Raw genomic sequence first — 256179 nt, 5'->3', positions numbered from 1 at the left:
ACAGGCGTGTTCTGACCAACTCTTGTCTTCTCTGACCCGCTGAGGTTAAACGGGTCCAGCTACATGGGTGCTCGTTAGCTTAGCGGGCCTCCTCGTTAAACTGGTTAGAGGGTTGAGGGTTCACATGCTGAAGTTAAGTGCGGTCAGTCAACATTATTAGCGTGCGTGTGTGTCACTCAGTACGTTTCCATGCAATTTTTCACACCTCAGCTTGACGTCCCTGTTTATATGCATCATCTCCATAGTGAGATGATAGTGCCCACCCCCAAAAGGATAGATGGCGCTAAAGCTCTTTTCAGCACATATAAACAAAGAATCTGAGCCAGCTTTCCCAGATTCTTCTTTTAGAAGTGACTTGTTTTTTGTAAAGATCCTTGCAGATCGGCTGCACGGTGGTTGAGTGGTTAGCACGCAGTCCTCACAGCTAGTATCGATTCCACCCTTGGCCTCTCTGCGTGGAGTTTGCAGGTTTTCTCCAGGTACTCCGGTTTCCTCCCACATTCCAAAAACATGCTAGGTTAATTCGCGATATATATACGTATATATATATATATATATATATATATATATATATATATATATATATATATATATATATATATATATATATACGTATATATATGCAGAGCTTTGTATATGTGTGTGTATATATACACACACATATACAAATTTTTCCAATTTTCATAGTCGGAGCATTAAAAAACATATATATACATATATATACGTATACATGGCACATATAGTATGGTGGATACAAGGATCTGACCATCTGTAATCTGTAACCCCCCTTTCATAATAACCCCCCCAGTTTGAGAACCACTGGTCTACACAATGATGCCACAACAGGACTCCAAGCCTTTTCACTTCCTGGTTGCCGCATAGTGCTCGTTTACAAGGAAAAGATGCAGGCTGTGCTTTTATAAAATGCACTTCTGCCACCTTGTGGCCGTTTTTTCAGCTTAAAAGTGCAACACACATGCTGTCTTCTAGTGTGGAGTTGCATCATCACCTCTTTGTACCTCGTAAAAGACATATAAATACGTCTTCGGTCGTGATTATGTAAGTTAAAAACTACCAACAGCAGACACCTTCCTGGATGTCACAGCTCTGTTAGGCTGTCTTATTTTGAAAGGTAATTGGCTTGCATCTATGAAATTGATATGGATTTTACCTAGAAACAAAATCTACTTTTTACTCACTCTGTCTTTAAGAATGTGGCCATCATGACTTTCTGCCTCCCATCACCGGTGTGTAGAGTCGTGCACGTCGCATGCTTTCATGACTTTGCGGTTTTCCTGCTGATGTGTTGTGCTGACTCAGCGTGTTTAGTCCGCTTTGACCACAGTCATCGCCGAGTGTCCGTCACCACCACGACCACAGGCTACACTACAAGCTGTGTGTTAATTGTGTGTGTGTGTGTGTGTGTGTAGGTTACACTTGTCACTTCCACATGATTAAGTCCCGCCTTCTCCTTTGCCCTGGCCATCCTTAATTGTGTCAGCGTGATTTATGCAGCTTGAATATGTAACAAGAGCAGCCCGCCGCACAAGCTAACATCGTTTTTCACCACCATTGTGCTGCCATATTTATTATGATGTTAATAATAATAATAATAATAGACTGATTATAAGACTGAGACGATAATGAAGACATCACACATCTGTTCTTCTCTTATTATTAGAATGCTTGTTCCAGGATTGGCTTGACTGAGGATGGCAGTCGCCGCTAATGAGATGGGGGGGGGGGGGGCAGCCTGTGTTTGTCTGTCAGTGTTGGTCTGTTATGTAACACGTGTAACACGTCAGCCAACATGTTAGCACACCGGCTGAACTATCATCGGTGAGAGAGCCGCACGTCATCCATGGTGTGTGTGTGTGTGTGTGTGTGTGTGGCCTGGCAGCTATAAATGAGATTCCCATCTGGGCCCATCAGGAAGTGGATCAGTGCCACTTCCTGTACACAACACAGTGCACTTCCTGCATGCTGCTATATCGCTCACACATTTTTTTTCGCTGTCTGACTTTTCACCTTCAAGTCGCTCATTTGTGTGTTGGGAGACTTGTGCAGACTGTGATTGTGTGCAACACACACACACACACACACACACACACACACACACACACACACACACGGTGTTGGGTTGTTGTTGTTCTTGCCTAATGAGACCAGGAAGTCTTTGACAATTGTCTTTCACTAAAGATAGCCTATCAATATATGTACATGTGACAATAGCAGGAAACACACCATGTGAGACATGCATGTCAGTATACCCACACAAACACACAAACTGCTGGGGTTTATTATTCTGATTATTATTATTATTATGTATGAGTCACTGGAGGTTATTATATTCTATTTTCATACGTGCTCAACTTGTAAAAAATGATTTCTAGCGTTATTTGGTTAACATTTAAAGGGGACATATTACGCTCATTTTTCAACCCTTTGTAATGAGTTGTGGACTCCTATAGAGCAGCTACACACAATAACCCACACAGAAAACTTTTTAGATTTTCCAGAATCTGCACCTATTCCAGCTGTATTTCCTTTGATTTGTGCTTCCTGTCGAAACTGTTTGAATTTATACAAAAAATGTTTCTCTGCCTGCAGGGATCACCATGTGCGCCTATGCCACCAATGCAACCAAGCAAAAATGTTTTATCCGATTATTTGGTTCATCATTTTGACATCTTTAGTGCTAGACCTGTCACAATAATCACCAAACAGGCCGGATGACAAAAGGGTTTACTCTGTGCATCTGTCTCAACATCAGGGCATGTTGGTTCTATAGCAGAATGAACGTAGTGAGTCAACCCTCCTGTCAGTTGTTCAGTCTCTTTTTTTTTCCCAGTGGGTGGAGGCGGAGCCGCTGGCAAGTGTACGCACAGAGTGGTGCAAGTGAGGAGTAAAGGGATTTAAACTTGCACCCATTTTGTCTCAGCATTGTCCAGCAATTTGCTGTGGCAATGAATGTCATTTATTCATGTATTTATGGCACGCCATGGAAAAACGTGAAAACTCTTTGCGTTCTGTTCACAAATAAATTACACACTTGGCGTGTCGTTCGGGTCCAAAAATGGCACAAAGTGACCACACTCCCACACCACTCATTTACAGTACATCTTGTCAAGTACTGTTTACGTCTAGTGCATGACAATAGTATGCCCGGTACGCATTGTTCCTACATGGGTACGCATTGTTGTGATGACTTCCCACACCCGGGAGCGGTCCTGGCATTATCTGGTGCTGCTGTGTCCGACGTGACACCATGCATCAGCAGGCTTTATCTTTGTAGCGTCATTAACTTACATTGCTGTTAAGGAGTGTAGCTTTTATTAGATTAGGGTTTTTTTTCTTGTTTTTGGATTATGATTTTTATTCAAGTAGAGTTCTGCTAAAAGAGACGGAGGTCCCATTTTCATTTTATTCATTCATTCATTTTCTACCGCTTGTCCTCACGACGGTCGCGGGGGGTGCTGGAGCCTATCCCAGCTGTCTTTGGGCGAGAGGCGGGGTACACCCTGGACTGGTGGCCAGCCAATCACAGGGCATTTTCATTTTAATTGTTTTTTTGTTTTTTTTCACTGCACATACAGTAAAGTGTTTTTAGGAAGCGTTTGGTAACATTGGACTGACCTTAAATCAGTTATGTTTTCAAGCCTTTACTGACTGTATTTTTACATGATAAAACTCTCAGGTGGTCGAGTGGTTAGCGCGCAGCTAGGAGACCAGAGTTCAATTCCACCCTCTGCCATCTCTGTGTGGAGTTTACATGTTCTCCCTGTGCATGCGTGGGTTTTCTCCGGGTACTCCGGTTTCCTCCCACATTCCAAAAACATGCTAGGTTAATTAGCCACTCCAAATTGTCCATAGGTATGAATGTGAGTGTGAATGGTTGTTTGTCTATATGTGCCCTGTGATTGGCTGGCCACCAGTCCAGGGTGTACCCCGCCTCTCGCACGAAGACAGCTGGGATAGGCTCCAGCACCCTCGGCGACCCTCGTGAGGATAAGCAGTAGAAAATGAATGAATGAAAACCCCCAGGCACATCACCCAGCATGCCAGCACTTATTCTGTTGTATGAATGGCAGGCGCATATCATGGTTAATTGTGTGCCTACTGCCATCTAGTGGAAGAGCATTCAATTGTTCTATCTGTCACTGTGGGTCACTGGCGTAGGCACATAGATGAACATCAGTTGTAGCACAAAACTCACCTCATTGGGACCAATGAAGTGAAATTGTCACAACTGATGAGCTCCCACTAATGTGCCACATTGGTTAGGAATCAATCAGTGGCGTGGAAGACTTATTTCCTGTTTATAAGCAAGAGGTGCATGTTTCCACAATGCATTGGCACTATTTCATGTTTCCTCCATGTTTATATAGCACACACCTGTCCTATCATGATATCATAGCTGGGTGATGTGCCAGTGAACCGTTCGTGAACACACGCACACGTGCACATTTATGTCTCTGTCATGGATGTGATGGAGGCTGTGAAGCTGCATTTTAATGGATGATTATCTTTGATGTTTTCTATCCAATCACCTGCACGTGCACACACAGGACGATGGCAGCGACCTAACATGAGGTCATGTTGCAGCTCTCGTTCAGTCGCTAAGCTAAGGTCATGTCGCTTCAATGGAAAGGTCACGTGCGCTCTTCATGTAAAGTGTGCACGTCCTGCGTCAGCGCTTTGGCCGCCTTTAATCCGGCCGCCGCCATACGTTAGATGGAAACTCTTCTCAGGGAAGGAGAGATAGGAGCGTGAGTGGCAGCGGCGTGCACAAAGAAGACGCCGAGGAGCATTACCATCACAATGGCTGCTTTAAACACGGGTATGGATACAGGTGAGCAGGGTCCATGGAGGGTCACATGACTCTACTTCCTGGCAGCTCCCCTTGACCTACACACAACTTGGACAGCTGACATGGGCTCCTACATTCACACACACGCATATTAACTTCAACTTTTGTCTTAATTCATTTTCTTTGGTGTCTTTACCACAGACACAATATGAATGAAATACAGTAGATGCCTGCTCTTCACGGGACATCCTTTCCTGGCCTGCCTATGAATGGGGAAAATCTGTGAGTAATTGAGACTGGTGCTGTCAAAAAGGGCAAGATTAATTAACCACAGGTCAATTAATTAATCTTTTTTAATCACACACAAAAAATTGCTGAAGTATTTTCATTTCAGGTATTTTCAGATATATACCATCAAAGTGGCTTTAAAAATCATTTGAAGGGCCGCACATTTGCTACTAATGTTAGCTGTGGCTGCTTTGTGGGGTGCTAAACCTGAGCTTTTTGCAGTAAACAAACTCTTTTACAAAAAATGCATATCACATTAATTGGACAGACAACTCTCACGTGTCTCCGTTTTCACATCCCCCCTACTCACCGCTCCTCACCCTGCCCTACAATGGGAGCCTAGCAGCTGGTGCTCAACAAGACCAGTCACAATGAGAGCCAATCAATGTCCACTTGAGGGGGTGTAAAGTACCAGAAGCCAAACACATAGATCTACGTACAGCCTCGCTGTTTGCCGTCCCATCATGTACCTTACAGTCACGTTTCAGGCGGGGTTGTATCCAAGTTGACGATAGAAGCTAGTGTTTTTGTTGCCAGATGGTGGCGCCCTGATGTCGCATCATTACCTTTTACATGAATGTTGTACTTTGTAGGCTTTACTATAACATTCATTCATTCATTTTCTTTTCCGCTTTTTCCTCACGAGGGTCGCGGGGGGTGCTGGAGCCTATGCCAGCTGTCTTCAGGCGAGAGGCGGGGTACACCCTGGACTGGTCGCACATATAGACAAACCATTCACACTCACATTCATACCAATTTGGAGTGGCCTAATGGCCTAATTCCTAATTTGGAATTAACCTAGCATGTTTTTGGAACTCCACACGGAGATGGCCGATGAACCCTGGTCTCCTAGCTGTGAGGTCTGCGCACTAACCACTAGACCGCCGTGCCGCCCCTTTACTATAACATATTTACTGTCATTTCAGATCGAGGGAAAAGCCAGAACTTTTTTCTCACTCTCACAAACCGGGTTTATAGTACCTTCTGGTCTCATGACATCTCGCGCGCTTAAGAGCTGTCAATTTGCGCTTCATCATGGGGAGCGCTTGGAGAGGTAGGTGTGGTGCAGCTTCAGGTTAAATGCGATTAGATCTAGAGATCTAGCAGCTTTGGCTGGGATCTTGAAGGCGTGGAACATTGTCTTGTTCACGGTCGCCGGCAGGGGGCTGATTTGGGTGGTGCTGGGAGTGACGACCAAAGAGGGACACAGACTGGCGGGGTTGTATGGCGAGGGAATTTGTGGAACTGTTTGGTTCCGACACTGAAGAAAACGACTTTAGTGTTTTTATCAAGGGACGAGGAAGATGAATTGATGTTTTCTGCAATTAAAAATGCATTCTATTTTCAGAGAGAAAAAATGTATTTGTTCATGCAAAAATCTTGAATTTGCAGAGACGGGATATGTCGGGATCCACTGTTCCTTCTACATTTGTCAACCAGTTCCCTTTCAGGCCCAAAATTCCCCTTTAAATGAATTCTCAAACAATTATCCATATCCCTCAAATGTCCACTTGATCCCTGTAATTCACTTCTTCAGCATACAGTACTATTTCTACGCAAATTTCCTTCTCTAGTTCAACATGGTCTGTGTGTGTGTGTGTGTGTGTGTGTGTGAGTGTGTGAGCGCTCTGTGTATTCCCAGTAGGCATGCACAAACATTGATGTTTGATGCCAGTGCGCTACCATGAGTGTAAACATGCTAACAACTTTGATTACCTAATGAGAGGAACAAATAGGAAGCAACACGCTCATGAAACGCCAGCGTGCATCCTCCTGACAAGTGCGCAGCCTAATTAGTGCTCTCCACCGGGAGGCGGAACAGGAAGTAGCGTTCTCTTCTATGTGCCTATTTGTCATCATGCTAACACACACACACACACACACACACACACACGTGTTAGTCCCGCTGAAGGGAAGATGACAAACACAACTCAAAGAGCTTATTAACAAGGCGTGTGTTTGACTACATTCTCGCTGACGCTTGGCACGCGACAGCCGTCAATCAGCACGTGATGCACGCATTTGAAGTTTTTCTTCAACTGCGTACACACACTTGTGATCGTGTTGTAGTACTCCTGTGTTCTTCCCCCGCAAATTGTATAGTCTCCTTAATTAAGTGCGCATGCGAGTTGTGTGCCAGCGTGCAGAGCCATTGATAGTTTGTTAGTTAAACACCATCCAAGGAAGCAGTGGGAAGAGTGGGTGTGGCCAACGAAAATGGTGGGCGGGGATCGAGTTCTTTAAAAGCTGCTGAGCGCAGTTAGCCGAAGAAATCATTAATAATGTCATTAAAGTGTGTGCGTGTGTACTTGACCCACATGAGATGCATCTTCCCTCTCCTCCTCTTAATTGGTGACGTCACGAGACGACAGCTGTCATTAAGCATAAAGCATTCTTTTGATGTATTCCTTGACAACAGTTAGCATATGAAATGCTAATGTATGCATACATCGTTATTTGGGATGTTTACAAGATGCTTGCATGCTTCACTGAGACTTTGTATCGCTGCCATCGTGTGTGTGTGTGTGTGTGTGTGTGTGTGTGTGTGTTTGTATCCTTTCGACTTCATGTACTCCCTCCCCCTCCTTTCACCTCCCCTTTCCCCCCCTCGTCACCCTCCCCAAATCAATGTCTCATCTATAATTCAACACTATGCCTTTAAGACCAACCCCCACCCCTCCACCCCCTCCTTCCCTCCTTGCAGCTGCCTCTGCTCCTCTACAAAATCTTCCTCTGACCCATCACCTCTGACTCCTCCTCTTTATTGATGGGTATCATTGGTGAGGTCACGCGATCACCTGACAGGAAGTGACAGGTTTACTTTCTGTGGCACCTGTTGATCAATGTGTGACATCATTGTGATGCGTTCACGTGCGTGTGCGCGATGGCTGCCGGTGAAGATCCCCCATCATCACCGTCATCGTCATCATCTTGCTCATTAGCATATCTCCAGGGAAACCAACAGTGATTGACAGCGATATGGCGCTCAGCTATCAATTACCTGCACGCGTATCAAGCGTGGTTATGCAAATGAAGTCAGCTCAGCTCGGCCTCTTAAGTCGTCTTCCTTTCTTCTTCCTCCTGCTGCACCGCTACATTTCCGCTAGCACTTTTCCACATCTCAGTCTTCCTCCCCTCCCCCTCCCTTCCCCCGCCTCCTTGCATCGCACAGTGAAGGCACCAGGTGTGTGCATGTGATGCTAGCAGGTCGATATAGCAGACAGGAAGTGCACGTTTCAACAAAGCGGCGTCAGTTAGCAAGAGAGCTAGAATGATGCTACATTTAAAGCGGGGAGGAATGGCGCATGGATGGCTTGTGGGGCGCCTGAAGCAGGAGGAAGGAGGAAGCAGGAGGAAGGAGGAAGCAGTGCCTGGTCCACACCGTTTACTGGGGGTTGACCTGCAGATCTCCACCCCAACTGAGCCTATAGTCTGGCGATGGAAGGACTACTTTAAGGTCCTTCTCAATCCCACTGACGTACCTTTTGATACAGGAAGCGGTCTGAGGTCCATCACCATGACGGAGGTACTGTGGGTTCATCCTGGTCACGGAACACTGGACCAGCTCTACACCCTTTGGAGAGTACATGGGAGCACATTGTGGACTTTCTTTTTTCCCTCGGAGTGTTCTGTGGGGATGCTCTGGGAGTATGGGATAGGTTCATTCTGTCCTCGTACAGCCAGTGCAGGAGCCTGGTATAGTTCATCATTTTCATGGACAGAATTTCTAGGCGCATTGAAGGCGTTGAGGAGGTCCAGCATGGTGGCCTTAGGATCTCGTCTGTGCTAGTTGCAAACGATTTGGTCCGGGTGTCTTCATCAGGATGTGTGACCTGAGATTCAGCACCTCCAAATCTGAGGACATGATCTCAGGTCAGAAAAGGGTGGATGGTACCATCTGGGTTGGGAGCAAGGTCTTTCCCCAGGTGGAAGAGTTGATATTGACGGGCAGGTCCATGCAGTAATGAGGTTGTTGTACCAGACCGTCATCGTGAAGACAGAACTGAGCAGGAAGCCAAAGCTCTCAATTTACCGGTCCATCTACGTATGTTCTCACCCTCACCTATGAGAGATACTAAGAGATGGAGTGAAGTTTTCTGATTTTATTAGTAGTACATGAACGTTCCATATTGGAGCAGTGCAGCATTAGCTCTAGCATGAGGAGACAGTGGAGGAGGGTTTTCAGGAGCTGACTTCTCCTTGTTAGCCGTGAGTCCTGCTAGCCAAAGGCTGGGCTGAACCGTATTCATGACATAACGCAAGACACACTCGCTGTCCTACACGCAATATGTACTGTGTAGGACAGTACATATTGCGTGTAGGTACACCCCTAAACACCAAGACGCTGTTCAAAGAAGTTTGGTCGAGACCCAGTGTAGAACTTGTGCAGCCTGGCAACAGGAACGCCATTTAAAGAAGGTGAAGATGTGCAAGAGAACGTTATTTAGTCACATGACGGCAAAGCCATGGAAGCGAGACATGAAGAAGGAGAAATGTCTTCTGTAAACGTCTCTCCGCACTGCTCCACCTGTCAACAACATTGTCTGTCTCTCTTGCCAGGCAGCAGCGCCGTTATTCTTAGCTCAGCAGCTTACTGAGTCTTTGGGGAATAAAACGGACACATACACACACACGCACACGCACACGCACACGCACACGCACACGCACACACACACACACGCACACTGCTGGAATTCCCCCGGATGTGTCCCTCGCCCTGTTGGCATTGTGACTGTTAACTTAAGAAACAAATTCCCACAATCCTCTCTTCTCATTCTGTCTGTCCTCACACACACACACACACACACACACACACTCACACACACACACACCTCCATGCTGCTTCATGGTCATGGCCAAACTGTCAGTCACTTCCTGCCTGCGTCCTCAGGCCGCTGTATTAAATATTCATGTCAGTTGTGCCGGCAGCTCTTAATTGCCGTCTCAGCGGCTGAATAATGCATGCGGCATGCACGTGACGCTATGGCGCACGGGTCACATGATCGCTGGCCGGCTACAAGCACATCTCGACACCAACATGACAACATAACACACTGGAGAACAACATCAGTGTGTGTGTGTGTGTGTGTGTGTGTGTACGATATGTCTATGTACTGTATACGTGTGTGTGTGTGTGTGTGTGTGTGTGTGTGTACGATATGTCTATGTACCGTATACATGTGTGTGTGTGTGTGTGTGTACGATATGTCTATGTACCGTATACATGCGTGTGTGTGTGTGTGTGTACGATATGTCTATGTACCGTATACATGCGTGTGTGTGTGTGTGTGTATGATATGTCTATGTACCGTATACATGCGTGTGTGTGTGTGTGTGTACGATATGTCTATGTACCGTATACATGCGTGTGTGTGTGTGTACGATATGTCTATGTACCGTATACATGCGTGTGTGTGTGTGTGTGTGTATGATATGTCTATGTACCGTATACATGCGTGTGTGTGTGTGTGTGTGTGTATGATATGTCTATGTACCGTATACATGCGTGTGTGTGTGTGTGTGTGTGTATGATATGTCTATGTACCGTATACATGCGTGTGTGCGTGTGTGTGTGTGTACGATATGTCTATGTACCGTATACATGCGTGTGTGTGTGTGTGTGTACGATATGTCTATGTACCGTATACATGCGTGTGTGCGTGTGTGTGTGTGTGTGTGTGTGTGTGTGTGTGTGTGTGTGTACGATATGTCTATGTACCGTATACATGCGTGTGTGTGTGTGTGTGTACGATATGTCTATGTACCGTATACATGCGTGTGTGTGTGTGTGTGTACGATATGTCTATGTACCGTATACATGCGTGTGTGTGTGTGTGTGTACGATATGTCTATGTACCGTATACATGCGTGTGTGTGTGTGTGTGTGTGTATGATATGTCTATGTACCGTATACATGCGTGTGTGTGTGTATGATATGTCTATGTACCGTATACATGCGTGTGTGTGTGTGTGTGTGTATGATATGTCTATGTACCGTATACATGCGTGTGTGTGTGTGTGTGTGTGTATGATATGTCTATGTACCGTATACATGCGTGTGTGTGTGTGTGTACGATACGTCTATGTACCGTATACATGCGTGTGTGCGTGTGTGTGTGTGTATGATATGTCTATGTAGCGTATACATGCGTGTGTGTGTGTGTGTGTACGATATGTCTATGTACCGTATACATGCGTGTGTGTGTGTGTGTGTATGATATGTCTATGTACCGTATACATGCGTGTGTGTGTGTGTGTGTATGATATGTCTATGTACCGTATACATGCGTGTGTGTGTGTGTGTGTATGATATGTCTATGTAGCGTATACATGCGTGTGTGTGAGAGCGAGAGCGAGAGCAAAGAGCAAAGGTCAACAACCATGTTATCAGTCGAACATGATCAAGCCTCTGGGGAGGGGGTTAAAGGGAGGGTGAAATGGTCATGGTGGCCCCCTCCCCCCAAGTCATTTTATAATTGCCCACTTTAATTGGAAGCCTTTAACGACCACACACACGTGCGTGTGGGGGGGGGCGGGAGTGGTGGCTTCAGGGCCTTTGTGTGGGGGACTTGATTAGGCCAGATGGGGTCAATTGGTGGGTGGGCGGGGCTGTGTAATGAAGAAGACTGTCAGCCAATGGGAGTTGATTACATTCATTGATTGGTATGCTAATAAAGTAGTTCCATATGCTATATATGAGTGTGACACATTATTAATATTCATTATACTCATGTTTGTTGATCATGGATCTGGATATTATTTTGTAATGACGGCTCTTTCATTTCACTAATTCTACTTTTTAAACACACCATTTGTGTGTGTGTGTGTGTGTGTGTGTGTGTGTGTGTGTGTGTGTGTGTGTGTGTGTGTGAGAGAGAGAGGTCAAACAAGTCGGCGGTGTTAACGCTAAGATACTGGAGGTTGTGAAGAGGACTAGACAGTGGAAGGTCGCAGGGGGTCACTGTGGCTGTCCTCCGCTGTGATAGGCTGTCACCCAGGGGTGAGAGGTCAACACAATTACTCATGCAGAATCTCAGCGCCTGTGTTCTAACGAAGCCTGAGCTCGTTAAGGCTGAGTTTTACACCCCGGACCTGCCACTGCTCTGTGCTGCACCGCCACACACACACACACACACACACACAACTATACGCACACACACCTCAGCTTTGTTCTCCTGCTGCACTACAAGTCCTGTCATGTGAGCTGAGCCTCCAGGGAATGGAGGTGATGCAAAGTGAAGATTAAAAAAAAGTTCTAATGATGTAAAGTGGTTCATTCCCCACAAACACAGAAGCTGGTAGAAGTTCCCAGCATGCAGCAGAGCCGTCCGTACGGTGATGTGCATGAGCACCATGGACGTGCTATTGATGATGCCCTTGTCGTGACCTTGATTCTTCTTTTCCGTCTTCTCAGGTTTTTCCTCAAGTTCTTCCTCAAGTGCAACCAGAACTGCCTGAAGAATGCTGGGAACCCACGAGACATGAGGAGGTTTCAGGTGAAGCCCGTTCTCTCTCTCGCTCTGTATTTGTGTGTGTGTGTGCGTGTGCATGTGTGTGTGTGTGTGGACCCTTTAGAAGCACAATAACCTCTTGAGAAGAAGTAAAGGGGAGGAGTCAACACTCTTTATTACTTCCTTTATATTTGGTGCTGTGACACCATCAGGAAGAAAGCGTGTGTTTAATTGTGCAGCTCTATTGTAGTGGAACCAAAGAAGACAGCTCTGTTTCTCTGGGAGGTAATTAACTGCCGGACCCTTCAACATTGGAGAAGATGTGGGCACACACACATACACACACACGCACACACCAAGCTAAACTGAGTGTGTGTGTGCGTGATGTAACAGTGATAAGAGGGCCCATTTAAAGAAGTTTTCACACTTGCATGCTTTCACTTCCCCCAAGTATCCACCCTTTCCCATATAGCACGGGAACACTGAAACAATATTGATTATTGTTGGTTGCATCTGTTTTGCATGATTTCAATGCAAAACAGATGTTGAATCAATGTTGCCAAACTGATGAAACCTGACAAGCAGTGACATTGAAACAGCATTGATGCATAGATGAGATGAAAGATAATTAGGCGGGGTACACCCTGGACTGGTGGCCAGCCAATCACAGGGCACATATAGACAAACAACCATTCACACTCACATTCATACCTATGGACAATTTGGAGTGGCTAATTAACCTAGCATGTTTTTGGAATGTGGGAGGAAACCGGAGTACCCGGAGAAAACCCACGCATGCACGGGGAGAACATGCAAACTCCACACAGAGATGGCCGAGGTCTAGCCTACATTATTAGAGCCCTGTAGGGGCCCTTAGTCATTGTTTACAACACATTACACAATTCCTATGCTGCAGGGATTCCTTGGTAGTGAGCTAGCAACCGAGCCAGCGACATATTGTTGCCTCCAACATATTGGAGACAAAGTCAAAAACTTACCACTTCCACACGGAATAGGAGGATACATTTTTTTTCATCACTCCATACAGTTTTACGGTTGTCCCGGCCTGGAAGCCTAATGGGTAAGCTAACAGGTATACACTCATATGTAAGAAAATTGCCAGTCAAGTAATTCGTCGTAGCTTGGATTAGCCTGGCGCATGTCATGTGACTGATCTGATGTGCGATGTAGGTTAGAAAATTTCTATGCCTTCACCACCTTCATTTGCTCGAGCTGACGTGTGCCAGACCGGCCTGGAAGGTTTATGGAAGGTTTATGCATGGCCGTCAATGAAACCAAATAAAACATTTGATTTCTCTTATAACAGTGTGTGCCTTTTATGTATACTAGATAAATATATAGATAGCCTATATCTTTTAAATGAGCCCTTCTGTTTTGATTCATTGAAAACACAGATTTTATGAGCAAAACAATTGAAATTGTGTCGATCTATGGTTACGTAATCAACGTTGTTTCAATGTTAGCTGTGGGTGCCAACTGATGCTAAACGATTTAATGAGCTAACGTTGAAATTTCAATATAGATTCCACGTTGTTTGAATGGCACTATGCTACTTGGGTTGTTTTGTCTCATCCCCTAACCCCCTCCTCTCCTCACCCCTCACTCCCCTCCCCCCCAGGTGGTGGTGTCCACTACCGTGAGCGTGGAGGGACATGTCCTGTCCGTGTCTGACAACATGTTTGTCCACAACAACTCCAAACATGGTCGACGGGCCCGAAGGCTCGATGCTGCTGAAGGAACGCCCTCGTACCTCGACCACGGTAATGTGTGTGTGTGTGTGTGTGTGTGTGTGTGTGTGTTTGTGAGCATCATGGCCAGCAGATGGTTGATGGTTTAATCCTATCAGATGATTCCTGCCATCCATCTGGCTAATCCCTCCGCTACAACACTCTAACACACACACAAAACATCCGTGTGTGTGCTCTGCTAAATTTAATATTTTATTTGATACACAACAACGTCATAAAATATGTGGGTTGAATTACTTAGAATAACAAAATGATGTTTCAGCATACATGAAATACACAAATACACAAATACACAGTCCTCTAACACTGTGTGTGTGTGTGTGTGTGTGTGTGTGTGTGTGTGTGTGTGTGTGCGTGCGTGCGGTCAGGAGCAGCGCCGTGCATCAAAGCCATCAGTCCCAGTGAAGGCTGGACCACAGGGGGCGCTACTGTCATCATCATAGGAGACAACTTCTTTGACGGCCTACAGGTCATCTTTGGAACCATGCTGGTGTGGAGCGAGGTAGGCTCCCTCTTCATCCTCATTCTCTTCTTCCACACCACCCCCACTGTGCTTTCTTCCAGTGTGTGTGTGTGTGTGTGTGTGTGTGTGTGTGTGTGTGTGTGTGAGACTGCTCTCCAATAACAACACGGAGCTGTGTGAGCATGTGTAAAGAATGTCGGTGCTGAGTGTTTTATGGAAGACTTCACGTATCCAACTAGAAAGCTGAATCTGGGACGTGTGTTCTGATTGGTTGGCTGCTCCTTCTTTTCTTACCTCTCTAGTTGATCACGCCGCACGCTATCCGTGTTCAGACGCCACCAAGACACATTCCTGGTGTGGTGGAAGTCACTTTGTCCTACAAGTCCAAACAGTTCTGTAAAGGCACACCAGGAAGGTTCATATACACAGGTGGGGGCCAAACACACACACACACACACACACACACACACATTATGTAGCTGATGACCACAGATTAGTCGTCACTAACGAGCCACACATTGTTACCATAACTACAGGCTCAATAATGCAACTGCAATTTAACAGTCTGCTTGTTAAGGAGATCCACATTGAAGCAATTAGTCAAATTATACACAAAACACACCCTGTTTACCACCACACACACACACACACACACACACACTCCAGGTTGAGACGGCGTGTGAGGGAACGCTTCAATTCCACACAGGAAGTGTTGTGAGACGGACAAAGGACTGTTTCTCAAATCCAATACTTCTGTCAGTACACTTTGTCTGCTGTGTACTTATTTTCTGAGTGCACCAGCTTAGTGCTGTCCCAAAGCACACTCCCTCCATGTTCTCGAGGCAAGATGGCGACTATCAAGGGTGGTACTCACCATTTTGACCGATATAAGTGCTACATCTGGTACTTCTCAGTGTGAACGCAATGCACTCAAAAAACTTTATTTGTAAGTACAGAAGTGTGACCATTGAGACATTGGAACTGCACTTTTGGGGAATTTTGACCATCATTCACAATATTGATGTGAAACATGAACGGTTAGTATGAGCTAGCTAACAATGCAAGGCATGGGAGGTACCTCATTCATTCAATAATTTACCGCTTATCCTCACGAGGGTCGTGGGCATGCTGGAGCCTATCCCAGCTGACTTCAGGGAGAGGCGGGGTACCTGTACTGGTCGCCAGCCAATCACAGGGCACATATAGACAAACAACCATTCACACTCACATTCATACCTATGGACAATTTGGAGTGGCCAATTAACCTAGCATGTTTTTGGGATGTGGGAGGAAACCGGAGTACCCGGACAAAATCCACGCATGCACGGGGAGAACATGCAAACTCCACACTGAGATGGCCGAGGGTGGAATTGAGCCCAGTCTCCTAGCTGTGAGGTCTGCGTGCTAACCACTAGACCGCCGTGCCGCCCTGGGAGGTACCTATTTAAAAAAAAAAAAAAAAAAGCCTTGGGGAAAAAAACAACAGTGATCCATTTACAAAAGTGAGTATATTAAAGACTAAAGAGTATATTAACCAAGCTAATTGCTATTGTTATTGTAGCAGCTAACACGAAAATCCTGGCTAGTCGCTACACTAACGGGACAGACACACTGCCGGCTTTCAGTTTTGCTACACATTCAACAACATGCTCATTTGCTGTTAGCATTTTTTTAGCTGAGGACTGGAGCACAGTCTTGTGCTGGAAGACACGGCAACCCCAATGAGAGTGGAACGGGGTAAAAGTGTCATCGTTGTTTCTGTGTTGCTGTTGTTGACATAAGTAGCATGAGCTATATCGGCTATGGGAAATCAATGCGCCTCGGCACGAAGTTTCGAAGTTAAACGAAGTTAAATCCTCAAAATACGGCAAGAAGTATGACTTGTTTTTACTGCATGATCACAGTAGCATGGAAATCAAACGATACAACACTATTAGACGTTCTTTTAGAGTGATTCATAATCAAAATAGGTGCCTATGACATGCCACGTTATCTGGCTCATACTAAGCCCTTTTCTCTCATTAGAACACAGTAAACAGTAAAAAAGGGAAAAAAATATGTGCTCCCATTTCATAGAACCGTTGTGGATGATGAGCAAGTTTTCCTTTATAAGGTCAGGAGGGGGTGATGTCATCATCACATCAGCCATGAAGCTTAAATATGCACATACAGTAATCCCATTTTTATCATGGTTAATTGTTTCCAGAACCCAAAGTGATGACTGTATTTCTGCAAAGTACAATTCCTTTATAAATGGGCTATTTTGTCCATTTATAGCATAGAAAACCTGCTTACAAACGTCTAAATTCATTTTTTAACATTAGAGCCCTCGAGAAATGAAATAACACCCCTATAGTCACCTTTACACTTGTATTACACAATTTTGTTAGACATCATAACAGAAAATAAGACATATTCGACATATTTAAGACATAAGAGACCTTTTTAAATTTAATTTTTACAGTATTTTTGTTGTCTTGACAGCGTACTTCCTGTGGTGGCTCTTGTCTCATCAATGCAACATTACTGACACCTAGCGACTAGTGTAGAACACTACATATCAGCTTTCAGCATATCATGGTAAAAGTCAGTTACCATGGCCGCAAGTGGAAAGTACCAAACATCACATCCGCCAGCCAAGACCCCATCTAGCTCCACCTCTTTCTTGGCCGCACCCCCACCTGGCCACACCTTCACATGTGGACACAGTGTGATGAGATGTTTGATTCCTGTTATGATGCCGCTGCGGATCATTTGTTGTCCTCCAATCAGGAATGAATATAAATGATCAAATGTTTAAAGGTTGGAAATGTTTGTTTCTCTTATCAAGCTCTCAATGAGCCAACCATCGACTACGGCTTCCAAAGACTCCAGAAGGTCATTCCTCGTCACCCTGGTGACCCTGACAGGCTGCCAAAGGTACACACACACACACACACACACACACACAAAGGGTGTTAGTGTTTGGCACAAACAGATGATTGCTGAATTGCTCAGTGAACATTTAGGGAGGTTGTACTCTGTGATATCACTCCAGCATCTGCGTGTGTGTGTGTGTGTGTGTGTGTGTGTGTGTGTGTGCGAGCACTGACACATACACACATCCGATGTCGCCCTGTGACTCATTGTGATGATGTCATGTTGAAATAATGAGGTCATCAACGTGTGTCACCATGGCGATGCCACAAAGTCTCATGTAGGCGTGTGCACGTCCGTATTGATCTATGCGCACGTGTCGAAAATGAGATCACGGTGAGGTGTGACCCGGCATGGATGACATTCCTAACGGATGTTATGAGGTTTTGGGTCCACACATGCACACACAGAGTCCTGGCTATCATGCTCACACCGTAAATGGCTGGACATGAGAAGATGAATAATAAAGGTGTTGGTCAGATGTCAGTTTTGATGAACAACAGAGACCTCCATGAAATTAGAATGTTGAAGGACACAAACATGAGCTGGCGATGAAGAAGACGTGGCGGACCATAGCGGTCCAAATGAGCGCCTGATCGATCTTTACACGATCGTAGGGATCATCTTTCCTTCCCGTTTATCAGCCAGCCTCTTCCCAGAAGCACTCCCTCATTCTGGATCATGTTTCCGTGTGATGGACACTTAAGACCAGACATGGAAAAAACAATGGAAACACCAACATGGACATGGATGAAGAAGCTCTTTCATTGTGAACATGCTGGAACGTTCTACCTCCATCGGGACCTGCAGAATGTCTGGAATCTCCTACTTTCTATTCGTACTTCCTGTTCCTGCGTTGACTTCCTTTTCCTGCCGCCTGTGATTTGCTGTTCCTGCTCCCTGCAGGAGGTGATCCTCAAGCGTGCAGCTGACCTGGTGGAGGCACTGTACGCCCTCCCCCACAGTAATCAGGTGAGGAGAGGACACAGGAAGTCAGGTGTGACACATGATGCGTTTGCTGATGTCATGTGACCGCTCTCCACCCCCCCCCTCCCCCCCAACATGTAGGAGATGATCCTGAAGCGAGCGGCCGACATTGCGGAAGCTCTCTACAGCGTTCCACGAGGCCACACCCAGCTGGCTGGCTCCGCCCACGCAGGAATGATGGGCATCAACTCATTCACGGGGCAGCTATCCGTAAACGTGTCTGAAGCCGCGCAGACCAATCAGAGTGAGTGTCTTATCAAAAAATAACGTGGTGTCAATCCGACATGTCTGACGGGACTTTTCCCCCAGCAGGCTTTGTGCGCAGCAGCAACAGCGTGTCTCCGCATAGCTACGCGTCTAGCTCCACGCTGCAGCAAAGCGGCTACACGCCAGCGTCGGGCGCCATCAACGGCTACGTCAACAACATGACCAACCTGGGGGGCTCGCCCACCTTCCTCAACGGCTCCGCCGCCAACTCGCCTTACGGTAGTGAGTGTGCACGCTCACATGGGACGCACCTTTGAATGACAAGGGAGCTAAACCCCGCCTTCCTGCATTTGTCCTCCTCCAGTCGTCCCGTCCAGTCCCGGCATGGCGTCATCCACCTCTCTGCCGTCCAACTGCTCATCCTCCTCCGGCGTCTTCTCCTTCTCTCCCGCCAACATGGTGTCTGTCGCCGCCAAGCAGAAGTCTGCCTTCGCCCCCGTGGTCAGACCCACGTCCTCGCCGCCGCCGCCACCTTGTACGGCCGCCAACGGGAGCACGCTCCAAGGTGACCTCTGCCTTCTTCAGTGCAGTGACGTCACTTCACCACTAGCTCACGCTTCCTAATGCTGTGATTATCTTGACCTTTGAACCTGCCGTGGCCTCCTGAGCAGATCCAAACTTTGTGGACTCCAACAAGTTCTCCACAGGCCTGGTCTTCACCTGATGTATGTCCCGCCCTCCCCTTCTCATGTGTCAATCATCAAGCTGCCATGTGTGGGTGTGTCAATCCCAAGGAACCAACCATCTCAGGTGTCTGCGAGCTCTGCCTCCATGGAAGTTGACAGTAGACAGGAAGTTGTATTTATTTAGGAGGGATCGTCTTCCTCTGTGATTTCTTGTCTTTGGCATTTTCACATCAATGCACATCCTCCGTCGTTTCAGTTCAAGAAGCCAAGGAAGCTAACCGACGGCTGCCAAATCCATCCCATAATGCCTTAGTACTCCCATCATGCATTTGGACTCTCGGCTGAGCTTTTTGGCATCCTCCATGGAGGCTGGCGGTCATGTGATGCCGAGAAAGAAGTTGGCCAATGACCACCTCGTGGCGTGTGACCCCCGTCATACCAGAGATTATTTGCTTTGAAATTCTTAACTCCCTAAATTGTTTGATCTAAGCAGCCAATAGGGGCTCACTTCCTGGTTGAAGCAGCCAGTGAGGTGCGAGCAGAGTCTTAATGAAAAGCGAAGCCTTAAAGGAGCGACGTTAACGTCTACCATTTATTTTGATTTCATCAACTTTTGGTGCCTCGGCGCTGCTCGTGCATGTTAGCGGCGGCGTGCACGTGGAATGTATCAGTGATGTCACCAGCGCGCACGTGGTGGGTGAACCCTGGTGACCTTTGCGTGGTGGTGGTTCCATCTCTTCCGAGTGTTCTTCCTCTGCGCTGGATGAATACGTCCCCATGTTTGTCTTCTTCAAGATGCCTATTTATTTTATGTCACATTTCTTTGGGTGTGTGCCGGTCATGTGACCAACTCCAGTCTGATGATGAAGAAACTTTTGTATTCTTTTTAACTTTTGGATATTTAAATAAACTTGGCTGTCATCATCTCTTGTTTCTTGACATACTTGAATACAAGAATGCTTCAACTATATCTTTATTTCTCTTATACTTCCATGCAGATCAATAATCAAAGAAATATTAGCTCACCTTTGCAAACAATCTCATCATATTTAGTATGCGGTTTTAAGAGGTCAAAGTGTCGCACAAAGCAGACGACAAAAGTGACGTTTTATACTAACCTGTGTGTGTGTGTGTGTGTGTGTGTGTGTGTGTGGTACTGAAGACATCCATTAGCTAATGGATCATTCTTTTATCCCTCCCATCCTCCATCACCGCGTCACGACATCATTGCTGCACTTAACCCCCCCACACACACATGTTCCTTGTTCACACAGTGGTAAAGATTCTTAGAGAACATCTTCACATGCAACAAAATGAACATGTCATCCTCCGGATGTTAGTTCAAACCAATGCTGAATCCCATCAAGCGGAATGACACATTCACTAGATTTATAGAACACTTCCAATAGCATTAATTGTCATTCTATTTTAAAGTTTGTACACTACACTACTTTATATTTATATCAGAGTGAGACCTCCTTCAGGTCAAACAAGTTTAGTGCTCTCCTTGACAAATATAAGGACGGAATAGTAATGATAATTTCATATAAATATTAGTCTGATGAATGCTGAATTATTCGACATGGGTATTGGATTTTTCCCTATCATGAAAAAAAATGAGCACATGTTCGTTCCACCACATTTGATATGTCATGTTACTCATATCGGTATCGATATAGGAAATTGAGAGTTGGACAATATTGGTTTTCAGCAAAAAAAAAAACAAAACAATATCAGACATTGATTAAAGTATTTGATGGTGATCAATCACATTTTGCTGCAGTTAACTCAGCATTAATAGCTGATATGTTTTTTATTCTTTATAAAGGGGGATATTCCTTTGTGTTAAACAATCGGATGTGCAACTACTCCAATTTTAGCTGGATGAGATTTTTTTTAGAGATGTAAAAATGCAAAAACCACAGCTTAGTCGTTCTTATGGTCCCAAGGTAGCACGGTATATGACAATAAAAACAATACCTGCACTGCTCCGGTCTCTGGCAGGCCATCTAATCCGTGATAAGTCACACGGGGACAGTAGATCCAAATAACTTTGGTCTTGCTACAAGAGCCATCTGCCTGGGCTTTGAAGCTAACTTTACTAATCTAAATACTCTTTTCGTTCTCCTTTTCCCATCAATATTTGTTCCAGCTTGTGGCTGCAGAGTTACCGTGCTTCAATCAAACTACGGTGTGAGCTGAGGGTCAAACAGGAGGAGCCTAAGTTAATCGCCATTAAAGGGAACTTCCGTTAAGGCGTCATTACCGCCCTAATATACGTATGTACCGTATATACAGTGTATAAACATTTTTTAAGGTATGTAGTACCGTGAAAGATAAGCCAGGGTGTGTGACACACACACACACACACCCTGACTTAAGTGTAGTAAATTGAGCTGTTTCTTGAGTGAACACTCCCAACAATTATGTTGGCTTCCACTGATCCATTTCCATGGAATACATTTCACACAATCTGTTTCCCAGCCTTCTTCCTCATCATCATCATCATCATCATCACACTCACAGGTGATCATCTAGTTCCCTCCGGGTTTGAACAACGAGCAGGAACATTCTCGCCTGTCATGTTTGACATGACGGGTTACATGATCATCCCTGTCTTTGTCATTTCAAGAGCTAACTATGTTAGCAAAGACATCACGGCCTACACCCCAGCGTGTGTGTGTGTGTGTGTGTGTGTGTGTGTGTGTGTGGGTACACATGTATGCTCTTTCCACCCAGTGACCCCTCCCAAATGACATCATGCATGATTGACACATACCAGGAGCGTTTGTGTGTGTGAGTGTGTGTGGTGGTGGTCAGTGAAGTCATCACTTCAAACATTCAGAAATGACACAATCATCTTGGCTTTGTAGCGGGGTAGGATTGGATGAGCTCTGCTTATTCCCAACCTTTTGGACATGTGGCATTCCTAATTGTAGTATGTGACGTATACCAAAAAACCATGTGAGTGTAGCTGGAGTTGTTCCTCGTGCTGTGTTCAAGGAACAATAACACTGCAGGAATACAAGCTGTTCTTTTGTGTAACAATGGTTGTGGGTGTCCCTAGAGTTCCACTGTGTGACTGTGGCCCCTTGTTGTCTTTGTCCTGATTTTTGTCCCAGTCTTGGCTGATGTGGTCCACCTAAGGAGCGGGCCATTGTTTTATTTTTGTAATTGTTTTTTAGGAATATGCAATTGTGGGAGGCATTGAGGGCGGGGCTTCTGTTCACCCTTTTATGTGATTGCTCTTCATCTGTCCTGCTTAATGAGTGATGAACCACGTGTTCATAATGTAGCTGGTGTACCTGAACGCACCATGTGTTCATCATGTATCCGGTGGACCTGAACACACCATGTGGTCATAATCTATCTGGTGTACCTGAACACGCCATGTGTTCATCATGTATCTAGTGTACCTGAACACACCCTGTGTTCATAATGTATCCGGTGTACCTGACCACACCGTGTGTGTTTATAATGTATCCGGTGTACCTGAACACACCGTGTGTGTTTATAATGTATCCGGTGTACCTGAACACACCGTGTGTTCATAATAAACGTGGTGTATGTGAATGCACTGTGTGTTCATAATGTACCTGGTGTACCTGAACGCACTATGTGTACAGGTACCCAGTGTACCTGAATGCATCATGTGTTCATAGTGTAGTGTACATGAACACCATGTGTTCATAATGTACCTAGTGTACACTATGTGTTCATAAAATACCTGGTGTTTGTGAATGCACCGTGTGTTCAGACTGTACCTAGTGTACAAGCATACACGATGTGTTCAAAACGTACCTCGTGTACCTGAACACACTAGGTATTCATTATGTGCCTAGTGTACCTGAACGCATCATGTGTTTAAAGCGTAGAGTACACCACAAGAGTACACTATGTGTTCATAATGAACCTGGTGTATGGGAATTTACCACATGTTCATAATGTACCTAGTGTACCTGAACGCACCATGTGTTCAGAGTACAGTGCACCATGCTTTTTATTCTGTATTCTGTATCTAGCATACACTATGTGTTCCTAATGTACCGAGTGTACCTGAATGCACCATTGGTTCATGATCGTATACAGTACATGAATGCACCGTGTGTAACATCTACCTGACCATAACATGTTGATAATGTGTGTAGTGTACCTGAACGTACCACGTTCATATGAGGCTTATGGGTTGAATGCATCATGTTCTTTGTTAGGATGTGTTGTCACACACCCCCACACACACACACACCCACACACACACACACAGTAAGCATGTGGAAAGCATTGTGATGTAATGATGTACTATTTAACAGAAAGCTGTTAACATGAACAGCTTTATTATTTAGGTCACGTTCAGGTGAATGAAGCATGTAGTTGTGATGGTTACATGTATGTTGCTAGGTGGACCTCATCTGTTGTTGTCTTCAGCCCAGCTCGACCCAGAAGTGTGTCTGTTCCGAGGTCAGCCTGCCAGGAGCCACAGTGAAGCATCAGTCACTGCACTGCTCTCAGATCAATGAAGCTCTAACACGCCATCATGCATCGTCAGGAAAAGAAGAAGAAGATGTTGTCAGCACCACGCAGATTTCTGATGAATGAAGGAGCTTTCATCTCCTCAGCAGAGCAGCATGGAGGCCTGATGGATGATATAGGAAAGATGGATCGAGGCTAAGCGTCCAGCAGAGACATTTGGACTGGACGAGCATGAGTGTGAATTTCTTTCTTTTAGAGGTCATCAGGGTGATCCTTGCTGAGCTTCATGATCCACTTCCTGATGACATTCCAAGATGGAGAACACAGTGAGAAGGAAATAATACAAACAGACTTCCTGTTTGTACACTTTTATGACCCATAGTATTCATTCACTCATTTTCTACTGCTTATCCTCACGAGGGTCAGGGCCGTGCTGGAGCCTATCCCAGCTGTACTGTGACTTAAATGTTCTACGCTGGCCACAATTTCACCCTGAAACAAATTATTTCTACTTCCATTATTTCCTATGAGAAACATTTCGGAGATGTCGAGGTTCCTCTATTTTATATATATATATATATATATATGTGGCTATTGTGTGGCTCTTTGTGGTGAAGTGCTCCTGTTTTATCCCATCCTAAAGGCACGCACACACACGCACACACACGCACACACACTACTTCCTGGTGTGTGAGTAAGAATGACAACAAATGAAAGAGGCTGCAAGGTGGAAACTTTCCTCATTGTCTCTTTTAATTTGACTCTTGTTTAACGAGTGCACCATCAAACGTCAGATAAGAGGGGCGGGGGAGGGCGGCGCAGGGTGGGGGAGAGGTTGTGAGGGGGTGTGTCGACACGACAACAGATGCTGCGAGCAGCAGAAGAAGGAGAGAACGACACCGACACATCACACTCCATCAGGCTGAAAATAGCCGTTTTTGTTTCATCCCAAAGGAAGTGCTCTCGATAATTAGGCTGTGTGTGTGTGTGTGCGTGTGTGTGTGTGCATGTGTGTGTGTGTGAGCACTGTAAGTGCCTGTCAGTGAAACAGCTAACAATGCACACATACACACGTACATACACATTGCAGATGTTGATGATGTGGTGTGACTTGACTCCATGTTGGAGGAAGCGGCAGCAAGCAGCTTGTTGACACGTGAGGTTGCTGTTGTTAGCAAGACAAGTCATCGAGTCATGTGACTCTCATCTTTATTGGAACACGGCGCTCCATCCTAAGCCGCTCAGTTTGGGCTCGTAGAAGCTGATGTTGTTTTCCAGCACGGTTTTTATGAACCTATCACTCTCTGTGCTAACGCTTGCTAACAATGCCACAATAAATGACACGGTTGCGGTGGCCCATTCCTTGAAATGTGTTGACAAGAACATGTTTGCTGGTTGCAAACTTTCCCCAGGGCGAGTGTGAGCAGCAGTTAGCGTGCAGCTGAGAGGTCATGTGATACATCCCGGGACTCATCCCGGACTGAGAAATGTCTAATTGCAGCCACATATAGCTTCTGTTTGGAAAACCGCTTTCCTCCATGGAGGAACTGACCTCCCTCAAACTATTATCACAACTCGTGTGTGTGTGTGTGTGTGTGTGCCTGTGTGTGTGTGTGTGTGTGTCAGGCAGTAATCAGCTCGTAAAGTTGAAGAAGTGATGGTGGTGAAAGTTTACACTGCCTCAGTCAACGCTAGACACGTGTTGATGGGGTGGGGAGTGGGGGGGTGGTCAGGCTGTTTTGGGGTCAATTTAGGAGCTCACAGTGTGTGTGTGTGTGTGTGTGCATGTAGACAAGTAGACAAGCGATGATGGATGCTATGCAGGGCTGTGAAACACTGACATACTCACATACAATACACACACATATATATATATATATATATATATATATATATACAGTATAATAACAGCAACAACAAAATTGATATTCCCCTATCTCTGTTGAACACACATACAAAACACACCTTAGTGGCATTTTTAGGCATCAGGAGACATTTTATCTTGTATCAACTAAGTGTGTGTCTGCGTATGTGTGTGTGTGTTGTACATAATGATAAGGTTAAAATATTGCATGATCAAAAAAGTCATTTCTAGTAATGTGTACAGTAGTATGTGTGTATTTGAGACATTACACATATATACTAGTATATTTCACACATTATACATCAGGGGTGGGCAAATATTTTGACTCGTGGGCCACATTGAACATATATTTAATACACACACACACTATTTCACACTTATAATTATTAATTAATTAGACAATTATTTGTCTAATTCTATCTGTAAAAGTATTATACTGTCAGCTGTATGTTCTCATGATCCCTTTTTCAGGAACACTTTAAACATCAGACCACATCAAACTACGAAATTGAATTTTACTGTTTTGTTTTTCTGAATAAGACATCCAACTTGCAAGTCATGTTGCCAGTTTGTATGTTAAAAGTTTAGATACTTAGACAGCAACTGGCGGGCTGGATTCAAATGCTTGGTGGCCTGCATGTATTTTGCCCACCCCTGTTACACATAAACACCCATTCAGTTGAAAAATTGCACAAATGTATGTTTTGCACTCACTGTTGGATCGTGAGGCGATTCTCAGGAGCGCTTCAAAAGGCAAAAATCTATGGGAGTGAGAAATTACAGTAAACAATTTTTCCAAACAGCTCTTAAAGGAGACCCTAATGAGGATATGCGGTTGAAAATGAATGAATGAATGAATGAATGAATATATGAATGAATGAATGAATGAATGAATGAATGAATGAATGAATACAGCGGTTTGATCATTGAAACATTTAAGTTGAGGACAGGGGCAAACATGTGTATTAGAGTTTTTGAGTTTTGAGTTAAGTTGTATTTCGACCCTTAGTGCTATACACTTACAGTATACACTGACCGTTTCACCTCATTAGAGTGCAAAGGTCAAACAGTTGTTTTGTATAAATAGTTGTTGTGTCAGCAGAGGACCATCATTGCTCAATTTTAGTCAGCTAGCAACATGCTAACAGCTTAGCTGCTCTGTGTGTGTATTTGCGTGTTAGTTGGACATCAGCCGATGTTAGTGTGTCACACACTTCATTTAAATAAAGTTTTAATTGACATGCTTGTTGTATTGTAACGCTAACATGTCTTAACTTCACTTCCATTGCGGAGGCCACGTTTACAAAAGCGGTGACGGGCACACGCATGCGCTGCCACGTGCACGCGGTGAAGACTATTTTTGTCGAGGCAAAGTAGAAAAAAAGCTGAGATGTATCCTCCAGTGCTGCTAACAAAAGAGGTTTCATTTTAAATATCACACAGTGTGTGTAGGCGTTATTCATCGTAATTGCTCTTGATCTTGGGGCTACTATCTAATTACGAGACTCGATTCAATTAATCAATGACTTTAGGTTACTTACTCTTCGTTGGTCCTTACCCTCACTTAGAGTGCGGAAGCATTGATCCATACTGCCCCCTCTTGACTCAGCTGTGTTATAACATCATAAATCCTTCACTCTCTTTTGGTGCACTTCAGGACTGAGTATTGATGTGTCTTCAGTGGTTTCCCTGGAAAACTCCTGAATCTTGCCCTTCTGTACCGTCGCCCTTCTGTTTCTCATAAATGCCCAGTATTTTTATTTTCATTTTTTTTATCTTGTGGATTACTGCAGGGTAGTTCCACCCCTGATGCCCTGCAGGAGGTAACACATCAACATTCTATTGTGTCATTAACTCGATGATATTAACAACAACTTTGAGCAAGGTGTCTAAGTCGTCATGGCAACATGTCAGAGGGTGGACCATGTTTTGGTTTTATCTTGTTGTCTCAAAGGAGGAAGAGGTGGTCCGTATGTCTCAGTAGGACAAAGACCACCATCTGCCTACCCACTAGGGGAGGGAGGATCCATCCAAATACCCATAGTATCCATACCAAGGGCCATATCAGTATTGAATTTATTGATATTTTTTAGGTCTCTTATAAATGTATTTTCACAACAGTTGTGTTGTTCAGATGTTTACAAAGTCAGGAAGTAAGAAGGCAATTGTAGTTTTTGCTTTTGCTTACTTATTTTACAGCATTTACTTTATTTTGCTCAAACATTGTCTCATATTGTTGTATTTATATATTACTAAAATGTTTGTTTGCCTAAAATTGTGCCTAAAATACCATTATCAAGTAAAGAGTATCAGTATCTGTCATACTGGTCTGTATTTACTTGATATCAGATCGATACCAAAATTTACAGCCGATCCACCTAGCTTTTCATCATCCTCAATTCACTGGTCAGCTTTCACCGGTATGCTATTGTTGTTACTAGAACAATTCTGGAACAATACAACAGCTTGTGGCCCAGCAGATGAGCGTGCATGTATGTGTGTGTGTGTGTGTGTGTGTGTTGTTGTTCCAGTGGCAGTGGTTGTGTTTCTAAAAGTAGAGAGACGTTGTCAGACGCACAAACACCAGCCGCAGTTTATAAAAAGACACAACAGTTGAACGCTATTTCCAACGCTTTCACTTCTCTCTTACACTCACATATGTGCACATACATCATACCCCCCCCCCAACACACACACTGCACTCCACCCCCTCACCTTAATGGCGCATACACACAATTACTAGTCATTAATCCAGCACTTAACACCAGACCCCACTCAGCCAATGTGCACGCCCCCCCTAAGGGATACTATCCAGTCCCAGGCAGACTTGACATTTAGGAGAGGCACTAGACAGGCCCCCTAAAGGCCCCCCGAGGTCCCCCGAGGGACGAGCAGAGAGAGACAAAAGACCCCAGGAGGCCACAAGGAGGCTATCAGTGATGTCCTCAAAGCCTGACTGAAGATGGAGAGCATAATGATGGCGGCCATGTTGGATGTTATCAATGAGCTCATCAATTCATGCTGATGTCCTCCTCATGATGGAGACCTATGTTGTTTGTGTTTACCTGTCAGTGTAGGGGTTTGCTGCTCTCTGGCACACACACACACACACACACACACACCGCTTGCTGTGTCAGCAGGAGCGCTTTGTGTCACCTTCTTATCATCTAGTTAAAAATTAAAGTGATTCTCTTTCTTTTTTTGTGTGTGTCTCATGCTAATGCGCTCCCTGTTGGAAAACTATGCAGATGACATCATGAATAGTGATGAACACACACACACACACACACATTGCTTTGATTGAGGCTACTCAGGTGTGTGTGTGAGAAATAATGTCATTTTTATTGAATATAATTAAGTGCGTCATTAGTGCATATATTCACACAAAGCATTGCTCTTCACTCTTCGCTTCAGATTAACAAACGTGCACACGCACGCACACACGCACACACACACACATTCACAGCTGCAGTGTAGCCTGTTTCCTGTGTACAGTTCTAAGTGTGTGCACATTAGTGTTCCATCCTCACAGGCATTTCCTGTGCGGCCTTGACATCAGGCCCACCGCCCCTCGCTGCACATTCTCATGCCTCGTGCACTTTCGTCGTGCACACGCCCAAGCCTTGACACGTTACGCAGACGTTCATTCACTGTGATAGCAAACACGTCACCTGTCACAATGTCGTCACGACTACAACATGATATGTCTTACAAATGGTGCAATCAAAACCATCAAAATGGCGCAGTGATGGACACTTACTATCTTTAGTCATCATCATTTTGGGGTGGGACTAACTTGAAATGAAAAAATTCAAATATTAAACTAAACTATTAAAAAGTGTTGCCCTCATCATACTTTCTGAAGTGTACTGACAGAAGTACAGTATACCATTTGAGACAGCCATAAACTACAAAGAGGTCAACAGATACATGCTTACAATCACATGATCCATACAGGAAGTGAGCTCAGTACATGACACCTGTACCACAAACCCTGTGATAAGGTCATGAAAGGTCATTTTGGACTTAAAGGGGACCTATGATGCTTTTTCCACTTTTCTGACTCATAAACGTAGTTAGTATGTTGTAGTCTCATATTAAACGATGCCAATGTTTCAGATAATGTGGTTTGCGTATTTGGACGTGAGCCATGAAAGACTTTTGGGATGGTTCAAAACACTTGGTTTCAGAGGGTGTTGCAAAACTGTTCCTTTGTGATGTCACAGAGGAGCGGGCTTTCTTGTATGGCTGTGGCTGTAGGTGCAATACACTCTCTGCCCTCCTCCAAGCTCTGCTTCTCTCGTTACGTTGCTAGCAATGGCTTGTAAGGGAAAGTTCACAATTCCTAAAGACGCCACCATCAGGCAGAAGTGGTTGGAGTTCCTGATTCCTTACCAGCATAAGAAATGGATTTCAATCTGTCACCGGCATTTCTCACTGGACTGTTGAGTGAACATGGGCCAGTATGCAACAAACGTTACTTAGTCATGAGGAAGAGTTAGAAGAGCAAGCAGTAAGTAACAGTTTATCAGTGTCCTAACTGTGTTTATTTTGTGTAAGTCATGGAACAAAAGCTTGTCTGTGTAGCATTATAGAGTGCGCATACAGGAAGCTGGGTTGCGAATAGCCATTTCCCACCACAATTACTGATTCTATCCGAGTTTTTTAATCACTGGTAGTCCCGCAAAATATGTGTAATGACCACATTAGACGTTACCCATGCTGTAGAAAAATTTACGCTAAAATGCTAAAGCTACCTCTTTACTTCCAGATCAGATTCGGGATCGGACACATATGGCTGCATGTTAAAAGCGGACAAAAAGATACATTGCCATGTATTATCAACTCCTATACCGATTATCAACTCCTATAAAGTTGGGTTCACAGCAAGCGGCACAAAACCAGAAGTCCTTCTAAGCACTCGGGAGTGTGACCAACCACAGTGGAGTGGGCGTGCCTGGAGGGCTGAAGACATTAAAACACAGGAAGCACGAAATCCAAAGAAATCCAGGTGAATAGGTGCAGATTCTTTAAGATCTAGAAAGCTTTCTGTGCTGGTTATCGTGTGCAACTGCTCTATAGGAGTCTACAAAGGGCCAAGATTGAGCATAATAGGTCCCCTTTAAGACTGACAGTTAACACATCTGTGCTTGGCTGAAGTCATAAAAGCAAATACACTGATGTTGAGCTTCATGAAGTGTAAAAAAAAAAGTCTTGTGATTTTCCCATCAGAATGGAGCATCTGCATCTCATCAGCCTCTCCTCTCCTTCACCTCCTTCCCCTCCGTCTCCCACTCACTTGCTTCCTCTCTTTGCTCTCCTGTTTTTGGCTTCACACACACATATACACATGCATACGCACACAGCAGGTGTGTGCTTCCGTCAGTCATGTGATGGAGTGATGTGTTGGTTGGTTAGAGGTCATGGATCGGGCCTTTCCCCGTACCCCAGCGGACGTGTCTACATGCTGGACCTTCTTTCCCAGAACTCATCTTGATAATTTTCTTCTTCTCGCCCACGTCCCATCTCAGAGATGACAAAACAAAATGAGACACTCCTCCATTGTTCCCTGTCAACATGTGCTTCCAATCATCGCCGTGTGAATGTTTTTATTTTCCCTCAGTCTTTGTCCGTGTCTTTGGCCCCTCCCCCTCGTATGTCCCATCTAGCACTATATTAGTCTTGCTGTTCTTGGCGAAAAGTCAGACCTCAGACGGGTTCAGAGGTCTGTTTCCCAAGACATGTGCACCGCGAACACACACACACACACACATGCACACTCAAAGCCCCGCCCCTCGAATGCTCCGCCCCATTCCTGAAGGCATCCAGTGGTGTCTTTGACGCCATAATTTGGCACACAAATAATAAATACAAAAATAATTTTAAATTTTATTGCGTTTAAATAGTCAACAGCAACCTGGTTAGAATATTACCATATTTAAAATAATGTACATTGTGTACAATAGGAGGCAATAGGAACGCTTCAATGGCTCCAGCAGAGCTATAGCGCCATCCAGTGGTGGCATAGCGATGCCATCAATGTAAATTACATTGTGTATATATTTACATCTGTGTGAGTCCAGTCAGTGTTTTCTATTGTATATTTACACTATAGTTTATCATACATGTAGTAGAAGTGAATATACAGTACATACTGTACAATATGAGAGGCTGTGTCAGGCAAGTGCCCCGTCGTGGTGACGTCACGTTGACGTTTCCGTAGCAACTGGGCCGTGAAAAGCTCCTCGTGCGAGTGTGTGCCCGGAGAGCTGCAGTGTGTGTGTCCTGTAGACGCACCGTGGAGCTTCCATGAGGAGAAGATGCTAAACATGTGGAAAGTTCGAGAGCTGGTGGACAAAGCGTGAGTAACCAGACGGCTCAGTGCTATGTTTTGTTATGCTAAAATAAGCTAAGCTAACCGGCTAGGCGTTGTGACGTCACGACCGTAACCCCTCAGCTGTTAGCTGGTTTAGCTACAGGCTTTTTAACCTTGCTGTGAACTTAGGGCTTCCAAGTGAAAAGTGTATTGTTAAATGCTCAGTGTGGCGGGATGCCGCATACCGGCGCTGTATAATGGCTTAGATTGCTTCAAATGCTTTTTTTTCATATTCTGAGTCAAAGCTAGCCAAGTGGCTAATTCCATTAGCATCGTTTAGCCCGTTATCTGCAGCATCACGCCCATGTCTCTGCCCGCTGGGCATTCAGCAAAATATGTATGTGAGGAAAATGTGAACATTCAGAAAATGAACATTATTGCGTCTCTTTCGTGCTGTCCTTGGCGAAGCTCCACCGCCCCAAACAAGGCCCTTTCTCCCCCTCATCACACAAAAGAGCTCTTAGTTAGCAAACAAATCTAACGGGACACGAAGTCCTAATTGATCATTAGCAGGAATTTAGCAGCACATTTCACACTAATAAATCACAACCCTGCAGCAATATGCAAATGTGAAATGAAGTGTGCTGCTGGTGTGTGCATGTTTTTTAAAAAAATAGTTTTTTATACAGCTAAGTGGAGGATATAACAAAGCAGCAAAACATGTTTGACTGATACCATCAGTTTAGCTTATTGTGCATGTGTGTGTGTCCACTAGCACCAATGTGGTGATGAACTACTCTGACATCGAGTCCAAGGTGAGAGAGGCCACCAACGATGACCCCTGGGGCCCTTCTGGTCAGCTGATGGGAGACATAGCCAAGTGTGTACATATCCGCACACACATGAAGCCAAACACACGCTTGTGTGAAGACACAACAAGTTCACATATGATGTGATGTTTTTTTTTTTAAAAAGCCAGACTTTCTCATCTGATTGTGTGCATGGACATGAACAGGTCCACCTTCATGTACGAGCAGTTCCCTGAGGTGATGAACATGCTGTGGACGAGGATGCTGAAAGACAACAAGAAGAACTGGAGGCGTGTCTACAAGGTGTGCCCGCCATTTTGTCGAGTCATAACAACTCAGTAGCCACTTGCTTAGCCACATAGTCTAATAAGATCTAATAGCTTGACGACAGGGATGTTTGGTGTCACGCTGTGGATGGTGAGGTTACATCTGATGACTAGTGCTGACAGGACTGTTGCGTTGTGTTGTGACGTGCCAGGCGTTGCTGCTGCTGGCCTACTTGATCAGGAATGGATCAGAGAGAGTGGTGACTAGCGCAAGAGAACACATCTATGACCTGAGATCTTTAGAGAACTACCATTTCCTTGGTGAGTCTCGAGTGAAGACCACGTAGCTTCTCATTGGATGGCTGATTTGTCTGGAACATGGAAACGTGCTCTAGCTATGTGACTTTAAAGGTGTTCGTGTGCACAGATGAGAATGGTAAAGACCAGGGCATCAACGTACGTCAAAAGGTGAAGGAGATGGTGGAATTCATCCAGGATGATGACAGACTCCGGGAGGAGCGGAAGAAGGCCAAGAAGAACAAGGACAAATACATTGGAGTGTCCTGCGACAGCATGGGAGGAGGAGGTGGAGGGAGCTTCAAGAATTGTATGCATGTCTCCTCCAGAGTGGAGTGCACCCATCGTAACCTCACAACATCTCCTTGTGTCTCTCTCCCAGCTACTGAGTTGGAGCGCAGCAAATGGGACGAAGACTGGGACAAAAGCCGGGCAGCGTTCCCCTTCAGCGAGAAGCTGGGAGAGATCAGTGAGAAGATTGGCAGCACCATCGACGACACACTCAGCAAGTTCCGCAAGAAGGAACGAGACGACTCCCCCGACAGGATCAGGTAAGCACATTCTTTCTTCTCCATGGCAACGTCCCCCGTGAGTACTGCGTGTCAATGTGCTTCCTGTGGCTGCTGTAGCGACAACGAGGAGGACAGGGCATCCAGAAACGGTCGCCAGGACGCCCTCGAGTTTAAAGATGAAGAGGAGACGGTGACGACCAAGAGCATCCAGATCACCCAGGCAACAGAAACCACCACAACCACCACACGCAAACGCAGCGGCGCCCCCAGTACAAAGACTTTGGATCTCGGTGCCGCCGCCCACTATACGGGAGGCAAGAGTCCTGAGGAGGAGGTACACGTTGTGCGTTAGCCCTTTTTCTTTTCCCCTCAGCCACATTTAACTCCGCCCCTTCTCTGTTTCTTCTTCAAGACATCTGTGAAAAAGTCACCCAGCGACTGTCTGGCTGACCTGCTTGTTATTGATCCGTCATCCAATCAGAATTCTTCAGCAGGTAACGCCTGCAAATAGGCTGATCTAAAGTTGAAGACCACAGCCTTTTTAAAAGCCAAAATTTGGATTCAGTATAATTTTCTGTCTGATCTGTCACACTGTCATGATCTCTTCATGTGTAACCGTGTGCACATTCTGCCAGGTGGAAGCGCCGACCTGATTGACGCCTTCGCTGACTTCTCGGCTCCAGCAGCTTCAGCCAGTAATGACTTTACTTGACACATCTGATTCTTTACTCCATGTTTTGACAAACCCCCAATGTCTCACGTCTGTCATGTGACCAGCTGCCGCATCAACCAATGGGAACACTGAATTTGGAGACTGGAGTGCCTTCTCCAACCCTCCAACTTCATCAAGCTCCGCCTCCTCCCAGCCAGTCACCGACCTGTTTAGCAGCATACAGCCACCATCGGCGCCCGCCTCCAACCCTGCCCCCGCCCCGCCATCAGCTGAGCTGTTTGACCTGATGGGCGGGGTTAACCAGCCACTAACCAATGCCACGCTGAGCGCCTCACAGAGTTTGACCTTCTCTGTAGGGGGGGCAGCACCAGGACCATCTGTCACTATGCCAACCGTGCCGCTTTCTCGTTCCCAGCAGGTGAGATGAGGAGTGATGCACATCCTCTTAATAAAGATGACTTGGAAGTGGAATCCCATGCTATCATCCTCAATGTGTTTTTCCTCTCAGACTTTGGGGGGTCTAATGTGTCAGCCACCTGCTGGACTCAAGCAGAAGGTCGGGATGGGGGTTCCAGGGTCTTTAGGGTCCACCTGGTCTGACCCGTCTGTCAACATCAGCCTGGACTTCTTGTCATCCAACCTCAACCCCACCAAGTCCCAGACCGCACTCAACAACATCCTCCAGCAACAAGGTAACCTGTCCCATGTGTCGCTAAGCAACCAGCTAACAGAGTGTTGACCCCTTCCTCGAATTGTGCATCTCTGCAGGAGTACCTCCCGTCCACCTGATGGCCCAGAACTTTGGTGGACTCAACTTAAGCACTCCGCCTGACGTGACGCCCATCAGACCGCTGGCAAATCACATGATGGCGAACACCACGATGCCGCCTTCAATGACCTCAGGGCCCGTGGGAATGGGCACGCTTCCAGTTAATTCTGGCATGATGGGAATGAACATGAGCATGAATATGGGCATGGCTGCTCCCATCATGATGGGCGGCATGACCAGCATGGGTGCGCCGGGAGTCGGAATGGGCCACACGCACTCCGTCGCCCCAGGTGTTGTTCCGGCCAAACAAGATGCCTTTTCCAGCTTTGGCAATTTTGGAAAATGAATAAGTGTGTGTGTGTGTGTGTGCGTGTGTGTGTGCGCGCGCGCGTGTGTGTATGTATGTGTGCGCATGTTGAAGGGTTGTTCTGCATCTGCAGTCAGGACCTGCATGCATCTCTCTGGTAGAGGTCTTTGAGGATTGAGCAGACATGTTCTGTTAATGATAGTTGCCACTCCACACCATCCAGGAGGACTAATGTGCTCGTCCTCACAAGAATGCATCAAAAAACGTTCATGTTATTTCTTCGTATACATGAAAATCAGACAATTGACTAGGCTCCATCATGAACATCTCTGATGAATATTTTCTGAACGGCTGCTTCACTCATCTGGACTTGTTCAGACTCTTCGACGAACACTTTTCCCTCCTCACTGTCACAGTGGCCTCAGCAGAACCACATGGACGATTGAGCGCCATCACAAATGATGACAAATGTGCACAGGAAACAACATGGACATCATGATGTGGATCCGCTACATTTATGGCAAGGACAGATGGACCTGAAGAAGAGTTTGTGTGTGTGTGTGTGTGTGTGTGTCAGAGAGTGAAAAAAATGAGTAAGCATGCATGGATGTATGTATCGTGTATGTGTGTGTGGTCTGACGTTGACATGCACACACAGCTAAGCAGAGCCTTTTGTCACTCTCTGAGACAATGTGCTCCAAATGACCAAATCTTTATTTTGTTACTCTCAGAAGGATGATTCCATAGATTTAATTTAATATTAGTTTATCTTCATACAGGAGAGCTACTAACTGTTCAGTTGACACAAAACATGTTGTGTTCCTTTTTTTCCCCAGTACACATCGTTTTTTTTATTGTATATTTTCTGTACTTCATCCTACATTGTATTAAATTATAACATGAAGTCATCATTGTTTCTTGGTGAATAATGAGTGGGGAGAAAAGAGCAATCAGAAGGAACAAAGACATCGTGACTGTTTGAGCCAATGTTCAGCCGAGCTTGGGTAGGACTCCATCAACCAATCAAAGAGCTCACTTCACTTGATTGACATCGTGGTTTACCGAATACAAAACCTAAACAACATTCAGGGGCGTTTCCAGGAAGAGACGCCTTACATTTTCCTGTAATGGCGGACCAGGCAGAGACGGAAGGAATCGGCTTCACCGATAACAGGTCAGAAAATGATGACTAAAGTGTTTATATCCAAGCTAGCTCCATGGGATACTGGGAAGATACTTACGTTTCACAACTATCTCACCGGACGGCTCTTTTGCCGTGAGAGTTTGATAAACAAAGGCGCTATTTATGGATATAGCCACCGAAGCTAGTGTGCTGTTCGCTAACTAGCTAGTGTGTGTTAGCTTTGCTCGTGGCACGCGGCAAACATCAATAGCCAGGCTGTTGTCCTCATTGCATTGACATATTTACGTTTACCATGGCCTCCTACTCACCATGACCCGATGTTGTGTTCAACCGGCCTGGACTACCACCACAAGTTCGCCTAATTTCTTCATTATGCTGCTCACGTTTGTTAGCAGGGGCAGTGGTTGCAAGTTGGTCATCCAGTATTTTGAATGCCCAATTCGGCTAAAGTGTTAGCCTGTTTGCTCGCAGACCTCAGCCGTCAAGTGCAAAATGGATGCAATTTGAAGTCAAATTGGTCCACTTGTGCGGATGAATGTCTGACTTATTTAAACAAAAAACACCCCCAATTTCCATATGCTTAAGAAGTACGGCTAAACCTTGAGTGCTGTCTGTTTTCGGTTCCAAATTATACTGTCACAAATTACACTGGCTAGCATAGGTTACCAATAGTGGTTGGTTAGAACAATTACATGTATATATTTGTCACAATTCCTAGTTCAACTTCGTAAACATGTTTGTTCGACCCGAATAAAATGAATGGTGTTCATGACTTTCACGCTATGTGGTTACGTTTACATATCCCTGGCGCGTGCATATGCAGAGAAGCCATCGACAGTTTGTAGTCTTATAATAGGCTATACATTCAACGATCGCTAACGTTAGCAACAAACTTTGCCAAATGGCTATTGTTAGCTGGCAACAAACATAACTAATGCAGGTTCTTGTGTGTTAGTGGGGAATGCAGTGGCAGAGCAGCATAACACGTTTAAACCATTGTCTTTCATTGTCATCTGTATTACTTGCAATATGTTGGTATGGTATGTCACTGTAAATGTCTTCCACTTACAGGAAAACTGCACCTTTTTTAATTTTGTGAGACACAAAAACACACATCTTTCTCTTTCCCGTGCATTCTAAAACTATAAAAACAGCTGTAAAGTAGCAGTTAGTTACTGCATGTAATGGGACATGCCTATTCCACCTACATAGCCCACCCTTAAAACACATCCAAAACCATGCAACATTATTTTATCATTTAATATACATGCTGTGTCCATGTAATAATAGGCAGATACATGACAACATGAAATATTTACAGTAGTTTGTCGTACTTTGGTCATTTTAAGCATTACTATATCGTCCCCTGCCAAAAGGTAAGGCTACATATTGGAGCTGCCGTCACTGCTGCTGTGTTTTTTGTTTTGAGTTTGGAAAAGTTAACACTAGATGTAGGCGTTTGTTTCTATGTCACATGTGACATCAATGCGCCGGGAAGGAAGTTCTGGTAAAGGACAAAAATATGTCAAAATACTGTAAGTAATACATGTTATCATGAATTTACCTGTTACTACACAGTTACAGCATGTATATCAAACATAACACCTTGTTGGGGATTTTGGAGTTTTTTTTTTAATAGCAGTGTTTGTGGGCTTCATAGGTGTACTTCCGTGCAGTAATGAGCTGTCTCATTACTGCTGCAACACGAGACAGTTGGCATCACAGAAGTCTTGTCATGTAAACACTGTGCCGGGATATAAGATTATGATGACATGTGTTGCTTTGTAAGATATTGAACCAGTGGAGTACACGGAGGATCATCACTAGAAACTGTTATTGACTTGAAGCGCCCACCCTGGACCAATGGCTGGACATTGTAAAGGAAATATGGAAATCTATACAATAGAGAGATATATAGGGAGAGTATATAACGCTAGAGGGAAGACCTGTTCAAGAAGATGGTTGAAGTACAATATATGGCGAGAGCATATAGACAATTTATTGTAGGGTTAAATATTGCGATAATTTGATATATTGATATTCTGTCACACTAATATTTATTTTTAATACGGTATTTGATTTTTGTATTGCAGAATGGCACAGCAGGCCGTGCGCTTTCGTGGCCCTGCGCCTGCCCCTGCGCCCGCTACAGTGCCTGCTCCTGCTCAGACCCCTGTATTGCGTGGCCCACCACCTCTACTTAGACCGCCGCCGCCTCCTTTTGGAATGATGAGGGGGCCGCCACCACCTCGCCCCCCATTTGCACGTCCACCTTTTGACCCCAACATGCCACCCATCCCACCCCCAGGAGGCATGCCTCCCCCCATCGCCCCTCCACACTTGCAGGTGAGTTCTTTAGCTCCTCTGCAAGTATTACAGGAGGCTTAAACTATTGTTGATTGATATCAGTATCTACTGTATTTGGTGTATTATAGAGCTGTTGACTGTGGTGTCTAGTAGTAGTCAAATTGGGGTATTTCACTCTTTTTGAATGAAGTAATGCAATTAAAGGCTCTGTTCTCTTTGTTGCAGAGACCTCCGTTTCTTCCCCCTCCCATCGGCAACCTCCCACCCCCTCCAGGAATGCTCTTTCCCCCTGGCATGCCCCCAGCACCTGCATCTGGAAGCCCTTCCCTCAACCCTGCCGAGGAGATCTGGGTAGAGAACAAGACACCTGAGGGAAAGGTAATATCTGGCCCTATCCTGGTCTTTTTATTCTTCCTCTTGTACTTATACGTGTACTGCACAGCTAAAATTTTACAATGTATGAGAAGTTGTTTCCGAAACCTACAATTATGACTTACTATATCACACAGGCATATTACTACAATGCTCGGACCAGAGAATCGGCGTGGACAAAACCAGAAGGCGTGAAAATCATCCAGCAGGCTGAACTTAACCCTCTACTTGTGGCGGGGGCTGCCACTGCAGCGGTGGGCACCACTGTGGGCGTGACGGGGGCTGCCAGCTCGAGCAGCGTAAACACGACAGTTAGCACGCCGGCTGAAGCCTCGCCCACTGCTGCCCCTTCCAGCACCCCCTCACGCACACTCAGCTCCAGTCCTGACACCACCACGACCACGCTGTCCCCATCTGTGTCCATTGCAGGTTAGAGAACGAACGCACGCACTCACTCACACACACACACACACACACACACACACACACACACACACACACACACACACACACACACACACCTGCATACTAAATACAAATCTCTCTTTCTGTCCCAAAAGCCAGCGTTGTAGCAGATCTCACCCCTGTTGTCACAGTGACCTCATCAGTTGCGGTGTCTCCAGTCACTGTGGTGACAGTCTCCACTGTGCCGTCACCGGTCACAGCGGTGCAGACCGTCCCCCTGTTGCCCACCGCCTTGCCTCACAGTGTGGCCCAGCCCACCGCAACCATCCCTGCCTTCCCCCCCGTCATGGTACCGCCTTTCAGGGTGCCCTTACCAGGCATGCACATCCCCCTGCCAGGTGAGATCTTTTGTGTCTTATACCCTGGTCACTTGTACTGCGTATGTTGCTTTTAGGGTGTACTTGCACTTGGCCAGTCATGCCCTGCTTGGGCACACTTCATACCTAAAATCTGCCATGTTTGGCTAGTGTGGGCGCACTAACCCAGGAAAGCACAGGAGAGGACGGGGGAATCCCACCCAAGTCTGTCTTGGTATGAATGGCCTAGTGTGAGTATGCCTGTAGTCACAGATAGACAAAAATAAGATGGAGACCATCATATGGCTTACATTGAAACTTGCATACAGTGGAACCTACCTAAGTAGTTCCATTTATGTTGACGACTTGTCTGTGTCAACCAACTCATTAAGTCCTGGTCCTGTGTCCAAAGGGATCATTGTATGAAAATTGCTAACTTAATTATCGCTAAGCAGCAAGCCACATTACTGTCAGGTTACAACATGCACACAGTGACTAAAAAATATTGTGTACAGTATTGTGTTAAGTTTTATAACAAAGGTCGTGTTGCATACCAAAATGTACGATAAATTATATTTTCCTTTGGGGGGGAAAAAAACAAACATGCCACAAAATCATCAGAACATAAAGTCAGGGAGTGTATGTGTCTTCCATGATCTCGGAGAACTCCATCCATACGTCTAAGCAATGACCCCTCCTCCTCCTAGCCCCAAACATGCTCATTTTTGTTCATGTCTGGGAGGGCCAATCCTTGGTCTTTGTCAGCCAGTCCAAGGGGCGTCAACATAAACTGGTTCCACTTCACAACAGTAAACACACCAACACAGCCCTAGTATTGTTGCTTCAAATTAAGTGTAAAAGTAGTTTCCAGGTTGGGTTAGGAAAGGTAAATGTTGATGACTAGCGTGTGACATGTAGTGCAGACACACAGTGTAAGGCCACAGCCAACTCAACAAAGGACAGCAATGGAGGAACTTCTTTTTCTTCTTGCTCCAATTTGCAAGTGACGGTTTTCTGTCCATCTATCTGAACACACTACACTGTGTGTAGCTCCACCCGTTTAGCAACTTATACACGGTGGTACAAATTATTCTTAATTTGGTATCACTGCTTTCGACAAACAGTTTAAGTGTGCTGCTTGGCTTGCTTGGCTGCTCCTCCTTGTTTCTTACTTCTGTCTCACTCAGTGGACAGTGCTGTCTTCTCTGAGGACGATTTGTCATGTCTATATCATGACTTCCATTCGCAAGTCTGTCTGAGTCACACACACACACACACACACACACACAGGTAGCAGATGTGTCCAGTGTCCCGCTATGTCCAACCACATGCTTGCTTGTCCGTTGTTCTTGCAGGTGTAGCAATGATGCAGATAGTAGGCGCACCCTGTGTAAAGGCGGGCCCCGGCGCCAACGGTAAACACACCCGGCCGATCGCCTCTCAGTCGCCCACTAGATGGCATGTTAGTGTATGATGTCCACAGCAGTCATTTGGTGCTGAATGATCCATCCGCTGTTTCCCCCCCAGCAGTAGACACGCATTGTCACACACGGCCTCCATTTGCACAGAAGTCACAACATTTGACTTTAGTGATGCTGAGTGTTTCCTACCTATTGACAGCCAGCAGAGCTGAGTGTCTGCGCGCACGTGTGTGTATTCTGTTGAAGGTTTGTGCTTGTGGAGAGCAGCAGAGGGCACGAGACGTCTAGGCTGCCTGTTAAAAGGCGTGTAGATTTAGATGTGCTCATTTGTTGTTGAAGCATGGATGTACAGTATATCTGTGTGTGTTCTCACTGCTTTGTGTGTTTGTTTCTGATTGCTTTTACGTTTGTGCCGGGCACCTTTTTACAATGTCCTCCTAATTCTCATGTGGGAGTCAGGATGGGTTCATTGCTAAATATACAATTCATTTCAGTTTGTTGCTCCCCATTGAATGTCAATACATACTAGTGTTTAAAAAAAAACAAAACTATATGCTCGTCCTCTCCACACAGGAATGCTGCCTGGCATGGGCCCACCTTTGGTCTCCATGATGCACCCTCAGCTGGCACTCTCGGCGCCACCCGCCTCCATGGCCGGAGCTCTGCAGCTCCCTGAGTGGACTGAGTACAAGACGGCAGACGGGAAGACATATTACTATAACACCCGTACGCTGGAATCTACCTGGGAGAAACCACTGGCCCTGCTGGAGAGAGGTGAGACAAGTGCACAACTCATGTTTTCACACGACCCACTTGGCACATATCAATTAAACGAGCAATTATAATAGACGGTGTGTGTTTGTGCGTGCCTTCAGAAAAAGAAGCGGAGAAGGCAAAGGAGCGTCTTGCACAAGAGGAAGCTGAGGCCATGGAGATGGAGGATGAAGACCACAAAATAGTAAAGATTAACATTGACAAGCAGGTAGGAGGCATCACACTTGTGATGTCTCAAAATTTCTAGCATGTTCTAGCACACTTGTGTGAAACCGCGTGTTCTCGATGAAGGAGCGCAAAGAAGAAGAGATGACCGAAGAAGAGAAGGCGGCACAGAAAGCCAGACCGGTTGCCACCAACCCCATCCCAGGAACACCATGGTGTGTGAGCTCAGTCACAGCCTAAGCCAAGCCCTTAACCCCACTGCCATTCCAAACTCATTCTTCTTCTCTGTGGGCACACGTGTTGCAGGTGTGTGGTGTGGACAGGTGATGACCGTGTCTTCTTCTACAACCCCACCACGCGACTCTCCATGTGGGACCGTCCCGAAGAGCTAGTGGGCCGCGCTGATGTGGACAAGCACATCCAAGAGCCGCCACACAAGAGAGGGCTAGACGATGGCAAGAAGACAGGTGATAACCACGCTCGGCAGTCACATGACCACCATGCTGCCACTCATTTTGAAGGCCTTGTGATTAAAAATTGGTGTGTACATGCAGGTTTCAGCAAAGAGGATCATGAGCTCGGCCTCGCCACTGACGACGCGCATGAGGAGGAGCCCACCAAAGCCAAGAAGAGAAAGTGAGTTGTGTGTGAGACATTTGTCTTTCTGACACTACACGCATGTTTCTCTTGCACACAGGAAGGAGGACGTGAAGGAAGCAGACTCTGAGAAGGAAGCTGTGATGGAGGCGGAGCTAAGAGCCGCCAGAGAAAGAGCTGTGGTACCACTTGAGGCCCGCATGACCCAGTTCAAGGACATGCTGCTGGAGAGAGGGGTATTCATATGCTTGATGTCAGCTGTTTCTTGGCTGTGTGACTGTGTTACGAGCTAGACGTTTAATTGGCGTGTAGGTGTCGGCCTTCTCCACGTGGGACAAGGAGCTTCATAAGATCGTCTTTGACCCCCGCTACCTTCTGCTCAACCCCAAGGAGCGCAAACAGGTAAGCGCTCGCTCTCCCGCTCTCTTTTTCTCTCTATGTGCACCATTACGTCTGTTTGTGCATCTGCAGAGTGGGCATTGTTCTACAGCGGTTCTGTCGGGTTGCAGGTGTTCGACCAGTATGTGAAGACGCGGGCGGAGGAGGAGAGGAAAGAGAAGAAGAGCAAGCTGTTACAGGCCAAAGAGGAGTTCAGGAGGATGATGGAGGAAGCCAAGCTGACAGCCAGGTGATGCTCTTGTCTGACACGCGCACACACTCACACACTCAAACTCACATCAGTCAGTCATGTACAGTATGTTGCTGAATTTGTCTTCACATGGACAGGACCACCTTCAGCGAGTTTGCTGTCAAACACGGTCGAGACCCCCGATTCAAGAGCATCGACAAGATGAAAGACAGGGAAGCCATTTTCATTGAATTCATGACCGCCTTGAGAAAGAGGGACAAGGAAGACTCCAAGTCTAGAGGAGAGAAGGTCAGGAGACCTCCCAACCCCCCACCCATGAAGCCTCCTGGAAGTGGTCCATGCTGACTGTTAAGATGGTGCTCTCTTCCTCTTACAGGTGAGGCTGGACTTCTTTGAGCTCCTCAGTGATCAGCATGTGGAAGGAGGCCAGCGCTGGAGCAAAGTCAAGGAGAGGATGGAGACGGACCCCCGATACAAGGCCGTTGAGAGCTCTGCCCTCCGAGAGGAACTCTTCAAGCAGTACCTGGAGAAGCAGGCTAAGGTGCCACCACACATTGCTATGTTTCCATGCCCCCTAAACGGGAGATCCAGCATTTAATTGAACCAACCAACCAAACTAAGCTGGCCTGACGACTCCACAGAGTCTGGACATGGACAAGGAGCGCGAGCTGGAACGTCAGGCCCGTATCGAAGCCAGTCTCAGAGAGAGGGAGCGTGAGGTTCAGAAGGCCCGATCGGAACAGACCAAAGAGATCGACAGAGAAAGAGAGCAGCACAAGCGTGAAGAAGCCATCCAGCACTTCAAAGCTCTCATGTCTGACATGGTAGGACCTTTCAAGGTGGCCCTCGTGTTTGTGTTGTCCTCCACCACCAAACTGCACTACTGAAGACAAAACAAGGTCCACAATGCTGACACATCCTCTATCATTCACTCAGGTGCGCTCCTCAGACGCTATGTGGTCAGACACAAGGAGGAACCTTCGCAAGGATCACCGTTGGGAGTCTGCATCTCTGCTGGAGCGAGAGGAGAAGGAGAAGCTGTTCAACGAGCATGTGGAGGCACTGGCCAAGAAGAAGAAAGAACATTTCAGGCAGTTGCTGGACGAGACCACCATGGTGAGCTTTGAATTACAACACCAGCAAGAGCGTATGGTGCTCATTGTCTGTCTATTGTCAAGATCACGCTGACCACCACGTGGAAAGAAGTCAAGAAGGTCATCAAGGAAGACCCTCGCTGTATCAAATTCTCCTCCAGCGACCGAGTAAGACCACCCTGACGCGTCTACCTTCACTGTCCCTCACCCTGACTTAATGACAGCATCATCATGTTCTCCACTTTGTAGAAGAGACAGCGAGAGTTTGAGGACTACATCAAAGACAAGTACATCACTGCCAAAGCTGACTTCAGAACGCTCCTGAAGGAGACAAAGTTCATCACATACAGGTTAGCTTCATTTTCATCTATGGTGGTCTTCTTCTATTTCCATGAAGACATTTAAATTGACCAAGTTTCAAGTGGTCACAATGTCCTTAACTAAAAGTACTCTGAAGCTGTCACATGTGTCCTTTGTCCATCAGGTCCAGGAAACTGATCCAGGAGTCAGATCAGCACCTCAAAGACGTGGAGAAGATCCTACAGAACGACAAGCGCTACCTGGTTCTGGAATGCGTCCCTGACGAGCGCAGAAAGCTCATCATGTTCTACATTGAAGACCTGGACCGCCGCGGACCGCCCCCGCCCCCCACAGCCTCGGAGCCCACACGACGCTCCACCAAGTGACCTCCTCATTGGGCCAAGAGAATTTCCTGCCCCTCGGCGCCTCCACACCCCTCCCAAGCAGTATTTCCGCTGGGAGTTGGCGCTTGGTTGCGTACCATAGAGACGGACTCCCCTCCCCACTCTGTGTTACGTCTCTTCTTAGACCCCCCCTAACGGTTTGTGGCAAATGTGGGGAAATGAGGTCACCTCATCCCAGAGTGACTTTTGACCCATCACCCTTGACTTGCATCGGGATGAGGATCATATGAGGCTGCACCCTGAGCAGCTGCACGTGTACCATAGATAATGTAAATCATGTTTAGTGTGTGTGCGTGTGTGTGTGCGCGCGTGTGTGAGTGCACGTGTGTGAGGCGTGCTGAAGCCTTACAGATCCACGGTGCCGCTCAAAGTCTGGAATGTTCCTCTCTGCTCAACTAGCAGCAGCAGTTTGTCTCGACATCGAAATAAACAAAACTTCCAATGTTTTTTCACTTTGTTGTCACCTTTTTGTCTTTCATTCTACATGCATGTCTATATGTATGTACAAGTATACTGTATGTGTGTACATTCAGATGACAAGAACCCGTACATCCTGTGAGATAATGTCATCAAAGGCGGAAATGAATTAAACATCTTAATTTACAGTCATGCCTGCAACACCATCCAATATTTAAATATCATCCGATGTTTTGGAGAAACTAACAGTTGAACTATAAAATTACAGGTTATTTATTTATAGGAAATTAGCAAAAATCAGCAGATGAAGCCTCACTTCTCTACCCCAAGTTTTAGAGCATTATTAGTATTAGAGTGTTACCCCAAGTTAGACAACTTAGAGCAGATTTCATACCAGAAAATAGTGCTTTTGGTCCCCATTGCTTTAGCATTTGAATCAATACAAAAGCTGATCGACCCACGGACAACCGTACTCAGTGGCGGAGTGAAGGATGCTATGGATGGCGACCCCTATAAATACCCCAATATTTTATCTTCTTCCATCGGTATGAAGTGCAATACAATGGCAATAAAGGCGATTCTGATTCTTATTTTACTTACCTTTAAGCACGAATTGACTTGATATGGTCCAACACTCAATATACATCCGATAGGAAATTTGAGATAAAGTAATCTACCTAACAAACATGTATACGAATGAAAATACACTCGATATCACATGAAAAAACGCATTTTTAAGGACGTCCACAAGGACTCACGCTCACTGTCAGATTTTTTCAAAATATGGGATTTGTGACTTTGCTACTCGAAAGACCTTTGACATTTGAAAATATGACGCCGTCGTATATTACGTCTGCTGCGATTGGTCAGTGCAAATCAGACCTCTGGATCACGTGATATTGCCGGACGTTTCTGCCGCGCTGTGTGCTAGCTAGTCAGTGAGGGACATGCTTCAACAACACAATGGACTGGACTGGTAGCTCCGTCTAATGCCCGTCCATCCAGCAGCTAGCGGCCAACTATCTCTGTTGGCTTTTTAGCTTCGCAAAGATTTAAAAGCATCGCGGATTCCGCTCTCTCGTCGTCCATCACCATGGGCGGTCGTCCGAGGTCTCTGCTCGCCGCCCTGATGACGCTGTGCTCGGCCGCAGCGTCGACCCATGCGGATGGAGCTCCGCCCTCTAAAATCGGCAAGAAAATTACTCCTCTTACCTTTTACGATCATTATTACTTATGATAGCAGGTAGTGTCCTGTAATACACATAAATCTGAATTTTTAATTAAGGAAGTCTCTACACTATGTCGTACATATTAAGAAAATTGATTAAAATTAACATTGGTGATTATATTTGGTTCCAGCTGTGGTGGGGGCCGGCATCGGGGGCAGCGCCACCGCTCATTTCCTGCGTCAGCACTTTGGTCCAGAGGTTCAAGTGGACGTGTATGAGAAGGGTGAGGTCGGAGGTCGTCTTGCTACAGTAATGGTCAACCAGCACGACTACGAGTCTGGAGGCTCCGTCATTCACTCGCTCAATCTCCACATGCAGGACTTTGTCAAACAGCTGGGTAAGCCCATACACACACACACACACCACACACACACACACACACACACACACACACAGGTCATGATGTGCATGTGTGCAGCTGTCCTATCTATGCCATCCCAGGACTGAAGTACCGCCGCAACGTGGCGGGAAAGACGGCGGTGTTTAACAGTGAGGAGGTAATCCTGGAGGAGACTGACTGGTACTTGCTGGACCTCTTCCGCCTGTGGTGGCGCTATGGCATCAGCTTCATCCGCCTGCAGATGTGGGTGGAGGAGATCATGGAGAAATTCATGAGGTGTGCCTCCGCACGTGCTGATTTTTATCAGAATGAGGATACTCATTATGTGCACCTTTGTAGGGTCTACAAGTACCAGGCCCACGGCTATGCCTTCAGTTCTGTGGAGGAGCTGCTGGGCTCTCTGGGGGGGAGTGGCTTCATCAACATGACGCGGAGGCCGCTCTCTGATTCTCTGCTGGAGCTGGGCGTGTCTCAGCGCTTCATCGACGAGGTCATCGCTCCCATCATGAGGCACAACTATGGCCAGAATGTCAGCATTCCTGCCTTCGTAGGTCAGGTAGACTTCTGATTGGTCCAACATACTCTGCTATGAGTCCATCTAACATGCGCTCATATTTTCATGCTTTCAGGTGCTGTGTCATTGGTGAGCGTTCAGAACAACCTGTGGGCAGTGGAGGGCGGGAACAAGCTGGTGTGTTCAGGCCTTTTGAAGATGGCCAACGCCAACCTCCTGCCAGCGCAGGTCACGTCTGTGGACCCGCTTCACTCTGGTGCGACCATTGACTCTTTCATTTGCCCCGTTCAATCTCCTATTATTGTAATGTCAACTTGACATCAATGTGAAGGCAATTCCCTGTCATTTAAATGTCACCTTCCCTTCGTTGCAAAGTCAACTTTCTTATCATTGTGGCATTTACTTCCTATTATTGTGGCGTCATTTTCATGTGACGTCACAGTCTTGTCATTGTGACATCAACTTTGTTATTGACTTCAAAGTCCTGACATTGAGACATCATTGGTAAACAAAATGCATATTTAACAAAATTTTATTGTTTTATTGTTTTGTTTTTTTTCTTAAGCATTTTCAGGCATAAAAAATTGCTAAATGAACTAAATTAGGAATACAATTGTGAATGTAGTATTCTGCATTGGTCACTAGATGTCAGTCGTTGTTTGGTGAGACAAGCACCAGACTTGATTACCGGAACAATAGGCTTTTATTTGCAGGGTTGAGTTATCTCACAACAAGCACAATAATAATAATAATAATAATAATAATAATAACATCATAATAATTTCACAGGATACGGTTACGGCCCTAAAACTCTGAACCCCAACATCACTTTCTGTCCTCCACATGTCCACAAGAATACCCACACAAGCATGAGCCTAAAATGGTTTATATTCTCTAATTGTATCTGCAATATAGGGTAATATAAAGGCGACTGTAGATTGTAAACAAGTCTTCGATGCCCTTACTTTGTGGAAATGACTTCAAACGCTTGGGTCTGGAGTCAATTGACCGTTATAAATCCAAGGATTACTGTAGTATTCCAGTAGCTAATCATGTGCATCTTTGCCCTGCAGGGGGCACACTTCAGTACCGACTGAGCTTCACTGAGGCCACAGAGACAAAATCGGAGTTGTACGACATTGTGGTGCTAGCGACACCGCTCCAGGCCGGCGTCCAATCAGGCATCTCTTTCAGAGACTTTACGCCACCAATTGTGCAACCAGCGGGCGACTATCACAGCACGGCCGTCACCGTCATTCACGGTTACCTCAACACCTCGCTTTTTGGCTTCCCAGACCCCCGCCTCTTCCCCTACGCTTGTGTCCTGACCACAGAGACACCTGGCCTGTTCTTCAACAGCGTGGCCAGCATTTGTCCCGTCAACATCTCGGCGGGCTTCAGGCGGAAACAAGCGCAAGAGGCTGGTGTCTATAAAGTGTTCTCGTCGCAGCCGCTGACCAAGGCTCAACTGAAGATGCTCTTCAGGTCAGCACTTGTCTACTTTGTGCTAATGCTAGCATGCTAACAGCCGTGTTCAACACTGCCTGTCCTCCTCAGGTCCTACTACTCGGTGCAGGTGACGGAGTGGCAGGCGTACCCTCGTTACGGCAGCAGTCCTGCGTTGCCCCCCGTGGAGCTCCAGCCAAACCTCTACCACCTCAATGGTATCGAGTGGGCCGGCAGTGCCATGGAGATGAGCTCGGTGGCAGCCAAGAACATCGCCCTGCTGGCTTACCACCGCTGGAACAGGCAGACTGACATGGTGGACCAGAAGGACCTCATGCACAGCGTCAAGACTGAACTTTGACCTCAAGCAGGCCAATTTATGACTGATTTAAGATTTCATGAAGGTGGTCGAGTAGTCTATCGTGCAGATGGCCCAGCCTTACTCCAGTGGACCGTGACTCTATTGTTCTGTAATCCACGCAAGGAGTATTTCCTGCTGAATATTTGAGCCACAAAGGGTGAATGTTCTGCCATTATTTTGGTTTGATTACTAATGTGACCGCCCGGTAGATTACTTGTATGACTGCAGCAAGCCGAGTAATAGAAAAACTGTAACTTGGCCAAGAAAGGAAGTGCTTTGTGTTATTAACAGCCTTTTTTCTTTTTGTTTTGTTTGTTTCTTTGTGTTCAGTCAACACGTATTTATGCAAACGAAGCTAAGTGGCGTAGCTTTGTATAAATCAGTTATCTTTTCTCGACATTGATGAATGATTCCTGACCTTTTCTGTGTCCAGGTCAGAGGATGGAGGCTTTGACTATTTTTCAAATTGTATGGGATACTGAATATGGGGTTTTCCTTAACTGTAAGCTATAATCATCAAAATTATGAAAAAATGCATGATTGAAATATTTCACTCTGTATGGTGACTCTATATAGCACAATAGTACCACTTTTAACAACTGAAATAAATGAAAATTTCAAAGATTTTCCAATTTATTGTGATGCACCTGTATATAGTCTATATTCATTGGGCTGTTGCAATGTTACAGTGGTCGTGAAAATGCCACGCTCTCATTGGCTCAGCCGCACATCACGTGGGTGGGCAGTCACGCGCTTTCCAGGAAGTATCGAGGAAGAAGAAAAACAAAACAAAGCCTTGCTAGCAGTGACAGCGTGAGGACTCCACTAGAGGCTCCGACCCACAAAACACTTGAGAGCTTTTTGCACGCAGCGAGACGTTGGCACGGCCCGCCTAGAGGTAAGTGGACCAGGCCAGTGTTCGCTTTGGGCCACTTTGGTCCACACCGTGTTGCTGCTTGTCCACTGGCGTTGGGTTAGCTGTCGAGTTAGCAGCGGCTCGCTTGTTGTTGGACTAGGAAGGGGCGGACGGAGGCCATTCTGAGCCGAGTCGAGCGCTTCCATTTCCGCATTCAAACGCAACATTACATACGACAACAACACAACGGCGTGTTGCTTGTCTGTTGCCGTTGTTGTTATTACGTGAAGACTTTTGCGTGCATGTTGTCAGCTCCCTTACCCATCACCGTGGCTAATGTTAAAAATAACCCGTGTGTTCATTGTAATAGTGTCTAATCATCATTGCTGTGACTAGCGCTTTGCAGCGTCTAATTCCTGCTGGTTCAAAATAGCACTTATGTAAGAAGTGACTTGTCACTTTAAACTATCAAAAACCGCCATCTGGATCGTCAATATTAGTCTCCACATAGCACACACGCTTGTGTTGCCATCACATGTGCGTTAAAGTGTGTTGATTTCGTGTAGTGAAGCTAAATGTTGACTTTTTCCAGCAGCATTGCCTTAGCGGGTACACGCCCCCCAACACACACACACACACACACACACAGACACACTTGCGATGCTAGAACATTCCCTTGGTTTCTTTCGCGGTGCTGTTGCTAAATTAAACACACACACATGCACACACACGCATGCACACACCATTAAAGGACAGTTTTTAAGTTACACTTTCGTTTTCCATCAAATGACTTGACGTTACTAGCAGGCTAACCATTAGCTATTACCATTAGTTGGAAGTCATATTTGATGCAAACAGCGAACAGCTAGCATGGCTGTAGTTGTAGTTGTTTATTACGTTGGTTTTTAGTGGACGGTCAACGTGTTTTAGTCAGTAAATGCTTTTCAGTGTTTGTATTTAGGCCACGGCCATGGAGGCCTCCAACTTGTTTATCTTCAGCCTCAACCGAGCTTGAGCATTGGCTCTTTATTATGTAGCAGCAAGTACCACTGACAACAGCGACGGCCAATCAGGTAAGCCTGGAGGCGGGCTGTCACTGTCTCTCAGCCAATAGGAAAACAGGATTACGTGGGTGTTGGCGCCCCATACTCGGTTGCGGTTCTGTTTTGCTTCGTTGAGGGTCGTCTGACCATAAGATTTCCCTGATATATTACATTACTTTAACTCAGTCACTGTTCTTTACTAAGGGGTTTCATCTTCATAACTGTTGATTGTTGTTATGATGTGGAAGTTTATTTTCTGACTCTACCACAACAAGGAAATAATCATATTTAATACAAACTTTTTGAGCTGCATTCAGGGTTTTTTTCGTTACACGCATTATTAATAACCACATATTTATTTACGTCCATAGTGAGTCTTGAACCTTCCAGGCTGAACTATTGCAACCTGTGTTTGTAGACACTATTCAGTATGTTAAACAATAAATTAAGTGCCTCATGTGGCTGTAAACACTTGTTTATTTTTGTAAGTGTCTTTGTCTGGGGGTGCTGCAGATGTCCAGATGTTGCTGTGCTTTCACATGCTTTTACAACATTTGAACTTTCATTTCTGCATCCGCCTTGCACTGATTCAGTGAACATGACAAAAAATAGACTTGCTGTGCGCCTTACAGTTGATGTATGAGCAAACGAAACAAGCACTCGGTGATGTTTATCTTTTACAGTATCAGTGGGCCAGTGGGGATGCTCAGAAGAAAGTTTACGGAAGAGAAAGCTACATTTTTCTTCATGTCGTTAAACACACTGTAATGTTTTACAATATTACAGAGCAATCGATTTACATGGGTAATATTAGCATTCCAATGGGACAAAGTGTTTAACAAAGAGATAAAACACAAATTCCACCTCTTTCGTCTGTCTTTAAAGACAGATATATCCCTCAGGTCTGGCGCCCCTGGTAGTCTGACCAATTTCCCTTTTGTTTAGTTAACTTGCAGCGTTTTTCTGAAGCAGTTGTTTTTTGGGGGGTGTTGGAGGATATTTTGTGGAATATTTCTTTTGCGCTGACCAAATCCCTGCAGTGATTATGTTTTATGGTGTTTGTATGTTTTTGGATTATTTTGTTTTGGTCTTTGCTGCACATTTGCCCCATCCGTCTCCGCTGTCTGCTGAGTCACACTGACGGTGCAACAAAAAGGAAATAAATGAAATGTCTTTTGAATTGAATGTTAATCAGTATATTCAATTGATGGGAGCAGTTGATCATATTAATACTGACTTTGAATTGTGCATCCTGCTGTCAGTTATGTCATGAATCATGAAAAGCCTGCGTCCTCTTCAGACGAGCAGTGAGCTAACGTCTGCACGCTTTAGCTCATATTTCACATTTCATAGATGAATAGCCCAGCGCGACTGAGGAAAGTCGGCATCTCCTGCTCGTTATCCGGGATGGGATCAGGATCAGTTGGCAGCACATTCCAAACGTGGCTCGCCTGATTGGCCTACTTGGACGCCATCCAGCGTTTGAAGGCAGGCCTGTTTGAGCTGCTTGCATGATACAATAGTTTGCTTTGGAAACATCCAAAATAGACAACATTTGTGTTGTCTTCTCTCTGTTATTTACTTAAATTAGCTGGATGATTTTTCTACACACATTTTGCCATGAAAGGCCAACTAAAATTGACCACTTTGAAGCTCATTTTCTAAGATTTAAGGAGAGACACAGATAGCAACAATATCTGTGCTTTTTATGTGTTTCAGTTGGAGTGGAGTTGCCCTAACTCATGGAGATGGTGGAAATGACAGTTTAAAGTGGCTCTATAGTGCTTGTTTCATTTTTTTTAAGAACATTTGATCCCGGGGGGACTGTAGTACCTGTACATTTTCTCAATCAAATACTCCATAAATGTCAAGTACAGGGCCAATCTACATTCCTCTCCTCTTGGACGACATGCTTGGATTCTGCAGCCTCCTCTCCAGCCACACCTGCTCTGATGTGACTGGTCAGGGGTTGAGGTTCGGCAAAAACCTCCCACCCGACCACCGCTCAGAACTGCATATACCCCCATCTTCAAGTGGTTACGTGCTAGTGGTTATCAGCAAACAATAATAAAGAATTAAATATTGGATAGAATTGGATGAATATTGGCGAATTTGGCGTCAAACTGTGCTTTCTTTGCAAACTGTTGAGGAGCAGTAGGTCTTTAGCGCCCCTGAAAACAAAAAAACCTTCTCATTGCTGTCTTACTCAGCTTTAGATACACAATTCACACATCTGAAAATACACTTTTTGGCTGACATTTCCAGTAGAAGTGACCGATGGTACCAATCAGTGGCCCCCATACAAGGACTTCCTAAAGTTATAATGAGAAATGAAATGAAAAACACAGCAAGCCCATCATATGGCACGTCCACATCCCGTCGAACAAGAGAACAATATTTTAACATAGAAATAAGCATGAGAAATTGTAAATGTAGGATAGCAGCCCTTTAAAAATGTCGAAAATGGGTCCTTTATGTTTCTGGTGTAGAGCAGCCTTGAGCCCTGCTGAGTAATCAGATTACTTTTGAGGTGTCAGCATGACACTGCAAGAATACTCCAGGAATCCACCTGTGTTTGTCTTTTAGAATGGAGGGATTGTTGGCCTCACTTCCTCAGCCCACTGCTGGATCATTTTGCACTCATATATGGTGTGATTTCACAGCAGCCAGGTGGTGGCGCTGTTCAGGCCTCAAGGTTTGTCATTGGAGGAAAGACGTATTTTTGGAGTGCAAATGTTACCGACCGATGTCGTTGTGTGTCAGACGAGCGTGTAGCCGTGGTGTTTCTGTGTGCTTCCGGTTGCTTCCCGTCACTTCCTGCCGCACATCAAGCGTGACAAGTTCACTCAAGTCACTGAGAGGATGTGTTGACGCTGAAACATTTACATGTATTTGCAATGCAAAAGCAGCCAAGGAGGAGGTGAGCGCGGTCATCATTCAGTGACACACGTATGCAATGGAGGTCACATGACCGTGGCCTAAAAATGCTGATTTTAGAGCATCAAGACATCCTGTATTCAGATCTTGTTCTGCGTACAGTACAGTTTGTTCTGGTGTAGAAACAATGTGCCCCACTGTGTTAACTGTCCTACAAGTGTCAAAAGAAGTCAAGTAAAGTTAATATTAAATTGTATAAACAATAAAAGCATCCGAGGACACAAGTCTGCTGCCACTGTAATACCTCCGTGACCTTGCACGTCATCGTCATCGTTCAGTGACCGTGTGCTTGTTGTTTCTGAACTTTCTACTTTTGTTTCTTCCAGACTTGATCCCGCACAAAAGTAACGCGTGCACGTGGTGACACGCCTGACCACATCGGATTGAGCCACCACACTCACGCCGCCCGTCCCCCGCCCCTCCCCCAGGCACCCCGCACACCACTGGGACTGGACAGGAGGCCCGGAGGTTCCCCCCACCCCCCACCCCCCACCCCCGCTGGAGCTCTAAGCTGTGCCTTGCGATGCCTCAGGTGAGCGGGTGTGAGTGCATGATGTTATGATGTCGCTATGGTGACCAGAGATACTGTGTGAGTCACATACAACGCCACCTCGGGGTGGTGTGTTGTCACTACAAGTTCTGTGTTTTTTTTTAAATATAAGATGTGTTTGTGTGTGTTTGTGTTGCAGCCCAGCGTCAGTGGGATGGAGCCTCCCTTTGGGGACGACTTTCAGAACTACTCCTTTGCTGACCAGGCGCTGACCAGCACTGAGCTGCTAGCCAGCACCTCCGACCCAGATTTCATGTATGAACTGGTAAGTGACACACACACATGCAGAGTGTTCATAAACTTTGTTTCTGGACTATTTTCTTCAAGCTAGCATTCTTGCTGTAAACACTTCCTGTTTGCAAAGGAGCTACAGGAAGTCATCCCCATGTTTACTACGTTTTCATCAGCTGACCTTTTTCTCACCAAGCAGTGCAGCTCAGTAAGCACTTTTTATGTCAGACTTATGCGTGTACTGAAGAAGACAACAAGAAGAAAGATTTCCACCTTGCCTATTGTTTTTTTGCACTGATTAGGGTCAGAGTTTGATGTCATTGTGCTTACATAGTTGACTCCGCCCACACATGACACGTGCTGATTGACTGTTCCACTTCCCAACCTTCACTGGACAACTTACAAGTGGTAAATCCAGTGCTGGTAGCAAGAATTGAACGTTTATTTGTGGCGTGTTGAGCTGGTAGCTAGCGTTTCAAACTGAAAACCTGTGCCATCTGCATGACCTTTGCCCTTCACTGTGACATCTTCCTCAGCTGTCAGCTGCAGGTGACATCCTGTCACAACGCAGTGATAAATCATCTTCTTCACCATAGCTAGCCTGAAGTCGAAATCATTTCATGTCTGAAGTCATGAAGATTGTTGAAAGATATAGCACACACTGAAAAACAAACAGAGTGAGACATCCTGTCTTCCACCCCCACAGGACAGAGATATGAGTCACCGACAGAGCCCCTACAGCGATGGCATGGTGGGCATTACCGAAGGAGTCAAGGAGTCTGACAGCGGCGGCACGGAGCAGCTGATGTTGTCGGGCGAGTGTGACACCATGCACAGCAACTCGGCGTTTGAACAGTGGGACTCGTACTGGGAAGACCTGACCAGGTAAGACTGACCTGGTGGAGCCACTCCCTCTGCAGCGTCTTACTTCATACGGAGAGACGGCTGAACACATTCCTTATTTGTGTGTGTGTCAGATACACTCGCTTGGCCAGCTGTGACATTTGGGGCACCAAGGAGGTGGACTTCCTGGGAATCGACGACTTCTCCAGTCCTTACCAGGATGAGGAGGTGATCGGCCGAACTCCCACCTTGGCTCAGCTCAACAGCGAAGACTCACAGCCCGTTTGCGAGGCGCTGGGCCCCCCTGTTGACCTCACCCCACCGGCACCACCGCTACCGCCCCCGCAACCCTCCTGCCCCTATAAGAGACCCCCTCTTCTTGGGTCAGGCCCCGGCCTTTCTCGGCCCTCCGCGAGCTCCTCCTCGTCTCGCCACTGCCGGAATCTTCTCCTGGACTTTCCAGAAGGCTTCCAGAAGGCCACCAGGCCGGTCCCTTCCAACACTGAGACTATGACAAAGACGCAGCCCCCCCTGAGTCCCACCCCGGACCACACCCACGTTCCAGTCAAAGTCCAGGGGCGAGCAAGCAAAATGGCCGCTCCTGCCTCTGGCAGCTGTGACTTTGTGCGCAAGGCTAAGGTGCGCGTGAGTGCCCCTTATAAAAGTCAGGCTGACGCCCCCTCCCAGACTTACTTTGAGAGGGCAGACGCTCCCCATGACAACATGGCTTCCACCTCCAGCAGTGGCAGCTTTGAAAGGAGAGCGGAGCCGAGCAGGAGGAGAGAGACGACCGCGGTGTGGTCCGCTGCCCCCCAGCTGGTGGAGGCCAGCCCTGACCTGGAAGGTGGAGCATCAGCAGCGAGCAGCGTTGAGGCTGTGGGCGGGGCCAGCGGCGAGGGCACGGATGTCGTCGATGGCACGGAGAAGAGCAAAGAAGAGCACAACTACTCGCTCTTCCTGACGCAAAGCCGCCTGGCAGGAAGAAGCCACTCCCAGCTGGTAGAAGAGGAAGAGGAGGAGGAAGAGGAGGAAGAAGAGGCGGAAGAGGAGGAGGAGGAGGAGGAAGAGGAAGGTGATGGGTTGGAGCTGGATGACGAAGACCACGACGAAGGCTTTGGCAGCGAGCATGAACTTTCTGACAACGAAGAGGAGGACGAGGACGAAGACTACGAAGCCGACAAGGATGACGACATGAGTGACGCCTTCTCCGAGCCAGGTACACGCTTACCTTCGTCATCATCGTCTTTACGTGTCTCACCGTCCTCTCCCGCCCCCATCAGGCTGCGACGTGGCACTGATGGATGACGTCAAGGATTTGACAGCGGGGGTGTCGAGCCGCAAGCGAGCGAAGCGCCGCTACTTCTGGGAATACAGTGAGCAGTTGACACCCTCCAAGCAGGAACGCATGCTCAAACCTTCTGAGTGGGACCGACACACACTGCCCAGCAACCTGTACCAGAAGAACGGACCCCTGCACGGTAAAACCCCCTCTTGTCTAAATATCGGTGCCCTTCCCAATGGTTGCCCTGAAAAAGTTCAAAATGTTGAATGTACTGGGACGGCCACTCGAGCGGGTAAATATTGCAATAGCCATTTCTGTTTCTCCAGGAAGACATTGTTATTGTTGCACGGCGGTATTTATGTACAGTACAATCGGAGGTGCAGCACGGCGGATGATTCATGCTAGAAAACACTTCCTGGCTTTCACTTTTGATGCTCACCCCTTCTCACTAAATGTAACCGACATCTAAATAGTCAACACGGATCTCTTCTATGTATGAAGTGTGCTATGAAGCCAAACCAGTGATCGCTGGAGCGTTTCAACTTGGTGCCCAGCCAAATATTAAGAGCGTTAATAGAAGACGTATTTATATATCTTTTCGTTTTTTTTTGTGCAAGGCACAAAGAGGTGATGATGCAACTCCACAATGGAAGGGAGTGCGTTTTATGCAGTATTAAGCTGGAAAAAAGTGCATTTTATAAAAGCACGGCCTGCATCGTTGCCTTGTAAAAGAGCACTATGCAGCAACCAGGAAGTGAAAAGGCTTGGATCCGTGTTGCACGAGGGAGCTTATGCATTGAAAGGAAATGTTAACACATGCACACACACACACAACACACACACAACACACACGGAGATCAGTTGCAAATATGAAAAATAGTTCATGGTGTGGGCTGCACGGCGGAGAGTGGTTAGCACGTAGGCCTCACAGCTAGGAGACCCGAGTTCAATCCCACCCTCGGCCATCTCTGTGTGGAGTTTGCATGTTCCCCCCGTGCATGCGTGGGTTTTCTCCGGGTACTCCGGTTTCCTCCCACATTCCAAAAACATGCTAGGTTAATTGGTGACTCCAAATTGTCCATAGGTATGAATGTGAGTGTGAATGGTTGTTTGTCTATATGTGCCCTGTGATTGGCTGGCCACCAGTCCAGGGTGTACCCCGCCTCTCGCTCAAAGACAGCTGGGATAGGCTCCAGCATAGCCATGACCCTTGTGAGGATAAGCAGTAGAAAATGAATGAATGAGTTCATTGTGTTATATTTATTATGTTATATAAAAAGTTATTTTCATGTAAAACAACCATTGTTGAGTTGTTTATGTTGTGGCATCATTGTGTAGACATTATGGCTAAATTTTAGGGATGTTCCGATCAGGGTTTTATGCTGCCAATCCTGATCCCCATAATCCATGAGTGGAATACCGATCACATACATAGAGTGTAAATGTTTAAATGTATGTATGGCTATATTAGGGGTCACCAAGGTTTTTCTTGAAAATGGAACAAAAATGGCCAAGAGGTACTCATTTTTGTAACATTTATTTTCATCAAAATGTGAAACGTGGTATCCACAACTCACCTTTTGTATTTCACAATGCATTTATTTCTAGTCTTCTCACATTATTCACTGAAAGCCGATTGGAAATTATATTTATGAATTGAATATTTTTCTGAAACTTACTATTCTACTGCTGATTACTAATCACTAGTGTTCATAGCCCAAGAACACAATATTCTGTGTGCCTTGAAAAATCAGTCAGAATCATTGAAAATGGCCGGTATAGAGACGGGTGGCTGGGATTGAATCAGTTTGATGAAATGTAGAATTACTACATCTTCTGCTTGGACAATATACGTACATGGCGACAGCGGTGCAACGTGTGCAAGTAGGGTGCAAGGTTGTGCACTTACAATAGTGCCACTTCCATATGATGTGTATTATCATCTTTCGTAGCCATGCAACAGTTGACAGTCTGCCATGTTGTCACGAGACAGCTTTTCTCCAAACCTAGACCTCGTCCTTTGACTTTATTTATCTGATAACCATGAAAGAATCGGTTTCATGGTCATGTGACGGTGTCCTCACGCAGGCAAGTACACATTGAAGAAGTCTCGGCGTACAGACGTGGAAGACCTGACTCCCAATCCCAGGAAACTTCTTCAGATCGGCACAGAGCTACGAAAACTCAACAAGGTGATCGGCGACCTGACGCCTGTCAGCGAGCTGCCCATCACTGCCCGCCCCTGGTCCCGCAAGGAGAAAAACAAGCTGGCATCCAGGTGAGTGCACATAAACATGCACGCATATGTGTCACATGACCACAAGGTTGTCGTCTGTGTGCAGGGCGTGTCGTCTGAAGAAGAAAGCTCAGTATGAAGCCAACAAGGTCAAGCTGTGGGGACTCAGCACAGAGTATGGTGAGTTGGCTTGTGTCGCCATGGTAACTGCGGCATTTTACACTTCCTGCCTCACTTCCTGTTGCCGCTCTTCAGATCGCCTGCTGTTCGTCATCAACACCATCAAGGAGGAGATCGTCGCTCGCGTGGAGGACTCGTCCCCTCGGTCCAGCAGCATGAGCGACACGCTGGAGCGACTCATCCAGGAGACACTCGGTGAGGCGGAGCCTCTTGCTGCTAATTTACATACAAGTCATAGTGGAAAGCACCAATAGGGGGCAGTAAAGCTCCACAATGTTCATAATTAATTGTAATAATAATGTGTATTTCATGTCATGATTATTAGTCTAGTACAGTGTCTCCCTTCCAGTGTTTACAGATGATTTTTGTAGACGCAACCGTGTACGCCATGTTACACCCCGCCCCCTTAACATCATGGTAAAGGTAAAGTCAAAATTCATTCAGATTTCACTTTCTATGTGTGTGCAGTGGCACCGCCTGTTGCCGGGCAGACTTCAGACTTCGTAAACAAGATCCTCGAGAACACGGGATGCGGCGACCCCACCGGTGGTCTGGTGGGCCTGCGAGTGCCCACCTCTAAAATCTAGACAGACGGCGGTCCACCGAGCGGCGTGGATTCAGCGTTCCCACCGTGCTGTCCCTTTGTAACCACGCCCCTCTGCATGCCCCTCCTGCCCAGAGTACATGCACATGTTTAGTCACACGAGCACACATCGTACGTGTGTGTGTGCGTGTGTGTGTGTGTGCTTCTTGTAGCACCTTGTCGCACCTGAATGACGCCCTCGCTTCCCCGCACCCCACGCCGCCGCTTCGCCCCCTGACTGGCTCGTCTTGTCTTTGGTCTACTGCGCCCCCACAGGCGAGCGTGTTGTTAGCATGCATGTCACGCAGCAGCACGTCAAGTCAACAGCTTTGGTTGCCACGGCGACCGCCAAGAACAGCGTGCCTGCCTGCACGTGTTCCCAAATCGAAGGGGGACGTTCCACGTGGATGGAGTGTAACGGCATCAGATGGAATGGATGAAGATGAAGCTCCTCTGGGAGGAAGGTGGCTCCCCACCCCCGTTGTGTAATACCTGTACAGTAGACGTGAGCGCTCAGAGTGTGTGTTCATACTCGTGTTTGATCCCACTTCTATTCATTGTGCCTTGTGTGCGTGTGTGTTTGTGTGTGTGTGTGTGTGTGTGTGTGTGACGGCGGGAGATGTACTTGGTGTGTGTGCGTGGGAGGAGACGCCTGCGAGGGTTGTGATGTGTTCAAAGATCTGAATGTATATTAATATGAGCGCTCTGCTTGCGTGATGCCACAGAGTCACTGTGTGTGTGTGTGTGTGTGCGTGTGTGTGTGCGAGTGTGGCCTCTGCAATAGATGACTTTTGCTTGTTGGTACTCTCTCTAGTGAGGAGGGGCAGTGTGTGGGTTTGGGGGAGGGGGCGGGGATTACTGAGAGCTATTTTTGAGTTACGAACGAATATTTGCACACTCTATTTTGATTGTTTTTGTACCAAAGACACATGCAACAAGATGGCGACCAGCCAGTCAACGTAAGGTTTTGCACAGCTTACCTGACGCCGTATTGAATGTAACACAGTGCGTGCGGGGGTCTGTAGGGGGGGGGGGGGGGGTTGGGGGGACCTCGTAGAACTGTGAAACTAGTTGGGTCCAACAAAAGGAGCATTCATTTCTTTCAGTCTTTGGCGAACCTGCGAGCGCTGCGAGATAAGCTAACGTCGACAACCAAAATGTTCCCGCGTTTGTCCTGAAGATGTACATAAGCTGGTTGTCGTGGCAACTGAGTCCTCCTCCAGCATGGCACCTTGTAACGTCCCCTCTGCATCGACACCTTGTCTGTTTTTCTACTTTAGCCGCCGGCTGGTGTCAAAAGTTTGGACACACAATCAGGATTGTTGTCATGGAGAAGTCATGTGACCTTTCCCCGATTAGCTTGTAGATGACACTCTAACCACACGCCTTGTGGGTGTTGCCGTGTGCGTGTGTGTGGTGTTCCTCCTAGCGGGACATGCTGACATTCCCAGGAATTTGAACTATTAATGAATCATTTGTAGATTTCATCGTGCTCCACACGTATATACAGTATATATAATATATAAATATTTCTATTTTTAATGATGTGGTTCCGTCTAAAGAAGGGAGAACTGGTGCTTTTTTGGGGAAGGATGATCCAAGATTCTTATTTGACTCGCTCTCCTATCCCGTCCATTTCCATTTTTTTAGTTTGCATTTTTTGTAAATATTTCTGAAGTTAAACTACGTGGTAGATGATCTACAGTCTATATATATCTAAATATATATGTGTTGAAAATACTATATGTTTAAAGCAAAAGCACTTTGTCCAAAAAAAGAAAAGAGAAAAAAGAAAAGAAAAAGATTTTTTTCTTCCATTTGCTGCTAAAAGGCCTGGTGTGTGAATGCTGCGAGACGACTACTTGCTAGGGCGACACCCCACCCCACCCCATCCCACCTCCCCTCACCCCGTGTTTCACATGGCTCGGCCCAGTCTGGACCCGGTCCATGAGTAACGTTTCCAAAATGTTCTTGTTGTGTGGCAAACGGGGTGTGTGTGTGTGTGTGTGTGTGTGTGAGTGAAACGGGCCGGGTCTATGTCCTGGACAGTGTGTTGCCTTGAGTAGAAGTTTCCTATGGAAAAACAGATTGTGCTTTGACTTCCTCTTCAGGGTGATGTACAGTGTAGACGGCTACATTGTCATTTGTAAACTGATTTCTACTTGTGACTTAACAAGGAGGCGGGGTTTAGAAGTTCTATATATATATCACTGTACTGTATGGCAAGCCAACCATGAAGACTCAATGTGGACTTATTCTGCCTTCCTAAACAACTTTCACCACTCAACAATAAAGCATGGACAGGAGGCGTGGCCACGGGGGCCGGCCCTGCCCTTATCTGGTCAACTTCAACCAACCCACTCAGCCTGATTGGCTCAGAACCACCTCGACTGAAGTAGCATCCTTGTCAGTTTTGCAGGGGAAGGGGGTCAACCTGTGGTTCGCGGTCCACTGGCTGACAAACAGTAGACTGGCTGTCAAATGTGTGTGTGTGTGTGTGTGTGTGTATGTGTGTAGAGGCATGGGAACGTAAAAAGACTCTGTGGCATTTTTACAGTCCAGGAAATGAAAGGAGAGAAAATGGCCGCCACCGAGCTAGCGATAACGTGTACCTTTGTGCTACTTTGTCGACAAACGTTGATGGCGACGCTCTTCAGAAAATCAGGGTAATTTTTCCTTCTTCTGTGTGACGTGTGGAGTGTGAAAGTGGGCGGGGCCACCTGTGACTAGTCAGTGTCAATCAACATGGTGCAACGCCCCCCCCCACCCGACCCCACCCCCAGCAGGCCAACAGACTTTTTCTCCAGCGTGCTCCGGTGCGGCTCGGTTACATGGTGCTGATTGCTTCCCGTCGGCCTCTCTGAGCGTGCCTGGAGTTGTCTTTGTAAAAGCAAAGACTCACGCCTCGCCAGCGCCACCCGATAAGAAAAGATCACGGCATATCATAGCAGCCCCACATACCGTGCAAGTATGACCCCTGGTGGCTGCGAGCGGTCGAGTAATGGCGTCAAGTACTGACGACGCTAGCGGCGCACCTAGCATCTTCGCTGTGTGGCTTTCTGTCAAGACTGCCGCTTAGCTAGCTAGCTAGCTCAGGCTAACATCGGGCGGCGTGGTCAGACGTGAGTCTTGCTTCCAGATGTTTCCGAAGCATTTCAAAAGTTTCCTGTCCTGTCGTACAACACTTTTGCTCCAAAACATTTGGAAAAGCAGTTTGAGCGAGTGTGGTCATGTGACCGCAGGGCTCGTTGGACTCACTTTCTCAGTGGAAAGACTTCTACTTGCTGCTATGGGACGAGCTCCAAGGGTTCTGGACTCTTTGTGTAATGGACCTGCACTCACTAGGACCAGAACATGCTAACTCCAGTATGAGGCCTGCTCAACCCGGTGCCTTAATCTGATACCAGAACACCAGTCTGCACCTCCGTCCGTCAGTCAGAACCTCCAGCCGGGCTTCCCACAACTTTTATTTCGTTTGGGGAACCCGGCTCTGTTCTGCCCGTCTCTGCTCACTACGCCACCTCAAAGCATTCGGAATCATGTCATGCTTTACACTTTTTTTAGAAGCAAAGTGCCAGGCCTCGCTTTAGATGGTGCTAGCATGTCCGCGGCTAAGTGCTAACATGGCCCAAATGTTTTTTTTTGTTTTAATTGAGTTCCATGTGCTGCTGCTGCTGATCTTACAAAGATAAGGAGGATGAAGAATGTCAAGCCCTCCTCCTCCCACTTCCTGTCAGGCCTTGATTGTCTTTGTATTGACGTTCCGTCCTGTTGTTCATATTATCTTCTTTGGATTCCTTTTCATTTATTAACACATCAACTGTGGAATATTTGGTCTGGTGCCGCTGGTGCCAGTTTTAGTCTTCTGACGCAGCCACCAGGTGGCAGCAGCAGCAGTGAACATTGGCCCGGAGAAGCTCTATTGCGGTGACTGGAGCGACGCATGCTCGCTAGCGCCCCTCCAGCATGGGAGGGGAATCAAAAATACGACTTTTTTTTAATGGCGCTGACGCAATCCGTATCGGTAACGTAATCGGTTCTGCGCATGCGCGATACCGACATCACTTCCTGCTTTCGCACATTTTTACAACAGTGCTTTGACGACGTCATGTGCAACGGTAGTTGACCGTACTTCATACATTGAATATATTGGCGGGTCATGTTATTAGTGACTCTTATTAAAAGAAATGTGTTAGCATGTGGATGTTTCTAGACTGAACCGCGTAAAAACTAAACACTATGCACGTAGCGCATACGCATGCGCCACATATCCGGTTACATATATATGAATACATCCCATTAAATGCAGTTATATTTGAATGCAATAATGGATTCATTTAGAGGCTTCAGCTAAGAAGGTTTTATTTTTTTAAACGTAGAAATACCAAGTAGGGATGCTCCGATCAGGGTTTTATGCAGCCAATCATCCAAGACAGAAATCGACTGATAACGATTAATGTATTATTTATACATTTTTCTATGTATTCATGATGAGTGATATACGAGTCTGGACAATTCCAAAAAAGTAGTCAAGGGGGGTGGCAAAGTCGATTTTTTTCATGGGATCCAGAATTCCTGTTACCGCCTATCTGATATAGACAATAAAATCACCTTCATTTAGACAAAAATATATTTTACTAACTTGTGAAATTTCCAGAGGATGAGACTGCGCTCGTCCGATGAATTGAATTATTTTTCGGGTTATTAGCTTAGCCGTCTGACTGTCCCATACAGTTGAGTGTTAGCCACATGGTTACGTGAGCTGCTCACCATACTATACTCGATCGAGTGTCGGCTAAAGCTTTTTAAGGTGCTACCCCTGTAAAGATTGCTTTCGTGGCATGTGTTAGCAGTTCGGTACCACACCGCAGACATGATGGTCGCCGTCGGCTGCAATAGTGCTATCCACAGCTGATCGGCTTTGAACGGCATTTTGGCATATGCCGATTTTTACGGAAATGGGCTGATCCTGATTGGTGGTGATCCCTAATCCAAACATAACTTGTTAGCAAACGCATTTGGCGAAAAAAACTTTATTTATGGAACCAAGAAAAGATAGCTCATAGCTACGTTGTATGTTTGTACGTTTTTTGGGAGTGGAGGGCTAACATATATTGCACATGTGTCGTACAAATGTTGGTGCTTGACGTTTACGCTATGTAACTGTCGTAAAATAGATCGACAAATGACGTACATTTCATGTGCGAAGAAGAGCAAATCGCTTGCCCAGCACGTGCCTGCCGAAAAATAGACGCATTCTGCACATGCGTAGAACGGATTGCATTTCTGGTTCAGATTACGTAGTGACGGCCACTTCTGTTCACGTATACCTGACAGCAGGGCGGAGAAAGGTGCCTCATTTTGTTTAAAAAAAAAAAAAAAAAGAATTAAGTCATAAATTTGTCTCAAGTCTTAGGAATTTTCTGGAAAAGCTTTCGGGTGCTTTTCTTTTATTCCAGATTTTTCCAAAAAGGGCTTTGAGGTGAGTGAAGTGAAGGCCGGTGGGCAGAGACACCCAACCCCGTCCCCCAACCCCCTACCCTAAATCCCACCCCGTCCATCATGGTTCCTCTGGTGCAGACTGAACTTCCCAACCTGATCCAAGTTCCCCGGCGACACAATTCCGCGATTGAGGAAGAAGCTTTTCCGTCGTTCAAGTTTTCCTCGGAAGTCCAGCGCTACACGCCGCCGTGGTTGTGATGCTCGTGGTCTTGTACGGTGACTTTAGCGGACAGCGTGGGATGTTTGCGTGCTTGTAGTTACCTCCCCACCAGCCCCACCCGCTGTCGCTAGGACGGCCCACTTCATGGCTCTACTTCTTGTCATCCAGAAAGACAACCTGCTGAAACCAACTTCCTCTCTTTAGCGACCACGTCTATCTTTGTAGTTCACATATATGCCTGTTATACAAGTACACTTGTTCTATTTATGTTGTGTAAGAAATGTCGTGCTACTCAACTTTGCTTTCTTTCTTTTGGAGCCACACGCATGGTCATCTAACGGATGTTTTTTTTTATTGTTATAATTTTTTATTTGTAATGGTTGTACTGTAACAACAAGTCATTGTGTATCAGAGCTTCTTGCAAAAGATTTGGTGTCTGGCTGCTCGACACTCGCCCACAATCTCTGTGGTGTTTGTGCCTCTTGTTGATTTGTCCAACAATCATTGTTTCGCTCTTGTATCAGCCAGGAGTTGGTACCGCACCTCTGCTTGTAATCACAATAGTCCCATTTTCTTCATTGAGTTTAATATCAAATATAATAAAACCATTAGCACCCCAACACTGCCTCTGCGTCACTGTGTTTGGTTGGTATCCCTTGCAGTCAATATCCAGGTCATTGTGTTCCATCCAGTTCATATTCAACAACTAGTCAAGCCAGATAGGACAGCTCTATTCTGAGAGCTTAGTGCAAAAGCCAATCTGTTTACCCTCTAAAGGAGGCGGCAATGGTGGGATCTTCAGTGCTGTTGTTAGGGTACATTGGAGTATGCCCGTCTACCATGGTCGCTTGGGTGGTATCACCTTTGTTCAGGTGGCTGTGGGCTGTCCCTATATGTGGTGTCATTTAAAATTGTTTTTATTTTGCAAATCCTACGACTGACTAGATGTTGGCAGCTCAAATGATAAATTCTAATGATGTGTTTGTGTTACATACATACATTTTTATATTGTAAATTGTAGTTCTATTTGTAAGTTCCACTTGAATGAATGTCACATTGCTTTCTGTACTTCAGATTTTCTTTCCAATCTGACGCTGAGTAAAATGATGCAGGTATTGGCAAAGACAGTACTTTGTGGAAACACACCGTATATGTCAGGTGAATTTTAGTAGTTTATTTCAAATCATAGCATAAAGAATACAAGACATCATTAGGCTATTGGAGTGATTTACATTTCTGTATAGCCAAGCTAATATAAAACAGAAAAAAGAGGACACGCTCATATGAAATGTGTGAGAATGGTGTTTTAAACAATAACGAATAAAACTCTTTTTAAAAATTAGAAAGACAACTAATTCAAACATTGTTGCATCGTTTTCAATCAAATACACAAAAAAGGCTTGCAACAACCATAATTATAAACCTACAACATCTGTGATTTGGGGGAATGTAAAAAAAACGACAAATCTGGTCTTTTGGGAATCTGGTCTATTAGAGAAATTAATAACTAAACAGTGTACCGAGGACAGGGCATGTTTACAAATCAGTAGTTCTGGATTCAGCTTACCATCATGGCGGACAAACCAAAACGGAAGTGAATGGTGTTTCAAGTATATTTGTCTCGTGTTCCTAGTTTCACGGACTGACTGAGAAGTTGCCGCTGTGCTTCCGCATTACACACAAAAATTATTGCCCACCCAACGCGCATCCTTTAAACAAGATCACAGTCAGTTACTTACATTGCACTGTGTGTTAATTATATACATGAATTGACTACAGTGTCTAAGTATCAATATGTTCGTTTCATAACTATTCTGTCCGTCGAGGCTTCCGTATGAAAACAAAGATGGCGACTTCGGCTGACGTTCATGTTCGAATTTGTGCTCAAGAAATGATCAAGTATGACCTAGAAATTAAAGCTGCCATTCAGGTAATACATACAATTTCTTTGTTCTTAAATCCACTTTTGGTTTTGAGGCCAAATAAAAAACTTTGCTTCGAGTGAAAATAGTCGCTATTAGGAAAATGATCGCTCAAGACATTTCGTGATGGGCTGCGTGATGGCCACACAGTCAGGAAATTTGAAAAATGTTTTGTTTGCTTCCTGTGTTCGAATCCCTGTCGGGCAACTCTGTGTGGAGTTTGCATGTTCTCCCCGTGCGTGGGTTGCCCCCACATTCCAAAAACATGCATGTTAGGCGACTCTAAATGGTCCATAGGTGTGATTGTGAGCTCAATGGTTGTTTGTCTATATGTGCCCTGTGATTGGCTGGCCACCAGTCCAGGGTGTACGCCACTTCTTGCCTGAAGTCAGCTGGCATAGGCTCCAGCATATATCCCAGTGAGGATAAGCGGCATAGAAGATGGATGGATGTAATGGTCCTCAGTCAAAGCCCATATATATCACAATAAACTAGTGCATGTTGATATTATATGAGATGACATTTTTTCTTTGTTGTCTTGATTACATGTCTGCAGCCAAAACAAAGTGTGTGTGTGTGTGTGTGTGTGTGTTTTGTGCAGGACATCAGAGAATGTTCTGGACCTCAGAGTGCTCTCATGCAGCTCAACTATCACGTCAAAGACAAATTCAACCAACTCAGACGCAGAATTCAGGTGAGTGCATGCCTGACGCCTGCTTTGTTGTTGTTACCGTCTGATTGTGTGCTTGCAGGATTTGGAGCAGATGGCCAGAGAGCAAGACAAAGAGTCAGACAGGATGTCCATCCAAGCAGAGGCAGAGAGCCAGCGAAGACAAATGCTCAGGTTAAACTTTGTGTCATCTTCCAACATGTTGTGTTCGTATGCTGACATTTTGTGTTGCAGTAACCAGACGGCGTGGAGGAAGGCCAACGTGGCGTATGTCATGTCCATGGACAAAATGGAGAAGGACGAGCTGCTGCGTGAAGGAGGTCAGAGCGTCAGAGCAAGGTTTGTCTTCACTACAGGGCGGGGCTTTTGTGACCTTTGACCTGCTGCTGTAAGTGTGGTGTCCTCAGGAAGGTGACTAAAGAAAGTCTGGTGGAGAATAGCAGCAACATCACAGAGAGCCTGATGTCCATCAGCAGGATGATGGCGGAGCAGGTCAAGCAGAGTGAGGACAGCATCAGCACGCTGGGTGAGGAGGCGCAGGACACCTTATGTTTCCTTCATGTCTACGTCACACGCACTCCTCTCTCACTTCTCAGCCACCTCCTCCCGCACGGTGCAGGAGACGAACGAGGAGTTTAAGAACATGACGGGAACCATCCATCTTGGCAGGAAGTTGATTCTCAAGTACAACAGACGAGAGCTGACAGACAAGCTGCTTATCTTCTTGGCGCTAGCGCTGTTCCTCGCCACCGTGCTATACATCCTCAAGAAGCGCCTCTTCCCCTTCATTTAGACCCCCGCCCCCGAAGGAACAATAATGACACAGTGAGTGGAATCCTGGACTTTCCTGCAAGTGTAAATATAGCACCCGATTGTCTGTCCTAAGCAGTAGCAAATATTTCAAAGGTGGATGTACGTTTTCAAATAGAATGTGCAGCACTACTCCTCCGCCAGAAGGTGGCAGTGTACGCTACACACTGACGTCATTGTCATTTAGTTCCACTTTTATTTAAATATAAACATGTCACATTTGACTTGAAAGTGTTGGAGTATACGATGAAAAATAGATTTGTGTAAAGTCAGATGCTCTTTGAAGGAAACGAGTACGGGCTTTATAAATACAAAATAAAGTAGCATAGAGTGTGTTGGCGCCCCCTGCTGGTCGTTGGCGGTGAGGTAGATATCTGGCTTGGTTCTCAGTCCAAAAGAAAGCGTGAAACAAAAAGAGGTTAGTGGTTCTCTGTGGAGTTAAGTCCAGACCACGTCACGTTGTCAGGCCGGTTGGGCTCAGCTCCGTCTGCCAAGTTGGTCTCTCTGGTTTGTGGTCTTGGTGTGCTGGAGGGGCCGCTGATGGGTGGGCCGTCAGGACAGGTGGTGCTGAGGCTGCCACACAGCGCCCCCCAGTGATGCTCACACTGTCCCTGCAGGCGTTGGCCCACCCAAAACCGGACCTCATCGCCGCACTTCAACAGGAAGTTCATCAGCTCGGCGTAGGGCCTGATAGCAAAAAGGATCACATGAACACCAGAACCAATAGAAATCACAACCTCACACGTCAACGCACCCTGGCGGGAAGAGCAGGTGGAAGTTGACCAGGCTCCCCACGGTGTCCATGTGGTCCCGCACAGCGAGACAAAGCTGATGTTTGGAGAAACATTCCCTCTGGAGAGAGAAGACCAGATCCTTCACGGCCGCACAGCGCCTACTGACACAGCTGAAACGCTGACGGAGGCCCAGCGCCAAACAACGCAGCGCCTCTTTCACAGACGACTTGCCCTGCGCAACACAGGTGAGCGGCGACACCAGTGAATGAAGGTCCAGGTGACACTTTACAGTAAGGTACACAAAATGACACTAGTTAACGAGGAATCAGCCTACAGTACCTGAGCGTAACCACTACTCATTAGTTCTTCAATAACTACTCTAAATGGATGTCCTTAGTCACAACTACTGCTAGTTGAGTGACGACACAGGTGGCAGATTGTGTTGTAGTCATGTGTAGTCAAGGACCTAGTCTAGGTTTAAAAGTCATGACCTTTGCCCCACCTGTGAGTCGTAGTGGCCTGCGTGGTGCAGCAGCGTGACACAGATGTGATGCAGGCCGTGGATCTCGCACGAGTTGTTGTTGAAACACTGAAACGTCCCACAGCCGACGTCCTCTGAACTCAGCAGGCAGCTCTGGATATCAGCTGGTGTGAGAGAGCGGGGAGTCATCGAACGGTCAGCTGCCACTACCGCAGTGACGTGACGTGACGTCACGTTTACCCTCGGTGAGAGGACTCGAGCAGCGACCGCGTAGACTACCCACCTGTGCTCTGCAGAGAGAGGCGACGCTTAGCTTGAGTCACGTGTTTATCGGTGAGGTTGCGCGGGTCCGAACAGCGCGAGTGCCCGCACGCTGAAAGCCAAAGAAGAAGGAGCACGAGCGGCGCATGCGTGTTCATGTTTGCCTGGCCAAGAGTGTGGCTTGTGAGGCGCAAGTCGCGCTCGGTTTTTATACAGCCTCCCGGAGGCCGTGCGCGTTCACGACAGCCAATCACAGAGCAGCCCCCTGTGCGCGTGGTGGCCGACGCGAGACTCCGGCTATGAAGAGTTTTGGAACACGAATTCCGATGCGTTTTCGCACTGAAATCTACAGGAAGCGGATCATATAAAGTCATCCCGAGTGAAGAACAACTTCAGCACATGACCTAGTACAGGCCACTGAGTGTTCTAGGTTGAAGTGTCGATACTAGGGAGGAGACCGTAACGTTGAGGTCACTGAGAGGACATTTAAAATGCTCGTGACACCAAAAGATGTTCGAAAAAACAATAACAAAATGAAAGTACTCAAGTAATAAAACATCTTTAGTCGTACGACTGTCATAAACAATCATGAAATGGGAGTGAAATGAAGTGGTGGCTCTCCAGCGAGTTGGTCGAACCGACGCCATCTTGGCTGTGACGTCACCGCCAGACTATTTTCCGGGGGCCAGATTCAAACATATGCAGCCAAGAAAGTGACATATTCACAACAATAACAAAGTAATTGTTGTTTTGTGATAGCTATGAAAGAACACACCCAGAATATTGGCCACAAGTATGTCAGAAAGTGACACTGCAAAATAAAAGATTAGTGAACAGCGATCGCTCCTCATTTAGCCCTGGAATGAAACCGCATACTGTTATTCCTAGAATAAATCTAGAGAAACAATGTAGATTGACTTACTGAAATCCACAGATTGACTGCAAAACAAGCTAGCAGGGTGAGCAATTCACGTCGAGAACACTTGCAGTGGCAACAAGGTGCAAATACAACAATGGACGCACGGACGGAAGGTGACATATTCACAACAGTAACATTCACTAATATTGTGGTGTGAGGAGTATATGTTTTACTTGCAGTGATAGCTACAACAGATACTACATTAGCAGTTGGGAATTAGCACTGCATTAGCCACCATGAACACTACTATGGAGCCTATACCTTTCACTTGTGTTTTACTGTCCTGGGTACTTTAAAGTCATGATTGAGGCGACAAAGAGTGTTTTTCAATGTGTTATCTGCGTTGTATTGTTATTGTTTGTCCTTGGGGGTCAACGTTCGTCGTCTTTGCTTCAAAGCATTGTTTTGACTTTGACCGCCATGACCCCTGACATCCAGTCACATCAATGTCGGCCTGTGAGCCAACCAAAACATTAACTATCTTACGATGCCGTGTGCATGCGATCACGCGTGTTCAGAAGCTTGTTTGGACATTTTTAGGACTCACTCCCTCAGCTCGCCAAAATCCACCCACACAGTGACCCTTCACCTCCTAAACACACACACAAGTTGTCATGTTTACAACATGGAGGCTGCAGCTGATTGGAAGAAGACACATTCATTCAACAGTAATGTTCTTCTAAGCCGCAGATGTTTTTTTTTACTGCTGGGAACATGACTCAAGTGACTTCTCCTCTAGAACATACAGTTGCTCAAGTTTAAAGAGGAAAAAAGTGTCATTAAATAGAAATGCAACCTTTACACTGTTTTTCTTGACTGTGATACACACACTCAGGGGATTAAGTTACACAAGCAGAGTGAACCAAACATCAGCGATGAATGTAAGCTCTCTGTTTGGTCACATTTTACCACATCGGGATAATGAGCATCATTAAAATTGAAGGGGAGCGTCATGTCAAAGTTGTTTTTAATAAAGTTAAACATTGTCACATACACACACACACACACACACACACACTCAGGCCATGTCAACATGAACATGGATCTATAAAAAAAATGCTATTTAAACACCAACGCTGAAGCCAGAGTTTCCCGAAAGCTTACTTTTTAAGGACAAAAGCCTACCGCAGCAGCCTGTTCCTGTTGACAAGGCCTAACATGACATGTAAACATGTTTGCAGATGGTCATGTGACCTCACGCTGGGCAGGAAGGGGTCAATAAGAAAAGTTCTGAGCAGCATCAAACATGTCTGCTGTAGCTCCTACACAAACACCATCATGATGCTCCTGTGTTCCGCCTCTTAAAAGGGCCAGTGCAGCTGTGAAGGCATCAGTCAATCATCAAATCAACATTTGACCTGACCTCCGCTTTGTGACAGTTCTTAAGGGGTCCTGGGGCCAGCAGCAGCAGACTGGGCTTCACATAGCTCTGTCTGCTCAGGAGGGCCAGAGTTGCTGTCCTCCTTCTTCTCTCCTGACAGAAAGTCGTGGATGGCCGTCTCGATGTGCGGTCGGAAGGTGTGGTTCATCTTTGGGTCCACGACCTGTGTGATGATCCTGTCCACTCCGGACTCCAACATGCCAGATCTGAAACAGCACATAGTCATGAAACAAACCACATATGCTCGCTACAATAACCCATGGAGATGAGAAAAGTAGGGAAGGGGATTCTTACTGAACAACGCTTTGTCTCAATCCATTCCTCATCTGGTTCTTGTTGATGGACGGGTTCCAGTCCTGAGTGCTCAGGTGGGATGTGACAAAGTTGTCCACTTTCTGGCGAAGGTTCTGGTAAGCAGGCTGGAAGCAATAACACATTTATCAGCACAATCAAGCAAATTATAATTTTTTTATGTATGCACTCCTGCTCAAAATTTTAAGACCAGTTGAAAAAAAGGGTTGCCCCCCTGCTAGATTTCCACAAACCAGTTGCCGTTTGACGCCCCTGCGCAACCCAAAGCTCCATTGTTCCATTGGTGGAAAAAGCACCCCAGGATATGACTGCGACCCCCTCCACTGTGCCTTGTGGAAAGCATCTCAGGTGGGATGTCAGCCACAAGTATAGTATATAGTAGAGTATACCCTCACAAATGTGATTGATTTAAATATAAGAAACGTGAGCTAAATATTAAAATATATCAGCTAAAAGGTGTAATTGCAATTTTACATTCGGCACAGCATACACATTAAGTACATTTACGAAAGTGATAAACTACATCCATTTTCTTCAAGTAACTTTGTTAGCTGCCATGTTAGCATTAGCCGGATACCTTCGTGTCAACGTCTGCCAAACAGTCCCTGCGGAACTCGTCGAAAAGGCCCCGGTTCTTTAGGTGTTCCACAATCATCGCGATGAGTTGAGGGTCCCCCGGAGGCAGGCTTGCGTGATTAATGCCTCCGCTGCCCTCCGCCATGACCAACTCAAATAAATGCTTTTCAAACCAAGGGGCAGCTAGTAGCTAGCTGCAGTAACAGTTAGCTGCCGATAGAGTTTGTTTTGCTTCTGTGGACACGGTCGATTTAGTTACCTGGGTAAGAAAAGCGGGCGAAATGGTAACTTTTTGCCATGTACTGAGCGAGAGGTAGCAAAACAGAATCGAGTGCTTCGCCAAATCAAACACGCATGCGTAGTTGGTATCTAACACCGGAAGTACTTCATTCAAGCGTCACCGCGAATTAAATCGTAGTGGCGAAACGTTAGCACACTGTAATTGCCTTCCTCGCTACAAATTATAACGCACTTTCTCTGAGAGCATGGTCGCTAGCTAGCTCTGTACGCCGACTCCTGCGCATTTTCTTTTGATTTGTGCTTTTAACTCCGCAGAAAGGTAACTTAAGATCGCTTATCCTGAATGCTAACATAGCACTCGCAGCACAACACTGTTTAAAAATAGCCACCATGCATCTGGTCAGAAATAGATAGCTGTTTATTCACACCACTTGTCCTGTCTAGTACTGCATTTAAACCTACTGCCTTTAAGATAGTCGAAGATATAATTTGCCATTGTAATGAAGGTCTTATATTCGCAAGACTCTGTGGTGTGCTCTTCTACAACTACACATCCATTGACTGTTGATAATTGTTATTGTTGATAACCATGATGATGATGCAGATGAGCAGTGAAGCCAATAAAGAATTTGAGGAGCAGCTGAGAATGCAGCAACTCTACAGCCGAAGAAACAATGATGGTTCCGACCCGTACACCTATACTGACCCAAACGATGGCACTGTGTATGACTGGGACCATGAGAAGAAGGCCTGGTTCCCCAAAGTATGACCGTTATGTTGATCTTGTGGTTCTCTTTTGGTGTAAACTGGACCACTGTGTGAAAGAGAACTGATGTTCAGATTACAGAGGACTTTATGGCAGCCTACCAGGCCAATTATGGCTTTACTCATGAGGGTGACCCAGATGCCAGCAGTGCTCAGCCTGTCGCCACGGCAACAGAGAGCCAGCCTCCAGCTCAGGAGAAACCAGGAGGAGGAGGAGACCTAATCCCAGGCCACCATGAGAGTCCAGCTAAAGATGGCAAACAGAAAGCAGAAAAGAGGAAAGCTGATCCAGGTAGGGATGTTGACATTAGTGGTTAAAGTTGTGTTGAAAGCAGCCATCCTTAATTGTGCCACTGTTGTGTTCCAGGATGGTTTGATATAGAGGACAACAAGAACACAAACGTATATGTGTCAGGTTAGTAGCTCACACATCTCCGCTTGTTGCCTTTCGGGGCTTCGTCTCATTGGTTACTGTCCTCGCTAGGCCTCCCCCCTGACACCAGCACTGAGGAGTTTGTGGAACTCATGTCCAAGTGTGGCATTGTGATGCGGGACCCCATTACGGAGGAGTTCAAGGTCAAACTGTACAAGGACAAAGAAGGCAACCTGAAGGGAGACGGACTCTGCTGCTACCTCAAGGTCAGTTCTGCAAGGAGAATATACGTTTAAATACGACTCAATTAGAGGTCAGTGTGTCTATGTACTGCCTGTTTAGTAATCTGGAATGTTAGAAGAGGCTTGGTCAAGTGATATTACTCAAACAGAGAATAATAGTCAGAAACAATAAGTATTTGACTTTATTTGATCGACAACAGGCATAATATAGCGATGCTCAACATGCTCAGTGAAGCTAACGTTTCTCACCACCAACAGGGACGGGTTCTTTTCTTGTTCAGGCAATAACTTTTTGCCATCCCGTGAAAGTTTCTCATGCTTTGCAAATGTGTCAAACAGTGGTGGATGTTTCAGGAAGCCGTGGTGTTGCGAAAATCCTTCTTATTCTTATTACATATTTGTCGTATTAAACTTTCCCAGTTCTGTGCCGCCATGGGAAGCTAGTGCAAGTCTTTTTCAGACTGCCACACATCTGACATCACTCCTACTCCTTTCTAAACGGGCTAGAAAACTGATATTAATAATCATTTTGGAGAATTTAGATGCAATATTGTTTGTTTTTTGCTGATATTAATCAATGGGAGACTGACGTATAATAATGTAATATTGTAATAATGCTTATTGACTTGATATATTTTCTTGTTGAGTGCGTGTACAACTTTAAAGACGAACAATGTACAGGGTCAGGCAAAATGATCTGACACATTTGTAGGTTAAATAAAGTAAAGAAACAAAAAAGTGTTTTTATTTTTGAAAAGTACATATAATGCCATTCTGTTTCATTATGTTTTAAAAATTAAATCAGTTCGAGGTCAGCCCGGTTTCAATGCAGGTCCAGTAGCTAACAAGATGGTGGTACGGCATCATGTCTACCAAGATTGAAGTGCCAACGAAGGCTCGTTGTGTTGCAGTTACAGACTTGTTTGTTTTGATTAACGTTTCCACAATGAAAGCGCGGTGCTCACTTGTCCAATTCATGGCAGTAACTGAAAAAGAAACGAAAAACAATGGCATTATAAAGAAACAAAGCAAAATGGCATATGTACTTTTCGAAAATAATAACTTTATTTGCCTTTTATTTAACCGACAAATGTGTCAGATCATTTTGCCTGAGCCTGTATTTACATAGAAAGCTACTAACATGAAGTATTTATTGTTTTAGAGGGAGTCTGTGGAATTGGCCATGCGTCTAATTGACGAATCAGAGGTCAGAGGTTACAGACTCCACGTGGAAGCGGCACGCTTTGAGCTGAAAGGACAATATGACGCCAGCAAGAAGAAGAAAAAGAACAAAGAGTATCGCAAGAAGCTGCAGCAGCAACAAAAGTACGCGCCGCGTGTGACTGGATGTGTGTGACCGCAAGTGCACCTGACGTTTGTGTGTACATATGCACAGACAGTTGGACTGGAGACCTGAGAAGCAAGGGGACGCCAGGAAGAGACATGAGAAGGTGGTCATCATCAGGAACATGTTTCATCCCAGTGACTTTGAGGTACATACACGCAGGCATGCGCACACACACACACACGCGCGCACACACACACTTGGGGGGTATACGGCGAAAATGGCTCAACCAACCCAGATGCAACTTGACAAAATCCACAACCAGACTTCAATTGGTCTTGCGACGATGGTGATCAACTTACTTTGTGAAGTCCGGTTGTCGGTGCATTCACATGGAAGCGGGAGTGTGACGTCATATTATTCTACTTCCCCATGAAAAGTGAAGCAATCCCAAAACAATTGTACGTAATTATTATGGGGCGCCATGAGGATTTCCCAAAAGGTTATGACTGATAAAAAGCAACACAACAGAGGAAGGACCTCTGACAGAATAATGGGTTTAGCCTAAGTTACCATGGTTACCAAGTGCTACCTTGGCTGAACATTCAATTGAACATGGCTCGCTAACCCACTAACCTGGCTTTGTCGCCTGACGTATGTATGTATGTTTGTGATCCATGCAGGAGGATCCGCTGGTTCTGAACGAGTACCGTGACGATCTGCGATCGGAATGTGAGAAGTTTGGCGAGGTCAAGAAGGTCATTCTCTTTGATGTGAGTGGTCCACGGTGACACCAGGCTGTTCTGTTCTGATTGGATGTAGCCGCTAAGGAAGCTGTGTGTGTGTTTGTGCGGCAGAGGCATCCTGACGGCGTGGCCTCGGTGGCTTTCAAGGAGCAGGAGCCAGCGGATGCCTGCATCCAGTCCTTCAACGGACGCTGGTTTGGAGGACGCCAACTGTCAGCGCAACTTTGGGACGGAGCCACTGACTATCAGGTGTGCACGTGACCTTTGAACTGGGTGAAACATCAGCGCCTGCGTGATCACACTGATGGATGATGTTGCGACACGCATGTCAGTGCTGATGTCATACTTGGTGTGCTTGTGTTTGCAGGTGGAGGAGACGACCCGCGAGCGTGAGGAGCGGCTGAAGGGGTGGTCGTCTTTCCTGGAGGGTCCACAGACTGCCTCTAAGCAGCCAGCAGAGGGCACCACAGCAGCGTCCAGCAGCAAGGAGCCCTCAAGGGAAGCAGAAACAGAAGCACAGGCATCACAGCATCCTGGCAAGAACGACGAGGCGGGCTCCACTGACAGCAGCCTGGAAGGAAGTGACAATGAGGACGCATAAGACGCTGACCAGATGCTCCGGGGTCGCCGCGGCAACTATGTCAAGACTGAAGTGAGGCAAAGCTTCAGAGGTTTGTAGAAGAGTAAAATAGTGACGGTCTACAGTTTGTTTTGACCTTTTATTATTTGACATTATCAGCTGACTTAAAGTCCGCTTTTAAGAACCAGAACCACGTGAGGGATTCTTTCTAACTGGGCTTTGCTGAGCTAATGAATATGTAATTCGCTATGGATTATTGATGTCTTGGCTCTCTAACGAGGTCTCAATATGTCTCGTGTCATCAAAGCGGAAGAGGGGATAAATAATAAATTTATCAAAAACAATCTGACTTTTTCTGTGACCACTCCTTTACCTACCCTTGAACATAAATCCACCAAATTAGATTGTGCTGGTGTACCTAGTCAAGCCAACAAAGTGTATGGTTGGCTGACTTTGTAGTGGGTGGAGCCTCATTAAATATGTCCCATTAGCCCCGCCCCTCTAAACTGTACCACATGAAAGTGTCATGTGTTAGTGGGTCTGTGTAGAACCTCAGATGGTCTTGAGATGGAATGATAGAGGCCTAGGTTGCCATGGAGACCGCCCTGCAGCACAGCAACAGCAGCACCGCGGTACTTCCTGCCAGTGGAGCACTGAGCCGAGCGGGTCATACAGCAGCAGCAGTGGCATTGGGCCTCCTTCTGTTCCTGGGCTTCCTGGCTAACTTCTTGGTGCTGGTGGTGTTTGCACGCTTCCCAGCGCTGCGCACGCCATCCAATCTGCTGCTGGTCAACATCAGCACCAGCGACATGCTCGTCTGCGTCTTTGGGACGCCGCTCAGTTTGGCGGCCAGTGTGAGGGGACGGTTGCTGAGCGGGTCGGCCGGGTGCCGCTGGTATGCTTTCTCCAACGCTCTCTTTGGTGAGGCTGATGTTTGCATCATGTGGAAATATGCTGGTTGTCATGGCAACAGGATGCTATTTCCCACAGGCATGGTGTCTCTTGTTTCTCTTTCTCTGCTGTCCTTGGAGCGGTACTGGGTGGCACGCTGCAGCACCCGCCCTGGCTCCTCTCCATACCGCAGGGCCCGGCTCGCTGTGGCAGCTTCGTGGTTCTACTCATTGGTGTGGACGGTGCCGCCTCTGCTGGGCTGGAGCAGGTTGGTGGTACCACACCTCCTCAGTCTTGTTATCTTCTTTCACATCGCATGTTTGCATGCAGCTATGGACCAGAGGGTGCCGGCGCCACGTGTTCGGTCCAGTGGGGCGAGCGCTCGGGCTGGGCTCGCTCCTACGTGCTGTGCTTGTTTGTGTTCTGCCTTCTTCTACCGTTGGGCCTGATGATTTTCTGCTATGGTTCCATCCTGGTGGCCGTACGGGCGCTGGACACACGGGTGAGTGTGACCTTTGATTTGACCTTTGATCATGTAACCACCATAAGCGGTGCATTTGCGTGAGCTGCAGGTCGCTGGGACTGGCCCATACTCGGCTGAAAGGAGGGAGGGACGTGTGCTACTGCTGGTGGTTGCCATGGTGACGGCCTACTTGCTGTGCTGGACACCTTACGCCATGGTGGCAATGCTCTCATCATTTGGACGTGCGGTGCCGCCCGCTGCCGTTTTGATCCCATCGCTGCTGGCGAAGAGCAGCACGGTGCTGAACCCGCTTGTTTACATCACGCTCAACCATCAGGTAATGCCTGCATGCCACACTTCTGGCCTACAGAAGGTCCACTTTTGTTTTGTCCAAGTTCTCCAGGTGCTTCTGGTACATGACGGGATGCAACACAGAGGCCCCACCCCCTGCAGGCCGCCACAACCTTCCAGTCAGTGAGAATGTGCCACCTCCAGCTGCCTGCTCGACCACACAATGATGACGTCATCTGCTGATGGAGATGAAAGGTCACTTCACGTCAGAGGAATGATCAACAGTAAGCAATGGATTGGAGATCTGCAGTCGTAACAGCAGTTTAATGAAGTTGACATTCTTTATGCTAGGATGACATACCAGTGTGCACCACTAGAGGGCGCCTGCTGAGGACCACCAAAATAATTTATTAAGAAAATAGTCAAACATCTTAAAAGTCAAGTTAACCCAACTTTCACATTCTTGGTGAGGTGACAATGGAGGAAGGGGGGGTCACATGATACCACCTGGTCCATAATGGCGTTCTGTCCAGACGCTGACGACCACAAAAAAATTAAAAACATGGCGGTGAGGCATTTATAGCTCTGGACAGGAAGTCTGCCTTTAAGGTGCATCAACAAAAACCCCAAAGCGTTTTTTTTTGTCCTCTAAGACGGTCGAGGAGGTTCTGTTACTTTCCAAGTCTGAGGAGAGAAGGTAAAGAGGGTGAGTCCCTCGCTAAGAACGACATACTTCCTGTGAGGCAGTGAAGGGAACCGTGTACTCACCCGTGAGCGACTGGACAGCGATGGCGACCTCGCGTAGTCAGGCGGGTTGGCATGCGGGTCGTAGCCCAGGCGGGCCAGCATGGGGGCAATCTCAGCCATGTGATCCACCACGTCATCTGGGATGTGACCAACCCACTTGACCAGGGCGTCTGTGTTGACCGGCTTCACCACCTGGTCTGTAGAGCGCTCCACCCTGCCCGGGGTCACAACAAGGTCAACAGAAGGACTGTTTCTGAGTGTGTGTTGCACAGCGTCCATACAGGAACACTCATTTTTATTACACAGTTTCAGATCAGTAAATTGTCTCATCTTCAGTTGAGCTCACTGGGTGAAAACGATGGAATACATGAGGCATAAAACAGAACCACGTGGCACCAAAACTATACTTATCAGTACCGGTTTGCTTGTCGACACGGCAACATCAAGCCGGCCTTATGACATCTTCTCACTATGGAGGTCATTTTTCCAAAAATACAGTTTCAAGGTGCTTGAAAGGCAGAAATGTATCAAATTTGTTGCTTTTGACTTGAAAAACGTTCCTGTGTGGACAGCCCTTTGACTTTTGAGTACATAAGTTCATTCACACTGACGAGTACATCAAAATGCAGTACACTGTAAGTACACTGGCACTCAAAACACTCCAAACTTGAGTGGGCGGTGCACACTCAATAGTCGCTATCTTCGCTAAGTAGTGGAAGGGGAGACCAACTGGAATGGTTGTGATTCACCATTAAAAAGGAGTGGGTAAATATAGTCATTGTCTGTGTGACAGTAATAGACTTGGGATGACATTAGTGTTCAAATGTTCGCTAAGTGCGCTAAGTGCGTCGTGTACACAGTATACTTATTCAAGTACAGGGACAGAAGTATTCAATTGGACCAAAACTCCAAAAAGTCAGAATGAAACATGAAAAATGAGAATGTTTGTTACTTCCTGAGTGCACACATTTTGACGGTGTAGTGCTGTGCTGTCCCAAATCTATGACTGTTGTTGCTAAAAAACGTGTAGGTAAACGTGTAGTATTGAATAAGTTCAGGGTGCTAAGTGTACAGCACTGCACACTCGGCATTATCACAGTTTTGAGTGTAATATTCAGCTACTGTCTGCCCTGCCCTGCACTTACGTACTTCTCTCAAAACACTAAGTGGTAGTCTGGAAGTGCGCCAATTGAGACACAGCTTTAGTTTAGCGGATCAGGTGGATCCCGGACACAAATTGGTCCATACTCACTTGGACAGAGACACGCCTCCAGCTTTGCCAATCAATTCCTCATGGTGCAAGACCGCTGGATCCCACTGGAGTTCCAGGAAGTGTAGCAGCTTCCTCATCTCCTGCTCGGGGTGGAGGACCAGGTGCTCGTAGCGCACGGGCAGACATCGGTCCTCGCCGGCCGCCACGCACTGATTGAACATGGTCTCCACCGCGCCGCTCCACTTGCTCAGACAATCTCGATGGTTGTTGAGGTCAAAGCCTGAGATGGTGACCTAAGGATGAGAGACACGTGTCGTCAGCGTGGACGCAGGATGACGCATCATGATGTCACCATAGCAACATGAGGCTGAGCCTCAGACAACACGACCTCACCTTACGAGAGATGACCGAGTGGATGGAGGCTCGTCCGTCTCGTACCATCAAGACAAACTTGCTCTTTGGGAAGATGTGGGCCAAGTAGGTCAGCGACTTCAAGGCAAAAGGATCCTTGTTGCAGAGACGAGGAGCGGGTTCTCCGTGACCCACGATCACCTGCAACAACATCACTGTGATGTCAGATGTGGATAGTCCGGGACATTCTACCTGTGATGATGTCACCTCTAACAGGAAGGAGCGCACTGCCGAGTCCAGAACCTGGTCGGTGACACCGGCCTCGTCCAGCCGGATGCGCTCCTTGACCGAGCGGCTCCAGGAGGCACGCATGGTGAGGAGGCGTGGGATGACGCGGGTCTCCTCGCCGCAGCGCACGGCATTGTGGGCGTCCAGCATGACCCGCATAAGGGTGGTGCCGCTGCGGGGGAAGCCGCCGATAAAGATGAGGGGCGTGTCCTCTGGGAGATGCTCCATCAGCGACGTGTTGTGGTTGGCCGAGGCTCGATGGAGCTCTGCCCAGCGCAAGCGGTGGCTTTTTTGGGGGCAGTCGAGGCCGCTGAGCCCCAGGTAGAGCAAGGAAGCAGAGCAAAGGAGGACACAGCCTAGGAGGACGTTAGACCTGCTCACTCTCATTTTTCAAGGTCAACAGGCACACTCAATAAGTCCTGTTGTCCAGAAGGCGCACTCAGGGGTGAGTCGGGGTGGGCCCCGCCGCACTCGTCGGCCAGGTCGAGTCCATCTTGTCCACCTGGAGCAACAGAAACACATCATGTGACCACCAGTGTGCACCGAGTTCTCTTTAAAAGCTCTTCAGAACCTTCGCTTCAGTGCTCGTCGGCATGCTCGGGGAATTGGACCGGATCAGAGTTCACAACACCCACGCACGGCGCCGCCACCAATTAAACGTCTCTGGTGTTTTCACTCTCATTGACAGTTTGAGCCCAGCTAGCAGCTCACGTTACTATCGACCCAACAGAACCACACACTTCCTCATTTCTTCCCCACTAAGTGCTGACTGGCGCTTTTGTCAGGTTGGATCCACTTCCCCTTTTTCCCAACTTTGTTGTTTGGACTGGGAAGGTCCATTAGCACTATCTCCTGAACTGCTTTGTGGTTCTGCTACTGACTCGGCATGGGGGGGGGGGGGTGACACACACACACACACACACACACACACACACTCACAAATGGGCTTGTATATTCTCCTCTGAGGAAAGGGTTCTGATGCATGGACACAACACACACACATCAACAAGTCCACCGTGATACACAAACATCTCGTGAAGGCCCAGCAACATCATCATCACCACGTCGGCACCGAGCCACCAGGTGAACGAGAGACGACATAATACTGGCTAGCTAGCGTCGTGAACACATCGGAACCGTTCCAATGGACTTGACTCACCCCCTCCTGAAAAATGTGGAGGAAAAAAAGCAGCACAGAAGCGTTCGGAACCTCTCAGCTCCTCTGCTGCAGCGAATCTATCCGTGGAAATGTCTGCGCCATTGAGTCACGAAGAAGAGACCCTGATTCGTGTGGAACTTTAGACTAGTAGGCTCGGGTCCAGTTCACTATGGAGGACGAAAAAACACAAGAAAAGACCAACGCAGCCCGGGGAGAGCTAGGCGCCTATTGGTCGAGCACATCTGTATAGACCCTTCCTATTGGTGGAGGCCTTTAAAGTGTATTCCGTCATAGTACATATTTTTTTCTACTTCCGCGCTGGAGATAAAAAAAAAATAATGTACCTCATCGATTATGTTCACTGAGAGCCCCCACGGGCGATAAGACCCCCTAAAGTCATGCACTTTCCTCGTTAATGTTACAACCTTAGCCTTTTAATGAGCTTTGCAGAGCAACAAGGTAGCATGCAGCTGATATGAATCATGCTAAATAATACATGCCAATAAATAATAAATGATTGATTTTACCAGCAGATGGCCACACAGGATGTGGTGCAAATAATGGAGATGGATAAGGGCTGCATCGTTTTTCTGTCATTGGCTGGCTTGATGGCTTCTTGTTTGATTTGTGTGTGTGAGGAGCAAACACATTAGCTGTTACTGTGAACCGAGTGCAGTTTATTTGTTGTGTGCAACAACAGGAAGCTAATGGCTGACATTTTCAAGATTGTCATTTCATTTTCTGGGAATAAATCCTGCAACCTTCACATTGCCTCACAGTGAGATGTGTGTGAAAACAGGAAAATGATGCAACAGGAAGTTCAAAACCGATTGTTCTGTGATGTGACATCATTAGTGCACGTGCGACTATCTTGTTCATCGAGTCGTTCATTAAAGCTACACTTTAATGTTTTGAATATAGACTCCTGACAAAATGTTAAATTGATTTTTTTTTTACCAAACTTTTTCTACAGAGGGCTACACATGGAAGAATCAAAGTGAGCACAGGTCATTTGGATATTTTTTTATTTTGTAAACCATCCCATCTTACAGAAAAAACACCCTCACCTTTGTGATGCATTCAAAGACCACCCTGACCCAAAATTGACTGCACATTGGGTGGCTCTAGTCAAATGTCGGCTCAGCCAATCCGTATTGTTGAAACAGACCATTTAGCCTGCTTAACAGCGCCGCCGTCATGCTTCTACGTGGCGGTCTCATTCAGCAGCAACACAAAATAGTCACAAATTCTGCTCCGGCGGTCCTCAAGCTACCTCCGCGTCAGCAGGAGCAGCATCTTCCTGCTCGGGATCACCAGGTAAAAGTTGTGAAATGGTCTGGATGAGCTCATCAATCTGCTCCTCTGACAGGCGCTCCTCGCTCTCCTCCACCATCTGAGCAGCAAACGACAACATGATGTACACTCACATTGTATATGGAATGTAGAGCTCACTACCGGAGAACACAATATGACACGATGAAGACATTCACTCACAAGCTGCATCTCCACTGCTGTCTGTGGTCTGTGGTTCATGAGCTGCAGTTTCTCAGCCCTGATAATAAACACACAACATCACATGACAACGTCTCATGTTTGATCTCTGGAAGACGCTTCAACTGACTTGGTCAGCTTCTGGTGCTTCATGGTGGACAGAAACTCCTTGACTATCTCTGGACTCTGTCGGCTACATGGACTCTTGGACAAATAATTCAGCGTCTGCCATGCGTAGACAAGAGAGAGACAAGTAAGTGTGTGTGTGTGTAAGATACAAGAGAAGAGCTTGATGAGAGTCCTGCTGGCAGCAGATGACGTCATGCACTCACCTCATACATGATGGTGTTGAGGTTCTGCTGCCCAATGCTGTGTTTGCTCTTTCCGCTTTCGCTCCTCTGTCCCTTCAGGTCTGTCAGGAGCTTGAACACCTGACACACATTTAAACAAATATCACTCCACTGAAAAAAACATCTCAAATAAAGATATATAATATATATATTAAATATTGCTTTACCTCATAGTTACTGAGCATGGCAGCATTTGCATTTTTCCTAATTATGAAAAAAAGTATTATACATGATTAAACCCTCATTTTGTCTACTATTAGTCATACTAATATAATTTGTTATTCTATTCTATGACACAATGTATTACGCTACAATGTAGTTCATTTCATGCGATAGGTTGGCGACACTCTCGCCCGAAGTCAGCTGGGGTAGGTTCCAGCTAACCCGTGACACCAATGAAGATGGTATAGAAAATGGGTGGGAGTTAATTTCGTGCTTCGATAGATCAACTATCAGAAACCGAAGAAATCTAATATCAACTACTATTTCTACAACATTCCAATCTATACATGAATTAAACGCATTTTCTTACAGGTAAAAAATGAAATCTACAGAATAAAACAATATATTCTTACACTTCCATGTTGCGAAGCTTTTTGTAAGTATGGTCCAACATAAAAATATCCGTGTGAAACAAAGGGTTAGACCTCTTTGGTTCCGCGGTTGGTGACTACTACCTGTTACTAACTCAAAAAATAAAACACATCACAATTTTGCACGTCATTGCTAAAATGGCATATATCAAATTGATTGATTTAATCTTTTTTCCTCATCTGGATAACGCAAAGGTATTTTTGATGACGATATACCAGAATGCATTTCGCTCCACGGAGCAAGACGTGAGCCTGTCTGTCTGAGTCTGTCGCTAGGTGAGTTATCTATTCTAATGTATTTATAAATTGTCGTATGTTATGTTTTCTGGTGCTAATTCACATTTATCAACACCATGTCTGTGGGGTGAAGACGTTTGGAACATTTGTTTCATACTGTTAGCTAGCTACGTACTGTAATGTATGTAATGTATGTAATGTATGTAATGAAAATGCTAATAGTATCGGTAATAGTAGTACCAGCTAGCAGTAAGGGTGGGTGGTTTGTTCCATATAACAAGGTCTTTAAATGTTGACACCTTCACGCTAAACGAGTTTGACTGGTGGTTTGACTGTGTGAAACGTTTTGCTATTGACTGTCATTGATTTACAAGATTCTGCATTCAACAACAAGCTCAAGAAACTATCTGAATTCAAGATGGAAACTGCAGAGGTAAAACATCAAACTAATCAAAAACTAAGTTTTTTTTTTTTACATCGAACAACAGAACGTTTGGTGTGCTTAATAATGTGACCACTGAGGGTCCATATTTGGCCAGAAGTTCAGCTGCTTTTGCAAACTTTCTGTCTGTTTTTGTAATCTGATTAAAATCCTTCACTTGCACTCAATAGTGTTATTATACTAACAGACTGTGCTTGTGTGTCAACCTGTCAGGGTTCCAAACTGTGGGGGGGTCGTTTTGTGGGCGCCATTGACCCTGTGATGGAGCGCTTCAACGCGTCCATCGCTTACGACCAGAGGATGTGGGACGCTGACATCAGAGGCAGCAAAGCCTACGTGAAAGCTCTGGAAGGGGCCAAGCTGGTCACCACAGAGGAGAAGACACAGATTCTACAAGGGTTGGACCAGGTGCGCACACTTGCACACAAACACACACACACACACACACACACACACACACACACAGTAGGTACAACTCACTCCCTGCAGTGTGTGTGGGTCTGTAGGGAGTTAATAGATGCAGTGGCACCGCATTCCTCCACATTCTGCTGATGCTAAGGGAGTTGGACAACAGCAACAAGGTCACGTGGCAGCGGCCAGATGCTTGACTCACACATTCATGTCTGAGTTGAAAGGTTAGGGGCCCTGCTGCTGTTTATCTAGGGACACATAATAAGCAAAAATCCACTTTTCTCACAAGATGTTGGGACCATCACTTTCATGTACATGTTATTAATGGTTTTATTGGTTCTGGTCTTACTGAGTGCGGTCCACATGTGCATGTGCAGATCTCTGAGGAGTGGACCAAAGGTGTGTTTGTGATCAAAGCTGATGACGAAGACATACACACTGCCAATGAGCGCAGACTCAAGGTAATTTCATTTAAGACCAGTTTAAAAATTGCAAGCGTTTACATTTTGCACTGTTGGATTTTGATGAGGTTCAAAGTCAAGGTTCAAAATGCAAGAAGAAGAGACGGAAGTGAGACAAAACATCTTTTATGTTTTTTCCATTTTCTGACCCATAAATGTAGTTAGAATGTTGTATTCTCGTGTTAAACAATGCCAAAGTTTCAGATAATGAGGTTTGCGCATGGAAGTTTTGGCAGGAAGCACAAATCAAAGGAAATCCAGCTGGAATAGGTGCAGATTCTGCAAACTCTAAAACATTTTCTGTTGTGGTTATTGTGTGTAGCTGCTCTATAGGAGACCACAACTCGATACAAAGGGTCGAAGAAATTTGCATAGTCGATCCCCTTTAAGTAAGCAATTTATTTCCAACATAAAAACATTAAAGTGAAATACGCAGTTATCAATGATTAGTACAACAGCCTTGAAAAGCCAAAATCTAAACAAAATGTTTGCCCCTTTCTGATTTTTTTGTTTTAGATCATCAAACAAATGTAAATGTAAGTCAGTGACAACAAAACGGAACACAAATTTCATTTTTTAATGAAACTTTTCATTATCATGAGAGGAAAAGAAAATCCAAATCAGGACTTTGACTAGGCCACTCCAAAGTCTTCATTTGTTTTTCTTCAGCCATCCAGAGGTGGACTTGCTGGTGTGTTTTGGATCATTGTCCTGCTGCAGAACCCAAGTTGGTTTCAGCTTCAGGTCACCAACTGATGGCCGGACATTCTCCTTCAGGAGTTTTTGGTAGACGGCAGAATTCATGGTTCCATTTAACACAGCAAGTCGTCCAGGTCCTGAAGCAGCAAAACAACCCCAGACCTTCACACTACCACCACAATATTTTACTGTTGGTATGATGTTCTTTTTCTCAAATGCAGCGTTACCTTACCTTACCTTACCTTACCTTACCTTACCTTACCTACCAAGCCTAATGTGCTTTTTGTTCAGCAATGGTTTTGTTCTTGGAACTCTGCCATGCAGGCCGTTTTTGTCCATTGTCTTTCTCATGGTGGAGTCATGAACACTGACCTTAACTGAGGCAAGTGAGGCCTGCGGTGCTTTGGATGTTGTTGTAGGGTCTTTTGTGACCTCTTCGCTGCGCTCTTGGAGTCATTGTGGTTGGCCAGCCACTCTTGGGATGTTTTACCACTGTTCCATGTTTTTGCCACGTGTGCATAACAGCTTAATGGCTCTCACTGTGGTTTGCTGGAGTCCAAAAGCTTTAAAAATGGTTTTAGATTTCTTAATTTCAGTGAAGGTATATTTATGTTTAAAAAGAAAACGTTTCATTTAAAAACAGCATTTTGTGTTCAGTTTTGTTGCCATTGACTAATATTTAAATTAGTTTGATGGTCTGAAGCATATAAGCGTGAGAAACGTGCATGAGGAAGACAGGAAAACACTTTTTCACACGACTGTACAGTGTATGTATATGTGTGTGTGGTTTTTAGTACATCTGTGTGTGTGTTTGCAGGAGCTGATTGGCACCGCTGCAGGGAAGCTACACACAGGAAGGAGCAGGAACGACCAGGTTGGGGCAAGGCTAGGGGAATGTATGTCATTTTCTGTTTGGCTCCTTCTCAAGTGTTTGTGCCTCAGGTGGTGACCGACATGCGCCTGTGGCTGCGTGACGCCATCTCCACCCTGACGGACAGCGCTCTGCTGCTCATCTCCACCACGGTGGAGCGGGCTGCTGCGTAAGGCCACAGCACATGGACGCTCTCAGATGTTGACATGACATCTCTTTAATGCTCGTCTGAACCCCAGGGAGATAGACGTACTGTTTCCTGGTTACACACACATGCAGAGAGCTCAGCCAATCAGATGGAGCCACTGGATGCTGAGGTCAGCTTCAAGTCTTCTCCTGTCTTCATGTGACAGTCAGCGGCTCACATCTTTCCCATCTTCCTCCTTGCGTCCTGTGGGACGTGAAGCTACGCTGTGGCTTTGAGGCGGGATGTGGAGCGTCTGCAGGAGATCAAGAAGAGAGTGAACGTCTTACCTCTGGGCAGGTATACGCGCACACCTTGGGTAACTTAACGACACATGCAATGTGTGGTCACTTCCTGCTGTTTTCAGCGGCGCCATCGCTGGAACGCCGTTTAACATCGACAGGGAGCTGCTACGAAGAGGTCAGAAACGCCCCAAAAAATTGTCAGTGTTGGTGTTTGATTTCACTCGTGGTTTTTGAATGAAGTGAGTGACAGGAGCGTTTGTTGCTGACAGAGTTGTCTTTTGATGAAATCAGCTTGAACAGCATGGACGCCACAGCACAACGAGATTTTGTTGGTACGTTTAACAGCAAGTCAGTGAGCTGTCTGTGAAATTTACGTTAATTATGTGTTTGTGTTTGTGCTAGTGGAGTTCTTGTTCTGGGCCTCGCTGTGTTTGACTCACCTGAGTAAGATGGCTGAGGACCTTCTGCTTTACAGCACCAAAGAGTTCTCATTCGTCACGCTGTCTGATGCCTACAGGTCAGTTTGTCATTATCTTTGTTGTGTGTACACAAGAGCAACTTCATGAACAGATAAAGGTTCTGATAGATTCAAAGCAACAATGTGTTCATTTTAGCTGGGTGTCCTTTCTCTAGCTTGTGTGCACAGAGCTTGTAAAAGGTACAATGACATGATGTCACACACGTTGTGGTAGTGCTTTATCTCCTCACCACGTCTTTGTCGCTGAAGTGTTTGTGTGTTTTTAGCAGTCACTTGACACCTGCAGTGGGGAGCCAACAAAGAACAAATGTTCCTTCTTCCTTATTGTTTGCATGTGCACACGTCCAGCACAGGCAGCAGTTTGATGCCCCAGAAGAAGAACGCTGACAGTCTGGAGCTGATCAGAAGCAAGGCAGGACGAGTCTTTGGCAGAGTAAGACCTCTTGCTTTTCACACGTCTCAAAGTCCTTTCTCCAAAAGCGATGCATTGAATGTTCAGTGGCGTTGCAGTGTGCAGGCTTCATGATGACCTTGAAGGGCCTGCCCAGTTCGTACAACAAGGACCTGCAGGTACCAACATGACCTTCACCTCTCCATGTGACCTCTGTGACGTGTTTGTGTGGTGGGCGTTTTCCTCAGGAAGACAAGGAGGCCATGTTTGACTGCTATGACTCTGTCCACGCCGTGCTGCAGGTCACCACTGGGGTCATCTCCACCCTTCAGGTTAGAGGTCAAAGCTTCTCTACTACCTACACATGATAAATAAGAGGTGGAGGTGGTGTGTGTGTGCTTCTGTTTCAGATCAATGCGAGCGTGATGGAGGCGGCGTTGAGTGCGGATATGTTGGCGACTGACCTTGCCTACTATCTTGTCAGGAAGGGGGTGAGGTGCTCCTTCCTCATGTCCATCATAAACACGTTCAGTTAATGCTTCGTATAGAGTTGACCTAATGAAGCGTGTTTAAATGTTTCCAGGTGCCGTTCAGGGATGCTCACGCTCTGTCGGGTAAAGTCGTTTTCACAGCTGAGTCACGAAATGTTACCTTGACCCAACTCACCTTGGATGACCTCACCGCTATCAGGTTATTGTCTCTAACCACACACACACACACACACGTACACTATCGAACACACACGCAGTCGGTCATGACATTGTCTGTGTCTTCAGCCCGCTGTTTGAAAGCGACGTGGCGTCTGTGTGGGACTACAGTAGCAGCGTGGAACAGTACAGCGCCACAGGCGGCACAGCCAGGAGCAGTGTTGGGGAACAGGTACAACACATGCGCACGTGGCTGGCGCAACAGAAAACGTTCACAACTTTGAACTCTGAATCAGGTTGACTGACTGGACCCAAATCATGATTGAAGCAGGAAAATGTACATTTATTATTAATATTGCAATCACAGTTTATTTACTTTACAATTACACATGAAGCTGCACTAAGGCAAATCAAAGTGCTAATCAGTCAACATTTCTATAATTTCATGTCATAAAATATGTATATTAAAAGGATCAGTGGAAAAAATAAGGATCAGTGTGCTGTGTGTATGAGGGCGTGTGCTTATTACTCGATCAGAACCAATGTTGTGAGCACCAGAGAGAAAAGATCAAACCACGAGCAGGTTCCTTTCAGAGTCGCAGCCAAGTTGGAGCGGTACACAACCCGTCCATCGAGGGGCTGAGTGGGCCTGAAGATGTCCATCATGGGCTGTCCTGTCCAGAAGCGACACTGCTGGACGATAGCATCCAGCTGAGCAGAATGGGATATTTCATGAAGGTTGAACTACCACAACCTATCCATATGTTCGTGTGTGTATGATGATGAAGGTGAGCGTCCACTGAGGGTCTCACCTGCCGACTGCTGACTGCCAGCCTCTTATGGAAGACGGTCCAGGCAACGGCTTGCTCGCATCCTGGCGTGGTCATGGAACCCACGTAACGGTAGTAGGCGTGCAGGTCCTTGGAGGAGGGAATGATGTCGCTGAGCTGAAAGTTTGCTATCACCGCTGTGGTGCCTTGGTGAAGAAGATGAGTACAAGTGAAGGAAATTCTCCTGCGTTGGCATCATGTGTACCATTGTGCTGCACTTGGCCCAAAGCTGCTATGACGGCGTCCAGGTGAGGATGATCCTCGCTCGTTTCCTGTGAACGGAACGCCCATCATCTGTCCACACATGCTAACATACCTGAGAAGGTAGCAGTACCTCAAAGAGGAAGGCCAACAGGGCAATTCCTGACATGTCGTGTTCCGCCTCTGTCAGAGATCCGTAGGGCTCCTTGATGTGTACGATGTGAAGCTGATGCACAAGCAACCTCATGATTGGCTCATATTTTACACAAGTCATTGTTTGTGTGTATAGCTATGTAGACATGTCTTAAATACAATACATCAGTTAGTACACTTTACTAACTTAAGTGTACTTGGTAGTTTGCACACAGTCTGTTTACCTCCATAGGGAACCTCTCTCCATCGATGGTGTGCTCTGATCCAGGTGTCCCGCTGGCCCCCCAGTGAAAGTGAAACTGAGCGGCCCTGTAGTGACCCGGCAGAGCGCCCCCAGTTAGCCTGACCGACTGAGGAAGGTGAAAGTGAGCTGAAGGAACAGAAGAAGAAGAAGAATGAGGAGCCATAATGGTGAGTGAAGATGGCGGACGGCGCATCACCAGAGTGTCCTTTGTTTTCAACCGTGATGTTGATCCGGTCTGTGTGACCTATGAACTCCAGGGGGGGCAGGGCCGTGTTCACGTGCACTTTGCTGCTCACGATGTTGATGGGAGATTGGCGAAGTCCTCCACAGCGAGGAAACTGGGCCGCCCAGTGGCCCGGGTCTGCATGACAGCATGCGTCAAAAACAGACCGATGCTACATAACATTAGCATTAACACGCTAACGTCATACAAGCAGATCATGTGTCAGTGTTCATGAGCTTACTGGACTGTCTACCTCAGGGGTGGGCAAACTACGGCCCGGGGGCCACATGCGGCCCACCAAGCGTTTGAATCCGGCCCGCCAGTTGCTTTCTAAGTATTTCAACTTTTAACATACAAACTGGCAACATGACTTGCAAGTCTTATTTAGTAAAAAAAAAACAACAAAACTGTCAAATTAAATGACGTAGTTAGATGTGGTGTGATGTTTAAAGTGCTCCTGAAAAAAAGGGACATGAAAACATACAGCTGATAGTATATAACACTTACAGATAAAATTAGACAAAAAAAAATTCAAGGAAAATTATAAGTATTAAATAGTGTGTGAGTTAAATATATATATATATACATATATATGTTCTGGCCCCCCCGGACAATTTTGTTTCCTCAATGCGGCCCACAAGTGAAAGTATTTGCCCACCACTGGTCTACCTAATGAAGTGGCTGCGGTTACTGTCAGGTAACTGAGATATATAGCGCCTCCCTCTGGTGTAAAAGTGTCACTACATATATGAACGTAAGTCGGGCAAATGCACATCCGGGTAATTGTAAGACACATCCATGCGGTCTTACCTCTGCAGGTGTCATCACAGGAGTACTGGTTCTGGTAGCACCGCTGAGCTGTACACACACACACACACACACACACACATACAATTATTTGTTCTTCTCTGGTTAATGACTGATGTTTGGCACCTTCTCACTGACCCCTGACCTCCCACGCACAACATGACATTGTGTGTTGGTGAGAACTTATGAGCTTTGTTCTTCTCTGGTTAATGACTGATGTTTGGCACCTTCTCACTGACCCCTGACCTCCCACGCACAACATGACATTGTGTGTTGGTGAGAACTTATGAGCTCTAAGGTGCAATCTACACCTGTCCCTCGGATGCTAACACGGCCCTCTTGTCTTTGGTCATGTGACACTTTAAAGACCTTTTGAAAGCATGCTAAATAGGAGTCTTTTGTGCCCTTTATTGTCCACCCTACAGACAAAAGTATTGGGACAAATCCCAATGCCATGTCTTGAGTAGAGCGATCCAATATAGGTCCATATATGGTAAAGATCCACGTCTTTATAATACAGGTGACAAAGCTAATTTGTTTATTAGCTAATATCTCATTGTGTTCATGTAATAAGTTGAGGGTCGTTTAAGAAGCTCATCCCAGGTCTGCATGTTGGACTCCTGTGATGTAGCCGCTTAAAGTTAATCTATAGACAGAAGGTGTTCCATTGTCCTACCTGTGCACACAGAGACAAGATGAAGACCAACCATCAGGCAGAGGAGATCCATGATAGGTTCCAGCTTCAGAACAAAACACTGATGGTTCTGCCGGCAACCTGCTTACTTTTAGAGGAGCTGCAAAAGGGCGGAGAGCGGCTCGTCATCCTGCATGGGAGGTGGGTGGAACAAAAACACACACACCTGCTGGGAAAGGCTTTGTCTAATTCATTATTTTAGGTATGAAGATGTCTACCTTAAAAAAAAAGACTGGAGATTGATGCATGGCAGTATTTATTCAAATATTAATCCTAAGCATTATTATCATTCTTTTTAAAAATCAAAATAGAAAGCCCATTTTTTCCTTTGTGGTAAAAAGTTAGTAACTACAGTTACTGACATAAAAGACAAACTAGTGCTGGGTCAGAGCCTTCTGGTGTCTCCAGACCAGATGCCAATGAAATGAAACGGACTCAGAACCAAGAACCAAGCTTACTTCATGATTTAAAACAAACAAACCTCTATGTTCCTTCACTTAGAAACGTCTTCCTCACGCAGGTTTTTATATTAGAAAGTCAGTTCAAAGTTGAAATCAAGTTTAAGATGAGCTACGTATTGAAATGTAAAATAAGGACAGCAGCTAAATATTTGTGCAAATATACGAATCAGCTGGTTTAGTCGGTTGAGAGTGCTGAGGGCCGGGCCGGCTGGAAAGCAGCAGGTCATCTTAACGCAGATACTTCTGAAAGACAGCACCATCGTGAGTCACCTCCTGCCTCCACCTGCGGGGGGGGGGGCTGAGCAGCAACATCCTCACCTGTATGACCACGGCCGCAACCACGGCCATGACGGAGAGCAGCAGCATGCGGCCAATCCAGCCCAGGTTGATGTTCTTCAGGATGAAGAAGCGCGCCCAGCCCAGCTTCTTGGCCGTGTGAGGAGGGTAGCGCATGTCGTTCATGCTCTCCATGTTGAGCTTCTTGATCAGGCATCCTCGAAGGTGGCTCAGCTGGTCAAAGGTGAACTTGCCGTGATAGCAGCCCATTCCGCTGTTACCTGCAGGACATCACACACCTTCACCACGTGGACCTCAATGACAAGACTGAAGAGCAGTCCACGCTGCATGGCGGCACCTCTCAACAACGTTGGGAGCAGTAAAGGTCTGGAGAAATCCTTTGTTCAACACGACATGGAGTACAAGGAGGCTTCAAAGGACAAGACTAAAAACATGAAGGCTTGAAGACCTTCTTCAGGCCGCTAGTCCTGGGGTGTCCAAAGTGCAGCCGGGAGCCATTAGTGGCCCATAGCAAATTAATTTTTTTATTGGCCCGCGGCACATTCTAAAAATAGAATTTAACAATAATCTCTAACAAAAAAATCAGCAGGAATTTTACAAGATTATAGTAAAAAAAATATTAAGAGAAAAAGTTGTACTTTTACAAGAATAAGGTAATAATGTAAGGGAAAATAGCCTTATTTTACTAGCATTAATGATAAAACTTAATAGAACTTGATAGAACTTGAAATACTTTAAATAAATAGCAGGGAGTTACGTTTTGTATGCTACACCTAGCAGCAAAACAGCTACAATATATAACATTAACGCTCGGTAGTGGCTTGATTCTGTGAGTTTGGTGAAGCAAATAGCTAGCTAGTGGTGTTGCCAGGTGTATGCCAGTAGTGTAGCGTTTCGGTGTAACAATGTTAATATCAATAATGACAAGCTGTAGCTTGGGGAAGAAGCAGGTCACATGATGTATTTGGCAGTTTGAATTTTTTTGTCAGAAGGCTTTATAGGTGGAATAGGTGCGTCTCGTTAAGTGCATTCTTGTCTCTTTTTATCTGTTTTTGTATCTTTAGAACGCACAGAAAAGAGACAGAGATGTGTTCAGGTGTCACATAATGATCGTGGATGGTGGGCAACATTCCAACAAAGTGCAGGACTACAGTCTCTTGAGTTTGAAGGTCTGACAACAGGACAAGTGGACTCAAGTTCCACGGCAGTCTGAAGGTTGAACTCTTATCACCAAGTTATGTGTGTGCGTGTGCACTCACCAACGCCCCCAAAAGGCAGTGAGCTGACAGAGTAGTGCACCAGACAGTCATTGGCCAGGAGACCCCCACTGGATGTTTCGTCATTCATTTTCTGGATAACCTTGGCCCAGATAACAGACACGTTAGAGCACATGTGTCAAACTCGTGCCATAGTGGACTCTCAGTCCACATTGCAGGTTTTCTCCAGAAGATGATTTAATTGATGAGCTCCATCCCTCAAATTCAATGAGGTGTTGATCGTTCACCTGCTTTAATGACCGACGAAAAAAGAAAACCTGCAGTGACTCCACCCTCCTTGGCTAGAGTTTGACACCCGTGCGTGAAAAAAACAAAGTCCATGTTTGTGTAACGCCCTCATTGGACCTGCTTGCACAATAACAAGTCAAAGAGTCAGCGTTACCTTTTGGTCGGAAGAGAAGATGTAGAGAGCAAGTGGCTTCTCTCTGTTGTTGATGAACTGGATGGCGTCTTCCGGACCGCTGACGGGAAGAATGGGGAGGACGGGTCCAAAGATTTCCTCCTGCATCACCTTGGAGTCAGGCTTCACATCCCGCAGCACGGTGGGAGCTAGAGCACATGTGCTGTTAGGAGCCAGTTGGACCGTGTGGGTTCACATGCTCGTGGTTCAGGACCATCACCTATGTAGCACTTGTCCTCGTCGTTGTCTCCGCCCACAGCGACCGTGCTGTCCTGCATGAACGCCATGATCCTCTTGAAGTGGCGCTGGTTGATGATGCGTCCATAATCCGAGCACGTCTTTGGGTCATCCGTGTAGAACTCCTGCCAGAAAACGTCAAAACTTTGGGTTTTGGAACTGACCGTAAAGATCATGCAGTACCTTGATGGCCCTCTTCAGCTCTTCGATGACGCTGTCCTGAATGGCGGGTTCACATAGGATGTAGTCTGGGGCGATGCAGGTCTGACCGCAGTTCGTGTACTTGCCCCAAGCCACACGTCTACAAAGTACACACTACCTTACTACATAGTCAACATGTTGGACCACACTTGGTGTACTCGCCCCGTGCCTACAAAGTAAACAACCTTACGAGTAGGCCGCCATGTTGGAACGTTCTAGAGTTTCTGTGTGCAAACCTGCAAGCGATACTGATGTCGCACGTCTTGTCGATGTAACACGGACTCTTGCCTCCCAGCTCCAGTATGACGGGCGTTAGGTGCTTAGCGGCAGCCGCCATGATCAACTTTCCCACCGCGCTGTTGCCCGTGTAGAAGATGTGGTCAAACCTCTGCCGCAGCAGCTCCTGGGTCTCTGGCACGCCGCCGGTCACCACCGGGTAGAGCTCCTAGGTGGGTGTCACACGTCAGCATAGCACAAACAACAACTACTACTATAACAATAACTACTAGAAGTACTACAAGACTATGTTACTACTATTACACCTACTCTAGCTACAATTCCAATTACAACTATTACTACTAGTACCACTACAACTACGATGTTATACTACAGTTAAAACTACTACTGCTACTACTAAAACTGGCCCTAATACAAATACAACTAATACAACAACTGCTACACAGATACTAAAAAGATGACTAATACTACCACTACTACTACAGCAGCAACATGAAGATGTTCTTACTTTGTCGATGTAGAGCGGCAGAAGATCCTCCATGACCTTGGCCGTGTGCGCGCTCACCTCAGAGGGCTTGATTACTGCAGCATTACCTGATGTACCACAAGAACAAGTACTGAGGTTCCCCGGGCAGCTCAGGTAGCCATGTTGCTTTCATGTGTCACATGTTGACATACAGCATTACAACAGTTATTCATTTACTATTTTCTTAGCTCCTAAGCCTCAGGCTGCCTTTCTAGCCTCCCATTTCCCACTCATGCATTTCCTTAAACACACAACACACACTCTTCCTGGTAGGTTTGTAAGGTTAGGGGTCTCGGAAACAAGTGATGATGATGGGGCTGGTTCTACCACACCAACTTCCATCCACATCCAGAGCTGTGTCCCAATACTTTAGTGCAGTGTGACTTTTTAGCATGAAGTCCACACATGGAGGCCCCACGCACCACAGCCTGCAGTGTCATGCTAACACACACTTAGTGTTTGCATGACAAAGCGTCGTTATGCATGCGCTCGTTCCTTGTCTTGCCCTCAACACCAACACAGCTATTTTGTGCTGACTCGGCTCATTTCATGCCCTATCACTCAAATCCACTGGCCAACCTTTGACCCAGTCACACGAACACTGGCCAGAATCAGGAAGTGACATGATCACATGACAAGCGGACACACTAGTGATAAAATATTAACACTATTTGATCCCTTGTGTGCGAAGTGTGTATGTGACTCAAAGGTCATCACACACGTTTGGAGGCAGTCCATTCTTACCGGCAGCGATGGCGCCAATGAGGGGCTGCAAGGTGACAGCCCACGGGTAGTTCCAGGCCCCAATGATGAGGACCACACCCAGAGGTTCTGGTTTAATGTAGACCGTGTCCGACAGCGTTAGCAGGTTCTTCTCCACAGGCCGAGGCGCCGCCCACTCCTTCAGCTTCCTGATGGCCAGGCTGATCTCCTCCTCCAGCCCGAGGATCTCATACAGCTGGACCACTACATCGCTCTGCAAGAAACCATCTTAATGAGACCCAACCAGAACCAGGTCTGTGCCGGCCTCTGTTTAATAGCCCGTTAACACAGCAGTAATAAGCCATGGAAGTCCAGTTATTGGAACCATGCCACCTGGAAGTCCACTCACCTTGTTGAGGTCTTTCTTGATGCCCTCTGAGATCTCCCTGTGTCTTTCTGTGAAGAAACACTGCAGGTTCTTCAGCTGCCGGATGCGGTGCTCCAAACATTTGGACCGACCCGTTTGGAAGGCCTTTCTGGCCCGGGCGACCGCCTGCTGCTCCCGAGACATCCTGGCACACAGTCAGAACCACAAGGTGAGGGCAGAGAAAACGCTTGCTCCTGAGGAGCAGCGGACTCAAGAACACACTTGAACATGACAGTGGTTCTGACTTTTCAAGACGTTTGTTCTGGACTGCTGATCTCTTGTGCGCACTCGCAGAGTTTACGGGCCGGCTTAACACCAACAATCGCGTCACAAAGAGCGAGCACACGCACACGCACACTAACGGTGCACAAAGGGGACGAAATGTGAGCAGCGGGTATTATTTTCTAGCCTTTTGTTTTGACGGCGTCACGATGCTTCCGGTTTCTGAGTCGACATCGAACACAAACACGTCGCGTGGCCGTCTTGGTCTTACCTCGGACACTTCCGGTTCTGTGGAGGGGACTTTAGCGGGTCGTGTTGGTGGGATCAGCGAGCTGGCCGACTGGACTTTGACTGACAGCAGCAGAAGACGGCACAGGCTGCCCCGTTAGTCCCGCCTCTTGGTGGGCGTGGTCTCCAATGTCTCGACAATTGTCTTTTTTGCCATTTGCCTAAACTTAAGTACCTACCTACTTCCTGGTATTACTGTCTTTCTTGTGTTTATGTGACATTAAAATTAATATTGTTGGATATTGACGTCCTCATCATGTGACAAGTAGTGAACTAGGAACCACTATGTGACGTCATCACACCTTTTAACTATAACAAATAGTTTCTTAACGCATTACAAGACTCGAGAAGGGACAGAGGGGTGGCAGCGACGTCCTTCACACCTGTCTGTGTACACTCCTGGTTCAAAACACGTCAGGATCACATTTAAAGAAAGAGAGAAAAGTGGAATGTAAAGAGAAAAATGTGAAATGTTGATACGAATAAGAATTGTCGAATAATATATCTTTTACCTAATAAATAATAATAATTATATACATAATTATGTAATAATAGTATAATAAATAATATATAATAAATAATGCTATCATAAATATAAACTATTTGTTACAGTACTTAAAGTGATAAATACTGCCATCTAGTGGTCACCTTACGTATTAAATATCTTTGGTTTAATGGCGGCACTATCATGTAAGAGCGCTATTCATTGACATTGTTGCTATATCGAACTTTGAAATTAAATGACGTCATTATCATGTTTACATAGGAGATATTCCTTTCAGTTGAATTACGTCATTATGCCGTAGAGGCACTATTTTTATTGCTGTGTTAATTATCGCTGAACTTAACTTACGTTAAGCACGATTTATGTTGAATACGTTTTTATCAGAACTTTTTATCTTACTTTTTATCTTATTATGATGACATTGGCATCCTTCATAAACACAATATTTCACCCACAACGTAACTGGCGCCGTGGCTTAGTTGGTTAAAGCGCCTGTCTAGTAAACAGGAGATCCTGGGTTCGAATCCCAGCGGTGCCTTTTATGACGTCATGACCCAGACAAACACGCAGATATCAAGCGGTTTCATGACAATTAAAATGGTTGATACTCTTGTCTCCCTACACACCCGCACACGATCGGGATTTTCTCTGAACTAATAAATTACTACTCTTTCTTGCTTGACGATGGACAAATAGTCAAAAATATTGAAAAAGAAGTTCTACACATGATGTATTCTGTCCACTGGGCGTCACACCCCTGGCTATGTAGTCAGCCATGGCATGTCCAACACAACAAAGTACTCCTCCCATTCTTTGTGGAAGTAGTAAAGTTTTAGCGTTGTCACTAAGTTCCCACTCCGTTTGAAACACTTTCTTAAGGTTAGAGTAAGTAAATTGGAGCTTGGTAGCTTGCTATGCTAGCGGTTTCTGCCTGTTGAACAATATGTTGTAAACATTCATTCATTCATTCATTCATTCATTCATTCATTCATTCATTTTCTACCGCTTTTCCTCACGAGGGTGGCGGGGGGTGCTGTAGCCTATCCCATGTCTTGGGGCGAGAGGCGGGGTACACCCTGGACTGGTGGCCAGCCAATCCCAGGGCACATATAGACAAACAACCATTCACACTCACATTCATACCTATGGACAATTTGGAGTCGCCAATTAACGCTGCAATGCCATAACTGGTTTAGCATAGATTGAACATATACATACATGTAACATACACACACATGTAAGGAAGGTAAATAGATGAACTGTGCTGATGTATTGACTTTATTCACGCTTAGAGAGAACATTTGTCTAGTTAAACATCTGTGGATAACTTTATGGCTCATCTACTTGAATAAACGTTCAAATGTGATTGTGTGTTTTCCACACAAGACTTTCTTCAGGCGTTTCATTGGCTAAAAGACGTCTCTCATCTCTTCTCAGCGCGTGACGTCTCAGCAGTGCCTTCCTGCTGGCAGCCCATCCAGAACTTAGCGATGGATCGGGGGTAAGGCGGCAGGGCGGCGACCACTCGTCTCGTCCGCAGGTCCACTCTGTAGTACTTATCTGTACGTGCCACACAGCAGAGACGTGAACAATGCTCATATTTATTTCCATGTGTCTTCTTACCTCTCTTGAACAGGTACACGTATTGGACAGGCGTGCTCCTGGGTGGTGGAGGAGGTGGAGGTGGAGGAGGCGGCGGGGGCGGCTGAGAAACCTCCTCAGATGTGTCGCCGTAGTCAAACAAGTCCAGGAAGAAATCATCAAAAATAGCTTGGCGGGTTTGTCTCGCTCGGTACCTCCTGCTGGGTCTCGTCCTCCTGTACATGCCCCGCCTCCTAGCGTGAGGGGGAGGAGCTAGCGAGGGTCTGGGGCTCAGGAAGACACGTCCCACCATGGCGGCGTCTATGGGGGGGCTGATGCCCATCCAGTTCTTACTGATGAGCTGTGGACCTGAGTGGTGGAATCCCCCTGAGTGAGGAAGATTGAGATGAGGTGGAAGTAGCGGTAGAGCTGTGGATGGAGGTAGAGGTGGAATTGGAAGTGGAGATGGAGATAAAGATTAAGATGGAGGTTAGAAGTGGAGATGGAGATTAATTTTGCAGATGCCGATAACAGCTGGTGATGAAGATGGAATTGAAGATTGGAGATGGAGATAAAGATGAAGATAAGGATAAAGATGGAGAAGAAAGTAGCCGTGCACACACTTTCATGAGCCTCACCTGAGATGCTGAAGAGCTTGGAGAAGAGCTCCTCACACGTGTGGTCGCAGAAGAGGTCCGTGTAGCGCGAGAACAAGAGTGAGGGTGAAGACCTGCTCATTTGGACGCACTCCTCGTGGGTTGGCTGATGAACAAACTCGTACATGTGATAGCGGTCCCCTGACAACACGCGTCAGATAAACAATCAATGTCTGTATGTCCTACTAGGCTACATTTGCAGAAGACATGATGTTTTGTGTGTCTGCAGATCTCGGGTGGGGGGCATCTTGACCGTTTACCACCATGATACTGTACCTTTAAAAAAGTAGGCCTTCTCCTTGCCCCTGTGACTCGGTGCAGGCACAGCGAATGCGGCGTCGATGTCATCGGGAATGCCGTTAAAGCCATCAGAAATGTCCAAAGGGAAGCCCTCATCCAGGACATCTCCTTCGAACCTCCAGTACTGTCTTCCCTGGGGAGGGCAGCATCCATGAGGTCAGACTCTTCTTCTCAAAGCAGCAGCAGGACGAGAATGAATAAGTACCTTAAAAATGTACGTCTTTCCCTGGCAGTTTATGCGCGTGAAGGCGGCGTCGATGGGCCCCGCCATTCCCCACACGTCCTGGATTAGTTTGGGATAACCAGGAAGCACGGCTTTGTCGTCCAACTCGAAGAAATATTCACCTGGAAGGACGGCAGAGATGTAAACATGCAGGAAAGATTGCGAACCTCAGCATCAACATCAGCCGACCTCTGAATGCGTACACAGATCCGTTCTTCAGCTGCAGGAAAGCGTCAAAGGGCCGAGCACTGCAGGCCACCACGTCTCTGTCAGCAGGTACCTCAGTGGGGGTGTTTGTGGGTGTCGCCGTCTGCGTCATCTCCACCCAGGTTATGGTAGTCGTGTTGAAGGTGGGCACCATAGTGGGGATGGGCACATGTAGTGGCGTCTCCTCTGTGGCTAGGTTGTTTTCAAGCTCGGCAAAGGTGTCACCGCGTGCTGTGGGACAAATGAAGACAATTGAAAGACATGTAAGGAAGGACACACACACGAAGGACACAATTGAATGACACACAATGAAGGGGACACACAAATGAAAGACAATTGAGGCACAAACGAATATGCACAAGGAGACACATGAAAGACGCACAATTGAGGGACCCACAAAGGACATTTGGCACAAATGAAATACTCACATGAAGAACATCATTCAAATAGACACAAATGAAGGACACACAGCTGAAGAACACAACTGGTAGAAAACAAATGACACACACCCAGAGGACATACAGTATTTGAATGAGACACACATGAATGACACAAAAATGAAAACCACAATAGAAGGGCATACTCCTGAAGACACAAATGAAATACACACCCTAAGGACATCATTGAAGGAGACACACATGAAGGACACACAAATAAAAAACACAAAGGACAAAAAGAGGACACACATGAAGGACACACAAATAAAAAACACAAAGGACAAAAAGGGGACACACATGAAGAACACAATTGAAGGACACACTGAGGGACACGCGCAATTGAAGGACACAATTGAAGCATACACACATAAAGGATACACAAACGAAGAACATACACAAATATGCACACAGAGGACACAATGAGACACATGAAACATGCACAAATGAAGGACAATATTGATGGGAATAAAGGACACAAATGAAGAACACACAGGAAGGACACACACAAATGAAGCACAAAGCACAAGAAAGGTATAATTGAATGACACATATGAAGGACACAATTGAAGGAAACACAAAGAACACAAATAGGAAGGACACATGTGAAGCACACACGATTGAAGGACAAGCAGGAAGGATACAAATGAAGCACAAACAGGAAAAGATATAATCGAATGGCACATATGAAGGACACAATTGAAGGAAACACAAAGGACACAAATGAACACAAATAGGAAGGACACATGTGAAGGACACACGATTGAAGGACAAGCAGGAACGACACAAATGAAGCACAAACAGGAAAAGATATACAGTGAAGAAAATAAGTATTTGAACACCCTGCTATTTTGCTATTTCTCCCACTTAGAAATCATGGAGGGGTCTGAAATTTTCATCGTAGGTGCATGTCCACTGTGAGAGAGATAAACTAAAAAGAAAAATCCAGAAATCACAATGCATGATTTTTTAACAATTTATTTGTGTGATACAGCTGCAAATAAGTATTTGAACACCTGTGTATCATCTAGAATTCTGACCCTGAAAGACCTGTTAGTCTGCCCATTAGAAGTCCACCTGCACTCCATGTATCATCCTGAATCAGATGAACCTGTTTGAGGTCGTTAGCTGCATAAAGACACCTGTCCACCCCATACAATCAGTAAGACTTTAACTTGTAACATGGCGAAGACCAAAGAGCTGTCCAAAGACACCAGAGACGAAATTGTACACCTCCACAAGGCTGGAAAGGGCTACGGAGCAATTACCAAGCAGCTTGGTGAAAAAAGGTCCACTGTTGGAGCTATCATTAGAAAATGGAAGAAGCTAAACATGACGGTCAATCTCAATCGGAGTGGAGCCCCATGCAAGATATCACCTCGTGGGGTCTCAATGATTCTAAGAAAGGTGAGGAATCAGCCCAGAACTACACGACAGGACTTGGTCAATGACCTGAAAAGAGCTGGGACCACCGTTTCCAAGGTTACTGTAGGTAATACACTAAGACGTCATGATGTGAAATCATGCATGGCACGAAAGGTTCCCCTGCTTAAACCAGCACATGTCAAGGCCCGTCTTAAGTTTGCATATGACCATTTGGATGATACAGAGGAGTCATGGGAGAAAGTTTTATGGTCAGATGAGACCAAAATAGAACTTTTTGGTCATAATTCCAATAAGCGTGTTTGGAGGAAGAAGAATGAAGAGTACAATCCGAAGAACACCATCCCTACTGTGAAGCATGGGGGTGGTAGCATCATGCTTTGGGGGTGTTTTTCTGCACATGGGACAGGACGAGTGCACTGCATTAAAGAGAGGATGACTGGGGCCGTGTATTGTGAGATTTTGGGGAACAACCTCCTTCCCTCTGTCAGAGCATTGAAGATGGGTCGTGGCTGGGTCTTCCAACACGACAACGACCCGAAGCACACAGCCAGGAAAACCAAGGAGTGGCTCCGTAAGAAGCATATCAAGGTTCTAGCATGGCCCAGCCAGTCTCCAGACCTGAACCCAATCGAAAATCTTTGGAGGGAGCTCAAACTCCGTGTTTCTCAGCGACAGCCCAGAAACCTGACTGATCTAGAGAAGATCTGTGTGGAGGAGTGGGCCAAGATCCCTCCTGCAGTGTGTGCAAACCTGGTGAAAAACTACAGGAAACGTTTGACCTCTGTAATAGCAAACAAAGGCTACTGTACCAAATATTAACATTCATTTTCTCAGGTGTTCAAATACTTATTTGCAGCTGTATCACACAAATAAATTGTTAAAAAATCATGCATTGTGATTTCTGGATTTTTCTTTTTAGTTTATCTCTCTCACAGTGGACATGCACCTACGATGAAAATTTCAGACCCCTCCATGATTTCTAAGTGGGAGAAATAGCAAAATAGCAGGGTGTTCAAATACTTATTTTCTTCACTGTAATCGAATGACACATATGAAGGACACAATTGAAGGAAACACAAAGGACACAAATGAACACAAATAGAAAGGACACACGTCAAGGACACACGCAGCTGAAGAACACACAGGAAGGACACACACAAATGAAGCACAAACAGGAAAGATATAATTGGATGACACATGAAGGACACAATTGAAGGAAACACAAAGGACACAAATGAACACAAATAGGAGGGACACATGTGAAGGACACACGATTGAAGGACAAGCAGGAAGGACACAAATGAAGCACAAACAGGAAAGATATAATTGAATGACACATATGATGGACACAATTGAAGGGAGTCACACAAGAACACATGAAGCACGCAATTGAAGGAAACACACAGAAATGAAGGCCACAACTGAAGGGCAGTGTTTTGTTTTGGAGCTGACCTTTTTTCGGACATGTGGTGTCAAAGTCTGGACAGCAGCTTCCGTAGTAAACACACATGGAATCACACTGACACTTCCTGACTGCGTCAAAGGAACCACAGCGTCCAACACACGTTTCTGCACAAACAACAGCACAGCTTTTTGACCACAACCATCCAGCACTACCACCGCTACTCCATGCTACAATGTAGCCACTATAGACCACAACGGACCTACCGTCCGCAGCCAAGATGGTGTCCATCATCACCGCCAGGCCCAGCAGGCCCAGCAGGCCCAGCAGCAGTGGCGGCGGCGTCTTCATAGCAACTTCAAACGTCCGAACTAAAAAAGTGGACTGAGTGAAGACGAGCTCACGAGCGGTCAAAGCTGCGAGCTGGAGGTCGATAAAAACATTATTGACATTGTGAGACCGCGTGTTCTGCGTGTTCTGATTGGTCGATGGTGATGAGCATTGATCGCTGCCACGCCAAAGGTCATATCAGCACAAGTAGGATATGTGTGAGATGACAATGTTCTCCAAATGTCTTATGCGCACGATGAGGACGAGGAAGATATATCGGTGTTGACAAAATAAAAATGTGCTGAATAGGTCCTAAATAGTGTTGAAAACGTTGACATTTGTTATGAAAGTGATGGTCGTTGCACAATCAGAACACTATTGATCTTTCGAGAGCAGCATAACAGAATGACCTTCATCACTTTGACGCGCCACTCTGCTACGCCCCCTCGATAAGATAAGATAAGACAAGATACTTTTATTTGTCAATGTAAGAAATAATAGAAATAGTACAATAACAACATACACGTATACGAGTACACACACAACACAAACAAGCACTACACTAACGACAATCACAAACATTTGCGTATATCTATATACATACATGTACAATATGGATACTGGATGTATAAGTGAAATGTTGTTGTCTTACATTAGGTCATGTGACCAAGTTTGGACGTCATCTGATGAAGGAGACTCAACACACACTTCCTGCTGAGTGTGTTGCACACTAGCCTGACGAGTAGTACTAGTAGGTATTAGGTACTAGCTTGGAAAAGTGTCTCAATAAACAAACAAACAAGTTCAAGTCTCGGCTTTGTGCTCAATACCCGTTTGATGTCATATTATTCTACTTCCGCCAAAGTACCCACTCCCCTTGTATTGCTGCTTGAATTATTCTTCCTCCCACTCCCACTCCCTTCTCCATAAGTGGCACCATCTCCGAATGAGTTAAACAGCGAAACAGCAGCACTTTCATATCCGATTTTAAGATGAAAATCTACACTAGGTTATGAGTTTAGCCTAAGTTACCATGGTGCTTTTGATTAGTATCAAAGTATTGCCAGAAAACATCTTGATGATCCCCAAGACCTTTGGAAAAAGGCTCTGTGGTCTGTGGTTCAGCTTGAGGTCAGGAACAGATTCTCCTTTAGCATTTTTTGGTAGAAAGCCGAATTGATGGTTCCATTCCAGGTCCTGAAGCAGCAAAACAACCTCAGACCATCACACTACCACCACCATATTTTACTCTTGGTATGATATTGTATTTCTGAAATGCGTTGGTACTTTTACACCGGATGTAATGAGACACACACCTTTGTTTTGTCAGACTACTGAGTATTTTGGGGATTGTTGGGGATCATCAAGATTTTTTCTGGCAAAGTTGAGACGAGCCTTAATGTTCCTTTTGTTCAGCAGTGGTTTTGGTCTTGGAACTCTTTTTTCCCCCGGTGTCTTTGTCATGGTGGAGTCATGAACACTGACCTTAACTGAGGTAAGTAGGGCGTGCAGCTCTGTGGATGTTGTTGTGGGGGTCTTTTGTGACCTCTTGGATGAGTCCTCGCTGCGCTCATGGGGTCATTTTGGTCGGCCAGCCACTCCTGGGAAGGTTCAAAACTGTTCCGTTAGGTTATTGCCATTTGTGGAAAATGGCTCTCACTGTGGTTTGCTGGAGTCCCAACGTTTCAGAAATGGCATTGACTAATATTTGTTTGATGATCTGAAACATTTACTGTAAGTGTGGCAAACATGCATAACATAAGGAATCATGAATTAGGCAAAAAAAAAATCACATTTTGTCCACTTTTTAAATGGTTCAACTGGTATTTTGTCAAATTCCATGTAGTTTTGTACATTTGTATCATATTGTATATAAATAGAATCTAATAACCATATAGACGACCTATTGGCCTGATGTCCCTCCTTCTCACTGTCACCCCCGCCCCGCAGTGATGAGTTAATGTTTGATGCCAGCTTTCGTATAAAAGTCTCCTCACTTTGTCTCCTTGACTTTGTTCACCTCCTTCACCCGTGGAGGTCGTCATCATGGGAGGCTGCGCCAGGTGGTTGTGGTATCACCGCAACTACATCATCACGGTGGGGGCGCCGCTCGCCCTCCTGCCCCTTCCCCTTGTCAGCGCCACATCGGTGAGCCTGCTCTCTTTTTTCTAATGTTTCTCTCATGTTCTTAGCTTTGACAAGACAATCATGTGACTTATGCCAGCCAATCAGGAGAGCACAATGACAATGAAGACTCAATCGTATATATACAGTATGTGCTATTTCGTTATATTTAGAATCGAATAAATCGAACAATTATGCTGAAAAATATATTAAGGTAAAAAAAACATGATTTCCTGTTTGTGTACCACTTGGTGCTAATCCAACCCGATGGGCTTTGGGGCAGCTCAGGGTAAGAATTGTGTTATAGCTCTTTTATCGCAACAAGGCAATGTTTTGAAGAAGTGATGTCATCGCGTAAGCTTTCACTGTCGACCGTTAGAGATTGTTTCATTCGTCACATTTATACTAGTTACTATTTACAACTTTATTGACATCTCGCACAAGCTGCACCCACCTAGACCCCGCCCCAACACACACACACACACACACACACACACACGCAGAGTACATATACCCATTAGTAAAGGGTGGGACAAGCGGCGGTGTTCTTGGTGTGTGAATGTAAAGTTTAGTGTTAAAAGAGCAGTAATAAAATGTAATGTGTGTTTATGGCCAAAGGTGACTGCTATCTACTTGTCGAAAGTGTTATGATGGCCATTTAAACTGTGTGTGTGTGCAGGAGGCACGTTGCGGCTACGCCGTCCTCCTGATGGCGCTGTATTGGTGCACCGAGTGTTTGCCCCTGGCAGTAACAGCCATGTTGCCGGTGGTTCTCTTCCCCATGATGGGCATCATGCCGGCTGGACAGGTAACGGCCATACAAGTGTAAAAAGAAGTTAAAGGGGAACTGCGCTTTAACTGATTTTTCCCCATCATTCCCAATCCTTATGTGAAACATGAAAACATATTTCTTTCTTTTTTCCGAGCATTGTAGCACGAGAAAACAAGTTAATATGAGCTGGCTCACAATGGACGTCATGGGAAATACCTATGTTGACTATAGCCCTCCCAAAAACGACCCCAACAGTGATCCATTTACATAACTGGCTAGTATATTTACCAAGCTACAACAATACTATTATGGTAGCAGCTAACATGAAGGACTATTTATATCTGGCTGACCAACACGACGCCTTGCAGATACCAGAGAGTGGATACCTAGCTCGCAATTTTGCTCCAAAGACACAACGAGATGCTTTTTTTACGTGAGGACTGGAGCACACGTCTTGTGCTGGAAGACACAGCCATCTCAATGTGAGTGGACATTGTAAGTGTGGTCGCTGAACTAGCCTAAGTATGTGTATCAATACTCTGAAAGAAGTTTGAGTAGTGTTTTACTTCAATCCAGTACATGTTATGATCAGGGTACGTGTTAATGCATGATCTCAGCATGGATATCACACCATGCAACGTTTTTTTTAAAGGGCTTCATAGTCGAAATAGGTGTATCCCAATGACGTGCATTGTTAGCTAGCTCATATTAACTCGTTTTCATGCTGCGATACTGTGTTGTTGCAGGTGAGCATCGAATACCTGAAGGACACCAACATGCTCTTCATTGGTGGAATGCTGGTAGCCATCGCGGTGGAGCAGTGGAACCTTCACAAGCGCATCGCTCTCCGCGTTCTGCTGCTGGTGGGCGTCCGTCCAGCGCTGTAAGAACCTCCCTTGGATGAAGCTCCTCCTCCTTCTCCTTCTCCTTCTCAAAGCATTAGTTCTCATGTGCTCCTCTTTCTCAGGCTGATGATGGGCTTCATGATGGTGACGTCCTTCCTTTCCATGTGGATCAGCAACACGGCCACTACCGCCATGATGCTGCCCATCTCCCACGCCGTGCTGCTGCAGCTGAGGGCCACCGAGCTTCGGGCTGAGCGCCATGACCTGCGGGCTGAAGACAACAATGCCTTTGAGCTGGAGACCTCAGCACCAAAGCAGGAAGTGACAGAGGAGAAGCGTCCGGACGCCACGCAGGACGATGCCATGGGTAAATAGACATGAAGTCTTATGAGAGGCTTTCTTGATGTTCTTTTTGTGAACAAAAGGTTCCTCTTATCAACAGGACAAGAACCACAGCAGGAGACCAGCAGGACGTTGGCGGAGGAGGATTATGAGCGGCTCTCCAAAGGAATGAGTCTCTGTGTTTGTTACTCGGCCAACATCGGAGGCACCGCCACGCTGACCGGAACCACACCCAACCTCATCCTCAAGGGTCAAATTGACAAGTAGGACACTCATACCCGACAAACAGAACCTTGTGTTCCTGAACTCAAAACCTGTGTCCTTGCTGGTCTGCAGGCTCTTTCCCGGTAACAACAATGCCATCAACTTCGCCAGCTGGTTCGGTTTCGCCTTCCCCAACATGGTTCTGATGTTGGTTCTGTCCTGGATCTGGCTGCAGTTCATGTTCCTGGGCTTCAAGTAAGAAAACACATCTTGACTCGGCCCAAAAGTTCTCCACATGTTCCACCTATCACGTGCATCTTACGCATTCAGCCTTCGGCATACGTTTGGTTGCGGCGCATCAAGCGAGCGAGACCGGGAGGCCTACGCTGTCATGAAGGAGGAGTACAGGAAGTTGGGCAGGATGAAGTTCGCAGAGGGGGCAGTGCTTACCGTCTTTGTCCTGCTGGTCCTCCTGTGGTTCACCAGAGACCCTGGCTTCATCGACGGCTGGGCCACCGTGCTCTTCAACATGAAGTGAGTAGAACCACCAGAACCGCCTTCTTGCTTGTTTGGGTCGTTTTAAGCACGTGAAGGAACAAACCGTAAGCTTTAGTCACCACAGCTCCCTCAGCTGGTTGATTCGGGTCATTGCATTCCTTGGCCTGTAATGTGACTAAATCACTACAAACTCTTGTATTGGATGTTCAACGTTCTTCATGAAGTCATTGCTCATGTTTATGTGTGCGTCAGCTTTGTGTCAGACGGGACTGTCGCCGTCTTCATGTCTCTGCTCTTCTTCATCATTCCCTCGCGGTTGCCGCGGTGGGGCAGCTACGGCTGGGACGACACAGGTGATGCGTGAGCTGCTGACCAATCACGGTGCCAGCTTCAAACATCATGTGCATTCTTGCAGGTAAGGCCATTAAGGCTCCCGCCACGCTCCTCAACTGGCAGATGGTCCACAAGCGGATGCCATGGAACATCGTGCTGCTGCTCGGAGGAGGCTACGCGCTGGCCACAGGAAGTGAGGTGATGCCTTGGTCATTAGTTACTCAATAACTACTGTATTTTTACATCAGCTACGTATGTGATGGAGGTCAACATCAGTAGTCTTCTCGACCATAAGACGTTTGTCTGACAGGTGTCAGGTCTCTCCACCTGGCTCGGCGAGAGTTTGGCGCCCCTGGAGAAGATCCCCGCCTACGCCATCGCTCTGCTGCTCTCCCTGTTGGTGGCAACGTTCACGGAATGTTCCAGCAACGTTGCCACCACCACGCTCTTCCTGCCCATCCTGGCCTCCATGGTGAGACTCCCGTGCCGAGCAGAGGTCCGACTTGTGGCTGACGTAAGTTTCTTGACAGGCCATCACCATCAAGATCCACCCGCTGTACGTGATGCTGCCCTGCACCATCGCCGCCTCGCTCGCCTTCATGCTGCCTGTGGCCAGCGCCCCCAACGCTATCGCTTTCTCCTTTGGAAACCTCAAAGTCATGGACATGGTGAGCCACGCATGAACAACAAACAGATTATGGCTTTTCAGTGACAAGTCAAACTCAAGCAGGATGTTGTGATGCAGCAACTTCCTGTCCTTGCAGGTCAAAGCTGGCTTCATGCTGAACATCATTGGAATTCTAACCATCAACATAGGCATCAACACATGGGGCTTTGCCATGTTTGACATGGGCACCTTTCCTCAGTGGGCCAACGTCTCTCTGCCTTAGCTGAAGACACACTGCAGGACGGACAGGACGACTGACAAATGGACAGTAAGACAGTGACTCTGTCTGTATGTTTTTTGGTTTTTTTTTACTAAACCTCAACAAAAATATAAATGACTGGCTCACTGAACCTCCAAAATCCCTGGATACAGTAAAACTGCACATTATGTAGCGACCTTTTATTGTAGCCAGCCTGAGCAATAATCACGCTCTCTAATCAGCATCTTGATAAGCCACACCTGTGAGGTGGACTATCTCAGCAAGGGAGAAGTGCTCACAGATGGAAACAGATTTGTCAACAATCTTTGACAAAATGGGCCTCGTGTACAGTACATATAGTTCATAGTTTTGTTGAGTGTATTTTCTATTTCATACAGAGCAATGATTGAAAGACATGGAGCCCTGTCAATTCTGCCTGACAAGTGGCCACACAAACAAACAAGAAAAAAATATGTTGGGTTAAAAAAAAAAACAGTTACACATTATTTCCAAAATTCAATCTTTATTTTTGCTGCTTTCATCATTCGCAAAATAACTTTATTCATAAAGTACGTTTAAGTTAGTAGTTAGTTTTCTATTGCACAGTGTCTCTGTCTTTAGACACATGTCATGTGACAAATAAACATTTTCATTGACATTTTTTCTTTTGACATAAAAGTTTTATTAGACGATTATAAATCTTTTATGACTTATTTTATTCCAGTACAAAGTGACATGAGGCGCACACGTACACACACACACACACACACACACGGTGGATGAAAATGAAAGACCAGGAAGTATCGTTCGTAATCATCATCATCATCATAGCTTTTTTGTACTTCCTGGTTGGTCCTCGTTGATCAGAACCATCTCAGCCACACATGAGAGGAGGGAGACAATGTCCTGCCTCCTCCCGGCCTACGTGCCTCCATTGTAGGAGTAGTCAGCCTTGTTGTGCATCACCAGCTTATTGTCCACAAAGTAGAAGCTGTCTGATTGGGTCTCATATGGATGCAGGATCATGTCCTGGACTGGGAACACACACACACACATTACAACAGCATAACACATGTATTGATGACATCCCTTTCTGTGTGTGTGTGTGTGTGTGTGTGTGTGCACTCACTGACGTCGTCAGAAAGAGGTGGGAAGTTGTAAATGTGCTCGCAGGTGTTCTTGCTGCCGGGCATGCAGAAGCCAAACTCAAAGTCAAAGCTCTTGAGCAGCTTCTCTCTAAAGTAGTGGCGCTCGATCATGCGGAAGTGTTGGATGGGCTCCTCGCCTACGGTGAACTCCACGCTGGAGGGCGAGACAGGAAGTGATGAGAGGGCCACGGACAGGAAGTTGAACCGTTGCGTCGTTAGTGCTGACACTTACGTTGCGCCGACCTGCCGCAGTCGCAGGAAGGCAGGGGTGAAGTGGTACCGCACAAAGCGGCCCGCGTTTGGATCCACGTCTTTCTTCTCGCCGCTTTTATCTGAGGGAGAACACTGTCTTTTAGTGGACATGTCACATGACCAAACGAAGGCCTGTCTTGCTCGTTTCAGTTGCTTTAACAATGTTATTGGATCTCGGTGGGGAACATTTTATCTTGGTTAGCATGTTGTGGTTACGATACAATATGGTGCATTTTGGAACGTTATTAATTCACTCCAAATGTGTTCTTCATGTATTTCTATCACAAAACGTCCTTGACAAAGGAAACTGGAATGGGCTCTGTCGCCCATCTATGACATCACGCGCAGGTGACTCTCATTTATTTGCTAACTAACTAACGTAGTTATGCCACAAGTCTCATCACAATTAACAATTAACTCAATTAACTCATCACAAAACACAAAAGTGGTGTCTGCACATTTCGTTAGGAGAATGTTTCGGTTTAAGTCAAACCTTCTGGAATGAATTCTGATGATGCTAACCAAAGTCCCACTGTATATGCATAAATCTGAAATGGTAGGTCCCCTTTAAAGATGGGAAAATGCAGTGCGTGGACTGGCCTGTAGAGGGCGGCTTGGTGATCTCAAACAGCACCGTGCCGGTCTCCATGTCTCGGATCTTGAACCTGGTGAAGTCGATGTTGTAGATGTTGTGCTCGGGGCCGCAGAGGTAGTCTGACAAGTCACAACACATTGTTATTGATGATTGTTTTATTGATTAGGAACATCCTATGAATATAGTCCTATGTTCCAAACAGTCATCAAGTGCTGTTTGCCTTCAGCCCATGTGGATAGAGCCTCTGGAACATCTTCCTCACGAAAAAACACAGGGGTTATTTTTACTCCGCTAATCCTTCCCGCCCTCACAGCCACTGTCACGGCTTATTAGTGGCTCTTTCCTGCTGGTCTCACTGAAGCTGCAGCCCAACATCCATGGTGGGCTTACTATTACCAAGTTCTGATCAGCCTGAACAGACCAGGCCCGATTCTCCTCTTCCTTGACAATCAGGAGAACTGCATCATCCAGGAGGTGCATCATGATGTCTTCAGTGAGCTCTGTGGGCTGATGAGAGGCCAGCGTGTCCATCTCAATCCAGTGATGCTCAGAACAATGATGAGTGTCTTCTTCATGCTGCGGACCAGGTCTTAATGAGGATCCCATGTCATCTCATGTTGCCACGGTGATCCAAGTGCGTACACAGGCTGTCGTGGTGATGCTGCCTCCAGCAGCGAGACAGAAAGAAGGAAGTCCACTGACAGAGACACATATTGACCTCACACACAACGACATGTATCTGCTTTATTTTTAGCCTCGTAATAGGGGTGTCCAAAGTGCAGCCCACGGGAGGGGGGGCATTTTTGGCCCCCGTTTATATTGGCCCTGAGCATATTCTGTAAATAAAATGAATGAATTATTAATTAGGCTAATTTCTAATATGCTTTGTCACCCAAAGCACAAAGCAGTTTTAGCTTAACATATATTGACCTACATTGGACACACACACACACACACACACACACACATAGCAGACTATGTCAACAATTGCAGTCATCACTAGTGATGTGGACTTCATGTTGTGTTCATGCTGTAACACACTTGTCACCCCCCATGAGTGTCCCGACCACACAGTCGCACACACGCACGCACACACGTTCAACGTTCGATGTTGAGTCTGCAGCTGTATGTCTTACATAACGGCGGGGACACTGTGATGACATCATTGGCGTTGATGTGACTCACACACACACACACATGCACACATGCAGTCGGACTCACTGTGGGTGATGTTGTCCAAGCCCAGCACGTCCTCCACCGTGATGACCGAGGAAGCCAGCAGCTCCTCTTCCGCCCTCCTCACCTTCATGCTGGGCTTGGGGCTTCTGTCTGCATCGCTCTCCTTGGAGCTCGGCGGCTCCTGGCTGCTGCCTCGCATCCTCCTCCTCCTCCTGTGTGAGACTGTCTCTCTCCTCCTCCCGCCCTCCTTACATTCAGATGTGTGTCCGCAGATGATGCGCAACGTGTGCATCTGCCTCACTGTGCGTGGCAGCGACGTGCATGAGTGCAGCGTGAGAAATGCATTTGAAAAAGAGGCGGCAGATTTGGGTTAACCCATCAGAAGCCAGAGCCTTTTGGAGGAAGAAGATGGGTGATAATGTATACCACACACCAGTTGGAACACTATGGACGGCTGTTCCCACCGTGCATTGAATGAAATACCCCCATGGTAAGTTCATTAAGGTCATTATGAGATGCCCATATGCCGCCTTTTCCCTGGCGCCTTGCTCACATGGCACTCAGCACATGTGCAGTTTGGATCTCATCACTTCGGTCCGACCTGTCACACAGAGCATGAAAGTACCCCCCTTTAGGGACAGTCTCAGATGTTCCCAAGTCTGAAGCCACACTGGGTGGGTGGAGGGCGGACAGGCGGCGGTTTTCAGGCCGGAACCCACAGGGTACGGCCAGGTGAGAGAGCCTGGCAGAGCAGCCACAGGACATTCACCACTGCCACCATGGAGCAGGTGAGGTTCTTCGGCTTGCTTAGGGATTTTAGCCAGGGAAGAAACTGATGACGATGGCAGGAACCGGATGGGAATTGGCCTGGTCTGGTGTGGAGCAGAAGCCGCAAGCAACCAGGCCAGGTGTGGAGCAGAAGCAGGAAGCGACTTGTCATCGGTCTGACAGGAAAGAAGGAAGGACAAGCAGAAGTGGTTCATCTGTCTGGCATGAAGGCGAAGCAGGAGGTGACTTGTCGCCGGCCTGGCCTGAAGCAGGAGAAGGAGGAGTGAGCTGTGCGTTCCCAGTCGCACAGCTGATGGTGTTAGCCCCCATGTCCAACGACAAATTCCAGATGTCCATCACTTCCAAAACCGGAACTAAGAACAGGTGGAGTAAGGCTTGGAAGAGGGTCATGAGTCCATCCCGCTCTGTGTCTGGTGTCCATGTGGTGTCCCACTGCCACATCTTGTCTTTGGGAACAGACATGTCTTCATTGTCAGTTGAACATAATTATCCCTTTCGTTCCTCAGTTATATGCATCAAGAATTGTTTTGTTTGAACTGCTGATGCCATCATAATGCCATGCCATTTTGTTAGTCAGCTATGCTAACAAGGATATTTGTGATAGAAATATAGTCAAACTAGGGGTGTCCTATATTGGCTTTTTTTGACAAATACCGATATATATTGTCCAACTCTCAATTTCTGATACAGATGCCGATATGTGTATAATGACATATCTTCTGTGGTGGAATTAACATTTTTGAAATATCGGTTTTCATGATCTGGAAAACTGTGATGGGCTGTCGACCAGTCCAGGGTGTACCCCACCTCTCGCTCGAAGACAGTTGGGATAGGCTCCAGCACCCCGGCAACCGTAGTGAGGATAAGCGGTAGAAAATGAATGAATGAATAAATGAATGATCTAGGAAAAAAATAAAAAAATCAGATACTGACTGATTTTTATCACATTTTTATGCTGATAATGAGCTGATGATTATCGGACATATCTCATTAAAATACATAATAACACATCTGGACTGATGCGGTATATTAATAATGCGACAAGACGCAGGCCATATTTTACACTTGACGTTGACCAAAAAAGACACTAACCGACGCACACAGTAACCAAGTATCCACTCTACCCATTCTTGACCATGTTCGAGCTGTTAGCATCTCGCCTCTAACTGTTCTTTGTATGTGTATGCGTGTGACACTGTGTGCCCTCGAGAGTTTTTTAGGTGAGCTTTGTTTTGAAGATGTGTGTGTGTGTGTGTGTGTGTGCATGTACGTGTGTATGTGTGAGAGAGAGAGAGGTTACACGTCAGCCTGCTGAGTTTGCATGTCTCTTTGTCACGTCTGAGAGGCGCTAGCATCAGCACATATGCACACACACACACACACACACACAAGTTTTGCTTGAGCAAGTGTAATGTGTGTTGTATCACAAATGACTGTAACACAAAATATAATTCAAGATTAGCCACGCCCCCTTGTGGTCATGGGTTTGTGTGTGTGCTACAGAAGTAACTTTGTTTTGTAATGTGTGTGTGTTAACCCCTCTGTGCCGCACAACAAAACGACCAGGTCCAAAGCAAAGTGCTGACATGAGTACCGGCCAGTCTGCCCCTGCTGGGTGCCCCCCCCCAAACCCCACCGACACAGGGTGCTTATAAAGCCTGGAGCACACCCTTGCAGCAGTCCCATCAGTGGAACCCTGCGACACGTGGAGCAGCACTTTGGTAGGTCGACCACGGACAAACAGCAGAAGGTCAAAGTTCATGCTGGACCAAACCTGAGAGGCAGAATCACACAGTACTTTGATTCATTGAGTAACATTTGTCACCATCCTCCACAGGTACAAGATGGCCATGACCAACCCCTCCCCCATGGGCCCGTGGAAGGTGAGTTTGTCCCACTGGACTCATCACCTGCCAATCGTTGGAAATGATCACAAACATAATGATGTGTGGTGAAGGTCATGACTTTTTTCATGTTAATTGGCCATTTGTTGGCCATTAAGAGAATAACACGAAATAGAAGAGAATATTTCATTTTGGTAAAAAAAAAAAAGAATGTTTCTACAAGGAAACAGCTCTGCTGTAAAAGTCTGATCACGTCCTGGTGAGCTTGGGTATGGAATCTTCCATATGTGCCCTGTGATTGGCTGGCCACCAGTCCAGGGTGTACCCCGCCTCTCGCCCTAAGACAGTTGGGATAGGCTCCAGCATACCCGCGACACTTGTGAGGATAAGCGGCATAGAAAATTGATGAATGGATGGATATATTATTGCCGACATGTTGACTAACACAAACTGGCAGGCGCCACGGCCCGCCTCAGTGCACTCATTGAGCGTTGAGTGCTTGGCTCGCTAAACTATTAGGTTTGTATTTGATCAGGAAATCTGTGATTTTTACTTTAAAAATGTAAAAAAAAATTAGTGTATTCACACAGAAATTAATTTAGAATACAGTTCATTGGAAAAATATTTTTTTATTTCGGGATGTCGGATAGTTTCGATAATTCAAAATTGGAATTGGGCTCCATACTGATAATTATCGGACATATCAGCATAAAAATGCAATTTCGGAATTCTGGATACAACACATTCTGTATGTGTTCATTCCACCACCGGAGATATGTCATGTTACACATATCGGTATCAGCTGATATTGGTATCGGAACTTGAGGTTTGGACAATATCAGCATATCGGTTTTCGGTTAAAAAGCCAATATCAGACATCCGTATTTTTTTTAATATGATTATTAGTTTTAATTAGTCACTGTATAAATCCACATGGCATAACGACACTAGAGAACTGCCATAAGACTTTTTGGTACTTTTAGTCGACGATAACATGCTAAGTTAGCATTTAGTGTTTCCAGTATCTATACGGCATGACGGCATGATGACATGGATATAGATAGCCTTAGCATTTTTGGTACTTTGCGCTGTCCAATTGCATTCGACCAATTCTACTCCTGTGTGTTCAGATCACGGTGTACGACCAGGAGCACTTCCAGGGCAAGCGCATGGAGTTCACTGCCAGCTGCCAGAACATCATGGAATGTGGCATGGACAACATCCGCTCCCTCAAGGTGGAGTGCGGCGCGTATGTATTCCTCTCAAATGCCATTGGACTCCTCATGAGCAGGCTCTCCCCAATGGTTTTTCACTAACGTGGGCTTTGTCTGCTCTGCAGCTGGGTCGGCTACGAGCATTCCAGCTTCTGCGGCCAGCAGTTCATCCTCGAGAAAGGAGACTATCCTCGCTTTGAGGCCTACAGCGGAAGCAACTCTTACCGCATCGAGAGGATGATCTCCTTCAGGCCCGTCTGCTGCGCTGTTAGTTCACTTCACTCTACCGACTCGTGCTCTAACTTTCTTTCAAGCTCCTTTTCTTCTTCCAGAACCACAAAGATGCTCGTATGACCATCTACGAGATGGAGAACATGATGGGCCGCCAGTTTGAGCTGTGTGACGACTACCCCTCCCTGCAGGCCATGGGCTGGTTGAACAACCAGGTTGGATCCATGCAAATCCAGAGCGGAGCGTAAGTCCACCACCCTCTTGTGGCTGTTAGTGTGAAAAAATACATATATAAGTCCCTCCTCATCAAACGTGTTGCTTTTGCAGCTTTGTGTGCTACCAGTATCCAGGCTACAGAGGCCAGCAGTACATCGTGGAGTCGGACTGTCGTGGAGGAGAATACAAGTCTTATCGTGAGTTTGGCTCTCAAGCTCAGACCCCCCAAATCCAGTCCATCAGGAGGATCCAACACTGAGGGGTCATCAGCTTCAGACTCCTTCACCGCCTTTTTTTCCTCCATCTCTCTGGCTCCATGGGTCCGACTGGTCTAAGCGGGACCCCGGGCTGCACTTCAGGTGCTTTGCTGTTGTCCACAGCACTTTTGTATTTTTAAAGAAACATCATGAAAGAAATGTAAGGACAGGAAGACAGAATCCAAGTTTTTACTGTGACCTCCAACTGACTTCTACTGTTCAATAAAGACAAGCAAACACTCTCAATGTCAGCAGGCTCGCTTTCATCTTGTCTTTTGCACATCACATGACACAAGGGCCAAAGGTTACGGTCAACCGTACCTTTGGGCAGGCTTCAACAATATTTCACTTTCACAGAGAAGTTAATTAACAACAAAGGATAAAGTCGTTTTTTTATGGCAATCCTTAGAAATGTGTAAAAAGAGCAACATTTGGCAAAGTATTAAGACAATAAATATTCACTAGTATAGAATATAGAAGTATAGAAAGTCCTTTATATAAAGTTTAAGTATAAAGTCTTCTACATGTTACACATATTGTAGATACATTCACTAAATGTGCTACGGCAAGTGACCACTGGAGGTCGCGATGTGCTGTTTTGGTGTAAAGACCGTAAAAAAGTAGAATCGCGACAGTTTGCGGCGCTTGGTGACTGTGACGTCAGCAAACATGGCTTCCCCCGGCAACTTTTGGCTAGGTAAGTGAGGCGAAAGTGACAATTTTAAACATTCATATATTTTACCGATGTACACCAGTTGGTTTGACTCTAAAAATACATTTTGCGTTGTGTAGAGTTATTTTAAAACGCTTGGAACTAACAGGTTAGATTTTTTTAGCCCAAGTTGTCACCCTGGCGCTCAAGTTGTCATCACTGTCTGGTGTTTGCTTCTGGCCCGGCATTGTTTAATAAAAATAATAAACAATAAAGAAAAGTTTTTCTCAAATGAACTGTTGTTTTAAACGCTGAATGTCTTAAAGCACTGGTTAGCAGTAATATAAATGCTTTTGTACTTTGAGTTGAGTCATTTTTTTAACCTCATTTAGTGACACTAGAGGTTTATTTGAGTGTCTTCGCAAGTTTTGGCATTTTCTAACCTAATGTAACTACCTTAGAGAGTCAAAATATTGGAAACAGTGATACAGTAGAGTTGTACAAGCAGAATAATAAAATATTGTTAAATGGACAGCTCTCTGACAGTATTGATCGTAAGTGAACATTATTACTAGATTGTGTGTCATGTCTCATCTTGGATCTGTTTCCTTCCAGGATCACATTGAAGAACTGCACAAAACTAAATGTTACTTGTTCAGAAGATCTGCTGTCATCTGTTCACAAAGTAGTAAGTCATTTAATTTGTTTTCCCAGTGATTGTTAAATGTCTTAGCTGTGTCACAAATTGAATATTTCTGTCAGTACACTTCAACAAGCACACTGTGTACTTTAGTTTATAAGTGCATTAATTTTAACAGTGTAGTGCTGTCCCAAATCCACTACTATCGTTACCGGAAATGACGATCACAATGTTTACCTGCATCTTGTTCTTCCCTATTTTCCATTTTTATGAGTTGCTCCTCAGCTGCCGTTATTTCAAGTTAAGCTGAGATAATGATCCTGGTGTAAGCATACACTACGCCCCCCGACTTCTCCAAACGCTCCTGTGTAGCTTGACATGCACCTCCAAAAAAAACTGCATCATGGCAATGTGGACTGTAAAGGCTGGGACAGGACGGCTTTATTAAATTTCCTCATTTCCTGTATACTACTTGTTCACAGGGCAAACACCGTCTTCAATTTCAATATCAACATTTACAATAACGGTTACTGTTACCTCTACAGCTCCAATGGCACTCACCCTGTCTCTTTGTAATTGCTCGCTATAATATGTTTCTTAGCTTTCAGTGGACATTTAAAGTGATTGACAGCAAAAACTCCAAATGAATAGGACTGTTGACTCAGCCGCAAATGCATGTAACAGAGTGTAGTACACCGTGGGGCAGCAAGTCCGCCATGACGGTAAATGGAGCACTTGGGCGGGGCCAAGTGCACAACAGTGTACATTTTGATGAAATATAATGAAATATTATTTACTGAACACAATGGATATATTGTTATGTAAACAAATAAATACCTAAAAAATCAAAGGTACTGCAGGTGTCACACATGTTCACATGTCTGGATTCTGCTTACCATCATGGCGGCCAAACCCGCACAAGGCATATTAAGGACGCTTACAGTCGTATCCATTTACTGTCCTTGATTGACAGTGCTTCACACAGCAGTGACTCAACACAGCCCCTTGAGGATTAAATTGGTATTACGTGTCTCAAGTCTTTCCCTCCTGAATATTTATTGTTCCCGTCTTCTCCTGATTTGTGCAGTTCTCTGCTTGACCAGTAGAGGGGGAACATTCTAGACCCACCACCTCTTAAATGTTTCAGCCTGTAATTGGAGGCTGCTCTCTCTGCCGCCGCCCCCTCCACCTCCTCCTTCTCTCCCCTCTCTGGGGGTCTGCTTGCCTCTAAGTGCCTCCTCCAGTAAATCAAACCACAGGACGCTGGCTTAGGCTGAGCACAGAAGAGTGTTTACATGTGGCCTGTCTCATCCACTGAGGCATTGATTAATGATTGATCACAAACACCACTGAGGCGACTCCGTGAACGCCAGCGAGTGACACCGCGGCGTGGTGAACAGATGATTGGTCCGAACGGGGAGGAGGAGGTGGTGTAAATAAGAGATGGAGGGCAGAATTGCGGGTTTAAGCAGCGCTAATCGCTTAAAAGCCTTAATGCAGGAAGTCCGGAATCGGTGAGGAGTCATCAGTTTGTTGGCGAAGACTCGAGGGATGCTTGTTTTTTGGTGGCAACTGCAGATGTGAAGACAAATCACATATTTGTATATATATTTTGAAGGAAATGGAAGTTGAAGTCATCAATGTGTCATTACAAAGGTATACTCAGACCAGGCCAATGGTGCCGGGTGGCCGCTGTCAGTAATTGCTTACGAGAGGAATGATCGCATGAATTAAGTGACTTTATTTTTCATACACAAATGTAGTCACAGGTGAGCAAGCGTGCTGATTGTTTTGAGTTAATTTTATTTATGTTATGAATTGTGGTGGTTATCATTAATAACCTGCGAGGAACAATGGCATTGTAGTCATTTTTTGACTCTGCTACAATGCACATGCATGTGCATAAAATCATGCCGGGCTCTGGCCCACCTCACCTCAAAAGAGGGGACGAATGCCGTGCATGGGCGCAAATCGGTTCGCTCACACTAGCCAAACGTAGCATGATTTAGATGAGTGCGATTGGCCTAGTGTGAATACAAGTCACTCCATCCACATGATCCTATGCTAATAGTGTGGAATAGCAAAATGTAGCAAAGTAGTTGGTGCCTCTCTAAAGTTTTGGGTCTCCCGTCTCCTACAGCACTGATCATGTGACACTGCAAAGCAGGAGGAAAGGACGGATGCTCCAAAGTCTCCACAAACGTCTCCACATAAGTCAGGTCAGTGGCTGCAACGCGTCATATTATTACTGTGTCATACATTTGTAGACATGTCATTAGCGATGTGCTCTTTAATAAAGACAACTTTATACACCCAAGCCAATATGATGAAATCATTTCACAAAGACAAGAACAATGATGAACAAAGACGAAGATGTTTCCTACATAAGAAAATGGATGGATGGAGAGAGGAAGGGTGGGTGTGTTGAGGTTGGGAAGGAGGGTGGGGAGTAAGCATAGATGGAAGGAGAAAGCGAGGGAGGGGGCAGGATGCAAGAATAAAACATTATTGATTTTTTTTTCTCTCCAGTGAAGTCAGTCAGGAAAGTGCTGCTCTTTTCTTCTGCTCGCAAACAAGTCTCTTCATTCTCTCAGCTTTAATGTCATTTATTGTGTTTGAATCATTTTATTGGGTTAATTTATTAGTTATTTTATCACTTCCTGACATTGTTTTGTTTCCTGACTTTTCTATACTTTAGTTTTACATGTATCTCTTTAAACACTTTTAGTGTTATCCTGAATCTCTTGTTGCTAGCAAGAAAGCTTTCCTCCCATCAACTCGTTCATCTGAAAATCTATTGGCGTAAGATGGCGGGACTTTCTGGTTGTGTGCGGAGTCATGGACATCTTCACCCACCCTCCTGTTTTCTCACCAATTCTACCTAGAAACAAAGTACCTACTCATGCCATGGCGATTTATTGGACAGATGTTAGATGTTGTTAAGATGATGGAAGTGGCTGATGGTCATCATGCTCATTCAAGTTTATTTCACATGCAAACAAACGTATGGCACGGTAAACCAGTCATACAGTACAAACATAGAAAGGTCAAAGGGAATTGTCTTGCAGTATAGGTCATCGCAAACAGCTTCAGATATCGGGCCGGCTCTGTGCAGTCCGGACCAGAACCCGGTTAGTCTTTTTGGCGGCCACAAAAACAAAACAAAAACAAAAAATAACAAGTTCACACTGCAGTCGGCCATTTTTGGAGGGAAAAAACTTGCAGGAAATCCTCAAAAGAAGTCACGCCTGTCAGATGGTACCAAGAGAACCATCTTGTTGTTCATCCCAGCTGTTTGTGTGCGTGCGTGCGTGTGTGTGTCTGTGTGTGTGTGTGTACATCTCTAATTGACATGTGTGAGTGCAGCCCCTCCCTCCTCTGATTCTGACCTTAAGGGCTATTTTGGGTCAAGCGGAGCCAGACAGAACCTCTCCAATGTGTTTTTGGATTTTCTTCATCAGTTTGTGCTTTTTCAATGTCTTCCTTGACTTGTGCAAAGTAGTCTTGATGAAGTCCACAGGCTGCTGTGACGTCACTGCTGGAGCTCTATACACACGCACACACACACACACACACACGCACACACACACACAATGGTTAGGTGATGCGCCCCCCTCACCCAAGCGGTCGTGTCAGTCCGTACCTATAGTGAAGACGATGAAGATAATGACGGCCACGCCCAACAGCATGGCCAAGCAGCTGAGCAGAAGTGACACCCGTCCGTACTTCCGGGCTGCCTCCACATCGCCATTGTTGAGCACCGACCTCGACTGGCGGGAAACACGAGAGCAGGTGTCAGTGCACGCGCCCAGTCAGACGCACACATCCCCGTGCGCACAGCAAAACTTGCGAACTCACCACGCTGGCGTACCACAGCGCGCACACGTTAAGGGGCACGCCGGGGCAGAGGCACGACAGCACTGCCAGCCACAGGTAGCTGGGCGGTACCGACCCGGGCGGGATGGGGGAGGCCAAGCTGAGGCGGGATAAGGACCTGGGTGCGGCCGCCAGCTGGCCCACCGAGCCGGACTTGAGCGGCGACCTGTGTCCGTTCTGCTCGGCGTCCAGGGAGCGAACGCTGCCCCGCAGGTCGAGCGATTCGGAGGTCTTGACGTTGCTCTGGCCGCCCGGTTCGACGGTACCGACGCTCAGCAGCTTCTCCGTGTCCTGGAAGTCGCCCGGGTTGGACGCGTCTCTCTGGACCAGGGCGCTGCTGGCGAAGGAAGCGTCGGTGTTGATAGCCATGGTTAAAACAAAAAAAAAAGTTGTGCGTTTGGGTCTGGACGGAAGGTTCTTTGGTTCTGAGGAGTCTCCCTCAGAGGTTCTCCATCAGTGTGATGTCTGTGGTGTCATCCAGGTCCAAATGTCCTCCTGCTCAGATGGAGTGAGCAATCAGCCCATCCCCGTGCGTGGTAGCGTGCACGCAGCAACGCGGTGCGTAAAAGCTTTCCATATATGCGCGTGGCTTCACACGCACGCGCGTTGCTGACTCAGTCTGCTGGAGTCCAAAAGTGCAGAGCTCAGTCGAACCAGAACCTCTCTTAATGGCCCATACCTCCGCCAAGGAAGACATTTGTTTGTTAGTCAGCACACTTGGAGGGGGCGGGAATATGACCAGGAGGAGCATACTTTTTTCATACTTTTCTCCATTCTTAAGACAAATGACAGAGGGTGACTTCACGGTTATACTTTAGGGCTCGTACGGAAGCATGGAATTTGGTTTTCTAAATTTGAAGGTCTGGAAAAGTATTCAGTTCATCACTTAAGTGTTGCAGTGAGTCTGGGAAAAAGTATATGGAGTTTTGAATTGTCAAATCCGTAGGAACCCACTTCAAGGTTCAGACCTGCCTGTCTTCTTTAGTGGCACGTGTAGACCGTGACGTCATGTCTCAGACAAAGATATATCAATGTCCACGTAAATCGATTGTGATCCTCCTAATTGTATAAACGAGGAAAGAAGCTCAGGATATTTTCAATGAATTGTTCGTTTGGGTCGTATAGCACAATATCCCCCGCCATGTTATGCACACACGTGACTAAGCTAGCCACATTTGTGGAGGTATAAAACAAATTTCAACAATCACCAGCAGGTTGGCAGCTGCGCTTTCTAGGAAATGTGGCGCCACCAAGTGGTCGTAGTGAGACACCGCGTCATGACCTTTGTGCTAGTGCTTCAACTCATCCACTAAACTGCGTTAATGGGACTTGATGGATTATTTTCAGTCTTTCTATTAACTTCTGTCAAGAAAGTCCTTGTCAACTGTCTTTCCAGGAAGAAGCATACGAAAGTTGCTTTAAAGCAAAATAAGACATTTTTTGTGTAATCGTGCAGCCCTACTTGACTACTTCTCATACATTTTACAAACTTGATGCTCCTCGCCCTTTAGGTGTCATATCAACAGGTGATGCCTTCTGGCTTTAAACAGACATGATGTGTTTTTATTTGATGCCTTAATTAGCTCTCAGAGGCGGGGTACACCCTGGACTGGTCACCAGCCAATCTCAGGGCACATATAGACAAACAACCATTCACACTCGCATTTATACTTTGGAGTCGCCAATTAATGTGTTTAATTCATGTTTTATGTTAATGTTTTTGGAATGTGGGAGGAAGCCAGAGTTGGTCTTAACATCTCACTGGACTATTCGACAATGTTCCTTCCATGTTAATAAGTGTACAGTAATTAACATGAATGCATGGTGAAAGAAAGGGATTTTAATATCAAAATAAGAGGCAAACAATCAAAATGCAGAAAGGTTTATTTAGGACAAACAGCAATACAGAAATACTGCACATATTAAAGCTGTTTTCTATATTGTATATCCATCTTCCTCCTCACCTGCGGGTCAGTTCTGACCAGAACAGTTCTTCAGCTGGCAGCTTTAGCATGTTTCAGGAACATAAAGCTTGCCAGTGAAGAACTGCTGTGTGTCAGCCATCTTTGACATTATGATAGAAGGGGTCAGGAGTGCAAACTTCATTTTTATTTGTTTATCTTCCGTGGTGAAGAGGCTCCTGTAGAAAGACAAGAAAGGATATTTGAAACTTAAAGAGTGTGGCTATGAGATGGTGTGTATTCATTAAAAACACTATGTATTTATGAAAGACTTTAACCCTGACACCAACATTGTTTACAGTACTCTAGCCTGCGTGTGTGTGTGTGTGTGTGTCACATCTGACGACTGACGTGATGTTGATGAAACATGAGATGATTTGCCAGATTAGCTTTGTGTATCATCTCTGCAGGCTCATTGTCCCATCTCGACTACTCGTTGGTTACCATGGTTACGCACCAAGACCTATTTGAGCGTGTGTGTGTTCTGATTATGTACTTTCATTTAAGTCAGCTACAGATGTACCCAGTGGCGGAGCTACGTGGCCACGGTTGGTCACTTTCCAGCCACACTACTGGCCATCTAGACATTTCGGGGATCAACTTATTCCCACCCCTATGTGAGTAATGGGCTCACCGTGACTACCCCAATGAAAAATTTCTGTCTCGGCCACTACTTGTACCCTCATGACAACTTGTGTTGATTAGCACATGCTAGCACTCCAGCCAGAAGAGGTAAACAGGAAGTCAAACAAGTCTTCAGGGAGGATGTTGGACCTGAAGACTGACCAGAACCATTCAACATTTAAGGATCCCTGGATCACATGGAACACATTCTATTTGTGCACTTGGCCACTTATGACAAAATGTGCCGTCATGATGTGCACTCAACAGAGCAGTAATGGAGCCTAACCACCCTCGGCACAGTATACTTAGCGCAGTGTAAGTACGGAAGTGCGCAAATTCAAACACAGACTTCTTGCTAATCCTGTTGGAGGATGTTGTTTCCAGCATGTGTTGGTCCAATGTGCTCACAACCTTCCCGACTTCTGACTGACACACCATCATCCGTTGTTTCATCTCTGTGTTAACAAGGAGCACCATTGTTGCTTTGTTGTCTTCTTTTTCTTCCTCCTTTGTCGACTTCCTTCCTCCCTCCTTCCCAACAGTGCAGTCCAGCATTCCGCACATTCCAGCTGTGGATGTCCAAAACACAGCCTCGCCTCCTCCACCCCTTGTCTTCCAGCCTTTAAAACATCCCATTTGTCGATGTCATGGCTCTGTATGCTCTGTGGCTGCCATGATTGCTTCCTCCTCGGTCAGGTGGAGGGATGGTGGACGATGGCGTCATCCGCCGGAGCAAAGTAACGTAGCACACCATGTACACATCTTCAACGTGCACACCACAGAGCACACTAATGAGCAGGGTACTCGGGAGAAAGATGGCTGAGCGTGTGCTCTATCCTTTGACCTGCTGAGTCATGGTGCATGAATGAATCGGTCAGGTTGGACTAGACAAGGGGTGTCCAGACGCTTTCCTCAGAGGGCCACATACAGAAAAATGTTAGCATATGGGGGCCACATTTTCCAATGTGGGTCAGTATATTGTGGTACACCATTAAAAAAAAAAAAAAAAAGCTGTGGACCACAAATGTCCCCTGGGGATGAACTTTGGACACCTCTGAGTAGACCGAATCTTCATTTTTCTTCCAAGACATCTCCGACAATTGTACATGTCCAACTTTACAGGAACACTTCTGGGGAAGGCCCCAACCTGTTCACAATGAACAAATCAAGGACCATAAAGGTGTACTTGAAGGAGTCTGGTGTGGAAGAACTGGAACACACATGGACCCATTACAAAATCCTGACGAAAGTCATCACAGAAGAGTGGAAGCTGATGTCAGCTGCAAATACTTCACATCTTCAGTTTGTCTTGCCCATTGCTGCTGCCCAGTTGCCGGTGCTCACCTACTTTAGACTCCATCTGATCCTCTGTCCTGACCTCGTGAGGAGCGTGCGCAAGGTGATCCTCTGTTCCCTCAAATGAACATGCACACGAGCAATGAGGGTGTGACAGAAAATTGTTATAGGAGTCAAGTTGAAGCGACGGCCTCCATGTGATGGTCATTATGTCACACGACGGTTGGGGGGGCTCGTGACACAGCATTACTGGTGTGCTGAATTATGTAAGCAGTATCTTCACTCAGTCAAACACTTTCATAAAAGACACTTGTTTTTAAGGACATCGCCTGCTGATAAAAAAATGTATATATATATATTTGTAGGAGTCAAGTCAGCACTTTTTACCATGATTACATGACTACTATTAGCAGTAGTTAGTAGTACAGTACGAGGAATGTCGGTGCATTCAAGATGCATTCAAGACGACATGAAGCCAACATGTTCCTTTGCAGCCTTCCAGCCTGCTGACGTTACATTAGGACTTCCAGGTCTGATTCTGGACCACATTAACCCCTCCCTCTCTCGCTCTCTCTCTTCCTATGTGACGCGCACTGCTGCGGTTCCGAGACCTGTAGAGGGGAACTGGATTTGGGAAGTCTCAGCACCGGTCCATTGTCAAATGTCGTCACTGAGGTCAGCCATGCAGTACAAATCAATCAGTCATGTCGCAATCTGCCCACGACTAAGCAAACACACTCTCCCCACCTTCGGTTCGGTCCAGCAAGACGCGGGAGCCTCGCCCTCGGCGGCCCGGTAGAATCCAGAACATTCATCCGGCTCGGTCGTCGTTTACGTAAGTGAGCCACTGCACAGGCTGCAGCTGTGAAGGAGACAGAGTGGGACTTCAGCTCCTTTTACACAACTCCTGACTGCCCCTGAACTCCTCCCTCCCCACGCTCACGCACACACACACGTCCTAATCAGCCGGCTTCCCACGCCGATCAGCTGGCTGCGTGATGACGTGGGCGGTCAGGAGTTGGCTGACGTCAGATGACTTTAATGAGGCAGCAGTTTAAGGGGGTGACCATATTATACAGTATAGTTATATATAGTGGAAGCTTCATAAATTATATATAGAACTTTTTTTGCTTTTCACTAACTCAAGCAAAACTTCCAATTCATTTTAGGACCACAATATAACGTAATTACGAAGTAACCCACGGGATTGGTACAAAATAGTGTTACTATAATGACGATTTGATATTTAGAAAAATCAGTCATGAGACAATTTTAACTCCGCACACACTGTCCAATTGTCCAATTGAAGTTGCCGAGTCCATGACGGTACGACACATGACCGAACACATGATACAGGTAACTGTAGCCAATAAAGGTCATTTAAGGGCATTCAAACTTTTCTGGCCTCTTACTACGAGGACAATCAACTCTTAGTTTTCAAACGTTTAATTTGTCCAGTGCGATCTAGGTCGGCTGCTTGGTGTGTCAACCGTAAGTGTCGTGTAGAAACATTATTAGAGAAGAATTGTTCCGCCCCATTCGCTGTCATTCTACTAACGTCTGCTGTTGCCATGGATACGCGTTCTGTAGCTTCAGATATCCACATAGATAAGGCGTCGTATAACATCAACTCTTTTTTATGTCGCTTAAAATAAAGTGGCGGAAGAAAAAACATAGTTAAAAAACTTAATTGTCTTCGCCGACTAACTCATTTGTTGTGTTCAGGAAACAATACGATTTAGCTGCTTTAGCTTGTTAGCCTGTTTGTGCCGCATGTCGGAGGAAGACATCAACAAGATGAAGACTTGTAGTAGCTTAGAAAAGAAGAGCAAGAAAAGGAAGAAGAGGAAGAACGGCATTGCTGCTCCACACACGTCTCCACAGGATCCAGGTAAATCACAATATAATCTAAAGATGAAGTGGTCATGTGTTGCCATAGTGACAACGGTTGGTTAACGTGGCTATACTTGAGGACTTACTACAGCTTCACTGTCGAGTTTCATGTGTAATAATGTAAGAGATGCCTTTAGTTTGTTTAGATGGTATCTTGTAAAGCAGAGGAAGTTGGCTCAGAACTATTCATGTGTTTCATGAAAGTTCCTTAAATGTCATCTGCAGTCAAGCCACCTGAAGCCGTGCACTTGTCCCTGCTGCCGGCATGTACGAGGCCTCGAGGTCAAACATGCAAGCTGCAAGTGGCCTGCAAGAAGACCAAAGACCGACCCCTGGTAGACAAACCCCCCAAAGAGCTGGATTGGAGCAGAAGCGATGACGCCATGACAGCGGCCTGTGTGGCCCAGCTCAGTGTCCAGGTAACGGAGAGTCTGAGGTGGGAGGGTGCACTGGAGGACCCCCAGGCGGAGGAGGAGAGGCTTAAGGTGTACCGGGCCAACAGGAGGCGGCGCTATGTTGCTCAGCAAGAGACGCAAAAGCTGTCCATGCTGGCTGAGACATCGCAGCTTTTGAGCCAAGACAGACTGTGACATGTTCTTATTTGTTCACATTGAAAACACATTTTAAGATGCTTGAAGAAGAAGACACAAGAAACACTACAGCCTCCTCTTCTAAAAAACTGGCGATTCTTGTGGAATGACCCAACCAGCATCATGAGGAGGAGTAACAAGACCGTCCTCCACAGGAAGCTTATGGTAATCAAGCTTATTTGAGCATTGGTGTACAACTTTCAAGCTTTATTCCAGGGGTGTTCAAGGTGTGTCCACCCATGTGGCCATCTCTGTGTGGAGTTTGCATGTTCTCCCCATGCATGCGTGGGTTTTCTCCGGGTACTCCGGTTTCCTCCCACATTCCAAAAACATGCTAGGTTAATTGGCCACTCCAAATTGTCCATAGGTATGAATGTGAGTGTGAATGGTTGTTTGTCTATATGTGCCCTGTGATTGGCTGACGACCAGTCCAGGGTGTACCCCGCCTCTTGCCCGAAGACAGCTGGGATAGGCTCCAGCATGCCCGCAACCCCAGTGAGGATAAGCAGTAGAAAATGAACAAATGAATGAATATTGATTATAAATGCTATTTAACTCCCAGCTTACAGTACCACTGCTGGACGGTAGGTGGTAGAAGAGCAAATAAAGACACTGAAACAGTGCTGTTGTTTTAATTCATAATTAAATACAACATTAGTTTGATTGGAAACAAAGCAGGGCTTTTCATAGTAAACATTTGAACTTTAACAAAGCTTCAATATATTTTATAAGTTAGGGGTTGGTAAAGTAGCAAATAATCACATTCATTTGAAGTGGCTACTTTATTTGGCATTCATAATTCTTGCTTCACCAATGTAATCATACAGTGTTAATCTGAGGTCTTTTCTTATTGGATGCAGTTAGGTGGTGTGCCTAATAAAGTGTCCACTGGGTATGTTTCAACAACGGGTTTGAATTCATGTTATCGTATGTTCAAAGTGAGCATAAAGAAATAAATAATTGGACATTAAAATGAAATGACTCGATGAAACAGCCTAAAAGAGACATTAATGACATTGTATATTCTCTTGACTGTCAATCATACAGAGATTTGCCTTCTGCACATTTTTGACCCTGCCCTCCTAAAAAGCACCCGGCAGGTTGAGTGTAGTGTTGGGGAGGGGCGTGCAGTGACGTCCTCCATGTCCCTGAAGTGTAACGCTCCACAAAGATGATGTTGTCTAAACAAAAAGTTCTAAAAAGGTGAGGTATGTGTTGTTTGCACTCTTTCAGTCCACAAGTCCACCTGGTGAAGGACGCCAAGCTAGAGGCATGTGATCATCAAGACAACTGCAGCCAGCTCAGGTCGTCAGATCTGACACAGACAGTAATGTTTCTTTACGTGTGTGTCCATGTTTTAATGTGTGTGTGTGTGTTGGCTCACAGAGCTTCGTCCTTGGTGATGGCCCGTCCTGATACGAGCCTCTCGGCCACCGCAGAAACCGCCGGGTCATAGTTCAAGCTGGCCGCCGCTATGACCTCATCGTTCCTGCTCAAGGATGCAGATTAGAGCATCACGGTAAAAATGTTTGTGTACCTGTGTGTGTTTGTTCAGCACTCACTTGATGTACAATGCCAGGAACTTCCTGTCCTCAAAGTTTCCTTTCATGACTATTTCAGTGTATCCTTCCCCGTAGCCTGCACATTGCAACGCAGCTACGTTAGCATGCTACAAGGCATTTATTGATAAACACATAACTACAGCAAAAGGAGTTGCATTACTCACACTACAAATGGTGGGCATATTTTCCATAATATGGTGTGATGTATAGTCCAATTAATTTTTAGTGTTTTTAGTCTCCACTCGTCATTAACACAAGAATATCAGAGCACACACCTTCATTCGTCTAAAATATATGTAGAAATAAATGGCCGATTCAAACCGCGAAGCAAGGTAACAGTCGCGACTTTGTTGTTTGCATCAAATTATTACACTCCCTTGGAAAAACTGCGCAGGGAAATGATTGACACGTAGAAGAATGTATTCATACACACTGACTTAGTGTAAGAACACAGATAGTCAGCCAGCTACTTAAAAGCATTATTTTCCTCTGCATCATTATTATCGGATGCGGAAGATAAGCTTTCACTGCTGATCACCCTGTCTTTATGCAACACACCATTCACACTCACACAATTGGATCAGGTCATCTTTGTAACATGCTTTAACATACTTGCTTTCATCTGCCAAACATTGACCATACATACTGCGTTTGGACGGCCACTGGGTCACATGGTCACAACCCATCAATAATAATAAGAATCAATCAATAATAAACAAATTGATGGTTATCTACAAGTTGTGTAAGACGCTATGATGGCCCACCTGTGTAGCGGATGCTCTTCCCCAGCAGCATGGTCCAGTAGAACGGAACAGACTTGAGTGGAAGATTTTTGTTCAGCATATTGAGAGCTGCTATCCGCCCTAAACAAGAATCAACATCATCACCAGCAGCATCAACATAATAATTATTATCATCCTCATCACAGTTGTCATTCCAATCATTATCACTGTCATCACCATCAACACCAACATCTCGACCGCCATCGTAACCATAAACGTCATTGTCGTCATCAGCTTTATCCCAATTCTCATCCCCATCATCACCAACATCATCATCACCACAAACATCACCATCACTCTCATCCCCATCATCACCACCACCATTATCTCATTGTCACCATCATTATTGTCATGATCATCCTCATCACAATTCTCATCCCCATCATCATCACCACCACCACCACCACTCTTTGTCACCATCATGATCATCCTCATCGCAATTCATCCTCACCTCCAGCATCATTATCACCCCTATTCTCATCTCATTGTCACCATCATTACCATCATGATTGTCCTCATCATCATATTTCTCATCCCCATCATCACCACCATGATCATCATCGTCTCCACCATCAGCCTCATCATCATAACCCTCATTGTCACCATCATCCGCTTCATCATTGTCATCCTCATTACCATCATCATGACTATCCTCCTCCTCTCCGCCATCATCATTGTGGTCATCATCGTTCTCTTTGTCAATCTCGCGGTCACCCTTATCATAGCCATCTTGATTAATCTCATCATCCTCAAGGTGTCAATGTATGCACACTGAGAGTCACCGTGCGCCTGCGCCATCTGCCAGTGTCCAATGTTGACGGGTCGGTCCCGTGCCATGGTCAGAGGGAAGGTAGCCACGTCACCGCCGCAGAACACGCCGTGCACGTTGGTGCGCATGTGCTGTGGGAGAGAACATTTGTAAGAGGGGGTGAAGGTCACCCATCATCATCATCAACCTGACGCTGACCTTGTCCACTTGTACGAAGTTCCTGGAGTCCAACTTGACTGGACTTCCTCGCAGGAACTCCGTGTTTGGGAGGATGCCTGCAGGCAGAAAGCAGAAAGGCTGAGTCTGTGATGGCGGTCACTGCGTGCTTGAGAATCTACGTACCGACTGCCACGATCAGAATGTCAGCCTGGATGACCTTCCCACTCCTCAGCACCACCTGGTTGACCTTGAAGAATCAGTCACACCGATGACCTCTGAACCCTGGGGGTGACCTCTCCCAAATGAGTGTGACTTACCTTTCCATCCACGCCCCTGACTTCACTGACGTTGTCATTCATGTAGAAGGTTACGTTCCTCTCGGCCAACATCTACTGGAGCCACACGCCCTCAGTCAGGCTTTGCTGTGATGTCACATGACACATTGTTCTGCGTCGTGCTTACCGTCATGGTGACTCGGCCGATCTCAGGTCCCAGCGTGTTCTGGTAGGGGAGCTCGCTGCTGCCGATCACCGTGATACTGGAAGCCTTGTCAATCAAATAGGAAGCCACCTCCATGCCTGAGGTCGACATGGGTGGTGTCAAGTGGAGTCTTGTACTTTGATAAGTCTGCTGTATACACTGTACACATTCTAACAATGTCACATGCTCCCAGACCCATTACTGCACGTACTGGCTATGCCTACTACGTAGCCAAGATGGTGTCCGCTCACCTTTCACTCATCACACTCAACATTCTGTAGGTACTGACTGCACTGCATTTTGCTGCACTTAAAAGCTAACTGAGTACAGAAGTGCCCAAATGGAGACCCAGCTGTGGTGGTCTTTCTTTCCACAGCGCTCCACTCGTGGTTCTATTGTGGCTCTGTTGTTGTTTCTTACCAACAAAGGAAGTTCCCACAAGGACAACATCACAGCCCAGACAGGAGGTGTGGATTTGACGTGCGTCCTCTGGTGACTCCAGCTTCTTGATGTTGTCCAGCTTCATTCCGGGAACGTCCAGACCTTTAGCTCTACATAAAACACTCTCACGGACTCAAATGCACGACATGTAATAACCGTTGTGTGTTTGTTGTGACGTTGTTACCTGCAGCCCGTCGCGATGAGGAGCTGATCGTAACGCTGCACAGAGCCGTCGTCAAATGTCACCGTCTTCTCGTTCGTGTCTACAGACAGTGCCTGTGCAGCCAGAGTGAGTGTGCATGTGATGTGCACTGCACACACACACACACACACAAAGTAGACTCACTTCCTTCTGTAGCTGAACTTCAATGTCGTATTTGTGGTAGAAGTCCATCCTCCTCAGCAGGATGCTCTCACTGTCCACGTTCATCACCTGGGGGAGGGGACACCCGTGTACCAATAGTTGTGTTGTAGTTTTTTAACGCTTGTGTCACACTCGCACCTTGCTGAGCCGTGTCTTGTCATAAGGCAGAAGATCGTCTCTGGTTACCATGACAATTCTTCCTCCAAAGTTCTCCTGGCGTAACGTCTCAGCGCAGATCAGTGACGCCACCCCTGTGTGTGTGTGTGTGTGTGTGTGTGTGTAACCAGAGGTCAAACAGCAGGGTCAAAGGTGACCACAGCAGCTCACAGAAAGTGTGTATTTCACCTCCCCCCAGCAGCAGCATGGTATGAGTGACCCCTGACACAGCAGCACCCATCTTCTTCATTCTTCTCTGCTGCTCTAACATCTGAACCAGCATCACACACACATCAGCACGTATGTACACTCACACACACACAAAGTTGGAGAAACAACTCACATTTTTGTTGACGGACACATAAACCTTGTTGTTGTGGATCATCACCTTCAAGAGACAAAAAGTTGTGATGATGGTGAGTGTGAGGGTGGGGGAGGGTGGGGGGGGGGGGTCTGAGAGGCATGTGCACCTTGTGGCAAGGCAAACAGTCCATGCCAGGAAACTCCTCCACGTCACCAGTGTGCACGTTGAAGCAGGCGCCGTGCCACGGACAGCGCACACGGTGCCCTGAAATCACGCCTGAGCACACGCACATAATCATATACGTATATTTCCACGTGAAGATGGTGTATGGATGTGCACTCACCTTTACTAAGAGGAGCACCATAGTGTGTGCATTGGTTCCCTGTGGCGCTGTACTGACCCTCACTGCGGGTCAGCAGAACACTGTGGTGACCGACTTCCACCTCTAACATCCTGACATGTACAGTACACACACGCACTTTTTTAGCAAGCCCCTTTAGTAAACACAGAACCTTGAGGTCCATCTCACACTCACTGTCCATCCTTCAGGTCCGATTCCAGACACACGGCTTGGACAAGCTCCTCTGATGAGTCGTTTGGGTCAGAGTTGACAAAGTCCTGATGGTCTGAACACATAACATACAGGAGTAGTGTCAAATGAAAGTCCATACAACTTCTGACCCGGGTGACTCACGTGCTTGGTTGGCAGCCATGTTTCTCACTGACACAGTCTGACCGTCCGTCACACGTCATTCATCTCATCAGCTCAGTGATGGGATCCCAGATGGTGTCTGTGACAACATTTTTATGGCTGAGCTTCATCCGCCTCCAGGCCTTCAAAGTGTGGACTATTGGACCCGTGTCTTTTAAAAAAAAAAAGTGTCTTCTGACGGAGCGAGTGAAGCGTTGATGTCCGTGCTCACGTTGCGACTGTGTTGTTGTTCCAGGCAGAGGCAACCGGCTTTGTGTGGAAAATGCTGACCAGGCAGCGATCGCTGTGAATGGAGCCAAACAAAGAACAACCTGCACGCTTTGGTACCAACTTTTATTTAAGATGCTCACCACCTGCATGGAGGTGACTCACATGTGGTTTCATTTCAAATGTAAACACTTCCCTGAAGGCATTATAATGCAACACACACACATCAAGTAGCAGCACTCATAGCAGTAGTAATACACAGTATTCAACACAGGGAACACAGTTGTGTTGTAGTAGTATTGCGATCCCAAGAGAGATATACATTATAGTGAGTGTATATACATACGTAGATATAGCACACTGCCGTATTTACACATAAGTGCGTTCACATTGAGTATGGCTAAATGCAATGTACTGCCAGTAACCGGATGTTGCACTCAAAACGGTCAAAGTGGTACAGTAATGGACACTTACCACCCTCAATAGTTGCCATGCTGGTGGCTAATTAGCAACCCATAGCAGTGGAAATGAGTGGAAGAGGCTTGTACTGTGTACACTGTGCACTTAGTTCTCAAAGGAGTGACATTTGGAAGTGTAGTGCTATGCTAAATCCAAGACATATCATACTCATTCTCTCCTTTTTAATGGTGTATTGCAACAACTCCATTTTGTCCAAGTGTCCAGGGTTGCACATTCACTTCTCAACCAGGTACCACCTGTATGAACCGTGAGAGCGGGGCAGCATGGCCCCAGCCTTGTCACTCACGAATGTTGATGGATGATTGTTGTAGATAAAAATTGAGGTTGTGTTGTGAGCATTGATATCTAGGGAAATGCTGATATATGATTTATTTTGACACATAATGACACGTCATGTCATATTGTGATTGAAGACATTCAAGTCCCTTGATTGTGACTAACTAGTCTATGAACTCAATCACTGGATTGCACCCCTTTTCACTTTTGTTCAAGGGGTGGCAGCTTCACCTGCTCTAGCCTGGAGTCTCGCTCGTAGTAAGAACACACCCTCAGATGCTCTGACATGGACGGAACGTCCCGGAAGCACCAATTGTCCACGGGAGAGAAGGCTGTGCTGAAGTGCCACACCTGCAGACAAGGACATGTTAGTACCACCTCGCCGCCTGTCCACAAAGCTTGAAGACATCATCTGACATGTTCCTCTCACCTTCTGCTCAGCCTTCCAACTGACCCTACCCTGAGGGCCGGACGTCCTCTGCCAGCGCAGCGTGACCATCCCTCGGACCGGCAGCAGAGAGGAGCACACCTGCCTCGTGAGGCGGGACACCAGAGCCAGCTGGGACAGGGACAGGCTGTCCAAGAAGCTGGCTATATGACACAGGACTTCGTATGGCAGCAAGCTCAGAGTGGGTCCGCCTGAGGAATTGTAGGGAGATCCAACGGGTGGGATGGTGGGACGCAGCTGGAAGCAGCCCAGATCCTCCCTGAAGAAGATGATCCACATCATCAAAAGCTTCGTCAGGTACGTTCATTTTTACAGGTCATTTTTGATGAGTTCTCACGTGAAGATGACGCTGGCCTCCTGACTAGATGGTCTGAACCTCTTCTGGCTGAAGGTGCAGCCCAAATACGCCAGCGGACATCTCTGCTGGAACCAGCCATTCACGCACATCTGGATGTCGCTGTGCACGTTTCTGCATCATACCATCAGAACAGCAATATGCAAATGACTCTCCTGGAATTCATCTGGCTACTCCGTAGACGGAGACTGACGTCACATCCACGCAGTGACCACAAGGTAACCAACTTGTAATGTGCAGCATATTCCCTCCTGTGGAAGGCGTGTCCACACAGCGAGGTGAAGGCGGAGCTGGCTTTGTGGTGGCGGCTGCTCACACTCTCCACCTGCAGTTGGAGGTGGAGCTCTGCCGTCTTCTTGGCCATCAGGTCTGCCAGCGACGTGTTCCTACCGAAAGGAGCTGAAAGGAAGTTGTACGTCTGCGTGCCCTCATCCTGCAGGAGACCATCCGTGCACACCTTCTCTGCGATCAGGTGACCTCGCTGCTCATTCTCCAGCGAGCACAGCAAGGAGGCCTGAGGAGCACACTTGATGTAAGTCTCATGATGACGATGATGATGGAGGATGATTTTAAGACCAGTTGAAAACTCTAAAGCATTTACCTTTTCATTTTAACAAAGTTCGAAGTAGAGCTTCAAAATGCAAAAAGAAATGGGAGTGTGATGTAGAAAAAATTGGACTAAGCAATTTATGGCAAGCAACCATGAAACTGAAATGGGATGTTAATCAGCTGATCGGTGTTGCCGTGGTGGTACTGCAGTTGGGCCATGAGAGGTCATTAAAAATATGATTATTTTTTGCAAATATTCATTCATTCATTCATTTTCTACCGCTTATCCTCACGAGGGTCGCGGGGGTGCTGGAGCCTATCCCAGCTGTGTTAGGGCGAGAGGCGGGGTACACCCTGGACTGGTGGCCAGCCAATCCCAGGGCACATATAGACAAACAACCATTCACACTCACATTCATACCTATGGACAATTTGGAGTGGCCAATTAACCTAGCATGTTTTTGGAATGTGGGAGGAAACCGGAGTACCCGGAGAAAACCCACGCATGCACGGGGAGAACATGCAAACTCCACACAGAGATGGCAGAGGGCGGAATTGAACCCTGGTCTCCTAGCTGTGAGGTCTACGCGCTAACCACTCGCCCGCCGTGCAGCCCCTTTTGCAAATATTATTTTAAAAATGATTTTTATTGTAAAATATTTATTGTACGATTAAAAAAATATTTACAGACCTAAGTAATAACCTATTGAGTGTTATTGACCTGTCACAATATTTTAGGAACCTTACAGTTTATGTTCAATTCCACCCTCGGCCATCTCTGTGCTGTGTGGAGTTTGCATGTTCTCCCCTTGCATGCATCAGTCCAAATTCCTCCCACATTCCAAAAACATGCTAGGTTAATTGGCGACTCCAAATTGAGTGTGAATGGTTGTTTGTCTATATGTGCCCTGTGATTGGCTGGCAACCAGGGTATCCAGGGTATACCCCGCCTCTTGCCCGAAGACAGCTGGGATAGGCTCCAGCACCCCCTTGACCCTCGTGCGGAAAAAGTGGTAGAAAATGAATGAATGAATGAATGAATCTTCAACATTTTTGTCTCACTCCCATTTTTTCTTTTACATTTTCAATCTAGAACCTAGAACCACCTAAGAACTAAAATTTTGATCTGGAGTGTATAGTGTCGATTAGCTCTGAAGGCTCACCTGAACCTCCTCCCAGATGGGCATGTCCTCTGGCAACCCCCCCAGGTCGCAGGTGTCCACGGCCTTGCTTTCCCGCTTGTAGAACCCTGGGTTGCGGATGCGACTCTGCTTTGCGGAAAAGCTGCTAGGAACCTTGAAGGTCCTCACGGCGATAATCTTCATGGGTTCCAGGTGTCCGTACTCAAAGTTATTCTTCCTGGGCGGGCGGTACAAGGAGCCCCCCCCCCAGTTAAAGCCCTTCTGTGTGCGGGTGCCGGCTGTCTCCGCCGCCATGGTGGCACCCAGCCTCCTGGCCCCACCTGCTGCCTGGTGGTGGCCCCTGTCTGTCGCTGCCGTCTCTCGGGCCTCTCTGCAGCCCCCCATGGCCATGCTAAACATGCTCTCCCATGCGTTGTAGTTCTCCAGCAGGGCGTCACTCACGCCCAGACCCCCCCTGGCCAGAGCCTCCCTCTCCTCCTGTGTGAGCTCCTCTTCTTCCTCATCATCCTCATCTTCCTTCTCAGGTGGAGTGTTGAGGTCGAAGGTGACGAAAGACTCCCAAGTCTTTCCTGATGCCTCCTTCTTGGCGGTCTTCCTCTTCTTCTCCTCCTCCTCCTTCTTCCTCTCCCTCTCCTTCCTCCTCTCCTCTTCCTCTTCCTCGCCAACGCTCCGTGTCAGTTCAGGAAAAAGCTTCCTCATCTTCAGTGAGTGGAACAAATTGTCCTGGTCTCTCAGGGCCAAGGCCAGGTCCAGGTCCAGCTCCGGGTCCTGGCCTACCCCCTGCTGGTGCTCCTTCAGCAGGTTCCAGTGCAGTTCTGGGTTGGGGTGTGAGTGTGCGTCGTTAGTGGGCCATCGGTTCCACTCCATGCTGCAGACCACCACGCTGGCGGGGCACACCTGCAGGTGGGCCGCCTGCTGGGAGCGTCTGACGTGGGCGGGGCAACCGTAGGCGGCGTTGAGGCAGGGGGCGTTGACGTTGGGGCACAGCAACAGGTGCTCCTCCTCTTTGCACAGGTGGAAGACCGCCCCACAATGCAGACAACATGGGACCAGCGGGCAGCACATGCCGCTCTCCACCGGTGCCCTGCAGCGTCTACTGCAACAGGAGGCGCAGTGGGCATGCTGGCACCCCCTGCTGGCTGCATGGGACCCACTCTGGGCGGAGGAGGAGAAAATACATAAATAATAAACAATACAAGACGTTTTGCTTTACACAAAGTGTGACTCACCATCTTCAGAGTAGCTCAAAGTTTTGCCGGAGCTGCTTCAGAGTAGATCCAGTCTAGATAGATCTGCATAGAAAGACAAACGTGCAAACAGGAAGTCATAGGACGTCTCCAGGGAAAAGGTTTAAAGACGTTTGCTGTTGAGGTTCTCCAGCAGGAATCTCGTTCATCTTAAAATTAGCTCGGCAGGTTCACTGACTCCTCCCTCCAGTTTGACAGCTGCCATAAACACGCCTGAGGCCTCACCCTTTCACCACATGTTAATAATACATATGTTCACTTTCTCATACATTCACATGTTCATACATTCACATGTTCATACATTCATATGTTCATACATTCATGTTTGAATTTACCACTTTAGTGAGGACACAGGCTTCGATTTGAACAAGGCTGGTAACATAAACCTCCTGCTGCCACTTTTTGACCTCCTGGGGAGCATTTCATGTTCCCTACACGCCTCCTCTATTTTTAACACACACACACACACACACACACACGGTGTTTACAGGTCAGAGAATAAGGAACTTCTCTCTTGTGTCTCCTTGTTGTCTTTGTGTTTACAGGACAGGCAGAAAGGACCGAGCGATGGTAAGGTTACATGTTCTTGTGTCTATGCTGTCATGTTACGTGTCATTATGTGTTGCTTCATGTCGCCATTGCATGTTTCCTGCTGTTGATGTTGTCCTGTTGTGTCACGTGTTGCTTTGTAGTTTTATTGTGGAAGTGTCAAACATGACCTTGACTCCGCCCATCGTTTTTGTGTCTCCTCTCATCTCAGAGTAGGTGCCGTGCAGCCAGCAGGGGGTGCCAACATGCTCACTGCACCTCCTGCTACAGCAGACGATGCAGGGCGCCAGTGGAGGCCGGTGTGTGCTGCCCGCTGGTCTCGTGCCGCCTGCTCTGTGGGGCGCATTTCCACCTGTGCAAAGAAGAGGAGCACCTGCTGCTGTGCCCCAAAGTCAATGTGCCCTGCCTCAATGCCGCCTATGGCTGCCCGGCCCACCTCAGACGCTCCCAGCAGGCAGCCCACCTGCAGGTGTGTCCTGCCAGCGTGGTGGTCTGCAGCGTGGAGTGGAACCGATGGCCCGCCGACCACACCGACCCGCACTGCCCGCAATGCCTACAGGAGAACGTCTTGAAAGAGAATGAGTGCCAGGAGGAGGCCCTGGATGTCGCCATGGCGCTGGTGGATCAGGAAGACCTATTTGCCCGATTGAAGATGAAACCCCTGTTCCCTGAACTGATGGACCCTCAAGAACAGCAGGAGGAGACACAGGTGGACGCCATAAGACAGATGATTGACTGCCCAAACATACATGAAGGTAAATCATTACCTCATGTGATCTTCCCTAGCATTGTTCTCAATAGCATTCATTCATTTCACGAGGGTCGCAAGCATGCTGGAGCCTATCCCAGTTGTCTTTGGGCGAGAGGCGGGGTACACCCGGGACTGGTGGCCAGCCAATCACAGGGCACATATAGACAAACAACCATTCACACTCACATTCATACCTATGGACAATTTGGAGTGGCTAATTAACCTAGCATGTTTTTGGAATGTGGGAGGAAACCGGAGTTCCGGAGAACACCCACGCATGCAGACATTTCAAACTCTGTCTGAAGAGCCGCATGCGTCTCTGGAGCCGAGAGCTGCTGCCGACCCCTGTTCTAACTTGATGGTGTCCCACAGGGTCACTCACTAAAGAAGACAGCGCTTGTGAGGACATGGTCACCATGGAGACAGATGCAGGTGAAGCGAGGGGGTCTTTGGTGGTCAGCAAGGAGAAACTGAAGCTGAGTGAGATGATGTTTGGGATGGACAAAGGCGGCTGTGCGCTGGCTGAGGCAAAGCAAATGCAATCAGAACCAAACTCTCGACCCCGCCAGAAAGACTTGCTTCATAAAGGAGACGAAGATCCAGAGAAAGGTGGGAAGAACATGAGTGTGGACATAAAAGGAGACGCTGCTGGTGCAGAGACATTCGCACCTCCAGACACAAGCAAGACAGGCCTGGCGCCGTGGCAGGAGGGGGTTCTGGAGCGTCTGGGCCAGGAGCTGAGCCCACATGAGTACAACATGTACGTGGTCCATCACGGCCGCATGCTACTTGCTTTTGGACAAATTGAGGCGTGTACGCCCCGAGAGAAGGACTTCGTCTACGGGAGCCTGGAGCCCATTCCCGTCCAGACTTTGCGCTCCTTCAAGGTGATCTCCATCGCCGTGCATCATGTTTTCTGGAAGAATGTCACGCTCACATTCTCTCTCCTGTAGGTTCCAGACAGCTACCACTACCGGCGTCGAGTTCATCTGTATGACACCGCCGCCCGAGCCCTCAGTGAGACTCGCAGCGTGGACACGTCTGAGCTCCAAGTCAGCGAGGAAGACTTCTTTAGCGACGAAGCAGCTGACACTCTGCTGGGATACGCAGAGAGGGAGGTCAGAGGGCACAAGGTTAGGTGACTACCTCGTCTTGACCCACAATGCAACACAGCTAAACCACATTTATGAACACCATGAACATCAATGATGATGTTTTCCCAGATCAGTGAGTCCAAAGCAGCAGACGGGCTCTATGTGGACGTGGGAACACAAACATACTCGTTCCGCTCTGCGCCATTTAAGCGTGACATCACCTTGGCGGAGGTAACATCTGGCAGGCCGCTGAAGCTCTACTTGAGACTGCAGGACGAGAGCGTGAGCGGCCGACACAACCGAACCAGTTGTGTCTTCAACTTCCTGTGCGGCCACAGCTTTCTGCGTAGGGAGTTCTCCTCACATGTCAAGTAAGAATGGCGAACGCGGCGGTCTTCCCGATGGATGATGATCTTATTTTTGCGTCCTGTGTCCCTCAGGAATGTCCACGCTGACATTCAGTCGTGTCTGAGCGGGTGGTTCGAGCAGAGGTGCCCCCTGGCCTACTTGGGCTGCACGTACACTTGGAGGAGGTTCCAACCTGCCAACCATGACGCCTTCGTCACCTACAAGTCAGAGTTTTTATGTTTAATACACATTGCTTCATGTCTGTACACACCACTAACGTGTCCCCTAATGTGATGTTCTCATGTGATGCTCGTGGTCTTTAACATAACTTCTGGAGTTCTGGAATACATTTCTCAACTTGACCTTCTCTATCACGATGTCAGCGTCAACGCTTTTACAAACCACTGGGTGGCGTTAGAGGTCATTTCCTCTTTCAACTTTTGAGCTTCTCTTTCTTCAGTCAGCACCTACGCAGTTTCAACTTGCGTCCCACACAAGAACCTTCAGCGGCAACTGCTGGTGGGGGTGAGGGGTCCGCTCTGAGCGCACTGCCCTACGAGGTCCTGTGTCACGTGGCCAGCTTCCTCGACAGCCTGTCCCTGTCCCAGCTGGCTCTGGTGTCCCGCCTCATGAGGCAGGTTTGCTCCTCTCTGCTGCCGGGCCGAGGGATGGTCACGCTGCGCTGGCAGAGGACATTAGGCCCCAAGGGGGCTGTCAGGTGGACAGCTGAACCTGTACGACCACCCTCTGCTTGACTGAATCCTTCAGGACTCTGAGGCTAACCTCTTACTCGTCTGTCCAGGTTTGGGAGTTCAGTCGTCTCTTCTCCTCGGTGGACTCATGGCAGATGAAGAACGAGCCCCCGATGTCTGCCCACCTTAAAGTCTGCCCTTTCTATGAGACCACCATGCCTAGTCAGCCTGTGCCTCTACTCCGTGTGACTGAGGAACATGTTGGTCCACATGTTGGTCCACATGTTGGTCCACATGTTGGTCCTCAGTCACCCAGCCTGGTCAAACACTTCACATCTGGACGGTCCTGAGAGACACATACTGTTCCTTTGAAAGTCTTCCAAGCAGTATTGTGTGTGTGGGGGGGGGGGGGGTACACTGCATGGTTCTATTTTCTGTTTAATATATCATATTAAACCCTTAAAGGAAGCTGCCCCTCTACAGTCGTTTCTCTCTTTATGGAGTTGATGTGATGTGATCTCCATACCAGACCTGATGGAACCTTGACGTGAAGTGCCTCCTCCTGCCGTTGGGTGGCACTAGTCTCCTCCTGGCACACATCACGGTTTCATCGTGCACGGGTCTGGCTGTGTCACCTAGGCGCGTGCACACAAGGTGAAAACGAGGTTATTCGTCCTCACGCTCATCTTCCTCATCACCCTCATGTGCCTCATCCTCAGCCGCTTCAACGCGAAGACAGCCTGCTGCTGCGCGTCCGCCGACGCTCGGGAGCGCGCACACGCGACGTCTAGCGTGGACCTTTTGTCTGCCACGGTAGGACAACGACACGTCAGGTAGGCCACGCGCATACGCACACACACATTATCAACGTGAACGGCTCTCGTGCACAAAACAAAGGAGCGTGAGCGCGTGTTGTTTTTGGCGGTGCGTACACGGACGCGCATCCTTTCTCCCACCAGCAGCTGCGCGTGCACGTCGTTTCGCGGCCGTCATGGACGCGGGCAAGCTGGAGCAGCACGTGGCCAGTGTGCACAGAGGAATAGTCTTCCTCAAACAGGAGCACGTGACACTGTTGGCTGGTCTGCACGTGGAGATCACACACCTGAAGAGGCGCTGCCACGGTACACGCACGCACAGTGCACGTACACACAGTGCACGTACACACACACACTGCAGTCATTCATGACTTTGTATCTGTGTGTGTCTGCCCGCCGTGGACAGAGCTAAGTCGAGAGCTGGACTCCAGGTTCCCTGACAGAATCACCACAGGTGAGAGACATCAACTCTGACTCCTTGTTGTCATGACAACAGAGCAAGCAACTTTCTCCGAAGTGATAACATGGTCAACATGGGGGTCAGAGGTCATATAATCACACAATGCTGCAACATTAAAAGCACTTACTATCCAGTCAGGGTGCTGTGACGTCATCACAATACTACACACAGGCACTAGGGGGCATCTCTGCATGGCACCTGGGCATTGCAATGATACTGTATGATGATGCATCGTCATCATTCCTATGATTGGCATTCCCAGGTTCATTGATGCAGAAATGTCTGATTCTGTTTTTTTACCGTGTCTGCATCTGTCTCAGAGGAGGAGGCCGAGCTAGCAGCGCGCTGCCAGGCGGCACAGCGTCTCCTGGAGGAGCAGCAATGCATAATGGTGGCCGCTCGCGGGGAGCTGCACCTTGGACGAGCGCGGGCACTTGAGCTGGGGCGAAGCCTGCGTGAGGAGGAGCGACACTTCTTGGAAGAGCTGAAGCGTCGCAGCCACAAGATCACGGTGCTGAGTCGAGAGCTGCAGCGGCAGAACGCTGCCACGTCCACCCTGTACCATCAGCTGCACGCCGCACGCGCCAAACTCGTACAGCAGCAAAGCAGCACAGGGGGTGCCCCTCAGGAGGAGGAAAGAGGAGAGGAAGGGGATGAGGTGGAGGCTGCCGACTGGCTTCTGACTCCGCCCCCTCCCGCCTCTCCCAGCCACCCTTCAGCCAGGCACAGTATAAGGGAGGAGCGGGTCCGAGCATGTGTCCCCCAGGAGAGAGTGACATCACCTCAGAGGCCACACTCCATGCCCGACCCTGCCCTCTTTCTAGTGCCCCTCAGATACCGCCTCCTCCGCTGGAACCGGCCAATCAGACTGCAGGAGGGGGAGGATGACTGGGAGGACATGGACGAGGATGGGTTGCACGGGAGGGTGGACATGGGTGCTGCAGAGGGAGAGACGGCGCTGTGACGCTGTTGATGATGGCGAATGGGCGGAGTCAACTTCCAGCCACGCCTAATTAGAACGTTCTAGAAGCATGATGTGACAAGAGGAACTCTCCTGTACTTATGTATGCTCAGGAAGTGTCTTGGGAGTGATTGACATGGAGAAGGAGGGTGCTGATTGGCTGATGATGTAGCAGAAGCCCCGCCTCCCAGGTGTTAGCAAAGTGAGCGCTTTTTAGCAGGAAGTTTATTAAATTGAAGAAAAGTCGTGACGATACTTCATTTGTTGTTTTTGCTGACTTTTAATGAAAAGCCTTGAAGTTTAAAATGAGGACTTTTCAGGTATTTTGCTGCTTTTATTTTGAAATCTCACCCGAGAAGTAACAGCTGATGTCGCCATGGAAGCGTCCACGTGCTCCCCTGTCTCTTAGCCAGCGTCCCCTTCTAGAACCTTCCCGCTGAGGCTTCGCACGCTGTGCTCAGACTGCTAATGCGGCGCTGCAGCGTTGCCATGGTAACCGAGCAGCGGCCTTCCAGTGGGAGTGACAGTAGGCGGGACGGCGACGTGCTACGGCCCTGGCGGTACGGGACGCTGACAGACGAGCTGTACGCGCTTCCGCTCAAGGTTGACGAGAGACGAACACAGGAAGTTACATCGTGTTTTGCTGAGAGTTCGCCCCCTGCTGGACGCGAACGAGCATGCGCCTGAAAGGTTGACACGCGCACACACATGCTTGATGGTGAGGAATGATTAATGAAGAATAGCAGACATGTTGAAGATGACTCGGTAGGTTTCATGCTGGATTTTCTTCACTTTTTGTCAACACAAAGTCTTTATGCGTCATTCAACTTGTGTGTGTGTGTGTGTGTGTGTGTGTGTGTTGCAGGGTTTCCACACGTTCAAAACGGCAGTGATTACCGTTAGCCTCTGAAGACTTGTAAGTTGATCTCTGCTACAATATCCCATAATAGTCACTAGCTAGCGCAGCTAAGTCATTGAGATTAATGGGCATGACCTTGCTCAGCAGGGTGTGCGCGTGTCCCTGTCTGTTGACCACGCCCACCGCGGATGTGACAACCCACTGACCACGCCCCCTCACTAGTTAAGTAAAAAAACACCTCAGCTGCTGTTAAAAGTCCCCTGTCTGCCCCCAAAGCATCATGGGTAACGTGGTCCAGTGCTGCCACACGCTCTCAGGGTTCTGTAGGTGTAAGGATGAGCCATCAGGGGGGGTGGCCGAGAGGTCTCCCCTGCTGTCCAGCCCAGACAGCGACCACAGCTCCACCTCCACAACCACGCCTGCCGACCCGGAGGACGACATCCTCACCGTTTCCACCGACGTCCCAGATGTGGCTCACCCTGAGCACTTCCTCTACCCGGACATTGTCCTGAGCAGTCACCTTGAGGGGGACGCCACCATGGTGGAACCCATGGTGTGTCTGCTGGTGTCTGAGGAGGAGGAGGGGAAACGGACGGAGGTGGAGACACAAACGCAGCACGAGCCACAGGTGGGGTTGGCAGTCCACACGGCGACTGTAGTCGAGAAGGTGACACAGGAGATCTTCATGGTGCAAGAAGATCATGAGGATGCTAACAGAAAGTTGGCTTGCAAGACAACAGCAGTGAGTTTGTGGTCTGAAGATGTGCCAGGAGCGGGTGCAAAGGACATCAGTCAAGAAGAAACGGTAGACACTCACGGAGACCACAAGACAGAAAAAGAGCAGAGATCTTTCCTTTTACAGTCCAAGACCCAAACGTCACATGAGGAGGTGGCCAGAGCTGAGCAGAGGTTGCCAGCAGAAGATGCGGACGACCACATCATCAACCTTCAAGACATGACCTTCACTGTCAGGATTCAACCTCCTAGATCGGACATCTTAGAGCTTCAGGTACTGATCATGTCTTCTCATGACTGAAAGGAGATCTTCCTTTCCACCTTTCCACCAGGAAGCTTGAAGCTATGTGTGCAGTTGTGGACTTTCAGGTGTTAGGCCAGATGTCTGTGGCAGAGCTTCAGCAGATGTTGATGGATCATGACCTGACCTGCCATCGCACGTGCTTCTCTCTCCGTCTGAACAACACCGTGCTGGACCCTGCCAGGCAGCTGAGCTCCTTTGAGGGTCTCCGTGGAGGCATGGTCAAGGTGGTAGAAGGTAGCTGCTTCTTCTCTACATTGTAACTTCTGAGTGGGAAGGACATCATCACTTCATCATCATCTATTCACCACCTGACTCAGAGAGTTACTCCGTACGGGATGCTCGCTTCCATCTGAGGCGCGTCCAGGAGCTTCTGAGGAGCCTGGACCCCACAGAGGCCTTCAATGGAGCTAATGGACGCTCTGTGTCTCACCTCACCTGCTTTACCCAAGATAGGAGCATGGGTAACAACGTTCTCCTGCAGCTCCCTCTCTTTATATGCATGTCCTGACCTCCATATTCACTTTCCAGATGGTAACAATAAGGGACCCAGATGGGCTCCTCCTGACTTCCTTCTTCCTGGAGGCCTCGAACGCCCTCTTCTTCCTCTGCATCCTGTCCACAAGGACTCCAAGGTGTGTTGTGGCTTACTAAAGAAGGGATGATCTTTTTATCGGGGCTGAATGAAGCTCAGGCTTTTCTGCTCTGAGCAGCATCTCCATTGTGTGAGGGTGTTGACATACAGCAGCTGGAACCCTCCTCCAGGGTTCAGGAAGATGCATGGAGACCTGATGTACCTCCATGCTGTGACCATGGAGGGACAAGAAGTCAACATCACGTCATCCACACGCGGCTTCCATCTCAACCAGTGAGTCTTCTATAAAATCTTTGCTCGAGGACAGAAATCACGGGATTCATCCTGCAGGTCAACGGCTTTCACCTTCAACCCCAAACCCGCACTTCCCACAATCCTTTGCCACTCATTAGTGGAGCTGTTGAGTCAGGTCAGTCCCGCCTTCAAGAAGAACTTCAGCAGTCTGCAGAAGTGCAGGTGAGGAAGCAGCATCACGTGACCCTCACACAAGAGTCAAAGTCTGTGAACCATTTCCTGTGTACCAGGATCCAGCAGCATCCTTTTGAGCGGATGGTTGCACCTTTCCCAGTGTTCACCTGGATGGCCCCTCATGAAGACCACAGTAGGGAATGCATCAGGGTAGAAGATGTCCACGGCAGTCGCGTCGGCCAAGATCAGCACATGGCCGGACAGGTTGGAAAAGCTCAGTGGTCTCATGCTGGAGGTGGTTCTGGTGCCGATGCTGACCATGGGGTGTATGCAGAGTCGTGACTGGAACGAGGAGTTGCAGAGAGCGAGAGAACTTCCTAGAAACTCCCCACAGGACTGTCTGCATCGGGAAAGGGTTCTATTCAAGGTGAGGTCCTGACTCTTAAACGTCTTCTCTGATGTATCATGCCCATATGGTCCATCTAGACGTCCTTGAAGTGCAGACCGAGGTGTTGTCCTTTCTTGTAGACCAACAGAGACTTTGTAGAAGCTTCCAGAAAAGGAGCAGTGGCAGTTGTTGACGGTCACGTCATGCCGCTGAACCCGGGCGAGCCTCCTCACATGCAGATGTTCATCTGGAACAACATCTTCTTCAGCCTGGCCCGTGACATAGCGCAGCACTACAGACCACTAGGGGGCGACGCCGCCGCACACGCTGCTGCCAGCTGTGACCTGAGAGGAGTTCAGGTAGTCATGACAAGACTTCATGTCCTTTGTGGTGATGGGATGACGACTAGGACATGTCCCCTGCAGGCGTACACCTCTGTAGACACAGATGGTCTACACACTCTTGGGGCAGCGGTGGTGGACTATCGTGGATTCCGTGTCATCGCCCAGACGATTGTTCCTGGGATTCTGGAGAAGAACCAGGAGCAAAGCGTCCTATATGGTTCTACTGACCATGGCAAAACTATTATGACGCACCCGAGGTGAAGAACTGGACACACTGACGTCAGGCAGCTTAGCTTCTTCATCCTGATGGACATGTCTCCTGCAGGTTTGTGCAGCTTCTGGAAAAAGCCAGCAAACCTCTAAGAGTCCAACCCCACCAGGTGCTGGACCAGGACGACACCCCAGTTGAACTCTATTCTGGCGTGGAAACTAAAGGCATTCTGGGTAATGATGGCAGACACTATATCTTGGACCTTCTGAGGACCTTCCCTGCGGACCTTAACTTCCAGTACTCAGAGGAAACACAAGTCAACATGGAGGAGGTTCCAAAGGAATGCCAGAGCTTTGGGTATCCCCAGCGACATCACCACAGCCTGGCCAACCTGAGACCAGAACTGATGGACGCCTTTGTCCAGCACAGGTGAGAGGAGACATCACGGTGCTGGGTGATCTTTTTATCTAGCACCTTCTGTTTCAGGTATGACAGGAATCGCAAAATGGCGGGAAAGCATCAGGAAGGAGGGGCCTCAGAGTGGGAAGAACCTCTTGACAACCGAAAAGACACAAGTGACTAGACCTGATCACAACTACAACGTCCACATCCTTGGGGAACATCTTACCTGATAGATGATAGATGTTTTTGTTCTGTAGATCATGACAGAGGATCAGCGAGCGACTTTGACATCCGCTTCAACCCTGACCTCTGCTCCCCAGGTACGGTCATGACGTCAAAAAGAGAACATCAGCATCTTCTTGTCTTTAAGGTGTCTCTACCACAGGTGTCCGCTTTGTGCCTGCTGAGGACCTCAACTGTCAGCGTCGCCTGCTTTGGGACGCTGCTGCTTTTCTTCTTTCCAGCCAGATTCCACTTGTGGTTTGTCTCGGTCACCTCCACCTGTGTCATGTTCATGTCCACGCACAAAGTGGACATTTGTGTGTGTGTGTGTGTGTGTGTGTGTGTGTGTGTGTGTGTGTGTGCAGCTGCAGGACTGTCTGGACCACCGCACGGCGCCAATGGATGGAGCGACTCTGACATCAGCGCTTCATCGGCGGGGCGTGAACGTTCGTTATTTGGGAACCTTGCTTAGGCAGCTGGACGAGATGGAGGACAGCCGGAAACACCATCATGTCCAGGTATGTCTGCCCCCGCACAAACCTGAGGGTGAAACCAGGGTCTGCTCAATGAGCGCTAGCCATCAAGCTAAGCTATTGTTGGACAATTTCATACATCCAAGTTTGTGAGAAGACACATTACTGTTCTCAGTGTACAAAGTGATGCCTGGAGGGGTTTGAACACATTTCTTCTTGTTCACAGAGGCTGTGTGTCAGCGACATGGTCACAAGAAGTGCCAAGCACGTCTTCAGGACGTATCTTCAGGTGAATGTCTTGTCGTAAGTTTGATTCGTCCACATTGTCTTAATGAGGTCACTGGTGTCTTCAAGCAGGAAGTGGAACATGCGACTCTCTCTGCTGCCGTCAGCCACTTCCTCAACTGTCTCCTCACGTCCTCCACGCTCGACTCCTCAGACCAGACACTCTCTCGCCGCAGGAGTCGCCACCGCCACCGCAGCCACTGCAGACGAGCCGCGAGCGCAACCTGGGCCAGACTGACCCCAAGCGAGCTGTGGGTCAGCATCAGGGCTGATGCCGAGGACTACTACCACTACACACTGGATAGGTGTGCGTCCGTGTCCGTGAGACACTGTGACAAAGTGTGACTTGTGTCCTCTCTATCCTCAGTGCCGTCATGGAGGACTATGGTCTGCAGAGGGTCTCTTTGCTGAGAGAATTCACCATCAAGACTGGCGTTCAGGTCTGATCCACAAAGTCAACCAAAACCCTAGAAGTTCTCGAATCTTCATAACGTCCCCTCAGGTGCGCATGAGGGACTACACATGGGATTCTCGAACGTGTGCCATCTTTGGAGAGGAGGATGTGGTCAACATGTTGCCTGGGGTCAAGCATGTCAAATACACGGCTAACAGCGCTACCTGGCTGCTGGAGCACGCCTATGCCGCCGTGCAGCGCGGTGAGAGGCGGGGCCGGTCACATGCATGTGTGCATTATATGACGTAGTAGGCTCCAGCAGTCATCACGGTGGTGTGGTGGGATTGTTTACAGGGCGTGTCAGTGCGGCCTTAGACTTGGTCAGCAAAGCTCTGACACTCTTCACTAGTGTGTGTGGGGCCTTGCACGAGGACACGTGCACATGCCTGCGTCTGCTGGGACGACTCAGCCACACGCTAGGACAGCATGCACATGTAAGTACATAATGCACTAACTAGGACCGCTTAGTGGTCTCAGCCTATCAGTGGCCTTTCTCCCGATACGGCACCCAAGTGGCTGCAATAGGAAGCCCCAAACACTAACATCATCAATTATTAACTAGCTATGGGCGTCTGGGACAAATCTTGCCGGGGAACCCCAGTTGTCCAGAGCGGCCATTGCAATCAATCATAGCAATTTCCATATATCATGAATGTACGCCCCCTTGTGGCTGTGAGCAGTATAAATGCTGTGTCTGTATCAGGCTGTTAGCCACCAGGAGAGGGCAGTGATAAGCAGTGAGCGAATACGAGGCGTCGATCATCCGGAGACCATACATGACTACGTGAGTGCCGCTGAACCTCCAGCTCGCTACGTGTCGCTGTTCAAGCCACTAGCTTCTCGTGTGCATGCTAGCTAATGCTAATGTTGCCCCTGTGTAAAGCAGACGCGGCTAGCGCTGTACTGCGTGGCTGCAGGCCAACACTGCACCTCTCTGCATCTGCTGTATCGTGCTCGCTACCTCAGCCTGCTGGTGACCGGAGATGATCATCCACACGTCGCACAGCTGGATGTATGTTTGCATTTCAAATGTCATCAAAATAATGTTTTATTGAAGACAGAGAGATGAAACGTTCTGTTGTCCTCAGAGCATGCTGGGTGTGGTCCTTCATGGCCTGATGGAGTTGGACCTCTCCTTGAAGTTCCTGCACAATGCCTCAGTTCTCACCTCCAAGTACCATGGTGCCACATCCATGAAGCACGCACACAGGTACAGGATGGTGGGTCGTGGTGGAGGTCTCTTTCAACATTCAGATGTTTGTGTCCTCATGCAGCCATCATCTTCTGGCCTTGCTGCACCACAGCAAAGGAGACTTTGAGTCAGCGCTACGACACGAGAGCCAGGCGTGTTCGATATACGAGACGCAGGTGAGTTTAATGACGTCTGTGTCTCATGGTCAGCAGTCTGTCACATGCCCTTGGTGAAGGTGGGGGAGATCCATGAGAGGAGCAAGGAGAGCTCCGAGTACCTGAAGGTTCTGACTCAGCAGGCTGGGAGAAGCTTCATGCAGGACAGCAAATTGACTCCGCCTCCACAGGTGTGTGCATGCAAATACGCGGCACTGCACAGACTCAAACTCACATACACACATACACTTGTGATGCACCTGTCTTTCCAGTGCTTCCATACGATGCTTCAGCATCTCAACGTGACCTGTGAAGACGACCTCCTTCCTCTCAGGTGGGAAACTTCCTATATGAAAGAAGGGTTGTTAAGAATAATTTTTCCCCTTTTAGACCCGAAGAAAGCACACGTCAGAGAGTGGGGGGAGTCAAAGACGAAGACCTGGAGAAACTCTTGTCATCAAACACAAATATACAGTATCGTGCTGCCTTCATGGACACAGACGTATTGGGACAGCTTGCAGTCAGTCAGTCAGTCTTTTTGCAGTCCCTTTAGTGTCCACCAGGCTTCATGATGGGTTCATGAAGTTCGCAGTGGATAACATGACTTGATTATGATCTAAAGTCACATTATGTAACTCAAATATAATGAATTTCATTTGTCAATAGCCATGGTAATTCTTTCTTTCTTGGCGGAAAATCAGAACATCATTCAACTAATGCTTTCCTTTTAATGATGGTGGTTGATTTAACACAAATAAAATGTTTATAAAGTACAGAATATATTGTAAATGCTTATGGATATAGCACTGTGTTTAGATATATAAAATATAACTGTTACACATCACTTTTTACGAGTGTGTCTGTTGTTCTCCGTCAAGCTGGTTGAGGAGAATGTCCACTGCTTATCAAATTACTTTTTTGTCATTTCATTGCTGAGTCTAAGTCAAGATTTTACCATAAAGTGAAGACATTTGTGTTAGACGTCATGAACTCATTCGCCATGAAACAATGACAAAAGGCACACATTTTAAACAACAAAATAACATTAGCTTCTTGGTGAATTTTTCTTTCTTTTTAATTGCGACGCGCTTGCCTCACCTCAGCGTGCGCGCGCCAGCCGCCGCGTGTCGCGACCGTTAGCCCGGTCTGTGCGCGCGCACGTGTAGCAGAAGAGGATCCCTAATGTGAGCTACCGGCTGATGAGAAAGTCTCATTAGAGCCTCAAAGCTGAGTTTTTGCTGCGGCCAGTGGAGAGCTTTCTGGAGGACATGACGGTCGCCATTTGTCCCGGGGTGAGTGTCCACCCCGCTCGTGTGTGTTTTTTCCACGGAGACTTTGTCAGACTTGTTTTTGACGACGTTTTGCCTGCAGTGTGTGCGCTCTCTCGCCCCTTTCTCAAAATGGCGGAGAGGCCGCCAGCTAAGCTAAGCTAAACTAAGCCAAGCCAGGCTAGGCGCTGAAGTAGTCATTCACTAAACGCCCTTTATATATTCAGTGGTTCTCATGGTGATATGGCTCATATCCATCAAACTTGACCACTTGTTTATCACATGTTATGAGTTTTCTTGGCTGAATGTGCGGCTTGTCACCACTTGTTTTGCGAGGCCAACAGACAGCTAACGCTAGCTTTAGTAAAGTTGTGTTGGGATATTAGCATCCTATGCTAACAGGTGCTGTCAACCGGCTGCTAATATTTTTGACATCGTTGTAATGTTTGACGTGGCTGCTACAAACCTATCGACTAATGTTAGAAAGGATGACGTTATCTGTTTATGCTTAGAGACACTGGTGATTTTTAAATGAGTGACGTCCTGCTTGGTGCACAGCGAACAACATGATTCAACTTGTCATGTATAATAAATTTAGCCTGACGCTGACAAACTCCATGATGGACTACTAATTGTAATCTCTGGCCACTACCCACTCCGTGTTTATCAGGTAAGTCAGAGTGTGATTATTTGGAGCAAATCAGTATGGTCTGACAGGTGTGGCTAGCGGCTAAGCTAACGTCAGACAAAAAGGGCGTTGCTGAGCCATGACTGCAACTTTGCAACTTTGCCCTTGTGGTCGTCCAAGCTGATTAAGACGTCAGCCGCCTGGCAGCAAATGAAGCACAGAGCCAATCTAAAAGCTTGCTGTCGCCTTTTGTTGACGACTTTTCGGTGATTTTGGCAAACTGGAAGAAGCAGGGTGGAGCCGCTAAATGCATCATGCAGCAGCCAGTAAACACTCTCACTGGGGAGCAAGAGCCTCCATGAATATAGAATAGAATACAACTTTGTCACTGCACACATTGTACCATGAGATTAAAGTGCAACCTTTGCAGCATGTAAAAATAGATAATAAGATACTGTAGGTAAAACAAGACACATTCAGCGCTTTGAAAGGTTTGAACTTTCCTGCCAGTTTCAATATGGTGATATGTAAACATAATATGGAGTGGTGCAAATATGTATAGGAACGTGATGTTGAGTAGTCCATCTATAGAGATGTGTGATACATCACATGTAAAGATGATGTGGAGTGGCCGCCAATGGATTCCATCATGAGAGGCCTGCATGTAGTAAACAGCAGAATAAATTGTTGCCGTTTGGAAGTGACATGACATTGCAGTGTCTTGCATTTAATGAAACACATGCTGGTTTTTTGTAATGTTTGCATATTTTTTGTTCCATACGAGGTATGTACCAAAACTAGTATCCCAATATATTTAGGTTAAATGTAGATATATGATATAAATACCCTGATATTTTTTCCATAAACTGAATTTAGACAAAAGTCAAAGCTAAATATGTGTGGAAAGCTTTATTAAAATTTAAACAATCTTATAGAAAAATAGCCGCTGAAATAAAACTGTATTTTATTTTTTGTCTTTTTTTTACATAAATATAGAAAAAGTTAAATCTAATGTTCAATCTTCAGTGCAATCATCTCTCTGCAGCCGGGTTAATGGTGTTAGCGCTTTTATCTCACGTTACCCATGACGACAGATGGTAAACATGGTTGATAGCGTCTATACAGCAACCTATATACCGTCTTTTTTGCTGTTCACTGCCGCTATGCCGCTTCTCCTCAATATCTCCACGGGGATCTCAGATCGCTCGGTGCAGCGAATGGATGTTCAAAGCCAACAGCTGCTCGCCAGTGTAAACAATGGACCAAGCGGCATGCTACAAACCTAAAAAGATAAACATCCATAGCTGTATGCTTGCTTAAGAGGGTCTGTATGGCACAAAAACGGCAAGTAATAAATAAGCACTATTAAGCACTAAAAATGCAGCAAAAGACACAGTGCTGCCATAACTAGCTTGCACTCCGGCGGCGCCATCTTGACACATGACACCTCCGCACCAAATCCAGTATATATATGTGAATGGTATTGGCTTGTTTCTTATATAGTGCTTAAAATAAATGTATATTTTTAAATATCCTTATATCACCCAGCACTAATATAAGACAATACTATTATGTCTCCATTGTTAGCCATTTATGTTTGCCAGACAACGCTCATTGAAAATTCATTATCTTCAACTTCATATAAGTTTGAGCTGCCCAGGTCATGAAGGAGCAGAGTTCAATAATGTTACATAATGATGAAATAATCGATTGAATAGTCTCTGATAAATGTTGCGGCTTATCACTCTTCGTGGTTCTATCACTGGTTTCACTTTGCAGTATTCAACTCTATAAAAGATTAGACATCATACTACCGAAGGAAATGTCCCAGTGCTGGGAACACTTTCTGCCGCCTTAATGTTGCTCAGTTCTAATGTTGGTTGATGAGAAGGAATATTATCACTAATTGACAATTATTCAGCAGCAGGCAGTCTACAAGCGTCATGTAGTGACTTGTTGTGATTAATCCTGTTTGCTGTAGTCCACTCTAGGCCTGTCATAACAAATTTTGCTGGATGATAATTGTCCTACACATTATTATAATTATATTGTCAACATTATTTTGAGGCCATTTTTTTCATAAATGTAATGTATGTCATATCAAAAGAAATCATACATATTTTACCATAGCAGATCAATACCCCATTACCTGTGTTCTGTAAAGTTCTATTAGTAAATGAGGTTTAAATACTGTCATAAATAATCTTGCACATTTCTTATGACTCAAGCCAAAAAGCTCAGAACCCGTCCATACACAAATGCTGAAGCTGGAGTTGCATGTGGATGTAAAGGTACAGAAAATGTCCTTTTTTGTGTGGCCATAGTCCACAGTCTACAGTGTTGGAGATTATTTTCCAACTAATGGACTTTCATCTTTCCCAGGTTATGGCCACTACTGAGTCGTGAGAGAAAGTCTGACGAGAACACCTCCTGTCCTACACTTGGCTGCCTCCTCCTGTGCCTTTGACAGACCATCTCCAAAGTCCACCTTCCAGCTGCCCTCTTGACCCCGCCCACTTTCCCCCACCTGACTTGCCTCGGCTCCCCGAGAGGGCGAGAGCTGCTGCTGCTGCCGCCGCCATCATGGTGCTGTCACAGAGACAAAGAGATGAACTGTGAGTAACATTAGCAGGCTCACTGAGATTGTGTATCTTCTCTCAGTCACAACTTTGACAAGCACACAATATTCCTGTATTTACCAGAATATAATCCATTATACATATAGTGTATATTGTACCAAGGAACACTTTTTTTCTGGATATTAAAAACCTGATTTGGACAGCTAGCCGCAGGCTACACCAATCGATGCCAGCATGTTTGATCACTCCCTTATCAAATCTGTTGCCATTTGACTTTTCTTGCATCTTTGTTTGCATAGCTGTCACTGCCGGCAGCTAGCATTACTCGCCTAGCTTCTGGTCATTGGGCTCAACATGTGGCTTACCACAGTGACATTTTGTTTTTAAAACAAACAAGCTATGCAGTTACTTCGGACTTTGTTTTAGCAAAGCAAAATGCTCAAAAGCTGTTTTTTTTCCCTCTTTTTTTGTTGTGAACTGATATTTTCCTCAATCGTACCTATGTTCCACTGATGATTACTAAAGAACGAAAGGCAAAAAAGTATTTTTTTCTGGTGAAAGACAACAGTCTAATCTTTAGGTAGGTTCCATCTTTACATCACCATAGAACACAATATTCTATGTCTTGAAAAATCAGTCAAAGTCGTCTAAAATGGCCAGTACTTTTGCAAAATGGCTGGGATTGAATTAGTTAATAAACTAATTTATTTGTATTTATTCTGTTAAGGTTGTTTTTGAAAACCACAAATGAAATTATTTCCATGTATTCATATTACTCAAAATTATGCATATCAAATTCAGTTTTGTGTCAAAAAGTACAGAAAACATTACAGATAACATTACAATTGCCCATTTTCCTGGGGGTCAAGTGGTGGCTCTGGCCAATAGCACTCACAAATCAACTGAAAAATGTACAATTAAAGGTGATCTGTACTGCTATCGGCCGTTCTCACTCATTGATTGGCACATCCCTAATATACAGTACAAGTATTCACATAAAGGCAAGCATTTCTCTTTGAGGGTCCTAGCTTTTTGTCAGGGGGGAAAAATAAATTTGTTTTGACGTCATGACATTATTACCAATAGTTTGGGCAATATGTAAACTGCAGTATTCTGATTGCTTGTGGATTCAGACATGCCTTAAAGACAATATGAACCCTAACCACAACATTGTCTAAACTTAGTGAGCATGATTGTTGGATGCTGTTATTGTCTCAACTTTCTTCTCATCAGCTTCGGGTTGCGTCCTAAATTTAGTGCTGTCTCATGAAATATTCAACCAGGATCTGTTGCACTGTGTTTGCATACAGCTGTGGTCTGTATACACGGTGTTCTCGCGTCTCTGGTCCCCACAGCGACAACAAAGTCATGTGGTGTTCATGTGTTGATTAGAAACCGTGCCATAGCTGACTATCTACGCTCTAATGGCTACGATGGAGCCTACTCCACCTTCAAGAAAGAAGCCGAGTTAGACATGGTAAGCAGCAAGCACCTTTTTAAAAATAAAATCAAATAAATGTAAAATGAATAAATCACCCTGATGATGCCGATGTGTGTCTGTGTCAATGGGCAGAATGAAGAAGTGGACAAAAAGTATGCAGGACTTCTGGAAAAGAAATGGACATCTGTCATCAGATTACAGAAGAAGGTAACAATGTCGTAGTTAGCATTTTAGCTGGGGTGCTGATGTTGTGAGCTTGCTTTCAGGTGATGGAGCTGGAGTCAAAGCTGAATGAAGCCAAGGAGGAGATGACACACGGAGGACCAGTAGGTCAGAAGAGAGACCCCAAGGAGTGGATCCCCCGACCCCCAGAGAGATACGCCCTCAGTGGGCACCGTGCGCCTGTCACGAGGGTCATCTTCCATCCCGTCTTTTCTGTCATGGTCACAGCCTCAGAGGATGCTACCATTAAGGTGCATGGTGCCGTGTAACCGTCTACACCACATGACCTCTATATCCCTCTCTCCCCTCGCATTACTGTTTCTACTTAGTGTTTCTACTTTGTCTACTCCTCCTCCCCCTTCTCCTTTTTTCGGCTTTGTCATCGCTCATTTTTGTGCAGACTTGCTGATGTTCTTGTTGTCATGGGCAACCATCTCCCAACAGCTACATGAGCTTTCAGTTGAATTGAAGTGACGTGTGTGTGTGTGTGTGTCAGGTGTGGGACTATGAAGCGGGGGACTTTGAGCGGACCTTGAAGGGCCACACGGATTCTGTGCAGGACATCTCCTTTGACCAGACCGGGAAGCTGCTGGCTTCTTGTTCTGCCGACATGAGCATCAAACTTTGGGACTTCCAGGGTTTTGAGTGCATCAGGACCATGCACGGTAGGACACCGGGGCGTCACAAACAGTGTTGTCGCAGTGCTGACTTGTGTGTGCTTTGTGGTAGGCCACGATCACAATGTGTCGTCTGTCGCCATCATGCCCAACGCCGACCACATAGTGTCTGCGTCCAGAGACAAGACCATCAAGATGTGGGAGGTGGCCACTGGGTACCAAGCACTCCCATCAAGATCTTCACTGTAGGCCCGCCACTGTGCTAACGTAACACGTGTGCACATGCAGGTACTGTGTCAAGACTTTCACGGGCCACAGGGAGTGGGTGAGGATGGTACGTCCCAACCAGGACGGCTCCTTGATTGCCAGCTGCTCTAATGATCAGACAGTCCGCGTCTGGGTGGTCTCCTCCAAAGAGTGCAAGGCTGAGCTGCGTGAGCACGAACACGTGGTGGAATGTATCTCCTGGGCCCCCGACAGTGCGCACCCCACCATCCTGGAGGCCACAGGCTCAGAGGTGAATGCACTCCATCGTTTCCTTTAACCCCATTTACTTTGCACCAAGTAGACCTACAGTCTAACAGGCATGGAAGCTCAGTGTTCCTCACGCTTGTCTGATTGTAGAACAAGAAGAGTGGAAAGCCTGGACCTTTCCTCCTCTCTGGATCCAGAGACAAAACAATAAAAATGTGGGACGTCAGCATCGGAATCTGTCTTATGACTCTGGTGAGCATAAAACATCTTCAGATACGGCTTAGAAACCTCTACAGCAATCGAGCATGGGTGGGGTTGGGCTCTTGGGTTCTACTTCTGCAGAGAGCAGAAGTAGAGGCAGTGGTCCGCCACTATACGTAAAATAATGTTTAATGTCACGATAAGGGAAACGCTGAACATGTAGACCACCAAGTACAGAATACCAGTTGAGTGATGTGGTTGCCGTGGTGTTTTGTTTCAGGTGGGCCATGACAACTGGGTACGTGGAGTGCTGGTGCATCCTGGGGGGAAGTTCATCGTGAGCTGTGCAGACGACAAGACCATCCGAATTTGGGACTACAAGAACAAACGCTGCATGAAAACTCTGTGTGCCCATGAACACTTTGTCACCTCTCTGGGTGAGGCTTCACTTTCTCATTTTCATCCTCCATGTTGACAAACGCTGAGGTTGGCAAACACTGAGTCTCCTTGTCTGCACTGACCTTTTTTAGATTTCCACAAAAGCGCCCCCTATGTGGTGACGGGCAGCGTGGACCAGACAGTCAAAGTCTGGGAGTGCCGCTGAGTTCACTTCTTGCTTAGGACCCCTCCAACCGCCCCATCCTCAACCTTCATCTCCACCCCTAGGTGACCACGGTGCTTCACCGCCTGACCCCCTCCTGCTCCTGCTTCCTCCACATTGGCCCTGCTTCCTGAAGATGACTATTATCCTTTTATGTAAATTATTCTGGATGTAGGGTACGCTTACTAAATGTCACACAAACACAAGATGAGACTCTCCTTGCATGGCCAATACAACAACACTTGATTGAATTCCTCAAAGGCTACAATGCGTGTGTGTGTGTGTGTCGCTTGTGAGCATTTCCTTTGCTCCTCGACGCCATCTTTTGTGTGTACGAGGGCGTGCATGTGGGGGACAGGAAGTGTAAGATGTAAGTTGACTGACAGGTTGTAGAGAGACTCGCACCAGCTGGTGTACGTGCGTGTGTGCAACGGGACGTTTGAGGGGTCACACCCCCATGATCCCCCTCATGCCCCAGTGTTGCATCATCTTTTAATTAACTTGCTCTCTAGTTAACACCCACAGGACCTTAATGACCTAAGCTGCCCACAGCACAAGCACATGCCCCCCACCAGAGGAAAAGACCTCCTCGTCAATTGTGAGTGAGACCGTCTGTGCGCGCCTGTCGTCCAGTGCTCTCTTTCGCCATCTGCCTTGTTAACCCTTTGAGGGCTGCCTCACACGGGACTTTCATTAATTATTTACTGTGGTCTCACTTTTACATACACATACACACACCGCACATACACGCACAGTAAAAGTTGTGTATCAGTATATCTGGATGTCATTGTTTGCAGCATAATGAAATAAAATAATGTAAATATCACCAGCCTTATTTTCTGCTACCAGCGGTGACTATGTTGCAAATATGATAAGACATTTTGGCCCTTGAGAAAATGTGACAGCGTAAAGTCATCCTGTTTCAAGAGGTGGAAAACAGTCACATGACAGATCCCTGGTTCTCAGGCAGAATGATCTGCACCATACAGTGGCATCGTGTTGGATGTGGAGAGGAGGCAGCTGAGGTGCTTCATCAATAATGGACAGTGCCCCCAGCCTACTTCCTGCTCAGCCACACTGCAGCTCCCTGGGTTCACCGTATCCTGGCAACCGTCGCCACGGCGACTAGTGCGCAAACGCCACACCTGCCCTGTCCTTCACGTACTCACGGACAGAAAGGGATGAGGAAGAATGAAGCAGATGAGGGAGATGTGGGGGGAATCATTTTATGAACGCTTTACTCTGATGCTGAGAGGGGACTTTGTGTTTCCACGCGCACTGGAGGAAAAACGTTGACCTACATCCTCTTCTTGACAACTCTCCTCGTGCAAATTAAAATCTTAATGCATCTTTTAGGGCCAACAGTCGATTCTACCTAAAAACTATCATCTGAAAGGCTATTTCACAGCAAACTCCTAGTATTCCTTTCATGACTTTCTTGACTTCACTTTATGCACTGGGAAGAGAAATGGACCCTCACTGAAGTGTTGCCACCAAGTTGGAAGCACAGAATTGTCTTTCTAGGATGAACAGCTTAGGTTCAGGGACAACTAAGACCTCTAGTCCAATGGTTCCTAACCTTTTTTCCAGTCACGTACTCTCCAATCAATGTCAAAGATTTAAAGCACAGTGCTCTAGCATCACTAACTGATTCATTACTGTCCAAAACAGTTATCAAAAAAAATACATACAAATGTATAAGCAAAGTAATAATTACAATCAAAGATGTGTGAATATACAGTATGTATCGACTTTAATTAACTTTAACTTTAATTTATTGTAAGTATGCACAATCTGTACAGTTCATATGTTGGGTATACACCCCCAGGGTAAATGACCCCCATTCGAGAACCACTGCTCTACTCCCAACCTTCGACCATGTAGTCTACACTGAGGGATATGGCGCCCTCTGGTGTCCATGTAGTAAACACTGGCTTCAGATGTGCAAGTATGTGAGGACAAACCGCAAGTCAGAGAAACGATGTCACAATACCTTGGCATTAATTTCTTCACCTAAACTATGAGTTGGTAAAAGACTTAAACCAGATGCTCTAAGTTAAAATATTGTTTAATTTCCTACTTGTCTTATGAATAATTTCTTTCTCTGCAGATCTACCAGTGATGCAGCACTTCTATCTGGGTCAGCCGCCTACAGCCCCGCCCCCACTTCCTTGGAGCCCCTGTCCACTCCTTCCCCTTCCTATTCAGATGTACACACCCCTTTTTTATGCAGCTCGTGCTTGTCATGTGCACCACTTCCCTCCTTTTTTCCTGCCTGTCCAGCACATGCATTTACGTGTATGTACTTCAACTACAAAATACGGTTAGATTATCATAATAGAGCACAATGCAATGATCCACGGTCGCGTGACAGACATTTTTCACAAATCAAATTTGACGCCATCATTGGCCTTCTCTAGCAGCGGTACGTAATTACGACGAGCTCCACCCCCTGATGCTTTGACTGACAACTCCGCTGCTTGAGGGCGGGGCGTCCGGTCACGCTCTCGCCATGCAAATGAGGCAGCTTCGTGCCCATGTGGCCCAGCACCATGCTTGTTGTTCTGCTCGCTGATTGGCTGTCCGCCGCCATGGTAGCCTTCACGCGCTGCGGCCGAGCGGCGTCATACAAAACCCGGAAGTCGGCTTGCCTGGACGGGAGCGTCTCGTCATCACCTTTATAGACCAGAACAACAAAACAAGACGCCATCTTGTCTACTCAGATTTCAGCAACGTTTATATGTGTGGGTAAGGCCAGAAGGTTCTCGATTAAGTGACTTTCAGTGGTTTACAGGGTTAATAAGCGATGAACCACAGATGACGTTTAGCTCCGTGTCTTCCAGAAGCCGTAGTAAGAAGGCGTGGTTGGAATGCGAGAGGGGCGTGGCTTAACGAGAACACCACTATCCTTGTTGTGTGTATTCCTGCTCGCATCGCCATCTTGTTGCTATCCCGTTTTTTAACCTATGTGAGGATCCTCGTTCTGACGGCCCGGATTTCCGAATTAGCCGCCCGATCCGAGGGATCCACGGGGACCTAGAGGCTCGAGCGTGTGGCAGTGAAAACCGTGCACGCGCACTTCCCACCGGGACACTAACGACCCCCCCCTCACTCGGCCCTTTTCCGCCCTCCGACCCGGGGGCTACCGGCTCGGCCGCACCATGAGCATCGACACGCTACTGGAGGCGGCCAGATATCTGGAATGGCAGGCCCAACAGCAGCTCACACACGGTAAGATCACTTCCGTTCCTCCAAAGGATCTTACAAGTTAGAGACCTCGGCGTGACGGACACGCTCCTCGGCAACATGTCTGCTTTATTTGACCATAAGAATGTTCCCTTCCTGCTCAAAGCCATCTTTTATTTGCTTCTTTAAACGAGGAAATACTTCTTCACGCGACTACTTTGCGCGCCCTCGCCGCGTGACCATTTCCACACTGACCGTACGCACGCGCACGTCACCTACGAGGAGTTTTTTGGGTTTTTTTTTACGTCTTCATTAGTTGGATTTAAAACACATGTGACGTCACAGGCGCCATGTGTGTTTTGAAGTGTGTCACGATCGACTTGTCCCACTTTTAGCGGGTCTTACACGGCAGGGCGGTGGCGAGCACGCACACACTTTACATAATAGCCTGACACGGCCGGTCTTATGACACACACACACACACACACACACACACGCAGGGGCGGAGCCTCCCCCTCCCTAGGCGTGCACGCCCCCATCTCCGCGCGCGCTCCTCTCTTGTGATTCTTGTTTGTTGTTCACAACGAGCACGCACCATAAACGTGAACGTGTGGGGGGGTTCTCCCCCTCTGATGACGTGTCACAGACCAGTCAGAACACCCCCCCCCCCACACACACACACACCCCGTGCTTGGGCCCGCCTACCGCTACGACCATGTGCGCTCGTAGCCACGCGCACGAACTACAAGAGGGAAGAGTGAGTGCAGACAAGCTTGCCCCCCCCCCCAGTCCACCCCCCACCCCGACAAGCCGATCGGGCTTCCACTACATGGTTACGTAATTGACGTTTGCATGCACTTTTCTATCTAGACATATATCAATCTATGTATACATATACCACTGTATAGATATGTCACGTGCTTTCAGCTGTATAAGCAGGTGGGCGGGGCCTGCCAGGTATAAAGGAATGGGAGGGGCTTAGGTCAGATGACGATTGAATGATGACAATGATGGTTTAAAATCTGTTAACCTTCACTAGCACCCTGGTTATTTATTCAGTAACTGAATGATTGAAAGGTGTCTTTCTAGTCTTCTTTTATTGTTAAACAACATCCTTTATGCTCAGTGGTCACATGACCTACAGATGACTCCCCATGAAGCCAAAGACTTTACTGCAGTCACTTCCCTTTCAAGTCAAAGCAAGACACTTTGATTTCAAGTATTTGTGTGTGAGAGTGCATGGTCGCCATGCACATGCTCAGTGTGGGAGTTGCGCCTGCATCAAATATGATTGACAGGTAGCCCGGGGCATGTGAACCTGTTTGTGTTTGTTGGCGTGCTGGCCACGACACACACGCTCGAGGAATCCCAGGGATCTTCCCTTCACCGTGCTGCCGTTTCCATGGCAACCTGGGGTTTTCCGCACTGATTTCTTTGCGTGTGCGTGCGTGTCTTCACATCTTTTCACTTCCTGATGACATCATCTTTGCCATTTTTTATTCTCAAATCCAAATCCTGTTTAATGTGTGAACAGTTCCGGTTGTCTTAGAAGACGTTTCACCTCTCATTGGAGCAGGCCTCATCTGCACTGTCCAGTGGGGAATACACAGACCTGGATGAGTGAGAATATTCACACGCAATGTCACGCTTTCTTTTCCCCTCCAGAGGAAGAGCAGCGCAAAGAGAAGGCGCTCATCAACAAGGAAGCAGAGTTAAGACACGTGGAGCTTGTGACGTCATTGTCGCAGCCAATCAGAGCCAACCATGTCAACTGGGTTGACGACCCTCACCGGCAACAGCCGCCCCACCCACCGGCACCCCCGCCGCCCCCTCTCCCACCGCCTCAAGTGCCCATCGCCGTCATCCCGATGGTCCCGGTCGTCACCACCCCCTCGGTCATGCCCCTCCCTCTCACCACACAGATAGCTGCTGCCGTCTCCACGCTCGCCAGTCCCCCGGCGGCCAAGACCGCTTCCTCCCCTCCCCAGCTGTCTCAGCCAACGCCCGCCTTGGCGTCCAGTCAGCTGCTGTGCGCCCCCCAGATGAAGGTTGACACGAGTAACCATCTGGTCAAATGCAGCCAATCGCAGCCTCAAGTTCACATTCAATACCCGCCCTCCATCAACACCAATGGGCCCACCCCTCAACCTGCTCTAGCGCCCCATCAAGCCCCACCTGCGTCCCAGCTGAGACCCAATGGAGTGACACTGGAAGACATGAGGGGCATGGAGGGAAAGAGGAGGCCTGGAGGGTCAGTCTGCGTGTGCGTGTGCGTGTGTGAGTGTGTGTGGGTTGACTTCATTACGTGATCTGTGTGTGTGTCCTTGTGTGTTCAGGGCAGGAACCAGGGAGGTGCACAACAAACTGGAGAAGAACCGGTGGGTTCCTTGTTAAAGTCTTATAGAACATGTTTGATTCTGGTCTCCTAGAACCTTCTGTCTTCCTCAGGCGGGCGCACCTCAAGGAGTGTTTCGAGACACTGAAGAAGAACGTCCCAAATGTGGACGAGAAGAAAACTTCCAACCTGAGCGTCCTGCGCAGTGCTTTGCGCTACATCCAGGTAGGACCACGGTCTACTTCGCTTGATTGGACACGTTTGTCGTCATCTGATGAGCTGAGCCTCCTCTTTAGTAGAAGTAGTACACATTCCCTTATCTCCGCATGGGGTTACCATGGCAACAGGCGCACTTTCTGTCTTTCAGTCTGCTCTTGGATCAGTTTGTGTTGGCGGGTGGAGGTGGTGATGTCACCGGCGAAGCTAGTCACGCCAGAGGGGACATGTTGATGGAGGGGCTTAGCAGAGGGGGAGGGATGCACAGGAAGTGAGTGTGTGATGGGAATGAACAGGGGGTGGTGCTTGAATACCGTCACATGACTACATATGACCAAGAAAGCAGCAGCTCCTGCCAGATGAGGTTGCTATGGTGACGCACATGGAGGCAGCTGTTGCTGTGGTGATTTGCTGCAGCAGCGTGTTTCTCAGGATGCTCACTGACACGTCGTCGTGCTCGGAGAGGAACGGCGGGCGCTTTCGAGCTGATGGTAACGAGCTGATGGTCAAACGGTTTGGAGATTGAGTTAGAGGAGGCGGAGTCACACAGTTGACAGAGTGTAAACAACCTATCCTTTTCATACGTTGGTGGCTTAAATGTTATATGTAAATTAGACGCCCTTATAGTCCCGCCTCCGTCAAGTCACAAACCACCACAGCTTCTCCTCCTGTGATCCTACTGAACCCTCCCCCGCCCCCCCCCACTGCTAATCTGTGCTAATGTTCTTAGTCCGTCGCAGTGTTCAGCCTCCCAAAAAGAAAGTGGGTCACACAAACGGAGCAGTGCCGGTTCTCCCAAAAGCTTCCTGCAGTCATGTTGCCGTCCTCGACAGGAAGTGACTTTGAAGCCTTGGCTGAGGTATCGTGCACTCATGAATACGATTTGTCTGTCGACGTAGACGCTGAAGCGTAAGGAGAAGGAGTTTGAGCATGAGATGGAGCGCCTGGCGAGGGAGAAGATCGCCACTCAGCAGCGTCTCGCCGAGCTGAAGAACGAGCTGAGTCAGTGCATGGACGTGATGGAGATCGATCGCGTCCTGAGACAGACCATCCAGCCCGAGGACGATCAGGTGTCCACGTCCACTGCCTCAGGTACTGCTGACTCGTGAAAACATGCCGATTCATGTTTCTGTCATCACGCTGACTTGAGCGCCCTCTTGTGGCCCACAGAAGGAGAGGACAACCTGGAGCAGGACTTGGACGAGGACGGTCCCGCCCCCCCTCCCCGGCTCCCTCGAGCAGCAGCCCCCATGTTGCAAACTCAGCCGCTGATGGCCCCTCACCTGTCCATACAACACACTCCGCTGCCCCTCGCTGGGGTTTTGGCCACGCCCCCTTCCGCCGTCCCGCCGCCCGCTCAGGCCATGGTGCCCAGCCTGACACCGGTCCCTCCTCCCTCTCAGCCGGGCATTCCGACGCCAGCTGTGCAGGTGCAGCCCACCGTCATTGCCCACGCCGCCGTGTCCCACCCATCCGTCATTCAGGCTGTCAGTCACGCCATGCCGACCAATCACAAGCACCTAACGCACATCGCACCCTCCCCCAGCCCCGCCTCCTCCACCCCACAGCCCATTGCGGCGGCCTCACCGGCCCACCAGCCGCTTTCCGCCCAGCCCATCGGACACATCACGGTCCACCCAGTGGCTCACTTGGGGGCGCCTCTCCCGTCTCGCCTTCCCACACTGTACCCACAGGGCGTCTCTGTGTCGCAGCCTGCCGTGATGGGCCACATCACTCACACCTTCGCCCACCACACACTGCCACCGCACGTGCAGGCTAATCCTCAAACCAGCGCCATCGGCGCGCAGGTCAACAACGCCAACATTGTCAGCCAGGGGGCGTCGTCACTCGGCAAGCCCACAGCGGTGTTGGCGCCCCACCCCCAGCTAGTTGGACAGGCGGCTGTCCTCAACCCCGTCACTATGGTCACAGTCCCAACCTTCCCCGTCAGCACAATCAAGCTCGCCTGAACGAGGACGGGGACTTCTAGCAGGCGGTCAAGATGTCAGCCCCACCCCTCCTATCCCTCCAAGCGGCACTAACAAGCCCCGCCCATCCCCTCAGCCCTCAGTGGACCATCAGGTGACATCACACCATGATGTCACTCGTCATGAACCAGGAAGCAGCAGGCTGGAAGGCCAGAACACAACCCCACCTACCTGCACAGGTAAGCAGCTGGAGTGATGAAAGAATACCCACAAAGCTTCTGGAGGATGAACAATGCTGCCAATGCCCAGCTCCCAAAAATCTTGATTTTTTTCTTTACAATTTCAAAATGCTTGAATGGAAGCCACGCCCACTTCTGTGTGTGTGTGTGCGTGTGTGTGTGCGTGTGTGTGTGGCTGCAGCCTGTTTCTGCTTGTTGGTTGCATGCGCCTCCATATTTCTTAAACACTGTGACAATAACGAGTGATTGAAAAAGACAAATGTTTTCAGTTTCCCATATTTTTCCTTGTTTGGACTGAAATCAAGTGGAAATAGAAGTTAAAAAAAAAGATGTTGCTCTTTTCTTGCTAACCTAATGTCTAATATTAAGTTTTGTAATGTATGTATGAACTTTTTTGTTAAATATGATCGTATGCACGCTGGGGCGTTTGAGTGTATGTACTTTTTATTATTAATGCTTGTTTCTTTTTAGTTGTTGTGCATGTAGATTGTTTCTGTGCGGGACCATGTAGAATACTGTAAAACGTGGGTGGGATCTTGGACCTCATGCTATATTGATATTATATATTAATATAAATAGTGTTTTCCCTATGGAGAAAGTATTAAGTTATATAAGGCCTGTGCACTGTGGGCTGCCTTTTAGGTCCAACTGTCCACTCTAAGACATAACAATGATAAAAAAATATAAATGATGATTTATGCTGGTGAAATAATAAAGATTCTTAATAAATCTTATTACATTTACAACATTCCTGTTTTCTAGTGTGGTGATTCAAAATGTGTCATTTGCATTTCAGTGCTTTGTTTATTTTGACCACATCCTCCTATTACCGCTAGGGGGCAGTACATTGTTAGTGGTCGTTCCATCCATACAATCATAATGCCAGGTCATGACAAAAACAGCAGAAGAAGAAAGGAAATGATGACTGATGCCTACAGCGCTTTGGCCAGTAGATCAAATTGTAAGTTGACTGACATCCTCCATGAAGTTTGATCCTCACGTTCTTTCATGTTCCTGATGTTTGACTGCCGTGCATCTGCTCCTGAATCCTCTCCAGCACCTCCTGCATCCTCCTCAGCTGCAGAGACGAGCCCAGTTAAGCCACAACACGGACAAAGCCACAAAGTTCAGTTCAGGATGTAAGTCCCCACCTGACACACCGAGCCATTGATGAGCTTGTGAGTCATTGATTTGTTGGTGAGTCACTGCTGAGTTTGTGAGTCATTCATGAGGGGTAAGTCACTCACTCATTCAATTACTTGGTCATTGATGAGCGAGTTAGTGAGTCTTTCATGATTGAGTCATTGATCGATGAGTAAGTCATCGATGAGTGAGTCACTGATGAGTAAGTGAGCCATTGATGAGTGAGTTAACGAGTCATTGATGAGGAAGAGAGCATGTCATTGTTGAGTCAGTGATAAGTTAGTGACCACTGATGAGTGAATCATTGATGAGTTTGTGAGTCTTTCACGAGTGAGAGAGTTGCAGTGAGTCATTTCTTTGTGACTGAGTCATTGAAAAAATAGTGAGCCATTGATGAGTGAGTTAACGAGTCATTGATGAGCAAGAGAGTATGTCATTGTTGAGTCAGTGAGTCATTGATAAGTTCGTGATAACTGATGAGTGAGTCATTGATGAGTTTGTTAGTCTTCCATCAGTGAGAGAGTTATAGTGAGTTATTTCTTTGTGAGTGAGTCATTGAAAAAATGGTGAATCGTTGATGAGTGACTGAGCCATTGATGAGTGAGTGAGTCGTTGACTTAATGATGAACGTACCTCCTCATCTTTCTCAAAAATGAGCCTCTCTCTCTCGGAGTCCAAGGCAGCGAGCGGTAGTGGGACATCGACATCACTTCCTTCTCGACACTTCTCCCGCAAACTAAAGCAAAATTAAACAGGAAGTGAGGTATTTGCCAAAACAATCCCACAATGCATTGCCTACATGCAGTTGAGCATGCACGGACTCGCCTGCGTTTCCTCTCCTGGACCACCATGCGTGTCATGTTCTGAATGCACTGGGCTCTGTAGTTCTCGTAGTGGCACTCGCGGGTCACGTCCTTCAGGTCCTGCATGTGTGTCCTCACCAGCATGTCCCTCAGTAGCAGGAAGTCCGAGTGAGCAGGACTTTCCACTGGATGAGCAACAAGATCCGTGAGCAGCGTGGCAGCGGCTGAGTGAGAGTTAAACACCAGAGTGGCGACGGGATACCTTCTACCACGCCCCAGGGGTACATGCGACCTTTGAACCTGCGACCTTTCATCTCCACGAGGACATTACTCCCGATCACCGCGAAGGGGATGCTGTCCTGTTCAAAGCAGACCACAAAGACGTCAGCCGCTGTGTGACTGAGAGCATGAAAGCCGGGAGCTGGCTGAGGAACCTTGAGAAGCTGGTCCTGCCTCTTGAAGTCCTCGTCCTCGTCTGAGTCGCACTCAGCAAACTGGTAGATGTTGATGCCGAAGCGACGCATCTCCTCACGGATCTGGACAGTGTTGGAACGTTAAAGACAACCGTAATGTCAACCCTGACAAGACATATTCTAACTTTGGACTGTTGCACGAAAGGTGTCCTACCTTCATCTTCTTCCTGCAGACCTCAGCTGGCGTCAGGCTGTCAGCTTTGGCCAACACAGGAATGATGTTGACTTTCTCATGCAAGGCCCTCATGCACTCCACATCCAAAGGACGCAGCCTGCCACAAGCAGAATGTTGACTAAGTCAATTAGTAGACTGTGTAGGTCTGTCTTCCACTCAGGACTTTCATCATGGAATCTGATTCGTTACCTTTTGCCCACAGACGACTAATCGTCAACATTTGTTGATGCAGATTATCACTGTCATCTACGTATAATCCACACCCTGGAAGTAGGGTTGGGCATTGAGTCTCAAGCATCAATGGCAACTTGGACTAACACTACCGATTCTCAACCGGTTCAACTTTTTACATTTTGATCACCCAGTCCACCGACTGGAAGAAATAGCCTTTGCGGCCACGCTCCAGGCTCCAGGCTCCAGGCACCATTTCCAGGCTGCACTTCGCCGTTCCTACCCATCTCGAATACGATTCGGAATGGTTGACTGTTGTAAGACATCCCTAATTACTGTGTACACTGTTCTACGTCTTGACAGTGTAGTAAGATAAGATAAGATATGCCTTTATTCGTCCCTCAGTGGGGAAATTTGAATTGCACAGCAGCAAGAGTGCAGAATCAGTTAAGCAGTACAAAATACACAATATAGAAAAATAAACAATATAAACAACCCAAATATGAACTAAATCAACAGTTTGTCCCAGAGTTATATACAATACAGTATGTAGATAATATGACACGAGATGAGATATATGACCAGTCTATACGCTGAGATCTTGCTAGTGAGTTAATATGAGGCATTATAGAACTTAGTATATTGCATTTAGAGCCCTTAATATTGCACATGGAGGTTGATCAGATATTGCACAGTGAATGGGGTACTGTCCTTAATCCATTGCTGTCGTTGTGCACTAACCGGAAATGAAGATGGCTACTTCTTCACTAAAAATACGAATGACTTTATTTCGCTTGAGTGAGACAACGCCTTATTTTGGAACTTCTCATGCACTCAAAGGACTATGTGTAAGTCTGCCAACTGAGACACGGTAGAAGTGTTGTTTGAGGGTAAATGGAGTGACGCTGGTGCACAAACCCGTGTCCGTAAGGAGAGATGAAGTAGAGACAGCAGTGGACTCGATTGTCTTGGATGTTCCTCCTGTTGAGGCCGCTCTCGTCTCTGAAGTATTGTTCAAACTGCTGCTCGATGTAGTCTTCTATGTGCTTCCAGCTGACGGGGACACGCAGGCAGGAACTACTTCAAAATGTGAACTTGATGCATTTTTCTGGAGAAACACGTGCCGCTGACCTTTGCATGTTGTTGACAGCATCTCCAAAGCCTGGGGTGTCGATGATGGTAAGCCTCAGCTTGATGCCCTTCTCCTCTATGCTAACAGTGTGCTTGACGATGCTAACAGTCTGACTGATCCGCTCTATATGCACACAGTAAACAGTGAATTTCAATAAACAGATGACATTATCATCTCATTTGCACATGTGGCCAATATAATGTAGAATAATGTATGCTAAGCTACCTGTACAAAACACAAGTTGTATGTTCTATAAATGAAACTGTATAAATGTTCTATAAATGGTTGTTTGTCTATATGTGCCCTGTGATTGGCTGGCCACCAGTCCAGGGTGTACCCCGCCTCTCGCCCGAAGACAGCTGGGATAGGCTCCAGCACCCTCGTGAGGATAAGCGGTAGAAAATGAATGAATGAATAATTCATGCTAAAGGCACCGAGCGAGACTCCCGTGCCAGATTTCGGACACTCCAGCATGAAATGGATCCGAGTCAGGCCTTTGACTAAAGTCCATTCTCCAGAAGCTGTGCTCACCTTCTGCATTGGGAAGTTTGCGGTCCTTGTAGAGGTCAGTCAGGAATAAGCTGTTGATGAGAGTGGACTTTCCGAGGCCGCTCTCTCCTGCAGAGAGACGGCGACAACACGCAGTTCTTAAATGTTATTAATATGTTTGATATTGTGTGAATACTCACCTGCTACCATGAGAGTGAAGGTGAAACCTTTCTTCACTGTCTTTCTGTGAACTTGATTGGGTAGCGAGGCAAAACCAACATATTCTTTATCCTGGTCCTTCACAAACACAACACAGATGTTATGTCTTTGTGCATGGGTGTGTATGTGTGTCTGTGAGATGCAAGTACGTGAACAAGCACACCTCTGGTGAGTCGTATGGGTCGAAGCGCCCCCAGGGGCTGCGTGGGCGGGAGGCGGGGCTAAGCGGCGAGTCCAGAGAGCCCTGAGACACGAGCGGTCTCCTTACGGGCTGGAAAGACGAGTCGGAGCCAATACGGCTCGGCCTGATGGGGACGCTGGGAGGCGCGGGGTTGCAAGGGCTGGTGCGGGAAGAAGGAGGCGGAGTCTCAGGAAGGCTGGGGCGTCGCCTGCTGGTGGCTGCCCCCGCCCCCTCATTGTTGATTAACATGGGGTGGCCCGGGGGGAGGTCCCTCATGGCGTATGGGAACTGGATGCTGTCCTGGTCCTTGACGGACAGACTGGCCAGCTGGGACAGGAAGAGGCGGGGTTACAAGCTTGACCCAAATATAATCAGATCTGTACTGCCTGCTGGTGGCCATGTTGTCTTTTTTGGCTGATTAGTGGAGCAGTGATCCCATGATTCCATTATGTCCTAATCCTTCTGTCAGATGGACAATCTCCACCAACAAAATCCTCTCCTAACACAAAAACACATTTGCTAGTCCTTGAAAGACCTGTGACACATCCTGGGACATCATGGATCAGAACCCCCCCTCCCCCCACACACCTCTGCAGGCTTGATGAGGACACGTCTGGCCTCTCTTTACCTGTTGTCTGTCAATACCCACAAAGCTTTGCAGCAGCAGCTTAATCCCGCCTCTAATGCGCTGGAAGGGATGGGGTTGTTGGGGGGGGGGGGGGGGTGTAGATTTAACACACAAAGCTACAAACAACACAAACGTCTCTTACCTCCTTTTCTGATAAAGTTGCAGCTGTTACGAGGGAACAAATACACATGCACACACACATTACTGTACTGATACAAATGCAAAACATGGAGCTTCTGTGTGACGCATGCGCACATGTGATGCACATACATGAACAAAAGTAACATTAACAAACATGAACGGCTACTTTCTCCACTGCATGTCATACATCAATCATCTAAATATGTCTGGCTTAAACACTACCTGCTTATATGCACACAGGTATATAGTACAACAGGTGAAAGTATAGAATAAGGTGGCTATAAGAAGGTATAAACATGCGGTGTACATATGCCAACATGAGGAATGTGTAAGTAAACCTGCTAGTAAACGTGTAAACATTGTAGTGTATGAACAGGTGTAAACATACCTTTGGCGTTGCTGCGGAAGCGAACGGGTGAAGACATGTGCTCCATGGTGCTTACAACAAACACACTGACACGCTCTCGTACACGCACACGCACACGCCAGCACACACGTGCACACACCTCCCTGTCCCGTGGAATGCGCGCGCGTCACTCTGACCTAGCTTGGTCGTGAGTATGAGCATGGCGAACGCTACAGATACTGTAGTAGATAGAGTACACTGCACTTTAACTGGCAGCGCAGTTATTATGTACAACTACAACTTAACAACTACTTCTTGGCCAACAGTATCATTCCACAAAATGAGATATAAATGAACCGTTTAGTTCATGATGCCTCATTTCCGAATTAGCGTCTAGTTAAGGTAGCAGCTAGCTACATGAAAAAAGGCAGCAGCTAGCGTGACGTTTGTTAGCTCGGTTAAACAAGACGTAAACGATACTGCCCATAACATACCGTTATGTTTGATTTATGTCAATATAATGTTGGTGATAGATAATCATACAATTAAGACGTTATTGAATTTAATTAATGTTTCCTGCACAGGCAAATGTAAGGTAGTCCTAAAAATACACGTGTGAGGTCCTTATGTCATGACTCAGCATTTTTGCCTTTAATTTATTATGTTTAAGAAATCATATTTTTTTTTCTTGGAAGGACGAACAGCAAAGACAAGCTTGGGGACACAAAGGTGAGTTTTACACCAAGCTAACTTAGCTTAGCATTGAAGACATTGAAGACTGACTGTTGGGAGTCCAAAATGTTTTAATTCGCTTACATCTGGCTTGTTGTATGACATTATTTATTGTTGTTTGGCGAATGTAATATATGCAGTTATTACGATGAGGATTCATACAAAGACTTTAGTTTGAAATACTTATTAATATAGATCATACATTTTTGTTTGTCCTGAGCCTCATGTTATGTTCAGTCCCTCAAAGATGAAGCAGTCATAGTGAAGAGTCGTCCTCTGTGGTTGTGCTCCACAAAGCTTTGCAGACCCTTCCGGTCTTGCTGGACAGTCCTGGAGATGTGCTGTCGGTCTTTGGGGGTTGTAGAGGTTTGAGTTGGTTTTGTCCTGAGGGGTCATGTCCATCGTTTTCAGAAGTGTCCGACACTGATAAACTGTTTGCAGATAAGCAGCACATCTGCCTAGTGTTTGCTCTTTCTTCCTGATACGCTTGGCTGAGGTGTGTGTGGCCACTGTCCGCCTGGTCAGGAGGTGTGCTTGTTTGTTTCTGGTTTTGAGGAAGGCAATGTGTCTCAGTGTGGTTGTTTGCATTGCTTGGGGAAGTATGTATGGGACCGGACCTCTCTGGAGGTGGAGATTGGTTTTGGCTGTGGCAGTCAACTACTGTGTTCTGGTTGTGGTTCTTCCAGAAGGTTCTGCAGAGCTGCCCTAACTCTGAGAGAAGAGGCAGGCCGATGTCTATGTGCATCAATAAGTTTTCCAGCCACTCCTCCAGCTTTGAAAAGGCAGGCCTGGAAGAGTTTAAAGGTGGGGCGTTACAAAGTTAAAATGTTTGGTGAATATGTGAGCTCATACCGCTTGTCAGCATCCAGGTCACAGCAGAGAGCAGCCAATGGCAGGAAGGTCAAAGGGCACTCTGCAGGCTGGTAATTCTCAATGAAAGCAGCAACATTCAGCCCAAAGTCTTTATTCCGTGGAAGGTAGTCCGGGTCGGCGCTCACTCTGCCTATGATCTAAAGATTCAGTTGATAAAATGACATTTGATATTCATTATGAACCTCCAGCCTCAGTGTCCATGGAAACATCTTCAGTCATCACACAGACGCGAAGAAAGTCTTTCCTACCTCACAGATCATGATTCCAAAGGAAAAGACGTCCACTCGTTCATCATAGCTTTTCCCTGAAAGAAGTCAACTTGTTTACCATAAAGGTTGATGGTAGAATTTCCAGTTGTGAAGTTACAACCCACACATATCCATCCATGATGTAAGCACGCTAAGATATTACATTGAGTGTGTGCGCTCTCACCACGGATCATCTCGGGGGCCATCCAGTAGGGGTTCCCCACCACTGTGTAGCGCTTCCTACGGTCGGGTTTACGGAGCTCCGACAACATCCCTTTTGGAGGTTGTTCCAGAGAAGATGTTCTTTTCCAGTTCTTCTCATCCCTCACCAAACGTGCGAGCCCAAAGTCTGCCACCACTACAGACTGATTCTAAAAAGGAAGTCATCGTTTTTTTTAGATGACTAGAAAGCTTTTTGCATCGTGTAGTTGGAAACTGATCTAAAACCTTCACACTTGCAATTTTCTTTGGCCCCGTGGTTGGTTATTTTGCAGCTATACTCAATAAAAAACATTTTGTGGTGTAAGTTTGTTAGTTAACAAAGAACAACAGAGTCGACTGGTGATGACATCATAGAGGGGTGAATGAGCTCTGGAGAGGATTCTTTGTTTGGTCACTCTGTTCCACGGAATGATTACATGTGGCAAACAGACGTCATCCTTGATAGACCTCTCTGTGGATGTGATGCAGGAGTGCTTTTCCCCTGTTGAATGTGTTTGTCTTGTTGACATTGGGATTGGGATTGTTGACAACAGGCCACACGGGTGCCTAGTGGTTTGCATGTTGGCCACACAGTCAGGAAATGTGGTAGATCTGAGTTTGAATCTCCTTTGGGCATCTCTGTATGGAGTTGGCATGTTCTCCCCGTGCATGCGTGGGTTTTCTCCGGGTACTCCGGTTTCCTCCCACATTCCAAAAACATGCTAGGTTAATTAGCGACTCCAAATTGTCCATAGGTATGAATGTGAGCGTGAATGGCTGTTTGTCTGTATGTGCCTTGTGATTGGCTGGTAACCCGTTCAGGGTGTACCCCGCCTCTGGCCCACAGTCAGCTGGGATAGGTTCCAGCATACCCCTGTGACCCTAGTGAGGATTAAGCGGCAAATAAAATGGATGAATGGATGTGCTGCAGAACATTTACATGTTACTGAACATGTTACTGAGTGAGGCCCCATTAATTATATGACATTGTTGTTGCGTCGAAATGAAATCAAATGAATGAGTAGTTTGTTAGGCACCATGTTTGACCGAAAACGGCAGGCCACTGTAAATGTAAATCTTACCTCTTTGACCAGGCAGTTGTGTGAGTTTAAATCTCGGTGGATGACATTCATGGAATGTAAATAAGCCTAAAAGATAAGATGTGTTCAATATATTATAAGTTGTTGTTTGTCTTATTTTTCATAGTGGCAAAAGACTCACCATTCCAGCTGCAATGTCCTTGGCAAAACTCACTCTTACACTCCATGAGAAATTCTTGTCCTAAAACAACAGCACGGACCTGACACATGAACATTGATTTCACCGACCATTCATTTTTCTTACTCTACCATCGTGGTGATGGTCTTTCTGAGCGTTCCTCCCTGGATGTACTCTGAGACCAAGTGTATCCGCTTGTCCTTGTAAAAGAGTCCAATGAACTTGAGAACGTTAGGGTGGTCCAGACAGCGCATCACCTTCACCTGAAGACAAGCATGATCAAACCTTCATCTCCAACTCTCCTCACACATTGACTAAGAACCTTCTCAGTACCTCCTTCAGGAAGGTCTTCTGTGTCTCTTCATCAAAACGTATCAACTCTTTCATCACCATCACCTCTCCTGTCTCCTGGTGTGTCACCTTGACAGCACCATGAAGGTTACAGTGCATTTTGATTAAAAGTACAATCAGCCATGTTATGACCATTAAACACTAGCACTACCTTGACAGCCTGTCCGAAGAAGCCCCTGCCAAGCACCTCTCCGTGGATAAGGTCTGATGGCCTGAAGATACGATGGGTTCGATCTCCGGCATCAGTGCGCAGGGACTCAGACCGAACCATGTCCCTCTTTTGGGATAGGAGTGTCAGCGCTCCAGGCAACAAGGAGCACTTTTCGATGCTACAGCTCCGCCTAAGTGAAGAAAGCAAACTGAGCCAGGAAGACGGTCAGGAATCAGAGCTATTCTAGAACCAACATTACAGGATGTGTCTGGATCGCATTCCCATGGTTCCTTGGTTCTGAGGCGAGGGGAGACTTGTTCTGATTGATTCATATGCCTCCCCCTCTGATCCAGGCTCCTCCTCCAGTTTTGGCAGTGCGTGTGTCGAAGCCAGTTTTTCTTCCTGAACTTTAGTTGACTTCATGGACTGTGGATTGTGTTCAACTGTAAGCTGTAGTGGTTTGCTAGTGTCCTGGATCACAAGGTTTACCTACAGGAAGAATAACCTTAGATTGGCTTTATTTGCCTGATTAATCATTAATGGATGGATAATCCTATTAACCTCATTAGGGCAAACGCTGTGGACGGAGATGCCATTGACCTCCAGGATGTGGTCCCCAATGTGGACAGAGGACAGGAGGTCAGGGCCGAGGGCTTCTGAGTCTAGCCTGAGGAAGGATAAAGAAGGATGGAAAATAAGACAGAAATTCAGCAAAATAAGAAATGAAGTAACCCAATGTTTTATTATTGGTTTGTGACTCACGCCGTCACAGTAACGAGAGGGCCAGTCTCCTGGCTGAGATCAGTGGTGACGGTCAGCCCTCGATGGCCACCTGTTTGTGGAGGAAGTGACACTAGCGCCACCATGTGGGGGCTCTTGATGGGTGATGACGGTAATGTTGCTGCACCCTGACTGAAACAGTGGCCACTGCAAGATGATGCAATATGGGCCAATAAGACACTAAATAACCTGTTGCTAGGACAACACTGACATCAGCTGACTTACCAAAAGAGTTGAGAACGCTCTACAAGTGTGTAGGTGTCTCCATCTCCAATGAACATTTGACACTTAATGCAGGTGAAGCATTCAGGGTGGTATTTTTGCTCTCCAGCGACCTGTCAACAAATGTCAACATGCCAAATCAATGTTTTTTACAAGTGGACTTAGTTGGCAGTAGTCTTTCTTTCATCAAGCATACCCTCTGATTTCACATGAAATTGAAATTGATCGCATTACCATCACGAGTCCTGTGGCAAGAGTCTCCTTGCATCCCTGGCAGTGTTCTCCATAACGTTCCCAGTAGTGCTTCTTGCAGTAGAGTTGTCCATCTTTTTCGTAGTACCAGTGAGACAGGATGCACCCACAGTCCCAGCACCTGCACACCAGAAGGAAGTATGCAGCGTGCCAGTCAGAAAGAAAACTGGAGTGGAGTTTACATGCTGCCTGACCTTGTTCCTCCCCTAGGAGGACTTTTAACAGTGCGAACGTTTGTCTGTATGTGCACGGTGATTGGTGGCAGGTGACCAGTCCAGGGCGTAAGACCTCCTTTTGCCTGTAGTGAGCTGGGATAGGCTCCAGCTGTGTTCGTTTGTCAACAAGGTGCCTATTGATTTGTTTGCTTCTTGGTGGTGTTCTCACTAAGTAACATAGTCACGATGAGTCACATGTCATATGAGTGTCTAAAAATAGTCACTCACCAATCACTGTAAATATGAAAAACAACATTATCATGAAGGCGACTTGACATCATTCCTCAGCATGTGATTCACTTGTAAAAGACTACTATGTGTGGAGAAATGTACTTGTATTTGATAATCAAAAATGTTGTACAGTCGTCCCTCACCACTTACTGGTTTCAGTGACACAGTTTGACTTCATCACGTTTTTTGAAATATATATTAATTCAAAAATCATGCTGTTTGATATGGTTCAATATAGCCTATTATTAGTTAAAAATATGCATATTGAACTCTCACAAAGTGCCTCACCGGGGTGGCGCTTTGAAAAGCTTAGATTGGTGAGGCATTTGGGGCGAGTACTTGGCAGGGTGTGATGAGTTTGAGGCTCGGGATGTGATCGGGATGTGGGATGATAGCTGACACAAATACTGCACACACCAATGTGTACAGTATCTGTGAGTAGACTGTAGAACAATGCTGATGTCCAGCATGAAAGAGTTGTTGCTTTTTTGTGCAGCAGCACAAGCAGAGTGGGCGGTGACTTCCTGGACAACTCCATGTTTCCTCTTCCGGTCTGAACCTTACAGGTCACACTAGCACAAAGAGCGCTAAAACAACATGAAGCGCTTTTTTAATTGATCTGTGACTAATGCTAGTTGTTATCGCAACGTGGTTTGGGTCGTGTTGACATGGCTTCACTTGTTCCCCGTCCTTTTGAAATGAAAGGAATGATAGGACACGTATGAATGTATAAGATCAATTCAATCTGCTGCCACAAAAATAAGCGATGTGGACTAAATAAAAATAACATCATTAGTTGTATCGTGCCACATCAAGGATCGAGGAGTATTTTACAATAACGCAAAGAATAATGACCAGTCCAGGGTGTACTCTGCCTCTCGCTTGACGTCAGCTGGGATAGGCTCCAGCACACCCCGCGGCCTTAGTGAGGATATGCGGTATAGAAGATGGATGGATGGCAAATAATATGTGTTTTTTAATTTGTTTGATTTTGGGCACAGTATCCCATGTAGAGGTTTATTCAGTAGAGTTTAGAATATAAAACAGTCACGAGTTGGGCTACATCTCACGTTCATCCAAAAGAAAAAGCAGATCGTTGACAATGTTGTTCATCTATCCAGGAAGTGTGAGGGTTTTGCCGCGTTGCTGCTTGCTTGTTTTATTTTTCTGGTTCTAACTTGCATGTGCGCGCCTCAGGAGAGAATGACTTTTCTTACCGTCCTTTCATCCCTCTTCGAAACCTCTGGTCCCGCCGCGACATGGTCTCCCCACAGTGTCAGTGTGCAGGCGGTGGTCCCCCAAAAGACACCAGCAGCTTGATGGTCGCATGCGGATGTGCACATGTGTGGTAAACGTGCATGCACATATGCTGCTGCCACTGTTTGCTAGCACAAGTTGTCTCTTGCCCTGTGACGTCACACTGTGTGTGAGACTTCCTGCAAATGTGCAGGAGTGGTCGTGTGAGGGGGGAAAAAAAACCCTGACCCACTGACACCAGATAGTCGCTCTTACTCTTTTGGCTGCCAAAAAGTGGAACTGTCCCAGTATAGAACTTAAGCTCCTCCTTCTTGGTCCTGTTACTCCGAGTATGTCGTCTTGCGAAGGATCAGCTTGCAGTCACATCTGTGTGCTTCTTCCAGGAAGTCACATTGAAGTGTGTGTGTTTTACACCAGTTAGGTTCCCACCAGCAGTACGAAAGTGTTATGAACGCCCCAATTAATGCTCCGCCTCCCTGCCCCCAGCCTTCTATCATGCGCGCTATTCATCACAGACAACAAACAATAGGAGAGATTCATAGCACAAGCAAGTCCTAACAATGACTAGAAAAACAGTCAAAAATCCAAACTTGCATGGCCCTGTGTGGAAAAGCGATTACCTCAGTGAAAAGCTTAGCAGCAACAACTGCAATCAAGCGTTTGTGTTAACTTCCAATGAGTCTCTTACAGCGCTGTTGAGGAATTTTGGCCCACTCATCTTTGCAGAATTGTTGTCATTCAGCCACATTAGAGGCTTTTCCAGCATGAAGCCTTTTTAATGTCATGCCACAGCATCTCAATAGGATTCAGGTCAAGTTCATTCAAATTCATTTTCTGGTGTGTTTTGGATCATTGTCCTGCTGCAGAACCCAAGTTGCTTTCAGCTTGAGGTCATGAACAGATGGCTGGACGTTATCCTTTAGAACCTTTTGGTAGACAGCAGAATTCATGGTTCCATTAATCACAGCAAGTCTTCCAGGTCCTGAAGCGGCAATACAGGCCCAGACCATCACACTACCACCACCATATTTTACTGTTTCACACACCTTCCAAAAACAGTGTTTTTTTTCTCTTAGTAATAAAAAGTGTATTTTGTGTTCAGTTGTGTTGTTAGTGACAATTATTTAAAATTGTGTGATGATCTGAAACATGTAAGTGTACAAATGATTTCAGAAACGCACCCTTGGTGACAACAACAGACTGACTTCTCTCTCCAATGTCTTAAGAGAGTCTTGCAAAATAAAGTCGCAGCGTCCAAATATTTGTTAGCCATTTCTTTTATTGAAAAGCACTATCAGGAAGTGTTTTGCCCATTGGCCACATATGTTAATTAAAAATAAGCTACATGATGAAGTCACGACTTGAGTGTAAGATGAGATTCATTTACTCCCCCCAAAAAGTGCACACACAGCGCTTTGATGAAACACGCATTCATCAACAATGTAGGAAACAAACGATGCACTTGTGTAGAGCGTAACACAAAATAATACACAATTGTAACACTTGACTAAATAGATAACAAGCTTAGTTGTCAGTATAATTTAAAGACTTGTACAGTGATGCACAGTAGACAGCAAACACACAGTCATGGATGGAGGCTCCTCTGGTGTTGTTATAGTACGTAATATGTTCACGTCACATTTAGTGTGTTTTGTATGTTACATTATCATCTCACACTGTGTGTTGTTCCTCATCAGCAGTGTCAAAGGTAGGCCAAGTCCTCAGCACATCATTGCCTCCAAGCCCAGTTAGCATCAGGCTAGCATCAGCAGTACTTCATACATGTTCCTAAAAGAAATATTTAGTCCTCTTTCCCATGGTTCTCAGCATGGATGTCAAGATTCCTCAAGTTTGAACGGAATCATGACGCCGACACGATGAGAACCATGGCCTCGAAGTTCACAACATCTTCATGATGTGCTGAAGCTCTGGCTCCAATGCAAGGTAGGACGTGTACAGCCTGGGATCATGGAATCAGTCTAGCACCGCTGTTGTTGCAATGAGGTCACATCCTGTCTGCCGCTCTCTCTCACTTCCTTCTTCGGCCGCAGTATTTACTCTGACAGCCAGCGCCTACAGTCACAACGCACACTATGAACACACACACAGGCTGACCTCTTCCTGGATATACTGCTATCACACTAACATGCTATTGAAGTGACTCTAAAACACTGTGACTAACATTTATCAGTGATGTAGCCATTTTGATGTTTACAGTATTGACTACTGTTACACCCCTAGTATCGGCATAACGTTTACAGTTATATAAAGTTTTATAGTCGGTGGGATTCTTACCTCTGTAGGCTCCAGCTCCCAAGAAGTTCTGCATGGCTGCATACTTGGCAGCCTTCTGTGCACTTGCTGGAGGACATAGGAAGCAAGGACGTTTACTCTGAAGCGTTCTGTCACCATACCAAGATGTGTTGTATGAATAGCAACTCTCACTATATGGGCAAAAGAACTGGGACAAGTCTTAAGGCAGTTCCCACTCTTATGTTGGTAAATTCTACTCTTTCAAACAGAAGAACATTTCAGATTGATGAAGTGTTTAGAAGTTGCGTCCCTATACTTTAGACCATACAATTTGTTCTTTTAGTGAATGAAAGGTACAGAGGACATAATTGGATATCTTACATTTCTGTCCAGCCCCCATGTATCCTACAGGAGAGAAACAGGAGACAAGACAAAGTCATGTCATAATTATTATTTTTTGCCCAGCAATGTCATCAGGGTGTGCCTCTATAGCCATCTCTTGTATTACTTTTTATACCAATGGAAGAGAATGTTGTGAGACAAGACTAAGCATGATGACGATAGTGTTTACCTGGATAGCCTCCTGCTGCTCCTCCACCAAAGCCATTGAGAGCCCCCCGAACTGTAGCCAAAGACACACATTTGACTTTTTAGAGCAAATTATTCATTACTCATCTCATGTTGTATGTTTGTGTCTATTTCAACTTTTATTTCTGTTTGGAGCAATCTAACTAACCTTGGGCCCCTCCTTGGAGTCCTCCAGTTCCTGCACCTTGAAGACCGCCAGCAGCACCGCCTGGTAAACAGGGAACTTTTAGTTGTATTGCATTTGATGCTCAAATGGACGTTAATACCAGCAGTACTACAAGTCATTATTTTTTCACCTGGTCCATATCCTGCTCCTCCTAGCAACGAGCCGTAACCTGATTTCGCCGGTTTCCCTGTTCCTTGTCCACCGGGTCCATATCCAGTGGCTCCACCCACCGCCGGTCCACTTCCAGTCCCTCCTGGGCCAAAGCCTCCAGGTCCGGCACCCCCAGGCCCATAGCCAAAAGCGCCTGTCCCAGTTCCTGATGGGCCATATGCCCCTGGGCCGTAACCACCAAGTCCAACACCAGCAGAACCGGCACCTCCTGTTGGAATAACATGTAGACTATCACTTACTTTCTAAAAAAACAAACAAAAAAAAGAAATAGAAAATGAATGCATGATTTTTAAATGTACGTTAATGGTCAGTCAGAGAAACACTCGGAGCACAGAGGAGAACTAGTTGAGGTTGAATTGTTGGGATAAATGGGACCAGGTGCTAGGGTTTGGTACGTCTTTATAAAACCTGTCACCTCTTCCATCCTCAGTTCTGATTTCTTTCATTTTATGTGTAAATTCAATGATATTGATATGTAACTTACCAGGCGAAAGTGGTTTTCTTTTTCCATATTGTTGGCCACCTGGACCAAAGCCACCTGGTCCAAAGCTACCTTGTCCTGTGCCAGCACCACCTGGACCAAAGCCACCAGCTCCAAAGCTGCCTTGTCCTGTGCCAACACCACCTGGACCAAAGCCACCGGGTCCTGTGCCGGCACCACCTGGACCAAAGCCACCGGGTCCTGTGCCGGCACCACCTGGACCAAAGCCACCTGGTCCAAAGCTGCCAGTTCCTGTGGGGGCACCACCTGGTCCAAAGGCACCTGTTCCAGCACCTCCTGGTCCAAATCCACCATTTACCATGCCTGTCGCGCCTGGCATGAAGCCTCCCGTTCCTTTGGTAGCACCACCTGGCTTGAATCCACCTGTTCCTGCACCAGTACCACCTGGTCTGAAACCACCAGGTGCAAGGCCACCAGTTCCTGTGCCAACACTACCAGGTCCATATCTACCGGGTCCTACCCCGGCAGCACCTGGTCCAAATCCACCTGTCCCTGTGCCAGCACCACGTGGTCCAAATCCAACTGTTCCTGTGCCAGCACTGCCTGGTCCAAAGCCATTAGTTCCTGTACCAGCAGCACCTGGTCCAAAGCCACCAGTTCCTGGGCCAAATCCACCATTGCCATACCCAGGTGCACCCAATGAGGATGAACCATAGCCTGGGGAGAGAGAAAAAAGTCTTAACATGTCTTCACTTGACATTTTTAAATGTCAGAGATGTGAAATTTGTCATCTTACCAGATTTGAGTGGCTTCCTTATGCCCAGTCCTTGACCTGCTCCACCATTCCCATAGAGGCCAGGTCTTGTGGCAACACCACCTGGTCCATAGCCACCCATTCCAGTTCCGCCACGACCTATTCCTGCTCCTGCGGTGCCAGGTCCAAAACTGCCAGGTCCAGTGCCACCTACTCCAAAACCTCCTGGACTGGAACCTGCTCCACCTGGTCCAGCTCCATAGCCACCTGGTCCAATTCCGTTACCACCGGCTCCTACCCCATAATCTACAAATAAACAATGGTTCTGTTTATGTTGTCTTGGAGAAGGCTTGGATATGTTTGTCTCTGCATACTTTTTGATGGTTTTCCAGCTCCATATCTTGAACCTGATTAAGAGAACACACACAACAACCATGGAATAAATGCTGAATGTTTTTAAGGATACAGCACCTTGTTATATCACCTACCGCCATATCCCCCCAGTCCACCAGCAGTATAACCTGGTCCTCCACCTAAACCAACTCCTCCACCTCCTAAACCTCCAGGACCAACTCCAGCGGCTCCAACTCCAAGGGTCCCAGCTCCATTAGGACCACCACCAGCACCCTTGCTTCCTGTTTTGGCCCCATAGCTTCCAGGTCCAGTACTATAACCTCCTTGTCCGGGTCCATAACCCCCCAGTCCTGTGCCATATCCTCCAGTGCCAGCACCAACCCCTCCAGGACCACCATAGCCACCAGCACCAACTCCACCTTGGCTTCCTGCTCCAAAAGCCCCATATGCTGATAAAGAGACAAAAATATAAAAATTATCAAATTCTTTCCTGTTTAAGCAAGTAAATCCTTCCAGAAAGTACTTTTGCCTGGTTTTCCTCCTTGTCCTACTCCAGCCCCTGTCGGAAAGCGTACACCTGAGCAGGAGGAAACGATTTTAGAAAACCTTTTAGGTCAGTCACTTCAGTTAGCAAGTAAAATATCATTAGCATACCTCCACCTGGTAATGCTCCAGCTCCACCAGCACCATAACCTGCCAAAGATAATGTGCAAAGCCGATATATAAAACTGGTTTTCACAATATTAGCTTCATTATGTACTTCTCATTCACAATCAGTTCTTAAGTAGCTCACTTTTTCCAGGTTTTGCAGGACCTGCTCCTCCGCCAGGCACCATAGCTCCAGGCCCAAGCCCAACTCCTCCTGGGCCTGCTCCAACTGTGCCAGGTCCTGTTCTACCTCCTCCAACTGCACCAGGACCGAACCCTACTCCTCCTGGACCTCCTCCAACTGCACCAGTTCCAGTTCCAACTCCTCCAGGGCCTCCTCCAGCTGCACCAGGCCCGAACCCAACTCCTCCTGGACCTCCTCCAGCTGCACCAGGGCCGAACCCAACTCCTCCTGGACCTCCTCCAGCTGCACCAGGCCCAAACCCAACTCCTCCTGGGCCTCCTCCAGCTGCACCAGGGCCAAACCCAACTCCTCCCGGGCCTCCTCCAGCTGCACCAGGGCCGAACCCGACTCCTCCTGGACCCTGTCCACCTACACCAGCTCCTGTGCCAACTCCTCCTGGACCTCCTCCAAATATCCCAGTGCCACCCCCTACTCCATCGGGTAAAGCTCCAACTTTGGTTCCATCAGGGTTGTATGCTGTGTTCGGAAAAAGACTAGTAGATCAGTATCCAATGTTTTGTGAGGAAGTAAATATTTGAAAGGCAAAGGAGGCACCTTTGGAGGGTTTTTGTGTTGTTCCTACTGCTGCAGCTGTGCCTCCTGGTCCAAGTCCAGTTCCAGTCGCAGGACCACCTCCTCTTCCAGTTCCTCTTATGCCGCCTGAAACTCCTCCTGCTGCTCCTGCACTAGAAGGAGTACCTTCTACCCCCGTCAATCTTCCTCCTGTGCCAAATCTGTCAAGACCTCCTTCCCCCTCTCCTTCACCAGGTGTATCACCTCTAGGCACTCCTTCAGGTAGAGCACAGTAGAACATCAGATCTACTGTATATAGACCTATGAGAATTGTCACATGGTAGAGAGAGTCGAGTGGAGATTTGTTTTTTCATTCACCTGGTGGTTTGAGTGGTTTGGCACCAGGCAGTACCCCACTTGCACCTGTAAACATTCGATCATGAAGTTTTTGATCTTTGAGATTTCTGATTATAAATACAGTGGGATCTCCAATCTCCAATCTGAATGCCACTAATGGTCTTAAAGTTCAGAAATAAACTGTTGGGTGTACATACCAGTGGGTTGGACACCTCCTCTGCCAACTGCAGTGATGGAAGACAAAGATCATCTAATGCAACTTTTATAGACTTGGTCTTTTACCAGTGTGATGTTGAAAGTTTAGATGCCATCTTACCAGGTGCGGCTCCTGTGGAACCTGTAGGGTAAAACAACGGCACAGCCACATATGTAAAGACCAGCAAGACGAAGACACATCCAAAGTCCCAGTCTACAAAATAAACACTGACCTGGAAGTGGAGTCCCACCGAGACCTGCGTAAGAACAGTTAGGACAACATAAGCAAGACAACACATTTCAAATGTGTGACAAAGTACCTGGTTTTACTCCAAGGATCGGAATTCCTGTTCCCCTCAAACCATCTCCATCAGCTCCTGCACCAAATGGTCGTCCACCAACCCCCCCGGTGAGTCCTGTTGCAATAGTGGTGAATTCATGTGCACACTTTCATCAAACAGTGTATATCTTATTTATAAATCTGTTCCAGATTTAAACATGATTTGTCTCCCTCTCCATTGGTGTGGATCAGACCTTCCATTAGAAGGTTGTTTCAATACAAAAAGAGGTTACCAAGAAGGACTTAGTCCATTTTAAACACACCTTCTCCTGCAGCAATGCCAGACCCCTCTATCACACTGCCGGGACCACCCTCACCTGGATGGAATAGGAAAAATGGTTAAAATTGACTGTTAGAGTAGCAATGTCATGATCATATTGGCAGCTAAAATAAGTTCCAGAACGCCTAGAAATTCATTGTTCATTCAAAGTTCACTGACTAGAATTTAACATTTACTATTTGGGCATGTCATTTTCTCCTTTTTGGTCCTCATTCTTGGAAACACACCTCCATCAATGTCTTTTCCATCCTTTCCCACTTCAGCACCACGTCCACCTGGATGAAATAACATGTCAGGCATATATTTTCAAAGTACAAAGAAGCTGTTTTCTTGTGTGACCCATGTGGATACCTTCTGGAAGTGGAGCTAGTGTGCCTCGTGTAGCATCACGTCCTGACCCGGCAGAAATTTGCATTACTGACTTCAGCCTCCTTATAGGATTTTCAAATGTTTTCGTTCAGCTTTCACTCAGACAGAACCTTACCACCAGGTCTGGTAGTTGTGCGAGCACCCCCACCCGTGCTGGTTCCGTTCATCAAAATGTGGGTACCATTCATTGGGCCGCTCATACCAGTTCCTGCTCCAGGTGACACTCCACCAGATAGACCTAGATGGCGGTGTCAAGGCGTTAATACAAAATGTGCTTTTGTTACTTGGACTGATTGTAATCAACATGATTGCTTACCATATTTGTCAGCTTTGGATCCAGCTGTCCCATAACCTGAACACAGGATACCTTAATATAGAATTATTGTAGTGATGGATGCAACATTGATAAAAGCTTGGCCATGTCTGGTAGACGCAAGGTCTGGTTTGCTGCCATTCTTGCAATTGCCACTAGAGGACAATAATGGACTATTCTGTCTCATTGCCACAAACCTTGAGCTGTTGTGTCAGTTCCAAAACCTCCAGCTCCATAGCCACCTATTAAATAGAGCAAAAGTTAATTGAATAACTAAAAGCAGACTCAAATTAGAAGAAGTCCCTGAAATGATATACAGTATGTTCTCATCTTGTCATATTCAGTATTACACTTCAAATGCTTTAAACAAAAGGGGTCCTCCACCTTGTGCCGCTCCACCTCCAAGTGCGCCACCACCGGCTCCACCTTGACCTTCAAAGGGATTAGACACAACATTTAGGAAGACTGGAGACTGTATCTGACATAATCAATCAAATGTAAAAATACATTAAGAAACATATGGATACCATATTTGGCAGCCTTTGACCCAGCTCCATAACCTACGAATGGCAAATTGATTGGTTCAGTTATATTTAGAATTATGTGTTGGAGCACTGTAAATGATATCTCCATAACAACCTGGTCCATATCCAGTCCCTGTCCCTGCACCGTATCCTCCTTGTGGTCCAAAACCTGCTCCAGGTGCAACCCCAGGTCCATATCCCGTTCCACCAGCCCCTGCTGGGCCACCTAATCTTCCATCTTGACCTGACCCAGTAGCTCCACTGCCACCAGGAAGACCTGCGGTCAAGAACGCCGGCAATTAGTGTCAATTGAAATATAACCTTTATATAGAAATCATTTTAATAACTATTTTATTGAAAAGATGGAAGTTAGCATATTTCAGAGACTGGTTCATGATGTTAGTAATACTTGAAATAATGACCATACGACGTTAAAAGCCATCATTGGGCAAAGGTAGCAGCACAAATGTTTGAAGATGACGTCCCACTTCTCATACCGCCTGTGCTGCCTTGTCCAAAACCACCAGTTCCTCCTCCAGTTCCAACACCAGAACCAGGCAGTCCACCTGCTCCGAGTCCTGCACTCGCGCCTCCTCCAGCTGTTTGTCCAGGACCTTGTCCTTGGAAACCTCCTGCCACTCCAAGGCCAGAACTTGGTCCAGTTCCAACACCTGCTCCCCCAGGAAGACCTAAGAGAGAGGACAGTTACTGTGGGGCTTCTAGGCTTGAAGGGGCATCAAACAGTACAAAGTAGTTTCTTTTCACCATATTTTCGAGACTTGGCACCAGCATAACCTGTAAAATTGGAACATGACAAAAACAAAGAATGACACATTTATATCCATGTCTTCTATGCTAATATTTTGTCTGACTTCCAGTACCTCCAGGCCTACCTCCTGCTCCTGGTCCAAATCCAGTGCCAGCACCTCCAGGCCCTACTCCTGCTCCTGGTCCAAATCCAGTGCCAGCACCTCCAGGCCCTACTCCTGCTCCTGGTCCAAATCCAGTGCCAGCACCTCCAGGCCCTACTCCTCCTCCTGGTCCAAATCCAGTGCCAGCACCTCCAGGCCTTACTCCTCCTCCTGGTCCAAATCCAGTGCCGGCACCTCCAGGTCCTACTCCTCCTGGACCAAATCCAGTGCCAGCACCTCCAGGCCCGACTCCACCTCCGGGCCCATAGCCAGTTCCTGCACTGCCTGGCACATATCCTCTACCGGGTCCAAAACCTGCACCAGCACCACCGGGTCCAATGGCTCCTCCTGGTCCATAACTTTTACCTGAACCACCAGGACCAACTCCTGGTCCAAACCCTGTACCAACACCACCAGGCCTAACTCCCCCTGGTCCATAACCTGCACCCGCACCAGGTCCCACAGCTCCTCCAGGTCCATATGTTGTGCCAGCACCACCGGGTCCACCAGCTCCTCCTGGTCCATAGCTTTTGCCTGCACCACCAGGCTTGACTCCACCTGTTCCAAAGCCTGCAGCAGAAGCACCAGGCCCAACTCCTCCTGGTCCAAAGCCTGTACCAGCACCACCAGGCCCAACTCCTCCTGGTCCAAAGCCTGTACCAGCACCACCTGGCCCAACTCCTCCTGGTCCAAAGCCTGTACCAGCACCACCTGGCCCAACTCCTCCTGGTCCAAAGCCTGTACCAGCACCACCAGTTCCAACTCCACCGGGTCCATAGCTTTTACCTGCAGAACCTGGTCCAACTCCTGGTCCAAATCCTGTTCCGACACCACCAGGTCTCACTACCCCTGGTCCATAACCTGTGCCAACACTGCCGGGTCCAACTCCACCTCCTGGTCGAAGGCCTGTGACAGCACCACCAGGCCCAAGTCCTCCGGTACTTATTCCTTGACTTCCTAGTGCTCCACTGAGCATGCCTGGAAGGATATGTTTTGCTCTTTTGTGAAACACACAGGTCAACCGTCCACATGTTTTGAATTACGGCTTTTCTTACCGTATTTCCGAGCTTTGGCACTGGCATCATACCCTGAAATATGAATGAGGAATGACATTTTATAGTATCTTGGTCTATTGATTACAAATCCAAAGCATCATAATTACCTCCAGATCCTATTGCCCCTGTTCCCCCTAACCCTACTCCGGCTCCACCTGGTCTGAATCCAGTACTACCTGGTCCACCACCTGGACCATATCCAGCACCACCTGGACTGGTGAGAACGCCACCTTGACCATATCCAGGAACTCCTGTGCCAACACCAGCACTTCCTCCCGGTCCTCCGAGGCCTCCAGTTGTACCGGTTCCGGCACCACCAGGCTGACCTGGACATGAATTGAAGTCAAACCTGCCCTCAGTGACTGATGAGGGGTTGTTTAATTGTATGAAATGTTTCCACTGTCTCTCACCATATTTGCGTGCTTTGGCCGATCCAGGACCATAACCTAGGGCACAAAACATGACTGCTTGAGGGACCTCAATGCCAAGGATGCTTTCCTTGATAACACGTTTTACTCTGGAAACACATATGCCTGCTTGATGACCAGTACCCGTTCCAGCTCCACCCCCATATCCAGGAACAGCTCCAGGTCCACCTCCTGTTCCAGCTCCACCCCCATATCCAGGAACAGCTCCCGGTCCACCTCCTGTTCCAGCTCCGCCTCCAAATCCAGGAACAGCTCCAGGTCCACCTCCTGTTCCAGCTCCGCCTCCAAATCCAGGAATAGCTCCAGCTCCACCAGCTGTTCCAACTCCACCTCCAAAGCCAGGGAGACCTAGTCCTCCTCCAGGTAGTCCACTTGTGCCAACTCCCAAAGTGCCACCTTGTCCAAGTGCACCGCCTCCAGCTCCACCTGGTGGACAACATTGCCATTTAATGGATAATGCAGTCAAACATGCCACAAAGCCGCATTAAAGTCCTTTACCATATTTAGCTGCAGCTTTGGCTGGACTTTTCGACTTCCCTGACCCTGTTAAAAATAAACATTTTAATTCTCTCTTTCATTAACTAACTAGCACTTTTACAGACATGATTTACCAGACTTTGGGGATATGAGTGGGTACCCACGAAAAACCCCTGGTAGCTGCTGTCCTCGACCATCTTAAAGAGAGAAATCCATTCTAGAAATACTGAAAGTAATACTTGGAGTAGCCCCCATTCATGGATGGCACCATCGTCACACTTACTGTCAGTTCCTTGGCCAACACCACCCTGGCCGAGCACTCCGGCACCTGCAAGGAATTAGACACCAATTTCATTATTAAGTACATGAAGACATGTCTAATTTCATGTCCAAGTACCGACCCCCCTGAGGGCCAAGTCCAGATCCAGTTGCCACTCCAGGGAGAACGCCACGTCCTCCAAAATCTATCCAGGACAAATACGAAAAAGTATTTTTGTGTTTTTCTGATTTGAATTACAACCTGTTTAGTTTAAGTGTCTCAATGGCTTACCTTGACTTGGTGCAAATCCACCTTGATAGAGTCCAGGGACCCCAACACCTTTATGACCATATAAGAGTTTGCGCCAAGGAACCATATGAGAACTGGTTTTAAAGTGAAAAAAAACCAATGGACTTTACCTGGAACTTGTTTTGATGTTTTGGCACTGCTCTTCCCACCTGGTCCCACCCCTGCAGCCCCACCTTGTGGCAGAAATGTGGTTACACCACCAGGCCCAACTCCTGCGCCACCTGGCCCAAATCCTGCACCTCCAGGCCCAAATCCTGCGGACCCAGGCCCTACTCCTGTAGCTCCAGGTCCAAATCCTGTTGCACCAGGACCAGTGGCTGCACCACCAGGTCCAAACCTAGTTACGCCTGGTCCAACTCCTACTCCCCCAGGCCCAACTCCTGCACCCCCAGGGCCTACTCCAGCACCCCCAGGCCCAAATCCTGCACCCCCAGGGCCTACTCCTGCACCCCCGGGCCCAAATCCTGCACCCCCGGGCCCAAATCCTGCAGCCCCAGGGCCTACTCCTGCACCCCCAGGCCCAAATCCTGTTGCGCCAGAACCAGTTGCTGCACCACCAGGACCAAATCCTGTTGCTCCCGGGCTATAACCTGATCCAGGTCCAGCAAAATCAGACATACCAAATTCAGAGTCTTATTCCTTTTTTGATCTAACATTGCAGATTATCCAATACCTGTTTTAGGAGGTTTGGGTGCTGTTCCACCACTTCCTGGGAACTGACTGCCACCGGCTGGACCAAAACCCCCTCCAAAGCCACCTAACTCGGGAATAGAGTTTATTAACTCTACATAAATTGTTTTGTTGGATTATGTTTAAAAACGAGATGTGGCTGAATGGACCACGGACCTCCTGGTATGACACCTATTCCAGCACCTTGACCTCTGCCGGCCCCTATTCCTTGTGATCCAGTTGCTCCAGCTATGCCCCCTGCCCCCAGGCCTCCCAATGCTGATGAAGAAAGAAAATGTTTATTTCGGTTTTAAGGTGACTCACTGATCTATGTGTGCTGAGCAGGGGGCTTCATATGAGACTTCTTACCTGACTTTCCAGGTATGGCACCAGCACCTGTACAGGAACCGCGCATCATCATCTCATTAGTTTTCAAAAGGTAAGTATGGTGCAATACAATATTCCTCCATTATTATTAACATACCAGTTCCTTGACCTCCTGGACCAAAACCAGCAGCAGTAGCTCCCCCAGGCCCAGTTCCATAGCCACCAAGACCACCTTGCAAAACTCCACCTGGACCCAGTCCTCCACCTCCAGTTCCCTGTCTTGCTCCGAACCCTCCATTCACTCCTCCTTGACCACCATAGGCACCACCTTCAACCGTGTTAGAAGTAAACATCATGATCAAGATGATATATAGTATATTGATATGTACGTGGTATAGTATTTTATGATGAAAAATAAGTTGGGCCAGCAAGTCTCACCTGTTTTAGGAGGCTTGACACCTGCAGGAAGAACAACAATGAAATAATCATGCAAATGATTCAAAGAGAAAATCATTTTGTATGAAAGAAGAATCATTTAAGTCCAGTTAGTTTTACCAGCCCCAAAACCTCCAGGTACACCCCCGACTCCACCACTCCCTGGACCATAGGTGCCAGGCCTGAACCCTCCTGGCCCCTGACCACCAAATCCACCTGAGGGGTACAGTTTTAGAGACAGAGTGGACGCTAATACTGCAACCAGCAAAATCATTTTTGTTGTCCTAAAGCCCAACACCACCGACCTCCTACAGCTCCTTGTCCAAAGCCTCCTGGTCCGGCACCAGCTCCTCCTGCTCCGGGACCAAATCCTGTACCAGCTCCACCTGGTCCAAATCCAATTCCTGCTCCACCTGGACCAAATCCAGTACCAGCGCCAGCTCCACCTGGTCCAAATCCAGTTCCTGCTCCACCTGGACCAAATCCAGTACCAGCGCCAGCTCCACCTGGTCCAAATCCAGTTCCTGCTCCACCTGGACCAAATCCAGTTCCAGCACCAGCGCCTGTTCCAGCTGCTCCTCCAGCACCACCCGCAGGTATGAACACACCTTTGCATGGAATCCGTTGGGTGGATAGTTAGACGAGTTCAAAGTTGAAGCATCCCTTAACTTCACCAATGGATCAAGTGAGGAGGACTTGACAGTTTAATCATTCATTCATTCATGGAGCCTATCCCAGCTGTCTTTGGGCAAGAGGCGGGGTATACCCTGGACTGGTGGCCAGCCAATCACCGGGCACATATAGACAAACAACCATTCACACTCACGACAATTTGGAGTGGCCAATTAACCTAGCATGTTTTTGGAATGTGGGAGGAAACCGGAGTACCCGGAGAAAACCCACGCATGCACGGGGAGAACATGCAAACTCCACACAGAGATGGCCGAGGGTGGCTTGACAGTTTAGCTCTTGAAAAATTTGACACAATCGGAACAAAACCCAACATTCTCGTCAAGCCCGAGTGGATTACTTCATGAATTGTTGTTTCTGTTCACATGCTCAGGTGGTTGTTTCCTTCAACACGTTTTTGTTTCCCAAACAAAAGAAAATATCACTGCAATGGTGGAATTTATTTCTTCACACTGGATGACTCATCACTCATTAATGGCTTTGCTAGCTCTTAACTGGTGTCATTTAATTCATCAAAATACCTAGAATTTAAATAAATATCAGATGTTACACATTCAGGAATGTGTGTGTGTGTGTGTGTGTTAAAAACTATCAGTCTTCAGTCTAATCATCCAAAACACATGCTCAGGTTGGTTGTAATGAGAGCTGTCTGCACCTATGTAGTTTTGGGATGAAGCACAAGGTCCAAAAATAGAAACCTGCGCAATGAAGGACTATAAAAGGAAATGCTTAAATATAAAAAATGAGGTCTGTAGGGATTCCTAAAGAATGGGAATGATTTTAATCCAACAATGCATTTTAATTAGGTTATGCAAGAAGGTTTGTCTAACTGTCCTAACTATAACCCAGGGATGTCCAAGCTTTTTCCAAAGAGGCCCGCGCACAGTACTTAACAATGTTAGTTTGCAAGAACCACTTGGGTATTCTTTACCCTCGGTCTTGGTAATGGCTTGGTCCATTCAGAACATTCATTCATTCATTTTCTACCGCTTTTTCCTCATGAGGGTCGCGGGGGTGCTGGAGCCTATCCCAGCTGTCTTCGGGCGAGAGGCGGGGTACACCCCGGACTGGTCGCCAGCCAATCACAGGGCACATATAGACAAACATTCATACCTATGGACAATTTGGAGTCACCAATTAACCTAGCATGTTTTTGGAATGTGGGAGGAAACCGGAGTACCCGGAGAAAACCCACGCATGCACGGGGAGAACATGCAAACTCCACACAGAGATGGCCGAGGGTGGAATTGAACTTGGGTCTCCTCGCTGTGAGGTCTCGTGGCGCTAACCACTCGACTGCCGTGCAGCCCACCTGCATATCAATGGTTTTATTTAAAAATATATATTAAGTTTATTGAAGCTATACTAAGCAATTGCAAGTAGTATATCTTAAATACTACATCTCAGCTCTTTGTACAAATTGGTTAGGATTTTTCAGGATTTTGAATATTAGTGCAGAAGCAACAACTCTTCTCCGCAATCACAACCAAAAGTGTCGGACTCATCATCTTCATCAACTGGCAGCATGTGTGCTGTCCTCTGATGATGAAGATGAGGCGTATGAGGAATCAAACAAAAGTTGTGATAGTATGCAGTATGCGGTACATGCTATTTATAATGTTTTTAATGAGCTGCAGCAAGTGGAAAAAGCCTGAGTAGAGCAAAAGCCCAGACACAAACTACACCTGGATTTCATGATGTCATCTAAAAACATAGAAAGTTCTTAAGCTTTCCATAAAGCGCAATTTTTAAATAACATCTTCCTCAAAGCAAAGTCATGCAGACATGGTCACTATTTGGCAGATGTCTGCTAAATGACTGCATCATGTCCATCTGTCAAATGTGAGCATGAAACATTAGACTAAGTGGTGTTGTGTCTGTGCTGCCCGCAGTGAGTGAGAGAGCTGATCCAAGCAAAGGTGACCCACCTCCTTGCAGCGCCGGCCTCCACAGGGTGAGGAGGACGACCCCTCGGAGGTACGTGCACACCGTCCCTCTGGCCATCGTGCTCCCAAATGTCCCAGGCCTCTCTGCAGCTGCACGTTTTATCCCCAGCAAGCCTCCCAGGGCTCCGCCAGGCCTTTAGAGGGAGGGTCGAGGGGGGGAACCAACGGAACCAAAGAGCGGGTGCTAGACGGGACGCTTTAATTGGCTGAGCGACGCTCAGACCAAGATAGACAGGCAGAGAAAACACATTGGATCACCTCATTAAAACAGGCCCCCTCCACCCCAGCCCCCACTGGCTACATTTATTTGCTTCTTTCTTGCCAAAAAATAGGAAGTTTGCAGGCAGGTGGGGGTCCGAGGGAGAGAGTCAAATTGGGGGTCCTGGCTTTCATAGTTCTCTTGGCAAAGACAAATGGACTGCAGCCAACACTTGTTTGAGTCCAGAGTTACATGCCTCTATGTCTAATGATGGATGCTTGGCCTCTTTGACCTTGAAATGAGAAGGTCACAACATCCTCTGCGTGAGGCCTCCAGGTTGAAACTGACATTATACAGCCTAATTGGAACTAATTGTTCTAGTGCACAAAGACTGTGAGTTGGCTCACTTCCATACTTACGTTTAGTATTTTGAGTGCCCGAGTACGTTCATGCTGTGAAGTATGGCAAAATGCAATGCACTGTCAGCACCTGAATGTTGCACTCAAAAATGGTCAAAAACTACTGGACATGTACACCACCTGCAATAGTCGCCATCTTGGCTTCGTTCCACAAGGAAAGACTAAATTGAAATATTGGCGACTGAGGAGCAACCTGTAGCGGTGAACAGAAGAGGAAGCAGCAAGTAAATATTGCAATCATCCGACAGTAATGGATGTGGGACCGTATTCATCTGTCACACATTGTACACAGTATACTTATTGAAGTGTACTGATGGAAGTATTCCATTTGAGACGCAGCCTTTGAGTCTGTGCAGTTCACTGATGTCTGACTTTGTGGCCACTCAAGTTCAGAGGTGTGCGTGTGTGTGCGTGTGTGTGCGTGTGTGTGCGTGTGTCTGCGTCTGTGCGTGTGCGCGACAAAGTATGTCGCTACCTGATTTGCTCAACCAAGTGTGGAGGTATTTTACGGCTATACTTTGTTTTGAGTGTTGATTTCACTGCATAGTTATGTGCTGAGAAGACGGAAGAACAAAGGAGAAAAAAAAGTATATGCTTGGAGCTATATGCATGTTTTAGTCTTGTGTTCATTATAATACACGTGTGAAGCTCACACTTACACATGATGCTGCTGGAGGTCACAGCACAAGCACTTCATTCACTTCATTCACTTCATTCACTTCATTCACTTCATTCACTTCATTCATTGTGAATGCTGAATAAATGAATATCTGCAGATACTATGCAGTGGGCTGAAAATGGGTTGACCCCCTTCATGAGTTTTTTTTTCCCATGTTTGTCACACTTAAATGTTTCAGATCAACAAACAAATTTAAATATTAGTTAATAATAACACTGCTGAACACAAATTACAGGTTCTAGAAAAAAAGTCCAAACCTTTATGGCCCTGTGTGAAAAAGCGATTACCCTCCCTGTTAAAACATAACTGAGACTGAGATCTATAAATCTGAAAAGAGTTATGATGCCATTTCCAAAGCTTTGGGACTGCAGCAAACCACAGTGAGAGCCATTATGCACAAATGGCCAAAACATGGAAGAGTGCTGAACTTTTCCAGGAGTGGCCGGCCAACCAAAAAGACTCACCCAATAGGTCACAAAAGACCCCAGAACAACATCCAAAGAACTGAACTTGCCTCAGTTAAGGTCAGTGTTCATGACTCCAACATAAGAAAGACACTGGAGAAAAACGGCCTGCATGGCAAAACCACTGTTGAACAAAAATAACATTACGGCTCATCTCAATTCAGCCAGAAAACATCTTGATGATCCCCAAGACCTTTGGGGAAATACTCTGTGGTCTAACGAGACAAAACTTGAATTACATCGTCCGTAAAAGTAACGCTGCATTTCAGAAAAAGAACTTCATGAGCATCAAGAAACTCCACACAGAGATGCCTAAGCAGGGAATCAAACCCAGGTCTAAAAGAGGCGAGTGTTAGGTAAATACATTTTTATTTCAATTAATTTGGATATTTAAATATATATATAATTGTGTCCGATCATTTATCTTTCTGTTTGTAAAATAGAGTAAAACGGCATAATGCAAATTGTGATTAATTATGATTAATTCATTTAAAAACAGATTAATTATGAGTCCTTTGACAGCTCTAGTTTTGAGTGCATCCTACTAAAGGATTAACAGTACTAACAGTACACTGCATTTTTGCAGAAGTTGTCAGTGTGAATGCACTTCTGTACTCAAAAGACTAAGTGTACGTATGGAAGTGCACTAATTGAGACGCAGCCACAGCCTTGTCCTTAACATGTCATTTACATATAGACGCATGTCATGGTCACAATTATTATTACTTTCACAACTTTCCTCCTTAGTTAAAATTCAGAAGAATAGAAACACTGAGGCTATTCACATGCAGCAATGTGTTGCCGACTTACATTGTGTGTGTGTGTGTGTGTGTGTGTGTGTGTGTGTGTGTGTGTAGGTGTGTGTTGACTGAGTGTGAGCGCGGCTTTCCACTATGCTCATATCCTTCACTGTGACATCATGGCACTCACACCTGCACCAGTCAACACTGACAAACATGTCGGCCTCGTGCACGTCGCCCCAGCATGCGTTTTCACGTCCCGCTGATCGCCACACAGCGACGGTCTCGGCGCCCTCGAGCCAATATACACTGGGATGCCCGCGCTGATTCCAAAATGGCGTGTGCGCAGTCGTGTGCGGATACAACAGAGACTCATTCACCTTGTTGAAGTGAAACATTGTCTCATAAAAGTAGTTTAAGGAGCAAAATAAAGTGGGAATAACAAACATTGGCTGTGATGGAGGAAGTGACTTGCTTCCACTTCTTCTCTTTCCACCCTGCTCCATGTTTGTCACCGTCTGCAAACATGGAGAAAACACACAACATTTGAACAAGAGTGTCGATTGTGTCGTTCGTCAACGTCCACCTTATTTGTCACACTAATGTCACGTGGCTTCATCTACTTATTTGTTTTCTATCTTCATTAGGGTCATTAAAGTCATGTTTACATCCAGGAGTATGGTACAGTACAATCGGGGATCAAAATAAGTGACCCACCATAGGGGTACCAAGTATAGTGGTGGGATACCTGCAGGGGCAGATCTCGAAGAAGCACAGTGTGTTCATTGATTTCGAGGAAGACAAAAAACAAGAAGAAAGATGTTGTTGTTGTTTTTTTGGTGCCTTTCACTTCACTGGGTTGCCACCAGGGGTGTAACGGTACATGTACAGTATTAGTGGTCAGATTTTTTCTTCCAGAACATACAGTACGGTACAGTGAGATACCAATTTCCCATAGGAAGTGCGCCTTGCATCACGAATATCCTCCGTAAACAAATACAATGACCCCAGCCTTTGGCTAGCAGGAGTCAAGGCTAGCAGGAGTCAAGGCTAGCGATCGTGCCAAGGAGCTGCCTGAGCTTGGAAACACGTCGTTAAAGTTTGCTGTTTGCGAAATCGGTGAAATCCAACCTGAGATAAAAGAAGCGTGCCGCCATTTTCCAATAGAGAACAAGACTACAAGCTGGAACTCTTAGTGCTGCACTTCAGCCAAAAAGGAACTTCATTCATTCATTTTCTATACCTCCTGTCCTCACTAGGGTCACAAGTATGCTGGAGCCTATCCCAGCTGTCTTAGGGCGAAAGGCGGGGTACACCCTGGACTGGTCACCAGCCAATCACAGGCCTCTTATAGACAAACGACCATTCACACTCACATTCATACCTATGGACAATTTGGAGTGGCTAATTAACCTAGCATGTTTTTGGAATGTGGGAGGAAACCGGAGTACCCGGAGAAAACCCACGCATGCACGGGGAGAACATGCAAACTCCACACAGAGATGCCCAAGCAGAGAATCAAACCCAGGTCTTCCCGATCTCCTGACTGTGTGGCCTACATGTTAACCATGGTGCAGCCCCATAGTATGTCATATTTCATTTCTTTTTTTCATTTGAAAAGTTTTACTAAAAAAGGCAATTTTACAAGAAAGAAGTCTTAATTTTATATGAAAATGGAATAATATTCGGAGAAAATGTTGCAGTGTTGACCAGTCCAGGGTGTACCCTGTGTCCTGCCCAAAGTCAGCTGGGATAGGCTCCAGTGAGGATAAGCATCATAGAAAATGGATGGATGGATGTTGCAGTGTTACAAGATCAAAGTAAAAATATGATCTGTTTACACCAACGCTTCTCAATTACTTTATGCTCCCTTAAGAGACAGAAATTATTTGAAATACTAGAGAAACTGATCATATTTATTCATTTATCTGTACTGTACAGACTGAACTTAAAAATGAAACCAGGAAAATGCGACAGATTGGAGCGCATGCAAGCATATTCATAGTTTGCATGTTGAGTACTATAACTTTGTACATGTTGGTAGGTCTGCATTGAAATGAAAGCCTCTTGCGCCCCACTGTTTTTAAGAAGCACTGGTTTACACCAAAGCTAATTTGTTTTCCTGTACCGTACGCAAAATGAACCTAACTGTGACCTTACAACCGAATGACCGTACATACCGAATTGTGATTATTGTATGTCGTACCGCTACACTCCTTCGGGCCACGCCATGATGTCAGACTGTTGATTGATTTATTTATTAGCGTGGCCCAATACTTTTGTCGTCATGTTGTCACATGTTGATGGATGTTCTCTCACATGTTAGTCATGCTGTGTTTGTGTAAGGCTCTGTTGTAGACTGGCTGTTGTTTCAACGTTCTGTGGGGAGGGGGTGGGGTCTGAGGGTCCCTATGAGTCATGGGAAGGGTCTGCTGGTAACGGCCAGCATCCCCCTGCAATAATCTTCACAATTTGCAATAAATTCCAGGCATCCACGGCTGATAAGTCCAGGCCAAGGTTTCTATGAAAGCTTCGTAGCAGCGTCATAACAGGATGGGGAGTTCCAGGAATAAAAGTGAAGCCGTAAAGAAAATTCAGTGCATTGTTTGCATGCCAGGTTTTTGTGTTTTAGGAATCAATTTGCTGTGATGTGTAATTGTGTGAAGCACAGACGCAGCGCACGTCCATGTTTCCCAGGCTGTAGTCTGACATCCATCAGCAACTTTGTTACACACAGTGGAACCTGATTACGTTGACGTCCCTTGGAAGGGCCAAAACCAGACCGAAAACCACAATCAGCCATTGCTTGCACTTGCTTGTCCACTTCAGCCTGAGCAGGAACTTTTTAGTCAAAAAAAATGCGGTGGACCGGGACTAGTTGAGTTGGTCAACATAGACTGATTGTCGACATAACAGGTTCCAATGTTTTGTGTTGAGACCAGGGGTTCTCAACTGGTGGGTCATGGAGCCATTTTACCGGGCCTTTGACAAAAGATATTGTGGAATGACCCGATGTTTGTGAATGCACCTCGCATCTGTGGTATTTGCCTGATATGCCACCATGAGGTGGGATTGAGTGTGGACTTAACAGCTACTATATAGCCTTTAGGGGGCGGCATGGCTCAGGCGGTTGAGTGGTCCTTGCCCTACCTGAAGGTTGTGGGTTCGATCTTCCGTCCTCCTGCCATCATGTTCAAATATCCTTGGGCAAGTTGCGCCTGAAGCTGCTTCACGAGTAGGTCAATGTGCTAACAGTGTCAAAGGGCTTGGAGTGCCTTGGAGCTGGAAAAGTTCTATACACGTGAAAGATCATCCAAAATGAGGAGGGGGCTAAAGAATCGAATGCAGGTTGTCGACCCCTGTGTTAGAAAGTTTTGGTTGAAAGATTCCTGCAATTTGGGTCGTTAGTCTTTGAGAGCTGAGAAAGATAAATCCTGACACATTTCACCGACAGGAAGTGAAGATGGTCACTAGGAGCTGTACTTCTTCCATGCCAAACTCATCCAAGCATGCTTCTGTGCATTGGGGGCAGAAAAGGACCTTTCTCAAAGTGTTACCTATTTTCACTTCCTGTATGTGATGACTTCTGTCCCAATACTTTTGTTCATGTGTTTTGTGAAACGTCTTTTTGGACAAGGTTTGTTGGAAAAGTCCTCTTCCTCCACATGCATGAGTTGATGCTCCACACTGGGGACAACCCTACCCTGAGTCTTCATGAGGTCATCCAGTATTTGGGAGGACGTCCTCAGTGATGGTCCACATCCACTTGGAATACCGGTCTGACCGCGGGCATCCTCCTACTTCTCATCTGGCCTTATTGGGCCCAGCCTAAGAGACCACGATGAGTTAGTTGATGCTTTTGGTGGTGGGGGGCTGCCCCCCCGAGCTTTGGTCCCGTCTGCAGTGACAGCAAGGAGTGAGTCAGCATCCAACAGTGTCTAAGGCTGCTTTCATACACTTTATTAGTCTGTCCATTCATTTGGGCAGGTGCTCAAAGTGTCAGTCAAGCTGCATCCAGCCCACATGAGCCCACACAGCTGCTGGTCCACATCCAAGTGAACCAGCGTCAGGTTCATGCCCAGTGAGAACACGACGGAGGCAGCGACAGGAAATGTAAGCTTTTACTAGCAGACCGACATTTGATAGTCAACTATTACTCACGTTGGAAAGTCTCATGCTGAAGTGATTCATGCTCGTCATAATAATCTTTATTTGCTGCATCCATCATGCTGCTGCACCTTAGCAACATGCTAAGAACAACAATAACAAGATTCATGCTTGCCGGTTCAACTTTGACTGGAAAAGTACCTTTACATCTGAATGCCACAGCAGTTCGGAGTCAAGTATCGCCACCTGTCAGTCAAGATTGACACCACGTGACGGCCCATTCGGGTGTAGATATTTGACTTGGGGCTTGGAAGCATTTGAGGTTCTATTTAGCCAGACTTTGATAAGGAAATATGTCATGTAATAGAGCTGAAACAATACAATAGCTGAGTGTGTGAGTGTGTGTGTGTGTGTGTGTGTGCGCGCCGTGTTTGCATAGATGAGTGGTGGCCAAAATGCGGCCAATAGCTCATGTTTTGTTTCTACTGATAAAAATGGAAAAAGGCTTGCATTCGGACATTCCACAGAAAATAATGAAAAAATGGCCCAAATGCGCCTGCCAACTCAAATGGCAGAAAACATCTAAATCTAAATGGTCAATTCCAGTTTGTGGAAACAATTCCAGTTTGTGGAGAAACTGAATTCAATTGGTGGAATTGTTTGAAAAAAGTGGAAAAAATGAATTTGTCGAATTCTGGGAAAACAGGGAATTTTGGAATGTGGAAAAAATCTTCCTCTCTCAGGAAGGGGATGTAATGCATTGTCAACATGAGATGTTGTGGATTTGTAGAAGGAATTCTCCAAATACCTCCTTAATTCTGCCCACATGTCCTCCCAATGAGGGAAGAGTGCCTGGGGACTCTACGGTGTCTCTCCTATCTCTGGGTGCTAAGTTAGCCCACCAAAAATAACATTGTTCATCACCATCAAGAAAGTGTCAAGTTGACAACTCTTGTTCTCCTCCCGTTTTCATGGCTTTTCGGTGCTCCTCACCTTGCCCTCCCAACTACAATGAGCTGATACAAAACAACCCAAAACAAAATGACAACCAATCAATGTCCACTACAAAGTATGACTGACCATTGTTTTCCACCCCAAATACTGTAACTCAACCACAAAGCCTAATTCATTGTCGTCATATTTTGACCTGCATTGGATAGATTTTAGGTTTAGATGGTGCCATGTAAAATGAATATCCACGTTTCATCCTCAGGGGGGAAATGAAATGTTTAACTGACAGTGTTATCATCCGTGTCATTAGCATATCTCTTAACTAAATACTCTCACGCTTATCTGGAGCCACAAAATGACTTATTTACTGTATTTCTACATGAGAGTCTCACTAGAAGCTTCTCATGCACACACTGTTCAGTTTGTGTGTTTGGACCAGGTGATGAAGACCCAAACCATCTTTGACTCAAATGTTTCCTTTTGACTCAAACGCCACTTTCAATGTTGCCATTGTAACATTTTAAACTCTTCACGTTTAGCTTTATGTGGACGACTGAGGAGGACGTGGGTCCCTTGTGTGTGTGTGTGTGTGTGTGTGTGTGTGTGTGTGAGAACAACACCGCTGGCCAGTCTGCACAATGACGACACCTCTGTAAACACTTTAACGTGATGATGTGCAAGCAGTACAAACCGGGGATGGGAGGCGGGGGGTTGTTTGGGAGTGGGGGTTGGCGGGGTGGTGTTTTGTGGTAGTGCTGTTGGGGTGGGGGTGGTCAGGTTTTCTCCACAATATTTAATTTTATGCACCAGCTGCCAATGAAATACCACTTTGTTTAGTACTTTCTGCCATCTAAAAAGTAAATGCTGCTCGTGTATTTGTGATTTGATATTTGGGGGATGGGAGTGACACCCCAGGAGACGGCAAGCATGGTTATTGCGGTAGTCTGGTGACCAGGCTAAAGTCGAGACCAGGGGTCGGCAACCTTTACCATCAAAAGAGCCATTTATCTCCTTTTTCCAGTCCAAAAAAGTGGTATGCCGCTGCAACATATGTGTGGCCATAGGCTTACATTTCCCGTTTGATGCCAGGGCTGAGATTTTAGTTTAGATCAACTAATCAGTTAGGCCCTTTACCATGAAAGGTGCCATTTTACCACCTCTTCCAGTAAAGAAAAATAGTCTAGAGCTGCAAAACATTACACTGTTTACTTTTAACTTTTACAAGTTTGAATATTTTTTATATATAACGTGTTACAACAACAGTGTTACTTTGATATCATTTCAAATATCATTTCACTTGAAAGTATGTTTGCTCTGCTCAACTTTCCGTAGTAGTTCCTAAATCGCTCTCTGACGCCCACCTGCAGTTGGGTACTTTTCAGAAAAAGCTGTGTACTTAAAAATGTATTTCAATCTTACGTTTTTTGTTGTATGCTAATTTCTTCAGCGTCGTATTCCTGGTTATGAATAGCTTAACACGGGGCAGACGCACTCAACAAGATGTCTTCTTCTTGTTTCACTGTACACACTGGCCCCCCTCACCCCTCCCTTGCTTATCCAATCAGCAGCCAGAAGGCAGTCTCCATGCAGTCAGACTTGCGGTGATTTGAATTTTTAAAACTAATTCATTCATTCATTCATATTCTACCGCTTATCCTCGCGAGGATCGCAGGGATGCTGGAGCCTATCCCAGCTGTCTTGGGGCGAGAGGCGGGGTACACCCTGGACTGGTGGCCAGCCAATCACAGGGCACATATAGACAAACAACCATTCACACTCACATTCATACCTATGGACAATTTGGAGTCGCCAATTAACCTAGCATGTTTTTGGAATGTGGGAGGAAACCGGAGTACCCGGAGAAAACCCACGCATGCACGGGGAGAACATGCAAACTCCACACAGAGATGGCCGAGGGTGGAATTGAACTCCGGTCTCCTAGCTGTGAAGCCTGGGCGCTAACCACTCGTCCGCCGTGCAGGCAAAACTAATTAAAAAAAAAACAACAGCCACAACAAGAACAACGGAACTGTGGGTTGCCGACCCCTCGGCTGGACCGTGACTCCGATGCTCTACTGATCATCTTTCATTATCATTCATTAGTGGTGTGTAGCCCTTATTTAATAATTAATTACTAAGTGTGTGAGACATAACATACAGAGCTTAGAATGGCAAAATAGGCAACAGGTTTTTGGCAGTTCTTCAACTTCTACTGTACAAAATGGTCAATTCATCAGGTACTGTCAATGTTGAGGAGTTAACGACAACATGTTGTAATGTAAGTCCATGTAGCAGACATGAGGCAAGTCAATGTTGTATGACTTCATGCACACGTACACAATGTGTGCATGTGTGCGTGTGTGTGTGTGTGTTGGTTGTAAATGCCACATTGATGACTGCCAAGCCAAGTGTCCTGTCAGAGTGGAGTACTGGATGACTTTGCCAGGAGGGAAAGCAACAATTGGAGCGAGTTGCCACTCAACTTTTGGCAGCAGAATTGATGGCGTCTGACTGGTGAACATACATCCACTTTTCATTTATCAACATACTTAGACTTTTAGGAATTCAGGAGGAGATTTTTACATGCGGACTCTCTGCCAGTTATATCCATTCTTCTTTACTCTTTGCTGATGGAACCACTGGAGGCGGGGCGTCCAACCCTCAACCCCTCACCAATGGTAACAGAGTTGGCGTGCAAAATCTGAGATTTATGGCGTATTTTATTCAAATAAATTTACTATAGTGCTGCACTGAGATCCAATATCTTTTTATTTTAAAAGCCTGAGTGGGATGAGTGGGATGGGACCCCTTCAAGGACTGGCTGACCTCGCCGTGATTTTTCTGGACATGGATGGTGATTTGAGACTGGCCTGCATGGAAACATTAAAGCTGCACGACACCACATTATTTGTTTACAAGTAGCAGTAAACGGTTCCGAAAGTCAACAATAAATCTAAACCCTTCAACGATTTGGATGACAAACCTACCGTACGGTGGCTTGTTTGAACGACATAGAGGATTGGGACGTTCGTGATGAGAGGTGTTTTACTTCTTTCTTATGCAAGACGACCATGATCATCATTCCTAAAAGCGAGCGTGGTTTTGAGGAAGTCTGTTTTTCATTCCTGACCTGCCTTGTTTGTGCTGACTCGTCATTTGCGAGCCTTGAAGGAATCAGACATCGCTGCGTGACATCACCGTGTTTGTCTTGAGCAAAGACTAAGAAGAGGAGAAGACTTCAAACGGGCCAATGGCGTTGTTACTTGCTCAATTTAAACCACATTGGCGGCAGGTCACCTTATAGCACAGGGATTTACTTCCAGAGCTCCGACAAGGAATTTCTCCACGTTAAACCTGGAAAACCTTCCATGAAACCGACAGAGCAGCAGCAGCCTGAGCCCGTCCTGACCTCGGTCAAAAAGGGGGTTGATGGGGTGGCAGCCCATTCAGGAAGAGATGATTTCACAACTTGGGAATATCTCCCAATCCCTCCTGACCTGATGTTTGATTTACAGCAAAGTGATACCACATTGTTACCTCTGACCCACTTCGATGCCTAACGTGTGTTTGTGCTCCAACATGTGGTACCGGTCCACAAGCAATAGGCACTAAAGCATTGGGATGCACCGCCATCTTGAAGATGAATAAAGCATGCAGAGCCTGGGCTAGACTGAGGCTGGGTCTCAAATGCAATACTCAAATGCAGTACTCTGAGGACACTGCGTACTTCCTGAGTACTTGAATACAATCAATGATCCCTCTGAGTATACACACATTCTATGGACCTCTGTGAGCCATGAGATGTCCTTACTTGTAGTATCGTACCGGTCCAAGACCTGACAACTTGAGGCAGTCCGACTTCCATCCTGCGGTATTTTGTAGGGTTGTCTGATAATATCAGCCACCCATAATTATCAGCATAAAAATAATCGTGGGCAAGTTAATATTCCACATAGTACCATTCTTATGGTGCCTTCAAGTGCTGAAACGTATATGTTTGATAATATGTAGATAACAACAGACCAATGAAGAATGCAAAATAACCAACAACTCAAAACATGTGACTTATTAGCTGTTTACAGGTGCTGTTTAGACCGCATTGACCATTTTGAGTGCCATTTACTGCATTTTGCTGTACTTCAGTGTCATTGCAGTTATGTACTTAAAAGACGTACTTAAAAGTGTAAGTAGAAGCATACATCTTTGCATCAAGACATGTTAGACAGTCTTATGCTTCCAACCTTCTGGGAAGACCCTTCCCGTTTCCGAGTGCATAAAGCAAGGTCCAGGCAGTTCAGGTTTTTGGAGATACTTGAACTCCTTCACTTGTGGCAGAATATGGAACATAGCAGCTTCAATGGCACCTTTTTTCTTCTGAGGCCTCCCTCAGCCTTGATGGAGCCAACAGGATGCTGAGACCACCCTCAAACTGCTGGCCATGCCTTCAAACTGTGTCCATAAAAATAATGGGCATCAGTGAGGAAGTCCAACCACTGCGATTCATCTTGTATTTTTCAATAGTATATTTGTGTTTATGTGTGATGTCACAGGCTTCTTCATCTTCTTCTTCTACGTAAACATAGATGGATGACATGTGATCTACATGTTACACTTCTAACAAAGTTGAGATGATTTATGAGGCCACAGCTTCGTGGTGATGTCACACCTTGACGTCAGTGTGCTCACATATACACACACACACACACACACACACACTTGGCACTGTGCACAGCGACAACAACAACACACTCAAGCACACTAACCACAAAATAAACAGCTTGTAATGGCCATCATTAGCTGTGGCGACACATGTTGGAGCCGCTACAACTGCTCTTTGTATCCAACCTGGGAGGGACTCCATGTCATGTGACACAAGGTCACCATAAAGGGCGGAGCTTGGCGACGGCCAGTTCACGCTTAACTCAGTCAGACGGCCGCCAGGTCCCGGGGGGGCAACGGCTGTTTGTGCGGGAACAACACAGCGTTGGGATCATGGGGCGTTAAACCTGTTAGCGTTTACATAAAAACACTTTGACAAGTGTTCAAGTACATGTCACAGCAACAGGTGGCGCTATAGCCAGACCGTTTAGCCTGAAGAAAGACATCAGTGGAAAAGACAAAGCTGTCACTGAGGACAGGGGTGTTCAGACTTTGTGCCGAGGGCCACAGACAGACAAATTAAAGGCCCCACTTTTGATATTGTTCACTTTTATTGCACTTTTATTATTTGCCGTTTATCTGTTTGTTTGTCTGTGTTCAAAATAACTTCCATTTCTCAGGAATTGTTGTAAATGAGACATGGACGAACTTAATGAATTTTGGGGGGTAATATGAACACTTAGCACTATCATGCTAGGTGTTAGCATGCTAACATTAACATGTTAGCATTACTAGCATGCTAACATTAGCAGAGTAGCATTTTTAGCCATTTTCATAGGTAGACACTATTATGCGAGGGGTTAGCATTTGAGAGGGCTGGTATTTGTGCATATAACTCCACCAAAAACGGTCAGAGCACTTATTTGGGACATTGCACTATCGTGCTAGGTGTCATCATGCTAATGTTAGCACGTTAACATTGCTAGCATGCTAATATTAGCATAGTAGCAGTTTTAGCTGTTTTCATGGGGAGACACTTATGTAAACACTTAGCACTATTATACTGGGTGTCAGCATGCTACCATCAAGATGTTAGCATTGCTAGCATACTAACTCCACCAAAAACGTTCAGAGCACTTATTTGGGACATTGCACTATCGTGCTAGGTGTCATCATGCTAATGTTAGCACGTTAACATTGCTAGCATGCTAATATTAGCATAGTAGCAGTTTTAGCTGTTTTGATGGGTAGACACTTATATAAACACTTAGCACTATTATACTGGGTGTCAGCATGCTACCATCAAGATGTTAGCATTGCTAGCATACTAACATGAGCATATTAGCATTATTTGCAATTATTATTAATATGAACTTAAGCAGACATTTAACGTTATAATGCTAGGTGTTAGCATGCTATTTTTAGCATTTACAGAGGCAGGCACTTATACAAACAGCATAATTATGCTAGGTGTTCTTTAAGTCATTAAAACCATGGTTGTCATGGTCAAGGACTCTGCAGGAATATGCAGATAAAATAAATTTAGGACTAATATTTATGGTATAAATCACAAAATGGGGGGGGCTATGGTGCTTGGCAGAGGTCTGTGCTCTCTGAATGCTTTGACTGCTTCGCTGTTAATATCTTTTGTTAAGATTCAATCTTTTTTGTCTTTTCAATATGGCCCTCATCCTTCTTCATAATGTTTCATCCCAATAAAAATCCAGCTGCGGGCTGCCATATTCAGGACAATAACATCAAACATAATAGCAATAGTAAAATATGTTTTCTGGTCCACATTGCGATGAGGCTTAGTAAAGTGTGTCAATGCGACGTCACCACACGTCACTTTGTCATCACCACCACTGGCTGATGTTTGACTGTGAAGATGAAGAAGTAGATCAAAGCGGATCCCAGGGCTTCCATCGCTTTCGGCTCTTTCTGACTTTTGACCACAGTTCAAATGGCAACGCTTTGATTCGGCCTGTTCTCCATCCGCTGGGAAAATAAACATATCAGGCTGACATGTTTGAAACCTATGACTCATACACACCTCAGGCCACGCCCACACCCCTCAAACCAGGAAGCTGAATGAGACACATTCATTTGACTAATCAAGCATGTATAATACTAATACACAGCTCATTGAAACTATAATGGAAGTAGAAATAATCTGTTCCAGGGTCAACCTATGGCTATCTTAAAATCTATATGATGGATATTGAAAATCAAAGTGTGATAGAACCAGTTAAATGTAGACCCACTAAGAAGTTATATAAAAAACAGCCTTTTCTCTGTGGCTGGACTATCAGTCTTTGGCCCACACATGATCTCGACAAAACAAACATTCCTGGTATGTTAATGATAAGTTTCATATTCTAATCTAACGACAAACACTCCACACTGGGAGTAATACCCTGCAACAAAAGCCAGTGTGCGATACACAGCGTTATTTAGCGTGTTGTCATTGAAAACATACATGTGTCATGTCACCAATGATTTAAGACTGATAAGTGCTGTCAGCTCTCCCCTTTGCAAATACTTTCAGCATTTGTCACGTATGAGATTATGTGCGGATAAACATAAATATTGTAATATGGCCCTTAAAGCTTTGATAATGCACTGAAGACGGCAGACTATTTTTACTAGCAAGCAAAAGTGCATGACGTTTGCACATGACATGATTACATTAGGTCCAGACCTTTTTGCAGAGCAAAAAGTGAAGTCATTGCAGAAGAAGCATATCAGCGGTGAGCTCGCTGCCTTAAATGGGAAACATTTGCCGGACTACAACGTGTTTCTGATTAGAGCGCACACATACACACCACTCTCCTGTCGTCTGAAACCCGGCCAGGAGGGACCAACTTGGCCGGACAAACGGTGCCAGACGTTGGCAACCAGGATGTTCTTCTCACTGCTTCCTGTCTTGCCCTCTTACTGCTTCCTGTGTACTCACAATGGACCATTTGAATGTCACATTAGAATGTCTTTCAGCCTTCTAATGGGTTTCTCCATTTCTAAAAACACCCCTCTGCTCCTCTGTAGTGGCAACAATGTTACTCATTACTTTAAAAATAAATGATATTAACAAGGTCACTAGCTAATAAGTGTTTTTGGACTGTAAATATAAATGTATTGTACACAGCTATGTAGTCTGATGTCATTTGAACATTTTCACAACTGACATGTGCTCGTTGTAGCGTTACAAAAATAAGCCGTTCATTTGTCCCTCTTCGGTTGCCATAGTGACGTCATCAAACGCGGCCGAGCATGGCAGCTTGATGAAGAGAGGATGTTGGTGACTGTGACCTTCCCGTTAAATAACTCCTAAAAGGAAGAGCGGGTATTATTTTCCACTCATTGATACACTTGTAGGTGTTTATAATGTGACGATTGGCGTCATTTTGGTACGGCACGTCAGCTCGTTAGTTAGCCGAAGCTAACGTTAGCATCTGCTGTGTCAGTAATCTGTCGTTGTTGCCTGTGTGTGTTGCCAACTTGGACCAAAATATGACCTTTGACTTGTCAGTTTTGTCGAAGAAGGATGTCGGTGAAACAGGCGTCCGTCCACGCCAAATGGATCATCGGAAGGGTCATCGGGACCAAGATGCAGAAGACGGCCAAAGTGCGTGTGACCAGGCTGGTGCTAGATCCATACCTGCTGAAGGTGAATATTCACCAAAGTACCAGACACTCACTTTCACTACAGCACACGAAGAAACAAAGGTGTAATATTAGATTTTTCAGACAAATGCCTCGTTATCCCATTTTGAGTGTGGAAAATGAGAGCCAAGACACTGTGGGTTTCTCGCCAACTAGGTGATTTATTTCATTGAGGCGCTCCTTCCCTCAAATTGAAGGAGGTGTCGATTTTTACCTGCTTTAGTGGCCAGCTGGAAAGAAAGCCTGCAGTGTGTTCCCTCGATGTCCTGTGCCAACGTTTCAGTAAGAAAAGTAGCTATTGGCTGCCTGAGAAGTCGCGAGGTGACGTCCTCGTGCAGTTTGCGTTTCTCACATTTTAGACAAAATGAGTAAAAACACCTTGATTACCTTTGGAAGTACAAATCAACTTGATTCTTAGTTCGTTAATTAAACATTTTCCATAATTCCATCAAAATTAAATAAATAGCCAATTACCTCTCAAAGTTTTCCCATACATAACTTTTATAAATTAGCACTGAACACCTGATAACAGATTATGCTGCGTTTATTATAACTGACAGATGTGGTTCGTGAGTAGCACACTCTTCTGGTGAGTATATGTAATAGCAGTTCGTCTGCACTGGGGGTGCGTCACAACAACACGTGCTTTCGCCATATTAAGAAAAAAATCCCAACAACGTCAGAAAAAGTCACTCGTTGCTTTTTGAGAAAATATGTCATCAAGGGTGGTTGGAACGTCAAGAGATGCAGTAACAAAAAGTTAACACTGCCTCCATAGCATGAGTTTCCTTATGCCACAACCCCTTGTCTTTATATCATTTACATACTCTTGGTTGCATCTCAGGAGGTAAAATGTTACCAGATAAAACATCCACCATAGAAAGGAAAGTCCTACGGGTGTTTATGACCCAGAAGAAGTTATGATCTTGTGGCTGCACAAGGTCGTCGGGCCAATGTACAAGTCAAATACGCTACTCGTGGATGCGTGACTGTATGTTTAACTGAGAGCATTGTTTAGTCCACTGACAAAAATGCATGTATGAATGCAAACCAGACCGCACCAAAGTTTATTATTTTTGGTCGAGACCAGAGTATTGGACTACAAGTGTGAACACAGCCTGAAGTAAAAGCATCTTTGACATGAACTGTGTTCAGTGATGATGAGTCATATATCCAACAACCTCTTTTTTTTGTCCTCAGTACTACAACAGGAGGAAGACGTACTTTGCACACGATGCTTTGCAGCAGTGCACGGTGGGTGATGTCGTACTGCTCAAAGCGCTGGCTGAGCCTCGAGCCAAACACGTCAAACATGAATTGGCTGAGGTGGTCTACAAGGTGGGTCAGGTGGTTGACCCGCTGACGGGAAAGCGTGTGGCAGGGACAGAGTTTCTGGATCCTCCGACCGATGTCCTTCCCTCTCCAGATCACGCGCCCTTGTCCCAAAAGCTGCAGGACTTGAACATCTCTGCTGATCCCTCTGAAACACACAACTCACATTAATGTTTTTATAGGTTCATCTTGCCAGTACTTTGACTTGGAATTAAACCATGACTGACGTAATATGGTGTCAGAAACATCAAAGTGTTCATGTTTGGAAGATACAAATGTAAAATGATTCAAGAGTTAATGTTTATATGGCGTCTGCCCGCATGTGTTTCTTAAAACAGCATGTGACGTCATCACAGATGACTGACTTTGAAAATGATTGAATAGAGGAGTTGGCATTTTATCCGTCTGTAGGTAGCTCACACTATAGTTTGGGAATGCAAAGGCAACTGATGTCAAAACTGATGTGGTGTTACGATGTAACGTTTGAGCGTTAAAGTTTGGAAACAAAGTAGTTCCCAAGAGAACTCGATGCTTCCGCCGGCGTCTTCCTCCGCGACCTGCCACAGCCAACATGGCGTCGCTAGTCCTTCACACAGTGCCAAAGAACTTAAGACACATCAAACATGGACTTTGGATGAACGCCCAGCTCCGTGTCTCTGTCAGGTTGGTGTTTTTGGAGATAACCTCAGCCATGGGCGACGAACTAACGTAACTTGAATGAATTTATTCTAATGCGGATGATCAGCAATGTCAAACTCCAGCATGCTAAGTGGCTAAAGCTAGCTAGCTCACGTCTGTGTGACGTACTGTTAGCCGCCGTCTTTTCAAACTTGACAACTTCAACCAAGTCTTTATAATTCTTTAAACCGTTGCCTATTAAAAGTCTTTCTAGCACCATTTGGAGTCAGCGTTGTTTTGTTCGTGAATTTGAGAGTGATTGCGTTATGAAGTTGCATAAATGGAGTTTATGTAAAGTATATCCAAGGTCACTGAGTGTTAGTAAATAACACACATGAAACTGATATGTACACGTTGTTGACATTTCCCCCAAACGTCAACTTTGCGAGTTTTAGTATCCGCTTATAAACTATTGGAGCAGTGGGTGGCGAGCGAGTGCAGGGACGCTACTTAATCGTCAATGTGTTCTTTGTCACGTGCTGAAGCAGCTTAGCTTTAGGCACAATCATGCCTTCTGATGGCGTCTTGATCCGGCTATAGCGCTGTGGTGGGGGGTGAGCGCGCGACTTGGAATTGTCTGCCAAAACACTAGAGCAGTGGTTTCCAAACATTTGACTTGAAGCCATGTACTCCCTACTATTGGACACTAACTAAATGTTAATTAATTTGAAACATTAAACATGATTAATTCTACTTCCAGGTGAGAAAATGATATTAAAGAAAAATAAAATAAAATTGTAAGACACATGTTTTATTCCAGTGTGAATTGGGGATGCTTTCATCTGAACGGGTTGAATTTGAACTTCACTTTTTTTCTTATTCTGCCTTTTAATTTAACTTTTTTTCCACATCAAACTGAAGGGAAAAGTTTAACAAACATGATAAACCGGTATCCAAAGTCCAAAAATAAAGCATCATTTTCTCGAATACACTCCCTCATCCACACGCGCACACACAGTGACAGATTTTTACCGCTGCGCTGCCAACACCAGTATAAATGAAATCTTCAGATGTAAACACTTAAAGTGCAATATAATCGTGAATTTTACTTATTTGTTCATACAGGGTCAGGCAAAATGATCTGACACATTTGTAGGTTAAATAGAAGGCAAATAAAGTAAAGAAACAAAAAAGTTTTTTGTTTTTTTTTAAAGTACATATAATGTGATTGTGTTTCATTATGTTTTAAAAATTAAATCAGTTCTGGTGGTGCGATGGTGTTTCGAGCAGGGACGGGATCATGTCTACCAAGATTGAAGTGCAGATTGAAGTTACAGATTTGTCTGTTTTGATAATTTTTCCACAATGAAAGCGCAATGCCCACCAGTCCAATTCATGGAAGCAACCGGGAAAAAAAAACGAAAAAACAATGGCATTATAAAGAAACAAAGCAAAATGGTATTATATGAAAAAAATGGCATTATATGTAACTTTTTATTTAACCTACAAATGTGTCAGATCATTTTGCCTGACCCTGTATATTGCACACAGATCAATGAACAACTTCCTCAATATCCTTCCTCTCCCACTCAGGCTTAACAGTCTCCCCGAAACATCGCTTGCACCTTGCGGCAGGGTAGCAAGCGCATAACGCAGACAACAATGTTTGGTGCATTCACAGACATTGGGCCATTACATTTTTTTTCTTGTTTCTTAGGCAAAGACCTGTCAACCCTTCTGGGTCTCAAACCACCAATTGAGAGCCACTTTGCTAATTAGCTTCCATTGTAGTAGTAATGGACAATGTTGGCAATATATTATATAAGTGCAGATTATATAACTGCTCATAATTGCAAATTTCTTCACTGAGACGCTCCTCCTCTCATTGTGTCTTTTGTTTTGGCAGATTTAAGTGGCTGTTTTGCAGGAAGGAAATACAGGAAAGGCTACATAGCAGAAATTACGTAATTAAAAAAACAGATCAATTATACTTTTGCACACCGTGTCGCCATTGACGTGAGGTTAGATTTTTTTAAAGGTGCACCTCGAGATCTGACTAGGTTTGGAGGGGAAGAAGCTTATGCTAAGAGTCCACTGGGCCGGTGCCAGTTCGCCCCAATGCAATTTGCTGTGGTGCCTAGTGGCGTGCTGTGGCTCAAACTGCCTCCCAACTGGCTCGTGGTGGCCCGTAACGGCGGCAAAAATTTAGTTTGGCGGCAAGAAAATTTCAAAATGTTTAAAATCTTTGACGCGCCACAAGCAATCCACACAAAGTGTCCACCAAGTGGAACCAAATGTCACAAACAATCCGCCTATTGGAATCCACTGGAATGTAATGGCACTAGCCAAGTCTTGCCAATGATGCTAGGAGTCCACTGGGCCGGCGCCACAGCGAGCCACTATGTGCCAATCACAATCTTTGGCGCCAACTGGTGCCAGCCCAGTGGACTCTTAGCATTATATGGGCACCGTCACACTGTAGCACAATGAAGCCTTTATGCTACTGCGGCCGACGGGGGCAAAAGAGAAGCAACGTACAAACGCTGCAAACACCGAAGTTAGCCAAAGAAATGAAAATGACATCGATGCTACAACATCAAAAATGCAAATGAAAAAACCCTCAAAATGGTGTTTTGTTGGATCGTATGCACTTTTCTGCGTGTTTGCCCCCTGCCAGCACCATACAAGAGAATCTGCTGTGGAGCTCACAGCCTTGCTAGCAGCTAAAAAATGAAGTGGAGACATGCTGACCTCTGCTGTCATGTTCTTATTGATGTGGACACTAATGAGCACCCTTAGACTACTAGGTGTAACATTGTAGGAATAAACAAGCAGCATCAGCTTGGTTTATGAATTCCTCCATTTTGATATCTTGTGTGTCTTCACTCCAGGAACATGTCTGCGTTCCAAGACAGCTGGTTCAAGTCTCTCTTTGTGAGAAAGGTGGACCCCAGAAAGGACGCCCACTCACACCTGCTGGCCAAGAAGGAGGACAACAACCTGTACAAGATCCAGCGTGAGTGTTGCCAGGAGCAACGTATAACGTCTCACCAGGGCGTAACGAGTTCATTTAGTAAAAAAAACCAAAAAATGTGTCGCTCTTGTAGTTCACAACGTGAAGCCCGAGTGCCTCGATGCTTACAACGACCTCTGGTAACAAACTTGTTGCTGATGACGCTCACACGTCAGCACACGTCTGCTTAACTGTATGAGTGTGTGTTCTCAGTGAGGGGGTGTTGCCCTCTATCCACGCTGACCCCGAATACCCCTGTGAGCTTGTAGGAACATGGAACACTTGGTATGGAGAACAGGACCAAGCAGGTGACTGTCCCTTCTACATACGTTGCATCATTGGGTTTTGAAGCGTAAATATTCTCATACTGGGGATTTTGCTCGAAGCGTTACCTGCATGTACACCTGTTAAAGAATGTTTCTTCTGGTGGTCTAGTTCACCTGTGGAGGTATCGAGGAGGTTACCCCGCCCTTACGGAGGTGATGAGCAAACTCAGGCAGAACAAGGTAATGTTGCTGCTGTTGCATCTTCACACTTGATGTCATCAAGTGTCGACGGGGCACCCACCAAACAGGAAACATGAACGTGTTTATGTGTGGGCAGATGTTTCTGGAATTCAGACAAGAGCGTGGGAAGATGTTGTTGTCTCGCAGGAATCAGCTGCTACTGGAGTTCAGCTTTTGGAATGAACCTGTTCCTCGCCCCGGACCCAACATCTACGAGCTGAGATCCTACCAACTCAGGGTGACTCCGTCTTTGTGTCCTCACAGCGCAGCGTCTTAATGTCCTCATGTCACCTGACTTGACTGCGTATTTGTGTGTTGCAGCCTGGCACCATGATCGAGTGGGGCAACTACTGGTGAGTCCTTCCTGCTTGGTCTTCTTCTTTATCGTTGCCGTCTGCTCTTTGATGTGTTGATGTACTTTGAGAGCAGCCATTGTTGTTGTCTTTGTGTCCCTCATCAAGAATGTTTCATTGCTTTTTCAGATTGTAGCAGACAATGAGTCTACGGTATTTTTATGTTCTCTGCATGACTTCAAACACAACGCATGAGCGATGCGACATAATTGTCATGTGATACGTGACTGACTTATTAATTTGGACACACTCGCACACACCTGCTTGTGATTGACTGGGATGGAATCATACAAAGACATCAGCAGGATGCTCAAAGCTGATTGGGGCATCATGTGAATGTTGTACTCATGAATAAATGAGCCGTGTGACCGCTCTAGGGCGCGCGCCATCGAGATTCGTCAGCAGAACCAAGAGGCAGTGGGTGGCTTCTTCTCCCAGATCGGAAGTTTGTACCAAGTTCACCACTTATGGGGTGAGATGACGCGTCTTGAAGCTCGCGTCCTGAAGTTGCTATTATTTGAATCCTACATCCTGTACTTCAGCCTACAAAGATCTTCAGTCGAGGGAAAACATCAGAAATGCGGCCTGGCAGCGAGAAGGCTGGGACGAGGTGGTTTACTACACAGGTGGGTGGGTCGGACGTCACATGACCACACCTCTTTTGTGCAAATGCAACCTAAATATGTGTCTCACTGTCTCCCCTACCTTGCTGGCAGTGCCCCTCATTCAGCACATGGAGTCGAGAGTCATGATTCCCATGAAGAGCTCGCCCCTGAAGTAAGCCCCGCCCCCATCGTGATCACCAGAGACGCTTTTGCTTCTAGAAGCTGACCTGCAATCTTCATCACCAACATCCTTGTCCTCTTTTGATGAAGACACACCAACTGACCGATTGATTGATTGTTTGATTGACAGGCGCTTATCACTAACATAGATGTTTAACCATCTAAAATAAGATTGACAAGTGCCACTTTGTTCTCCATCCGGATGTTGACCATCACTTGAAGCTTATTGGGATGGAAAAAAATGGAAATTGTTTTAAATAGTTGTAAAGATTATGTCAGCAGGGTGGTGTCTGCTTGGGACTTCAGAGTGGTTGTTTCTTTACTGACTGTTAGGTCACATGGTATATGGGTTTACTGACTTAGGTCACATGGTCAATGCTGTCTTGGTGGGTGAGAGATTTACTGTGGTAAATTGTGATATTTTGAGTTTAAATAAGTTGTACATAATGAATTAAACTTCTCATGGGAGTGAAATTTTGCTTGTATTTCTAATATTTGTAGGCACATAAACGTAATAGTCTCATCAACGTCTACTTATGACGTGATAACCACGTGATATGTAGCCGAGTAGCTGTGGGTGTGACGTGTTGTGTTGCCTTCAAAAGATGTCAGAATTCTCACAACTTTTCCAGAGCGCCTTTCAACGGAAGGCAGACAAGGCTGGTTTCCTAAATGTAAATAGTGTTTATCCAATTAAACATCATCCTCCTGGACTACATGAAAGCACACAAAGAACACGTAATGTGTGACACGAACAACATATTGATAAAGGAGAAAACGACAATTATGTATTTTTTTAATTTATCAATTATATTGAATCGATATAATAGTTATCTCGTCATAGTTGGTGAATTCACCATTGTTTTCACAGAAAATGCATTTCTTGTTTCAAATAAACAGAAGAAATGCTAATGTCCCAGCCTAGTCGTGTTCCCTGAACAAGTCGGGCAGCACATGTGCAGCTTCTGGAAGCTTCCTTCTTTCCTTTCAGTCCGCTGAGCTTCACTTCGAGCGGCGCTTTCCACTCTTAGCTCGCCATGGCCGCCGTAAAAGCTCTGAATCCGAAAGCAGAGGTGGCCAGGGCCCAGGCCGCTTTGGCAGTGAATATAAGCGCGGCTCGGGGGCTTCAGGACGTGCTGAAGAGCAACCTGGGACCGAAGGGGACCATGAAGATGTGAGTATCGCTGAAGAGCCTTTGTGCTGCGTGCTATGCTATGCTAGGCTAGGCTAAGCTAAGCTAAGGTAACTGTCTAGCTAGCTAAGTGCTGTGTTTTTATGCACGCGGTTTTATTTTGTTATCTGTCGTTCTGTCACTCCATCCTGCTTCTATTGCAGTAAGAAGCTCGTCTCCTTGTAGTTACACGCACTTTGACAATGTCATCTTAAGTTAACTCTAGTTGCTCTCATTCTCGGCCTCTTCTGGTTACCACAGCCGCGCACGTTGCCCTGCCCAGTCATGGTGATCCGCCTTCACCGGCTAATGTTACCAAGCAAGCAGACAGGCGTCAAATCCTCGGAGAAATCTAACAAAGCAGTACATTCAATAGTCTGTCTGGTGGATTTGTTGCTCATCAGCCATGGTCCTGTAGTCTGTAGTATCGGTCGTTATTCAAATAAGCACAAATGTAAGCTTGTTATACACTTTTTTTTTTACATGATGCTTCTGTGTGGACGTGCAGGCTGGTTTCTGGAGCAGGAGACATCAAGTTGACCAAAGATGGCAACGTCCTCTTACACGAGATGGTAAAAGTTTTACAGCTTTCTCTCTGCTAACCATGTTCTCCTCCTAGATTGCGTCAGCATATTTAGATTGCTGTTTATGCACCTCATCCCCTATTGGACAGGTCTGTTAGAGCAGCATGCTAAATCGTTTGTTTGGATTTTTTTTTTAGCAAATTCAGCACCCTACAGCGTCTCTCATCGCCAAGGTTGCCACCGCCCAGGATGACATCACAGGGGACGGGACCACCTCCAATGTTCTCATCATTGGGGAGCTGCTGAAGCAGGCCGACCTCTACGTGTCAGAGGTTAGACTGATGAGAATTTAGTTTAAATTAATTCCTAACTGACACAGGCTACTCTAATCTATGCAGGGATGTTTGATTACTTCCTTACCAAATCCATCTCAGGTTGACTATTTCCTTTCGTTTACATGTTTGCCTAGCTGTCATTGGCTGTACTTTGTATTGGTGGCAGCTATGTAGTTAGCAAGCAATTAGCTGAATTTGAAAAAATATGTGACAATTAGGGCTGTCAAAAATAGGACTCGAATGGTGGAAACTCATTTATTGATGTATACATTTTTTGCATCATGTCATGCATCATCTGTGATGCAAAATAGCATTCCCACAGTCTGCTGCTCTTAAATAACTTTATTCTGCACTTCCAATGCCATATAGTATGTTGCTCCAACACGTCTCTCCTCAGCTCGTCTTGGGAGTGACACTTCCTTTATAGGAAGTGTCACATGAAAACAATGCTGTCACCCACCCACCGCTACCCCGTCGTCATCATTTGCCCACAAGAGAGAACCCAACATATCTCAATATTTTTACAGAAATAACTCGACATTCGATTTGATAAATTGATATAGCCTTTATTATGACAGGCCTGTTGGTATTTCACAGTTTCAGAGTTTACAGGTCATCAAAATGGTTATCATTCATCCATCCATTCATTTTCCTCTGCTTATCCGGGTCGCGGGGGCAGCAGTCTCAGTGGGGAAGCCCAGACTTCCCGGTCCCCGGCCACCTCCTCCAGCTCCACCGGGAGGACACCAAGGCATTCCCAGGCCAGCTGTGAGACATAATCCCTCCAGCGTGTCCTAGGTCTGCCCCGGGGCCTTTTCCCGGCGGGGCATGCCCGGAACACCTCACCAGGGAGGCGTCCGGGTCCATGTCCCAAGAACCAGATTTTGGCCCCAGGCACCCGCCCTTGACCGCCACCCAACACACAATGCACCGGACCCTTATGCTTGCCCCTGTAGGTGGTGGGTCTACGAGGGTTTTCATTCAGTAATTCACAATTCAAATCAATATAGCAAAAAAGATAATTACACATAATTCCTCAATAGTTCTGTACATAGACTGGGTTGCATGTTAGTAAACATAGCTACGTAGCGGTCATTATGCATACACTTCATGTATTACGTCCAGTTAGCATTTGCTATAAAACATTAGATACTGTATACAAAAATATATAATCAGCACAAAGCTGTATTGGGAATACTTTCTGACAAAGTTCATTTTTGTTTTGTTTTTGTGCACTAGGGTCTTCATCCAAGAATCATTGCTGAGGGCTTCGACGCCGCCAAAGAAAAAGCTCTAGCCGTGCTGGAGGAGGTTAAGGTGACGTGTGAGATGGACAGAGAGACCCTCATCAACGTAGCTCGCACCTCCCTCAGGACCAAAGTTCATGCTGAGCTGGCTGACCTCCTCACTGAGGTCAGATGTTGTTACCTAGAGTCACCACAGCGTGTGGAAGATGCTATTTAACAGGTCTTTAGAAGCCTTGATGAAGGTTACTGCATGTAAATGTGTTGCCCCCCCCCCCCCCCCCAGGCTGTGGTGGATGCAGTGTTGACCATCGCGAAGCCCAACGAGCCAATCGACTTGTACATGGTGGAGATCATGGAGATGAAACATAAGACCGACTGTGACACTCAGTGAGTTCACTTCTTGGCTGCCCGCTTACCTCGGAGTGCTGTTGACATTTGTGTCTGTTTTCAAGGCTGATCAAAGGCCTCGTGTTGGACCATGGGGCGAGACACCCTGACATGAAAAAGCGCGTGGAGGATGCGTACGTGCTGACGTGTAACGTGTCCCTGGAGTACGAGAAGACAGAGGTCAACTCTGGCTTTTTCTACAAGAGCGCCGAGGAGAGGGAGAAGTTTGTGGCTGCAGAGAGGAAGTTCATCACGGAGCGCGTCCATAAGATCATCGACCTCAAGAACAAAGTGTGCCCCAACGGAGAGAAGGGCTTTGTCGTCATCAACCAGAAGGTAAGCCAGTCATGTGACCGATATGCCGTGTGTTGTAATGCACAGTGAACACCCAGGGGTGCCAGGGTGGCCCGTCCTGGTCATAAGACTGTGCCAGAGTCACTGTGATCTGTACCTCTGCATGAGGGAATGCCTGCCCTCCCCATCATGTATTCAACGGATCACAACAAAGTTTAGTATCAACTCTGCTCCTTGTGTACTGATGTTGCCCCTCTGCTTGTTTAGGGAGTGGACCCCTTCTCTCTGGATGCTCTGGCCAAGGAGGGCATCGTCGCCCTGCGCAGAGCCAAGAGGAGGAACATGGAAAGGTGACATCTTCTTGTTCTCATCTCATTAGTGAGTTGAATGTCAGGTTAACGTGGCACAGCGAACACCCGGGGGCACCATGATGGTGTTTCCGGCCTCTCATGCATGTGCAACAATAACTTTGGTCTCATCCTCTGCATTCGAGAGCCCTTGTCTCTCAGAGCGTATTCAGTTGACCAAAACAAAGTCATTGGTTGTAATCCTTTTTAAACAGACTGCCCCTTCTGTTTCATGACAAATGATGATATACAGCATTCCAGGATGCAATTGTACTTGCACAGTAAACGTGTCATTTGATACATTTCTAGGTCTAAACGTTTGGAAAATATTCATGGCTTTTACCACTGTTTTTTTTTTTTTTTTAATTATTTATTTAAACGTTAAAAATTGTGAAGAACTAAAATGTTTTGCTCTTGTGACATCCTAACTAGCCAATGAAACGTTGGCTATGTTGGCTGACCAGAATGAGAAGGGGGTTGAAGATGCCTGACTTGTTTTTTCTTCCATGGCAGGCTGACGCTGGCATGTGGCGGCATCGCCATGAACTCGGTTGATGACCTCACGCCAGATTGTTTGGGCCACGCGGGACTCGTGTACGAGCACACGCTGGTGAGTTGTCTCTGCGGTCACCCCTGCCAAAACGTTCCGTGGATGACATCCTGCTTTATTGTCAGGGCGAGGAGAAGTACACATTCATCGAGAAATGCGAGAACCCTCGCTCGGTCACACTGCTGGTCAAAGGTCCCAACAAACACACGCTCACGCAGATTAAAGACGCCGTCAGAGATGGCCTGCGCGCCGTCAAGAATGCCATCGAAGATGGTGAGAAAGAGAACTTTTACCTCTGTGAACATGAACATGTTCATAACTTTGGCGAACCCCTGGTGTCTTCTCAGGCTGCGTGGTGTCTGGCGCTGGCGCCTTGGAGGTGGCCCTGGCTGACGCCCTTATCAAGCACAAAGCTAACGTGAAAGGAAGAGCTCAACTTGGCGTACAGGCCTTTGCTGACGCCCTCCTGGTCATTCCCAAGGTAATTATAATATTACTACATGATATGTACATAGCCATTGGAATATACGGTCTGGGCTGGCAAGAATGCACATTTTACTACCGTAATTTCAGACACCGTGTATAAGCTGCACCCACTAAATTCAGTGTGCCAGTGTTGTGCGCCTCCTGCAGGGCAGAGAGCGAGAGAGAAACACATTGGTCAACCATAACGTGAAAGGGTTGCATTGTGGGAAATCCCTCCGAGTCATCCAAAGTGTGTACTGCACTCAAATGGTGACCTCTGCTGCGGTTGTACAGGTTCTGGCCCAGAACTCAGGTTATGACCCTCAGGAGACGCTGCTCAAGCTGCAGACGGAGTATAAAGAGTCCGGTCAGCTGGTGGGCGTAGACTTGAGCACAGGTTAGAACATGTCTCTGTCATGTGATGTCGTTTACAACAACAGATGATGATGATGATGATGGTGGTGGTTATCGGTGTGATTAGGTGAAGCCATGGTGGCGGGGGAGGCCGGTGTGTGGGACAACTACAGCGTGAAGAAGCAGCTGCTTCACTCCTGGTGAGAACAAGGCTGACATCTACCACAGCCAAATACCGGAGCAACCTTTGACTTGTCCTTTGTCTCCACAGCACGGTAATCGCCAGCAACATCCTGCTGGTGGATGAGATCATGAGGGCCGGAATGTCTTCTCTCAAAGGTTAAAGGGTCATGGTCAAGTGAAGCAGTAGACAAAACATCATCACGCTAGTTAGTTTTTTTTTCTGTTTTTTTTTTTTTTTTTTAAATCAACTCCTCCTTGAGAACCATTGGATTTGTTTATTTATGACATTTTGTTGAAATGTCCAAAGCACTGACCTCTGCCAGCAAGTTCTCTGTGTGTCCATTAAAGATGTTACGCCTCCAACGCTGACTACTTTCATTACGGGCCTGCTTGCGCAGCAATAGTGATGGAGGCTGCCCATGGGTACGCTTCACTGACATTCACACCCCACCCTGGCACCTGACAAGCTCAATACGCTTTTATATCCACTGGTCTGTCTCTTTAAAGTATGCTGCCTAATATCCGAACTACTGCTAGTGTGCAGTTAAAAAAATGTCATGGCCATAGTCATACTATACAGAATGTAAATAAAATATTTCTATACACGTCCTTAACATTTCATACATCTTCCATTTTCTATACCACCTGTCCACAACAGGGTTGTGGCGGAATGCTGGAGACCATCTCAGCTGACTTTGGGAAAGTGGCGGGTTACATAGACTGGGCTCCATTCAATCGCAGGGCACATACAGCGTCATATATCATAAGAAGTCAGACCCTTTTTGATCTAATGCTGTCATTTTCCAATGTACATAAAGTTAATTTGAAAACTATTCACATTGAAACATGTTCTCTGAAGTTTTTCAGGTGTTTCAAGCTAAACTTTTTGAGGTGTTCGGAGGTGTGTCTCCTTGCCCCACCAACCACCGGAAGTAAAGCCATCTTGGACTGAAACAGGAACTAACAAACAGCAGGCGGTGAACGGGAAATTAACAAAGTCAAGCTGTCACACAGAGCATGATAAATTGTGTTGCAAACATGGATAACTATTTCAGACAAACGTGGACTATTCTCATTTAAACGCTTATCGTTCATGTAGGAACCAAATAATTTATTTCAAACGGAACTTTCATTTGCGTCGTGTTTCTCGTCGGGCACAATTTGTTGCGGTTGTGTTCAAATAAGCAGAATGAAAGCAGCGCATGTTATCTAGTTACATGCTAACCTTAAATGTTTTACTTAATTTAAAGCTGTGCTGACATTTAAACGTGGAGGCAACAAGGCCCATAAAATGTTACGTTTATTCTTTTGTGTTTCTCTTGTGTGTTTGCTGTTCGTGACCGCGACAGGTAAGAACTTGAGAGTTGTCTGAACTGGAAAAGAGGGCAATTGTTTTCTTACAGCCTCATACTTCATTTATATCGTAGTTTTATTCCAAAGATTCGGGTTTTTGCACCATTGGAACTTATCAAGAGACATTTAAATAATACAACATTTTTAATTACAACAATTACTTCTATAAAGGGTATTTGAGTAAACGTCCGAGTGTCACGGTTTTCAACCACCCAACTATTCTATTCTATGTTCATGTTTGTTACAGCAGAAGAAGATGACGGCATGGTGCTCATCCCTGCAGGGAAGATGGTGATGAAGGCCGCCAATGAGGAGGAGTCCGTCCAACTTGAGTCTTTTTTCTTGGACAAACATCCTGTCACCAACTCTGCCTTCAGGTAGCAAGTGAAGCTCCACATCATATTTTAACCTTGTTGAACATATCACATGATGCAATGACAAGCAGCATCTATTCTGTTCTGTCAACACACACTTTTGAACAGAGCCTTTGTAAGGGAACAGAAGTATAAAACGGAAGCTGAGAACTTTGGATGGAGTTTTGTCTTCCAGGATTTTGTTTCTGAGGACCTGAAGAGCAAAATAACACAGAGGATTGAGGTAATGAATATTCATTCATTCATTTTCTACCGCTTATCCTCATGAGGGTCGCCTATCTCAGCTGTCTTCGGGCGAGAGGCGGGGTACACCCTGGACTGGTGGCCAGCCAATCACAGGGCACATATAGACAAACAACCATTCACACTCACATTCATACCTATGGACAATTTGGAGTACCCGGAGAAAACATGCAAACGCCACACAGAGATGGCCGAGGGCGGAATTTGTCTCGGGTCTCCTAGCTGTGAGGCCTGTGTGCTAACCACTCGGTCGCCGTGCAGAATGTTTATTTGTTTTGTTTTTCTGTAATGATGCTAGATTGCTGTGAAGTGAGCTGTGTCTCGCCAAAAGAAACAAAGAAAGGATTCCTTATTTATGAATGGAATATTTTAGTAGTAAGAGCATAGAAAACGTCTAAGCTGTCACAAGAAGAATTTGTTTTTCATGTCGTGTTTCAAGAAATGAACTTATCTTTGCAGTCAGCTCCATGGTGGCTTCCTGTTCAACGAGTCTTTTGGCGACAGGTGAGCCTTTGTATTTTATATTTATTTATGTCATGTACTGTACGTCCTCACTGGCTGTCACCCCCACCCCCATGCAGCCCTCAGGTCCTGGTTCTGGCATTGGAGAGCGCCTGGACTTCCCGGTGGTTCAGGTGAGCTGGAATGATGCCCAGGCCTTCTGTAGCTGGAAAGGAAAGAGGCTGCCCAGCGAGGAGGAGTGGGAGTGGGCGGCACGCGGGGGGCTGCAAGGTAACGTCTGACATAACGTCCATATTTAATATTGCCACCTTCTGGTCCCAAACATTGATGATGTCTTCCTGTCTTTTCTTCCAGGGCGGACTTTTCCGTGGGGGAACAAGTACCAGACCAACAGAAGCAACCTGTGGCAGGTGATGATGATGATGATGATGATGACGATGATGACGATGATGACGATGACGTCATGGCGTGCATCATTAATGAGATGAAGCTTCATCTCGCCCCTCAATGTCACAGGGGTCCTTCCCGGACAGGGACACAGCAGAGGACGGCTACCATGGCGTGTCCCCCGTCACCGCCTTCCCTCCTCAGAACAACTTTGGTAACATTGACTGAAGATGATGATGATGATGATGATGATGAAGACACTGACGCTGTCTTGTTTCCTACAGGTCTCTTGGACATGATCGGAAACACGTGGGAGTGGACATCTAGCTCCTTCCCGGGGGCGCGACCCATGTTCGTGCTGCGCGGCGGTTCCTGGATTGACACGGCGGACGGCTCGGCCAATCACAGGGCGACAGTCACCACCAGGTGGGCGAGGGAGGGTGCACAATCTTCTGCTGTGTGGCCGCTGTCTCTAATCTCCTTGTGTGGGCTTGTCCCCCCGCCCCCATTACCCAGAATGGGTAACACCCCCGATTCTGCCTCTGATAACCTGGGATTCAGGTGCGCCTCCAGTGGCGGGAAAAGGAAACAGCGCAGAGAACTGTAGGATGACGATGACGATGACGAGAAGGCTATCGAGGATGATGAGGATAATGCCTGAGAAAGAGGATGATAAGGGCTATGACAATGGGAACTATGAGGTGACAATGGGAACTATGAGGTGACAATGGGAACAATGAGATGACAATGGGAACTATGAGGTGACAATGGGAACTATGAGGTGACAATGGGAACTATGAGGTGACAATGGGAACTATGAGGTGACAATGGGAACTATGAGGTGACAATGGGAACTATGAGGTGACAATGGGAACTATGAGATGACAATGGGAACTATGAGGTGACAATGGGAACTATGAGGTGACAATGGGCATGACCATGAGAATGATGATGATGGCATCCAGGAAACTTGCTGACTCAGCTCTGCTGTCACTCACATGACTTGAACCAGGAAGTCTCTCACACACGATGGAGTATTATGGCCACATTGGGAAAAAAAAACAAACAAAATTTGACATTTCAAGAATAAAGTCAGAAATTTAAGAGAAAAAAAGTTGTAAACTTACGCGAATAATGTTGTCAATCTATGAGGAAAAGCTGTAATATTACGAGAAAAAAATTGCACATTTACAAGAACAAAGTTGTATAGTCACAAGATTAAAGTAGTATATTTACTAGAAAAAACAGTAATTTACGAAAATAAAGCATTCAATTCACGAGAAAAAAAAGGTGTAAATTTACAAGATTAAAGTAGTAAATTTACTAGAAAAAAGTAATTTATAAAAAAAGTAGAAAATTTAGTAGAAAGTAGTCATAATATGAGAATGAAGTAATAATATCGAGAGAAAGTTGTATTTATAAAAACACAAATTTACAAGAAGTCATAATAATAGGAATAACGCAAAGGTTATAAGAAAAAAAGTTGTAATTTACAGGAATAAAGTCAGAAATTTCTGAGAAAGTCGAACATTTTCTAGATAATTTGTAAATTTCTGAGAAAAAAGTCGTAATTCACAATAATGAAGTCGTACATTTCTGAGCACAAAGTTGTACATTTATGAGATGAATTTTTGAGAAAAAGTTTGTAGTTTACAAGAATGGTTGTAAAGGTATGGGGAAAAAAATGAAATTCACAATTTACTTGATAAAAGTCGTAAAAGTTTTAACTTACAATAGTCGTAAAGTCGTAAATTTGCAAGAAAATATTGGAAATTTACTAGATAAATTTATAAGAAAAAAGTTGAAATGTACAATAATGAAGTTGAAAATTTCCAGTATGTTATAAATTTTGTAACGTTTTCATAATTCATATTGTGGCAGCAAAACAGAGCAGTTGAGCACAAACAGATGAGCATGTCTTGCATTTCTCGCTTTCACCTTAATGACCACGCCCCCTTTGTCTGCCCAAGGGCAAAGGTCATATGAGTTCCCCATTTCATAGCTGTCTCAGACAATGCCTGTAACAGAGTTTTTAGAGTTTGAGTTTATTATTGTTAATAATTATTATGCTTTATTCTCAAAATCAGATTTGATTTTCCTTTGTGGCCTTAATACTTGTGTGCAAAAGTATTGGGCCACCATGAGCTTTGTTGTTTGCCCCACCCCTGCATCATAATGGTACAGCCCATCTTCCAGATATTGCATAAACCAGGAAGTAATGCAGAAGAGTAACTCATATTACACTTTTAACCTTTGACCCTTGATGGAGGTCTGCACTCTACATTGTTGTGAGGTGGCGGTCTTAGCATTGACAACATGTCATGGTGGCCCAAGACTTTTGTACGCGATGTTTGATGCTGCTGATCTGTTGACAGGAATTCTTGTTTTACCGCCAGCCTGTTTGTTTACACTTTGACTTCATGGAAGGTAAATGTGCACATTTGTCATTCTGCAACGCTAACTGTTTTTTTTTAACTGTCACAAGCCTCCAACTCAAAAGTTTTGCTGACGTCACATGACGTCACGATCAGGTTGTTAAGTGGGAGGGAAAAACCCGCGTGCTTTGTTCCACTGCCTGCCACCGAGGTATGCCCGTGTGCGTCATGCGGAACAAACGAGTGAAGTCACGTCGCCGAGCGTCTTCAGGAAAAGCCAGTTTGGAAACATTCTTCATCTAGCTGGTCTTCAGAGTGCCGGCTCGGGCTGCTCAGTGGACGTTAGGACCTCCGTCATCATGGACTACTCGCAGCCCTTCTCGCTCCTCAACGAGCGCCTCAGACCTCCGCTGAGCCCCACGGAGCAGCTCTACTCGTCCCTCAGCAGAGTCCAGTCTAAGGCGACCAAGCGCGGCTCGTTGCTGGCGCTGCGCCGCTCCACCTCCATGTCCGAACCCGAGGACGATGGCGAGGAGGAGAGGACCAACACCGAGCCGAGACCGCTGGCCCTGCTGAGCCTGAAGGAGGTGCGAGAGGAAATGACCGTCGGTTCCACTCAGTCCATGGAGTCTGGGGAGGCCAAGGAGGACGGGACAGACGAGCAGAACTCTGACGAACCGGATCGCCCCGAGTCGCCGTCCAACGAGGGCGTGTCCCCGTTCCAAAGGAGCTGCATGACCCTGCCGGACCTCATCAACAGCGGGAGGCCGCTCGGCAGACGCAGGACCCTCGGACACGTCAATGAGACGGTGGGCGTTGTTTGTCTTTTTGAATCACTTTAAAAGTTCTCACTGTGACGCCAACACGAACACGTGGGCGCGGCCAAACATGGCATCTGCCGGTTGGAGGGGTCTTTGTCTTAGCATAAAGTTGTTTTAAATAAAGTTGCGGCATACATTCTGACGCTTGTGGATAAGATTGTGTAAAATGGATGGATGTTTATCAATGCGGTGCAGCTCAAGGAAGTGCGTCGCGAGGTGGAACTGTCGCGCAGGCGCAGTATCAAGCTGAAGGCTCAGGTGGACAAGCTGCAGGAGAGCCGCGAAGGACCCGGATGGAGTCGAGACAGAGACAGGGTGAGCTAGCTATGGAGCTAACTTTCAATTCTTCTGTTTTAATGACTTTTAAAAACATTTAACAGGTGACAGAGGAGGTTCTCTCCATCTTGAGTCTTCTGCAGCTGATGACAGGCCCGCAGCCCCGCCCAGCTCAGCCCCCCCATGGAGGAAACCGCCTGGACGATGCGCTTGCGCAACTACAGGATGTCGCCAGAAAACTAGCCATGAAAGGAACACAGGTTCTTGCTCTTGCTGACTTTACTACATTGTGCACAATGGTGGACTTGTATTTGTGAAGAAGAATGTCGTATTTCAATTGAAGTACAATGCTGTGGGTTAGTCCTTAAAAGTTAACTTTGAATACACGCCCACACCCTCATCACGTGGGGTGGGTCCGGCAGCACCCAAATTGGCAGTTTTTCTCCTTTGTCCATTTTGCTGCGATGGTTTCCACCAGAATAGTGAAAAAAAAGATTTTGTTAAAGATTTGGATCCGACAAAACTACAGCCCCCTTAGTAGTGATCACTTGGTGGTCTGCACACTCCTTAACTATGTACATATTGTACATATGGCTTCTTTTTATGTGAACTAACTTTCACAGTACATGCCGCCAAAAAGCAACTTGTGGGCCACAAATGGCTCCCGGGCTGGACTTTGGACACCCCTGGTGTTGTTGTAGTTGAGAATATATCAGTTTTTGTGGCATACCATAATTAATGATGGTATGTTTCTACATAGTTGCTTTAACTGTAATGTTCCTACACATTTACATGGTCTATTTTAACTTTTTTCTTCCATGTTGTACTTCAGATTTAGCTACAACAGTACATTGGTAGTCGTTACCGTATGTGTAGTGTACTTCCAATATTCTATTACTTGTGTTTGGGTGCTTCTACTCCGTTACTGGAACAAAGTCCAATATATATATATAATATAGACGTACCATATCTGGTTGGGTGATGTGGGAGGACCAGTTCCTGCTGACCGGGCAGCTAAAAAAAAAAGTCATGTGGTGTCTGATTGTCATGAAGATGGGAACATTTGCGTGACTCAATCCTTTGTGTGTCCAGGACGTCAAGTCAAAAGGAGGAAGTGGCTCAGAGGACAGTGCCCTGCTCCAACAGGCGCTGCGGGATCGAGACGAGGCCATAGAGAAGTGAGGCTGACGGGGATGCATGGCTTTTTTTCTTTTTTTTTTAACGCCGTGCATCACTGTTTGTGTTGTGCGTACAGGAAGAAGGCTATGGAGGCAGAGCTTCTGCGGAGTAAGACGGAGATGATGCTGCTGAACAACCAGCTGCTGGAGGCTGCTCAGAAGCGTTTGGAACTGTCGCTGGAGCTGGAGGCATGGAAGGTGAGCCGGGAGACGCGCCCGCCACATAGTCGAGATGTTATTCATGGGGCGGCGTCCATTAGCGACACACCCAAGGAGGCATCATTAAAAGTGCAGGCACGACTGACCTTTTTTTGGTCTTCAGGAGGATGTCCAGCTGATGCTCAACCAGCAGCTGCTTCTACAACACCAAGTGGAGCAGAGCCAGAAGAAGACCTCACGCGTCGGCATCTTGAGGAGGAACAAAGTGCCCGTCCAGCGGCCCACCAACTTCCCTGTGGTGGCCACACGTGCCTCCCCGCCATCACCTGCCTCGCCCACTACAAGTACAACTCAAAACTTCTTCAACAGATCACCTATGACAACGGCACCGGCGCCCGCGACACCTTTGTCCCCCTCGGCTGCTGCTCCGTCATGGAGGGACAAGTGGAAACGGAGCAATGGCGGACGGCGAGGAGAGCAGGACGTTGCAGGTTACATGGCGGAGCACAGAGAGAACGATGGATTCCATGTGGTCTCGCTGGACTGAGAGAGGTGCTCTTGAAGGTTCTTGGTGCTTCAGGAATCTTCAGGCATCCACATGAGCGCTACAGAGGAATCGAACAGCGACATGAATCCTGCACAATGCTTTGAAACAAAATTTTATTAGAGGGATGAGCAGCACATGAACAATATTGTAACCATGGAACAAATGACTGTTTACATGAAATTAGCATATCTCCTTTTGCTTTGGACCTTTAACCTGCTTCCATTTTAATTTAACGTTCCTGTAAATAAACAAGCCTGAACATTCACTGATCCTTCATCCTGTTAGAACACAATCTTTGACACATAACGGTACGTGAACATTCATAATATAGAATTCATATCAAGTTGGATTCACGGGAAACAAGCATGCATCCTGCAGGGTACGCCCCCTTGTGGTAGATGTCAAAACAGGCAAACCAGCTGCCGATCGTGAATAAAAGCGACATTGTTCAAAAGGACGTCTTGACAAAGAGGCACGTTAGTTGACAACACCCTGCATTTTGGAAATACAGCACTTTTCATCCGCACGGAAACACATTTAAATACTATAGACGGATAAGTTGTATGCAGCATATATTGGTTATAAACATTGCCAACACATCAGAACACGGAAAGACACGTAAAATAGGGCTGCGTGGCCTTCCTGGAATCGACCTACAGTATGTACAGTGACGTGTGGTCAGGGGAGGCGAGGACGAAACATACAAAACCGAAATAAATATCTGTCCACTTTTACGGTATGATTGACATGATTGAAAATCTTTTATGCTCTTGTGAATAAATGAATGAATTTGACTGCCAGGGCGGGGGATTACCCAAACTAACCAGGAGGTGATGAGACTTTTACAACAAAGTACCAGGACTTTTCATGAAGGAAAGGCTGTGTGTAAATCAGCCTTTCAGTTCATCCATCAAAAGGGTCTGTTCTATTGGATCCTCTTAATGATCCACCTGTATCAACCTAAGTACAGTCAGTGCCCCACCAGCCAGACCCTGACCGCACGTCACCGCCAATGTTTGTAGCACAAACCTAATTACAAAGTAGCCCTTAACTACTAAGGAACTAAGCACCCGGTACTAAGTAACAATCACTCCTGACTAATATTTTAAGACCAGTTGAAAAACGTCAAGAATTTATTTCAGTGTTAGATCTTTAGGAGGTTATAAGTCCAAAGTCGAAATGCTAAAATATTTTTTTGAGAAAGCAATTTATTGCAAACTAGCAGTAAAAGGAAATAGACTGTCCATCAGCTGAAGACCACAACCGTTTAAAGCCAAAATCGTGGTAAAAATGTGGATTCGATGTCATCTGTCAGGTATTCACAACAAGGCCAAAAGCTTTCTCTCTCTTCTCGCAGCGTTCCATGGCTGCTGAGGTTGGACACAGTAAGACAGTCAGCAGAAGAACACAAAGCATCCTCAAAGGCCTCGTCTCCTTTCATGCCACAAAATTTGCCTGCTTGGAATTTGCGAGAGAACACCAAACATGGAAGGTTTCATTCTCTGGTGAGAGAACTTTGACAGTCCTGATGGCTTCCAACATTACTAGCATGACAAGGAGATCCAACACGAGATGTTTTCCACACGGCACAGTAAAGGGATCTTCAGGTTGTGCAGGGGCGTGAAAAGGCAGAGCATCCCCCATGACTGAAGGCCCTTGTTTGTGTGGTAACAACTGTCTTCTTCAACAGGACAATGGAGCAGTTCTCAATGCCCACCTGACAAGGGACTTCAGAGGAATAACCTCATTCTTTTGGACCCTCCTTGCTTCTTCACCTGATCCAAATCCAACTGACAACATTTGGAGACGGGTGGCAAAATAAGTTCACAAAAGCCATCTTCACTCCTCGCAACATTCCCACTAGCCTCCAGGAAACGCAGGCATCAAGCATGCCAAAACCAACTTTTCAGCTGATACTGAATAAGAATGGCACAGCAACTATTGTATATTATTGTATATTATTTGTATTTCTACATGTGATCCTAAACTTTTTGACCGACTCTCTACTTCACTTGAATGCTTGTTTGCAAAAGAAATTGGTTCCTCCCATTTCTTCTTTTTGCATTTTGAAGCTGTACTGAGAACCTCGTTAAGATCCAACAGTGCAAAATGTCATTCTTGCAATTTCTCAACTGGTCTTAAAATTCAGCAGCGTAGTGAAGCTGTAGCATGTAGCATGTAGCATGTAGCATGTAGCATGCACTTGGTAGTATGCACTAGGTCAGGGGTGTAATGAGGGTCACATACAGAAAATGAAAGAACCCAAAACAAAACACCAACATCTTATCTCTATTATAGATGACAAAGTGTAATATCTAATAATATATCTCATTAATAATTCATACATTTTATTCTTACTATATGCTGAGGGTTAATAATAAATAACTAAGCTGTGTGCCAAAAATGGCCCCAAGGCTGCTCTTTGGACACCCCTGCACTTGGAACTGTGCAACAACTGACAAGACTTTAAGAAAAGTCAAACAAATTCCCGTTCTGACCGCGTACAAGGCTCGAGCCGTCATCATCAGTCAGCACGGTGGTCCAGTGGAACCAGGACTGGATCAGAACATGTTGTCACTAATTGAAGCAGCTGCTGTCTACTTCGTCAACTTATTCCATGTGAGTTCTCACCTCACGTTTCGGTGCTTTGTCGGGCGGTTCTAAAGGTTCCATCCTTGAGGTGCGGCTAGGACTGAAGGAAGGAGATGATGGAGCTGATGAAGTCTAGAGGTTTGTCTGCGTGGATCCAGTGGCTGGCGTCTGGAATGTACTGGATGTCTGCGCTTGGGAACAGCCGCTGGATTTCTGGGTAATCCTCAGAGCTGGATTAAGAGAAACAACACGTGTGACACGTTATGAATGAGTGACATGTCATTCAAAAACCTACAACATATAGAAGCAAGTTGGCAAATTTCTAATTGGCCAATACGTTCATCAGAGACTTAGAAATGTCATCATGGGGCTGCATGGTGGACAAGTGGTTAGCGTGCAGGCCACACAGCTCGGACACCCGAGTTTAAATCCACCCTCGGCCATCCCTGTGTGGAGTTTGCATGTTCTCCCCGTGCATGCGTGGGTTTTCTCCGGGTACTCCGGTTTCCTCCCACATTCCAAAAACATGCTAGGTTAATTGGCCACTCCAAATTGTCCATAGGTATGAATGTGAGTGTGAATGGTTGTTTGTCTATATGTGCCCTGTGATTGGCTGGCCACCAGTCCAGGGTGTACCCCGCCTCTCGCCCCAAGACAGCTGGGATAGGCTCCAGCACCCCCGCGACCCTCGTGAGGAAAAGCGGTAGAAAATGAATGAATGAATGAATGAATGAATGTCATCACAGGACGTTACATCGTAGGTCTTTTATATCTGACTGCTGTGCCCCGCCCCGCTTTTTTAACTGTGTATAACCAATGAATGTTGTATTTTGGTTGGTCTTTCATTCTGTTTACTTGTTCTATTCAACTTCATTCTTTTATAAAGTGTCTTGAAAAGCGCTATACAAATAAAATGTATTATTATTATTATTGTTTCTGGTGGAAATCATTTCAGTGTAACCCCAAACAATGGACTCATGTAAAAAGTGGTTTCATTCACATGAAACAAAGTTATGAACAGAAAATAGCAACATTAATGATCATTTTTCAGTTTTGGCAACTTACTAGGCCTGTAGCAAATTATTTCCGATAAACGATATTATTATCAGCATTATTTTGAGACCCTTTTTAAATTCTTGTAATGATAATTATGGCATCATAATGAAAGTACACGGTTAGAAAAGCTATAAACTAGAATTTATCAAGCGTATTTAACGTTGTAATTGGCCTTGTTGACCCTGGTATCGGACTATTCCTGAAACAAGAGCTTACCTAATGTAAGCAGAACTGGCTCCGCCCAGAAACAGCGTGGGTCCGCTGTAGGCGGCGTCAAAGCTGGGGAAGCTCATGATGTCATCAAGATGAGCCGAGATGGCGTCCAGGTTGACCCTCCAGGTGTAGTGACCGTTGTGCTCCACCAGGTTAGTGAGCAGGAACTGACGCACTGAGTGTTCCTGCGGACATGTTGTCGGTGCTGTTAGGGTCAGGTAACGGGTACTCACGACTAAGCCAGTCCAGCTCTGACCTTGACCGTCTTGCGGAGCTGGTCCTCCGCCATGCGCCTGGCGGTGGAGCGTGGGAGGTCTGTGGAGATCTTCACGTCCTGCATGGCGTGGATGTAAGAGTGGAAGTTGGTCCTGGTGTTGGTCTGAGACGGACTGATGTCCACCACCACCAGCCTCTCCACCAGTGAGGGCTGCCAGCACAAACACAAAGTCAGCGAGCGCAAAAGGTGGGAAGGTCAAGTGGCGTGCTGGGCTGACCTGTATCAGGGCGGTGGTCATCGCCGTCTTCCCACCCATGCTGTGTCCAATCAGGATGCACTTGTCAATGCGCAGCTGGGAGAGGAGGTGCTTCAAGTCACTGCTCATGGCCTCATATGTCAGTGCTGAGCTGTGGGGGCTGTTGCCATGGTTACGAGCATCAACCGTCAACACCTAACTGGACAAAGGACAGTGAGGACACTTGGCGCGGGCGATGACAAACATCAGCGTCATGTCTACATTACCTTTCGACCTGTACGCTGAACTAACGACTTGGCGATGGAGTGGAAGTTTGATTTGCTGCCAAACAAGCCATGCAGGAAGACCAGCGGCGTGCTGTCCCCCTTCCCATCAAAGACGTCATAGGTCAAGTTGACTGGGCTGGACCAACACAAGACTTTATTAATCTGATGCTCTATTCGTTACGACAACACTGCGTGTAGTCCTTAACAATATACTTCTCTCCAACAACTAGGGGGAAACTTGGGTTCCAAAACCTCAGCCTTTACATTTGCAGTAAACAAAAAATAATATTTTTTGTACATATGTACTTCTGGTAAGACAATAAGTGCCGCATCGAGCTCCGAGCCGGTCAAAGCCGTGCGCCATATTGGATGGGTCGAGGTTGCGCAGTACTTAACTACTAACTTTCATACAGCACTTTATGAAAAAGCACTTTCATAAAGTTTTCATGAATGCAAGTACATTAGTACATGTAGTTATTTACAGTGCAGCCTTGACCTTAACCTACTTCGATAAAGTAAAAAAGTAAATGTACTTACGTTTATAAAACGCTTTATGAACGTTAGTACGTTTATTTGTATTCGTTTACAGCACAGCCTGACCCATCCAATATGGCGGCGACGTTGACGTATAGCAGCAGTGGACAAACCCAGTCGATGCGTCGCCTATTTATGTCTATAGTATGTGCTAACATATGGATGTCATTTACGTCAAAGGTCAAAACTGTCATTGAGAAGTGTTAAAAAAACAACATTAAGGTGATGTCACAGTGTTTGTTAAGAGTCAAATATGTCCACTTGTCCGCTCACAAAGTAAGAAGGCGAGTAGGTCTTTGCAGCCACCCAGTCGGCTAGCTAGCTAGCTAGCTAGCTAGCTAGCTAGCTTAGTAGTCGTACCTGGACGAGCTGGCCGCGCGCACGTTCTTCTGTCCGGCCAATATACGACACGGATGACACGACGTCCAGCCGCTCAGAAGTGTCCTTTGGACCAGGCGACACAGGGCAGTCATAGTACCGTTAGCTCCGCTGAAGGAAATGTGACCACGGCATGTAAAGCCTCCAGGATGCAGCAATGACAGGAGAGAGAGAGAGAGTGAGAGAGCGAGAGAGCGAGAGAGAGAGAGAGAGGCGGACAGACCTGGGGGCGGGGCGACAACGAGAATGATTGGAATTTTGCGTGATGACGTCACACTCAGACGCTAGCGCGTTCCTGTTCAGTTTATAATGTAATATAATGTAATGCTATTTTGATCATTCTATAATCTATCTTCATTCGATTCGTTTGGCAAGACTAAATTCCTGTTATCATAACTATTCAATTCCACTTTATTTAAAAATACCATGTACTAGCGTGCCGGCGACGATACAATACTGTCTAAAACCTCTAGATGGCAGCCCAGTGTTATAATGTAATTGACATTGAACGCTCAGAATCTCATTCTGACCAACTAAACAAGACCTAACTACTTATTTTAGTATTTCCAACTGACTAAAGTTATTTTGGCCTTCCATAACACTTGTGAAATGTTCTCTCAGGATAGTTTCACCCTCATTTAAAAATGTTGATGTGTGTGCTTCTCTTACTTTACTCCAAGCATTCGTTGCTATGGAGACCAGTCTGCTGGGACAGGGCACGGCTGTCACCATGACGACGGCATGATGCAGAGGTCCAGGGGAGCACAAGGTACAATCCTGATGTACTTGGATTCCTTGGTAGTGGTCTTTGTTTCTAACACACACAAAAAAACACTTACTTTCACTTCAGCTTCATTTATAACAGCTCACAGTAAAAGTGTCCTGGTTTGGGGGAATTAGGAGGTGTGATTTAAGCAAATTCATTCACAACATGAAAATAAAATCTGACATTTGAATGTGTGCAATCAAATATGAGCATTACATATGCACATGAACGCACAGGAAACGCGAGACAATAGTAAATAGATAGTGGATGTACTACAGACCATGACTACATCATTCAGGATACATGTATTCCTTCCTTTGTGTTGAGTACAAAAGTACTTGGTATTGAACCAAAGAAGAGTTACACATTCAAAACTGTGACATTTATAAGGTGGCTTATTACCATTTTGGAGAGCAATCTGGCAAGGCTAAAATAGTGATAGTGATATTTTCCTAGCTTGTTTTATATGAATTCAGCAAAGTATGTAGTAAGAACGATCAAATTGTAATATTTGATACCTTATTCAAGTATTAGAGCAAGCAAAAAATACTTTGTTTTGCACCGCTTGAGGGTCAGCAAGGTTAAAAAAAAAGCGTGATAACTCTGTGCCTCGCTGGTTTCTCTATCAGCTGTTGGACTTTGCAGCAAGGTCATCATCTTGTTTGCTGCTCTCGACTCATCTTCACGTGTTCCTAATGCACACTAAGAATAATAAGATTATTGATTTGTTTTCAAGTGAGAAATGGTGCTGATGAGTCAGACGAGGAAGAGAAGAGGAGCTGGCGGCCAGCATGAGGAGTAAGTGAGTGGTGCATCATGGGAAGTCCCGCTTGTGTTCAGTCAGGTAAAAAGTAATGCTGAGTCATCTTCACGGAACATGTGTGGGCGTAGGTCGGCCATTACATGTTTACCCAAGCGCTACGTACATTAATGAATACATTTATTGGTTCATAAAGAGTTTCATCAGGCGTTATAGTGTGAAGAGTAGAAAGTGAGTCACACATTTGTCAGTGAGGCAAATTGGTCAAATTCCACATAGAGATCGCCTCCATCATCTTCTTCTTCCTGATAAAAGCTGCTTTGTGCAATTGTGTACTGATAAGCTGGGAGATGTTCAGAACTCCTGGAGGGATCCCGTGGTTCTCGACTACTTTGGCAGCGGGACCCACCATCACCTCCAATGAGGAGCAGCCACCCAAATCATGGAACTGTCACAAATATCACATATTTAAGGGGAACTGCACTTTTTGGGGGAATTTTGCACATCATTCACAATGCTTATGTGTCACACATGAAAACATATTCATTTCCCTTTTCTGTGTATTCTAGTGTGAAAAACCGAGTTAATATGACCTAGCTAGCAACAAGTGTCATGGAAAATACCCATTTTGACGCTAAAGCGCTCACAAAAGAACACATTTGCAGAACTGACTTAATGAACCAAGAGACAGCGATATTATTATTGTAGCAGGTAACATGAAAAACTATTTTTATCTCTCTGACTAACACGATGCCTTGCTAATCGCTAGACTCGGCGTGGATATAATTTAGCTAGAAAGACTCAACATGGTCTTTGTAGCCAAATTTTTTTTACCAATTTTTACCTGAGAAAAAGGTCTCAAGCCAAAATCTGTATGGCGACTGCGTAATCAGGAAAAAGCCGAAACTGAAGCCCACATCTTGTGCTGGAAGACACAGCCATCCCAATGAGAGCGGCCATCATAAGTGTTGTCGCAGCTGTTGTTGTTGACAAAACTAGCATAAGTATGTGTATCAATTTTAAATCATCAAAACAAGGCAAGATACTGCAACTAGTACATGTTATCATCAGTGTACGTGTTAATGTATGATCATGGCATGTATATCAAACCATGCAACGTTGTTAAGAGGGTTTTTTGAGAGGGCATTATAGTTGAAATAGGTGTATCCCAATGACGTGCTAGCTGGCTCATATTACGTTGTTTTTTTCATGTCATAATGCACAGAAAAGTGAAATAATATGTGTTTTCTTTTTTTCCAAGTTTAATAATAATAGTATCTTGAGACCAGCTCTGTGTCTGGGTCAATAGATCCAACTGGCCATGAAACTGTACCTGTGAGTCTTCATTGTGGGCGGAATTCCCCAATACAACTCAACGTATCCAGCGGATATCTTACTATTTTGCTGTGTGCCGGATGGATGGTACGTTAAGTTCACAATTGTGGTACATTCACAGACATAGTTGAGAATATTCCTATGAACTATATTTATTTCAATGCTATATTCATTCTTATCTGCTATCATCCGTGATATCAGTGTACACTAAGTGGTGTAGTTACAGTATGTTATGAGATCATGACGGCAAAGACATCTCTTTATTTGCCTAAAGGTCACATGATTCCTCCTGTTTGCTTGACTGTCTCACGTCCATATATGACTATTATTTCTACGAAGAAAGAAGTTTATCCACACAACTTTTATTGAAATGGACGACACACAATAATTTACTAACACATTGGAAAATAGTTTTGTGTTCTAAGTATTTACGTGACCAGGTATGTAAAATACAAACACACAGGAAATAAACACTCCCATTCAATCATTCACAGGCTGATGATACAACACCACAAACACATTCACAAACAATAATAATGCCAATTAGAGAATATAATATAGTCACTTCAAAATGTACAAAATAAACAAAACTGCCGGTTCCTCCCACAGTGAAACTGTGAGTGGCCTGAAGCATCACTGATACGTTTTCAGTTTCAGTCTCAGCAGGAACGCTCTAAGCAAATAGTGCGCACACACACACACACGCAAGCAAATCCATGTAAAATGAGAGCATGCTCTTCTTCCTCATACACGTTTGCAACCAAAGTTTCAGTGAAACACAACACCAAACACACACACACACACACAGTGTATTGTCTATACATCACACACACACATGCGAGAAAGATAATGACGATTAAAGAAAAGGAGAAACATTTTACATCACTTCATGTCGGAGTCTTTGTGAGTGAGACCTTCACACACACACATGCGCGCACGCACACACACACACGTACACACACAGGGCAAAAAAAGTGTCCCCACGAAAAGACATGTCTACATTAAAGGAGAAAAGATTGAAGAATACAAAGACAAGTGTACACACACACACACACACACACACACACACACAGATCCAGCTTCAGACGTAGTCCTTGCGGTCGTATCCAGCGGCGGGGCCGTTGGTGCTGCGGGGAGCGGAGTAGGCCATCCTGGGTGGCTTGTAGCGTTTGTCTTTGGGGGGGCAGCTGCTACACAAGATGGCGCCGCCAATCAGCAGCAGTGCGGCGGCACCCCAGCCGATGTAGAGGGCGGCGCCCAGCTCCCGCCTCTGTGCGTTGGTCAGGATGGGATTGTAGAAGTCTCGCACAATGACGCTGGCCGTCCAGGAGACCGGGATGAGGACCAGGAGGCCCGCTACGGCGAAGAAGACTCCGGAGACAATCATGACTTTGGCCTTGGCACCCTCCTCCTCGATGCAGTTAGTGCACTTGGCGCCCATGATGGAAATGAGGACCCCGATCACGCCCAGGATGATGGCGATGATCATCATGGCTCTGGAGGCTTGTAGCTCCTGGGACAGCGCCAGCAGCGAGTCGTAGACCTTACACTGCATTTGGCCCGTGCTCTGCGTCACGCAGTTCATCCACAGACCTTCCCAGATGGTCTGAGCTGTGATGATGTTGGCGCCGATGAACGCCGTCACCTTCCACATGGGGAGGGCGCATGTCACGATGGCCATCAGGAAGCCCAGCACGCCCAGCGAGATACCTATAAGCTCCATGCCCATCGACATGGCGGCGCTCGGTCCCCGGCAAAGAACCTTCTTTGTCCTTGACAGCTGTTAGGAAGTGATATGGGGGGTGCGTGGAGGGCGGGATGTTCCTTTGAGGCGCCACCACGGAAACAGACGCTTTATAGCGCAGGTGAGATGGGAGGAGGCCCCTCGCTGTGATGTGAGGAGGGGCCGTCTACTGAAAACACACTCCTGCACCTGTACACGGGGCGGGGGAGGGGCTACGTATGTGTGTGCGTGTTTGTGTTTGTTGGTAGGAGGATGTCTGTCTCGCTCTTCATTTCCAAAAGCAACAGCTGAGTAGAACGTTTCGTATGAACTTCAAATAAAATCTAGCGAGGATGCCTGTTGGGGACAAACAGACAGCAGCTCCCTGCCTCCTAAAGTATCCATGTTGGGAAAACGTCCCTTGGCTACAAACCGGAATAACTACTCCCAATGTAAACATGAGCTGGGTCCAAACATAATGGGTCGCCTGCGACACCTTCAGCACACAGTCATCTTCCTGGTATCGGTTTGGCTCCTTCAGTCAGCCAATCAGCAAGCGACCACATGACCACATGTACTGTACATCATCACAGTGTGACTCGTTACATTACATACATCCACCAGTGAACAATTAATAGTCACGCTTCAACTCATCAACCAAAAAGTCAACTAGAAATTCAAAAAGGTCCATGACAGGAAGTGAAGTGTAAGCGTTACCACATGCCAAATATTTAGTCTATAAACAAACACTGCTGCTTCACTTCTTTTTACACTTGTATGACTAACTAGAATATCTCCTTTCAGTTACAATAAAAAACCTCACGTGAAATATAGTGGAATTTAAATGACATCGCTGTGAATGTGAGTAGCGTTCAAAGGCATCCGTTTTATCGCCGCAATCTACGTATGTCGTACATTCCATGTTCTCGACTCACCTCGTTTGACTTTCAAAGCAGGGAAAAGTTCCTTACTTGCTGCTGACATGGTATAGACTCAAACGGGAACATTTGGTGTTTTATATACATACGTATGGTTTATTCCACACAAATACAAGTCAGAGGGACACTAGGTGTTACAGACAAAATAATAATACATGCGCAGTCACCGCTTGGGCATCTCTGTGTGGAGTTTGCATGTTCTCCCCGTGCATGCGTGGGTTTCCTCCCACATTCCAAAAACATGCTAGGTTAATTAGCCACTCCAAATTGTCCATAGGTATGAATGTGAGTGTGAATGGTTGTTTGTCTATATGTGCCCTGTGATTGGCTGGCCACCAGTCCAGGGTGTACCCCGCCTCTGCCTGAAGTCAGCTGGGATAGGCTCCAGCATGCCCCCATGACCCCAAGGAGGTTATTTTCTTTGTGAGTCACATGTACACCTTGCCATGAGAAACATAAAGCTTCTTTTCTAGAAAAAAACAAGGCAATATATTTATAAAAATGGCCAAACAGCTAACTGGCAAAGAAATGTATATAAATTTATACAAAAACAAAATAAACTGTAGTCTTGTTGAGTTCTATTTATGTTTTTAAAAAATCATTTAAAATATATCTAGATGTTGTAAATGTGATTTATATAAATTAACAAAATAAAAAAACATCTTTACTTGTACTATTTTTCATCAAACAATTTCACTCACACAAAACCAAAATAGAAATAGAAACAGTACAAAACATTACATTTATTTTAAAACACATTGTGCTTCATTTTGTCGGGCTGTGTCTCATTTGGCGCACTTGTGTACTTACACGTAGTCTTTTGAGTGCCTATAAATGTGTTCACACTGGGGAGCACGGCAAAATGCAGTACAAGGTCAGTACGGGATGTTGCACTCAAAACAGTGAAAATGGCGAGTGCGCAGTTCAGGACACTTCCCACCCACTTTTAACGGTGGCTGATGAGCAACCCGCAACGGTGGGAAGCAGTGGACAGAAGTGGGTAAATCATCATTTCCAGTAGGTAAAGTGCGCAATGACAGTAATGAATTTGGGAGAGCACTGCACTGTCCAAATTGGCGCAATCAGGTGCGTAGTATACTTATTGGGGTGTACTAATGGAAGTATTCCATCCGAAACACAGCCTTAGTCCCCAAAGACAGGAAATGGCGTTAGAACCTCCGCGTGTCCTCAACACTGAAATAAATACACAGTACGCAGTCTCCAGATGTCCACAACTTCACATTGGGTCCTTCAGCTTGCTGCTTCTTTATGCTAGAAGAGTTAAAAACAAGATGAGTCCACTGAAGAATACAAAAGTGTGAGCAGGCGTGACTATCAGAAGTCTTCAGACGTAGTCCCTCCTGTTGTAGGAGCTCTGAGCCGTGGATCTGGGAGCAGCGGAGTAGGCCACGCGGCTCTGCGGGTGAACGCTGTACCTGCTGGGCTTCTCTTCCCGAGGGGGGCAGCTGCAGCACAGGATGGAACCCCCGATCAGCAGCAGGGCGGCTGCGGCCCAGCCCAGGTACAGGGCCGCCCCAATCTCCATCTTCTGGCCCGACGGGATAATGGGACTGTAGAACTCCACCACGATGGTGTTGGCCGACCACGACACTGGCACCAGCTGCGTCAGAGCCGCCGTGATGAATCCGGCGCCGGAGGAAATCATCACTCGGGCTTTGACACCCTCGTCTTCGATGCAGTTGGTGCACTTGGCCCCCACCAAGGAGATGAGGAGGGCCAGCACCCCCACAATGATGGCGACCACAGTGAGGGCGCGGGCCGCCTGCAGGTCCTGAGGCAGCGCCAGCATGGAGTCGTAAACCTTACACTGCATCTGTCCCGTACTCTGGAACACGCAGCTCATCCACAGACCCTCCCAGTACACCTGCGCCGTCACGATGTTGGCGCCGATGAAGGCCGACACCCTCCACATGGGCAGCGCACAGCTGACCACGCTCAAAATCCATCCCACAACTGCCACAGAGACGCCGGCCAGTTCCAATCCGAAAGACGACATGGCGCACACGGGGGGATCACACACTTTGACACTTCAGGTCCTCGTTGACACCAAAGATCCTGATGCTTTCACCTGGAGAACAAATGTCCGTTCTTGCTGAAGGTCTCCCTGGTCAAGTTCTTCCTGGTCTCTGCGACGTGTCCACTCTGATTTTGACTCTAAGACGACAATCCTTATCTGGACGTAGTGTTTATTGCTATCCGACCCTCCCTGGAGATGACATCAGTCATCCAATCAGAGGCTTCTGGCCTGGTTTACCACCTGGGCGTGTGGGAGCTGCTTCTCAAATAAAGACCTGGTTTATGGCTGAACCTTTCGCCCGTGGTAGTGGCAGGTGTGTCGTTTTTATGGCCGTCAGCGGCTAATGATCGGCCAGGGTCAAGATTCGTATGTGTTGATGGCTGACCACACAAGACCACATCGCTTACTCTCACAAATAGACATACAGTACCAGTTTCTTTAGTCCTTTTGTGTCCAATCTGAACAAATGTACGACATAGTGCTAACTATTGGACTCCAATGTGAGTATTTGTACCTTTTCCAGGTCCAAAATGCTACAGTAATGTTCCCATACTGCAAAAGTGTCAAGCTTGGACAGTATCACCTCAGTGTTGTTCTAAAGCTAACAAAGATGGATGTTTTATGGCTATTGTTCAGTCTGAGTCTGTTTTGTTTTGATGCTAGGATGTGCCACAGAGTGGACATACTAGTTAATGACAAACCCGATGTGCAGTACCTTTTACACGTTTGCCCGCTGCCAACATTCTTCCTCGTTTTGGACTACATGGGTCAGCAGAAGTTTGTTTTCATGGTGACAATCATTGATGACATTAACTCGACATACACGCACATTTGAGGAAATGGCAATTAAACAAAGAAGCTGTGGTTCGTGCCTGATTTCGACTACTTCCACGTTGGCTCAATGTGAAGTAGGTCACATGTCAAAGTTTACACAATGTCTTAGGTTGACACACTTTCATCTTATACGTGCAATCGCAATCGCACATTAATTTAGGCCACACAGCCACACACACACGCAACGGCTCATCTCCATGCTAGCCGTAAGCTAGCCTCGCTAAGAAGTGATAAGATAAAAACAGATAGAAGGCCATTCACCGCCGATGATCATCGTCTTTTGGAGGGAAACAATTGACCAATGTTTGACACCATAAACAGTCATATATTAATGTTACATTCATATTTTATCGTTTAATGTGAACAGTAGCTTCACAGTAGAAGATAAACCATCGTGTCCAAAAGACATTTGAAGCAAAACTGTGGTATTTTTGTGTCCAAAATATTTATGACTTACTGCCAGAAGTGATAAGTAGTTCTCTCTGTGCTATCTGAGTTGTTTTTAGCCACAGCTGCCTGAAGTCTTAGTTACAAACTGCTACCAACTCTGACGTTTGCTATTTTCATTACAGTACTGGTCAAAAATGTGCACTCACCCTTTCATCAATATTATGAGAACGTGGAGGAGAATGGGGGGTATTCTGCGAAGCGTGTTTAGTGGGTTAGCGTTAGTGTTGAGTGTAAAGCTGGGCTTGCGTGTTCAACGAATGTAGCTATATCACCATGGTAACTTAGGCTAAACTCCTAACCTGGGCCCGACCATGTCCGGACTTTCAGCTTAAAATGGGCCATGAAAGCACCGTTGTTTCACTCTTGAACTCATTTGGCAATGGCGTCACCATTCTTTGAGAACCCAGTGGACATGGGAGCAACAATAATTCCAACAGCACTACAACGGGAGCAACTTTTTTAAGATTCCCTGATTTTCAGCCAAGGGAATACGCTAGATAGATACGCTCTTTTTAAGCAGAGCGTCAGGAATAAAATGCAGTATGCAGATGTAAATCACAGACGTCCTTGTGTGAGTACTCAGCCTGTTGGTCTTTTTAAACTACAATATTTTCTGGAGGAATAACAAAGTCGCCCCAAAACACATCAACGCTACCACCTAGTGGTCATCACGAGGTACTCATCGTGCACTATTGAAAGCCTTGCTTTCAATAAAAATGTTGTTTTATATTGAGATCAGTAAAATATGACAACAATATAGACAAAATGACAAGACAATTGTTGTCTTCCCTCGCTCTATTGGTGGCGGCAGTATTGCTTTTGGCAGTAGTCCTCATAACGCTCCATAATGATTACTTGATCATCTCGGATGGCTTCATTTTTGTGCAGAAGTAGAATAATATAACGCCTATCCCAGCTGTCTTTAGGCGAGAGGCGGGGTACACCCTGGATTGGTGGGGCAATCAATCAAACATATAAAAATAACACTCCACTCCATATGTGTTTCCTCAGCGTGTGAGTGCTCCAGCTCGTAGCCTGGCATGCACATTACAGTGGCGTCCGCACATGAGAGTCATGTTCAAAAATGATCTTGTTTTCAGTGTTTAGAAGCAAGAATGTGGTCATGGAAACACAAACATCAAGAACGGATGAGTTTGTTTTCAGCACACAAACCAGACAAACTATTCCACACAAATAAAGTTGTCTTTACAGGAACAATGATTAACTCCTGACTTGTTGTATTTATGACACGGGAACTCATCCTGCTGTAGGATCTCCTGATTGATAGACGGATAGATGCATGGACTTATGGAGATGGTACTCAAAAGTGAGACACTCGGCCCTCCCTCCTGTTAAAGATAAGAGGTTTCTATTGGGATGGCTTCATTGCACGTCATTATCATAGAAACTGGGAAACATGCAGAATGAAACAAAGCGGTGCCTCGCCTTAGTCTTAGTTATTTATTGTTTGTGTCATTTATCTTGATCAGGATATTCTTCCATGGATGTGGATAAGCACAAAACAACCACATTGTTTGGAATCTTATCTAGGGTGTCCCTAAAGTATATATAGTATATGTATATGTATATATGTGTGCGTGTACATAGACAGAGCAGACAGAGTAAGGCTTCAGAGGACGGTGAAAGCAGCACAGAAGATTGTTGGCTTCCACCTGTTTGACCTACTGCCATGTGGAAGGCGCTACAGATGCGCCAAAGCAAGGACAAACAGACTGGCGAACAGTTTCTTTACGAGAGCTATCACCACCCTGACCTCTCACAGGTAAACACTGACACCTCTTTCATTATCACTGCTGCTGACTACAAACTACCTTACTAGTGTGCAGTCTGCGAATACAGGGAAACGCAAATCCTGTGCAATATACTCTTTTTAGTGAGTTTTATTATTTAGAACAAGCCTCCTTTGTTATTGTTGTTGTTCAAATGTGAGTGCTGACCAATCAGAAGGCTGCTTTCTGGTTATGTTGTGTGGGCGGACTTTACCAAGCAATAAGTGACTTTAAAAGTGGGGTTGGGGGGGTAGATTTAATGGCTGTGTGGACATTTATAGACGCATGAAAGGCTCTTTGTAGGCTGCCTGACGCCACTTTACAACCATACAGTCTTCTTCTCCTTTGTGGCCACAAACACAATGACTAAAGTGTGCTGTGGGCCATAAATGAGCAGGGAGAAAAGGAGAAGGCCGCATCTTCTGCTTCCTGCATGCCGACAGGTGACCTCAGGACATACTTCATGCACCTTTGAGCAGCTGCTGCCGCCACCCTCTGGCCAGGGAAGAGAAGTGCACCCTTTCAAGTTAGATGATGTATGGCTTACTGTGATAGTGACCTTCTTCTTTCATCCTCCATGTGGCCACCCACCACATGTCCAAAAGACGTCTGTTGTCTGCAGCTCTGATGTCGACATGCACAATGGCCTTCATTTGTGGCCGAGGATCTTTCCTTTCAAAGGCCAAACTTTCTTCTTCTCTGTGTTGTCACGCTTGGAACATTTCGTCCTCATGTGTTCCTATCCGACTTGCTTAGTGAAGCATTTAAACGTGTGTAAACAAGACTGAACCTCCAGCAGATCCAGTTTTATTTCTACCAGTGTGTATTCATATTTAAAAAAGAGCAGTGAGTCTATGTCCTGCATTGTCTTTCTGTTAACTTGAAACTGTGACCAAGTTTGACTTTTTGCGTCACAGTCTCAACTGGAATACTTCATGAAGTATACTGTGTACACTGGCTACTTAGTTTACAAGTGCTCAAAAGGACGCATATTGGACAGTGGGGTTCTGTCCCAAATCCATTACAGTTCACGACTACTAGCCCCTCCCCTTCCACCACGTAGCCAAGATGGTGACTGTCGAGGGTGGAAGGTGTCCAGTATTGCACACTCAGCATTTTAAGGGCATTTTAGTCAAACTTCCCAGTGTGAGCTAACTTTGTAGCAATGTCATAGGAAGTGACCATATTTGGTAAAACAGCATTATTTGGAAGAGAATGAGTCACTGAGGATGTCCACCCTAAACCTTAAGGTGAAACCTGAGATGGGGGTGGAGGTGGTGGTGGCATGAGGAGTCTTTGGGGGGGTGGGGGGGTTGGTTAATTGTTAGTGAGAAGTAAAGTGGAGTGCACAGGGTGGTGTTTACACTATTCTAAGTGTGAATTCACAATGAGGTGGCCGGGCAAACAGGTTCTGGCCGACTGGGGGTGGATTCCATGATGGAGAGGCATTGGCACCGCCCCTTTAGAGAGGTGATATGTACCTGCTCTCCTCCAAATCCTCCCCCACTTTGCGAACTCACCCAGCCTGCTACACAGCTCCTCAGAGAAGAAGAAGAACGCGAGGAAGAGTAGAAGGCCGCCATGGTGTCAGCCGGCTTCCAAATCCTGGGCGCCGCCCTCGGAATCATTGGGTGGATCGGGGCCATCGTCGTGTGCGCCCTTCCCATGTGGAAGGTGACGGCCTTCATCGGCAGCAACATCGTCACCTCACAGACGTCGTGGGAGGGCATCTGGATGAGCTGCGTGGTGCAGAGCACAGGTCAGATGCAGTGCAAGGTCTACGACTCCTTGCTGGCGCTCAGCTCAGACCTGCAGGCCGCCCGCGCCCTCATAGTCATCGCCATCGTGGTGGGCATCATGGCCATCCTGCTGTCGGTGGCCGGGGGCAAGTGCACCAACTGCGTAGAAGACCCGACCTCCAAAGCTAAGGTTGAAGTGGCTGCCGGGGCGGCCTTCATCGCCGCTGGCGTCCTCTGCCTGATTCCCGTGTGCTGGACAGCCCACACCATCATCCGAGACTTCTACAACCCGTTGCTTGTCAGCGCCCAAAAGAGGGAGCTGGGCGCGGCGCTCTACATTGGCTGGGGGGCGGCCGCCCTGATGATCATCGGAGGCAGCATGCTGTGCTGCAACTGTCCCCCCAAAGACGAGGGCTCATACGCTGCTCGTTACAAAGCAGCACGCTCCGACGCCTCGGCGCCGGCATCCGGCAAAGACTTTGTGTAGGAGGGAGAGGACGCCATGTTTACTGGGACACTGTGATCCAAGTCCACACCCATGGATGCAGACACCTCACACAGGAAGTTGTTTTTTTTATATATGTATACTTATTTGTACGGATATATTTGTTATTGTTTCTCTTTTGTAAACATGACCTCAACTTTTTGTGGCTTATTTCTTATTGATGTACCATGTAAATAAATATTTTGTTTACAAATCACACAACACCTCTATTTCTTTGCAGACACACACGCACACACACAACAGGTTGCCGTTAATAAAAAGAGGGCAGCAGTGTTTCTTGTTGATCAGGTTTGGGTGCGGCACACACACGTTTCTTTGTTTGCATCACCAGGGTAAAGTGTCTGCTAAATACTTCATGGATGTAACTCCTATGTATCATTTACTACTTTTACACACAAATAAGGTTAAAGTGAAAAATGTCCATATCACTAATACCTTTAACAAGCCACACCATTTTAGAAACGCCTACAAATTCACGACAAAGACGTTATGTATATATTACATTGTTCATAGTAAATGCATTCCTTATTTGAAAACAACTCAACTTGACACATTTTTGTGCTTACTACCACAAATGTACTTTCCATTGAAGTCAAGAACATACTGTAAATAGATTTTCATCACTAATTTCTTCCAAAAGATCAGATGAAAACCTAACCTAATAATATTTTTTAATTGAAACGTTACTAAGATTAAAATTAGAATTTTACAGACAAAACACAATGCAAAATAATTATGGAACTGATTAATTCTTTATCAAATTGCTGGCACTCCCAACTTTCTTTGTCCCCATGGTGGGTTATAAAGCAGCCACACTGCATAAGAAAATACATGGATAGTGAGTCAGCAACGCGTAGGGTGCTTTGTTTGGGCACTCCATTCCATGGGATCATACAGTACAGGGCAAAGTAAACAGACTAGTTTGTTATGTTCAATACTGGACCAAAACTGACACAACTTACAAAAACCAAGGCCAATATTTAGTGTTTTCAATGAAAACTGAATGATACAAAAACTAGAGTGAGGATTGACTGTATAGAAATCATTGAATTATTGAATGTCTTATTGGCACTTTTGCTATAGTGACAAAAAAGCCACATCATGATTTCCATTGGCAGCAATTTTAAGGCTAATTATCTTGTTTTATAAAAGTTCATCAAATAAATATAATAATAAGAGTTGAACTGTCATATTAGACACACTATTAAAGCATTACAATTGTAAAATGGCTTTAAAATGAGTTTTGCAAATGAGCTAGCTTACCTGAAACGATGCCATTTGGGGAGGC

At 46.3% G+C, this 256179-nt stretch overlaps 41 protein-coding genes, 2 long non-coding RNA genes, 1 other non-coding gene and 1 pseudogene across 68 annotated transcripts in view; 26 read left to right on the top strand and 19 right to left on the bottom strand.

Moving 5' to 3' along the window:
• Positions 1 to 20501, top strand: part of LOC131138681 (transcription factor COE1-like) — a 25101-nt gene extending 4600 nt beyond the window's left edge. The window contains exons 7-16 of one of the 6 annotated variants that reach the window (XM_058087820.2): positions 12513 to 12594; positions 14189 to 14330; positions 14687 to 14820; positions 15084 to 15210; positions 17612 to 17700; positions 18604 to 18669; positions 18766 to 18928; positions 18994 to 19173; positions 19256 to 19456; positions 19563 to 20501. In XM_058087820.2, the coding sequence (XP_057943803.2) occupies positions 12513 to 12594; positions 14189 to 14330; positions 14687 to 14820; positions 15084 to 15210; positions 17612 to 17700; positions 18604 to 18669; positions 18766 to 18928; positions 18994 to 19173; positions 19256 to 19456; positions 19563 to 19615 (1237 nt within the window). In that variant the 3' untranslated portion in view covers positions 19616 to 20501. Of the gene's footprint in view, positions 1 to 12512; positions 12595 to 14188; positions 14331 to 14686; positions 14821 to 15083; positions 15211 to 17611; positions 17701 to 18603; positions 18670 to 18765; positions 18929 to 18993; positions 19174 to 19255 lie in introns of all 6 variants that reach the window. The other 5 variants (XM_058087823.2, XM_058087819.2, XM_058087822.2 and 2 more) reach the window with 5 other exon arrangements.
• An 11613-nt stretch (positions 20502 to 32114) lies between these two features.
• LOC131138289 (clathrin interactor 1-like) lies at positions 32115 to 36759 on the top strand. Of its 3 annotated transcripts, none has more exons than XM_058087100.2 (12): positions 32115 to 32272; positions 33003 to 33107; positions 33243 to 33339; positions 33515 to 33623; positions 33730 to 33888; positions 33982 to 34150; positions 34229 to 34445; positions 34524 to 34605; positions 34747 to 34806; positions 34889 to 35202; positions 35293 to 35476; positions 35553 to 36759. In XM_058087100.2, exons 1-12 carry the CDS (start codon positions 32232 to 32234, stop codon positions 35897 to 35899), a joined length of 1884 nt encoding a protein of 627 aa, XP_057943083.2. In that variant the 5' UTR covers positions 32115 to 32231; the 3' UTR covers positions 35900 to 36759. The 3 variants fall into 3 exon arrangements, with proteins under 3 accessions (XP_057943083.2, XP_057943082.2, XP_057943084.2); XM_058087099.2 differs by having other exon boundaries at positions 33730 to 33909; XM_058087101.2 differs by having other exon boundaries at positions 32130 to 32272; positions 33730 to 34150.
• A 190-nt stretch (positions 36760 to 36949) lies between these two features.
• tcerg1b (transcription elongation regulator 1b (CA150)) lies at positions 36950 to 46240 on the top strand. Of its 4 annotated transcripts, XM_058087923.2 has the most exons (21): positions 36950 to 37034; positions 39098 to 39350; positions 39537 to 39689; positions 39821 to 40112; positions 40244 to 40486; positions 41800 to 41859; positions 42439 to 42639; positions 42741 to 42847; positions 42931 to 43019; positions 43111 to 43271; positions 43359 to 43440; positions 43502 to 43637; positions 43714 to 43803; positions 43911 to 44029; positions 44128 to 44278; positions 44367 to 44531; positions 44632 to 44814; positions 44927 to 45106; positions 45169 to 45252; positions 45334 to 45434; positions 45569 to 46240. In XM_058087923.2, the coding sequence occupies exons 1-21, from the start codon at positions 36988 to 36990 to the stop codon at positions 45768 to 45770; spliced, it is 3099 nt and encodes a 1032-aa protein (XP_057943906.2). In that variant the 5' UTR covers positions 36950 to 36987; the 3' UTR covers positions 45771 to 46240. The 4 variants fall into 4 exon arrangements, with proteins under 4 accessions (XP_057943906.2, XP_057943908.2, XP_078644022.1 ...); XM_058087925.2 differs by lacking the exon at positions 41800 to 41859; XM_078787896.1 differs by having other exon boundaries at positions 43111 to 43440.
• Positions 46241 to 47098: 858 nt separating this feature from the next.
• Positions 47099 to 50693, top strand: pcyox1l (prenylcysteine oxidase 1 like). The gene is made up of 7 exons (XM_058087262.2): positions 47099 to 47395; positions 47565 to 47771; positions 47876 to 48050; positions 48114 to 48325; positions 48404 to 48544; positions 49362 to 49773; positions 49846 to 50693. Exons 1-7 carry the CDS (start codon positions 47299 to 47301, stop codon positions 50093 to 50095), a joined length of 1494 nt encoding a protein of 497 aa, XP_057943245.2. The 5' UTR covers positions 47099 to 47298; the 3' UTR covers positions 50096 to 50693.
• Positions 50694 to 50859: 166 nt separating this feature from the next.
• crebrf (creb3 regulatory factor) lies at positions 50860 to 67118 on the top strand. Its single transcript, XM_058087527.2, has 10 exons — positions 50860 to 50993; positions 55258 to 55463; positions 55621 to 55746; positions 56419 to 56597; positions 56690 to 57771; positions 57836 to 58033; positions 59926 to 60115; positions 60180 to 60253; positions 60329 to 60448; positions 60722 to 67118. The coding sequence occupies exons 2-10, from the start codon at positions 55455 to 55457 to the stop codon at positions 60838 to 60840; spliced, it is 2097 nt and encodes a 698-aa protein (XP_057943510.2). The 5' UTR covers positions 50860 to 50993; positions 55258 to 55454; the 3' UTR covers positions 60841 to 67118.
• Positions 67119 to 68087: 969 nt separating this feature from the next.
• On the top strand, positions 68088 to 71007 carry bnip1b (BCL2 interacting protein 1b). The gene is made up of 7 exons (XM_058087841.2): positions 68088 to 68224; positions 68325 to 68428; positions 69022 to 69114; positions 69173 to 69264; positions 69325 to 69429; positions 69498 to 69616; positions 69687 to 71007. Exons 2-7 carry the CDS (start codon positions 68333 to 68335, stop codon positions 69881 to 69883), a joined length of 702 nt encoding a protein of 233 aa, XP_057943824.1. The 5' UTR covers positions 68088 to 68224; positions 68325 to 68332; the 3' UTR covers positions 69884 to 71007.
• Positions 70077 to 74931, bottom strand: bod1 (biorientation of chromosomes in cell division 1). The gene is made up of 7 exons (XM_078787954.1): positions 74566 to 74931; positions 73971 to 74095; positions 73679 to 73882; positions 71399 to 71673; positions 71137 to 71279; positions 70655 to 70866; positions 70077 to 70587 (listed from the first exon to the last, which is right to left on the bottom strand). The coding sequence occupies exons 1-7, from the start codon at positions 74707 to 74709 to the stop codon at positions 70320 to 70322; spliced, it is 1371 nt and encodes a 456-aa protein (XP_078644080.1). The 5' UTR covers positions 74710 to 74931; the 3' UTR covers positions 70077 to 70319.
• A 9-nt stretch (positions 74932 to 74940) lies between these two features.
• On the top strand, positions 74941 to 79131 carry htatsf1 (HIV-1 Tat specific factor 1). Of its 2 annotated transcripts, XM_058087840.2 has the most exons (10): positions 74941 to 75123; positions 75409 to 75567; positions 75645 to 75861; positions 75937 to 75984; positions 76054 to 76208; positions 77347 to 77510; positions 77581 to 77677; positions 78153 to 78242; positions 78327 to 78464; positions 78583 to 79131. In XM_058087840.2, the coding sequence occupies exons 2-10, from the start codon at positions 75409 to 75411 to the stop codon at positions 78814 to 78816; spliced, it is 1302 nt and encodes a 433-aa protein (XP_057943823.2). In that variant the 5' UTR covers positions 74941 to 75123; the 3' UTR covers positions 78817 to 79131. The 2 variants fall into 2 exon arrangements, with proteins under 2 accessions (XP_057943823.2, XP_057943821.2); XM_058087838.2 differs by lacking the exon at positions 74941 to 75123 and having other exon boundaries at positions 75403 to 75567.
• Positions 79132 to 79367: 236 nt separating this feature from the next.
• LOC131138275 (pinopsin-like) lies at positions 79368 to 81978 on the top strand. The gene is made up of 5 exons (XM_058087073.2): positions 79368 to 79716; positions 79786 to 79954; positions 80017 to 80188; positions 80259 to 80486; positions 80545 to 81978. The coding sequence occupies exons 1-5, from the start codon at positions 79389 to 79391 to the stop codon at positions 80665 to 80667; spliced, it is 1020 nt and encodes a 339-aa protein (XP_057943056.2). The 5' UTR covers positions 79368 to 79388; the 3' UTR covers positions 80668 to 81978.
• On the bottom strand, positions 80728 to 84424 carry tpst1l (tyrosylprotein sulfotransferase 1, like). The gene is made up of 6 exons (XM_058087966.2): positions 84199 to 84424; positions 83019 to 83541; positions 82794 to 82952; positions 82440 to 82693; positions 81209 to 81401; positions 80728 to 81124 (listed from the first exon to the last, which is right to left on the bottom strand). Exons 2-6 carry the CDS (start codon positions 83424 to 83426, stop codon positions 81089 to 81091), a joined length of 1050 nt encoding a protein of 349 aa, XP_057943949.1. The 5' UTR covers positions 83427 to 83541; positions 84199 to 84424; the 3' UTR covers positions 80728 to 81088.
• Positions 84425 to 85203: 779 nt separating this feature from the next.
• crcp (calcitonin gene-related peptide-receptor component protein) lies at positions 85204 to 86866 on the bottom strand. The gene is made up of 6 exons (XM_058087522.2): positions 86615 to 86866; positions 86207 to 86243; positions 86022 to 86120; positions 85820 to 85914; positions 85693 to 85750; positions 85204 to 85591 (listed from the first exon to the last, which is right to left on the bottom strand). Exons 1-6 carry the CDS (start codon positions 86653 to 86655, stop codon positions 85463 to 85465), a joined length of 459 nt encoding a protein of 152 aa, XP_057943505.2. The 5' UTR covers positions 86656 to 86866; the 3' UTR covers positions 85204 to 85462.
• On the top strand, positions 86705 to 92197 carry asl (argininosuccinate lyase). Of its 2 annotated transcripts, none has more exons than XM_058087521.2 (17): positions 86705 to 86908; positions 87244 to 87302; positions 87525 to 87719; positions 88100 to 88183; positions 89700 to 89756; positions 89825 to 89922; positions 89993 to 90070; positions 90160 to 90237; positions 90305 to 90357; positions 90452 to 90514; positions 90585 to 90699; positions 91009 to 91093; positions 91171 to 91230; positions 91300 to 91383; positions 91462 to 91547; positions 91635 to 91741; positions 91828 to 91974. In XM_058087521.2, the coding sequence occupies exons 2-16, from the start codon at positions 87288 to 87290 to the stop codon at positions 91705 to 91707; spliced, it is 1224 nt and encodes a 407-aa protein (XP_057943504.2). In that variant the 5' UTR covers positions 86705 to 86908; positions 87244 to 87287; the 3' UTR covers positions 91708 to 91741; positions 91828 to 91974. The 2 variants fall into 2 exon arrangements, with proteins under 2 accessions (XP_057943504.2, XP_057943502.2); XM_058087519.2 differs by having other exon boundaries at positions 86714 to 86908; positions 91462 to 91542; positions 91828 to 92197.
• On the bottom strand, positions 91982 to 94884 carry ca4c (carbonic anhydrase IV c). Its single transcript, XM_058087072.2, has 7 exons — positions 94833 to 94884; positions 93323 to 93487; positions 93107 to 93252; positions 92863 to 92955; positions 92734 to 92800; positions 92511 to 92674; positions 91982 to 92409 (listed from the first exon to the last, which is right to left on the bottom strand). Exons 1-7 carry the CDS (start codon positions 94882 to 94884, stop codon positions 92224 to 92226), a joined length of 873 nt encoding a protein of 290 aa, XP_057943055.2. The 3' UTR covers positions 91982 to 92223.
• A 205-nt stretch (positions 94885 to 95089) lies between these two features.
• aldh3a2b (aldehyde dehydrogenase 3 family, member A2b) lies at positions 95090 to 100250 on the bottom strand. Its single transcript, XM_058087518.2, has 11 exons — positions 100109 to 100250; positions 99598 to 99760; positions 99231 to 99462; positions 98469 to 98554; positions 97960 to 98168; positions 97706 to 97823; positions 97506 to 97647; positions 97268 to 97434; positions 96868 to 96967; positions 95630 to 95868; positions 95090 to 95554 (listed from the first exon to the last, which is right to left on the bottom strand). The coding sequence occupies exons 2-11, from the start codon at positions 99757 to 99759 to the stop codon at positions 95540 to 95542; spliced, it is 1470 nt and encodes a 489-aa protein (XP_057943501.2). The 5' UTR covers position 99760; positions 100109 to 100250; the 3' UTR covers positions 95090 to 95539.
• An 844-nt stretch (positions 100251 to 101094) lies between these two features.
• On the top strand, positions 101095 to 101168 carry trnat-agu (transfer RNA threonine (anticodon AGU)). Its single transcript has one exon. It is a non-coding gene; the product is annotated as a tRNA-Thr (tRNA).
• Positions 101169 to 101890: 722 nt separating this feature from the next.
• vtnb (vitronectin b) lies at positions 101891 to 107236 on the bottom strand. 2 transcript variants are annotated; one of them, XM_058087069.2, is made up of 8 exons: positions 107086 to 107236; positions 106870 to 106986; positions 103580 to 103828; positions 103373 to 103512; positions 103144 to 103300; positions 102850 to 103008; positions 102254 to 102640; positions 101891 to 102190 (listed from the first exon to the last, which is right to left on the bottom strand). In XM_058087069.2, the coding sequence occupies exons 1-8, from the start codon at positions 107168 to 107170 to the stop codon at positions 102054 to 102056; spliced, it is 1431 nt and encodes a 476-aa protein (XP_057943052.2). In that variant the 5' UTR covers positions 107171 to 107236; the 3' UTR covers positions 101891 to 102053. The 2 variants fall into 2 exon arrangements, with proteins under 2 accessions (XP_057943052.2, XP_057943053.2); XM_058087070.2 differs by having other exon boundaries at positions 102254 to 102598.
• Positions 107237 to 108173: 937 nt separating this feature from the next.
• LOC131138149 (solute carrier family 13 member 2-like) lies at positions 108174 to 113894 on the top strand. Its single transcript, XM_058086830.2, has 12 exons — positions 108174 to 109297; positions 109953 to 110081; positions 110792 to 110928; positions 111013 to 111257; positions 111333 to 111495; positions 111569 to 111691; positions 111767 to 111970; positions 112187 to 112287; positions 112350 to 112465; positions 112578 to 112739; positions 112798 to 112935; positions 113032 to 113894. Exons 1-12 carry the CDS (start codon positions 109196 to 109198, stop codon positions 113155 to 113157), a joined length of 1746 nt encoding a protein of 581 aa, XP_057942813.2. The 5' UTR covers positions 108174 to 109195; the 3' UTR covers positions 113158 to 113894.
• On the bottom strand, positions 113636 to 116551 carry LOC131138150 (protein unc-119 homolog A-like). Of its 2 annotated transcripts, none has more exons than XM_078787901.1 (5): positions 116350 to 116551; positions 115134 to 115247; positions 114514 to 114613; positions 114267 to 114435; positions 113636 to 114167 (listed from the first exon to the last, which is right to left on the bottom strand). In XM_078787901.1, exons 1-5 carry the CDS (start codon positions 116504 to 116506, stop codon positions 114156 to 114158), a joined length of 552 nt encoding a protein of 183 aa, XP_078644027.1. In that variant the 5' UTR covers positions 116507 to 116551; the 3' UTR covers positions 113636 to 114155. The 2 variants fall into 2 exon arrangements, with proteins under 2 accessions (XP_078644027.1, XP_057942815.1); XM_058086832.2 differs by having other exon boundaries at positions 114263 to 114435; positions 116350 to 116547.
• Positions 116552 to 118699: 2148 nt separating this feature from the next.
• Positions 118700 to 121109, top strand: LOC131138584 (beta-crystallin A1-like). Its single transcript, XM_058087626.2, has 6 exons — positions 118700 to 118817; positions 118934 to 118979; positions 120071 to 120189; positions 120280 to 120421; positions 120487 to 120629; positions 120713 to 121109. The coding sequence occupies exons 2-6, from the start codon at positions 118941 to 118943 to the stop codon at positions 120858 to 120860; spliced, it is 591 nt and encodes a 196-aa protein (XP_057943609.1). The 5' UTR covers positions 118700 to 118817; positions 118934 to 118940; the 3' UTR covers positions 120861 to 121109.
• A 401-nt stretch (positions 121110 to 121510) lies between these two features.
• LOC144894587 (uncharacterized) lies at positions 121511 to 124554 on the top strand. Its single transcript, XR_013625228.1, has 3 exons — positions 121511 to 121555; positions 122126 to 122198; positions 124291 to 124554. It is a non-coding gene; the product is annotated as an uncharacterized LOC144894587 (long non-coding RNA).
• LOC131138585 (trafficking regulator of GLUT4 1-like) lies at positions 124533 to 126694 on the bottom strand. The gene is made up of 3 exons (XM_058087627.2): positions 126009 to 126694; positions 125794 to 125920; positions 124533 to 125696 (listed from the first exon to the last, which is right to left on the bottom strand). The coding sequence occupies exons 1-3, from the start codon at positions 126393 to 126395 to the stop codon at positions 125683 to 125685; spliced, it is 528 nt and encodes a 175-aa protein (XP_057943610.1). The 5' UTR covers positions 126396 to 126694; the 3' UTR covers positions 124533 to 125682.
• Positions 126695 to 127620: 926 nt separating this feature from the next.
• On the top strand, positions 127621 to 146694 carry LOC131138577 (F-box only protein 40-like). 2 transcript variants are annotated; one of them, XM_078787898.1, is made up of 19 exons: positions 127621 to 130582; positions 130671 to 131798; positions 132026 to 132555; positions 133624 to 133695; positions 133777 to 133909; positions 136774 to 136872; positions 138355 to 138442; positions 139299 to 139449; positions 139524 to 139827; positions 139922 to 140103; positions 140217 to 140417; positions 143369 to 143393; positions 143584 to 144127; positions 144496 to 145010; positions 145077 to 145256; positions 145347 to 145588; positions 145658 to 145789; positions 146026 to 146299; positions 146368 to 146694. In XM_078787898.1, coding segments are annotated over exons 11-19 (2154 nt in total). In that variant the 5' UTR covers positions 127621 to 130582; positions 130671 to 131798; positions 132026 to 132555; positions 133624 to 133695; positions 133777 to 133909; positions 136774 to 136872; positions 138355 to 138442; positions 139299 to 139449; positions 139524 to 139827; positions 139922 to 140103; positions 140217 to 140415; the 3' UTR covers positions 146608 to 146694. The 2 variants fall into 2 exon arrangements, with proteins under 2 accessions (XP_078644024.1, XP_078644025.1); XM_078787899.1 differs by having other exon boundaries at positions 146026 to 146283; positions 146368 to 146556.
• aifm5 (apoptosis inducing factor mitochondria associated 5) lies at positions 133054 to 138250 on the bottom strand. The gene is made up of 19 exons (XM_058087630.2): positions 138102 to 138250; positions 137943 to 138033; positions 137751 to 137860; positions 137574 to 137683; positions 137447 to 137491; positions 137293 to 137374; positions 137086 to 137198; positions 136930 to 137016; positions 136768 to 136859; positions 136563 to 136693; positions 136125 to 136240; positions 135980 to 136051; positions 135846 to 135909; positions 135702 to 135778; positions 135517 to 135634; positions 134717 to 134815; positions 133953 to 134028; positions 133775 to 133879; positions 133054 to 133705 (listed from the first exon to the last, which is right to left on the bottom strand). Exons 1-19 carry the CDS (start codon positions 138118 to 138120, stop codon positions 133672 to 133674), a joined length of 1641 nt encoding a protein of 546 aa, XP_057943613.2. The 5' UTR covers positions 138121 to 138250; the 3' UTR covers positions 133054 to 133671.
• LOC131138272 (F-box only protein 30-like) lies at positions 139237 to 140133 on the bottom strand. The gene is made up of 3 exons (XM_078787902.1): positions 139868 to 140133; positions 139513 to 139789; positions 139237 to 139433 (listed from the first exon to the last, which is right to left on the bottom strand). Exons 1-3 carry the CDS (start codon positions 139975 to 139977, stop codon positions 139284 to 139286), a joined length of 537 nt encoding a protein of 178 aa, XP_078644028.1. The 5' UTR covers positions 139978 to 140133; the 3' UTR covers positions 139237 to 139283.
• LOC144894593 (F-box only protein 40-like) lies at positions 141580 to 142808 on the bottom strand (annotated as a pseudogene).
• Positions 146695 to 146738: 44 nt separating the features above from the next.
• LOC131138271 (coiled-coil domain-containing 92B-like) lies at positions 146739 to 148765 on the top strand. Of its 2 annotated transcripts, none has more exons than XM_058087067.2 (5): positions 146739 to 146911; positions 146977 to 147090; positions 147220 to 147378; positions 147479 to 147526; positions 147853 to 148765. In XM_058087067.2, exons 3-5 carry the CDS (start codon positions 147249 to 147251, stop codon positions 148494 to 148496), a joined length of 822 nt encoding a protein of 273 aa, XP_057943050.2. In that variant the 5' UTR covers positions 146739 to 146911; positions 146977 to 147090; positions 147220 to 147248; the 3' UTR covers positions 148497 to 148765. The 2 variants fall into 2 exon arrangements, with proteins under 2 accessions (XP_057943050.2, XP_078644026.1); XM_078787900.1 differs by having other exon boundaries at positions 147217 to 147378.
• A 211-nt stretch (positions 148766 to 148976) lies between these two features.
• Positions 148977 to 151431, top strand: LOC144894567 (uncharacterized). The gene is made up of 8 exons (XM_078787732.1): positions 148977 to 149258; positions 149359 to 149409; positions 149497 to 150361; positions 150457 to 150625; positions 150709 to 150852; positions 150920 to 151023; positions 151154 to 151256; positions 151314 to 151431. Exons 3-7 carry the CDS (start codon positions 149633 to 149635, stop codon positions 151178 to 151180), a joined length of 1173 nt encoding a protein of 390 aa, XP_078643858.1. The 5' UTR covers positions 148977 to 149258; positions 149359 to 149409; positions 149497 to 149632; the 3' UTR covers positions 151181 to 151256; positions 151314 to 151431.
• On the top strand, positions 151201 to 156403 carry LOC131138575 (clustered mitochondria protein homolog). Its single transcript, XM_078787952.1, has 24 exons — positions 151201 to 151256; positions 151314 to 151439; positions 151508 to 151655; positions 151726 to 151818; positions 151920 to 152138; positions 152205 to 152380; positions 152449 to 152763; positions 152821 to 152909; positions 152994 to 153056; positions 153122 to 153216; positions 153324 to 153476; positions 153658 to 153720; positions 153789 to 154021; positions 154084 to 154156; positions 154219 to 154372; positions 154465 to 154604; positions 154874 to 155012; positions 155088 to 155182; positions 155259 to 155380; positions 155445 to 155538; positions 155598 to 155708; positions 155790 to 155851; positions 155908 to 156041; positions 156396 to 156403. Exons 1-24 carry the CDS (start codon positions 151201 to 151203, stop codon positions 156401 to 156403), a joined length of 2961 nt encoding a protein of 986 aa, XP_078644078.1.
• Positions 156404 to 156646: 243 nt separating this feature from the next.
• Positions 156647 to 164374, top strand: LOC131138582 (lissencephaly-1 homolog A-like). The gene is made up of 11 exons (XM_058087624.2): positions 156647 to 156809; positions 159796 to 160028; positions 161385 to 161469; positions 161566 to 161640; positions 161700 to 161906; positions 162152 to 162320; positions 162385 to 162487; positions 162561 to 162789; positions 162897 to 162998; positions 163228 to 163384; positions 163478 to 164374. Exons 2-11 carry the CDS (start codon positions 159997 to 159999, stop codon positions 163549 to 163551), a joined length of 1233 nt encoding a protein of 410 aa, XP_057943607.1. The 5' UTR covers positions 156647 to 156809; positions 159796 to 159996; the 3' UTR covers positions 163552 to 164374.
• A 1923-nt stretch (positions 164375 to 166297) lies between these two features.
• Positions 166298 to 172213, top strand: mntb (MAX network transcriptional repressor b). Its single transcript, XM_058087619.2, has 6 exons — positions 166298 to 166779; positions 168400 to 168985; positions 169071 to 169112; positions 169183 to 169294; positions 170185 to 170377; positions 170456 to 172213. The coding sequence occupies exons 1-6, from the start codon at positions 166710 to 166712 to the stop codon at positions 171253 to 171255; spliced, it is 1803 nt and encodes a 600-aa protein (XP_057943602.2). The 5' UTR covers positions 166298 to 166709; the 3' UTR covers positions 171256 to 172213.
• Positions 171548 to 177522, bottom strand: LOC131138581 (septin-5). 3 transcript variants are annotated; one of them, XM_058087622.2, is made up of 13 exons: positions 177396 to 177512; positions 177009 to 177031; positions 176221 to 176565; positions 176039 to 176135; positions 175881 to 175967; positions 175349 to 175472; positions 175136 to 175270; positions 174026 to 174143; positions 173833 to 173934; positions 173661 to 173757; positions 173421 to 173583; positions 173229 to 173331; positions 171548 to 172530 (listed from the first exon to the last, which is right to left on the bottom strand). In XM_058087622.2, exons 1-13 carry the CDS (start codon positions 177439 to 177441, stop codon positions 172459 to 172461), a joined length of 1512 nt encoding a protein of 503 aa, XP_057943605.2. In that variant the 5' UTR covers positions 177442 to 177512; the 3' UTR covers positions 171548 to 172458. The 3 variants fall into 3 exon arrangements, with proteins under 3 accessions (XP_057943605.2, XP_057943604.2, XP_057943606.2); XM_058087621.2 differs by lacking the exon at positions 177396 to 177512 and having other exon boundaries at positions 177009 to 177378; XM_058087623.2 differs by lacking the exon at positions 177009 to 177031 and having other exon boundaries at positions 171550 to 172530; positions 177396 to 177522.
• A 51-nt stretch (positions 177523 to 177573) lies between these two features.
• Positions 177574 to 200895, top strand: LOC144894600 (uncharacterized). The gene is made up of 5 exons (XM_078787951.1): positions 177574 to 177594; positions 178049 to 178082; positions 189615 to 190085; positions 190236 to 190439; positions 199988 to 200895. Exons 1-5 carry the CDS (start codon positions 177574 to 177576, stop codon positions 200179 to 200181), a joined length of 924 nt encoding a protein of 307 aa, XP_078644077.1. The 3' UTR covers positions 200182 to 200895.
• LOC131138576 (LIM domain kinase 1-like) lies at positions 178123 to 184481 on the bottom strand. 2 transcript variants are annotated; one of them, XM_058087606.2, is made up of 16 exons: positions 184340 to 184422; positions 184045 to 184263; positions 182364 to 182502; positions 182133 to 182242; positions 181890 to 182054; positions 181689 to 181794; positions 181387 to 181616; positions 181128 to 181317; positions 180959 to 181045; positions 180757 to 180888; positions 180629 to 180688; positions 180490 to 180555; positions 179391 to 179577; positions 179207 to 179262; positions 178938 to 179095; positions 178123 to 178873 (listed from the first exon to the last, which is right to left on the bottom strand). In XM_058087606.2, the coding sequence occupies exons 2-16, from the start codon at positions 184086 to 184088 to the stop codon at positions 178342 to 178344; spliced, it is 2262 nt and encodes a 753-aa protein (XP_057943589.2). In that variant the 5' UTR covers positions 184089 to 184263; positions 184340 to 184422; the 3' UTR covers positions 178123 to 178341. The 2 variants fall into 2 exon arrangements, with proteins under 2 accessions (XP_057943589.2, XP_057943588.2); XM_058087605.2 differs by having other exon boundaries at positions 184045 to 184481.
• Positions 185350 to 186949, bottom strand: LOC144894568 (uncharacterized). The gene is made up of 4 exons (XR_013625190.1): positions 186909 to 186949; positions 186719 to 186742; positions 186380 to 186445; positions 185350 to 186157 (listed from the first exon to the last, which is right to left on the bottom strand). It is a non-coding gene; the product is annotated as an uncharacterized LOC144894568 (long non-coding RNA).
• Positions 187074 to 188786, bottom strand: LOC131138270 (uncharacterized). Its single transcript, XM_058087066.2, has 4 exons — positions 188501 to 188786; positions 187747 to 188421; positions 187222 to 187470; positions 187074 to 187133 (listed from the first exon to the last, which is right to left on the bottom strand). Exons 2-3 carry the CDS (start codon positions 188056 to 188058, stop codon positions 187243 to 187245), a joined length of 540 nt encoding a protein of 179 aa, XP_057943049.2. The 5' UTR covers positions 188059 to 188421; positions 188501 to 188786; the 3' UTR covers positions 187074 to 187133; positions 187222 to 187242.
• Positions 191794 to 193327, bottom strand: LOC131138269 (uncharacterized). The gene is made up of 8 exons (XM_078787931.1): positions 193315 to 193327; positions 193033 to 193224; positions 192651 to 192812; positions 192539 to 192571; positions 192396 to 192443; positions 192209 to 192253; positions 192015 to 192050; positions 191794 to 191936 (listed from the first exon to the last, which is right to left on the bottom strand). The coding sequence occupies exons 1-8, from the start codon at positions 193325 to 193327 to the stop codon at positions 191794 to 191796; spliced, it is 672 nt and encodes a 223-aa protein (XP_078644057.1).
• A 14550-nt stretch (positions 200896 to 215445) lies between the features above and the next one.
• mrps17 (mitochondrial ribosomal protein S17) lies at positions 215446 to 217381 on the top strand. 2 transcript variants are annotated; one of them, XM_058087629.2, is made up of 3 exons: positions 215446 to 215542; positions 215737 to 215866; positions 217063 to 217381. In XM_058087629.2, the coding sequence occupies exons 2-3, from the start codon at positions 215744 to 215746 to the stop codon at positions 217363 to 217365; spliced, it is 426 nt and encodes a 141-aa protein (XP_057943612.2). In that variant the 5' UTR covers positions 215446 to 215542; positions 215737 to 215743; the 3' UTR covers positions 217366 to 217381. The 2 variants fall into 2 exon arrangements, with proteins under 2 accessions (XP_057943612.2, XP_078644021.1); XM_078787895.1 differs by having other exon boundaries at positions 215447 to 215542; positions 215729 to 215866.
• A 332-nt stretch (positions 217382 to 217713) lies between these two features.
• On the top strand, positions 217714 to 222943 carry LOC131138583 (protein NipSnap homolog 2-like). The gene is made up of 10 exons (XM_058087625.2): positions 217714 to 217857; positions 220704 to 220828; positions 220920 to 220965; positions 221039 to 221133; positions 221261 to 221331; positions 221429 to 221569; positions 221653 to 221684; positions 222062 to 222156; positions 222227 to 222310; positions 222401 to 222943. The coding sequence occupies exons 1-10, from the start codon at positions 217766 to 217768 to the stop codon at positions 222463 to 222465; spliced, it is 846 nt and encodes a 281-aa protein (XP_057943608.1). The 5' UTR covers positions 217714 to 217765; the 3' UTR covers positions 222466 to 222943.
• Positions 222944 to 223445: 502 nt separating this feature from the next.
• cct6a (chaperonin containing TCP1, subunit 6A (zeta 1)) lies at positions 223446 to 228689 on the top strand. The gene is made up of 13 exons (XM_058087620.2): positions 223446 to 223643; positions 224149 to 224212; positions 224362 to 224496; positions 225739 to 225912; positions 226030 to 226133; positions 226199 to 226469; positions 226695 to 226777; positions 227288 to 227384; positions 227450 to 227597; positions 227672 to 227805; positions 228084 to 228186; positions 228271 to 228343; positions 228415 to 228689. The coding sequence occupies exons 1-13, from the start codon at positions 223507 to 223509 to the stop codon at positions 228485 to 228487; spliced, it is 1596 nt and encodes a 531-aa protein (XP_057943603.1). The 5' UTR covers positions 223446 to 223506; the 3' UTR covers positions 228488 to 228689.
• Positions 227153 to 233600, top strand: sumf2 (sulfatase modifying factor 2). Of its 4 annotated transcripts, none has more exons than XM_078787894.1 (10): positions 227153 to 227156; positions 229608 to 229675; positions 229930 to 230056; positions 230162 to 230276; positions 230756 to 230800; positions 230878 to 231028; positions 231113 to 231168; positions 231275 to 231359; positions 231430 to 231571; positions 231662 to 233600. In XM_078787894.1, exons 2-10 carry the CDS (start codon positions 229618 to 229620, stop codon positions 231750 to 231752), a joined length of 870 nt encoding a protein of 289 aa, XP_078644020.1. In that variant the 5' UTR covers positions 227153 to 227156; positions 229608 to 229617; the 3' UTR covers positions 231753 to 233600. The 4 variants fall into 4 exon arrangements, with proteins under 4 accessions (XP_078644020.1, XP_078644019.1, XP_057944080.2 ...); XM_078787893.1 differs by having other exon boundaries at positions 229927 to 230056; XM_058088097.2 differs by lacking the exon at positions 227153 to 227156 and having other exon boundaries at positions 229475 to 229675.
• Positions 233601 to 233738: 138 nt separating this feature from the next.
• Positions 233739 to 237249, top strand: bicdl2l (bicaudal-D-related protein 2-like). Its single transcript, XM_058088094.2, has 6 exons — positions 233739 to 234329; positions 234537 to 234656; positions 234722 to 234877; positions 235710 to 235795; positions 235873 to 235993; positions 236118 to 237249. Exons 1-6 carry the CDS (start codon positions 233880 to 233882, stop codon positions 236499 to 236501), a joined length of 1317 nt encoding a protein of 438 aa, XP_057944077.2. The 5' UTR covers positions 233739 to 233879; the 3' UTR covers positions 236502 to 237249.
• On the bottom strand, positions 236601 to 242197 carry abhd11 (abhydrolase domain containing 11). Of its 2 annotated transcripts, XR_009132142.2 has the most exons (7): positions 241996 to 242197; positions 241102 to 241237; positions 240857 to 241030; positions 240619 to 240789; positions 240366 to 240547; positions 239133 to 239323; positions 236601 to 239057 (listed from the first exon to the last, which is right to left on the bottom strand). XR_009132142.2 is itself a non-coding variant. In XM_058088095.2 (6 exons), exons 1-6 carry the CDS (start codon positions 242106 to 242108, stop codon positions 239188 to 239190), a joined length of 912 nt encoding a protein of 303 aa, XP_057944078.2. In that variant the 5' UTR covers positions 242109 to 242197; the 3' UTR covers positions 236601 to 239187. The 2 variants fall into 2 exon arrangements, 1 of the variants encoding a protein (XP_057944078.2); XM_058088095.2 differs by having other exon boundaries at positions 236601 to 239323.
• Positions 242198 to 245216: 3019 nt separating this feature from the next.
• LOC131138834 (claudin-3-like) lies at positions 245217 to 246714 on the bottom strand. Its single transcript, XM_078787842.1, has one exon. It carries the CDS (start codon positions 246607 to 246609, stop codon positions 245956 to 245958), a length of 654 nt encoding a protein of 217 aa, XP_078643968.1. The 5' UTR covers positions 246610 to 246714; the 3' UTR covers positions 245217 to 245955.
• Positions 246715 to 247713: 999 nt separating this feature from the next.
• LOC144894581 (claudin-4-like) lies at positions 247714 to 249627 on the bottom strand. The gene has a single exon (XM_078787841.1). It carries the CDS (start codon positions 249550 to 249552, stop codon positions 248881 to 248883), a length of 672 nt encoding a protein of 223 aa, XP_078643967.1. The 5' UTR covers positions 249553 to 249627; the 3' UTR covers positions 247714 to 248880.
• A 4512-nt stretch (positions 249628 to 254139) lies between these two features.
• Positions 254140 to 255104, top strand: LOC144894582 (claudin-4-like). Its single transcript, XM_078787843.1, has one exon. The coding sequence runs from the start codon at positions 254229 to 254231 to the stop codon at positions 254871 to 254873; it is 645 nt and encodes a 214-aa protein (XP_078643969.1). The 5' UTR covers positions 254140 to 254228; the 3' UTR covers positions 254874 to 255104.
• The last annotated feature ends 1075 nt before the right edge of the window (positions 255105 to 256179 follow it).

Source organism: Doryrhamphus excisus, linkage group LG21 (assembly GCF_037039965.1).
Source record: "Doryrhamphus excisus strain RoL-2023G ecotype Guam linkage group LG21, RoL_Dexc_Guam_v1.1, whole genome shotgun sequence".
Taxonomy (NCBI): domain Eukaryota; kingdom Metazoa; phylum Chordata; class Actinopteri; order Syngnathiformes; family Syngnathidae; genus Doryrhamphus; species Doryrhamphus excisus.
This window is presented reverse-complemented; position numbering and strand designations above follow the sequence as displayed.

Bases quoted from the DNA above. Each gene is read 5' to 3' on its own strand.
- LOC131138289 (XM_058087101.2), top strand. From the start codon at position 32,232: ATGCTAAACATGTGGAAAGTTCGAGAGCTGGTGGACAAAGC. The intron at 32,273-33,002 runs GTGAGTAACCAG...TGTGTCCACTAG, and splicing joins CGAGAGCTGGTGGACAAAGC to CACCAATGTGGTGATGAACT. The intron at 35,203-35,292 runs GTGAGATGAGGA...TTTTCCTCTCAG, and splicing joins CGCTTTCTCGTTCCCAGCAG to ACTTTGGGGGGTCTAATGTG.
- tcerg1b (XM_078787896.1), top strand. From the start codon at position 36,988: ATGGCGGACCAGGCAGAGACGGAAGGAATCGGCTTCACCGATAACAG. The intron at 41,860-42,438 runs GTAAACACACCC...CTCTCCACACAG, and splicing joins GGCGGGCCCCGGCGCCAACG to GAATGCTGCCTGGCATGGGC. The intron at 44,815-44,926 runs GTAGGACCTTTC...TCATTCACTCAG, and splicing joins AAGCTCTCATGTCTGACATG to GTGCGCTCCTCAGACGCTAT.
- pcyox1l (XM_058087262.2), top strand. From the start codon at position 47,299: ATGGGCGGTCGTCCGAGGTCTCTGCTCGCCGCCCTGATGACGCTGTGC. The intron at 47,772-47,875 runs GTAAGCCCATAC...ATGCCATCCCAG, and splicing joins GGACTTTGTCAAACAGCTGG to GACTGAAGTACCGCCGCAAC. The intron at 48,326-48,403 runs GTCAGGTAGACT...TCATGCTTTCAG, and splicing joins CAGCATTCCTGCCTTCGTAG to GTGCTGTGTCATTGGTGAGC.
- crebrf (XM_058087527.2), top strand. The intron at 57,772-57,835 runs GTACACGCTTAC...CGCCCCCATCAG, and splicing joins TGACGCCTTCTCCGAGCCAG to GCTGCGACGTGGCACTGATG. The intron at 60,449-60,721 runs GTGAGGCGGAGC...ATGTGTGTGCAG, and splicing joins ACTCATCCAGGAGACACTCG to TGGCACCGCCTGTTGCCGGG.
- bnip1b (XM_058087841.2), top strand. From the start codon at position 68,333: ATGAAAACAAAGATGGCGACTTCGGCTGACGTTCATGTTCGAATTTGT. The intron at 69,265-69,324 runs GTTAAACTTTGT...TTTGTGTTGCAG, and splicing joins CAGCGAAGACAAATGCTCAG to TAACCAGACGGCGTGGAGGA. The intron at 69,617-69,686 runs GTGAGGAGGCGC...CTCACTTCTCAG, and splicing joins GGACAGCATCAGCACGCTGG to CCACCTCCTCCCGCACGGTG.
- bod1 (XM_078787954.1), bottom strand. From the start codon at position 74,709: ATGGCGGAGGGCAGCGGAGGCATTAATCACGCAAGCCTGCCTCCGGGG. The intron at 71,280-71,398 runs GTGGGTAGTCTA...CTCTCACACCAG, and splicing joins CCTCTCTCTGCAGAGCACAG to CTGATATCCAGAGCTGCCTG. The intron at 70,588-70,654 runs GTGCGTTGACGT...TTTTGCTATCAG, and splicing joins CACCTGCTCTTCCCGCCAGG to GCCCTACGCCGAGCTGATGA.
- htatsf1 (XM_058087838.2), top strand. From the start codon at position 75,403: ATGCAGATGAGCAGTGAAGCCAATAAAGAATTTGAGGAGCAGCTGAGA. The intron at 75,568-75,644 runs GTATGACCGTTA...ACTGATGTTCAG, and splicing joins AGAAGGCCTGGTTCCCCAAA to ATTACAGAGGACTTTATGGC. The intron at 77,678-78,152 runs GTACATACACGC...TGATCCATGCAG, and splicing joins TTCATCCCAGTGACTTTGAG to GAGGATCCGCTGGTTCTGAA.
- LOC131138275 (XM_058087073.2), top strand. From the start codon at position 79,389: ATGGAGACCGCCCTGCAGCACAGCAACAGCAGCACCGCGGTACTTCCT. The intron at 79,717-79,785 runs GTGAGGCTGATG...TATTTCCCACAG, and splicing joins TTTCTCCAACGCTCTCTTTG to GCATGGTGTCTCTTGTTTCT. The intron at 80,487-80,544 runs GTAATGCCTGCA...GTTTTGTCCAAG, and splicing joins ACATCACGCTCAACCATCAG to TTCTCCAGGTGCTTCTGGTA.
- tpst1l (XM_058087966.2), bottom strand. From the start codon at position 83,426: ATGAGAGTGAGCAGGTCTAACGTCCTCCTAGGCTGTGTCCTCCTTTGC. The intron at 82,694-82,793 runs GTGAGGTCGTGT...TCTCATCCTTAG, and splicing joins ACTCGGTCATCTCTCGTAAG to GTCACCATCTCAGGCTTTGA. The intron at 81,402-82,439 runs GTGAGTATGGAC...GACCCCGGGCAG, and splicing joins GGAGGCGTGTCTCTGTCCAA to GGTGGAGCGCTCTACAGACC.
- crcp (XM_058087522.2), bottom strand. From the start codon at position 86,655: ATGTTGGACCATACTTACAAAAAGCTTCGCAACATGGAAGT. The intron at 86,121-86,206 runs GTAAAGCAATAT...AATGTGTGTCAG, and splicing joins CCATGCTCAGTAACTATGAG to GTGTTCAAGCTCCTGACAGA. The intron at 85,915-86,021 runs GTGAGTGCATGA...TACGCATGGCAG, and splicing joins TCAACACCATCATGTATGAG to ACGCTGAATTATTTGTCCAA.
- asl (XM_058087519.2), top strand. The intron at 88,184-89,699 runs GTAATTTCATTT...GTGTGTTTGCAG, and splicing joins CCAATGAGCGCAGACTCAAG to GAGCTGATTGGCACCGCTGC. The intron at 91,231-91,299 runs GTACCAACATGA...CGTTTTCCTCAG, and splicing joins CGTACAACAAGGACCTGCAG to GAAGACAAGGAGGCCATGTT.
- ca4c (XM_058087072.2), bottom strand. From the start codon at position 94,884: ATGGATCTCCTCTGCCTGATGGTTGGTCTTCATCTTGTCTCTGTGTGC. The intron at 93,488-94,832 runs GTAGGACAATGG...GCTGTCATGCAG, and splicing joins TCTTGTCTCTGTGTGCACAG to ACCCGGGCCACTGGGCGGCC. The intron at 93,253-93,322 runs GTGATGCGCCGT...CTGTTCCTTCAG, and splicing joins TGAAAACAAAGGACACTCTG to CTCACTTTCACCTTCCTCAG.
- aldh3a2b (XM_058087518.2), bottom strand. From the start codon at position 99,759: ATGTCTCGGGAGCAGCAGGCGGTCGCCCGGGCCAGAAAGGCCTTCCAA. The intron at 96,968-97,267 runs GTAACGCTGACT...ATCTGGGCCAAG, and splicing joins TCTTCTCTTCCGACCAAAAG to GTTATCCAGAAAATGAATGA. The intron at 95,869-96,867 runs GTGAGTGCACAC...GATGTCCTGCAG, and splicing joins ACTGCCTTTTGGGGGCGTTG to GTAACAGCGGAATGGGCTGC.
- vtnb (XM_058087069.2), bottom strand. From the start codon at position 107,170: ATGAAGACGCCGCCGCCACTGCTGCTGGGCCTGCTGGGCCTGCTGGGC. The intron at 103,829-106,869 runs GTCAGCTCCAAA...TTTGTCCCACAG, and splicing joins CACCACATGTCCGAAAAAAG to CACGCGGTGACACCTTTGCC. The intron at 103,009-103,143 runs GTACAGTATCAT...GCGTGTTGTCAG, and splicing joins GAAGGCCTACTTTTTTAAAG to GGGACCGCTATCACATGTAC.
- LOC131138149 (XM_058086830.2), top strand. From the start codon at position 109,196: ATGGGAGGCTGCGCCAGGTGGTTGTGGTATCACCGCAACTACATCATC. The intron at 111,258-111,332 runs GTAAATAGACAT...TCTTATCAACAG, and splicing joins CACGCAGGACGATGCCATGG to GACAAGAACCACAGCAGGAG. The intron at 112,936-113,031 runs GTGAGCCACGCA...CTGTCCTTGCAG, and splicing joins ACCTCAAAGTCATGGACATG to GTCAAAGCTGGCTTCATGCT.
- LOC131138150 (XM_058086832.2), bottom strand. From the start codon at position 116,506: ATGCGAGGCAGCAGCCAGGAGCCGCCGAGCTCCAAGGAGAGCGATGCA. The intron at 114,614-115,133 runs GCCAGTCCACGC...GTTCTCCCTCAG, and splicing joins CACCAAGCCGCCCTCTACAG to ATAAAAGCGGCGAGAAGAAA. The intron at 114,168-114,262 runs GTGAGTGCACAC...GTGTGTTCCCAG, and splicing joins ACCTCTTTCTGACGACGTCA to TCCAGGACATGATCCTGCAT.
- LOC131138584 (XM_058087626.2), top strand. From the start codon at position 118,941: ATGGCCATGACCAACCCCTCCCCCATGGGCCCGTGGAAG. The intron at 120,190-120,279 runs GTATGTATTCCT...TCTGCTCTGCAG, and splicing joins CTCAAGGTGGAGTGCGGCGC to CTGGGTCGGCTACGAGCATT. The intron at 120,422-120,486 runs GTTAGTTCACTT...TTCTTCTTCCAG, and splicing joins TCAGGCCCGTCTGCTGCGCT to AACCACAAAGATGCTCGTAT.
- LOC131138585 (XM_058087627.2), bottom strand. From the start codon at position 126,395: ATGGCTATCAACACCGACGCTTCCTTCGCCAGCAGCGCCCTGGTCCAG. The intron at 125,921-126,008 runs GTGAGTTCGCAA...GTTTCCCGCCAG, and splicing joins CGCTGTGGTACGCCAGCGTG to TCGAGGTCGGTGCTCAACAA.
- aifm5 (XM_058087630.2), bottom strand. The intron at 136,241-136,562 runs GTAAGAAACAAC...TGTCGACCTCAG, and splicing joins TGTGGGAACTTCCTTTGTTG to GCATGGAGGTGGCTTCCTAT. The intron at 135,779-135,845 runs GTACGTAGATTC...TTCTGCCTGCAG, and splicing joins CATTCTGATCGTGGCAGTCG to GCATCCTCCCAAACACGGAG.
- LOC131138272 (XM_078787902.1), bottom strand. From the start codon at position 139,977: ATGTGCGTGAATGGCTGGTTCCAGCAGAGATGTCCGCTGGCGTATTTG. The intron at 139,790-139,867 runs GTGAGAACTCAT...CATCTTCTTCAG, and splicing joins GAGGCCAGCGTCATCTTCAC to GGAGGATCTGGGCTGCTTCC. The intron at 139,434-139,512 runs GTGAGAGGAACA...CCTTGTCTGCAG, and splicing joins GTTGGAAGGCTGAGCAGAAG to GTGTGGCACTTCAGCACAGC.
- LOC131138577 (XM_078787898.1), top strand. The intron at 145,790-146,025 runs GTCAGAGTTTTT...CTCTTTCTTCAG, and splicing joins GACGCCTTCGTCACCTACAA to TCAGCACCTACGCAGTTTCA. The intron at 146,300-146,367 runs GTACGACCACCC...TCGTCTGTCCAG, and splicing joins TCAGGTGGACAGCTGAACCT to GTTTGGGAGTTCAGTCGTCT.
- LOC131138271 (XM_058087067.2), top strand. From the start codon at position 147,249: ATGGACGCGGGCAAGCTGGAGCAGCACGTGGCCAGTGTGCACAGAGGA. The intron at 147,379-147,478 runs GTACACGCACGC...CGCCGTGGACAG, and splicing joins CCTGAAGAGGCGCTGCCACG to AGCTAAGTCGAGAGCTGGAC. The intron at 147,527-147,852 runs GTGAGAGACATC...CATCTGTCTCAG, and splicing joins CCCTGACAGAATCACCACAG to AGGAGGAGGCCGAGCTAGCA.
- LOC144894567 (XM_078787732.1), top strand. From the start codon at position 149,633: ATGGGTAACGTGGTCCAGTGCTGCCACACGCTCTCAGGGTTCTGTAGG. The intron at 150,362-150,456 runs GTACTGATCATG...GTGGACTTTCAG, and splicing joins CGGACATCTTAGAGCTTCAG to GTGTTAGGCCAGATGTCTGT. The intron at 150,853-150,919 runs GTAACAACGTTC...TTCACTTTCCAG, and splicing joins TACCCAAGATAGGAGCATGG to ATGGTAACAATAAGGGACCC.
- LOC131138575 (XM_078787952.1), top strand. From the start codon at position 151,201: ATGGAGGGACAAGAAGTCAACATCACGTCATCCACACGCGGCTTCCAT. The intron at 151,440-151,507 runs GTGAGGAAGCAG...CCTGTGTACCAG, and splicing joins AGCAGTCTGCAGAAGTGCAG to GATCCAGCAGCATCCTTTTG. The intron at 153,057-153,121 runs GTACGGTCATGA...TCTCTACCACAG, and splicing joins CCCTGACCTCTGCTCCCCAG to GTGTCCGCTTTGTGCCTGCT.
- LOC131138582 (XM_058087624.2), top strand. From the start codon at position 159,997: ATGGTGCTGTCACAGAGACAAAGAGATGAACT. The intron at 160,029-161,384 runs GTGAGTAACATT...TGTGTTGATTAG, and splicing joins CAGAGACAAAGAGATGAACT to AAACCGTGCCATAGCTGACT. The intron at 163,385-163,477 runs GTGAGGCTTCAC...GACCTTTTTTAG, and splicing joins ACACTTTGTCACCTCTCTGG to ATTTCCACAAAAGCGCCCCC.
- mntb (XM_058087619.2), top strand. From the start codon at position 166,710: ATGAGCATCGACACGCTACTGGAGGCGGCCAGATATCTGGAATGGCAG. The intron at 168,986-169,070 runs GTCAGTCTGCGT...TTGTGTGTTCAG, and splicing joins GGAAAGAGGAGGCCTGGAGG to GGCAGGAACCAGGGAGGTGC. The intron at 169,113-169,182 runs GTGGGTTCCTTG...TGTCTTCCTCAG, and splicing joins AACAAACTGGAGAAGAACCG to GCGGGCGCACCTCAAGGAGT.
- LOC131138581 (XM_058087621.2), bottom strand. From the start codon at position 177,134: ATGTGCATCACATGTGCGCATGCGTCACACAGAAGCTCCATGTTTTGC. The intron at 175,473-175,880 runs GTGAGCACAGCT...GTGTGCATATAG, and splicing joins CAAACTTCCCAATGCAGAAG to AGCGGATCAGTCAGACTGTT. The intron at 174,144-175,135 runs GTTTGTGCACCA...TGCTTGTGGCAG, and splicing joins ATCTCTCCTTACGGACACGG to GCTGCGTCCTTTGGATGTGG.
- LOC144894600 (XM_078787951.1), top strand. From the start codon at position 177,574: ATGGCGAACGCTACAGATACT. The intron at 178,083-189,614 runs GTGAGTTTTACA...CACTTTTTCCAG, and splicing joins ACAAGCTTGGGGACACAAAG to GTTTTGCAGGACCTGCTCCT. The intron at 190,440-199,987 runs GTAGAGCACAGT...TGCTGCCCGCAG, and splicing joins ACCTCTAGGCACTCCTTCAG to TGAGTGAGAGAGCTGATCCA.
- LOC131138576 (XM_058087605.2), bottom strand. From the start codon at position 184,088: ATGTCGCGGCGGGACCAGAGGTTTCGAAGAGGGATGAAAGGACG. The intron at 180,689-180,756 runs GTAGAGTAAGAA...CTGTTGTTTTAG, and splicing joins GAAAGACCATCACCACGATG to GACAAGAATTTCTCATGGAG. The intron at 179,096-179,206 runs GTAGGAAAGACT...CTGAATCTTTAG, and splicing joins TTGGAATCATGATCTGTGAG to ATCATAGGCAGAGTGAGCGC.
- LOC131138270 (XM_058087066.2), bottom strand. From the start codon at position 188,058: ATGGTGGATTTGGACCAGGAGGTGCTGGAACAGGTGCCTTTGGACCAG. The intron at 187,471-187,746 runs GTAAGTTACATA...TTATTCCAACAG, and splicing joins AAGAAAACCACTTTCGCCTG to GAGGTGCCGGTTCTGCTGGT.
- LOC131138269 (XM_078787931.1), bottom strand. The intron at 192,572-192,650 runs GTTGTTATGGAG...TGCCATTCGTAG, and splicing joins AGGGACTGGATATGGACCAG to GTTATGGAGCTGGGTCAAAG. The intron at 191,937-192,014 runs GTAAGCAATCAT...ACCGCCATCTAG, and splicing joins ATCCAAAGCTGACAAATATG to GTCTATCTGGTGGAGTGTCA.
- mrps17 (XM_058087629.2), top strand. From the start codon at position 215,744: ATGTCGGTGAAACAGGCGTCCGTCCACGCCAAATGGATCATCGGAAGG. The intron at 215,867-217,062 runs GTGAATATTCAC...TTTTGTCCTCAG, and splicing joins TAGATCCATACCTGCTGAAG to TACTACAACAGGAGGAAGAC.
- LOC131138583 (XM_058087625.2), top strand. From the start codon at position 217,766: ATGGCGTCGCTAGTCCTTCACACAGTGCCAAAGAACTTAAGACACATC. The intron at 217,858-220,703 runs GTTGGTGTTTTT...TCTTCACTCCAG, and splicing joins CAGCTCCGTGTCTCTGTCAG to GAACATGTCTGCGTTCCAAG. The intron at 221,570-221,652 runs GTGACTCCGTCT...TGTGTGTTGCAG, and splicing joins TGAGATCCTACCAACTCAGG to CCTGGCACCATGATCGAGTG.
- cct6a (XM_058087620.2), top strand. From the start codon at position 223,507: ATGGCCGCCGTAAAAGCTCTGAATCCGAAAGCAGAGGTGGCCAGGGCC. The intron at 226,134-226,198 runs GTGAGTTCACTT...TCTGTTTTCAAG, and splicing joins AAGACCGACTGTGACACTCA to GCTGATCAAAGGCCTCGTGT. The intron at 226,778-227,287 runs GTGACATCTTCT...CTTCCATGGCAG, and splicing joins AAGAGGAGGAACATGGAAAG to GCTGACGCTGGCATGTGGCG.
- sumf2 (XM_078787893.1), top strand. From the start codon at position 229,618: ATGTTACGTTTATTCTTTTGTGTTTCTCTTGTGTGTTTGCTGTTCGTG. The intron at 231,169-231,274 runs GTGATGATGATG...TCAATGTCACAG, and splicing joins ACAGAAGCAACCTGTGGCAG to GGGTCCTTCCCGGACAGGGA. The intron at 231,360-231,429 runs GTAACATTGACT...TGTTTCCTACAG, and splicing joins CCCTCCTCAGAACAACTTTG to GTCTCTTGGACATGATCGGA.
- bicdl2l (XM_058088094.2), top strand. From the start codon at position 233,880: ATGGACTACTCGCAGCCCTTCTCGCTCCTCAACGAGCGCCTCAGACCT. The intron at 234,657-234,721 runs GTGAGCTAGCTA...AACATTTAACAG, and splicing joins GGAGTCGAGACAGAGACAGG to GTGACAGAGGAGGTTCTCTC. The intron at 235,796-235,872 runs GTGAGGCTGACG...TTGTGCGTACAG, and splicing joins CGAGACGAGGCCATAGAGAA to GAAGAAGGCTATGGAGGCAG.
- abhd11 (XM_058088095.2), bottom strand. From the start codon at position 242,108: ATGACTGCCCTGTGTCGCCTGGTCCAAAGGACACTTCTGAGCGGCTGG. The intron at 240,548-240,618 runs GTCAGAGCTGGA...ACATGTCCGCAG, and splicing joins AGCTCCGCAAGACGGTCAAG to GAACACTCAGTGCGTCAGTT. The intron at 239,324-240,365 runs GTAAGCTCTTGT...CTCTTAATCCAG, and splicing joins GCCAGTTCTGCTTACATTAG to CTCTGAGGATTACCCAGAAA.
- LOC131138834 (XM_078787842.1), bottom strand. From the start codon at position 246,609: ATGTCGATGGGCATGGAGCTTATAGGTATCTCGCTGGGCGTGCTGGGC.
- LOC144894581 (XM_078787841.1), bottom strand. From the start codon at position 249,552: ATGTCGTCTTTCGGATTGGAACTGGCCGGCGTCTCTGTGGCAGTTGTG.
- LOC144894582 (XM_078787843.1), top strand. From the start codon at position 254,229: ATGGTGTCAGCCGGCTTCCAAATCCTGGGCGCCGCCCTCGGAATCATT.